At 38.9% G+C, this 271,049-nt stretch overlaps 2 protein-coding genes across 2 annotated transcripts; one reads left to right on the top strand and one right to left on the bottom strand.

Moving 5' to 3' along the window:
• Positions 1-29,792: 29,792 nt before the first annotated feature.
• Positions 29,793-154,815, bottom strand: LOC150106180 (ionotropic receptor 93a-like). Its single transcript, XM_090392947.1, has 14 exons — positions 154,712-154,815; positions 85,392-85,553; positions 84,073-84,330; positions 76,650-76,867; positions 59,766-59,924; positions 59,482-59,616; positions 57,438-57,650; positions 52,785-52,885; positions 49,267-49,354; positions 44,262-44,417; positions 39,557-39,719; positions 39,040-39,260; positions 35,103-35,368; positions 29,793-31,195 (listed from the first exon to the last, which is right to left on the bottom strand). Exons 1-14 carry the CDS (start codon positions 154,794-154,796, stop codon positions 30,493-30,495), a joined length of 2,928 nt encoding a protein of 975 aa, XP_090249073.1. The 5' UTR covers positions 154,797-154,815; the 3' UTR covers positions 29,793-30,492.
• Positions 154,816-188,598: 33,783 nt separating this feature from the next.
• Positions 188,599-235,348, top strand: LOC150106179 (uncharacterized). The gene is made up of 2 exons (XM_090392212.1): positions 188,599-188,919; positions 233,588-235,348. The coding sequence occupies exon 2, from the start codon at positions 233,938-233,940 to the stop codon at positions 234,970-234,972; it is 1,035 nt and encodes a 344-aa protein (XP_090248338.1). The 5' UTR covers positions 188,599-188,919; positions 233,588-233,937; the 3' UTR covers positions 234,973-235,348.
• The last annotated feature ends 35,701 nt before the right edge of the window (positions 235,349-271,049 follow it).

Raw genomic sequence — 271,049 nt, 5'->3', positions numbered from 1 at the left:
AATGCATATAGAAATCTCGGTGTAAGTTGCATGTGAGAATGTCTCACCGTCACAATAAAGATGGTTTGTGTGATTTTAATCAATCACAGTCTAGAAAGAGCATTGAAAACTGTCAAACGTTGTATACACTTTATTACGTAGGAGATGTAAACATAGACTTGCTTAAAATACTAGAGAAATGGACGAAAATACGTCCACACGAAGTGTGATTTGGGATTCAGACAGTAGGCCAGGTCTTCAAACCCACGAGGAAGGTGGGAGACGAAGTTATCGACCACGTCTTCATAAGAACCACAAAAGGCGGAATATTCGAGCAGCGCACATAACAGATCATTTCCCAATAAAATAAGTCTAAATAAATCGCAATATAAAATGAGGTCGAAGTCGATAAAAACAACTACATACCTTTCAGAAAGCGAAAACAGTGGCAAAGCATCAACGTCAATTGTTGAATGTGAGTGAACTCGGTAGGGAACTAATTTCCATGATCACGCCGCCACTGTTAAGAAATAAACCAGGGAGAGAGGACACAATATTTTCGGTAATTAATATCTTTGTTAGCGTAATAAATAAAAAAAAAGGAAATGTTATACAGGAAGACCAAGAACAAAAAAGGAATCTTGGAAATATAGAAACAGAAATTTGTCAATCATTTGACAAGTTTTGAAGCAGGAAGTCGAAATTGCTAAGGAAGTGTTCTTCATATACAGTTTGTATATGAAGAACAGTGAAAACACTTTTTTTGTACGCCGGTACTTTAAGAGTTTTTTTGATCTGGTCTGACCTGACGCAAGATAAAATACACATTGCATGCGAGGCATTCGAAATATAGTGACAACAGATGTTTCTGAGACACGCTTTCGTGTCTTTTTATAACGATCTGAACTACAATCTACTATGAACTAATCTAAACTAAGCAAACCGATCTTTCACTACCGATATCCATATTTCACTCCATTCTGTTTTCGCAGAACAGGAAACCAACTCAAATTAAGGATACAAGCCCGTGTTTACAGGAATAAAGAAGTAACAGAAACTCCGGTCACCTCCTTATGAGACAGGTTAACTCGCCTTCAGTAAAAAAAAAAAAAAGGTCTTATAATAGTTTTACATCCTACATTGGATTTGCACCGGAGTCTTTGCAACCCAAGGGCATGCATTTTACTAACTGTGCTACGGAGGTGCAAAGGGGAAAGAAATTGCGACCCGTGTATTCATCAAGAAAAGTCAGAAGGCACTTTTTCGATTTAGCTAAGGGAACGAACTTGAATTTTGCAAACTGGATTTGACAACCGTACTAGCTTTTGTTTCTCTAAGAGATGTTAAAATGCATTTCAAACACTTCTTAAAAACAGAAGAGAAATAAAGCTACGTTGTGACCAGTTCATTATTATCAGAGACGCGCGACCCGTCCAATTGGATAGACTAGAGCGTGTTCCCCCTCAGAGAGAGAGAGAGAGAGAGAGAAATAATGAGACAGCATCGAATGCCTCCCAGAAAACTAATTGCTCCACAAGAGCGACGCACTTCGTTCTGTTTCACTGTGAACGCGAAAGGAGGTCATCTTCGTGACCTCCTTTCACCACTGATCATTCTAAAACGCATCCCGCTACTCAACAGCGCTGACATTCGCCAATTTTCCGTTGGTGGCAATCCAAAAGAACTCAGTCTGCAGAACCATTAGCACGATGAGCGTAATTCTTATCGTTGTAATAAGCGTTTTTCTTGTAATGTAATTTGATAATCGTAAGTTAATTTAATGTTTGTTTCCCTCCTTTTACTTACCAGTCGCACACGCCTTGAAACTCGGCTGACTAACCCAACTTATTTTTTTGCTCCTGCAGTGACTTTCGTTTTCCTTCGCTAAGCAGGGTGGTGGTGATGACACAGATCGCGTGATCAAAGTCATCTACTACCCAAACATATTGACGAAACGTCCACAGGGATGGGATTCGAGCTCGCAACCCGTCGATTGGAGAGTAGAAAAGTTCCCCGCTGGAGCGAATAAGAAATACGTCGGCGTATTTTTTTAAATTTCAGATATGCAAATGAGATTAGAAACGAAACCATTTCCGTTTAGTATTTGTCGAACTCACTCACTGCTTAAGTTTTGGGAATGAGAATGTCCATGCGCAGCGTGTATGCGCTGTTCGAAATTCTCTCGCATGCGTTTTGAGTTGCTCGAGGAATGAGTTTGATTTGGTTGGTTCTTAGCGCACTGAAGAGCATTTTGCAAGACGGGAAATCTAGTCTAAGAAGCGAGGAATCATTACAAGGATTTTTTTTTTAAACTGAAGGAGTTAAAAAATCCCAATACGAGACGATATAGGGAATTTTTATTATTTAATTACATTATATTTGCAATTTACTTTTTAATAGAAAATTCTGCTGAATGTTGCGTGAAATAATATTCACATATCACTAAATGTGAGATTCGCATTGCACGGATGTGGCGAGTGCTATGAGATGAATCTAAGGAATCGCAATGATCCTTCCAAGATTCATGCTTTGCTGCGTATACTTCAAACTTCTCGAGTCGCTAGTTCAGCTAATCCGTTGTATTTCAGTGAAATGCAAGTAAGAACTGTACGTACACACGAAATCTGCGTCATTTTACCTTACGTGCTGTATAAAACAACTAGGATAGATTATTGAGCTATAATCTATTCTAGGAATATGCATAAGGAATAATTTTTACATTAAGTATGAACAACAAACTATTTTGAAGCGCATTAGTGTTTATCTAATAAAGATATTAGCAATACATCACCATCAATTTATGGCTCCGGGAAATAACTCTAATCCTCTGCTCCCGATTTCTCATTTCTGGGGTTCTCCGTTAAAGATTCTCGGTGCCACAATATGAACTGGCGCCGCAGGATACTTTTTTTTTTTTTTTTGATTGGAGTACTTAAAAAATTAGACTGTCTTGCCAGAGAGTACGGTGCTGAGGCTAATCCAGTGTTTATTTCCATGTAAGAAAATAAGTACTTCGTAAAGGTAGATCTGCATGAGGATTAAATTAGAGTTGTTGAACTGCCGGAGGATTAAAACTAAAGATTTTCTTTAATATTCTGTTGTGTAGATTCTATAATTTGCCAGGATATTTTCGTATGACTACAAATTCCATGCTGAATTCTTGAGTATGCATAATATAGTCTGTAAAAGTTTGAGGTACTCTGCGTTTAATTCTGCTGCTTCGATGCGAGTTTTTCATTTTAGATTACGATCCACGCGTACGCCCAGATACGGGGGGTAAAAGGAAGTGGTGTGGTGTTTAATTGGCAAGACCGCTTCTCTACTCTTCATTTCTAATAAGATAAATTAAGTTTTCTGAATGTTTATTTGAAGGCTTAAAATATCAGATTCCATGTACTTACTGATCCGTTTCGATTCTGATGGTCTTTTACCTACATCAGAAATAAGATAGTTCCCAGATCAGAGCCTTGTAGTTTTGATGAGGTGGTGTTCGACCAAGGTGTTCAGGGTTTACTGCTTGCAGCCGGTTTTCTAAATAAGACCTGAGGGTTGCGCTTCCCTGGTATTCATAATGGGCAGTTTTTTTTAATAATATGACGTGAGATGATCAACAGTCAAATATCTTCTGTACATCCATGAAAACAGCTGCTGTTTTTTAATGCCTTTGCATATCAGTTCAGAAAGTTTAGGCAACTTAATTCGTCGTTCCGTTTTTCGAGGGATCCTTTGATTTGTATCGAAGCTTATTGAATTCAGAAAATGTCTTTTTTTTTTTTTCTTTCGTTGAGATTTCAAGGATTTTTGAGAAAGCTGATAGAACAGGGATTGGTCTGTAGTTTAACCGTGTTGCGTAACTGCTGATGTCGGCTTTTTATAGATGGCTATGTTTATTATGAGCAGGAAATTCAGAAAACTAAATTTATCCTCTTTGAAGTGAAGAGTAGAGAAGCGGGCTTGCCGACTGAACACCAAACCACTTCCCGGTAAGAATTCACCAGTTGAAAAGGATGCGTTTATGATACGAAGGAGAGTTTTTGGGTGGTATTTGTAATGTTTGTATTTCAACCATTCTGTCGTCGTCGATAACTTCATAAATGGTTTTAAAAAGCCTTCACTTTGGAAATGCAAACACTGTTTAGGTTTAATAATCCTCCAAAAGCTTATATCAACGTCTCTCTCAACTGTTGTGCAAATCGTATGGACGGCAACAGTGCGCTAATGATGCCGTTTTTCTATTCTTCACCGTACCACGTGACGAATACAAAGCCTCGTTAATAACATGCCATCTGGTGACTGGCAAGCAATCGATACTCCCGTTCGAGCAAACATGCAGGACGGTAGGAAGGAAGTACGCTGGCCGTTACGAAACGACAACCATTACTTTCTGATCGGAAGTTTATTCAGGCGCTTTGTTTATCAGAAGTGCGTCAATTAAATCGCATCAATTTCGGCGCAGGCTGTCGCATGATATCATTCCGACGCGGTACATCGTTTTCCTCCTTCGATCAGAGCGCTTTTGAGTACAATTGCGGGCGACTTAATGGTGCAAAATTACCCCTTAGCAAGACGACCGCCGCACGACGACACGGGCTGTGGGAAACATTTGGCAATTCGGCATCGCGTAATGACCGGTTTGTGGTTTATCGATCCGCTTCGGCAAATGCAATACGCATCTTTCGTCTCCGCAAATTGATTGCATCGCTCCTCCGAGAAAAGCAGATCAATAACAAATAAACGTCCGCTTCGTTCCCTCCTACAGGATGAAACGCAGTAATAGCTGCTTATCGTCCATTAGCAACGGCTTATCCAAATCTATTTTTTAAGCCGCTCGTCTGCTGTTCGAATATTTTTCTGATTATTTCGCTCGCGTAGAAATCAAGTCCACGAGAAAATCCAGAGGAGATGAACTTAGCCCTCATTATCGGATTTTAAACGGAGATGTCGTCTCTTTTGAGGGAAGAACCCACTTTTGCTTATCGATCAGGAAACGGCAGCGAACGTTGGCCACTCGAAACGACTTCGTCGCGAAATCAATAAGCCGATGTCCTAAATAAGCCACGAAATGGGAAAATGGGCGGCTCAAAAAAAAAAAAAAACAAAAAAAAAACACGAGAGAATGAAGTGGGAATTTAGGAAGAAGCGACTGCGGTGGGTGTTTTACCAGCATAAAAGGAAAGTCTTTCTGAGAGATTCTGAGTTACTGCGAAATTAGCGTCAAGTGGAAGTCGTTTTCATCATGAAACTGCGGGAGGAGGTCTGTTTCTAACGGTTGCCGCGTGGGGCCTCGTGATTATGCAGAAGTCTGTGATTAATCGAGCGTTTAAATGAGAATCGTGTGGAGGTGGAAAGGCTTCATTTGCGCAATGTCGAGATGCAATCAATCGACTGAAGCCATTACATTTCATCGGAGAACTTTACCGAAATAATTTCCAATGGAAACGCTCTGCAATTACATGATTTGCACAAAGCAACGAATCGTGCGTACAGGAAAAAAAAAAAAAAAAAACTGGCAAACCCTCGCAATTTTGATTATTCGTTGGCTTCAATTTCTGTACTTCCGCCAACTTCATTAATGAAGAGACGAACGAAAAAAAAATTCTTCAACTTGGGAACCGAACCTCATTGAAAAAGCTCAAGTAGAAATCTCCTCTCTTATAAACCACGCAGGCACGCACAATGTTTGCCATTCGTAAATTTAAGAGCGATGTACAGCTTACGAAGCATCACGACCAGTGGTAAGAACTATCTGTTGAATAAGTGCGCCGTTTAAGAAACAGGATCCGTGCGATTGTCCTTCATCGGCGCTTTTTATGAAAGGACTGTCGGTAGTACGGTTTCGAAGTCTTCTGTTCCCTTAGGAGTTCAGCCAGGGTATCGTGTTTGGAGCCCTCGTGTAATATCAGCTCAAAACAACAGCGGGTTAGAATTCGAAAGCAAACGTGAATACCAAAGGTAAACGACCTTTCAGGCAGCGAGTTGGAAATTCTTGAGAACACCTAACGAGGAAGGCTTGTGACAGAGAAAAGTCCAATTTCAGTAAGCGATATGATGATTCATTTTGTGCTTTCATTTGTCTTCATTCTGAACTATACGTAGGAGAGAGGATGCATTTAAAACCTTAAGGGGACAGATATTATTCTCCTACTTGGGTGTTTGTTTCCCTTTCATAGAAATGTTGGACTTTATTTCTAAAACTTTTCGAGCTCGCAGGCTCTAAAGTTCAAAGTTCAAATCTCTTCTTGTGTGGATACTTGCTGAATGTCTTAGGGTTGAAGGCAAATTTCACGAACCCGGAAACCGTGCTCCAGCACCATTTTCGGTCTCGAGAGCAGGGTTTCCAGATTGTGCATTCCCCAGTTCGTGGCACTGATGCAAACGAACTTTGGACTGACAGCCTTTCGCTGGCTGCAGTCACATAAAAAGCGACACTTCGACTGAATCATTCTTTCTTTCATAAAACGTAATCCTTTTTTGGCTTCCTGCGACAGATTCAGACGTGCGCTGTTAACGATGATTGATCTCTCCAGGGGGAAGAAAAGATTTCGTACTTCGACAGAACGATGTGTCAGCGTGTAAACGCATAAAAAGTAATTTGAGAAGAGCATCGGCAGACCTCTCAACATAAGATGTTTGTCGCCTGGATTTTGTTTAGGACAAAGAAAGGAGGTGTTGACAACAAATGTCCTCATCCATCCATCCACACACACACACACACACGTTGCTGACCGACTGACTTTTTGTGAGATGTCAACAAATCGCTTGACGATGCGCTCAGTCATCTGCTGCTCGGCTTCGGAAGGCGAAGTTCATGAGTGCGAGTTATCGGCTTTAGAGTTACGTAAACAATTTTCTCAATTATTTTTTCAATAACTCTTTAATAAAGTTCATTGCTTAACAAATAAACCAAAAGTCCTCAACTGACGTTAATATTAAAAAAAAAAAAACTCATGATTATGAACGTCAGGTAATATAGCGAATTGCAGCTCATCAACATGCGAGAGCTGAAGGGGAAGCTCGGTTCATAATGCGTGCAGTTTAAACGAATGTGACTCCATCATTTCGAGGACGGAAGTTGACTTTGACAATGGACAGAAAGTTTTGTATGTTGGTCATAAATGGTTCGCTGCCACTTTCTGACTGCACCACGGTGCCCTTTTATGAGAGAACTGGAATAATATTCGACAGCCAATTCCTTTGCTTGGGATCTTCAGGATGCATCGAGTGCGGTAGCTGTAAAAGGTTGTACGGTTGCTCTGAGCCAGTGAAATAACGGATCTTGTTGTTCTCACCTGTTGTTGGCTCGATTCCATGTAAACAGCTTGGGGGATCTTCTCAGTTCTGCTCGTCGCTGTACTCATATGCCACCAAACCAACTTGCTAATTAGTTTTTTTTTCTCTCTCTCATCAGACTGTTTCGCAGACAGGAGCAGCAATTTACTTTTCGTTTTCTCCATGGCTTTTGACTTATTGACTAATTTTGACTTACTGCGAGACAAAGAACCATCTGAGGTTAAGCACATCTCAAATAATCTGAATTTTGCAAATGATAAAAAAAACCACCTTGCAGACTGGCTTTTAGATTAAAAAATGATTTCTTCATTGTTTCAGCTTGCTCGGAATTCGAAAATGTCCAGATAGCATGAAAATGTATTTTTGGAGCCACATTTATACGCTAGTAATAATATTTTATATCAATTTGCATTTTCGTTTTCGATCCAAATCGATCTTGTACAGACACAGGCGGCACTTCCAGGCAAATGACGCACCCGAAAGCATTTGCTCTATACAGTGGGGATAACTGAAATTCCTTCGCAATGTTGGAGCGGGATTCTTTCTTTTGACGGAGCGGTTCGATGTCGAACCGCTCCATCAATATCGTGAGTTAAAATAGTTGTTTTAGTTACTTCAAACTACTTCACCGATGTCGGGGGGGTGCAATCTGTTTTCTTTTGATCCTATTGTGATATTTGCTGCTTCGTTGGTGCTAATCCTCGTTTCCGTCTTAAATCTTAAAATGCGCAAGCAGTCAATCCTTTGCGATTGAATATAAGCGTGAACTCTCTACACAGTGAAGTGGGGGGACTTTTTCCGACCCTGAGTTTTATATCTGCTTCGCGTTGAGGATGGTCTTCACGCAAATACGAATGCCATTGCTATGACAGAAGTCGCGATTATTTTCCAAGCACGCTTCTTGCTTTTTAAAAGTACTTCAGTTTATGAAGAATTTTCACTCCCACTCCGCCTTAAGAATTCTTAAACGCGATAGTGCCCAACCTCTTTTTATGCCCTTGTTTTGAAAGCACCCTCAGAAATTCTGGCCATTTAAGTTTTGGATGAACAGTCGGTGCGAGAATGAACTTTATTGTGTTGTGGAGGCGAAGAACAACAGTTCACTCGCAACGTTGTGTTAGCTTTCTCCTCATTAAAAGACATTGCTGTCCTGAATGGTCCTCGTCGATCCCTTCCGAATTCCAACGCGGAATGGTCTTTTCTGTAACAAGAAATAACAAACCGGACATGATGCTGACGGTGATTTCTTCCTGTGCGTCAGTAAAATCAAATCCAGTTATTGTCATCCCATTTTTATTCCCAATCTGCTTTTAGTGTTCTGTCAGGATAAACTAATCTGCTTTGATTCCTAATCCGAAAATTTATGCATGCATTTGAACTTCTCGGGGCTTTCTCTTTCGTCGAACCAGAATTCCGATTTTCCAGAGACCTTGTCACTCCGTGTGAAATTAACTACCCTCTCAGTCGAAAAGCTTCCCCTCGTTCATGAAAATTCCTCTCGCACTTGACCAGCTTGAATGAAAATCTTTCCAACCGAAAGCTGCTCTGCTACTACGGAAGAGCACTCTGGTAAAGTAATTAGAAATCTTATCGTGTATTTTATTTTATTTTAGGACTCCTGTTGTGACTTGAAGTACGTTAGTAGCGAGGAGGGGCTGAAGTCTATTTACGTAATTTGAAAACTCTGCTCTAGAGACCAAACACGGAACTTCTGCAAGCCGTTCCATGGAATATGCGCGTGTCTCACATCGAGTTGAGCCTAAGTAGCTCAGTCGATATAGACGAATCCCTTCGGTCGGAAAGACCTGGGTTCGATTCTCGTAAGTGGCGTGAGGAACCGTTATCTGGTCTCTTTCGACTAAAGGTGAGTTAGCCGGTCTTATACGAAGGTAGGAGTTTTTTCAGCCGAAAACTCGGTTTTCTGTTCCCCAGAACAGGCAAACCGGCCCCGTGAAACACAGGCATCTAAAGACATAGGACACACCTGGAGGCACAGGGCCAACCACTTTATCCTCGAAGTGGTCGCGGTTGTGAAGTCCACAGCTAAGAACCCTAATGGTTCGTGAAAGCTTAAGAAGTCTCACATCGAGTGATGGAATTCAACTACTCCCTGAACGCATTCACAAACCACTGCGGAGTTCGAACTCGCGATCTGTTGGTTAGAAAGCGGAGACGCTATCCACTCGCCAACAAAGCCGGTGTGTGAGAAAGTATAAGTCTGTTGGTATCAGTTTCAGTTATCATTCTCATCACGTATACAAGATATTTATATTATACCGTCCACGTTGTACAATTCAGTGTACAGTATTATACAATACAATACAATTCAAGAACTACTCTCATTTTCTGTTGGTACTTACACTTATTTTTGGCTATTTATTTTTTCATAGTTAATAAAACGTTTTCTTATATATACAAGTAGAGTAAAATATATTTCGGATAGTTTTCGTAGTTTAATAAGTTACTGGTTTTAGTGATAAAGTAGGTTAGCTTGTGTATTATGTGCAACCAAGGGCTGTAACCTACTGGTTACTAGAGAATTAAACTAGTTCGAAATAGTCACTGCAAGTCAAGTGACCTTATCTATGAGGGCTCACCTTACACGGTTTGATTCGATGTAGAACTTAATATATTAGTCTCCTAATTGAATAAACTAGTTAGTATATTGGTACCTTAATTGGATATGATAGATGTCTTATAATGATATCTTATACTTGATGTTTAAAGTAACTGTCCAGTAATTAGGACTGAGCAGCTTTGTTTAGTCCCATGAGGTAGTTTCTCAATATTTTTCTGAATGTATATTCTGAGGTCATTGATTTGATTTCATTTGGGAGTTTATTATAGCTGCTTGTGGCTAGGTACTCGAAGGATTTATTAAAAGTGTCTTTGTTTGCCTTGAGCACTCCCAGCATGTTCCGGCCGCAGCGTAATCCATAGTCTACATTATATACCGAAAAACTTTCAGCGTTCCTTTTTACATATAACAGACAACCATAGAGATATAGTTTCTGCAATGACAAAATATTATGCATGAAAAACAGATCGTTGGTTGAATGTGCGAAGTCAGAGTGGTTATGGCTCTAATTATTCTGATTTGTATTCGTATCAATGGAAGCAGATTGTTGTAATAATCTCCACTACAACAGGTGATGCCACATTTCAGTGAGGAATTTACCCAGGAATAGTATAAACATCTTAAGAATGCTGCATTTACAGTTTTGTAACATCATATACTCTGTTAATTATGAACCTAAACTTACTTGTTAAGAAAGTGGTGTGGGAGTTCCACTTCAGATCGCAATCGATATGGGGACCAAATACTTGAATGATTTTTTATTTTTATTTTTTTATTAAGCTACAGTTACAATTTAGGATGCCACTACATTTCCATTCATACCATGCTATGGTTATATTGTGGACTAGCTTATCTGTTAACGTCAAGTATCTCATTTTATCGGTATAATTTTAAGTCCCTTATTGCTAGACGACTTATTTAGTTTCAACATCTCGCGGTTAATCCGATTTTCTCGATTCTCAAGGGTTGTTTCAGTGTATACTAATGCAGTATCGTCAGCAAAGGATATCATTTTGCCAAAAGGTTTGTACTTACATAAAATATTAACATGTATTTTGAATACGATGTGTCCTAGTACCGATCCTTGCGGGACTCCGTATTTTATTATTTTTGTTGCGCTATTAAATGTGCCGCAGCTGGTGTATTCTTTTCTATTATTCCGATAGGATCTGAACCAGTCATTAGTAACTCGTCTAATGCCGCATCTGGCCATTTTCAGTAGTAGTAGGTCATGATGAACACAGCCTTAGAAGTTAGATATATCGAGAAAAACGGCTGCTTCTGTGTGCATTCCTTTATTCAATCCACTACAGACCGTTTTATGAAACTCCAGTAGCTTTCGGTGTTGTGTCCGGTTTAGATCCGGATAGAACACCGAATTTGAATTGTTGCGTAAAAGGATATGGGATTTAAATAGCTATTTAATCCCTTTTTTATTAGGATTTCAATAATCTTTGAGATTTTGGGTAGTATAGATAAATTGGTCTGTAATGTTTTATTTCATTTCTGTTACCTTCTTTAAATAGCTGAATAAGTGAGGCAATCTTTAAGTGTTCTATAAATTTTCTGTGTTTCAAAGGATTTATTAATGCTATTTGTAAAGAATTGTAATTTGTATTTAATGATAATGTTTAGTTTTTGACATTTACATTGTCACATCACACTTTTTCCCCTTTTTTTAATCCGCTTACTACACTCTTCACTTCATCTTCGTTTACTGCATGTAATTAATACGTAAAATTCTTAGTCCACGAAAGGTGACTCACGTATTTGGTCCTTTCTGTAGGGTTGAATTTCAACTATCATAGTTTGTAAAGTTGCCTTCTGGGACTTCGCGTGTTTTATGCTTTGTGTTACCTTTTATCATGTTAACCAACCTCCATTCTTTACTTTTATCATTCATACAAGAAAGAAATTTCGATAGGAGATAATGTTCTTTTGCCTGTGTTATTTTTTCCTTTAGGTGTTTAGCGAAATTTTTGTAGTCGTGTTCAAACATCAAATTGTAGGGATTTTTCCTATGCTTAGGGTAGAGCTTCTCTTTTGCCCTTATCATATTTTTTAGTTCATCTGTTATCCAGTGTGTGTGAACATCCTTTTTTTGTAGCAACTCTTTTGGGATATTGCGATTTGCTGTCTGCATATTTAATCATTTTGATAAATTTCTCATATAGCTGATTTGTGTCGAATATGTCGGTTTGAGGCAGTTGATAATGTTTTAGGTAGTTCTCAAATTTATTATAATCGATGCCAATTTTGAATTTTTTATGACTACCTGCACAGCTCATGTCAACGCTATTAGGTAAGAGTAGATTCAACAGTTCGAATGGTGATCTGTTATTTTGCTAAAGATTGCAGAGGATACCTCATACGCCATTTTGTTTCTTATCATTTTGTGATCAATGCAACTTACTAAGTTGTTCGCTTCTCTCGCATTGCCATCGATGTAAGCAAGAAACCCATGAGTAGATAATATATTTTTATATTCTTAAATTTTACTATTATTCTTATAAAGGTCCAAATTTTTATCCTTCACTAATATGACATTGTCGTGTCTTAAGGTTTTTAGGACATTTATCTCTGATAGAAAGATATCAACTGGTCATCGCATGCAAGGTATATCGCGAATATAAGTATAATCATTACGGTTTCAGCGCTTTGCATTTTTGATTCTAGTCTATTAAATTTATAAATATTCTTTCTAGCGTATAGAATTAATCCACCTGAACGATTATAGTCGCGACAATCATAATACATCTCGTATTTGCGAGAGAATAACGATCAACCTCAAGTTGTTTAATCCATACTTCACTAAGACTAGTACATCCATGTGTGATTCGATTTCTGTGAAAAGTAAGATCAAATTATCAAACTTTGACCTAATCGACCGATTATTGACGTGATATATGTTGAAATCCTTGGATGAGTTTGTACTAGTGTTAAAAATTATTTTTCCGGAGGTTGGATTATGTAGTTTTTTACAGTTCCATCAGATGAGCTATCACGTGGAATCTTAAATCCATTGAGGTCTTCATTGTTCCAGTTCTTCGTAGGTAACATTTAGATTTGCTGCCTTCTTTGACCGAGTTCGTCGAGGTCGTCCGGTGTATTTATCCCTACCACTTTTTTTTTATCGGTATCGGAGGGTTTGTTGTTCAGGTGACGGTTGTATTGCAAATTATGTTGTAAAGAAACGGTGCCTTACACGAATTGTAGCCGACTTAAATAATAGAGGAGGATAAGCTAAGTAAAATATCGGAACGGATCTCCTATCTGTGCGATTGGTCAATTGTTTCTATGGCTACTGCCGTCAACAAGTACAGCTTCGTAAACATTGCCTCTGCATTAAATTGTTGGCCGCACTGTTTGTCAATAGTCGCACTCTTTATTACAACTGGTGATTTAAACCTCACTGTCGTGATCGGGTTTGTTTGAAGTTCTGTTTGTTAATATTTCTGACTGATCACAGTCGCGAAAATTGTATTATTGCAGCTCCGAGGTTTCGTTTCGGAAGAGCGCAACTAAAAACTGGCGACAGTACATTACGCCAATGACGCTTTTGCATTAAAATATTCAAGAATTTGAACACGCACGCACGCATACATTCACGATTGGTTATTGTAAACTCTTAGAATGTAGGAATGCCAGTCCCTCGATCTATTCAAGATTTCACCGCAGTTAATTTTGTTTGATGCGTTTTACGTGAATGTTTGGACGAGCAGCGGACTTTTTTATTTGATGGCGCGTTTTGGTGGGAGCAGCGACACTGCAGATGCAAGTCAAAACGAGCCTCTGGAGCAGAGGGAATGCTGACGTTGTGTGGAAGAGCAGAGCGAGATGAGGACAGACGAATTATCCGTTTGTGATGGGCGATCCACTCTGAAATTCTCCTCCCGGCAAGAAGCCGATTCCGGCTGAGCAATTCGAATAAAATATATTCGATTCGGTTTCTTCGGGTTAGCAAAATGACCATAATCTGGTTTGCTCTTTAACTACACTAACAACAACAAAAAGAAGCTTGTGGCAAAAGGGGGACACCTACGTTTGTGGACATCTTACTGTTTTTGTGCACAACGAAAATGTACTCTTCACAGTCAGATCATACGTTAGCTCGAGCTCTTGTTAAGCTTTAAAAATTCTCAACTGCCATTTAATTTAGGCCATAGTGCGTTCGAGCCAGACAAACGCTGTCCGCATCAGTTACGTATAACAAGTCGATAAAAAAAGAGTTCAGGATCGTAGCTCCTCAACCTCTTACATCTTTGTATGGGCGTGTGCGCGCGTGTTTGCTACGCTTGTTACGGTGGATAGTTCTCGTTCCAAGTTCTGGATAGTATCTTTTGACCGTTCCTTCTTTTAATTTACGGAGTGTTTAATAAGTCTTGTCTTATGCTTTTCACGAACCATTGAGGTTCTTTAGCTGAGGACTTTGCATCCGCGACCGTCTCGAGGATGAGGTGGTTTCCCGCCTATGCCTCCCGTTGTGTCTGCAGATGCGTGCGTGCTCACGGGGCCGGTTTGCCTGTTCTGGGGAACGACAAACCCGCGTTTCTGGGAGATGAAACCCATTACCTCGTATGAGACCGGCTAACTCACCTTTAGTCGAAAGAAACCCGATAAAGGTTCCTCACGTCGCTGACGGGGAATCGAACCCAGGTCTTTCCGACCATATGGCTTCATCTACATGACTGAGCTACGGAAGCTCTAGTTTTTAATAATAACGCGCAAATATCTTATTCGGCTCTAAATAGTTCCTATTGACATGCTAAACACAGACAATCAACGCGGCATAAAATCTTCCGTGTTGTACACCGAAAAGTCAATACTGTGCAGAGCGGAGTGAGACGCCTTTATTTGGATTTCTTTCGCTGTTAATCGAATGTGGCGCTACCCTATGATTTATACTCGTTTAATGCCTTTTATCGGCTATTTTAAAAGGTCAGGGGTTTTGTACAGCAAGGGAGAATCCACAGAGCAATTCACCGAGCATACCAGGCTCGAAGGGAGACGATACAAGGGGTACCTTTCGTTACGACATCTCCGGAGCCCTTTCGTGTTTCCGCATGTCATTGCTGCTTTGTAGAGAAACCACGGAACGAACGACGTTTTACTGATAACGATTGGTTCCTCATTTATTTCCTCTAGCAAAAGATAAACATCAATTTCCAAGGATTATTCGAACCTTCCTGATCAGAGCCGCCGCTGAATGCATTTCTTTCCTGTCGCACTCTGATAAAGCGGTGGCTGTGCGGGGTTCGATGACGTACGTTGCAGACCTTCACCCTTTGCCAAACACTTCGCTTTTCGTGTCGTAAATATCTCGCCTGAAACAAAAATTTCCACGTTGGAAGTAAAAGAAAAAAAAAGATTAAAATTCCTCACTTCCCTCCGAACTGCGAAAGAACAAACTCTCCCTCAAGAACGTGCAACGGAGAAAGATAACCGCAGAAGTTTCTTTCTTGTTCCGCGCGACTGCTTTATTTCACTTGAATCGAAGGAAGGAATGAAAGTGTTTTTCTTCCTTAGATTCGCACGCAACTGGAGTGCGTGCTGTAGTTAAGACCAGTGAACATATTCACGGGTATTCGCAAGTCAACTCCGTATGACTGGCGTCGGAAGAGTTTCTGTGAGAAGAGGACAAAGTCGCCCCCCCATAAATGGGTAAAGTAAATAGAACTACTTTAAGAAAACGTTTGGAGTGGGTTAGGGAAGTTTGGCATCACCTAATTTGGCCAAAGTGTCATTTTGAATGGCATTCGTGTCCTGTGTGCTATGAGGGAGATAGAAGGCAGACACTTTATTAATAAATGGGGGGGTCTCAGGCTTCAGAGTACGTTGCTTAGAAATTGTTTCGTTCTTTATCAGCGTTTTGACTGATTTTTTTTTACCAACAACTGTGAGAGGCTTATTTTTTTTTCTCTTAAAAATCAGGTTAGAAAACCTTTTTAATTTTTTGATGCTCTCCCCACTTGTTCCCCCCCCCCATGTTTCTCTACTGCCGACTTTTTGTCCCTGAGTCTCGTACTTGATCTCTTTCCGTAAAGGAGAGCCGTGAAGCGCCTGCCTATTTTACGTTTCTCTTCTATTCGTTCTTTCTGTTTCACGCTCGTCTCGCACAGAATTGAATGCATTTTGAGATCTTCACTAAAATGAGTTTCGATGTGATCAATTTTAGTGGCCACACCATTCGTAAAATGGCGCATTCAGTGACGATAAAATGAACTTTTCACCAGGGGCGGCTCGTACATAGGCACTGCGGAACTGCAGCACCCCCAATTTTTCTCGATATATAAATATATTTATTAATATTTGCTTATAATATTTAATTTTATCATCAACAATCCTATACAATTCTCTTATTTTGCATAAAAAAGAATAAAAATCCATCTTGTAGCACTTAGGAGGGCGCTAGCAGCACTGTGTTTACCACAGTATCATATTGCTACGCGCGCAAGCATATGCACGTCATAGTGAGATGCGAGCTATTGGTGTAATGCGGCACTGTCCGTGGCGCAGTTCCACCGTTGTTTATATGCAGTTTGCGCAAGTAATAGAGTGTTCGTAGCTTATCGTGTTTACTCCGTTTCTTTAAATATTTGGATATTACAATTAAAGGATTTAATTGTAGTGTCCAAAAATTGTAAATCCAAAAATTGTAAATAAAATTGTAAATTTTATTTTAAAGTAATTTTGAATTATACCAGATTGTATAATTTTATCGATAATAAACAATATTTGTTCATCTTTAATTTTTTTTTTTGATTTTTACCATAATTCTGATATTTATTCCAAACATGTATACACTCCACTTACAGTGTGTATGTATATTTAGAAAGTCGTAGCACCCCGACGATTTCAATCCACGAGCCGCCACTGCTTTACCCTACATCCGACGAACAACGGAATTCGATTCAACTGTTTTGATAATGAACGGACGACGCACTTTGTCGGTGATTATTCCCCTCTTTGTAATGGTGAAGGTCGCGAACAGACTGCGAATGCAATCAACAGTTTCTTATTGATTTCACGGCATGCATACATTTTGGGTTTTTCCCATGATGCTGTCAAACAGACGTCTGTTTGTTTATGCAGATTTAATGACGATTCAAATAACATTCGCACCTTTTCGAGGTGATGCGTAAACATTGTCACCGGGCAAAGGGCGTTCTGCTTTCAACTCGGAATCAACATACTTATTCAGGAGAACAGCGGTGGTCGTTGTAAATCGGCCCTTTTAAGAACGCCACGGGAAATTGCTTTCGTAGGCGCCGGGAAAGGCGACAATTGCGCGAGGCGTGTTTGGAATTAAAACACTTTTTTTGCAAACTCAAACGAGATGATTTAATGTGTGGCACCTGCGAATTTATCTTTCAGAATAAGTTGGAAAAGGAAGCAAATTCCTGTGCTTTTGTAAACCAGAAAGCGCATAACGAAGTTAGCACTTTGCTGTTCCGTTCTAAACTGGAGATTTCAATCTTTTCCGTTATTGCTGCAAATAACGAAAAATGAAAAAATGAGTTCCACTTGTTCTCTAAGTTAAGGAAAAAAATACCTTTCGCACTGTTATTCAGCATTCCAATGCGTTCCAAAGATGCCCGCTATTCTTGTCCCTTCCCTTTCCTGCTATTTGAAAAATTTCTCCTCTCTCCACCCTGGAAGTGCTTCTTAACCGCTTCAATCATGCTTCCCATCTGTCTTCTGTCCCAGCAAGCTGTGCGTATGACATTCTCTTAATCTATTCTCACGGCAATTATTTCACACGCAAAAGGAGAGAAGGAAAGTTACGAGTGGGAATGTCTGTGGAAATCTCTGTGGGAAGGAAAGTTGCGAGTGGAAGCTCACTCGTCACTTTCCTACTCACAGAGATTCCTCTTCGGTATACAAGCATCTATGAAGTAGTCAGTTCTCATTTCACTAGCGAGATATCTAAGCTCATACGCTGTGTGAATTCTGTTGAACGCTGCAATAAAATCCAGAAAAAAGGCAGGATGTGCACTTGCTTCAACGAACTGCTATTTACTTTATTAGAGAAGGCAATCAGATTACTGGAACAAGAGCATCCAGTAACAGATTAATGCGGACTACCAAATAGTTATTCCCTTATACAGGGCGGCCATAAAATAACTTTGCCTCTTTGGAGGCATCTGTAGCTAAAACCAACAAACGGAATGAGACCAAATTTTATATTGAGACGTTTGAAGGCATGGGCAGATGATTTCCGCGAAAAAAAAAAAAAAAAAGATTTTGTACCAAAAGTCGCCGACAGGGGAAATTTTGGGGCTGACGGAGCCAAAAGCAGTCAAATATTTGCAGTAAACCCAGGTAAAAAGGATTATGCAAATTTTGCTGTGCGTTCGTGACAGCGCCACCAATTCCACTTAAAAAGGGATTGGGAACGTTTAGGCAGTTATTTGAATGACTGACGAATTGTGCTCAATATGCGTCCTACCTTGCCTCAGCGTGCTTTACTTGTTAAGTTGTTTTACCTTACATGGTGCAATGCCGTAGCGGCCCTTCGGGAATTTAGAAGGCTTCATAACCTGCGTACAGGTCCTATGTCAGCTGTAGCGCTGAGAGCTATGAGAAGTTTGAAGAAACTCGATCACTAGGAGTTAGACCCGGCAAAGGACGGAAATCAGTTCAAGAAAGGTCAGCACATTAAAACCGTGTATGTGGTCCAGGGGACCCTGATTCTGATGAATAAAACATTATTTCCTGTGAGTTCAATCACTACATTCATTTCTGTGTCTCTCGCAAGTTGTTGTTTTAGTTTAATTATTATTATTATTATTATCATGGTAACGCGCCACATATCCAGCTGGAATAAGTGACGCGGCTGTTGCTCACACCGTCGAAATGTTATTATTCAATTTTTTTCTGCCTTTAATGTAACTATCCGCTTGTTTTCGGCTCCGCCAGCGCCAAAATTTCCCCTATCGGCGACTTTCGGTACTAAATCTTTTTTTCGCGGAAATCATCTGCCCATGCCTTCAAAAATCTCAATATAAAATTTGGTCTCATTCCGTTTATTGGTTTTAGCTACAGATGCCTCCAAAGAGGAAAAGTTATTTTATGGCCACCCTGTATGTTCAATGTCTCTTTTACCACTATTCCTATGCAATGACAAAAGCTTATAACGAATATTCCCGGGACTAGGACCCAGCAATATTAAGAGCGGCTTTTATGGCCTTGACCTACGACGTCTCCTAGCCATAAGGGGACTCAATCTGGTTTTACAGATGCCTTCAATAATCTGTGAAATAGCTTTCTTAGATTAAAATAGATTAGTAATTTTTGTATCGTTGGACTGTCTCCAAGTAATAAGGAGGGGGGGGTGATATGGACTTTGCATAATTTTAACTCGTCATCATAATCAATTTCCTGATTCCCCCCCCTCCCCCCCAAGCGCTGGTGAGGTTACTATGCCAGGCTACATTCTATCCTTTTCCCCCAAAATTTATATCTCTCGCCCTCTTCCCAAAGAATTCACAGCCCACCCATGAAACCCGGGTTTTAAATTCAAATACTTGTCTTATCCGCAATTCTCCCACATTTCCACCTCCCTTCCTTTCAGTGATATTTCAGCAGTAATATAAATGTTTATTGCCATATGCCGGATGCTGCTGAATAAGATGACAGCCAGAAACATCGCACAAAGGCATGTCCAAAATGATTCCTTCCTTATATTCTTCATGTATCAATGTCTTTCATCAGTAATGCCTTAAAAAGTGAGCTAAATAGACATAAAAGGTAATATTTATTTAGAGGAGTAGCATGGAAAAAATTCCAGAAATATCTACACGAAAAGCATACTTTACGATTAATCCCCTACCAGCAATTTTCCCCCCACATTAATTGTGAGCACTCCAATATTGTCATAACTAACATTTCGTGCTTCTAAGGCACTTCTGACCGAATCAATCTAAGTAGACCTTGGTCTTCCTCTGGGTCGTCTGTTTCCTGCCATCTTGACATCAAGCACTAGTTTTGCTAACCTGTCTTCACCCATTCTATTTAAGTGGCCATATCACCTTAGATTAGCTCTGCTGACACATTCATGAATGCTAATAATGTCAAGTTCCTTTTTAATATCTTCATTTTTAATACGATTCTGCCATTGATGCCTTCTGTTCACTCCCTTAATTTTTCTCAGAATCTTCACATCTGTGGTCTCCAGTCTTTGATCAAGTGTTTTATTTCTAACCCAGCTCTCAATCCGTAACTTATAACTTGTTCAAACACTGTCCTGTATACTGTTAGTGTGGTGTTTTGGCCCAATTCTCACTGATTCCATATAAATGTATTACAATGGCTCCCCCACTATACCAGCTTTGCTTATTCTGTTGTCTATTTCCAGATTTAACCTGCCATCTTCACTAAAAACTGTTCCTAAATAACTGAAATAGTTTACTTGTTCTATGGGATCTCCATTCAGAATGCAGCTGAAATATTCTATGCTCCTGCCTATTTTCATAATTTTGGTCTTTCTACTGCTGATTTTTCATGCCATATTTGTCGCAGTTGTTATTCAACTTAATTAGTAAATCCTGGAGAGAGACTTGTTACTACACGTATTTAGGAGTACAGCTTCATCTGCATAAAGCAAAGAGCTAAGTTTGATATTTCTAATTCTAATATCTGGCTTGATGCCACTTTCTTTCATAATGTGATCCACAAAGAGATGAATAAGAGTGGAGATGATGTGCATTCTTGGCTTACCCCTGATTTTGCATCAAACAATCTTCCTCTTTCAATTCTTACTGCTGATTGACAACTTAAATATCGACTATGGATTGTTCTAGATGTAGACGTAGGTTTCTGTGGTTAAGCAGTTCTGTAGGTAGTTGTCCGTATTGAAACCACAAATTAATATAAAGAGTTTATTAAAAATAAATAATTAAAAAAAAAGTTTCTTTCGTCGTAAGACTTCCATCATCAGGGGTAATGGTACATAAAAGTTTACACACAACAAAAGCTTACTGACAATTAATTACACATTTGATGTTTTTAATAACTTCACAACTGCACAGTAATTGAGAAACCAGAATACAAATGATACGTTCGTTACTGTATGCGTGCTGGGACATTGCTAGTTGTTGTCACGTTCTGTGGTTCGCGTGTGCTATATCCTAGGTCCGTGGCAGTTTAATTTTCGATGAAGGTAGACCACACCTGACATAAAATCAAGCCTTGATTTTTATTGCACTGCGTAGGGACCCTAAGCACCTTCTTTAAATTTTCTTGTGAAACAGCTATTAACAATATATGACGTTTGTCTATTGCTAGAGTGCTTGATGGCCAGTAGTGGCTGTGTGGAATGCTAAGTCTGATTATTTGTACTCCCTTCTTTTCTCGACGTCTTTTAGATGTTCAGACACGCGGATCTCTCCCGACCTTCCCGTCTGGCCTACATAACAAATGCCACAAGAGCAATGAATCTCATAGACGCCTGGTTTTTTCATGGGGTGATGTGGCGGTTTTGGTGGATGTAGAAATCTTGATATTTTTTGTAAAGGTAGAAAAGCCACTTTGTCGTGACATTTTTGATGTACGGCAGCGGGATTGCATTCTTGAAATCTTGTTTAAGTAAGGGAGTTGCAGGAGCTGTATTAAGAATTTTTTTTGATCGTCTTGGATTCAAAACCATTAAGTGCCAGGTGGTGTAATTCTTTATTTCTTTCAACCGGTGTGCTACATATATTGTATGCAATGTCTGGCAAAGTTTTAATTATGTCTATTTTTTGCAATGGATGTTGGTGTGAAGCGGCATTTAAAAATCTTCCCGTTGTGGTGGGTTTTCTGTATACGGAGAAGGATGACCTTTTCCCCTCTTCGTTTACTCCAACAAGGATATCAAAGAAAGGTAACTTTTCGCGCTGTTCTAGTTCAATAATGAATATTATGTTGAGATGCAGGTTGTTTAGATAATCTTTAAAAGCAGGCAGCTCATCTACCGTTCCCGACCAAATGACGAAAATATCATCGACATAACGTAGCCAAACTTTTAGTCTTTTCTGATAAGTTTTTAATGTATTTGTTTCGAAATTTTCCATAAACAGGTTGACTAAAGCTGTAGAAAGGGGGAAACCCATGGTAAGTCTTTTTTTTGTTCTCAACATTTGTGTTGAAAAATGTCTTCCATGCAGTGTTGAAAAGTCCTACAGTGTCCGGTAGGAAAAGGTTTCCAAGTAGATCCACTATGTATTGTATGTATTGTTCTATATCATGTTCCATTCATCCCATTTGGTGTTTTGAGAAGTTTTCTCTGGGCACGTTGTCATATGCCTTTTCCAGATCTAAAAAATGTAAGTACAGATCCTTGTCAACTATTTGTCTTAAAGTGAAACTCTATGAAATTAAGCCTTCCTGGTCGAATATCATCTAATCCGGCTGCCTTTCCACGTTTCAAGTTTGTGATAGCCTTTTCTACCTCAAATATTGATATGCTCTCCTCTTTGCATTCCTCTTGAAAATTTCCTGGTAATGTTTTATCACCGCTTGGTTCGTTTAACAGTCCTTCAAAGTCATTACTCCAGACATGTAGGATATCCTTATCTTCAGTTTTCATGTCACCTCTAACATCTTTTGGTTTCTCTTAGTACTCTTTCCTCTATTTCTAAGCTTCTTCAATAGCCTCCAGAAAGTTCTGCCACCCTCCTGATGTTTATTTTCTATATTCTTACCAAAGTCTTCCGATGACTTTTCTTTAGCTAATTTTACACACCATTTAGTTCTTTAATTTTACCTCAATGTCCAAAGTTCGTTATTATTCATTAAAACGGCACTTTTTCATGCCCACAACCATAATGTGAAAAAAATCAACCGTTTCTCACAGGCCTCGGCGAAGATTTTCTTTTCCTACTAGACCTGGCATAGATATGCGTGTGTATTAGAGGAGAAACTCTCTAAACACTTCTCCTCCACCCTTTCAAGATTTTAGGAAATGTGTGTTTCGCTCTCGTCCTTTAACACACGTTTTTCAAATGAACACCTTCACTTATTTTAAAATACATTCTTATTTCTTTATGTTTTGAGAGAGAGAGAGAGAGAGAGGAGGCTAGTAAAGTGCCAGTAGGATGGTGTATTTTTACCCCCCCCTTATTGCGCAACATTCAAGCTGCATGAATGAACTGTTAATTGGAATGTGAAGTGGATGCTTTTCAATAAAATTAGTTTATGAATAAACTTTTCGTCGTTTATTTCGAAACATTTTTGATGCTTTGTGCGTGAGTGTTAAATTTCCTTGTGTCAACAGAGGGTAGATTAAACGTGCATTCTAAATGCAGAAAGAATTATCTTCCGTGTCCCTTAAATGTTCATGCGTGGAAATGCATTATGTCAAAAGTCACGGTTAGCTTCGCCTCAATTCTTCGCCCTCGTCCTTAAACCATTCTTGCTCTGCTCGAGTAAACAAGAAACATTATTTCTGTACTCATTGAAGTTTTCCATTAAAACTTAAATAAAAAGCAAAATTCTTAATTCGTTGCCCAGTTGTAGACACATTCATGCAGAGCGTAACATTCACTTCTTTTCTAAGTTGTAAGCAAATCACCGGCTCCTAATTCAATGCCCGACATAAAAACATTACTTTTTTTTTTCTCATACAGTAAGTGGGACAAATGTGGGAAATGACGCTGTCAGAATCGCAATAAACCAATCCCTTCACCCTGCAGTTTAATTCGTGTAACTGATGGGGTGAATATCAGATGCCACTTTGGGTATAAGAGCGCGGGTTAAGGCAATCCATCGAGAGGCAACCAACCCGCAAGACGTTACTTCTAGAGACGTCTCATCCGAGAAGAGGGTTTTTGTGCATATTGCGTATGCACGTGCAACTGCAAAATTTCTTCTGGCTGGAAGAAAGACAGCGAAGGATGACGAACTGAACATCTGCGTGGGTCGTCTGTTTGAAACTGGTGAGCACTCGAACAGCTTATCGCAACGATTTCAGCGGTATTTGACGGGTCCTAAAGAGAACAGGGGATGTTCTCAATCGAGAACCGATTTCCGAGACCAACACAATAAGAAGGACGCTTTTGAAGTCCACGAATCCTCCAAATCCAAAAATGATCGCAAGGACAAGGTCTGCAGATAACCACGTGAGGTTTGAGTTTAGCCTGCCTCGCTTCCGCATTTCATGCGTGACGGAGTGGTCGTAAGTGGAGAGTTTTTAATAGCGTAACCTCACACGCATACCTGCGTCTACTGCTATCCACTAAGTGCCGTCCATTTGGAAAATATTCAATCTTACTTAGTCTTTCAGATTACGATGCCACTCTACACACAGTCAAAATAAATAAATAAAAATCAACAATAATTATAAAACATTATTGGGACATCTGTTCAAAATGAAAGATATTCGCAGGTTGCTTGCCACACGTCGCTTGCACTGCCGTAGAAAGAAAACACCTACCCCCCCCCTCTTCCAACCACTGGGGTAACCACGGTCCATCTAGTAGCGTGACGTATAAAGTAGCATGAACGGATATACATCCGTATGCTACTTTCAACGGCACGTGGAGAAGGCCTTGAATGAGGTGTTATCGTGGGATGTCGTGTCACCGGTCCATCCCTTCGCGACACTTGCAAATGACTTTAGGAACATTGCATTTGTGTAGGAATAAAGAGTAGGGAGGAAATCGGAACATTCCAATGACGACCAACCGGGAGTTCAAAGAGTCGTTTCAGGTTAGCGAAAGAGAGCAAAGTTTTGTGTGAACAGCATTTGTACACAGACAAATATCAACCAGCGCTCACTTCACTGGCGTAAGGAATCAGGACGTCCTTAGACAACTAAACGTCCGTGCTAGGAAGTAAGCTTCAAGTCGCACCTTTTTCAGACCCAAAGGACGGGTGTCGATGCTTTCCGCTTGAATGCATCACCCTAACCCGGAAATTTGGGGAAGGAAGAAATGGCGTGAGTGGTAGGGACTCTGGTCCTGGTTGTAGTGTTTGAAAGGACGATGGATACTTTCTGATAACACAATGCTGGTCACGTAGATCTGCTCCGAAAATCTCTTTCAATAAGACAGAGCGACAGGTCACAGTGCAAGTGCTGCTGTTGCGACATCTTTCAGGAATGCAATGCGGAGCAACTTGGTTGTTTCGCACACGATCCTGATTCCAAGCCACCAGAGTAGCTTCGAGGCGAATTGCAACTCCCACTTCTGGCAGAACGAGTTTGTCCAAAAGCGGTCCATGGACTGGTCACGTGGAAGGAACGCTGGTGACGCAACCCGGTTCATTTTCATGAACTGCTGCGAAGAACGTTTAGAAGAGTGGAAATTACCTACGCGATGTTGAGACTCGTGCATAACTTCGGTTCACTGAAACGGCGCTGTCCGCACTGGGTGGAGTAATGTAAATAGGTTATCTTGAATAGGAGTGTACGAAGGAGCAATTGTCTATCGTTCTCTTGCTTATATGTTGCCAAAGAGATGAGCCGGAATTGGTCTGGGTTGAACTACGACTAAAAGATCCCGCCCTTCGTTATTGTTATTCTTTAAGTGCTCGTTTGATTCATGATCGTTTGATGAGCTCGCTTTTACAGAAAACTCTGACCTCGCACTCTCGTTTATTCTCTTTCATCGTATGACACCATGGAAAAGAATTAACAAAACGGGGAAACAACGCCACATCAGGAAATAGCGATGCATTTTTTATATTTTTTGATTTCAACTTTTATCGTGACCTCTCCTAAAACAGCCTGAAACGAAAACATTTGAGAGCCGTCACGCTGTTTTATTATTCCCGCTGATTCGTTTTCCATGTTTTAATCGGTTTTGATCCCTTTTAACTTCGAGATTTTTTTAATAATAAAAAGAAGCAGAAATTGGCATCGAAGTTTTCGCTTTTCATTTCTGAATCGAGTTTATTTTAGAAAGATTTATTTTTAATTCCTTGGTTTTAATTCAAATTTCATCGACTGTTAAATGCTCTTTAAATTTTAGTTTTCGTCATATTTCCACAATTAATCTTAATTGTGGAAATATGACGAAAACTAAAATTTAAAGAGCATTTAACAGTGGATGATACAATTTACTTTTCTATATAATATGATAGAATTTACTTCCGAGAAAAGTAAATTCTAATGAATTATTTGTTCCGCCCATTCTCTTCCAGAGTGGGCAGAATTATTTTCTTTTGCAGTGGTGCGGTAAAGGAAGTTACGTTACAAAAAAATTAAAGATTTCTTTTATTCAATATCGATTCCATTGATTTTAACTTTGCGACACTCCCTCAGATGTTTTCAAGAAGTGCAATGCGTTTTAACGCAAACAGAAGAACAAAATTAATTTTAGCATCGTGGTGTCCCTTCTGATGTGTGGAATTAAACAGAAAAACGCAGTTCCGTTGCACTATCACCACTTCAAGTCTCATAAGAGCGCAGACGAAATTCGTGATGTTTCTGGAGTCGAGTACGGTGCTGGTCTTCGTTTGGTAGAAACCTCCTCATTTTATGGATTTACTTCAATTCCCTCCATTAGTTCAAATCGTTTGCACTGATATGACACGCTTATGCTGAACATCGATCAAAGAAACAGAAAAAAAAAATGAAACTCAAAATTGCTGCTCTGGCTAAAAATGTCCGGGATAACTTGCATAGGTTCTTCGATATTACAATCGATCGATATTGAAATTTCTGCCATAATTTGTTCCCGACTGTTCCACTGGCGAATGAGACAACTTGACGATTCTGTGAATGTAATTTATGGGCTGAAGACTTCGATAACCAATAAAAGTAAAGAATAGTGTTCGATCTATCGCGATTGGGATGTCTGCAGGCATTGATCCGTCTTTTGATAGAGTGGTGGTGCCAGCTTGGATGAACGCACGGGATAATCTCAAAATCATTATCATCATTACTGGATGCATCGCTGTCATCCAGTAATGCAGCACCCACCAAAGCGAGTGCTTTGGTGGGTGCTGCCCTCGTTAATCATAAGCTGTTCTTAAATTACGGATTGTTAGTGAAATTTCCAAATAAGTTTTAAATTAATTACTTAAACGTAAAGCATAAAAGCAAGGGCTAAACTATATTTGTTTCTTGAAAAGTGAATTTATTTCATTTCGTATTTTTTTACATTTTATTCAACATTCACATTACATATTGCGTTGCACAAAATTTCTGCAGCATTCCAAGAAGGTGAGTGAATTGTGCATTTTTGTTTCAGCACAAAATGGAAACGATCACTTACAATTTGTCTGCTATTAAAGGTGCTGATGGCACGGGTTCAAACTGAACTCCAGTGCGGTCAAGAAAACTGAGAATATCTCGTGTATATACAGAATTCTCTCTCCTTCCATATATACACTGCATATATTTGAAACCTTGTCTGCATCATTTCTCAGCGGAACACTTCCCATGCGATTGCAGTTTCCACTTACAATAGCAGTGCTGTGGGATACGCGAAAGACGGGGGGGGGGTAACCTTTTACGATGTTCAGTCGTCTATCAACCAACCGAAATATTGAAGGCATTTTATCATACTGTCTTTTGTAAACAATGTATGCTAGTAACTGGTATAAATCCTTTCAAGAAAGTTGCCAGAGTTCTCTCGAAGACATTTTTTGTAGTGTACCTAATAACTGTAGAGATGTGAGAAGTCTCGAGACAGGAAAAAGAAATCTAAAGACTAAAACGATTAAGATAGATTCTACACGATCTGCATTTTGACTTTCTTTTTACTTTCCGCTAAATCGTTTTCTCCTAAAAAAGATATTTTGGTGAAAAGAATGCGTTTTTTAAATTTTTGCTGTTACCATTTAGGCGTGATTTTATTTAATATTCTAATATAGTCATCCATGCGGAGCTCTTTGTTATATAACTTTAGCGACGCGGATAAGATTATTATGCATTACGTGATCATTTATCGGGGAGGATTCGCACAGGTCTGTACCATCGCAACAATTCCCTAAAATACTTTGTAATTTCATTTGAAGAAAGAAAATCATTAAAAACTTTTCCCGCAGAAATTGTTTAGAATGCGCATTCTGAACTTGGTATTTCAGTGCCTCGAATTAAAAATACGACGTTTTCAATGTATTTTTTTTTTAATTACCAAGCCATGGATACACGAAGCATATCACGTGAGCGAGTTAAAAAGCCAGAAGTATCGAAATCGCTTGTGGCTACCCGATTCACGCAGCTGATACGGTGGGCGAACCGGAAATACGATCAAGCCATTCAAAAGAGCGCATTCAACGTTTTTGTTTCAACTTGTCAGACAATTAAACACGAAAATATATTTTAAATTCTCATTCGAAGTAGCGTTCCTATTCTTCATTGGTGGTCACTCAGTCTCGCTCTTATTAGTTCTTGGCAATGCAGAAAACATTCTTCGTGTTTTCATTTTTACCTCCGAAGCTTTTCTGGAAAATAATTTCTTTCTTCTTCATTTATTTTTTTTTTCATGTAAACTTTTTCTTATTGAAAAATCTCATGATTTCTTCTTGAAAAGATATTTTTCAGTTGGACCAGGGCAACTCTTCTATCCTTAACCTTAAAACTTGGGTCTCGATAACGAGTGTCTATTGGCAATGCATATATCATCCGTATCCCCCCCCCCCCATCTCTGTCACAAAAGTTAACTGACAGCACAGGAGTCAGGGAGCTAAAAAAAAAAAATTAAGGAAACAACACGTGGATTAAAAAGCTGCACTGTTCCCGGAAAAGGCTTTGCCAACAGCTGTGCGTGTCATGAATTTTAACGCTGCAACGAAACATGCTGTAGAATAGCGCCCAAGCATATTAGAATGGCTATCGTGCAGTTACCGAAGTGAATTGTGGACGAGTCAATTAATTAAAAATATTGCAAAGGACGGTTAACTGTATTCATTAGTTGTCGAACCTCTTTTCGAATTCATTTCTGTTGCTGCTTAATAGAGTGAGCGACTCAGTGAAACAGAAATGCGTCATTCGTTTGATTCTGTTTTCTTGAGCTTATTGGGTGGTGTCTTTTTAAAATTCTGTTACCGACGGCGGATGAAAATAAATTTAAAATGCATTATCGTTAACGCGTTGCTAAGTGGCGTAGATTAATAACCGATAAAAGCAGCAATAAAATGGTCGTAACATCCTTTCTTGAGTTGTTCATGTACGCGATTTCTTAGTTGATAAATACTTAACCATTCTGAGAATATTTATTCGCTTTATCGCATCCGGACCTTTCTAAATCCGTGAGAATTGATGCAGGCAGAGTACAGGTGTGCAAACATCTCGGTCTGAGAGTAGGCAAGAACTACTTTTGTTTAATAAAATGCTGGACGGAAACGTCTTGTGGCAAACACCAGAGTAAAAGCTCCCTCACTGTGACTCACTTTCAGAAGCAGTTGACCTCCCATGAATCATGTTCATCGAAACGTAAAGTGATTTCGGCGAGCACTCGTAGATCCCCGTATAATAAATAGTAGAGGACAAAAGAATACTCTTGATAATGAGATCAATTCCATTAGGCACGTCTTTTGAGCATATCTCAAGACAGGCAGGCGTCCCGAGAATTCTGACAGGGCGAACGAAGTTGTGGTATCGTGAGAACTCATCACGCCAAAAACGTGTGGTCGGAAAAAGACTCCTCAAGGTTTTGTTTCCTTCCCTGCCAGACAATTCGAGATTTGCTCTCAAATGCAACTGAAAGAATTTGAAGGCCTGATTAGCTGCCGAATTCTAGAGAACACCCACGAGGTTTTAATCGGGAGCTTCTGTTACATTGTCTCTTACTTGTGTGGAGTTTTTTTTTTTAACTCACGATTCCTTTTTTTGTTTGTAGTAGAATACGATTCATCAAAAAAGCTTGTAAATATTCTCTTTTTCCATATTTTGTTGGCCATAAAATGTTTAAATGTGCGGCTCTTCGCAGATGCTAAACTAACTTACTGAAGTTAACATATTCACTTATTTTAGATTCCAAGAAGAGAATAATTTTTATACGTGATTGTTTGACACATTCTGTTACACACTCGATCTTACAAATCTTAATGTTTGAGGAGGGAGTGAGAAAGAAACAAAAAAAAAAGTGCTTCTAATGAATCGTGGATGTGGTTTCGAGAAGTGTTGAATCCAGGTGCTAAAACACGAACGATTCTACTAAATTTACCGCATAAAAATATCTGCCAGGACAGATTTTGATCCAATACTGGTGAAAGAGTCTCTCCGCGGTTTAACACGAACAACTTTTGAACTTGGTTTTACTTCGAACAGTCTTTTAGAAATCACATACATAAGAAAATAGTGGTTAAATTTTCTCCATCTGAACAATACTCGTCGACAGACGAATAAGTCTGATGACTCTCTGACGTCATCACGCAATGTAGGACGCGTTAGGAGGAAAAAAAAATTCTCTTTGAGAACGGGTTTCGTCCCTGCGGACGACAACCTTCACCGATAGGCACAAAGGCATCTTGTGTTGCATGCGGCGAAGATGTTTTTTCTTTCTTTCAGTTCGTTTGTGTGTGTGTCGTGCATACATAAGGAATATGACTCCCTCCTCCCCCTTTTAGTGTGAGAATATCATTCTGAATGACATTTTCAGGACAACTGGTGAGTGTCGCTCTCCTGGATCAGTGATAGATCGAGCCACTTAGCCAAAGGAGGAGGGAGGGAGGGGAGTACAAACAGCGTTTCCATAGCAGCCCGGCTGCCTTTTCTAATATCTGCTGCTGTAAGTGAAGTAGGAGTTTTCGTTTCCGCTTTCTCTTCTGCCGTCATCGCGATCTTTGTTGCGCTCGTTATGGCGCTTGTCGTCCTTCTTCCGCGTGTCTCTCGAGAACCCTCCGTACTGGCTCGTGTAGTTGTCCGTTCTGCTGTACTCGCTCCCGTACTGGTCGCGGTCTTCGTCTTCTCTCCTCCGACGGTACTCATCCTCGTCTTTTCTCCTCCGACGGTACTCATCCTCGTCTTTTCTCCTGCGGGAATGGTCGTCATCTCGTCTGCGCTCGTGATTTCTTGGGCGGTCATCGGTGGATCGACGGTTGGATCTCCGTGGTTTCGAATGGCGACGCGGTTTAGCAGGGTGGTCTAATCTTCCCAGACGTTTGTTCGACGGAAAAATCTTTCCCTGCTTCATAGATCCGTTCTTGTACCCTCCGAACTGTAGATTCCGCGCGAAGAAGCCTCCCGAGGAATGAGACGATCGCCGCCAACGGGAATAAAAGAATTCGACGAGCAGAGCGATGAGAGCTCCTCCGAATCCGAATCCCAGGATGAAGAACGAGCCCATCATTTGCATGATGTCGATCTTGCGCGTGTCTCCTGCTTGAGGCTTCGACGACACCGTGCACTCGTTGTCGGGCGGGAGCACGGCTTTTCTCCATCGTATGAAGAGACCGCTCTCCACCAGTCTGCTGATCCTGGATGGGAAGAAACAAAGAAAACTATGAACGGAGGTTATCGTTTAGAAACTGCTCATTATGACATTTCGGTGCTCGACAATTGAATAATAACAGCAGAGACGAGTTTAATTTTCTTCGACTCATCGACTCGTGAGCTTGACCCACGAGTTTGACTGAAATAAATCTAATACGCACAAATAAATAAATAAATAAATTTCTTTCTCTTCCCAAGTATTGCCGCAATATTTGATTAGCTTTTGTGTCTTACAACACCATCCAACAGAATACTGGTTTCGAATCCTACGTTGGGCGTCGATATTTTGTGAATATCCTTAGATAATTGAGGAATTTCATCGACCGGTGTGAGATCGTGATCTTCGCGTATTGCAGACGTGTAGTGGTCTGAAGAAGTTCCCGTTTAGTTCCCGAAAGTAGTTTCAGGATTCTTTCGGAACCTTGCTAGCTTACCCACGTTGCTAATGTAAGATAAGCGGGAACCTTTCATAGACGGACGGGCATAAAGCGATCATCTTAACCACTCTCACTAGTCCTGAAACGTCATCCCAGAGGAGAGTGCATGAATGCATAAAGGTGTGTGAAGGTGGGGAAGAAATCAAACGCAATTAGTTATGCCAGTCGTCTCTGGGACACGTTTCAGGAGTAGGGATGGTTAAGATGATCATTTTACATTTGTCCGCCTACGAAAGGCTTCAGCGAACAAAAAGAACGATAAAGATATCGCTTCAATCTGACTTCAGTGAATACGCTGGATTGGTGCGAAAAGATTTAGGCGAGTTACTAGATGGATAACGGATGATTGGAAGTGAGAGCCTCATTTCAGACAATGTTAAACGGTTCGGAAGGGTTGCGACCATGATTAAAATAACGGAAATCCGTGCCTGTCATGCCATGAAACCTTAATTACTCTGTCAACATCTTGGCTGTTCATTTTCGAAATGATGAGATCGGAAAAGTAAATTTTTTCGTCATGAAAAACATATCTGATTTACCAACAATAAAAAAGTGAACTGTTTTGAGGAGGGCTTTGCTTGAAATAGGTATGATATTGAAGTGCGCGTATGCTGTTTGCAATTTTTGGTATTTTGTTAGCCTGTGTGATGGGCGGGATTGATAAGCTCAGCTACGAGGGCGATCTGTGAGGTGCTCGGCCTAACAATGAAAAAACGAATTTATAATTTCAAAATTATTTTTATTTTTCAGCATAATCTCCCTTAAGACTAATACATTTATTCCAGCGATGCTCCAGCGCCATTATCCAGTCCCTGTAGTGGTTCTCAGTAAGATCTGCAAAATACCACTCTACAGCTGCAATCACCTCTTGGTTCGAAGAAAAATGCTGAGCAGTGAGGAAGAGTTTTAGTTTTGTGAAGCGATAGAAGTCAGAGAGAGCCAAATTTGTGGAGTAGGGTGGATGTTCCAACAATTAATAGTGCAGATCCCTTAGTTTTCCCATTGCCAAATCACCTTTGTGGGCTGGTATATTGTCCTGATGAAAGGTGATTTATTTCTTCTGCAAACCGGGTCTTTTCTCACAAATTTTTTCGTCTGGTCTGGTTAAAAGATCGGAATAATATTCCCCGGTTAATGTTTTACCCTTTTCAGGATAAATAATACAAAATGCCTTTAGTATTCAGAAACATCGATGCCATGATCTTTCCTGCTGATGGCACCGACTTTATCTTCTTTGGCGCTGAGCAACCGGCTTCTGTCCACAGTTTTGACTGCTGTTTGGATTCTGGTGTGTAATGGTGAATCCAAGCCTCATCCATAGTAATAAATCGACGCACAAAATCAGTTTTATTCTTGTTAAAACGCTCCAAGCACTGTTCAGAGATTTTCATTCGAGTGCATTTTTGATCTGTTGTGAGCAAGCGCGCACCCATCTTGCGCAAAGCTTTTTCATTTGCAATTCTTCATGCAAAATATATCCTACACGTTCTTTTGAAATGTCTATAATCTCAGCAATTTTACGCAATTTGACTCACTGGTCATCCAATACCATATCGTGAACATGATCAAAGATTTCTGATGTTACATTTTTTGACGTCCTTCACGTGGATCACCTTCAAGGCTGGTACGGCCACGTTTAAAATTGGCAGCCGATTTCTTAATTGTCGTAAACGAAGGATAAGAATGCCCATAAACTTTTATGAACTTTAAATGAATTTCTTTTGGCGTGAAACCTTCTTTTACAAAGAATTTTATAACCGCACGATACTCAATTTTATCCATTTCAAGGATTACAGACAATACTCAGCTTCAGACAGCTGTATAAAACAAACTACTTGATAGAATGACTTGAAATTTCACATCGATGCTTTTGACAGATGTACCAACAAAAGAAAAAAAAATCTTGCCGATAGTGTTGCCATCTATAGTCGAGAACGTTTGAGACCACCCTCGTCTTTATGTAGGCAGTAAAAGAGCAGTGAGGAAAAGGAATGCAGTGTCTGTTTTCTTAATCTAGGGATGGAAATGCATTGTCTGAAAGGGTCATTTAAGACGGAGAACTCAATGCATTCGAGACCAAGGTTTGCCCTCCCAGACGATTCTATTGACTCCGTGCAGAACACAAACTGGCCAAATCACGCGCAATTAACAGACATAAAGGACTGGCCTTAGTCTATCCTACACTGAGTCCAGTAGTGCTGCAGATTATCCCTAAGGACTGGACAATGTCTCCATTCCAAGATATCGATACTTTTCCGCCCATCAGTTTTCTTCATATTGTGTTAGAATTCAAAATTTGGGTGTAAAAGCAATATAAGTTCACAAGTCTCGTGCAATTGAAATAAACCTTCCCACGAACTAAAGTAATCGAGTGCTGAATCTTGATATCGCAAAGATATGGTTTCGTTTCTCCAGGGAATAAAACCCATCGCAGAAGCCTTTGTAGCTACTGGTCCAATCAGAAGTTCTCCTCCCGTCCACACTCATAAATATCTGTAAACGATGAACAAAGCACAAATCAATAAGCGTCATGAGTGCGATGAATAATTAGCCCACTGTTATGAACAATTTCAGACAGAATTAAAACAAAACACAAACGAAACTTTCTCTGAGAAGGAATAACGAAAGAGGGTCACAAATGAAAGTAGAAATTTTCTTTTGAATGACAGATCACACAGAATCCTTTGAGTTAAGAGCGATAATCCAGTGGGATGATTGTAAATGCTTTGATTACGCTGTAGAATAACTTAACCTCTGCATGTATTCTTTCAACAACAGTACTGTGAACACTTAACAGCTCCTGCTGTTGCTGAACTGAAAGGAAACTCTGTGGTTTCCTTTCAGTTCATTTTGCAATAAAGAGAATGAAACTTGTCGGTACATGTTCGTGTCGTTTCAGGCAGACCCACTACAGAAATAGTATTGTATGTAAAGAACCAATCTCTCAGCATACTGGAAAATGTTGATGAAATGAATGAATTAGAGAAATAAAATAACGAAAGTGAAAATTGATGATCTATATTATGGATCCAGCCATATTTTATAGCCAGACTTAGAAAGAAACTTCGTTTCGAAAATTTACCGGCGAGCTTATCATCCGAGTTGCCTTGGTTTACAAGCTCTGCCCAGGAGTGCGAAGCCTTTTCTTGAGGCTTAAATGAGGTTTCACAGCCTTTTCGAACAGAATGAAAACAACGGATCTGCTTCGTTCTGTTATAACGGGAATATTTACATCTTGTGGCTCTCTTTCTACCTTTGGCTATATGATATTCTGGATCCACATCATTAGTTTTATTTTTCGGTAACGACAGTGAAATTTGTCAGAAACTTGTTTCATTATTATGCAATGGGATTCTCAAAGGAAAAACAAAAAAAATGTTAAATAACAATAAACTTTTGTGCTAAGGCCGCACGTCATTAGCAAAGGATAGTTTAAAATGGCCGTGTAACTTACTCTTCGTTCAGTTTTTCGAGATAAGGCCAGTTTTTAGGAACCGCCACAGAAACGGGTTTTTTAACGACGTCATCGCTGCCGATGAGGTAACCGCATTTGCCGGTCTCGTTGTAGTACTCGCCTTGGAACTCCAGCAGCTCATACTTGGAACCGATGAGAATGGTTCTACCTCTGCGAACATCTTTCAAGACCTGCTCTTGGTCGGTTTTCTTGAAAATCTTAACCCCTTTCCACACTTCGTTCATTATACTGTTTGGCTCGGCATTCTAAATTTAAAAAAAAATGTAATTACGATTCTCATGCATTCATTCTCAAGTTATGAGACTTTGAAATATGAAATAAATCAGTCTGGTTCGAGGCTATCTTGTGTGCGGTCGTGTTTTTAGGAAGCCGGTAATATTGATTAGCATTTTCTGATATACTTAGTTTTCATAAATTAATTGGTGTATTTTAAGTATATTACTGTAGTTTTAGTGAATGTATTGTATTTAATAGCGTAATTGTAGATATACAGACATTGTGAGTGCGCCGTGAGTTTAGCGTAGATGTAAAATTGATGACTTTTCTCCATTAGAAAATTAATATTTTATATTAGTGCAGATTTTCTTGTATTTAGAATATTTGGAAAAGACCAAGATTAACATAGCGTAAGGTCCTTAGAACTGCACTGCACTACACTTCCGAAACTGTTCGCATGAAAGAGCTTGCTTTGGGCAGAACGGTGGAAGGCACTTATCCACGCGGGATTCAACCGTTCTTGAGGACGGAAGAGAATATTTAGTGTTTTCGTAATTTTTTTTGAGGTATTGCAGTGTTAAATAGAGCTGTAAAATGGCTCCAGAAACGCGCGCGCGCACACACACAAAAAAAAAGGAACGCTTAAAAGAAGAACAACGAAATCGAGAACAATTTGCTCCGATAAAGACAGACAGACAGACATGATGATTTGAATCCAGTTACAGCTGAACCTATGACTACAATAGTAGTAACAATTTTCCACTATTACTCCACCTCACACCCATCTGGTGTGAGGTGGAGTCCACAAACATCAAATTCATAGCTGGATGTTGTTACAGACATGCTGGATCGGATACTAGTGACGAAAAAATGCATCACCAAATAAAGATGATGGGTGCGAAACGAGTAATCACAATGGAGGACTTTAATTATCCCAACGTTGATTGGGTAGCTATGAGGGAAGAATGAAACTGAATTTATTGATCTATTGCTAGGCAATTTCCTCAAGCAGCATGTCACAGAAGGAACTTGGGATCAAAGAGTGTTAGATCTGTTTTAGTGTCGGGGGGGGGGGCTTCCGGTTGGTGACTGATCATGGTGTACTGACTTAGGAAGTGGTATGAATGTTGAATTCGGAAACGCTGAACTACAAAGCAGTAAATTGGGACCAACTGAGGTGTATGCTAAAGGTGAGTTAGCCGGTCTGATACGGAGGTAGGGGCCCCCCTATTTTCCGGGTGAACCCGGAAACTAGGGTTTTTTCGTCCCGCAGAACAGCAAACTGGCCCCGTGAACACACACACGGATTACGGTCATGAATACGTCCCAGCAATATGTCAGTCCTGCACCATGGTATCGGTTATTAGAAGGAAAGGATATCGACAGGGCGCGTAGGAAGTGTTTAAAATACTTAAAAGATATCGAAATGTGTCCCTTGAGTTTGAAGAATAAAAAAGGGTAGGAAAAATGTGTAATATTCTTAAGCATGAGATCCTAAAAAAAGATGTGAAAGGAATAAGATAAGTGACATGATGTCAGTTATGAAAATTATAAGGCGCAGGCTAAAAGAGTTACAACTGTACGGAAAGCAAAGTCTGAGTATGATGAGAAACTCCAGGAGACAACCCAAAAGAATTCATTCGTTATATTACAAGTAAAAGAAAGAATATGAAAGAATAACGACTAAATACAGATGGTATAGTGATAGAAGAAGAACAGATTGTTCAACTAATGATTGCGCGAAAAGCTATCAACCTGATGTATACAACATTGAGCCCACTGCTACCTCGTCACAGGATGAAGAAACTCATGTTTATGAGGAGGAGGCACAAACTGAATAAGAATTCAGTAATGGTAGGATATCAGCACGATGCCAAAAGAGTGTTTGGCTGAAATGACTATAACTATGACCAGATGAATAATTTGAGTCTCGGAACAGGGAAGATTTCACATTAGTGGAAGGAATGTATAGTAATCCCATTGCACAAGGATGGTGCAAAGACGTGTATTCAACTACAGTCCTATCAGTATTTCTAGAGTGGGGCATAAAGATTTTGGAAAAGTTGGTGGGGATCGCATTTAAATGGGTTGACAGTGAATCTATGTTTTGCAATGAACAGCAGAAGAGGTCAACTTAAGCAGCTTGGTCATATTCTATAATAAACTAACCGTTGAATTAAATCAGGGGAATTTATACACCATGATACTTGTGGATTTTGCTAAGACATAAATTGGAGAATATGGGGATGGATTATAAAATGTTAGCGGGGATAAGAGGATGGCTGGATGACAGATAGCAAAAATTGATACATGAGCGATGCGAGTCTGCACGATTTACGGCAACCATAGGTGCGCCACAACGATCACTCCATTGTTATTCAATCTTTATATTAATGCCATTGGGAAACGTTTGACAGGAGACAGCTATTTGCTGAACGATGCAAAGATAGGCAAGGTAATCAGGAATGCGGTTGATATGCAATACTTACAGAATGATTTGAATAGGCTGGAATTGTGGGCAAGGGAACAACGGATTTCAATCCAATGTTAGTGAATGTAAAGTCATTCACTTTGGTGGGAAGGAACCGATCAGGCTAGGGATCTTGAAGTTTTAGTAGACAGGAAGTTGAAGTTCAAGGGCTGTATAGCAAAGATTGCAAATGCAACTTGGAGGATAATTGGAATGTTGAAACGAACCGTGATATGTAAAGATAAGGAAGTCATTTTGCCTGTTTACAAGGCGTAGATAAGACTAGTCTGATTTCTGTTGTGATTCCGATACAGTGGAGAGAGAAAGTGTTAAAAATGATATCAGGATTGTGGAATACTGATTATGAAGACAGATTAAGAATTTGTAGACTGTAGACACTAGGGATGTTCCTTAAAAAGGGATCTGTGGCATGATAATTCCTGATTATGATTGTAATTTTCTTTACTTACTTAATCCTCTTCACTCCACCTGGGAGCATAGGTCTTCCACCACCATTTTCCACCGGACTCTGTTTTTTGCTTCTGCTTTTATTTGGTTCCAGTTTTTATTAATATTTGTTATTTCTTTCAGTATTGTTCTTTTCCATGTTTCTCTTAGCCTTCCTCGTCTTCTTTTACCCTGTGGGTTCCAATCTAGAGCCTGTTTTACTATTATTTTATCTTCTTTCCTCAACACATGCCCCAACCATCTCCATTTCCTTTCACGTATCCGTTGCAACATGGGTTTCTGGTTTGTTCTCTGCCATAGTTCTTCGTTTGATATTTGTTTTAGCCAATCTATTCCCACTATCATTCTTAAACACTTGTTTAGGAAGACCTGGGCACTGTTAACTATCTTTTCGTTTAACATCCACGTTTCTGATCCATACATTAGTATTGCCTTTACATTTGAGTTAAATATTCTCATTTTCGTTTTTATTGACAAATTCTTGTTTTTCCAAATATTTCTGATGATGATTTATGATGAAGGTTAAAAAAAATGCGAGTAATTTTCTTTAACCTTCATCATATTTTAACTTAAATCCTCACAAATGATTACAGGGATAAAATCATCCAGATATAAAGGCTCTTATTGCGTATTCATTACGCACGCACACACACACACACACACACACACAATTTAAGTGTCTTTGTGTGTCCTTAATTATTTAAGTGGTTTGTCATGTGAGAAAACACACACATTACAATGGAAATTGAATTGTGCATATACCTTAAAAAATTCGAGAATAGCTTCTCCCTCAAACACGCCCCACTTCTTATAACCACGGGCAGAAATGAGATCATCAAAAGAATTCATGTTGTTGCGTATTTTCGGAAAAGTCAAGACAGCCACCAGGTTTCCGCTGTACGTCGTCACGGTAACAATGACAAAAATCCACCAAAATCCAACCAGGATCCTCCCAGAGAGGGCAACGGGTAAATAAGATCCTCCTGTAAGAGAGCACATCGATTATTAACATTTACGAAGTTCATCCCGTGGCAAAATAGCATATCACAGAAGGCGTAAGTCTCCCCCTCCCCCTTTTATTTCGGTGGGGATGAGCTCTCTTCAACATTAACATGAGAATGTTGAGGGAGCATGTGACAGAAAACATTACTTTTTTTACAGTGACACAAGTTAAACGATAGAGTTTTGGCCACCGAATCTGCATTAACGTCAAATGCTCCATTTATTTTATGGGAAATGCTCTGTTTATTAAGCAATACGGTGGATGTTGCTGACTTACCTTGCTGGACGATGGCGCCAAAGCAGTACCAAGCGCAGTTGGACAAACGGAACAGCCCCTTGTCGTCACGCATTTCGTAAAAAGTGTAGTATTTGCTGCTTCTATGAATGATGTTCATCACGGGACCCATGACCACCACAGCGACCAGAACACACAGCCAGGTCTGAGTATGAGAGGATAAAGACGATGCGTTAGTGATACATTTCTATCATATTATTAAAATTGTTCACTCAATTAACGAATTTTTGCGATCATAAATTTTACCGGGGTTCTAACTCCGGTCTGATTGGCCGAAACGATTATGCTGGGGATTGACAGGTGGGTTGGTGCGCTCTGAGGTGAACATCAGTAGAGAACTGAACATCGGTCCAGGAAATCGATGCACTTTGCAGTGCTGATGTTACAGCTGCACCAATCTCTCTCTCTCTCTCTGTATGTGTGCGCGCGTGTCAAAAAGACAATGAATATGTTAAGTTTTCCATAGGTTATTTTAGTTTAGAATCTATAACACGCGATTCTTGCTGGGACATGAATATATTTCCGTCATTTTAATATACATGAGATTATTAAATCTTTTTTAAAACTTATAAACTGTAATTTTAATGTGTTTAGTGTATTTGACAGTGCAAGAGGTGGGAATAAACAGAGAGGCTACATTTATCTTCTACAGCACTTGTCTGATATTTCGAGTACGAATCATACAGATCGTGCGATTGACAGCTCCTCCCCTCTTTATTAGCTACTGTGGTTTAAGTTTTGAATTCAGTTTTTTACGTGATCACCGGAAAAAATTCATCAGAAAAAACATTTCTGCCACAGAAATATCCCTTAAATAAACTGGGATAGGAGTCACTTCAGCGAAATCGGAAAAGGAATGTCATAGTGTCCGTATTGTCCGCATTATTTAACGTGACGTTTCGACCATGAAAATCATCGGGCGTGTGGAATTGTAAAAGGCTGACGAATGAACCACATGATACGATATTTCTGCGGTGCACGGCACCTATTTCTCCATTTCACGCCAAGAAGGGCAATTATTTACTTGAAGTTTATGGATGATGCTGTCAATTGCGACATGATACGATGTGTTGAGAATGCTATCCCGCTCAACTCCCGTCAATGCGCTGTTACGAGTTTATTTTTAGTCTTTTCACTTTGTGCAGGCTACACGAAAACCAAAGACCATCTGCAGGGTGTCCGTAATTATGTTCTGATAAGAACAATGGGTTCTTTATCAACGCCAGAAAATGGAACTTGATCGATGGGTGTTTTTTTCACTCTTTAGAAAGCGACTTGTCTTATACGGGAGGTGGGACATTGTCTCGTGGACTAAACGCAGGAAGCTAATAGTTCGAAGTGGGCTCCTCTTTATAAATACTTCCTCAAGGAGAAAATACATCACGTATGATTACTGCAGCATCTGTTTTCATGTGTCCATGAAAGAAGGGGGGGGGGATTATTGTACGTACGCTAAGCTGTAGTTTAAACATTAAAACAGATGTTGAATTCGCGGAAGGAGGGTTTCATAGTAAAATCAGGCAACTCGAGTCGTCCTAGATGTAAAGGTTGGAAATACAACGCAGGTCATTGGGCCCAGTATATTATGTGTGTGTTCTCTGACCGGTATGTACGTTGTTCCGGTCTTTTATCCTCTCTCTCTCTCTTTCTCTCTCTTTTTCTTTCTTTCTGGAGAATAAACGATGAGCCTTGGTGTAAAGTCAGCTACGTAACAGTGTGGTGAAAAAAGTTTTATAAAATTTTTTGAGTCCACACTATGTTTTCAGTGTACGAAAATGAAATTCGACCCATTCAAACCGCCCAACTCTGATTATGTGATTAGAAACTGGGTTTCACTCTCTCTCAAAAAAAGGGTTGCGCTATTTAATAAAAAACAAACCAAGTGCAGTGTAGTTTTAAAAGGTAACATTCACGTGTCAAACTTACCCTTTTTATAACTAGAAATATATTGATTACTCAAAAATGCTTCTATAAAAAACCTGTTTATTAAATTTACACAGGACAGGACCCTTTAATATCGTTGAAAACTTCATCTCAAATTTGCTCAGTCATGCACCATGTCAAGAGTAATACTCGGATATAAATTAGGGGGAGGGGATGCACCAATAAACAATAGAACATAATTTCTAGTTAACTACATATGTGTGTGTTGTGTTCCATCGAGTCGTTTTCGACTCCTGGTGATTCTCTGAGCATTCAGATCTGTCTCTGGCCATATCTTTCAGAAATTCCAAGCGCATTCTAGTTGCTTCTTCAACTCCAACTACCCATCTAATTCTTGGTCTTACTCCTCTCCTGCTTCTATCAACTTTAGCAAGCATCATCATCTTCTCCAGACTGTCATTTGCTCTCATAATATATCCAAAGTATGACAATTTTTGCTTGATGATCATAGCTTCGAGGGAGCAATCTGGCTTGATTCTGTCTATCACTGATTTATTGGTTTGCTTTGCAGTCCATGGTATTCTTAGTAAGCGTCTCCAAACCCATAATTCAAATACATCTTTCTTCTTTCACTCCTTCTCAGGGTCCAACTTTCACATTCATACAGCACCACAGGGAATACCATTGCTTTCACGATTCTGATTTTTGTTGCGAGGATAATATCTTTATCTTCAAGGATCTTGCTTAAATTTGTCATTGCTTTCTTTCCGAGTAATAATCGTCTTCTAACTTCTTCAGTACAATACCCATGTTTATCAATTCGGGATCCTAGGAGCACAAAATTGTTAACTACTTCCATTTTCTCCCCATCTACTTCAAACTTATTAAGTTCACATGTTGCCATAACTTTTGTCTTTTTGAGGTTAAGTTTAAGACTATATTTAGCACTTTCTTCTTTAACTTCCATAACAAGTTCCTCCAAATCTTCTTTGCATTCTGCTAGCAAGGTGGTATCATCTGCATACCTCAAATTATTAATATTTTTTCCACCAATTTTAATTCCAACTGAAGACTCCTCCAGCCCTGCCATTCTTAAAATGTATTCGCTGTACAAGTTAAACAGGTATGGAGATAAAATACATTCTTGTCGCACCCCTTTACCTATTGTGAAATACCCAGTTTCTCCAAGATCTGTTCGAACAGTAGCTTCTTGTTCATAATAAATTATCCTCATAGGATAATGAAATGCTCTGGGACTCCAATTGTTTTTAACACATTCCACAGATTCACATGATCTACAGAGTCAACAGCCCTACTATAGTCAAGGAAACAAAGGTAGACATTCTTGTGATATTCCTGTGCTCTTTCTATTATCCAGCTCACATTAACGATCTGATGTCTTGTTCCTCTGCCTTTTCGAAATCCTGCCTGTTCATCTGGCATTTCTCTCTTCATGAATGGTTCCAGTCTTTTCTGAATGATCTTAAGTAAGACTTTACTTGCATGAGAAATCAGTGCTATAGTTCTGTAATTTTCGCACTCTCTTGCATCGCCTTTCTTCAATAAAGGTATAAAATACATATGTAGTTAACTAGAAATGATGGCTAACTACATATGTACTTTATCATTTTATGTTTACGTGACATTTTGCTTAGTTTTGATTTTGTTAATACTTAAAAAAAGAAAAAAAAAAGCTTGCTTTCCTCTGCAGTGTGCAAGTGACTACTTGGGCTGGGGACTAGGCGTGCGAAGATTTAAAACGTACTGTACACATAAATGCACAAGTTTTCCCTCCTTCTCTACCCGGATACTCGTAATTCCGCTTAGCAACTGAACTTTTTCTTAGAAATATCACTCACTGGATATACTGAACAACTGCGAACTTTGATGCACGGTTTTCACATGACAACGTTCAGGAGTCCCTTCTTACCAGGCGTCTACTGTTTCATTTTTCGGATTTGATTGATAGTATCAATCAAATCCGAAAAATGCTCCTTTTATTTCAAAGCAGTTCAGTTATGCTCACAATTCAATGAAAAATCTGAATGCTTTTACTGCAGACGGACACACTTCACTCCTGGATGCTTTCTGGTTTGGTGATGAACATTCAAGGTCTGTGGTTTAAAAGGAGATCCGACCCACATTCGAAAGAATGAATTTTGATATTCACAAGACAGTATAACAACATCGACCCGAAAATGCTGTTATTACTAGCTATAACAGTCAGAAAACTCTTAGAGAGAGGGAGGGAGGAAGGAGTGAAACCCTATCCATTTTATGATCACTAAAAATCGATCGGACGCAACGCGCGTTATTTAAAGGTTAAGATGTTTTCGCAAAATAGCGCGAGGCCAAGAGTGAAAAACACGGATTGACTCAAACCTTCGTGTCAGCGAACAATTAAACACACTTTCTGTACTTCAAATCCAATTACCGAAACAGCTCATAAACCAAGGAATTATTATGAAAAGTGACAAAAGCAACTACGCAGTAATGATCTGAATAGTTTTCCAATTAGTTCAAAAATATGCTGCGGGGAATTCTTTAGAACGAGCTCATTTCACTTACCGACGTTTGTGATATAAAATTCCTTCAGACGGCACCAATCATTATTGGCGTTACAATCACGGGTGAAGATCCCGATATTGATTATTTTTCAAGTGAACGTGGCAAAAGAAAAGTTATTTGTGGTGCGTTTCGAGTTCACGTTTAACCCGTACCTATCGCTGCTGTAATGCATCATCATTTTCACGGCTTAATCTCACTTATATTTAACAATTATATAAACGAAAATCTTACGTACATCGTAGGTGAATGGAGCCAGAAAGAGGTAGTTGTGTTCTTGTTCTGGTCTCTGCACGAACAGGGCGTAAGGAGTCTCGTCGATGGCATTGGAAAAATTCGCCACTTCTAACCTTTCATTAGTCATGTAGAATGCTTGCGCGGCAATGTCGATTTTCTAAGAGGAAAGAAAAAGGAAGATTAGAGATGCAGTTATTAAGAAGAACATTCGGTCTGTGTTTAGCACAACCAACCAATCACAGGATCAGATAATTCAAACGAAGAAACGCGTAGCTGGCTGCAGTTAATTATGAAAAACATTAAAATGGTATTTTAAAAATTAAGAATTTTTAAAAATATACACCAAACAGAATTAATAATTTTAAAATGTACTAGAGCTTAAATAGCTCACTTGATTTCCATGGAGCCTTTGGCTAGAAAGACCTGGGTTCGGCTCAACTCGCAGTGACACGAAGAACCATTTTTATGAGTTTTCAGTTAAAGGTAAGGTAGCCTGCCTCATAGAGATGGAGGGTTTTTAATCCCGGAAACTCTGCTGTTTCGTCTCTGAAGAAAAAAAAAGCCAAACCGCCCCTGTGAACAAATATGTACAGTATGAGATTTATGTTGAGCCCATGCACGAGAGGTTGGTTGATCAACCTATAGTGCGTTAGTACCGTGTGTGGGTCGTGGGTTGGAAAAGGAGGAACTTCTTCACATTTGATTTAAGTCTGTATATTATATTCCTTGGGAAACACATCGGGGGGGGGGGAAGACTATTCCACAATACAGCAGTAGCAGGGATGGAGTAGGGAAAAGAAACTTGTTCTGTGGGTTTCAGGGCGTACTGTGAAGAGATGTTCAGCAGCAGCTGCACGTGTTCCAACGATCTTAGTACTAAGTGGGGAAATTATTGATGCTGTTTCAGATGAACATTTCCCATGGAATATTTGTAGAATACACACGGTGCGGAGATCGATCGTCTATGCGAAAGTGGGGGGGGTGTGAGTTGGTAAGAGATTGGTCATTAATAAGTCTGATTGCTCTCCTCTTTATTGAGTCGCGCATTTGAGGGAGCTTTTGGGGGCCATCCCATATGTGGGAGCAGTATTCGATAGTTGGGCGGATAAGTGATTTGTATAAGGGTAATTCCAAAAAGAGAAATCTCAAATTGTCTGCAAATTTGGGTGGTGTCAAAAATAATACTAGGAGAAAATGGTTCTTTTTTATGAGAAATAAGACAGTAGAAGGTTTTATTAGCATTGAAATTGATTAGGTTATCTGAACCCCCATTGGAGGATGGCTTGGAGATCAGAATTGAGGGCAGTGATGGTTGATGTTTTGTAGGTTGAGTTAAGTTGCATAGAGTGAGGTTTATCAAATGAAAGGGAGGAGTGAAATAACTACCAAACTGTTTATTGGATTGGAGGTCAACTGAAGTGGGTCATTGATGTATAGAAGAAAGATGGATGGTGGGAGGAAAGCACCTTTTGGAACCCAAGCATTAGTTGAAGGGTGAGAGGACACAGAACCATCCACCACCACACATAGTGTGCGTCCAGACAGAAAACTGGCAATCCAACCAAAGAAGTCCTGAGACCGACCAAACGATGGTAGTTTACTTAGTAAGCCTTTGTGCCAGACCTGGTGAAAAGCTTTGGAAATATCAAATGCAACCGTTTGAGATTCGCCGAAATACTCCATGGCATTTGTCCAGAGTAATAGAGATGGGTGGCATATGTGATCAGATCTCCTGTTCATCTGCAGCTACGGGATCCATACTGGCGGCTGTCGTTTATTGGGTGGGTGCCTTTCAGGAAGTGTAGGAGTATGAGATACTTGCCCTGAGGGAAATACAACAGACGAGTAGCAAACAGACTTCATTTGTTGCTTAAAACCCCTAATTAGGGAACTCGAACTGTCTAAGATGGACGAGAAATGGAATGGAAAATGCAATGTTTTCGGTTCTGGGATTCAGAGTTGAAGAATGGAATGCGAAGTACATTTTGAGACACTCATTGATTGCTGTTTTTAATTTTTTAACTCATTAAAATTAGCTATTAAATTTTCATTCCCAGAGCCGTAACTAGACAGGTGCAAAAAGCGTTTAGGCTCAAGGATTAGGAAAGCAAGAAAAGGGGAATTAAAATATATTTTTTATTTTAAGAATATATTTCAGATCTGCAATATTAATAAATATACAGTTGACCCTTGAACTGCGCGGGTCCAATTAGAAACGTATTGTTTTTAAATAAATATATTGGAAACATTTTTGGAGATTTGGGACAATTTGAAAAACTCGCAGGCGAACCGCTTAGCCTAGAATTATCGCAAAAATGAAGAAAGGGTTAAGTATGTCATGAATTCATAAAATATATGTAGATACTAGTCTACTACCGTAAAATGTGATAGATGTGAGTCTGCAAGGTTTAAGGTAATAAGTGGTGTACCACAAGGATCAGTGCTTGGTCCATTTTTATTCAATCTGTACATTAAGGATATTGGAAAGGATATGACATGCAACATAGAGCTATTTGCTGATGATGCAGAGATAGGTTGAGTAATCAGGAATGCTGTTGATATGTTGTACTTGCAGAATGATTTGGATAGGCTGGAATTGTGGGCGTGGGAAAATGGGTGTCAGTTCAATGTCAGTAAATGTAAAGTCATCCACTTCGGCATGATTAGATATCGAATGTCGTATTATATTGGTTGGATTATGCTTGAAGAAACTGATGAGGCTAGGGATCTTGGCGTGTTAGTATATAAGAAAATGAAGTTCAGGGATCGTGTAGCAAAGATTGCCAATACAACTCAAAAGATAATTGCAATGCTGAAACGAATGTTCACATGTAAAGATAAGGATGGCATTTTGCCTCTTTACAAGGCCTTGAGAAGACCTCACTTGGACCATTGTGCGCTGGTCTAGTCTTCTGATTTCCGTTGTGATCCTGATATATTGGAAACAGTGTAAAGGAGAGTGTTGGAAATGATATTAGGATTATGGAATATTAATTCCATAATCTGATATCATATGAATGATATGATTGAGACTTACAAACTTCTGAAAGGATCATACAGGATTTCGGTTGATGGAATTTTTTATTTTATGGAGTGTGTGTGTGTGGGGAAGGACAAGAAGGCATCCTTGGAAGCTGAGAATGAATACCGCTAAGAAGGGGTGAAGGATAGATGTTTCTTTCAGAGGGTGGTGCGTGATTGGAATGGATTGCCATTGGATGTTGTGAGTGCAAGCAGTGGGAATGAATTCAAGAATAAGTATGATAGCTGGTGTGCGTGTAGTATGTGGCCTCCCTCAATGAGTCTCTGACTCCCTGACGGTTTCTCTTATTAATAATAATAATAATAATAATATACACAGATCTATTATAAAAGTTAAGATTTATCAAAACGTACGCATACAAGCATTTACAGACCGTACATGGCGCCATTCGCAGTTGAGAGAAATGTAAACGGAAGTAAAGATGCAGTATTAAATCATCACTGTATAAAATTAACTTATTTATTAATTAGTTAAATTTGTTTAGTTAATTAGAATAAAATAAAAATTTTATAGCGCTTCATTCATTAGTGCATAGGCTAAGGCTACCGTGAGGCCATCGTATCGATTACACTAGGCTATCATAAAGCAATCACTTTCCTGCTTCTTTCTTATCAATGCGTGAACCCGTAAATAAATATTAATTTTTTCCACATTACTTTTTTATTTTTGATGTCTAGTGTTAGTAATACGTGTAATATCTCCAGTGTTTTATACCATATAAGACAACATTAGACGTAAACATCTTGTAAACAGACGACGTAAACTTACGGTACTTATGATTTTCTTTCAATAGCTTACTTCATTGAAATAGTCTGTTCACCGGAATTAAAATGATGGAATTCCGGTGAACAGACTATTAATAGTCAAATTTTGGGGGAGTCAAAAGTTATTGGCTCATTTTCGAACAACGCGGGGGCTCGGAACCCCCCCGTCAACTCACGCGTTGTTGAAGAGTCAACTGTGTGAAAATATATAAAAGTTATCAATAAACTTTAATGCTACATCTATTTAATTTCTTAATTATTTATTTCCAAAAAAAAAAAAAAAAACCTAAAAAAAGAAAACCTTGCACGAGAAAGAAAGGCCAGTTACGGATCACATCGAAAAATTCACTTCAGCGATTTCTTTAACGTGGCTCCCACCCTTTGTAAACGTATAATGCGTTAGTACCGTGGGTGGGCTAATAGTTTGTTCTTGTGCACATTAAAAATAGAGACAGCCTATGAACATGAATAAGACTGTCGCTGCTCAAATCCCGAAAAAAAAAAAAAACACTCTGGACAGCAGAATGTTCTTTTCTCAGTTTGTTCAGCGCAAAACTGATTTTTTCCTCAATCTAAACACCTTGAACGAGAGACTAGAAAACTTCCAGCACTCATATCAGCGCATGTATAGTAATGAAGGGGGAATACAATTATGATTTCTAAACAGCTGAGGTCATAGTCCTTATGGGAAATACTGCATAGGGAGGATTCTTCCAAAGCAGAGATGAGGTAGAAGAAACAAAAGATTACGACAATAATTTGGATTGATGTGTTTGGAGCTGGACAATGAATGAATGTTGACATTGAAACAATATCAATGCTAAACGTCCTGGTGATTGCAAACTCATCCTGAAAAGCAGGGAAGTGTATGAATTTCTGGACATGATGAGAAGATTGCAATTGGTTGCAGTTATCCTGATCAAGTTGATCACACGAGACAGCACCTATTTCCCCAATTGCTTTTCAAGTGTCGATGACTGCGAATAATTCACAAGCTAAAAGGGGGGGGGGACTTCATACCTCGAATAAGAAACGGCTTCGAACACTTTTAAAGTTGAATATTCAAGATATCTTTACAAATAAGGATTCTTGTGTCAAAGGATCACCATTGGAATATTTTAAACCATTCGTACGGAAAAGTTCATACGATCAATTTAGGATTTAATACGAAGTATGAGTGGATGCAAAATTATACTCACATTGGATTGCAACAAGCCGAGCAAGCCGTTCCAAGTATTTCCTTTCTTCATTCCAAAGTGCTTCTCATCTGGCTGCACCCAATCGTACCTAACGAAGAGGGAAGAAACTTATTTTAAAGCTGACTGTCTTGAGAAATACAACCCATTAATCAAATCATTTATGTTATCGGTAAGGTCCGTTTGGGATAGTCATGATATGCGCAATATGTTATCATTGCTATTTCTTATTCTGACTTACACCAAAAAAAGGAAAAGAAACCTTGGTCTGTGTTAATCCAATTGGTCAACGGAGATGATATCTAAATCACGCTAACCTCTATTTCGCGAAAACTTTCCCAAGGAACTTCATCAGTTTCATTAATAAGTACAACATAACGTTATATCAGAAGACATTTAATAATATCAGCTTCGTTTTCTTCTGTGATAATCTGATTTTTCTTCTGCGAACTTTAGATCTCCAATTAACATAATAATTTGGGCTTGCTTTGGCCGTAATTTTAAACAACCGAACGCTGCCCACCAAAGTCACTGATGAATTGAGTCATGTGAAGAAATTCAATTTTATCGTTTTATTATTTGTCTTTTTTTTTTTTCCGAAATCTCATTTTGGTTGTTTTTCTTAAAGACTTTTAAATCTGTTGAATTCAGCTGTAACAAGTATTTCTTTTCTTCCTTCCAAAGTGCTTCTCATCTGGCTGCACCCAATCATGATCCCTCATTACTAAGGTAATGCGGGATTATGATTTGATGAATAAGCACATTTCACTTAGTGGGATGCACCACTAAGATGAATCGATCGTTGAAAAAAGCTTTGCTGATTTCAAACTGTGTTCTACACCAATCGGTGCCTCCTCAGGTGTTTCCTCATGAAAGCTTTGCAAGTTATTACAGACACCAAATTGTGGATGAGCGGCATTTCATTACCCTGTATTTTTATAAGAAAGTATTTCGTGATAATTTTTAACAATAGTCTGTAGAAACTAGAAGTAATTGTTTTTTTGTCCGCACTTTCCTGTATGATTTGAAGTTACATTTCCAACTGCAGGAAGATCGAAAGATGTTCCTTTTTTTCCTTTGACCAGGCTGTATCATTTTTAGTGTCAGCACAGGGAAGATTCCACAGGAATGGAAAGAATGTATCATAATCCCATTGCACAAGGGAGGAGAAAAATTGATGTATCTTACTATAGACCTATCAGTATCTTTGGACTGGTGGTGAAGATTTTGGAAAGGTTGGTAAGAGATCACATACAAATAAGTTCACAGAGAATATGTAGTTTGCAATGAACAGAATAGGTTTACTAAGGTATGGTCATGTTAGAGTAACTTGCTCACATTTCATTATACTATCACAGTTAAATTAGACGATGGTTACGCGATGATACTTTTGGACTTTTCTAAAGCGTTTGATAGGATTCAGCATGGAAGGCTGCTGCATAAGTTAGGAGATATGGGATTACATGATGGCTGAGTGACGGATATCAAAAAGTAGATTATGGGGGATGTGAGTCGGCAAGATTTAAGATAAGTAGTGGCGTAATCAAGGATCAGTCCTTGGTCCATTATTATTCAGTATTTATTGCCAAGGATTTAACATGTGATACACAGTAATTTGGTGATGATTCAGAGATAGAATAATCAGGACCTATTAATATCTAGCGATATGTAATACTTGCAGAATCATTTGAATAGGCCAGACGTTTGTGCAGGTAAAAATGGCTATCAGTTCAATGTTAGTAAACGTAAAGGTATGCACTTTGGTACAATGAGCTATCCAATGGTGTATTATATTGGCGGGAGTATGAAGAGAAGAAACTGGCCAGGGTAGGGATCTCGGAATTTTAGTGGATAATTGACTTTCAGGGGTCATGTAGCAAAATTGCAAGTACAATTCAGAAGATAATTTCAACGCTGAAACGAATGTCGACACGTAAGAATAATGAGGTCATTTTTCTCCTTTACAACGCTTTAATGCGACCTCATCTAGACTATTATGTGCAGATCTGATCCCCTGATTTCTGAGGTGATGCAATAGAGTGGAGAAGATGAGGTGCAAAGGAGAGTTTAAATATGATATTGGGACTGTACAATGTAAATTATGACGGGGTAAGAATTTCTGGACTACAGATCATAATTCCCCTTATTTCTTCTGACTTGCAGTCAGAAGAAACAAGGGGGATTGTGATAGACCTACAAGCAGGTTTGAAAGAGTCATCGATGGAATATTGGTCTACTGGTGATAGATAGCAATAAATGGAATTTTTCATTTTAATGAGAGCATCCATGGAAGTTGAGAATGAATGTAGTGAAGAAAAGGGTAAGGGCTAGATTTTTCTCTCATAGAGCGGTGGAGCGTGAATAGAATGGCTTGTCTTTGGAGGTGGTGAGTGCAGGTAGTGTGAGAAAAGAAGATATCATATCCAAGAGAAGATATGATACGTAGCGTCCGGCGATGAGTTTCAGACTCCCTGAAGATCACTTGTAATAATAAATACGCTATTGTATTTGGTTCCAGCGTAAGTTCCTCAATTCGCAAGTAGCTTTCCTGATAATCACATATCAGAGAATTGTATAACATGGCACTGTTTATTATATCTAGATGAGCTTTATATTTAAGAAGATTCTTGACTGGGATATAATATTAAGAACGTGAAGCGAACCCTATGACACCACATCGGATTTTTTTACAAAATAAATTAGCATATTCTATCAATAAACGCAGGGATTCTACAAGGAGCTTCACGCTTTATTTTCTACCACTTACAGCAATTATAGTACAGCTAGAGAACATTACTGTTCTTAAAATTTGATAATCAGTATATAACCCTCGGTCGAGATGCTTGCTTCAGGAAAAAAAAATAGGAATTAATTTAATCAAGAAAGGTTCCCTGTTTGGTCCCCAAAATCTTTAAGGTCTATCTGTATTAATAGGAAAAGAAGCTGGTAGATTTAAACAAGTACAGGAACGTAATCCGAGAGTAAGTGACGAGTTAGAATAAATGAACGCCTATAGAAATTAAGCAATGCTATGATAAGTGAATTAGCTGAAATGCAGACTCTTACTGTGTCGTCATGAATATTTGTATCGCGTGTTTACGATATTTTTGTCACTACGACAGCTTTTGCGTGCTGTGCCTTTTTTTTTTTTTTTTGCTGCTCTGACTGGGGTGTAATCTTGTGCCCGGACGAGAGCTGGTGTTCTCTGAATCACCCTATGGGATGTTTATATAAATTTTGAAGAAGTAATCTGAAATGAAAACAACTCTTATCCGACAACTTCCCAAAACCTGTAAGAGGGAGAGACGCAAATTAAACAAATCAGGAATCAGTTAGTGGTGTGAATATCTTAAGTTGAACACCGATCGAAACATCGCAAAGAAATGCAAGCATCTGGCAGGTGTCGTATCAGAACATAACAGATTATTCACTATGCCGTAGGGTTATGTCTATTTGCTTAAATGGAATGCGTACAAACGATGAACTGAGGATCGTATTTATTACAAAAGGAAATTACTTACGTGAAGTTCATCGAAACAGAAATCTCGCGGATGAAATCGATGACCATCCCGCTGACGTCCAACTCCCCGTTCTTCATCATGATCTTCGCTCCAGGGGACGACTGGGGGGAGACAAATAAATAATTAGTTAAACCGCATTAATATCATTTCTTAATATTCCAAAAAGCAGAAGTAACATTTCAGCACTTAATTCGAAGTTTATAACAGCAAACAGATCTCCTCTCCCCCCCCCCCCCAGGCTGAAACGAGAAAAAGAAACATCGCACAACGAAAGGCAGAATACTTCAGTATTAAAGCCAGTAGAATTCTGTCTTTCACTTGAACTTGCTTTTCTTTTTCGCTTTGCTCAACTTTCAGACGGGAATAAGTAAAATGATTTGACTAAAATTTAACAGGAAAGATTTTTGCAAAAATGCAAAGAATGCGATTTAGAAAACAGCTAATGTATATTTATCTTTTATTTTGTTCCGACTATCTTCTGTTTTCCGCTCATTTTTAAGTGCTCACCACGCACTGAATTCTTCTTCTCTTCCGTCTAAGACGGGTTGAGGCTTCTCTTGAGCAGGATCTTCCAGTCTTCTCTATTCCTTGCTGTTAGAAAAAGTTCCTTATATGTTCTGCATCCCGAGACGTTCGTTATTAATTTCAGCCAGGTAATTCTTGGTCTTCCGGGTCTTCTTTTCTCAGTTGGAAAAGTATTGATGGACGTTAGGAAGTCTGTCTGCGTCCAGTGTGGCCAAACCATCTCAGTTGTTGTTTTCTGTTTTTTTCTATCATTGTCTTTTTATACAATAATTCTTGTCTGACTGCGCTGTTTGTTTTCTTTTCTATCCAACTTGTTCTGATTATTTTTCTTAAGCATTTAGTTTCAAATGCCAGCGGTTTTTTCTCCTCTTTTCTTAACTGTCCACGCTTCTGCTCCATAGATGACTGTTGGTATAATTATTGATTCATATAATTTGACTTTGGCTTGCTTAGATATCTTGTTTTTTTCCGGATTTTCTGTAATTTTCCCATGGTGGGCCATCCTATCGCTATTCGGTGTTTGATTGGTTTGAGTTCATCTATCGTGTCTGTTAGTTTTGATCCAAAATATATGAAGTTGTCTACTTGTTCTAATTGTTCTCCATTTAGGGTGGCTGAGATGGTAGTTTTGTTCCTCCCTATTATCATCACTTTTGTCATTTGTATATTTATTGTCATGTCATTGTTTTACAGGTTCGTTTAGCTTATTTATCAACCTTTGTAGTTCATTTGGGATTCTTGCAAGAAGGACGAGATCATCCGCATATTTGATATTATTTATGTTTAAACCATTGACATTGATTCTAGGATCATTGTCTATTGCATTCTTTACAAATTCGTCTAAATGTATGTTGAATAGGCATTGGGATAATGGGCATCCTTGCATTACTCCTTTTTGGATCTCTATGGGTTCTGTTGTGAGTGTGTCCTTTTTAATTATTGCATTTGCATTATTGCAGTAATATTTTATCAGAAACTTGTTATATATTTGTCTATTGCTTTTTCTAGTAGAACTTTAAGAAGGATTTCTCTGTTGATGCTATCGAAAGCTTGTTTAAAGTCCACAAAACAACAATATTGTTCTTTATGGTCTTCCAGCTGAGCTCTGCTAGTTGGTGCAATGTGAAAATCTAGTCTATTGTTGAATAGTTTCCTCGGAAACCAGCTTGTTCTATGCCTATCAGTTCTTCATAGGTGTTTTTTAATATATTTTGTATAATTCTTACGAATATTTTATAGGTGTGGGAGAGTAAATTGATTGGTCTGTAATTTCTGCAGTCTCTTTTGTCTCCTTTCTTGTATATTTGGGTGATCTTTCCAGTTCTCCAGTCATCTGGGATCTCTCCTGTTTGTAGTATTTTATTGAATATTGTTAAATATTCTATTGATGTGCTGTCTCCATATGACCACAGTAGGGATATATCAATGCTTGGTGCTTTGTTTTTCATCTGTTTCATTGCGTATCTAACTTCTTGTAAAATTTTTGGGTGGTCGTTATTTTCTTCTATTGTTGACATTGTAGTTTTGTTTCCTTGGTGGAAGATAGTCTTAAAATGGTTTGACCAGATTTTTCTTATATCTTCAATATTCCCGGTTTCAGTCATCTTATTGTTTATCATTGTTACTGCTTTTGCTGTGAATTCTTTTGTAATTTCTCTTATAGTGTCATGGAAGACTTTTAGGTTGTTTTGTTGGTATGCTTCTTGGCATTTCTTAGCTTTTTCTTCTAACCATTTTTCTTTGGCTTTTTTTGCATAGGTTATCAACTTTATTTCTTAGTGCTCTGTATTTTTCTCTATTCTCTTCTTTGTTTTGTTGGTTTATAAGTATCTTGGCCTCTCTTTTCTCTTCTATTGTAGCTACGATTTCTTGGGTTATCCCTGTTTGTTTATTTTGGGTTTGGAACCTCGAGTGTCTTTTGCAATTGATAACACTGTTTCTTTTCCTTCTTCTCGGTATTTTTCGCTGGTCTGGAAGATGGAGGGTTTTAATTTGAAGCACATCTGTTCTAAAAAAACGCACTGAATTAGAAAACCAATATTATTTCGTGATTAAACCTTTCAAAAAATGTCCTGTCTTTTAACTATCATAATTTCTAGAATACCATGCTTGGACACAGATTAGCAGCCAGTTTTGTTTTGGCTCGTAAAGCGAACGACTGCCTTCGCCACGTGATACTGCATGAGTCATTTACTGTAACGTGCGTGTTGCACATTAAGATATAAGGGACTGACAAGCTGGTACACTAATTATGTTATACAGGCAATTCACGATAAACCAGTCTTCATTAACCGAGCCCCTGCGTTTCCGTAGCCAGAAATTGAAGAAATACACGTGAAAAGTTAATGAGAGCCAAATTGTTTCTCCTACGCATCTCGAATATTCCCCCCCCCCCCTCGCAATACTGTTCACTCGAGTTAAACAGCGTTTTTGTTTCTGTTGCAAGCTGATAACACTGCGGTTTCGCTTGCATTTACGCTACCTTACTTCTTTGTTATTTTGCACATCATTGTACAAATGTCTAGAAAACCTTAAAGTAATTGATATGGCGTTTCATGCGCATGAAATGAAGAATATTGGCTATGTATAGCATGTTAAAATAATAAGAAAAGTGGTGAGAATGTGACGGACATTACATTTTCACGGTAGAGAAGATAATTCATGTTATTCTGAAGAAAGCTAAAGACTATGAAGCGAAGGCTGTCACAGTACTGAGGCAACCTCAAGGAGAAGGATTGACAACGAATGTCGAAGAACTAGAACCAAGGAGAGGGGATCTTTATAGCGTCAAATCCCTATACCCCCCCCCCTCTCTAAGACCCCTCAATCAGAACCCTCTCGTCTCCAGGTATCTGCTATGGTGGAAGATGAGCCGACAGTGAATAATCAACTTAGAAAAGCAGAGCAAAGGCAAAAAGACCGGACTAACCATAAAGCAGCAATTTAAAGATTCTTGTATTTTACAATAACATACTTTTTTTATGGAAATGATCATTTCCCCTGTCATGGTCCCAATAAAGCATTAATACCGTTAACCCTTATGGAAATTTGTCCCTTGCTAAACCGGCCTTCACTATCAATGGTTATTGTCATATCCACATAATGAAGACTCCTTAATAATTATAAAGTGGTTTGAATGCACATTTTATTGCACGTCCAAACCCGTACATCTTTTTATAAACCTCGATAAAATTATAACAAGGGATCCTAAATAGCCTTGAAATCTATCCTGTTGATGAATATTCGTGGCGCAGTTGTCCGTACACCAACAGCCCTTAAATGAACTTTCTTTGGAAGTTGCATGCTTAACAGAGCCGAAACCTATTTTTATCACCCAAGAAGCAAACACAGCATTATTTTACTTTGCTTTAAGGCCTAGTAACAGCATCATGTTGCATTTCGTCAACTGTTCTTCTTTTTTCTCCATATTTAGGCATTTCAAATTTAGTCCACAGTATCGGCGCTTATTTAGGCATCTCAACTGGTGAGACTGCTGGGAGCCATTTTTCTTTATGTGGCTCCCACCCACGAAGGTGTCTATAAATCTATAGTACATTCGTACCGTGGGTGGATTTAAGGATTTTTATTTCTATTTTTATTGAAAAAACCTCCTTCCTCAAGACATTTCATGACATTCGTGCCCACGGTGGGATTCAAACTCGCAGCCTGTTTGTTGGAGAGCAGGTACGCTAACCACTCGACAAACCTGCCGGCACATTTCTTTGCATGTCGCTAATATCAGCAAGTTACTGATGTGGACATCAACTTCAACACACACTTGGCTTTGATCGGTAAACTGCAGTTTGATAGGATTACGTTTCTTGCTCTTCGCTGCAACACGGTTTTACGCATTGATGGCATGGACTGAAAACTGATTTAGGGAAAACGCTGTGAAGTTAATATTTCCCACTTTTTAACGTGACTAATTCTGCTCGTTAAGTTTTCCGTCTTCGTCCTCCATCCATTTTAATATTTTTTATCAATTAACAAAGCTCGTGGTCTCCGCAGACAGATTGTTACGTGCACGTTGAGAGCTACTTGTGCTGCTTCTGAGAAGCAGAGTACATTTAAATAATCGGCATATCATTTATATGTTTTTCTGTTAGTAACATCAGAAAGCCTACTTACATCTACGATGCCTATTCTCAGTTTTTTCCCGCGGAAATCTCCTGACGAGAGGGGAAAGAGGGGCGCGTGCATTCGAGTTCCCCGACTTAATGTCCATTCTCCTATACTTTCCAGTTTTTTCAGATAGTTCGTCTTCGACGAGTGGAGAAGGGCGGTGCTCTTGATGACGTAGTTAATGCATTCACCACAGCTTACCTGCTGGCTGAGGATGTCCTACAAGAGAAAGAAAGAATTGTTCAAAAAGATGAAATATCTTTGATTAAACTTGAGAGAAGTTTATTAACTCCAATGACCAGCAAACAGGAAATCATAAATTATCTCAGAGAGTTCTGTTCTTATTAGAGAGATTAAGTTTGTCTTCTGAGTTGTCCCTCCACCAAAAGGCAGCGTTCATACTAACCTCTACTCGAAGGTTAAAATTCGAGCGTACAATAAGTTAGCGATTCTTCACCTCCAACCAACTGCCTGCAGGTTCGAATCCCGCAATGGCCATGGATGTTTGTGATTATCTTCAGGTGGAAAAAGAATTCGTCGTTGGTGTGAAACTGCCGTCCTGCTTAATCGGAGGCTTGAAGTGGATTGAAAAAAAGTTCCACGTTTCATCTTATATAATTAGACGGAATATGCTTCGTCTGTATTCGGACTATATAAAAATAAAAAAATACCAAAAATATAAAATTAACCCTTTGTGAGAGGCAATCATAGAAAGAAAAAATGAAAGGCGCATCTTTTCTTATTTATATGTGGTCTATCGCCAGTTTTCTGTTTCGTTGGAATAAAAATCGGAGTTTTCCGGAGAGACCAACCGTTACCACCCGTGTATGAAACTTGTTAACTCGCCTTTATAGTAAAAGTTCACCATTTTCCAGACGGGATTAAAACCCGTCTGTTTCCAGCCAAGATACACGTTACGTGGTTCTTCTGAATGCGCGACGGAGGTGTTCACTAAAAGAGAAAATGCAAACGAATCGCTGTGTCAACATTTTAATGTTGGAAGCTAAAGAAACGAAGTTGGCGGTTGGTGTGCCTCATAATGTGGTATATTAGGAGCATTATTTATCCATTTCTGGCATGTTTAAGTTCGAAGTCGTTTTCGTTCCTCACGCAGAAGTTCATCCAAAGCAGCAACGAAAACATTCTCCATTACCTGATACCGACCTGTCGACCTCATTCCACAAATCTCTTCAGCTGGCTTTGGAGTACACCTCATATGGTTGAGCTCGATGGTGCCATGGTGTTAGGTTTTTTTTTTTTTTTTTCCATCGGAGAGAAAATGGTGAAGCATTCACCGGAGCAAAGGCTGCATTTCTGTTTCTTTAGGGACGATCTTCCGAGAACCGCTGGGGAGCGTTAATGTTTATGACCGTGGATTTCAGGTGTGGACCTCTTTCAACTTCCACACAAGCTACTTGAAGGCGAACCTTAAGCCTATTTTAACTCAGGAGAATGTATTTCCATGCAGTACAATGTATTGCATTCTACAGGACTCGCAATGGATGTTTGCATGTTTGGAGCGTCCGTCGTCTTTTTGACTTTTTTTTTTCATTATTAAATGGCAAATTTTAGGATAATGTGGGAGAGGGAGAAAAATTACTTTCTCGAGATCTGCAGCTGCAACTAATATGAGAAAAATTAGAATTATAAATATTAGAATCATAAATAATAAATTATAAAATATAATTATAATTTATATAATTATAATTTATATAATTTATAATTATTAAATTATAAATTAGAATTATAAATATTAAGATTATAAATATTAGAACCATTATGCAACTGTGAGGCTCCACGGAAGGGGAATTTTATTTGCATTCTTCTGTCAGTTGTTCGACTTTAATAACACCAGTGAGCTAACGAGAGAGAGAGAACACCACATTTCGTTTGTCGTGCATCGTGACAGTCCAAAAGGGTATTGCAGAACGATCTTTTGGGACTTCGTAGCAGCTTCTTTGGAAATATTTGATTAAAAAAATATTATTATGCGATATTACACGATGCATGATCGGGCCAGTGATAAGAATACAGCAAAACCCAACTATACCTTCATCGTTGATATTATTCTCTGTTTCGTGACCGCAGGCTCTGCTTGGGTGGCGTACGTCCCATTCTTTGCAAGTTCTCCAATCGTCTGCCCAAGCGTTTTTACTGCCATTTCAAGCTGGCAGCCTCGGGGTTCCTGAAGACGGGAAAATAAAATAAAATAAACGATAAAACATTAATAAAGCTTACGAACTTCTTTAAACGACTATTTATTTTCAATTCGGTTTATATATAACTTGAATTGAATTTCCTTTAACATTTCCAATCTTCAAAATCTTGGCTCACCTGACAGGTAGAAGGCAGCTCGTCAGGCGAATCACGGTAGATGATAGCAACGTTGGCCACCTCGGGTACACTTGCTAAATCGTCGAGGTCGTCGGTGGGATAATCGGTAGACACGAACACCCATTTTCGCAGTGGATCTAACAGTTCGAAATCACTTGCCTAGAAAAGTGAAGCGTGTTAAAAAAAAAAAAAAAGGCAAAGAAAGGATTGAATTACTTAAACACGCGGAATAAATCAAAATAAGAAATACTTCGCTGTCTGGGTCCATTAGCCGGTGAAGGAGTTCTCTTATTTTGCTTATAAATTCGGAATAATCTGTTCAGTAGAATTTCTTATCCAAACTTAATTAATAGATACTTAAAACTGCCCATGACGACCATAACTGCGGGGTCTCAAAGGACCTTCCCCAAAACTAGAGGTGAGAGTGCTTGCTGAAAAAAACTGAATTTCCTTACATTTAAAACGAACTCTTCCACCTGAGTGTAACCGAAATATCATATGAACACACACACACACACACATATATATATATATATATATATCTTCTCTTTTTCAGTCGTGAAGATACTTCAGGCGCAAACTTCGTTAGTACACTTGGATCAAGGATTAAACCAAGAATAGCATTTCTTGGTATCTTAATTTAATTTAAGAATGTTATTATTGTAGTAGATACTTTCAGGGAATCGGACTCATTGAGGGATGCTGGAGAAGGTGTAATTCTTTGATACTTATCATCTCTCTTAGAAATATTCCAATAACTCACTCACGATGTCCACTGCCAGCTTAATTCTTAAACGAAGTAAACCTTGACCTTTCATTCTTCCTGACCATACCCACTTTCCAAGAATTATTCCAGTGCTTCTCCCTGCCATGAGCTGCTGATTTGGTCTTATCAAGGCCTTTTAAAGTGGAGAATAACTTCCCTATCCTCGCAAGTTGGTTATCTTTTCAACATTTTCGTCTATCCGATATGATGTCGTAACATCTTCACAATGTGGCCGCTAAAATTTAGCTCACCGTCAACTATTTCCTCTGTTTTTAGCTTCATCAAAGAATTGCAACAAATTCCCATTAATATTCTAGTCAGTCAACGTGCAAGGATTCTGTGTTTGAAATTTCCTCTATTCGCCCTGTCCAACTTAGCATTGTCCACATATAATTGAATGCTTCTCTCCAGACCATTCCCAGTGTCACTAATATAAAAATTAAACGAGTGCAGTCCAAGCACAGAACCTTGCAGTTGGTTACCCTCATTCTCTTAGATTCAGCAGGACTTTACGCTTAACCCAATTACGTCCTTCGAGACCATCTTTGCAGACTCATCGCTCATCTTTCCACCGCTTAACTATCGTGAGACTCACACTCGCCAACCCACTATTTCGTTCTCGTTTCCTTAACTAGACGAACTCTTCTCCACCCAACAGCAATCTACACAGATCAACATACAAGCGATGGAAGTCATTTCTTCTTTCTCTCATTCTACATATCGTCATAAGATCCATAATTATCGTTCTTCTTAGCTACCCACTGCACTTAGCACATTTACACTTCACACTTTCTATGCTCCCTCTCATTTATACTTCCCGCAAATCATTCGTTCCGTTTTAGCACAGTCAATTCATCTGCACCTCTCTCTCTCTCTCTCTCTCTCCACAGCCTCGGTCATTATACCAACTGGAACGGCTCTCGAAAACATCTTCAACATCTGGTCAGATTTTGCATCCTTGACAATTGAATCTCCAACCAACGCCATTTTCTTTTTTTTCATTTCTCCCCACTCCCCCACCCCGACTATTCTACATTCCAAATTTCTGCTAGGATCAATCACCTGCAACTTCTCAGTTACTGGCACCTTTTGTGGTTGAAGATGCTGATCTTGTAACTTATGCAGGCGCTCAGGATGTATCCTAATAGATTACAGAACCACTACTTCTTTGTTGTGAAGGATGAGGAAAGGGCGAAGCGGGAACTTCCTTCAAATAAAACTTGGATGCTGGGTTCGATTCACGTATTTGACCAATTTGACTGGATGTGGATAACTTGGGTAGAATTAATACTTGATTATCTCCACACGACTCTCATTCTATGAGATGAGGTTAAGTATAGAGTAATTCAACAATATTAAGAGTTGGCAAGTTATTTGCAACTGGAATTAACGTTCTACTTTGATGCAGGCTCTCAGAAGATACAAATCCACTATTTGTTGTCATTGTCTGAACATTATCTAAGTGTCTCCATTTCAGTTACTGGATAATCGACAGTTCTCGATCCTTCTACCATACTATCACTGAACTTCGTACAGATGGAAGCAATTTTTGTGTTAGACTAAGGCAGGGGTGGCCAACCTTTTACGTTCCATGCACTGATGTTTTCACGTACGAGTTCAGATGAACCATGCAACTCTTGCAACCTTAAAAACTCCCTGTAAAAATATGTTAATATAGACATATTTATTAAACTCACTTTCCCAGTTCATTGAATTCGCGCTTACTATCACCTGTTTTTCTTTTGCTCATTTTCAAAACACAACTTTGTAGCGCACGAGTATCAATTGCAAACTGACTGACAAAAACCTGCGACACACCGCTGATGCTAACGCTTGGCGACTCAATATCAAACAAGTGAATGTGCAAAAGATGTGCACAAAAAATCGCTAAAAATAATGACTAAGTTTTAGCTTTTATTTTCTACAAATCGGTTAATATTTTTTGCATAAATAGGCTCACTTTTTTTATTATTATCACTGGGGTACAATGCACAACTTCTAATCATCCAATACGCGCCATCCATGGACTAAGGTATACTTTCAACGAGGGACAGAAACCTGAGTTAGTGGGCAGTTAGGAGCCGATAATCGACCTTCTTTCATTAATGACTAACTTTATCTCCTCATTAATATCCTCAAACACCTCTGGTCTATTTCACTGATTCTTGACTTTTTTCCGTTATGACTTTTCGATTAGAATCGCTAAGAAATCTCAGACATCTTCCTCTTTCACTCTTTCTTAACGCAGGTAATTCTTCCGCTTGTTGTTTTTGTAGTACCGCAGTAAGTGTTAGGGTCTGAAGAATGAAGTTAGGATCACCCCCTCTTGCTGATTAATACCAGAAACATCCCAATATCCACCTGCAATCGCTGTGAGACTCTTCACATTCAGAATTGCAGAAAACTTGTCGTGCAATTTCACTCCGCAGTCACTTGCAGACGTGTGCGTTTTATGTCATTGAGGATCGCAATGCATGTTTACAAGAATTTTCAATAAATAAGCTGTAAAGGAATGTACTGTACGCAGTAAACACCACTGTGTGAGCTTTTAGGCTTCTGTCGAAGCACGCTGAAGATCCATCCACAGGAGATTCACTAGAAAGCAACTGATCAACACCATATTGATATAGTGATTGTCCAATTTCAAATATACTTGCCGAGTTTCCGTCTTTACAAATTAATGTTGTGCGCTAGGTTTATAGCCAGCAACGATAAGTTGTAAAAATACAACAAATAGACTCGCACTAAAAGATTGGCAGTTAATTTGAACAACACGCACTTATGAATTAGGCTTAGCAAGTCGCAGGTTTGAAACTCCAAATGCCTATGAAAAAATCACCACATATTAATAATTTTAATATACTCCGATCAGTCATACATTATTAATATCAATTACCAAATGCGAAACTGAAAATACACGCGATAATTTTATTCCATGATGTTTGCCTCTTTATAAACAAAATGCAAAAAAGTGATTTAGCACACACACGCGGAGCATTTAGTTGTCATAACTTTGTGGTCTGCGTGATATAAAAAAAAAATTAACCTGGAATGTAATCGTAACGTAAATTTTCGCTGAACTCAAAGCGTTACAACTTAATGAACCTCACCAAATCGAGAATAAGCAGTGCGCTCCAGTTAAAATGACCATCGTATAGATGCCTACGTTAACATAATTTTATTACTTACATAATCATACATGCATTTAAAAATTCTTTTTTACTTTCTGTGCATGCAAATCATATCGAAAATGGAGGAACTACTGTAATTCGTAGTTTTGAAGACGGGCAGTGTTGTTGTGTTCATCAGATTATCCGCATTAATATAACAAGTATACTGAAGAAAGTCGACTTCCGATGGCATTCAGAAAAATGGGTCCAAACGAGATTTTTAGTAAATGAAAACTAAATTTCTGCATTTAATTTTGAATCAGGAGTTCGCGGGAGATGTTGGGGCATCTCAAGTTCCAATTGTTTGATTCTTCCAGTTCTGAGACATTTCCTACTGTCCTTGATCCACGCTCGGATTGCCAGCGCGCATCAAACCCATCTGATGCACTTTGGGCTGCGTGAATTGCAATATCTGTAATAATTATGCACGGCTGGCAGTGATGTATAGTTTTTTTATGTTGCTCTGCCCACGAAAGGTTATCTGCAAACCTAGAGTACATTTTGTACCGGGGGTGGGTTAAGGATTTTTTTAATTTTATTTTTTTTATTAATATTCATGGCTATTTTGCCAATTTTCATAAGGGCTTGTATTACGTCATTGGCTTTTATTCTCCAATTAAATCAAAGCATTGGCGATATGTATTTTGAAAACATAAATTAAAAGAAAAGTAATATAAAATAATAATTATTTTGACATATATTTATAGAATTCTCAAGATTAACTTTTATGGAACGGCATCAGAATATCGATAAAAAAATTCATCGCCCGCCTAAGACATCCCTGCCCGCAGCGAGAATCGATCTCGCAGCCTCTCGGTTTTAGATCAAGTACGCTAACCACCAGGATCTGTTTTTTATTATTATTATTATTATTATTAATTGACACCTCCAGGGAGTCCAAAGACTCATCGAGGGAGAGTGTGCCAACAGCATCGAACGATTGGGCCCCTTCCAACTACTAACCGCGCTCAAACTTACTTAACTGAGCCATTCGTGGCAGAGGCTCTATCAATCGACCAACCTAAGTAGCAATTTGAATTTTCATTCTGTAATCGATTTTCTGAACAAAATGCTAAAGATGCTGTTTGCTCTTCAGTTCAGTTCGCTTCTCCGTTGTGGTGTCTCCAGCAATTATAATCCGAAAATAGCGGATCTGAATTATGATATAAAAAGTGTCAGAACGGAGGGACGGAAATCCGATTAGAAAAGAGACTGAGCTCATAGAGCGGGCCTTTGCAAGTGTGCATTCGCAGACAGCAGAATTTTAAAAAAATAATAATTGGAGGGTAATGTTGGTAGTCTTTTGTTAAAACCAAGGCATTCTATCGGCATCACATTGATTTTATTTCAGGGGATGGCTTTGCAGCCTTAGCAAATGACAAATGTTGCGATGCTTTCAAAAAAAATCTTATGGTCGTCCTGATTCCAGGTGACAGGATATATAAAACTCAAAGCGGTGAAAGAATATTTATATATTTTTTGAACAGTTTGAGTTTTATCGGACGCTCCATGGCTAACGACAAACTTAACAACCTTTTCAGTAATATTTTAATCCTTCTGTAACAGAACATGCAAAGAGTTCCTAGAGAAGTTGAACCCGGTTAGATTTAATGAAAGAAATGAATCTACCAGCAGCTGATTATGCGATAATTGGTGGTGGCGGTTTGTGTGTGTGTGTGTGTATGGGGGGGGGGGATCGCTAGTGGAAGGAGAGTGAAAACAGGCAATTTCAGCATTTTCACAGAACGGAAAAAAATTTGAAATATCGAATGAATGCGAGACCTTCAAATGCGCTTTATGGTCGAAATACCAAGTATTGCCTTCTTAATAAGGATTGGCTTATACCGTCGTATTAGTGTACGTGCAAACATTCGAACAAGTTCCACAGAAAATTAACCTCGCCATCTCCAGTCAGGAAGATGTTTCGCGAGTGACTTTGGACTGGAGATGACGACCAGGGAAAGTCATTTACATTTAATCACGTGGTCAAGGCCAGACGAGTTTCTAACTAGGTTAAAAAGGAGACAAATAATCTGGATGAAAGCAATAATGGGCTCGGTTTGCGCAAACTAGAAAAAATTTAACTGGATCGCCCAATATAGGAATCGCTAGAGAAATCGGTACTGATTTTGACTGGAAGAAACACACTTGGGAAAAAATTAATTGGTCTCGGTGTGAAGGAAATTTTAGTTGAGAAAAGGATGGACGAGTCTGAAAGATTTATGTGGCGACCGGCACTTTTTGCTAAGACGTAGGAGGACTGGTAAGACAGTGAGTGTGAGAGCGAATAGAGTTGCGTGGAGAGTTCCAGTCGAAAGTGAAATATTCAGCTGAGGAACTGTGCTAGAGGATTCAGGAGAGTGGGCTGGGATGGATGTAGTCATCCCCGACCATAAAAGACAGCCCCTTATCCAACCAGAAACTCCCCATTTGATTAATCGCGTAAGTGCACTTGGATCTGTTTCGCACGAATCATGTTAAGGCGCCATTAATGGTTGCTCTGATTTAACCTGAACCAAGTAGGCGACAAAGACCCCCTGAGAGAAAGAGCGAAGCGAAGGTTTCCTAAGATGGCTCAGACGTGCACATAACCAAACTTAAGACTTTTGTCATTTTGAGAAGTGAGAGGGAACGCCAACTTGCCCTTTGGATCACATTTTTTCAGACTGGTAAATTTAGTGGAAACTTTTCTGTGATTTATGGTCCTTTCATGACATCCAGGGAAAGGAAAACAGATCACTGATAGCTTTCATAGCCTAAGCTGACGACGTACTTTAAGATAACGAAACTGGAATCAAACAGGGGGAATTGCTAGTGATTAATTTGAGTGCACTGGATAGCGTTCCGTTTTGCTAGCACGAAGTTAACATTAGTGCTTATTAAAATTATTACTTAAACATTCCGTGTGTCCTACTTTATTCCCATAATCAACAGACGAACCTGCCTACGGTTATAAACTGCCACATCTCGAAGTATGGCAAGAGACAAAATGCGCCTTCTCGCTAGTAACGTCCTGCTAATCCACTGAAAGCTGTAGGACAGAGCTTCGCTTTTTCTGTTTGCGAAGGAATGATTTCGGACCGATTAACTGTCTCTGGAAGGGTTCAAATACGAAGCTCGAGACAGGGGAAAAAAGCGTGGTTAGAGAAATGATTTTTTCTCTAACCACACTAACAACGCATAACTGATTTTCCTGGCGAGTTGTACAGGTGACGGGAGTGGAAATATCGCCAGTGAAGTCCGCTCACATGCGTTACGTGCAAGGAATTACTTTCGCTTCGTGTGTGGCATTTGGGATTTCCCTCAAATCTGTTTAGTGGACTATGTTTGATTTGACCTTCAAACATAGCAATTCGTATTCTATAATCAGTCGGTGAAAATCGGTTAGGAATATGCCGTCTACATCCGGAGAATTTCGACTGCAGTATCGAAGGATAATCACCGTCTTTGACGTATTTGCAGTCGTTCGTTTATCGGTAAGTAAGCGAGCGAAGGAGTTTTCAACGAGTTTATACAAAAACAAAAGAGAGATAAATGGAAAATTTTCTCCTCCCATAACATGTTTGCCGAGAGGTATATCAGAGGCCGCTGTTTACCTCCGTACTGCTTGGAAACGCAGGAAGAGTGACCGGTTGCAATTATGGTGGCGTGCGGGATTTGTTTTCGTGTGGTCCATTTTAAATTTCCGATCGATGTGAGATAGTGGCGAGGAATCAATCGCGCTATTTGCATTCTGCATGATTGCTGCTGTAAAACTTTAAGTGAAGCGCAATCGCACGAGAGGGAAACGAAAAGACTCGTTTTGCTGAGCATTTTACCTCCTTCACGTATTTTAAACATCTTAAAACGAGTTTTTTTAAGACTTAAAAGGTGCTTACGAAAAGAAGAATCCACAAACCTTAACTTTGACGATTACTCAAGTACTGGAATGCAATCTCACACAAAAGTACAATCCGAAATTTGCAGCTTGAAATGGGTTTGAACTTGTGAAAGAGATGTGACTGTTAATTACATCTCTTTCACACACTTAAATTTTCTTGTCCTTAGACGGGCTGAGTCTCTTGATCAGGAGTTGGTTTTAGGCAATTTAGTGTAGCCAGCTTTCCGCATCACTCTAAAGCAGTATTTTATGTCTGTAGATATGTGTTCACGGGTCCGGTTTGCCGCTTTGAGGGATGATAAACCCCAGTTTCTTGGAGAATACCCTCCCTACGAGGAAGGCTAACTGACATTTAATTGAAAAGCCCTGATAAAGGTTCCTCGTGGAATAGACGGGATTCGAACCCAAGTCTTTCCAACTTAAAGGGTTTCGTCGAAACAGACTGAGCTACAGCGGCTCTACTTAAATAATACTACGCCATTTACTTTACCGGTAACAGAAACAATCACGTGCTTCCACAAACGGCTACGGTGGTCATCAGTTTAGCTCAATAGGCTCGTAACATCCATGAGACCCTTTTTCCTCAATATTATTCTAAGTGGAATCGAATGTAAAGGTACAGTATTTTAGGAAGGATAGACAAGATAGGAGAGGAAGGGTGGGTGGGTGGGTGCGTGCGTGTGTGTGTGTGTGTGTGTATGTGTGTGTTGTGCTGTGCTACAATATCAGGACTGCAATATTACTAACAGTTTTCCATGTATCGTGAGTTTGAAGCTATCTAGAATATGGTGGAGTCTACCAAGATCAAATGTACAGTAGGGTGTTTTTGTTGTTCACAGACCTAGTGGATCGGTTGCTAGTGACGACGAAATGCATTACGGAAAAGAAAAAAGGTTGGGTACAAAACGAGTTATCATAATGGGCAAATTCAATTGAGCAATAGTGAAATCTTATGAGAAAAAATTAAATCAAATTTATTCAGCTATTGCAAGACTGCTGCTTCAATCGTCACTGAGGGAGGAAGTTCAGTTAGAGATGATTGTCTGCCCCCAGTTGGCGACAGCAACCATAGTGTACTGCACTGACCTGAGTGGCTAAGTATGGATGTTGCATAGTGTACAACAAAGCATGATCGTCTGAGAAGAATAGTAGGTGTGATTCCATGGTATCGGTTGCTAGATGGAAAGGATATTGGCAGTGCGTAGAAATATAACAAAAATACATCAACGGTACGATGTCGGATTACGTCCCTAGAGTTTGAAGACCAAATAGAGAAGGATTGAAATGAATGTGCAATCTTATTAAACAAGGGATTCTTAAGGGGAAAAAGTGATGTGGAAGGAAAAACGTAGGCATCGGTTATGATTAGTATAAGGCAAAAGAGTTACAAGTATTGCACAAAAAGCTAAGTTGAGTATGAAAAAAAATGGCTCTGCAAGCCAAAGAGAACTAATTCTATCGTGAAATATGCAAGTAATTCTATGAAAGTAAAACAAACAAACAAATAAATAAAGAATGAATGTGAAAAAATAACTACACTGAATGAAAATTGTATGCAGATGCAGAAGATTCAACTAATTAGTACCTATTGTGCTAAACACTATCAACCTGTTTCAACCTAGAACTGAATGCCCTGTCTCTGCACTGGATTAAAAAATATTCAGGCGTATGAGGACGTCGAGGTAATAAATAAAGCTGTTACATAAACAGAACAAGATTTCAGGAATAGGGCTCATGGGATATCAGCTCAGATGCTCAAAGAGTGTTCAGCTGAAGTGGCTGTTCCTTTGACGAGGCTAATGATTTGAGCCTCAGTATTTTTTCTACTCAATTAGAAAATCCCTAATCTAGGGACAAAACCAAGAAGTGGGGCAGTGTTATCACACAAGGGGATGAATTTCATCATGCCCACTGCGAAAATTTAGCACGAGATCTGTTTGCTGGAGAATAAGTACGCTAACCACTAGGCCACCCATGCCTGCTTTATGTATATGCATTAAATCATGTTGAGCGTATTTTTTGTGGCCACTTTGACTGTTTTGTGGATGCAGAACTTGAGCATCTCCTTCTCAGATCTTTCTGAAACTACACTCTGACTCCAAGCAAAAGACGTTTCAGTTAGCGAGTCGAGTTCGCGAAGCCTTTAGGTTCCAGAAATTGTGCACCTGACGTAGAACTCACCGGAATACAAACACTTATTGGAACAAAGGATTTTAAGAATGCATCACTTTATTCTTACAAATAAATTCATAATCAAATAACGGATGACAACAAATGCTCTTTTGCGCAAATGTGAATGATCACTATTTTATTTCAGAGAATCCTGGGAGCAGGCAAAATTTGTCTTCACTGACGTATTTTTGTTGTGCTATCAAACACCTTTCACATCTTTTGTTATTTTCAAATATATATACTAGGCTATTTATATATATTTATTTATATATAAATATATATAAATATATATAAATATATATATATATATATATATATATATATATATATATATATATATATATACTGTCTTATGTATCGCTTAACAACGCTCAAACTTCTCCAATGAATATCAGCAAAGTTTTTCTACTCGCTTTCGCAAGGGTATTCCGCGGCCTGTGGAAGACTTCAAGGAGACTTAATTGAAGGACTTCCACATCCCAAGCCGTTTTCATAAAAGCCGAAGAGAAACTGAAATTTTATTTTCGGTTTGTATTGAATTAATTTCAGATTAGTATTTCTCAACAAATTCCAGCTTGGCGGATAATGCCCACAGTTCTCCACCCAATTGGTCATAGATTTGAATCCCACGACGTGTTCGATGTCTGGTGGATGTCAAGTAGGTGGGAGATGAATTTCATCGCCGATGTGAGGCCACCGCCCTCCTTTCTCAAGCCACTTCAGGCCTCCAGGAGGCTTGAAGTAATTTGGAAAGAAGTTTCATCTGTGGTCTGCAGCAGGGTTTCTACAGTACAGCAGAAACCCTGCTCTACAGAGGGTATTAAAAGGTATTGGATAGCAAGGTATTAAAAGCTTTTCGAGATTAAAAAAAAATCATCAGTAATGCAAACATTGCACAGTAATATGTGAATAAAACTAACTTCCCGATGATTAGAAATGATCTCAATATAGCGAGTCCGAAATTTTAGAACATAATCAGTGGTAGAAAATTACTACAACACAACTAAATGAAAGGAATTGATTCTTTGGCAAAAATTTACTTCAGGAGCTGGTCGCTGAACGTGTGATAATAAATTGTTTGTTGAACGGGGAAAAAAAAACGCACACAACTTGTTCGACACTTGCATATTCAATTTAATAAAGATCCCTTTTTTTTAATTATAGGGAACAACGGATAATTTTTCTGTAACAAACGGAAACACACATCTGGTTACAGAAAGCAATACGGCAGCAGTCAACTGAAAGTGCATCTAAGATCAGTCGTATCACATTCGACTTTGTTGCTTTATAGAAGATGGCGCTGTTGTGTGCGTGTGAGTGTGTATGTGCTATGTTGTTTCGCTTTATTATGATATTTAATAAAATATGCCGTTTAATTAAAAATTACTAATTAAAAAAAGAAATACGCTATTTTATTTAAAATATTAATTTATTATGGGTTTTGTCCGGCTGACTAAAGAAAGCTTCAACCCGCACTTTTAAAACCGAATCAGTTTTAGCTCGCTGTGTGTGTTTACCACAAAACTTTCATTTCACATAGAAATTACTCACGGGTTTAGTTCAGTTTTATTACAGAATCAGAATATTTACCATATTCGAATCCGTCTGATGAAAAACATAATTCAAACTCACCTGACTGCAAATAATTCTCTGATTTTCGGAAAACAGTGAAGACCGTATTATCATTACGTTGACTCTCCTGGGGTCAAGGACTCATCGAGGAAGAGCTCTTTATTTACACATTATGCAATTCTTATAAAAGCATTACAAATGTTCGCAGTTTAACACGGAAAGTCTCTCCTGCCTGCAACATCACACTGAATCTTAAACACTTCCACACTCAGCATTCACAACATATTCAGGAATTGCATTGCACTCTCCACTTAACCAAAATATTCTTCACCATCTTATTCGCTACTACCTTGCGCAATTTCCAAGAACGGTCTCTAGATCTTGTTTCTTCCTTTTGTTCCCCCAAGAAAAAATCTCTCTCAACAGTTTAAACGTCTCAATCATATCACTTCTTCGCCTTCAATCTGCCAAATGTGTTGATTATGCGACCTTCTATCTGTCCTCATAGCTAAGATTCCACTTGAGCCAATCCCTCCGCCCCACATCCAGAGTGATATGATTGAGACGTTTAAACTGTTGAGAGAGATTTTTTCTTAGGGGAACAAAAGGAAGAAACCCCTCCAAATTCTGGTGACTAGATTTGAGTCCAGAAGGTGGCGTGATCAGGGAATCCCCGTCATTTTATCTGCTGATTAATATTGCAATCATTCTCCGAGATATCTTTACAACCTTTGCAATGTGTCCCTTGAATTTCAACTTTTGATCACAGCAAGACATCGTGCTTTCTCTACTTTCTCCAGTGGACATCCACATCTAGTGTACGCAGTCTCCTATAAGTTGAAGACTTACACTTGGCAACTAAAGGGCTAACCACCACCTTGCTGATTAGTTTGGTCTTATAAGTTCGGTCGCTATAGCAAGGGTTCCGGTTTCTGTTTCCTCCGCTCTTCCCACATGCAGTGAGAGTGACCTCCCTTCTTCAGTGACATATCAATCTCACTGTAGGGGGCCACGACGCTCTCCAATTCGAGGGTGCGGGTAAAGGGGTTCCAGAGGCTGGCCGTTGGATAGTACACGGAACGAACCGGTCATTTATTTATTGAGCTTCATGCTGAGAGTGCAGTATTACACATACAAATCTTACTAGGCCGAAGCCTTTACAAGAGTCACCCGATTCCGTCACGAGGCATCCTAATGATGATACGCTGATGGCAGCGCCAAGCCACCAGTGTTCCCCTCAGAGCACATAGAAACAGAATTTTAAAATCTCCATATGACAGTCCTAATAAAGAGAGGTCTTTATAACTAGCGGAGCACCAAACTCCGCAAAAAGAAATAGTAGCAATGGTAAAGTGAGGAGTTGCCCCAACCTCTTCTTGTATTAATCTTACAAGGTTTATTAATCTTGCACCTTGTTGGGATGAGTGGGCGCCCAGTACCGACCTGGGCATCAATAACCCACTCCTTTTAAATAACTCCTTTTTCCTTTATTATCAAATCTTGTTTCTTAAGCCTACCTCTGTACGGAAGTGAGGTTCTACATGGTCTCCTAATATTTCTTAAACGGTTATTTAATATGGAGACCACGGCATCATGCCTCTGTACACGGATTCCACGTGTTCTAAAACAACGCTGAGAGATGAGATAGTTTCACTGGCTGCCGCTACAGTTAATGTCATCTCTACTCCAGCGAGCTGTACGAGCCCTCGTGGGCAAGTCATTAATTTTAGTCCTAATAAGGTCTACATACTCATATCCTCGTTGTAATCTGATACCATCCCTAATCCACTGATGTTGGGAGGGGGGAACCTTGTAAGAACCAGTCAATAACGAGTATGGAGGCTTCCCTATTAACCAGCGTCAAATCCTGCAGCCACGTGTTTTGCCGTTTCTTGATTGGACGGAGACCAAATCCTGTGGCTGCAGGGAGAATTGTCCACATAAGGGAAGGAGACCGAATTCCCTCTGTGTGGGCGGTATGTTTGCAAGTCTGCCACCTCTTACTGCATGTCCCAATTCCTCTTTATCTCTTCCTCACAAAATACAATGAACCACGACGAAACAAAATGCGACTTAACTGCGGATCTCAAAAATTCTCCCACAGAAAATAGTTTAAAAAATCATAAAAAACAAAACAAAAACAAAATCCGCCCACGAAAACCATCAAAATCCAACCAAACAACCCAGCAACATTAACTCTTACAAAAGATGTTTTCGAATCCACTTCACCAACATCTGTGGTCTAAACAGCAATATAAACGATGTGTACCACCACCTACAGTCATCTAAACCAGAATTACTGTTCCTATCAGAACCTCAACAGTCACTGTCCACGTCACCTGCCCAAACTACACATTACAAAGCTCTTTCCGCCACAAGGGCTACACTTATTCATTCATCAGTACTGACATGCCAGAGACTGCACATCCTTGAATCTACACTGTTTGATATGTTTTGGCTCAAAATTTCTCTACCAAACCAATCTGTCCTTGTTTCATATGCTCTCTCTATCGCTTTCCAAACTTCGCCAATCACTCTGACCTCTTCGACTATCTCTCTCTGAAGCTCGACTTTCTGCAGTCGAAATACCCCAATAGTGAGGTCATCCTTCTTAGGTACTTCATGTCCAGATCTCACATTGGCTCCCCTTTCCCAGTTAACCGGCCAAGCAGGCAAGGATACTGAGATGTTTGCCATCAGCAATGACCTATCTCAGATAATCAATCTTCTTACCGGAATACCTGACAACCCTCTCCAATTTGCTAACACATTTGACCTCCTCCTAACACGCTCCCCTTGAAGGTATAGTGGTTATTGATTCTCCTCTTGGTAACTCGGACCACAACTTCATACAAGTCTCTTTTGTCAGAGAACAACGTTCATCCACCTGTTCACAGTCTCCAGTCCTTTGGCACTACAAGAATATCAACTGGAAGGACCTCCGTGACTTCTTTTCCTCCTTCCCATGGTTCGACTACCGCTCTAGTTCATCTGATCCAAACAACTACTCAGACTGAATAATAACTGACATCATCCTCACAGTAATGTAGTGAGGATGATTTCAGTTATTCACTTCAAATTCTGAGCCATCATCCAAGCATTGTTTTTCAAAAAAGTGTGCCAATACTGTAAAAGAAAAAAAACCTTTGCTTACCATGAATGGATCAAGACTCTAGCTGCCTACACTGTAGCTCGCAACCGTTGTAAAAAAATCATCACCAAATCCAAGTCAGACTTTGAAAGGGCAAAATTCTGCAAAGTCACACCCTGCCCAAATGGCAGTCACTCCTTCTGGTCCCTTCCAAGGTCATTGGGCATTTATCTCACCTAAAGACAAAGCCAACTTATTGGCATCAATGTTCTCGTCCAATTTTTGCATCGATGAGCTGGGAAACGGTCCCTTCGCTCCACCAAGAACGGCTCCCTTCATGTCTCCCCATGGTCTTCCGACAAAAAGAAATCCGAAGAGTCTTTAACAACTTGAACACAAACAAAGCATTTCCTGATGGTATTCCGCCTATTGTGCTAAAAACTGAGTCTCAGAACTAACACCTATCCTGTTCAACTGGCCCCTAACCCTACAACACGGAAACTGGTCCACATTCAGCCCATCCCAAAGAAAGGTGACAAAAGTCAACCAACGAACTACTGTCTAATTGCTTTCACTTCTGTTCTCTCAAAAATTATGGACAAGGTCATCAACAACCAACCCGTGAACCAACGTAGAGTCATACCAGCTAGTCAGTGACCAGCAGTATGGATTCCGTCACTCGCAGTCTACAGCTGATCCTCTTGCTTTCACCATCCACCTTTAGACTCAGGCCATAGAGAAATTTGGAGAATCTTACGTGGTTGCCCTGAACATTTAAAAGGCATTTGATTGGGTTTAACAAGGGGGGCTCACTTAACAAACTGCCATAGGATGGCAGTTTGTTAAGTGTGCCTTCCTCACTCTGCAACTGGATCGCCAACTGTCCTACTGGTCCCTCACTACGTGTTATGGTGGACGGTTTACTGTCCTCAGATTTCTCCACCAATGCAGGAGTGCCCATGGTTCTGTTCTTTCACCCACTCTCTTCCTCCTGTGCATAAATGGACTACTCTCATAGACTTCCAATCCTATCTATAGCTTTGCTGACGACAGTACGCTCCTTCCTCCTTTTCATTCGACAAACCTTTTAGTTCTCAGGTATTAGAATCCTCAAGATCTACCACGACCAGGAATCTGAACTCAGAGTGGGACAAGGACAATCTCTTAAACTTCAATTCCATCAAAACTCAGTCATGTCTGATCTCTCGTAAGAAAGAGCCCACACCCTCCCTCTTACCTTCATTAAAACTGAGATATCCGAACACGATCAGATGTCCTTACTCGGATGACCTGTACTCTATACAAATCCCAAATCCGTCCAGCCATGGAATGTTGCTCCCATATTTGGGTGGTGCACCAAAATCCTCTCTAAGATTGCTCGATTCTATTCAGGAGAAGGATATCCGGCTAATGAAAAATCCCTCTCTCACAAACTCACTTCAGTCACAGACGTTCAGTTTTGCCTTGTGCCTCTCTACAGATGCTTTACTCATTCTTCTTTCCACATTTCCAGCTTATTGAAATCCTCCTGAAGAGCGACCGCATCAGCGCTACACTCAATAACCTTCCTCGCCTCAATCACAAACAACTGACTATTTCGCCGAATTCTAGTAGCATATCGCTGGTCTAAATGACGAACAGCAGTGGTTCTAGAACAAAGCCCTGCTGAACTCCACTGGTAACTTTACTTTTTTCCTGATATTGCTCCCCCAAACACAATCCTTTGACATCTCTGCGACTGCCAATCCACTTCCTCAACTTAATATTCAAATCTTACTAAATTGCATCTTAAATATTAGATTGTAATGTGGCATCTGAAATGCTTTTGCAAAATAAAAAAATGGCATTTCCCTCATCAACCAGTCTTGTTAGTTTACAGGGGCAAAAGCAATTCAAATTACAGTAAGATAAATTTATCTGGAATTTTTATTTTGTATTGAAGTTCATTTTTGTATCTTTGATATGGAAAAGCGGAAGTCTGAAATTCTGCAACATTAACCACAGGAGTTCAAAAATCCAGAAAGATTAAAAAAAAGGTATTTAAATACCGTTCTTAGCAAACTTTTATTTATTGACATCTTCAGCGCATAAATACACAAATCTCTTTTCGGGAAACTTTTTGAACTGTCGTACAGCAAAAAAATACATTTTCTAAACATTCTGCTAAATTCTTTGAAAATAATTTCTGCAAAAGAATTCTTTTGTTTTGTTGAGATGAAAGTTAAACGCTAACCTTGCTTTTTACTTCCTTGAGAGTTTCTGGCTTTCCAAGAATGAGGAAATAATTGGGGAATTCGGTTTCTGCAAATGGCTTCAGTGTTTCTTTTGTCGTTTTTTCCATTTCCTTGCAACTTCCTCCTAAACACAAGTTGAACGATGTGACGGTTGTCGGTCTGTGCGTATTCCCGGGAGCCATGAATATCGAAACGATAGTTTCCAGGGAGTTTAGGTCTGCAACAGAAACGAAATTAATTCTGCATAAACTATTTTTCTTTGCATTTGTTAAACCTCTTTTTATTGGTGGGAATGGTATTTTTCAATACTTAAAATTCTACAAGGAATACAAAATTGCTCTGCGAAAAAGAAAGAAAAAAAAAGGAGTTTGCATACATGGAAATACAGAGTTTACTGTGCGTGTAACATTACTGCAAAAAGTCTTCTGTCACCTGAAGGTTTGTAAACTCTTCCTTTTCACAAACCTCAATACATCACAGACAGTTGACTGTGATGAGAGATGCTGCTCTCCACTAAATGTTCATAAACAGTGCACCATATTTGGATCCGTTATCTCCATTAGAAGGTTCCTGCAAAATTTGAGATAAAATATTCAGGCACTCCCACTGTCTTAAATGATACTGCCACATCACTTGCAGTGTGTGTGTGTGTGTGTGTGAAGAGAGAGAGAGAGAGAGAGAGATATGATACACTTTAATACCAACACTTAATTGGATCCTTTCGACAAAATCTCCACAGTGTAAGCACAATAGGAATGTCTAGACCAGGGGTGGGCAACTTTTTTAAGTGTGCTTGCCAAAATCGCCAAATCTTGGATGCAAAATTTTCTCATGTACCAACCGAAAATTTGGGGAACATATTATTATTTGTGTCTTTTAAGTATTGGAAGAATCTTTTCAAATAATCAAAAATCACACTAGAGCGGTAATATCAAAGAATATTGTAAGAGTGATTATTAGAAGTCATGTAAGATTGAATGAATGTAAAAACTGATGACGTAACTTTTACTTAAGTCCTTCTACCCTCTTGATAGCGTGGGTATTTTTCATTTGCCTTTAAGTGTAATTCTAGCTGCCATATAAAGAAACACAATTTAAAGACTCAATTTTAACATCAGCAAAAGAGAAAACAACAATAATTCTGATTTTTTTGTATAAAGATCAATCAGACATAAGTTTTTTTTCAAGTTGTTCCAATATATTGCAGTGCACAATCTCATAATCGTTTTAGTTAACTAAATAAACACAATAAAAGAAAATAAAATTAAAGATATTCGTTTATTAATTCTTAATCCCTTACAAGTAATACATAAAAATTACCGATCAAATAAAAAGTTATTTTACCTACAATAATATTATATTAAACAGAACTTAATCTTTACCATTTTAGCAGAAAACATCAAATCAAAACTAGTGAAAGCAAAATACTTGATGTTTTTTTTATTTAGCATCAATGAGACTTCAGCTGCTGCATTCCTGGTGACAGATCATTTATATCGGGTTTATAATTTGTATCCTTTAGGGATATTCATGCGCTGCTAGTTTCATCTGTAAGGCTACTCCTATTACGAGACTTAACAAAGTTCATCGCTGAGAACAATGATTCTCAAGAATATGTAGATGCAAAAATGGATACTAATGCTGTTGCAAGGGTTTTTAAAAATGCACAAGTTTCTGGAATAGTATTCATCGTTTTCTGCACTTCTCTATGTTACTCCTGTCTCTAATCGGTGCTTTTCAATATTTTTCAAGTCAATTCTGAGGTCAACAAATTTCTGCCTCCAAATGAGCTACTTTGAAAATCAATGAACTGCATTTCAAAATCACCCATGTTTATCCACAAAAACACCTGCAAGTTTAATTCATCGAGTGTTATAAATGTCTGAAAACTTGATAAATTTTGCAGTCTCTTCTAATTCTCTTAAATTAACAAATGCTAGAGAGAACTGCTCAACAGTTAACATAATGACGTTTAAAAATAGATTTTGAAGACATTGGCGGTCTGTTTTGTCATCCTTTTGGGAGATCATTGATGTATTTCTTTAGGTTAGGAATATATCTAAATCTCTCACTGTCTACATCCCTCTTAAAACCCTCAGATTCATTTCAAATGCATTTATGTCATCAAACATAACATCAAGAGTCTTATCAGAGCCCTGTTGTTTAAGGTTCAAGTCACTTAAATGTTCTCAAAAATCTGCAAAAAATATCAGCTTACAAACCCACACAATGTTATACATTTCTTTATAAGACATTTGTTTATTAATCCAGGCATGCAACAAATATTTTCCCAACAAGACCTCGACTAAGCCAACGAACATTGTTGTACATTAATAGTCCTTTGTCTACCGAATCCACCTCATTCAGTAGATTCTGAAATTGTCTTTTATTCAAAGCACGAGCAGAAACGTAATTAGCAACCTTGGTTACTGTTTGTATCACTTCTTGAAGTTCCTTTAGGCCAACTTTTGCACATAAAATCTCCTCATCTATGATGCAATGAAAACCTATCAGTGGATGATCAACATGTTTTGCAAACAGATTTACAAATCTTGGTTCTTTACCAATCATGCTGGGCGCACCATCTGTTGTGATGGATACCACTTTTGAAATATCAATTTGCCGAATAAATAATTCTTTCCTAACTGCTCTGCATGTTTTAACCCCACTGATATGCTCAGGTAATGTTACAAGGTTAATAACCTCTTTGAATAATTCGTCAACCCTGCAAAATCGAGCAAAGATTGCTAGCCTAGCTGATGATGTAATGTCTGTACTCTCATCAACACAAGTAGAAAAGAACTTACATGAAGCCAGATTTTTTTATTTATTATTCTGCTGTATTCCTTTCCAACTTAAGTATTCTATCCTTAACTGTTTTTATACTCACAGACAAATCTTTAATGCGGTGAATAATTTTTACTTTTTTTGGAAGATTGTCAAGAAGGAAAGGAGCACATTCTAGCCATGCTTCTTTAATATACTCCCCATCAATTAGTGGTTTTCCATGTTGGGTAATAACTTTTTAAACCCCGAAACTGGCAGCAACTAAGTTGGAACTAGGCCTACCTGAAATAAATTTCATCAACGTATAGGACTGCTTTTTTTTTTTTTTTGTCTTGCTCAGTTCACGAAATTTTTCTTTGTTCTTGCTCACTTTTATTGGTAAGTTCTTATGAACAGTTTCAAAATGTTTCTTTATAGAAGAAGTCCTACAAACAACTGATTCGGAACATAAAATGCTCTTTAAATTCTCTAATATCTTCTTCATTTGAATGTCTATGTTTCTTTGATGGTGGTTGTGATTCTGTGCAATCTGTAAAGGGCAGAAAGCAAATAAAAATATATGATAATGATTATATATATATATATATATTACTTGGGAAATAATATATATATATTACTTGGGAAAGGGAGTAAAACCAGGTTTAAAATTGCTTGGTATCTTTAACATATTTATACCCAAGGTAAAAATACTTTCTACATATATATATATATATATATATATATATGTATGTATATATATGTATGTATATATATATGTATGTATGTAAAAATGTGGACAGAGACTTATGGACACTGACAAAAATTATGATTTAGAATCAGAAAATCTCATCATAATCACTCTCTGCATGCACCTACGAAGTTTAAGCAAACCAAAAATGAGTACTATTATAAGTCTACCTACACATATGCAAATGAAAGAGAAGGGTACGCATGCCATCTAATCACGCGCAGATAACACTTCATAATCCTGAATATTGATAATACATTTCACATAACTTAAACAATAACTTATGTTTATGGCAATGTAAAAAAATGCATTTATATATAATAAATTATACAAATTAATTGACAATAAATACTTCCAGTCCATATTTTAATGACTTACGATTTAATTAAATCCAAATCCACACACTTTTAGAAAACGGATAAATTCTTTACGAAACACGGAAAAAAATATAAAATGATGGTAAAGATGTCGCGTCTGGCTGCCTGGCGAATGATCAACAACTAAACGGGACGAAACTTATACGCCAGTATATCGCGGAGATAGATGCAAATAGAATGCTTGCTTCATTTTCTTATTACTTATTATTACTAAAGCAGTTCATAGTGTTTGTTTTTTTTATTGCATTTTTATTTGGTATCTTTCTACTTAATAAAATTGTATTATATTAAGTTAAAATATACAATTCAGATATTGAATATGTATTTATTTAATCATTTTTTAAGGTGAGTCCTGGGTTTCGTGCTGGAAAAAAGTCGAGTCACGCGTGCCAAGGGTTCCCCACCCCTGGTCTAGGGGGTCAAAAATGTTCGGTGTTATTTTTTCCTGGCCACTGATCACTACAATTACTAGGTTCGATCCAAACTAGGAGAAGCATCTGCATGGCACTGTTACTGACATACTCAATGGACGGAAGACAAGGTTAGGACTGCCACACCTAAACTTGTTTAGCTATAAAATTTGAAAGTGTACATCGCGAATTTTCATCCATTTTCAAGTAGGCTTCAACAGCTACTTTAGCTGCTTGTACGTAGCTGTTCTTTCATCGAAGGATAGCTCTGCACTAACTAAATTCGTGTTCAATGGCGTTCGTTGCTAATGTGCTGGCACAACCTGTCCAGGGCAGTGAACACCATTGGTTGAAAGAATCCACAAAGTCACTATGCACGAACGAAATTAAGAAATTTTCTTAGTGATATACGTAGGCATATTTTAAGAAAGAATGAAAAAAAAAAAAACACGATGAGTTATGAACTGATCTTCGATGAGATGATCTTCATTCATTTAGGAAAGTTTTGAAAATTTTTTTCTTCTTTGCATGAGTTACTTTTTAAAGATTTGCGAAACGGATCTTTCCATGATTGCCTGGAATAAGTTCATTATTGTTTTAATAGTTAGATAACATTTTATATAATAATCGACCCTTAAAATACGGAAACTGAACCAGAACAGCAGCAGATTTTAAATCGTTTCTTGATTTTTGTTTCTCAAATCAAGCTTAAGATAAAGAATTATGAAAATATAAAATTTGGGTGATATCTTGTTCTCAGAAAACCAAAGACCTCGCCGAAGTCTTGTTGTATTTTGTAAAAGATACAGACAGGGGTTGCCCTTCCTTCCATTAGTATTATTATTACTCTGAAGAAGTTGGATTTGTTACTTTCTTATGTTTCTTTCAAAATGACCGAATTTGGCCAACCATTTTATGGAATTAACATCCCGTAAAAATATAAATCTTTCAAAATGCTTGCATTTATTGGTTGCATAAAACTTTTACAATGTCCCCTTAAAGATATGCCCAAGTGGCTTCTTCGAAATTATTTCATTTTAGAGTCTTTTTTAAAGAAAACGCATCTGCTTTTTGGCCGTCTTGTTTTCCTCTTATCTGCAACAACAACACATTCTTGGTGGCATATTTAATGAGTGACTTGAAGAAAGTTCTTGTACCAACCATTCATCATTAAAATATTTTACTTCCGACCCGTCTTCAGTTGGCCGCAAGAAATTTAATACGGCAACTGACTTATCGTATATAAAATGCTGGCAGACATTTACAATCCGGAGCATGGTTAGCTGGCGCTCTCTCTCTCTCATGGACTACACCCAACCCTTATTTTCAGACAGCGACTGTGATGTGATATCGAACTGTTCTTTCTTTCTTCTCATTCTGGACACGTTTGTTTACGAGACATCCACCATTATGAGGTCATCCTTTCCCACGATATCTATTTTTTTCGTAATGCAATTACATTTTCCAGATCAAAGAACGTCCCATTCCCCTGCTTTAATAGCCGACCTTGCCACTCTGTTCTCATCTCGTACTTTGGTCCCTCTATGTTGTCGTGAGTTTCTAGCGTCAGGCGTTACTACAATATGGCGCAAAAAAAACAGTACTGAACTTCGACCTACCCACCCTTCAATATACGCACTATGACATATGCTGTTCGATTGCTATATCTAAATGTAATGACGTAGATTCTACACGTATCTTCTATTAATGTGCATGCAGTTGGTGTTGGAAGAAAAGACGTTTATTGCTGAGCATTATTTTCGTTCATACGGAGCTGGCAGAGCAAGTGGTCCAAGTAAATGGCTACTCTACCATGACCCACCTTCAAACCTTGAAGTAAGGGATAAAATTGCACGATATCTCCAGCTGATATCCCAACCCTTGTTCTCCAAGTGAGAAAGAACCTTCACATGCGCTAGAAACCTGTCTTAAAAGACAAGGTGCCCATTTCGAGCACGTAATCTACCTTCGTTAATGCTTTATTCGACTTACGTCGATAGTTGTAGATGTTCATATCATAATGTGTAATTATTCAGTACTGTTTTTTTTTTCTTCGCCATACTCTTTCTTAACCGCAAAGTGATCCAAAAATAATTATTACGTAGCACCTCCATGGAATCGCAGGAGGCCACTCACCCCGCATATACGCCAATCTACTTTGCAAATGCTTATTATTATTATTATTATTATTTAATTTATTGTGTTTTCCGTTGGATTTGCCTGTTTTAAAGAATGATAAAAAAACTAGATTTTTTTATTATTCTTAATGATGAGGTTTTCTTTTCTCTACTTAAAGGGCGCACGTAGTTCTTCCAACTGTGTTACGGAGGTCCTACACAAATCAATAAAAGGTGCTTAGCCATGCGTCTAAAGAAACGAAATAATTTTGGAGGTGTATGAGAGGATCGCTTTACGATCTTCGTAAAATGCAAGTGTTACTGCCGAATGATTTCACCGATCTGTAGATAGCAATTACAATCTGGTTCCTGTGGTGAGGAAAACAACAACAACAAAAAAAAACCACGCTACTTAGATACATGGATGAACACCACCATCGCAAGAACGCTACAGTTTCATTTCACTGGAAAGATTTTCAGATGAAAGTGAGTTATCCGATCTCATGCTTAGGCGGGAGGCTTCCTCCTCCACTCTTTTTCACTCCTCCCCTCTCAAAAAATCAGGCAAACCAGTAGTGGAAAGCAGAAGCAATTGTACCTCATAATTTTAGCCGCAGTTCCAACCACTTTCAACTATGGCAAAGCACAACCAACTCTGGAATCCGCACACACACACACACACGCACACAAAAACCCTCCTCAGTTAGAACGCAGAATCAAACCTCATATCCACTGCGTTTGTTCTGAAACCCAGCGTCAGGAAAGTTACCACAGGACTTGACAGTTTCTTTTATCCAGAGTTATATTTCAACTCAATAAAATCAAATCACCTTAAATTCATTTTAAGCGTTTGTTCTACCAGTTTTGCAGCTGAATATATGACACAGTAGAGAACAGAGAGAGAGAGATCGCCACACTATTAGTGGGACGATCTCTCTCTCAAAATTGAACCAAACCATAATATTTTGGAGACACCCAGCTGAGAATGATAACCCCTTACTTACCCACAGTGTCGTCATGTAGAAGCACCACGTCCTGCCAGGTGCTCACTTCGCTCTCTCGCAGATCCGCGATTAAGGGAACGACATCAGAAAAGCTGTTGATGTAGGGAAAGCCAATTCCTTGGTCTGGGGAAGGTCGAACGCATCCTCGATCGAGCACTGGCAAGTACACCACAGTAGGATATTTCTCTCGTACTTCATCGTAAGCTTTCTTCGTTCCTGGGCAGTCGAACACCGACAGGATTGCCGTAAGTTTATTACCTGGAAGGAGAAGAAAAACTGTCAATCGTTGGGCGTATTTCAGCATAGATTTAACAGTAAAAAAAGCCGAAAGAGGATAGAGAGAACGCCAAAGGAATGTTCTCTAAAGCTTCTTCTTCTGGTGAACTTGTGGGAGTTAATTACTGGACCGATGAGAAATTTGCATTGTAAGCTACGCTCGCTAATAAACTCGTATTAACAAATAAGTAAATAATACTGCACAGATAATAATGAAAATAATAATAAATAATAATGTAAATAATAATGCATCTCCCTAGTAAACTGATCATTAGTTGCGTGCGTTATTTTGCCCATTTGCTCTTATTTGAATAAAAAATGCTATCCATTCTTTAGGACCTCTCTCTCTTTTTTTTACCGCACATCTGAAACACGAGCTCAAGTATCTGGCAGTTCATTTCAAGTGTAACGATTCTGCGGCGACTTTCTTGGTGATGGCCTCCCTCTGAAAATGAAGGAGGGTCAAGGTCGCCAATCAATTTGATGTGGAAATTTGTGGTTTGGAAAACCCGAAAGGCCGTGCAATTTTAGTCGATTTTATGAAGGCTTCCGAAACGATGACTATCAAGGAAGGGAAACGGTAGTTTTAAAGAATAATTTTAGTTTGATTACATTTCCAATATATTAATGTGTTTGTTTTCAGCTTCTGTTGTTGGCATTTAATAAAATAAGCTACAAAGTAATTTATGGCGGAAATGTGGCTTTAATTGGCTTTTATTACGAATTCTTAATGGCCTCAGTGGACTGCGAGTCGCTTTTCACCTTGAAAGTAGTGTCACGTCTTGTGGGAACAATTGGGGGTCGGTCAGATTGAGTTCTTACTACTTCCGTTTTCTACGCCCCACATTTCTTCTTTCAGAGAAAGCACAACGTTGAACGATTAACATGATTATAAAATACTAATCCCGAGCCTCGCAAGCGGAAAGATTCGCAGAATCGCAACTTCCATGAAAAAGACTGTGTTTAGCGTAACACACACGAAGAAACAAGTGTATATTTTTTTATTAAAGTTTATTTTAAAAAAATAATTAAAAAAAACTGACCTGGATATTCTTCCACAAAATCGTTAACAAACACATAGCTGTCGTCGTCAATCCATTGTACTTTGACCGGAGTGGCGCTGGCCTGAAAGATGCTTTGCAATTCTTTCACTTCTTTCTTTGGATTGTATCCCGCTGTGCTCACTTCTAAATCGACGAGGAGACCTGCACGAGAAAATCAATTATTTAACGTCCTACACAGAATCCGGTATTTTATTATTTCAGTTGATATTTTAAGAAGTAAATGATTTTCACTTCCCTGTGTGTGTGTGTGTGTGTGTGTGTGTGTGTGTGTGTGTGTGTGGTGAGAGAGAGAGAGACCGACCGACCACCAACTTGGTTATCTGTGATATGAAATGGGTTGAAAGTGAGGTTCTATAGTACTAAAGACGAACTAAAGGAAGAATGAAACCCTAACTAGAGGAAACAAATTTACTTTGGCAGCGGGTTGATCGATTGATTGAACCATCTTACCGGAAATATAAGCAACCACTTCTCTCTTTAACACGTTCATTGCCAATCGCGCGATGCGAGTTCTCACCAAACGGCCGATCACGCGCTATCGCGTTGACGTCGCTAACTAAATAAAAAAATAAAAAAAATTTGGCTACCACACGAAATTCCAATTTTCAGCTTGGCAATGAAAGTGTTAAAGAGAAAAATCCTTCGTTGACATTGTCTCATGGTTCGCCCATCATATTTTAAACGCTGGTCAAAACCGACTTCCGTTGAAGTACTTGAGAGCGAGTTTTTTTAGTGGATTCAAGAGTTTGAGTTGGAAGTCAGTTAAACAAAGGTGGCCTTCTTAATTCATTAATTAATCCGATAATTTCCGCTTCCAAGAACGGCACCCTTCACGTGATGTTTTTCCCCTGTTAGCAACAGCCACTGCTGTTTCTATGGTTACAGAGGAGTGCGTGCATCGTTCTCAAGTCCACCCCTTTCCCATCTGGATGAAGCAATCGATTCCGGTTCGAGTTTCGACGTCGTGCCACTCGCTGCACATTCATTGATCATGCTTCGTTATCAAGCCGTAGATAAATCGCCACGGTGTTCATACAAGGTCGCAGTTAGTAGCCGTGAGCAACATTTATTTTATTTACCGACCAAATCGATCGTTTTTCTGCACACAAATGGAACAAACACTGCATAAATATGCATTTCAAAGCAGATCGTTAATGTTTTCCTCCGCCTGCAGGGGAAAAAAAGAAAACGAAATGAAATGTTGATGATCAGAGCCGCTACAAGTTGCGAAATGGGGTCAAAGAAATAAAAAAAAATGAATCCATCGGTTATGTAAAGGAATCGGGAATGCTTCTTACGTGGAAAAAAGCTGTTCGTGATGTATACAAGTGTTATGTAGAAGATGGATGGGTCATAAAGAAGATATTAATAATTTCTGTGAAAGTTCTTGCGACTTCTTGGATTCCAAAGCAGTTTCCGCAGAGTTGCTTAGTTTCTCTGCGAATCTGATCCCAAAAGACTTCGAACCTACCCTTCGTTAAATGGGAGGGGGGGGGTTAAAGAATCCAGGAATGCTTCTCTGGAGAGCAACAGTGTAGTGCTTGAAACTTGCTTCGAAGGCCTCCGAGAGGCGGCCTGGCGATGGTCTTGCCCGGAGCGATGAAATTCATCTGAAAAAAAATCGCAAAAGGCGGATTCGAACACGCAGTCTGTTGGCTTCTATCAAACGGATTAAAGGGAGCGGAATGGAAAAAGGCAAAAAACATTCGAATGCCTCGAATCGAATTACGCAGCGGCAAATGTTGCGCAGTAATCGCTGCAGCGCGATACGAAAGCGATGCGTGCTCATAAATGCCTTCGTAGGGTTCCTGCCAGGCTGGTTCGAATCTCGTCTGAGATTACGCTCTGTACGAGGGAAATCCTACCCTTTCATAGGAGTGGGAGGGATTTCCCTTCCAGATACTTCGGTTCTTTCCTTCTCCTCTCCAAAACAGCCGAAAGAAGAACCCGGACTCGCAGCTTTTCTGCATAATGTCAAACGGCCTCTTGTCGTACGTTCGATGGGACATCGACTCTGTGAACGACGGGCGCAACATATTCGACGCTTTGTAATAGCAGCACAAGACGCCCTAATTATTAGCAGAACGGAGACTTACGGACGGAGGTGAAGGTCGATTCGCCTGTAATGAAATTTGCAGGTGAATCCATATTCACCGTTTTGTTTTTATCTTTTGGATTGTATTTTGAATTGCGAATGTAATCAGTTCACTTATTCTGTTCCAGCTCTGGATGATGCATTTCTTTTTTATTAATGAAACTCGCTTTGAATCTTTATGATCCTCCGTTCAATATTCAGCCTTCTAACAATCTTTTTTATTTATTATTATTTTTTTTTTATTGAGAGTAAAATCTCAGTGCGGTGCATCTAAGATTAGTTCACGTCTCATCGCAGTGATGGATCGAGTAAGCCTCGCGCTGAATTGTGAATCCATTTTGTTCCGTCAATCATCGATGCATCCGTGTGATAGCGAAGATTGCTTCGTAAACTGGGGACCCCACCGCTAAAGGAACGGGGAAGGGGGATCGTTAGCGAAGTGGATTTTGGGAAAGTACGTTTTGAACGAATCGAAACCCGAGTTTAAAATCGGCATTTTCCGAATATGTTGCGTCTCAGTTAGTCAAATCACTCTGCTCGTGTGCTGTTTGATATTGGCGACTCTGAATGGCTAATAACAACTCGTTTCCCTTTTTTTTTATTTTATGCGACTTGTTGTGTTCTCCCTCTTCAAATGTTTTAAGAGGGGGAACCTGAAAGTAAGTTTGTTTTTCATAAGCAGTCTCATCGGTTAGGATTCGGAATGTTTGTCCATCATTTTTAGATTAAAGGCGCGGCAATCATTCACATTCCACGAGTTTCGTGTGAATTAGAACGCGACTGTCGTCATTTATGCAAGAAAATGTCGCTGTTGATCAGTGATTACTAATAAAAGGAGGAAGAATATATTTTCACCATGAGATTTAATTCACTATTCGATGCTCAGTTTTCATTGCTTTACATGAACATTTTAAGTGCACTATCATTTCTGGACACCAAATGCGAGTATATGGAATGTATTTGAATTTTCATCAAAACAGCTCATTGTCATCAGTTTGCTGTTCAGAATAATTATTGCCGAATTATGGATCTATTAGAATATGCGTCCATGTTTTATTGATATCACTGACGGCTCGTCAGAAGTATGTAGTTGGGGGGGGGAGAAAAGGGATCCATCGTGAGCCCACAGAGAGCCTGGCAGAAATCTTTCACGATGTAGAAGAAACAAAAAGAAAACTCCGGAATTATTTTGAGCCAATTATTTTAATTACCGAAATAATGTCTCTGTATAGCACAAGGAGCACAAACAATCTGAGCAGATTTACAAAAAATAAATACGTAAACAATATGCAGAAAAAACATCACTGTAAGAAAGCGAACTTAAAACAGCCTTGGAACACATTAGAGTGGAAGTGAGCTGATCCATTTTAGGCTTGGTTTTTTGCAGACTCTTTCGAACCTGTCTATTGACGTTTCAAGAGTGGTTCTCCGCTGAAGCCTTTTTATTCCCGTACATAGGGAGTATGCGAGGCCATTTAGCCCTATCTAACTTTTAGAGACTGAGTGGGCAGTTCAATCTCCACTGGTAGCCAATCAGAGATAGCTGGTCCAAGGCTATCACTAATTAAGTGGCGCGCAGTGAAGAGAGACGGCTCAACAAGTGCCGCCATCTCGTGGTCCCTATCACTCGTATTTAATGTCTGAAATAATGTGGGTTCTACGGTCAATTTTCTTGAGTTTACGGGACGAAAAACCCGAGTTTCCTGGAGAAAAAACCCGCTTGCCCGTGCCAGAGATCGACTAACTCGGGAATTTACTGTATATAAATCACTTAATGTAGTACTATTAGTGTCCGCGCGGTTAGCCTAGCGGCTATGCGCTTCGCAACCATATGCCTGGGGAAGGAGTGTCCTGGGTTCGATTCCCGTCGCCGACGTGGGGAGCTTAAGGATCTTCCTCAGCCATAGCCACGTTAGCCAGTCTTGGGCGTGGAGCCCCAGTGAAAAAACCCAGTTTATCTGGGGTTTGGCGCTTGTTGGACCGGTTTGCCGCTTGCGGGATGAAAACCCCCAGATAAACTGGGGTTTTTCATCCCGCAAGCGGCAAACCGGTCCCATGAACACACCGATCTACAGCCATAAATACTTAACCCCCATGAGGGGGCTCAACTCGCCCCAATAGGGAAGGGGGAGAAAACGGTGTAGTAAATGAAACACCTTTAAAATCGGCATCATTCGTTATGTTTTTATGTCCGAATATGTCTCGTAGCTGGATCAAATTCTCGTTCGTTAATCCGCAAATTGTAGTTCCCTCACCCCTAGGCGATTCGGTAACGATTATACCCTTTGGTAAGAAAGATCTCGGATCGAATCTCCTTTGTGACTGGAAGAGCCTTCTGAAGAGCTTCTCGAGTGATGGTGAGCTAGCAGGTCTTATATGGGAATGAGAGTGTTTTGCACCCGCAAAACAGCAAACCGACTACAGCATGCGCGCAATTAACACTGGCCGTAGACTTGGTTGCTTGGCCATAATTCCAAAAGCAACTTCGCCTTCGGTCTTTTCCATCAGCATTGGCCATCAAAAAGGCTACTTTTTGATGGCCACTTTTTGATGTTTTTTTTATCATCAGCTTCCTTCAGTGAAACCGTTTCAATAATTATGAATTCTCTACTCAAAACGTGACATCGAAACGAGAGAAGATACTTCAGAAGACTTCACTTCAATATATAAAGCTTTCTAATTTTTTTAATCTTAAATTAAAAGAAAATTTATGTATGACGCCAGCAGTTTTTAAAGTGGGAAGCGATTTGAATTTAAAACAAATGCACGCGTTCTAACACAAATTCTACTGCGTTACCTGCAGTCGTCGATTGACAGCAGGTTTTGAGTTTGATAAAGCAAAATCCTCGCACTCCGTAACAAAGTTCTAGAAAGTGAAATAAATGCAAAACTTCTCGTTCCAGCTGAAAGTGTAATAATTACTGCTTTTATTACAAGGGACAATCGATAAGGACTTGCTCAAGTAAGTAAACACATGGAGACGACCGGCTCCTTTTACCGTAACATCGTTCGCTTACTTCCGGATCGACTCGTAATGAAAGGTCCACACAGCTTCAGGTTTCGAAACAATTCTAAGCATGTAAGATAAAGGATAAGCCAATTTCTAATGAGAACGGCAGCCATCTGGCGAGCTTGTTCCTGTTACTGCTAATGGACGTTTCGCTTGCCTTCTTTGAAGGTTATTTAGCCGGAGATGAAGAGCTGGCTCAAAGAAACACTTTGAGGGAGGTTCTTATACATATCAGTGCAGCTTGGTTATTTGACGGACAAAGCGATTGTTTTCCTCTTGCGTGAACCATTAAACTATGGCCCGCAGAGACATCGCTACGGCAGACACGCCCTTGCGCAAGCCATAATAAAAGTGAACGAGTGCGAATATTGATATAATCAGTGAGGGTGGTTTGTGTCGCATCGAATTAGGAAAGTGGATAAAAACAAATCGGTACCAATTTTTCAGTATTTATCAGTTTCGTAACAACCGCAAACAATTTGTTTTGTGTAAAACATTAACATACGACTTTAAGAACACGAACGGAGAAGAAAAAAAATGTCTACAATCAGCAATACTCGCATCTGGTGTCCAGAAATTAGTGCACTTGAATGTTCATGTAAAGCGATGAAAACAAAACTGAGCATCGAAAAGTGATTTGAATGACGACTTTTTAAAGAATCGTTAAAAATCGCGTCCTCCAACAGCAGCGGTGATCTCCATCGATGCGTCATAAAACGCTGAACCAAAAGTAATTTTGATGTAAATAAGCACACATTAAGCCATTCTTTTTACTTCGTGCATTTCGATTCCTAATATTCAATCTGTGTTTAAAATTGCGTTTATTCTAATTGAAGAGGTGACCCAGGCATTATTTGCAGGATGACCCCCATAGCCCCCCTCCCCACAAATGGATCCTAGCGGTGGAACTCTTTATCTCATGTTCAGCACCAAAATATGATACGAAGTTTAGGAATGGATAAAATAGTGTTGTAAACTCTGCGAGTCCTCAAACACACCTAAATTGCATCGACGTTTTTTGAAATTTTATTGGTTAAATGGACCGCATTTAAACGTCCTAAGAAGGCGTCACTCTTTTGCAATGTGGACGATCTGTTTCTGTGGAGCAGCAGCTCATCTGCGTGGTTGCCAGGTGTGTAAATGACGAGCAAAAGCAGTCCCGTCAGTTCACACGCTGAATGCACGTCCGTTGAATTTACTGCTGTGGAATTAATTTCTAAACGCACGCAGTTGGTTATTCGAAACAAAATCTCAATATTCTTATTCAAGTTCAAATATTCCCTGCCGTTCCCGAATTTCTTAATATCGGCTTCGTACCATGTTAATAGGGTACAAAATGAATAATACGGTATTATTTATTTTGTTTTTATTTTTTTATTTTTTGGGGGGGGGTTTCCAGAGTTGAAGTCCCACTTTTTTAATAGTCAACTTCAGTGATGTTTATAAAACTCATTATCAAATTTTAAGTGCGTAATTCCACGGGTGTGATTGTAATACTTCATGGATTGCATTTGCAGCTTACAGTGTTATATGTCTGTGCGTAGCGATGGTTGCGATGCATATTAATTGATTCCGTAGAGAAATCGGCGGTATCAGTGTCGTGCGATGAGTTCCTCTCCGGGATTGAACGAGTTTACGTCCACATAGGTCAAAGCAGAATTCGGGAATACTTTTTTTTGGCCTTGACTTGTGTATCCGGCTGATGATGGGGGGGGGGGGGGTCTTTCATACTGGGCAAGTGTATTCCCTTCACTCTACGGCCTGGTTTATATTATTTGAAAGTAAACGGTGTTCTTAGATTAAAAAAAACATGCTGGTCCTTTTATCCAGAGTTATACACAAAGGAATACGCAACTCTTTTATAGAATCGTTTCTACTTCAATACGCATACTTTCTCGACTCTTTCTTGCTTTTTTTTGGGGGGGGGGGAATAGATGTATTTCGTGACTTCTTACTGCAAAAGTTCAGAAAGCATAATTCTCTTGCGTCATTTCCCTTTACACTCGTGGGGTCGTAGGAAAAACAATATGCGAATTATATCGCTATACTATAACAATAAAATATTATTATTATTAATTTTTTTTTCTCTGATAACATTTTAATTTATCATCTTACAGAGTATTTTCCTATATACAATAAAGTATACTATTACATTTTCTGTTCAATGCAAATGTAGATTACAGTGTTTTTTTTTAATATAAATGTACATATTTTTTTTTTTCAATAACAATATCATAGCTTATTATTACACAGCCTATTTACATATATAAATATATAAATAAATAAATCAGCTAACGCCTTTTATTCCCTTATAGGGAGTAAGCGAGGCCTTTTAACCCTATCTAGCTTTTGGAGACTGAGTGGGAAGTTCAATCTCCACCGGTAGCCAATCAGAGATAGTTGGCCCATGGTTATCACTAATTATAGCAGCCACCGATGAAGAGGCTGGAAAACAAGTGCTGCCATCTCTTGGTACCTAATCCTAACAAGATATGTTACTGTCTGACATAACGTGGGGTACTACTACGGTCGATTTTCTTAAGTTTAAGGGATGAAAAACTCTAGTTTCCTGGAGGAAAAACCCGCTTGCCCGTGCCAGAGATCGACTAACTCTGGAATAAAAAAAAAATTGTATTTACATATATACATTTTTTTAAATATCATTATTGATATATACTTTACTGACTGTTTTATTACATAATCTGCATTCTTTGATTATGAGGATTACGTGTAGATGAGTGAGGCGAGTTAATCCCACCTACTTCGAAGCTTGGATTAGCTTTTATGAAGAGAGTGGGATTAGTCTTCACCCTTTATGTTGTTGTTACTGTTTATGTATGGGATGTAGGCATTGGATGCTGGTGATTTGTGATGTGTATATCAGTGTTAATGGTAAATTCACTTTGTTGGTATGTTTTTCAGAGTTCGTGTTTTAACGTTCTGTAGCTGTCCACGTCTTTGAAATTTCTTGGTAGGTTGTTGAGTTGCGTGGGTATCTCATGTGATCTCACAAAAGTACCGTAGAAGTTCTTTTGTGAAATCACAAAACACAAAATAATAATAATAATAATATTATTATTAGTAGTAGTAGCAGTTGCCGTATTCGTGACACCTCCAAGAAGGCTGATGACCCATCGCGGGAGGACACCAACTGTACAACTTTCCATTTCCACCACTACACTGAACCTCTACTACCAATCATCTACATCAACGCCATGTACTGCCCACCACAAAAACAACTAGTATTTTTTGTTTGTAAATTCCCCCCCCCCCCCAAGTCTACTATGCTGCCTCACCATGGCGGGGTGGTGGCCCTAGGCGGGATGGGCGAAGCACGTCGGGAGTATCATTACTCCTGGTTGGGCCTCCGAAGGCGTGAAGGCTATCCCACTATGCCCAGCTAAATGCTAGCAGGCGAAGACAGAAGAGGAGATTGCACCATCTGTCTTAATTTACTGCCCATTAGACATTCATGGCGAAGGATTTAACACAGCACACCATGCCGACTCGGACGTCGCCCTGTTCAACAAGGTCCGCGTTGCCATTTGGTGGCAGCTCCAGGGGTGGCAATGCGAAGTTAGCGATTGGCGCTACCACTATCACTGACAAAAATAATGGAAAAACTGGATCCAGATTCAGACTCCACAACCATTTAATGACCGGAACTTGGAATATTAGGACTACTACAATCAGGTCAACTCAAATTACTACAACACGAACTAAAAAGATATAAATGAACTGTTATGGGACTTTGTGAAATTCGATGGCCCAAAACAGGAGAACTAACAACAGATGAAGGACATTTGCTTTTTTACTCTGGATGTGACTGCAGCGGAAAAGAAGGTGTCGGGTTTTTGATACACAAATCATCACGAAATTCTGTCATGGAATTCAACCTTATCAATAGCAGAATTTCTCTAGTCCACCTGAGAGGATAACCACTCAATATCACAATCATACAGGTTATGCCCCAACCACAGATCACGAGGACTCCGAAGTAGAGGAGTTTTATTGTCAACTTAATGCAACAATCACCAGAGTGAATAGAAAAGACCTTTTGATTGTACAGGGCGATTGGAATGCCAAAATTGGAACAGACATCGGCAAGGATTATCTTCCATTTGCCGTAACATATGGCTACGGGTTTTGATTGATCAATTTTGCCTCACAAAATGAACTTACCATTACTAACACTCTATTTCCCCATAAACCTTCCAGAAGATGGACATGGACTTCCCATGATGGTAAATATGGTTATCGAAACTGTGAATATGAAAATGAGGGAAAGATTACCTACAAAATCAACTCGTAAAAGATATAATATAGAAAAATTAAAAGATCCCCAAATAAATACACTATATAAATACAAATTAAAACAAATTTTTGACACAAGCTTCAAGAAACATAATAGTATCGAATCTAAAACCAAATGCTTCTCACAAAAGATAACTGAGACAGCTGAAGAAATCCTTGGATACAAAAGGAAAATAAATAAACTATGGATAACCAAAAAAATATTTTGGACCTATGCGACAAAAGAAGATATTTGAAATCTCATATTAATAGCGGTGATAATAGAGAACAGTATAAAAATATTACTAAGATTATTAAAAAAGAAATCAAACATGCTAGAAACTTATGGATATTGGATGAATGCAAAAATATAGAAGAGAGCTTAAATAAAAATAATTCTAAAAGTGCTTTTCAAATTATCAATAAGCTAACCAAACCTTTTACTGCAATTAATTGGAGCATAGAAGAGGGAACTCCTATCACGGATAACCAGAAAATAATTGATAGATGGAAATGTTACGCAACCAAGCTTTTTCAAAAGGACCCTCAACTGACCGATGATATTTTGGATGGAATTTTGCTAGGAGATTACCCGATATTAAAAGAAGTTATTGCAGCAGTTAGCTCCTCAAAAATTGGAAAATCACCGGGATGTGATGGTGTCACAGTGGAACTGATACGCGAAGAAGGTGACATCATCATAGACACCTTGCTAAATTTATTCCAGGACGTATAGAATACAGAGACTTGGCCTTCTGATTGGCTGACTTCTGTCTTTGTACCTATCCCTAAAAAGGGACACAGCAATAAATGTAGCAACTATAGAACAATAAGCCTTATTAGTCATCCAAGCAAAATCCTGTTAAAAATACGATTGTCAAGAATCGAAAAGAAAATAGAAAACAGACTATCAGATGAACAAGCAGGTTGCCGGAAGTCCAGAAGTACAATCGACCAAAATTTTACAATACACATACTAGGCGAAAAATACATAGAACATAACAAAATAATCTGTCACAACTTCTTAGACCTTAAAAAAGCTTTTGACTCAATATGGCACGAAGCATTATGGAAAATTTTAGAACATTATGGTATTGACAACAAAATCATTAGGATTATTAAATCTATTTATTCCTCATCTGATGATATGAGAATTGAAATTAAAATTACAGCAGTGAACCGTTCAAGGCAGAACGGGGGGGGGGGTAAGACAGGAATGCATCTTGTACCCTCTTCTTTTTAATTGTTTTCTGGAATATGTCACAGATGAAGCTCTTTATGAATATGACACTGGAATAGTAGTTGGCGGACTAAGAATAAATAACTTACGTTTCACTGACGATATCGATCTTCTGGCAGAAAGTGAAGAAGAATTACAAGAGATAACCAGCCGTGTTTTCGGAACATTAAAAAAATATGGATTATACATAAACCTACAAAAAACAAAACAATGATAACCTCAAAATTAGACATTGAATTCTTAAAGATACAAATTGGCAATAAGCAAATTGAGAATATAAAGCAGTTCACTTATCTAGGAAGCACGTTGAGTCAAGATGGTCGTTCAAAAACCGACGTTAAATACCGAATTGCTAAGGCAACCGAGGCCCTGCAGAAGTTAAAACCATTGTGGGGAGATAACAGAATAGCAATCACAACCAGACTGACTAATTGGCACCTTAGTGAATTCTGTCCTCTTGTATGGTTGTGAGGCCTGGATTTTATTGAAGGAAGATGAGAGGATACTCCTGTCTTTCGAAATGAAAACTTAGAAGACTTTTGAGGATTCCCTATACCGCTCACGAAACCAATGAAAAACTCAATAGATGGGAGAAAAGGGGAAATATTCTGACAGTCATCAGAAGAAGACAGATGAAATGGTTCGGACATGTTGAGAGGGCTAATGGCATTCCAAAGCAAACCCTAGAAGGAATCGTTCCGGGATCAAGGGTTAGGGGCCGACCTCGATTAAAATGGACTGATAACATCAAAAAATGGACAAATTCCTCCTTTTCCCAACTGACATCAAGAACAAGAGACCGAGACGATCGGAAGGAGGCTAGCAAAGAGTATCACCTACCAGCCATGAATGACCCAACGGTTCATTTAGGACTATGGGAGAAGAAGAAGAAATTGCGTGTGTTCTGAAGAGCCGATTTGTCTGTATGGGGGATGAAAAACTCTACTACCCTGCTAACATAATAATATTAATATAATATTATAACAGTATAACATGTTAAATTGTAAAATATAATATGTTATGATACCAAATCACTTATCTTAAAATATATTCTTACGTTGCTATATTGCCTCAAGCTTGGCGTTTGGAAATATCAATCATTTCCCCTCCTGGGATGGGAGGAGAATGCTCTACCACGTTAATGACGTCACCATATCCTGGAGAAATGAAGTACTCATGTAAAAGATGAAAGAGCATTTTTTGCGTGAGGAAATGCAAAAGCAACCGTTCGGGTGACTTTCGCTTCCTTTAGACGGAAGCAAAAGACACCAGAACGGTTGTGTTTATATCTGATCCACACACGAAAGGCCACAAGACCTATAGAACATTAGCGCCGCGTAGCAAGAGGAATAGAAGAAAGGAGGAGTCTATTCACACTGCTTGAACAGCTGAGGGTTGGCAGAGCGAGAGAGACAGAAGTAGATAGGATGAAGGAGGAGGCAGTGAATTTGATTGGGGGTGTTTCGAGATGGACTGTAAAAGGGTGTTGATTCGCTGTGGCTCTTGTTTCAATGATTTTGGAGGAGAATGGAGGAATAATCGTGGACAATTCAGCAGAGAACTGTTAACAGCAATGTCTTTTATTCTTCTGACATCTTTCCACTCCGATGTGTAATCAAGCTGCTTCATAGTTCAAATTATCCAATTTACAGAGCCCCCTTTCGTTCTGTGAGCTCATTAATTTTAGTCCTAGTATATACAATCCGCCCATCTGACGATAACTCGTCTGTTTACAATTTTTCATTCCTTGATCGAGTTCTGATTTCTCAATTTTTTCCCCTCCGTGCAAAAAACAATGGTCTGTGCTTCGTGTTTTCCTAATCAGACAAACGATGTTTTGTCAGCATGATGAATATCAAATATTAAACTTTTTACACATTTTATTGGGAATTCAAGAGAATTGTTCCGAAGGAGAAGGTTTAAGTACTTTTATTTATTTATAGTCGATGATTATGTTTAGTTGTTAATATTTGCTTTAATTTCGATCGAAGCTTTCTTCGCTGTTTAATTAAACGCGTGTTTGTCTTTACCGAATTTCCAAGAAAGGCACAGTTTAAAAGTTTTCTTCATTCCCATCCGCAGATATTTAGCAATGGGTTACGCTGTAATATTTATTCCAATGTTTTGCGAAGCGGATTTGGATCTCATAAAGGCCACGTATCTGAAGCCTTTTAAATGCTTTATTTATTACTGCACGTGCATCCTCACAATTATAAGTGAAAGCTCGCAACTGTTTCATAAGTAAGGCGAGAGCAGTTTTGAGGGGAAAGAATTGCTAGAAATCTCTTCATCGTCTCTTAAAACGCAAGAATTTGGCATTTCCTCATTTTACGCGTTAGCACTCACCCGATTCCTTTTCGCTCAAGAATTCGTTCAACTACCAACGGTTTGATGGACCTTCTCGGTTCCACCAAATGCGCTCCCATCGAGTCCATAACTTTCCCGAACCTTGTTTAAAATAGTTTTCATTGATTTATAGTGCAGTACATAACGCGGATTCATTTTGAACAGTAGCCTTGCGTGTAATTTTTTCTTGTGAAGAATAGATAAGACTGGATTTATTTCGACCCATAACGCTACTAACTAATCTGTTTTTTTCTTTTAAAAGTTGGATGTAATCTAAATCTGAATATTAAAAGAATATTATGTTTATATGTTTAATAAATAAACTTTCATACAATTTGTTCATTTCTTCTTTACTTACTTCTACTGAAGTCACTGTCATAGGTCTGTGATAAGAATTATATGCAGACGCCTTCATGTTTTTAAGGAGATATACAAGTATTAAGGAATTATCCCCTTAAAAAATCCACCGATGAAGCACTCACAATGTCCACTGGTGACTTATTCCATTCATTCCCTGCACATCATGAAATGGGTCTCACCTTCTTGACCACATTCTTTTTCAGCTTCCAGCGATGACGCCTTGTTCCACCCCACAGTTGCCAGTTGTATAAAGACAACAAGCTACTTCCTAGCTTTTTCGGTATACTTACATCTGTAGCCTGTTCAGCCCAGTTGGCCACTTTCTCCATAGTTAAAATCACCCGTGAGGATAATTCTGTTAATTAATTTCTGTTAAATTGCCTGTGCAGTTCTTCCGGTTCACCCTGATCTACAGTAGCTCCCAACTACACATTTTATCCCGCAAATTTCTACTTCATACCAAACAGCCTCAAAACGTTTGGATAAACTGCTCACATTGTGTACTACTACTCAGTGGGCTATAATTCATTTGCAATCATTAGCAATTCCTTCTTACTCGGCCTGCCTTCCCTAATACAGTGTACTCGTCACATTCTGTTCTATCGTAAGAAGATCCATTTCTGCCAATCGAGTCTAACTTAGGTCAACAAGTTTTGGTTCATTTGCATTTATTAATGCTAACAATTCCTTTTAATTCCTGATGTTTCTGACATTATTGAACGTGCGTCATAACCGACCACCAGCCTGATAAGAATTCAGACAACTCCTGAAACCTGACCCATTATCACCCATCTTAATAGGCATAACTCAGGTACTCGTTAATCTCCTTCCCATCCTACAATTCCTAACATTCTCAAACATTGGGACCAAACCCTCAATCCAACTACGTCCTCTGAGACCCATCATGTTCTAAATTCTTATTAGTTTTAAAATATTTTTATGTTTTAGTCCTTAAAACTCTGAAAGAGTTTCCAGATTTGCTTTCAACGTTTGCTGTAGTGAATGAGTAGATGCAATCGTTAGTAATGAACAAATTCAGTTTTTTTTTTAAATTATAATTATTATCTATTTGAATCTTTTTATGAATTCCTTCCTTTCGGCTTAAGTGCATTTGATATTTCAATTCCAGTTTTCTATGATCTACCCGTGCATAATTACTAAAATATATATTACCGTAAAAGCATAAATTAGTATTTTGATTAAATATTTAAATTGCGGAATATATAATAAATCTTCTTGCTCCTCATCTTCAATATGGAATAAGTTTTTATTTTTGTTTTCAAAATCAGGTGAAAGTTCTTCAATGGGAACTTTAGTTTTTCTCTATAATCCTAACTCCACAATGCATGCGCTCTGGGTTATAATAAGCTGCTCCGAATATTCCCAAAAATGATTTTCGATCTCCAGATACTGGGGATACCACATATTCCTTTAAGCGTTGTTAACTGTTGGTTTTTTGAAACTGTTTCAAGAATAGTTTCAGTATTCTCCTTGCATTTTAAACAGTTTTCTTTAGATTTTATGATTGTAGATTGGGCTCATTTACAGTTAACATTGAAGCAACAAAAACCACGAGGCGAATATGCTTTTATTTGCGCTTAAAGGCCATTTTGAGTGAACAGATGTCGCTTGAATTCCACACAGTTTTCCATGAATAGATTCAAGCCATTTCAGAGGCTGAAATGCGAAGTAAATATTGGTGGCAATTCTGCTGCCTTGCGGTAATAAACGTTTTCGACCTTCCTCGTGCATTTCTGTCATAATATCTTCGAACTTCCACCTCAAGACACAGCAGTTTGTCTTGCTGAAACACGTTTTATTCGCTCGCAGGTGGGACCCTGTGAGATATCAGAAACATTCGTGTGTATATAATAAAAGCTGGAAGACCGAAGCATCAATTGAATTGCATGTCCACGTATTTGCATTGTGTTTAAATAAGCATAAACATATTTATGTTTATTTATTTTAGCACGAGGCCTCTTTTTATTCTATTAGCAACATAATGCTTTTAGGTTTAAGGCAATGAAAATCCAATTTATTTTCGGAGTTAAAACTGCTTCAGCATGTGAAACCAGCTAACGTACGCACAGCTGTAAAAACCTTACAACTACGCTGGGTTCCTCGTGTCCTCCCCCCACTCGATTCGTATTCAGGTCATTCCAATAGAGAGAAAATCGACGCCGCGGTTGCTGTTCTTCTAAGTTCGCCGAGAGCGAGAAACAGTCGCACGCATATTTGCCTTCTGCGAGATTCAAACACCACGCGGGGTTTGCCTCCAGAATAAAAATGGCCTTCCGTTGACTGATTGATCGTATGTCCGTCGGAAACTGCGTATCGTACATCAAGTGCTTTGACAACTCGACAATCGCAATCACAATGTCCACACGAGACATGTGCGATGATACTTTAAATTAATTAGCTTGTTTATTTCTGCTTTCTGAATAGCTTTGCGAACATTTTTGTTTTATTATTTTCACGGAGCTAACTTTGTAAAGTATTGCATTTCCCGGTTTAAATTTAGGCACGAGAGTAAACCGATTAATGGGGGCAATGAGAGAGGGAATAACGACCACTGGGGTTTTTGTATGGATAGTTTGGTGGGTATAGAAGTGGTACTTCGTTATCATTAAATGTACTAACGAATCTTCCCCTCTTTCACAATGCTTTCAAGTGACGAAGATTTTCTATTCCATCAAGAGAGAATTTTAAAAAAATGGAAACGAAATAAAAGACACGAAGGATCACCCAGCACAAACATGTCGACCACGCACGCAATCTTGTAGATGAGAGCGCTTTCGGTATCTGTTACAAAAATGCGAGCCCTTCAGCGCCGCTCGATTGTCATTATGAGGATCTTTTTACTCGGGAAACGCCATAAACTTTTATGAAGATCTCAAACTCGCCTCCCCTTTGACGCACGACATTTCTTTCTTCGTTCTGTACAGGAGCAGCACACGTGCCTTATGAAAGCCCCATTGTAGACGCACGCCGCTGCATGACATATCAGGGCCGTTCACTCGAGTCCCTTTCGTGAGCACTTTAAATAATTCATCGGAGCGGTCTCGGTCTCTTGTTCTCACTCCACCTTTTCCATCGATCCGCGCCCATCTCTTATTCACAACTCTCGGCGAAGACGCGACTTCTACTCGGAGTCACTTTGCCCCGGAGAAAACGCCTTTTCCAAAGAGTGCCGTTTTCGGAAGTGTGCAATTTACCATTTTGTCTCTCGATGGTGTCGAATGCTTTTCCATATCGCAGCGGCGCATCTTATTTGTTCTCCGCGTGACACGTGCTCTGACCAAAGGAGGAGTGCGGCAGCTGCTGCACATCCCTCACCAAAAGCACGAAGTGTTAAGCGTGTCGCCACCGGCTGAGGGATGTTCACTCCCACTGGAAAGCCTAAAAAGTTTTTTTTTTTTTTTTAAAGGAAAAGAGCTGCAAAATTGCGCTGTACTTTCTTTTCTTGTTCTGGATTTCTATCAGTGAGCGATGGGAAACGTTTCATCTGAATTCGCTCAGCAGCCGAATGAGTTCACCCTAAATAAGCTCCGTTTATCGTTTCCAACAGGAAGATTTTTCTGCTTTTTTCAGTTCGTTTCGATTTCTTCCTCAGTTCATTTCGCTGTTTTTTTAATTATTATTATTGTTGCTCCGCATAATAATATTACACGTCTGCGATGATTTGTACAGAATTAGTGAAAATTTAGGCCGCTGTTTCAACGTAGAAACCTGGTTTATTTCTTAAATCCATTTTGTTTCTGGCCAGTTATTTTTAAAGCAGACCACGGATTGAAAAAGACCACGGATTAAATAATAAACGACCAGTAAATGCAGAATTCACTTTTAGAGATTTTCCATGTAAATTTCGGAAACGATTTATTAAAGTTCTCAATTCGTTCGTTTGTGGTGCTAATCACAGAATGTATGAAGATTTTAGAGAAGGCAATACTCCTAGTCTACGAGCCTTTTTTATTGTTAAATCTGGTTTAAATTAAAAATGGGTTTCGAAATTTCTGAAGTATAATTTAAGCGATATTAGAATTACTGCATATTAAATACACACACTTAATTTCTTAATCACTTAATCTCTCTTTCATTATTACGTTTAGATACGACCTTCTGAATGTCGTTTTGGTAACCATTTTAGTTGCTTTTCCTTTTTTTTTGAGTCGAATGCAAATTTTTCTGAGGACAAAATGATCACGTGGATAGCACTTTGCAACCATTATTGGTGCTCCGACCCAAGATGTGAAAAAAAAAAAAAAAAACATATTCAATAAAGTGGGAATGTCTCAGTTACGAAGAAACCTTTCGGAAAAAGTGCACTTACGCGAACGCCACATTTTGTAACCGATCGATGGCAATGGAAGTAAATTGGTTGCACTGACCAAAGGAGGAGTCGAATCTTGAAAGATATGAAAAGGCAAACACTTCGGAGTGCCGCGAGAAAGATGGAGATGGACGTTTCCCAGAATTAACGTTAGTAGTTTTTCACCACATGTTGAAGCGATTCTAGTAAAAATTCGAGCTACACATCGGGACTTCGACAAATCTCTGAGTGAGATTCGTAGAACTCCCCCGATATTTATATCTCATACAAAGTAGCCGTCCCAGAAAAGAGGGGGAGGGGAATCCACTCGACGCACCGACATGAATCCCCGTTATATTTATTTCTTTTTGAGTTGTAGATATTTTTGTTCATCCCCGTATACAGCAACTGTTGCTGCTGGTCATGTAAATGCTGCTAAACCTTTTATCATGCGATGCATTCTGAAGAACTAAAATGCGCTGTTAGGATTACCATTTTAAACACCAATGCACGCTGGGTTAAGAAACTTATTAGACGCATACCTTTCTACAGGCGATGGTGGCACCTTGTTAGAAATGGTAGCTTTTCTGGTTAGACTATTCATTAAATCCATGAACGAAACAGATTTCATCCTTCCCTTATCGAATATCTTTATTTCGTGCTGTGCCGTAGTCAAGAAAAAAGGGTTTAATTTTTATAAAAGAGGAGATATTTACTTAACACGCTAATATAGTAGTTCAGACAGCTTCGTTTCACAAACATGAGTAAGTCATCAGAACTCGAACCCGCACTGCCTGTTGATTGGAGACCGAACAGTTAAATCTGTTTGCCCATCAGGTCGTTTACATTCCTGTTTAAAATCTATTTTAGGAGACTCAGCATAAAAGTAAGCTAAGTCGGAGCAAGGATTTTTCGCAATGAAGGCAGATATGTATCTTTATTTAAAAGAAATATAGGCGAAAGGTCACATTTTACTAAGCATATAAAAAGAACTCAAATTTCCTGTTCATGCAACCAAATGTCAAAAGCGATGTCACTTCGCTTGTCTTTGTTTTTTATTTAACCTTCAAAAGGCGAAGCGGAATCTACTTTAGGTTAGCACGCATTTCGTGACAGAAGTTGAATCATAAAGAAAAACAGTTAATTCGAAAATGATGCTAATGAAAGAAGAAATAATATTTTTTAGCTTGCGCGTCATTTTAGGGCGCTGTCGAAACAGCATGCGTTAGTCGTTTTTGGCAAACTGTTGATCGCAGGGAAAAATTCCTTAAGTTACAGAAACTTGTAATGGAAACGAAGGAAGGAAACGCTGCAAGCAATGCTTTATGGATAACAATCGAGGGAGAGAAAGAAAGTTCTATTAAAACACCCACTTAAAATGGATACGTTGTGATTGTCTTCTGAGACCGGTTTTCTTTTCTGCATTTTGCTGCTACAAAAGAAGAAATGACGTCGCGATCTCTCAGTCAGCGAGCTCCGTTCATAGGCATATTTCATGCGAAACGAAACAGGCATTCGCAACCAAGTACTGTGATGTTGCCAGTTAAGATCTGGGGGAAAGAACCGAGAATTTTATTTTTAAATTTGGGGTATGACAGAAGTTGCTTTGAAGTATTACAAAGTTGAGTCGTTTTATGGCCAGCGTGCTGTTTAAACGTAACGCATCCGTCTGAATGCAAATCAAGGAAAAGCAGAAACTTGGAAAAAAGTTCTGAAACCGGTCGACAAATAACTTTCCAAATTAGGCAAATAAGGGAACGTTTATAGATTCAATTTGTATGAAAGTCCCTCCCACGAAAGGTTGCAACCTACAACACATTTATTATCGTTAATCAGCTATTTTTGACTTCTGAGTTAAGAAATATATATATATATATATATATATATATATATATATATATATACATAATACATCTACCCTATATATATATTCTTATTCAAGTTAGTCAATATTGGCGTTCACGTGAGCCTGCACGCACACTTGCAATAAACAATGACACGCCTGTTAGAACAACTTGAAAAAATACAACTTTTTTTCATGTATCAATTATGTGTGGCATTTTTTACCTGTAATTTCCAGTTGTTTTAGATACAATGTTTATTACTATTCTTTTCCTTTATGAATACCCGAGGAAGGCTGTTATAAGCCGAAACTAGTTGTATTATTCTCATTAAAATCTTTATAAGTTATCTCGGTTTTTGAAGTCATTAAATCTATATTTAAAAACACACACACACACGTGGGAATACGCCCCCCCCCCGGCACCTATGGCGCCGAACCCCCCGAGTTCTGGACCGGTAGGCCGGTTCTCCTTGAATTCTGATAACATGAATTTTGAAGTCTCGACACTCAGGGTAGCCCCCGAGTTTCAAAACGTGACATAAAAAGGCATATCATTTTATATATATAGGGTAGATGTATTATGTCGTTTTCCTGATGCTGTTTTTATTATGCTGTTTAAACGTAACGCATCCGTCTGAATGCAAATCAAGGAAAAGCAGAAACTTGGAAAAAAGTTCTGAAACCGGTCGGCAAATAACTTTCCAAATTAGGCAAATAAGGGAACGTTTATAGATTCAATTTGTATGAAAGTCCCTCCCACGAAAGGTTGCAACCTACAACACATTTATTATCGTTAATCAGCTATTTTTGACTTCTGAGTTAAGAAATATATATATATATATATATATATATATACATAATACATCTACCCTATATATATATTCTTATTCAAGTTAGTCAATATTGGCGTTCACGTGAGCCTGCACGCACACTTGCAATAAACAATGACACGCCTGTTAGAACAACTTGAAAAAATACAACTTTTTTTCATGTATCAATTATGTGTGGCATTTTTTACCTGTAATTTCCAGTTTTTAGATACAATGTTTATTACTATTCTTTTCCTTTATGAATACCCGAGGAAGGCTGTTATAAGCCGAAACTAGTTGTATTATTCTCATTAAAATCTTTATAAGTTATCTCGGTTTTTGAAGTCATTAAATCTATATTTAAAAACACACACACACACGTGGGAATACGCCCCCCCCGGCACCTATGGCGCCGAACCCCCCGAGTTCTGGACCGGTAGGCCGGTTCTCCTTGAATTCTGATAACATGAATTTTGAAGTCTCGACACTCAGGGTAGCCCCCGAGTTTCAAAACGTGACATAAAAAGGCATATCATTTTATATATATAGGGTAGATGTATTATGTCGTTTTCCCAATCCGCTTTAGGTCTTCAGCAAGGTGATGGTCATGCAACATCACTTATGAAAAGTTTTGAAACCTTTTCGTCACGAACATTGTCTGTCTCCAACAGTTCGTGTACAACATGCGTGCCACAGTGGCATGTGAACTGACAGCCTACTGGCTCAACAGCCAAAATGCAACTCGACTGCCAGAAATATAGCTTTTTTCCCCGCAGAGAACTGTTCGTTAGTAAAATTTTCACGGCGAACTCTACTTCAATCTCTACGTTTCCGGTCTAGCAAGAGGTACATTTTGTCTCTACAGGAGATCTGAAAAATTGTTTCGAAGAGTGACGCGCGAGGCAACACGTTTTCTCCTCGTCTCCCACGAACCATTATCGGGAATAACAGTTTTTCACGTCAAAGCCGAAAGATGACACCGCATCATAATAGCAAAGCAGACGGTTTCATGCGCGCTCGTGCTTCTTCGACATTTCCAACTCATTGTCGATAAAGAGCAAAGCTAATAGAGAACCGGATCGATGCTTGGCTCATCATCGAGAATTAGCCTCACTGATTACTCGCTGTTTCCATACGGGAAGGGAAAGGCGCTCCAAAGAGAGAGGTGACCAGCCGATGTTAGTAAGTGGGGAGGCAGCACAGTAGAAGAAAATACGATTAGATGATGCACTAACACGTGGAAACAAAAATGTCTTTGAAGCTACCTAAAGTCTGCCATCTATTCTCTGTCAACACAACCTAATTAGTCATAGCAGTGCCTCAATTATATTCGTACAGCCTTCGTAAGTTATACTTGACAAGAAATTGTATAGCCGAAGATACTTCGCGTGCAAATTTTTGTTTGTCATGCTACATGGCATGAAATTAGGACTGATACTACATTGTAGTTTCTTTTCAGAGAAATTTCTTTTCTTTTTAATTTACTTTACATCTGAAAGAAATAAATATGCTATAACTGGAAAACCTAATCAGACGGCGCAGACTGATTCAAGAATCCGATGGAAGTTGATTAGATTCTTTAAAACTTCAGCTAAGCATCTTACAAGGGTGGTGCAAAGACCGATGTATCCATTTATTGACCAATCAGCATTTCAGGGGTGGTCGTGAAAATTTTGAAACAATTGGTTAGGGCTCGCATTCAGAAATGAGTTGAGAGTGAATCTCTACTTTGCAATGGACAGCATGGGTTTACGAAGGGATGGCCATGTTTTAGTAACTTTCTCACATTCTATAACAAGGTTACCATTGAACCAGACAAGGGAAATGGATACAATATTGTTGGATTTTGCTAAGACTTTTGACAGAATGCAGCATGATAGACTGTTGCATAAACTGGAGAACATCGGATTGGATTATAAAATATTAGCTTGGATAAGAGGATGGCTGATGGGGAACATGAGTCTGAAAATTTAAATTAACCAGTGGTGTATCACAAGGACCAGTCCTTGGTCCACTGTTATTGAATCTGTACATCAATGGCATTGGGAAGGATTTGAGCTATTTGCTGATGATGATGCAAAGATAGGTAGGGGTAATCAGGACTGCTGGTGATATGCAGTACTTGCAGAATGATTTGAATAGGCTGGAATTGTGAGCATGGGAAAATGGATGTCAGTAAATGTAAAGTCATTCACTTCGGCGTGATTAGATATCCAATGTCGTATTATATTGCTGGGATTAGACTAGAAGAAACTGATGAGGCTAGGGATCTTGGATTGTTAGTACATACGAAGTTGAAGTTCAGAGCAAAGATTGCAAATACAACTCAAAAGATAATTGCAATGCTGAAACGAACTTTGACATGCAAAGATAAGAAAGTTATTTTGCCTCTTTACAACACCTTGATAAGACTTCACTTGGACTGTTGTCCGCTGTGATTCTGATGGAGTGGAAGGAGTGCAAAGGAGAGTGTCACAAATGATATCAGGATTGTGGAATACTGATCATGAAGACAGATTGAGAATTTGTAGACTGCAGACTGTAAACAGGAGAAAGAGGTTTGCGACTTGCAACCTTCTGAAAGGGTCATACAGGATTTCATTTGATGGATTTTTTATTTTATGGAGGCTGATGACAGGACGAGAGAGCATCCTTGGAAGCTGAAAATGAATGCCGGTAAGAATGGGTTGGATCTAGATATTTCTCTCGGAGGGTGGTGCGTGATCGGAATGGATTGCAATTGGGCGTTGTGAGTGCAAGCAGTGTGAAGGAATTCAAGAAAAAATATGATAGCTGGTGCGTATGGTATGTGGCCTCCCTCGATGAGTCACTAAAGGTCTTTCTTAATAATAATATTTTCTTCTAAGTAAGACATTGTTGCTCCAGGTGTCATGGAATGGTTGAGAAATACGAAATAGGCCGTTCAACCTGATTTTTGTTTTTATTCTCTCTCTCTTATTGAGAAATTTCTTCACTTCTCCAGATTGCATAACTTCAGCCAGTTATCCTACATAAGTTTTGCTGCAGAAACAGCAGATTGGTGAACACATTGGATCTTTTTTAGTTTCTGAAGATTTGAATGTATGCCTCCATAATTTCTAAGAAGCTTGTAATTAACCTTTAATGTTTAGTTCTAACAACGAACCAATTTCAGAGTGAAAAACCACTGATGTATAAAAATGATCAAGTGGATGGTCTGAGATGAGAAGACCTGCTTCCTTGCCACATTCGATTGATGAAGAGATCCAAATCCATCCAGAGAAGCTGATTATAAGATTGTGGGTTTAGAATGTAAACGTCAAATGAGCATCAGATCATCTCTGGTTGAGGGTTCGTCTGTTTTCAGTTATTGCTGCACCCTTGGAAGCACAATCAACCCTACAAGGATAACTGGAGGGGAGGGGGAACAGTTCAGAAATCCATTAAACCTTAAAAATCGCCGATACGTTTTGTGAAGCTTTAAAATGATTATTGTAGGAAGCGCACTGTTTACAGTACAAGTTTGTACATTCCACACGCGATCGATAGGAATTGTGGATTATAGGACGCCATCACTGCATGGCCAAAATGTTATGAAATACAAGCAGTTTCTATAGGGACTGTTTTCACATCGGCAATCAGTGCTCGTGACTGTTTTTCGAGCGGTGAGTAATTAACGTACCATTCGACTACAAGACCCGCACGGAGTTGGGTTCCTCTAAGATGATTTCTTTCTGCACTTTAATAATTGCGTGATGCTATCTGAACGACATAAGCGACAAACACACACAAAAGAGTGTGAACCTCTTGTTGCTTCGAAGCCGTCTGTGCGAAAGGGAATAACTACGATGCGAAATGCAACATTTTCTTTCGGAGTTATTGATGTGCTGATGACGTCCTTGCCAGCTTAAATATTTGAACGCAGTGGTCCGCCCTGCGAGGGACAATATATCGATGAATATCTCGTGACAAGTGCAAGGTATAGTCCAAGGTTATCCGCGCTGTCGTTCAATTAGGGAACGAGTATTAGTCAAGCTGACTGACGTGTCTATGAAAAGCGCACCGCGCTGGCGTCACATTTGTGTACGAAATAAATGCGTTCCTTTGGCTAAAACAAATACTGAGCAAGGGCTCATACGAACTATTTTCTACGACAGTTTTGATTTTAGTTGACGTGCAGTTTATTATTATGCATCGAATTCATGACCAAAATTTAAGTTCCAGGACGTCATTTATTAACCAACATTCAGAAACTACTGGAAATCTTCGCAAAAACCCTTAAAGAAACACAAAAAAGAAAAATAAAGAGAAAAAAAAGCCTAACTCGTCGAAGAAGAAATAAATGCAATATGTTTGTTTTTCCTCTTCCAATATTCGAATTCTTGATAGTTTCCTCTAATTCGGGTTAAGTTCTTTAAATACGATGACTTCTTTTCCACTCGTGCATGGCAAATAACTTTAGAGCTTTCGTTTTGAAAACACTTTGCCAAAATGATTTCATATTATTATTTTGGTTGTTTTGCTCCTTGCACGAATTTAGGTAATTTATGTCGTTGCAATCACCTTCTGTAGTTAATAACATATTTCTTAATAGCAGTCCATTCTCAAATAAACAAGGAAGTAGTTTTGTTCCGTGCTTTGGCATGTTTTTCATGAGTGTTTTGGCTAGCACTGGACAGTAATGGCTTTTGGCCTTCTTTCTTAGTTTCTTATTGTAAAATTCACTTCCGTGCATTTTTTTTTTTTGTCAACTGCAAAAATTATTCCCTTTTTTTGCGGATGCGATTTTAGTGCTTTTTTATAAATAAGGGGGGAAAGTTTAATATTTTAAAACAACTCCCAATTCTTTACATTCGATTCGCTTAACTGGTTTAAAATTTGTTCGTTTTTGGACCGATGACAAGAAATATGCGATGCTCATATAAAGCAAGAACGTTCAAGTTCGTCACATCTTAACTGTTACAACTTTAATGGGTAATGTCGAATAAAAAAAAGCAGAGGAGATGATCTTGTAGGAGGAATATAATAGAGCACATCGTTCTTTGTAATATGTTTTTCTTAAAGATTAATCAGAGACAAACGCACGATAGATTGTCCCTGTAGGGACACTTCAACGCTGATTCTCACTTATTTTGCTTACGGGCAGAATCAAACGTAAAAACGAAACTCTTATATTTAGTTAAGCAACTAGTCGCAGGTTAAAAACTTTTCTAACGAATGTAAACATGAAACATGTTTTAATAAGGAAATGCCGTGAGCAGACATATGATCACCATCCCAGTCAAAAGGCAGGAACTATTAAAACACTGGTTCATCGGGTCCACTCCTTTTGTTCTTCAGACGATCTATTAGAGAAAGAATTGCAATATGTTATTTCCTCCTTTTTTATCTAATGGATGTAAGAATTCCTTCATCAAAAGAGCTTTAAGTAGTTTTGATATATGTCTTCCTCTTCAAATACAGAAGAAATACCGCGCATTCCTATCCCTTATGTGCAAGGCATTAGTGAATGCATAGCAAAAGTTTTAAAACCACTCAATATTTTTGTTGCCTTTCCACCTTTCAGAAAAATCTCCACCTTTCTCACTTCTCCAAAAGGACAAGTTTCCACATCTCAGTTATCCAGGTGTCTACCAGATTCCTTGTTCTTGTGGATTATCTTATTTCGGACAAACAGGAAGATCTGCCACCATTCGGCTAGAAGAACACCAGCCAGTCTTATATTTAATACCTTGAACCTGAACAGTCTGGACTAACAGAACATGCCATCATCACTCGACATAGCCACAAAAGTCGGTTCCTCATGGAAGGGCTTTATGAAGAAACAGGTGAAACTCTACTTCACTCTCCTAACTTAAACAGATCCGATGGTTTACGTCTATCCCCTTTAATCTTTCCTAACTTTTTTGTATATATATATATATATATTTCCTTTTTAATATAAACTGACTAAAAACCCGAGAATTATAACAAATTGAGATTTATTTGAAAACGCAACATGTTTCGTCGAGATTGACTTCATCAGGCGTTAAGAACATAGAAAGATATTAAAAGACACTGAAAAAAGACATTCAGACACTCTAAAGCTATACATTTATAAAGTTATAATATTCGCCTGTAAATTACAGTTATTAAAGTTCTATTGTTGTACACTTGTGCGTGTGTGGAACCACGCGATCTCCAGTATCTGATAGTAGAGTTGAAAGAGTTAGGCAAATTATAGCTGAGATTATTGTTCATATGAAGAGGATCCAATATGAAGAATATATCGTCCACATATCTAAGCCAAATTCTTGGTTTTAAACTAAAAAAGGAGATTGCCTTTTGTTCAAAATCCTCGAAAAAAATGTTGGCTAATAGGGGAGAGGGGATTTCCCATAGCTAATCCTTTGACCTGTTTATATAGTTTATCTTCGAATTCAAAATAGCCAGAGTTTACACAGTGAGATAGTAGAGAGAAAATTTTATTTCAAATCTTGTTCTTTAAAATATGGAGAACTTCTTGTGTCGGAATGTTGGTAAAGAGTGCTACCATGTCAAAGCTCACCATGATGTCAGAAGATTTGAGTTTTAAGTCCTTGAGTTTAGAGACAAAATCTGTTGAGTTTTTAATATAAGAAGATTTTCCCGCATAAGCTTTTAACGATAAGGCGAGATATTTAGATAATCTGTAGGTGGGTGAGTCAATGCTGTCTACTATAGGTCTCAGTGGATAGTTTTCTTTATGTACCTTAGGGAAACCATAAAGCTTTGGAATGAGTGGGTATAAAGAACGGATGGAAAGCCGTGTATTTCGTGGAATTTCTGTGGTCTTTTGTAGGAGATTATTGGTTCTATTGTGTATTTCTCTTGTTGGATCCCTCTCAATTTCCGAATAACTATCTGGCTCTAACAATGTTAAGATTTTTTCTCGGTAGTCTGTTTTATCTAGAACTACAGTTGCATCCCCTTATCAGCTTTTAAGATGACGATGTCCTTGTTAATCCGTAGATTTTTAATTGCAAGTCTCTCACCAGGGGATATATTTTCAGAAGGAGGTTTTGCGTTGTTGATTGCAAGAATTGCTTCTATGCGAAGTAAACTCGCGTCTGCGGTAGGAAGTAGCGAAGCTGCTTTCTCCATCTTAGTTAAACGTAGTTCTTTGGGAATGCATTTTGGTGCCAACACAAAATTTAGACCTTTTACGAGAATTTTCTCTTCATCGGGACTTAGCACGTAAGACGATTTGTTAATCACCAAAATTTTAAGTCTGTTATGACAATTATTTAGAGTAGACCTTTTTTGTCTTGACTTCAGTAAGTTGAACTTTCTGATTAGCTTGTGTTTGTTTAAGTTTTGATATCGTAATGCGCGGTGTGTACTTAATTCTTTAATGTAATTCCAAGAATCTAAACAGGCTGCTAATTGGTTTTCTAATGATGTTTTTTCTGTGAAAAGCAAAGATAAATTGCGTTTTGTATCGCAAATCCTCTCCGTTAAAAGATCTAGTTTATGTAAATTCGGTGCGCTCTTTCTGTAGTAATGATTTCTTTAAATTGTAGGAACTTTGGAATAATTGAGGAAAACTTACATCTCTTCAAGAAGATAAGTCTTTTGATATTAATCCCAATGCTCCTGAGTGTCTTCTGATATGCTTTCGTAAGTGCACAATTACCCTCGTCAGAAGGAAAATGATGACTACTACTATTAACTCGGAGTTGGGATATGTTCATATGTTGGGATATAAACTGACTAAAAACAAATCCTGCATAAAATAATATATATGTGTGTGTGTGTGTTAAAGATACCAAGCTAATTTTAGTTAGGAAATTTATTGACCTTTTTAGTTATCTTACATTAGCTACTTAGGTGGCTCCCTTTGGAATTGTCAGTTATTGTTTAATTTCAGCTTAACATGTACTGAAGATGCCTGTGACACACAGGCGAAAATTATACAATTAAATAATATTTTACGTGAGTTATTCCGTTATTATATTTTTGAATTTAAACATGAGACCTCAGTATCAAAGTAAGAAATTATAGCAATGCTTTTAGATCGTGGGCAGGGGCTTGGAGGGGGCGAAAAGCCAGCACCGTTAAATACTTCGAACTTCATAGATATGCGCAACCGCAGAAAGGATGGACGTGGCGTAGCACACAGAGCACGTCAATTCAGCAATTTATGTAAATAGATTAGCAAAACTCGTGAATGGAGAGGCATTCCTCGAAGCAAAAATAATTTTAAAAATGAAGGCCTACCGCATCGAGTAATTTACCAATCTCGCAACAAAAAAAGCAGCAATTATCGCAGAAACAAATCCTTTATCATTGGTCATCAGTGCATCTCTAAAAGTCGCAGTTGGTGCCGTCAGCTGCGGCCACAGCAAACGCAAAACTACACAAGAAATAGCCTGCAAATTATTTCTGAAACAGACCGCCAGTAATATGGCCGTACCCTCAAGAGATAGGAAAGACTCCCAGGATGAGTCTGTCTTATCCTGAATTCGTCGCAGTGTTCCTTTTGAGCTGCGCTGGCCAAAGAATATCACCACCGAAGCGGCAGATTATGTTTCTATTTGACAAAATAATGAAGGAATGAGAAGTTTACAAAGCAAGCAATTATAGAAATGCTTTTAGATCGTGGGCAGGGGCTTGGAGGGACCCAAAAGCCAGCACCATTTAATACTGTGTTCTTTGATCACTCTAAAATTGATCCAGAAATGTCGATCCTACTCAGACTCTCATCTTCGCTCATTTTAAATGATTCAAACGTGCTCATACACAAGCCAAGCACTAATTTTAAAGGTACTGGATAATATTACATTGTGGCTCACAGAAACTATAAAGAAACTTAAATCCTAACGCAGCCAGCCCCTGTTTTTGAATTGCCTACGGTACATGAACCAAACGCTCATCGAAACCCATGCTCCAGAATATTGGTTTCCCTACTTATTTAGCCCAAAGTCCTCTCTCATATTATTGGCGAGTGGCTAATCTAAATTCTGTGCTTCGTCTTGCTTGATAGTCATAATTCTATGACTATCAAGCAAGTTATGAATAACGTATTCCCCCCCCCCCCACACACACACAAAAAAAAACCTATTTAGATTCATTTTCATCGATTTTATTTTTGTTTTATTTACTTTGACTATTCACTCATTTTTCAATAACTCAAAGTAATATAACGCAAGTTATATTACTTGATCCTCCAGGATCCGCTGGACGATCCTGGATAGGTTTGTTGCTGTTCGTGCAGAAGCCGGGAATGGAGATCAATGTGGCCAAAACTGAAACATTTGTGGTCTTAAGACAACCATCCCAGTGCACCCTACATGTGAGTGGAGTCCCACTGAGGCAGGTGGAGAAGTTTAAAAACCTTGGGACCATATTCACGAGTGATGGAAAGTGGGACGTAGTGCTAGATACTCGGATTGGCTCAACAAGTGCAATATTGCGGGAGCTTGGCCGGTCGGTAGTATTGAAGCGGGAGTTAAGCCAGAAGGCAATGCTGGCTGTCTTCAATACAGTCTATGTCCCCATCCTCACCTATGGTCATGAGAGTTGGGTATTGACCGAAAGAATGCGTACACGAATCCAAGCGGCTGAAATGAGGATCTTTCGAGGGTTGCGGACTGACAAGACTCGACAGAGTCAGAAGCTCTGCAATTCGGGAACCCTCATTACTCAACCGCTGCTGATCCGTGTTGAGAGATCACAGTTACGTTGGTATGGGCACCTGGTCAGAATGCCACAAGAAAGGCTCTCCCAGCAGGCCCTCTTTTCCAAGCCAGTGGGCGGGAGGCCACGTGGAAGGTCAAGGACTCGCTGGATAGTTATATCCAAAACCTTGGGTGGACACGTTTTGGAGTCCCACCAGAACACCTGAGCTTGGTGGCGGAGGATCGTGACCATTGGAAGTTCCTCTTGCAGCTGCTGTCCCCACTACCCAATTAGGAAAGGTGGGCCTTGAAGATGAATGAAAATACAAAGCAGCCAAAAGTCTAGCATCCAAATTTCTACCACTGAAAAATAAATTGTTTTCCCCTTCCTTGACACTCTAGTTCCACTACCACCCAAAGGAACCTTTTTCTGTTTATGGGAAACCTAATCACATCGGTAGGTACTTTCTTCACGCCCTCGCTCCTCCCATCAGTACGATGTTATTAAAAATTTAGCAGAAAGACATGCAACTATTTGTTCGAAACATATTTAACAATTACAGAAATGAATCAATCGCATACGTAACAATTTTTAGGCTTTCTCTCTACAAAATCAACAAAACTATACTTTATGCTCCCAAATCTAACCCAATGCCAAAAAGTCCATTGCTATCCCTTTACATCCTTAAGAAAAACATTCACGTGTTCTCAAAAGGATATGATATTCAAACCTCCTTCACGCCTTACCAGGAATGAATTATTCTTATCAGGTTTCCAACTGATGGGCTAAATCATCACGGTGTCTTTATAGGTTCCAGATATGTCAGTTTGCTCCAGCAAACTGACATATCTGGAACAAACTAAAAGAATATTCCCTGTTCATCGTGCTGAATGAGCAGAGAATATCTATTACTGCCGGTTCGGTGTTGAAAGATCCTGCCAATGGACACAGATCTTCGGATCCAGTTGTGGGAGGGGAGGGAATACTCTGTACACACTGAAGGATATAATGCAAATATTAACAAAATCTTTCATAAAATTAAATAATATATCAAAATCATCGACGTATTCATAATGAAACCAAAATAAAGATCTTCAATAGTAATGCTATGCATCAAGGGCGGGTGCGGTTAAAGAAGCGAGCCCAGCAGGTGGAGAGGATGTTGCGAGTGGGAACACTGAATGTTGGAAGCATGACTGGAAGGGAAAGAAAGGTGGCAGACATGAAGAGGAAGTTGGACATTTTATGTGTGCAGGAGACAAGGTGGAAAGGGGGAAAGGCAAAGGAACTGGAAGATGGATATAAATTGTTCTACTCTGGAGCGAATAACGAGGGAAGAAATGGTGTAGGAATTGTGGTGTGTGGCAGAATGAAGGGTGAAGTACTGGACGTGGGTAAAAGGAACGACAGGATCATGCGAATGAAATTGGGTCTTGGAGAAGAGCGGGTGGTCATATTATGTGTATGTGCCCCGCAAGTTGGCTGTACAGCAGAGGAGAAAGATGAGTTCTGGAACGTGTTTAGATGAAGAAATGAGGGAACTGGAAGAAAACGAGATGGTGATTGTCGGAGGAGACTTGAACGGACACATAGGGAGACAGAATAGAGACTGTGAAAGGGTGCGTGGTGGCCACGGAGTGGGAATGATGAACCAGGAAGGAGAGAGGGTTGTGGACTTTGCAGTAGCGTTCGATCTGACAATTGTGAACTCGTTTTTCTACAAGAGGGAAGAACATTTGATAACATTTAGGAATGGTAACAACAGTTCACAAATTGACTACATTTTGACTAGAAGAAAACATCTTAAGGTTGTGACAAATTGTAAAGTAATTCCAACAGATCAAGTGGTACAGCAACACCGACTGCTGTGCGCATACTTTAAAATAAGATGAAAGATAAGAACCTCTGGAAGCCATGGGATGAAGAAAATTAAGTGGTTTCGCTTAAAAGAAGAGTGTGAGGAATCGTTTTAGGGAGAGGGTGTTAGAGAGGATTTCGGATGGACTGGAAAGTGTACAAGATTGGTGGAAACATAATTCAAAAGTAATCCTGAGCTGTGCAATCGAGGTGCTTGGTGAGACATCTGGAAAGATTAGAGAGCAGAAGGGTTGCTGGTGGAATAATAATGTACAAGTGGCAGTGACAGCTAAGAGGAAGGCAAAGCAGAAGTGTGATGCGTCAGGAGTGGAAGAGGACAGAGAGGTGTACAGAGAGAAAGCAAGAAGCCAAGAGAGTTGTGGCAGGCCTTCGCCTGTGCCACAACAGAAACAAAGGAAGGACAGAGAAAAATTTACCAACTAGCGAAATGTAGAAATAAAGTAGCAAAAGACATCTTACATGCGAGGCAGATCAAAGACGCTGAAGGAAGAGTATTATGGAGGGATGTGGACATAAGAAACAGATGGAAAATATATTTTGAGGGACTTTTGAATGAGGAAAATGCAAGGACTCACAGAGGAGATGAGCAGCCTTCTGAGGGGATGGTGCAGAACATCAGTAGGGTGGAAGTGACGAAGGCCATGAAGAGGATGAGGAATGGAAAATCGGTGGGCCCCGACAGGATTCCAGTGGAGGCATGAAAGGCACTGGGAGAAGAGGGAATTGACCTGCTGTGGGACCTGTTCATGAAAGTTTACCAACAGGAAAATATACCCAAGGAATGGAGGGAGAGTACTCTTGTCCCCATCTACAAGGGTAAAGGGGATGCACAAGACTCAAAAAATTACAGAGGAATAAAGTTGATGTCCCACACAATGAAAATTCTAGAAAGAGTTCTTGATGGAAGATTGAAGAAGGAGGTGGAGATTGCAAAGGAACAATTTGGCTTCATGCCTGGTAGATCAACAAAAGATGCTATCTTTGGGTTACGGCAGATGATGGAAAAGTTTCGAGAGAAACAACGGGAGCTGCATCTGGCATTTATTGATCTAGAGAAAGCATACGATAGAGTGATAAAGCAAGAAGTCTGGAGGTGTCTGAGGAGAAGAAGGTTCCGGAGAAATATGTCAGGTTGGTGGAGGAGATGCACAGAAATGTGAAGACAAGTGTTCGGACCTGTCTGGGACAGACAGAAAGTTTTCAAGTAACAGTTGGCTTGCATCACAATGTTAAACAGAAACGTTAAGTCCGTTTCTGTTTAACATTGTGATGGAGGTGGTGACGGAGGAGGTGAGAGAAGATGCGCCTTGGACAATGTTGTGTGCAGATGACATCTTGCTGTGTGCAGATTTAAGAGAAGAAACGCGAACTAAACTGAAAAAATTGAGAAAAGTACTGGAAGAAAGAGGTATGAGACTGAGCAGAAGAAAGACAGAGTATATGTGTTGCGCAGTGGGCGGCGGCCAGGAGACAGATCTGGAGCTGGAAGGAAATGTCATCAGGAAGTTGAGGGACTTTAGATACATATGTTCAACAGTGGAAGGAGTTGAGAAGGAAGTGGGATGCATGATACAAGCGGGTTGGAGGAACTGGAGGGAGATGGCTGGAGTGTTATGCGATAAGAGGGTGCCGATCAATCTGAAAGGCAAAATCTATTTTGCCTTTCAGATTGAACGTATGACGTATGCTATAGAAACTGTGGCCCTGAGGAAAAATAACATCAGCAGGATGGAAGTAGCAGAGATGAGAATGCTTAGGTGGATGTGCAGTGTGACCAGAAAGGATCGTCTGAGAAAAGACTATGTGAGGGGAACAGTGAAAGTTACGAACTTAGGAGCGAAGATACAGGAGGCAAGGTTGAGATGGTTTGGTCATGTGATGAGGAAGGAGGACGAATATGTGGGAAGAAGGGTCATGCAGATGAATGTGCAAGGAAGGAGGAAGCGTAGGCGGCCAAAGAAGAGATGGAGGGAGCTGGTGGAAGAGGACTTGAGGATGAAGAACTTGGATGTGGTGACAGCCCAAGACAGGAAGGTGTGGAGGAGACTCATCATCAACAGTGACCCCACTTAAGTGGGAGAAGCTGCAGAAGAAGAAGAATAGTAATGCTATGTCCGTATTATTATATGGATCATAGACACTGACAAAAAACAAACAAAAAAACAGGAAGTTAAATAGTTAAATAGTTTTCAAACAAAGTGTCTGCTTAAAATATTAATAATATTTTATCGCCAAACGTACAACAAACGATGGCATGATATATATAAGCTGAGTGAGCAAAAAGCACGATGAAATTAAAATAAAAATAAAAACCGCAAATGGAAATGTATTGGACACATAGTGAGAATGGACATTAGAAAGATTCCTAGAGGGACTTTGACATGGATTCCAGGAAGAAAAGGAAGAGAGGCGGGCCTAAAAATTAACTCGGCAAAGAATAACAGAAAAAGGAAAGAAGAATGGCTGGCAGAGCGGGGGAGAAGTTGAAGGCAGAGGTATCTGGAGGAAACAGATCTCGGCCTTGTGCGCCATGAGGATAAGTAAGTGTACAGGCGTAAATATAAATTTAAAAGACTTTTCTATAATCTACAACATTCTTCTGTCCCGAATAAATACAGCTGCCTCACTCAAAAAGATCGTACGCTTGTCATCACGAGACTGTCCGCAGAATAACTATCCCCTCACCATGGCAGAGGACACCAGTTTTTTTATGAGATTCCTAAACACGAAAGGACTACATTAGTACCATGAATGAGGTAGTTTTTTGTTCTAATTTTTATTATAAAATTTATTTACGTAATCCAGAAACTTCATCCTAGACATCAAAACACATTTAGAGGGCGGCTGCAGTCTCGATGTTCGACGTATTCTCTGTGTTCATGCAAAAGGGTTTGTTAGTTGTTCTGTTTGTTCAACGTACGTCAATTTGCAGGAACATTGCAGACGTCAGGATGATTTTGGGGATGAGAGAACTCATTTGGTGGTGATCTCACACGAGCGATGAAATTCACTTCAATTCAAATTCATCCACCAACATTCATGCCGACAATAAGATTCGAACCCACGACCTACCGGTTGGAGGGTAGAGACTCATTCACTCGACCGGCAGTGAGGATCGAAGGGATATTGCATTTTGAATTCGGTCCATGTTTGCCTTTCTGATGCGAGATATGCGTGTGCCTAAAAATGCCTTGTCCTGAACAAACAATAATAACAACAACAACAACAAAAAAAAAAGACAGGCCTGATGTGTATCAGTGTCTTTAAAATGCACAACTAAACAATTTTTTATCTGTCTATGTATAAAGTAAAAGTTTCTTTTGCTGCAGAGGAGCACGTTTCCAGGAGTCGAATGTTTCCATTTCGACTGCTGCCGCTTTTGGCAGCTGAGTGGTCAGCACTCCTGGATTAAAAAAAAAAAAAAAATCTGGGTAATCTGTTCGTCCACTCTTCTAATTACGGCTAGTGATCTGTTGGATTATTCTGAGGAGGGGGGGGGGGGATCTTTCCGCATCCTAACCGAGAGAATGAGCCGCTTACTCCTACCCCCTAGTTCGTTATTGAGGCCGAACAGAACTCCACTTTTCACTTCTTCACAACAGAAACGCGTCTCGTTCGAGTAGAAAGTAAGAGTTCTCCTTAAACTTCGCTGCAGCGAGGTTAGCAGGCTTAAATCTTGCACGGATTTTACTAATTTTTTGGACCTTGTTAATAGAGTGGATTGCACATCCATTCTCCAGCCAACAGATCCTGGGTTCGAATCTCGTACAAGTATGTGAATGTCTTAAGGCGGTTGACGAATGCCATCGCCTGCTGTGAGGCTATCACGACCTCGGATGCCTGAAACCGCTTTATTTAATAAAAGGGCAAGACAGTTCCCTGTCTTGCCCTTTTATTAAATTTCCGGACTGCCTGATCCTCGTTCCATACATAGTACGAAGCATATGATTTCGTAGGGTGGGTTGGATTAACGTAAAGGAAAAAAGAAAGAGAATAAACCAAAACTTTCACATAATCATAAATCACAGAAATTGCATAAAACTCATCAGAGTAAAAAAAGAAATTCAAAATCTTTTTACTTTTAAAGATTTTTTTTTAATAGGTGTTATTTTCTACGAGAAGTGTTTTAGCCACTTTATAATGCAGCACCTGTTAATTTTGTTCAGGTTTTCTAGCTCGTGCATATTCCTCCGCGCTGACAAGAATAATTTGCTAAGAACTATCTGGCCAATCTGACGGTTTAAATCGGATCCTTTTGCTGTCTCGAAATAGTTGAAAGTAAAAACTCCCTTGTGATGGTTTGATGTTAATGAATTTAAAATATTTGTCGAGTCAGCTCAGTCGTCGGTTCATTCAGACCAAAATATTAGTGGAAAATGGCCAACTCATACAAAACACAAGCGACAATAAATACACCCGCAAAAACACATAAAACAGGCCCCAAGGTTTGATCGGTGATTAGAATTGACTACAAGAATTCTGCCGTTCGGATTTTCAGATCGATTCCGTATTCGTTTGCATTTGTGAGAATTCTGGTTTCATAGAATTGTTTTTCTGAGAATGGATCCCTTCCAAAATTTATCGCCACCTGCTATAGTTGCAGCCTCCTCCCAATTCCCGAGTGAGTAATGCCAACTATTTCTTCTACAGATCTCTGAACTTAAAGAATTAACCTTAAAACAGGCCGTCCGGTTTGAATTTTAAATAAATGCCTTCAAAATATCAAGCGATGGACCAGAAGGTTATATTCCAGGTTCGGCAGGCTACGTTCTAAGAGAACGATGAACTGGATAGTGAGAAAGTTACAAAATATAAACAGAATATATTCTACAAGGAATTTTGCGGTTATGGTGATCCACAAGTTGAAGGGCGATCACATCGCACATACATTTTGCGATCAGAACATAATCGCGAATTACTTAAATGTAAATATAGCAAATCTGACGCTTGCGCGCGCATGGTTGGTTTCAGCTGTTCGGCGATGCAATATCGCATGTTCCACACAGGAAGTCGCTTTTATCGGGTATGTTAGTAGAATTTAGTTAGCAGTGTGTATACAGTGATCGAGACTGGGTATTAAATCACTGAGGTATATTTTAATGCTTTTCCTGTAATGCTGCGGATGCCAACAGTGCAATGAATTAAACCCCAAAACGCAAGCTTTCCCCCCCCCCCCCTCACAGAGTAGATCGTTCAAGCAAATGTAACTCGCTGAAAGGTCGTTGGCTTAAACCTTCAGTTTTTACTAGCGCTGCTGAAAATACGGATGTCGTTGAGAACATAACTTGGGATTACTGTTGACGTGAAGATCTTTTCCAGGGCAAGTAACGCTAAGGGACGAGTCCGTTCGGTCTGTTGACTGTGCGTGTGTGCTCTTCAGTTCCTCCGTATCTCAAAAAAAAAAAAAAAAAAAAAAAGGTTGACTAGAAATTCTATTGTGGCGTCCTACAGCGGATTTGAACCCACGTCTTTTCAGTGCGTGTGTGAATAACTTGGCTCTCCAATTATCAAAATGCGATGCGTTTGTGATGTGCGTGTATTCTGTCTTCATTAAAATGATCACAATCCGTTGGTATCCTGGTTACGTGCGTGTTTACTGTGCCATCCTTGATGTTTTCTGTTCTTTTCGACATTTCGGTGGCAGTCACGCGGTGCGTTTGTCTTCGCCTTCATCAATAATTCAGATCACGCCCGTGGAAATGTCGTTGAAATTTATGAGTAAACATGATTTTGTCGTTGAGGCAGTTAACTGACCTGTCCTTTCGAAAGAAGTCAATACCGAGGGCCAATCTTTGCTTAAAAGATAAAAGCTGCATTGTCTATGTAATGCTCCGCTAGTGACAAGAGATTGAAGGATTGGGTTCTCGACCTGGTCTGATATGGCAAGTAGAACAAATGTTGTCAGGTTTCATAAAAAATCTTCCAGATTCTCGATGAGCACGCCAGGGAGATTAAAAAAAATAAACTTGTTTCTTAATTAACTACATCAGAAATAAACACTCACGCTTGTAGTCTTCGATATTTTACTTATCAAATCTTAGTCGTTGTGATCGATCATTTTCTTATCCTGTCCAACGTTCGTCTGTAAGGAAATCCAAAACGATGAGCACAAATACTGTAAATGACGAGTTTTGGGAGAATGCAACATGTTCAATATATATAGTTGTTTCCTTCAGCAGGTAAATTTAGATTGCTCATTTCATTGAATTCTGTAAAGATGACAATTGCCACAGCATAATCCCTCAACATTCCAAACAGCAGATTATGCATGACAATAGGTTTTTTTTTCCCTTTTAATCCCGAGAATGGGCAAGACTTGTGTCTTCCTGTGACTAGCTCCAACCAATGAGATAGGTCGAAACGGGTTTGGGTAGTGGCCCTTCCATTAATAATATTTTTGCATTACGGGGCACTGAAGCAGTTGATGCGAAGTCAACAGCCTCTATATACAAGTAACCTGGTCGTAAAGATGCCTCACGCGCAAACTTTGCTTGCGCATGATAAAGGATTAACAAAAAACAAAAAAAGATTTCTTGCCAAGATTTACTTTGTGGCCCCAGCGGTAAAACATTCTACGGAGAATACAGCATTGTAAACACCGAACATATCTGTTCGGTGTTTACAACGTATAAATATATGATGATAATGCTTATTATTTATTTACATGCGAGCAGGGGAATTCGTGTTAAAAAGTTATAATGCGTCGCATCCAAGACGTCTCGTTTAGGGTAGCCGTGTAAATTGTGATTTTCAGTGGCTTTCCCCAAATCGAGTTGTTTCTTTCAACGAGCATTGAAACCGATCGAGATTCCATTGGTGTTCAGGCTCATAACAAATTCTGGTCGACGTTCATTTCTGCATGGATATTTTGAATGGAAACTGCAGAGAATTTCACGATGCGTGAAATCGTCTCGTGAATTCAAAATCACCATTCTTTTAATCCCATAGCAACGAAGAAACATTCAAGGCGCCTAGAAACGACGATTAGCGAGGCTGCTTCTGTTTACTTAATACAATGCATTAAAATTTTAATCGCATTAAAAGGTTTCAGTGTGCGTGTGCGTGCCTCTTTGAGTTTGTGCGCCACGGAATTTGTGGACATCTGCATCTGGTGCTTCTTGCAACCCTTTAATTTCCTCAAAACTGAGAATTGCTTTTCTTCCACTCGAACTGTTATTAAACGCACAGCTTCATGGCCACGAAATATGTGTCGAAGTCAGTTCAGAGGTTTACGGAAATTAACTTGTAGACGTACGCATTTGTTTGGACCCTAATGGGGTGGCCACGCTTAATTTTTGGAGCAGTGATATCAATGTACTCAATCCGCAACGATTTCCTGCATAAACTAGCAATACTTTAATTTTCTAATTTATTCGTTCCAGTTTATTTTTTCACTATGAACCTAAATTTACGTGCGATGTGTTTTTGACACCACTTTTAAGTGCTCCCTAGGCTTTTTGCAGTGGACACCTTATTGCATTTAGTTCGACAGTGAGTTTTGTGCGGCTAGCGATAGTTATTTTCTTTCTTTTTATTCGACAAATAAGCATGCGTTATTAACACCATTAATGTTTCGAAAATACAAAAAATATTTCTTGTAGTCCCGCTACCGAGAAAGAGAGAGAAATTTAGCCAGATATATCGCGTGGCTGCTACACTTGAGGAGATACGATAAGAAAATGAAATGTTGCTTCTGTTCATTACGCTAAATGTTGTTTGGAAGTTGGGGATGCTTGAGGGGTCAAAGCTGTATAAATGAGAGAAGATCTCTACATAGACTTTAAAGGAATGCGGAGAACTAACCAGGGCTTCTGAATTAACCTCCAATCCTCACCTTCTCGTGGTGTACCCTGTTAATAATCTACTTGGATACGGAGCGAAAGAGGATGGGCTGGCAATTTGGGATTCAGCTGAATAAATTATATTCTTATTGGCTTAAACCGCAATATTAAATGATGGTAAAATATGAGAGAATTCCAGCTGGGTCGTCGCCCAGTTAAACAAGGCCCCCGTTCTTTTCGCTAGGGAACCAGGGCAAACAGCGAAAAGTCAGCTACTGGAACAAATCTTAAACCCCATCCCAACTCAACATCACCAGAGTTCAAGATCGGTACTAGTAACATAAAAAGCGTGAATGGCAAAGAAATGGAGATAGCAGAAGATTTGGATAAGTACCAGATCGACATAATAGGGGTAACAAAAAAGGCAAAAACTGGTGAGATCTTTCTGAGCAATAAATACAAAATGTTTTATTCAGGCAATGACAATCAAGGAAAAGAAGGAGTAGCCATAGTATTCAGCACTAAATACGAGGCTAATCTTCTTGAATGGCAGGCATTCTCAAGTAAAGGAATGTCGGCAAATATCAGAATCGGGAACTGAACAGTGAGACTTATTTGTGCCTATGGTCCCACAGAAGGTTCTACTAAGGTAGAAGTGGGGGAATGTTTTGAGGCTTTAGAAAAAGCAACTGACACAATGAAAATGGAAAAGTTGGTCCTTGTTGGGGATCTAAATAGCAGAGTAGGAAATGATTGTGAGACATACAAAAATATTTTGGAAAAATTTGGAGAAAAGACCAAAGCTAATAATAATGGCAAATACTTGTTGGATTTCTGCTCAGGACATGGACTGGTTATTACTAACACCATGTTCCAACATAAAAATCTGCACAAATTCACATGGAGAGAAGAGGCTAGGAATAAGAAAAGTCTCATTGACTATGTTATTGTTGATAGTGATGTTTTCTCCCTGGTGTAAGACACTAGAGAGTACTCAGGATTTGGATGTGATCACCATTTAGTCTTGAGAAGTACAAAATTGAATTTCAGATTGTAACGAAAAACATGCAAGAAAGTTTTAAAGCGAATAAAAGTTGAGCAGCTCTCAGCTTAAATTTTATTCATCCAGAGAGGCATGTAGTGAGATTGTCTGCAAGGATAGAAAAATCAGACCTCCATGGTGGATACAGGAAATTAAAGAGGAAGTGAAAGAAAAGAAGGAAGCATATCGAAAGTTCCTGGAGAATACGTCAGCTTGTGCTCTTAGAGAATACAGAGACAAATGTAAGAACGCTAAACAATGCGTAAAACTGGCTAAACAAACGTCATGGGAGGACTTTGGCAAGAACACAGAAAATAAATATCAAGAAGGTGGCAAGATATTCTGGAGGTTGTTGAAAAAGCTCAGAAATGGAGGAAAGAGTTCTGTAAAAGGAATTAGAGATGATAAAGGTGACATGAAAACTGGAGAAAAAGATATCCTTGAAGTATGGACTAATTACTTCGAAAAAATGCTACATTAAACAAACAGTGAGAACAGCACAGTGGTAAAATCACATTCAACAGACATGCAATCAAGAATATATATCCATACTTGAAGTAAAAAAGTCATCAAAGGCTTCAAATAAGAAAATGAGCAGGAGTAGATGATATTAGATCAGAAATGCTTGAGTATGGTGGTATAAAAGTCTTACAGTGGCTGCACTGCATAGTTCAAAAGGCCTGGACAGAGAGACAAATTCCTGATGATTGGAGTAGAGCTCTCATAGTACCCATATATAAAAAGGGAAATAAACAATGTGAGAATTACAGAGGTATTTCCCTACTGAGTGTTCTGGAAAGATCTATGCAAGTATACTTGAGAAACGGTTGAGAAGGATTGTGGAAGAAACGTGTGGTGAAGAACAAGCTGGATTCAGGCCAGATAGAGACTGTCAGGGTTAGATTTTCACTTTTCGACAAATAGTTGAGAAATCATGGGAATATAACAAAGATCTGTATTTAAGTTTTGTAGATCTTGAAAAGGCATATTACAAGGTACCAAGAGAGAAGCTATTCAAAACGTTACAGTTATATGGTCCCAATGGGGCATTATATCAGTAAATACTTTGTCTTTATTTGAGTTGTAAGTCAGCAGTTAGAATTGAAAGAAGTACAGGAAGATGGTTTAATGTTAAACCTGGTGTGAAACAAGGATGTACATTATCCCATCTGTTATTCATTATCTATATGGATCACATTATGATGTAAAGTAGTATTAAACCTGATATCAAAATTGGAAATGTTGTTCTTGGCTCTTTACTTTATGCGGATGACGTTATACTTCTAAATAAATTCGGCACAAGTCTGCAAGATTCTCTGACTAAATTGAATAGCTGTTGTAATAGATATGGTATGAAGGTCAGTAATAAAAAGACAAAGACAATGAAAATAGGCAGAATCGTTGAAAATATCAACTGCATTGTGAATGGAGAACCTATAGAACGGGGAAAAGATTTCAGCTACTCAGGGACGATTTTTTGTGAAGATGGTAAATTATATATGGAAATATACAACAGAATCAACAAAGCTGGTGTGGTAGGAAGCCAATTGAATACATTTATATGGAATAAGAGAGAAATTAGTCAAAACACTAAATTAGATGTATACAACACAGTGTTCAAACCAATTTTAACTTATGGATCTTAGAACTGGATTAGAAATAAAACACTTGACCAAAGACTAGAGACCGCAGATATGAGAGTCCTGAGAAAGGTTATGGGCATGAACAGATGGCATCAATGGCAATATTATATTAAAAACGAGGAAAGAACCTGAATTGTTAGCATCCAGGAATGCGTTAGCAGAGCTAATCTCAAGTTTTATGGTCACTTGAACAGAATGGGCGAGGAAAGATTAGCAAAACAAGTGTTCTCTGCCAGGTAGGCAGGAAAACGACCCAGAGGAAGACCAAGATATAGGTGGATTGATAAGGTAAAAAATGCCTTAGACGATAGAAATATGAGATCTGATAAGTTTGAGTCCTGACATTTAACAGACTGATTTGGACGAAAATTGTGGATAGAAAGTTAGTAATGATGCAAATTTTTCATGCAGTGCCATCATATCCTATACCCCCCCCTTGAGGGTATATGTCAGGAATTTGATGATGATGTGTTTTTGACACCACTTTTAAGGCCTCCATCGGAATTTTGCGGAGGACAGATTATTGCATTTATTTCACCAATGAGATTTATGCAACTAGCGACTGTTATTTTCTTTCTTTCTTTTTATTCGACAGTAAGCATGCTTTATTAATACCAGTAACGTTTCGAAAATACAAGGAATTTTTCTTGTGGTCCTGCCACCGAGAAAGAGTTTAGCGTGATATATCGCTTGGTTACTACACTTGATGAGATACGCTAAGAAAACGAAATGTTGCTTCTGTTCGTTACGCTGAAAGTTGTTTGGAAGTTGACGTGATTGTTGCTCGCTGCTATCCTGTGAAAGGTTTGAGCTTTTCAGTTTTTCTGTGCCGCAGCCTTCGAGTGTTCTTTTGAAGCGGTTTTCATTTTGATGACTTTCAGTTTGCTTTTCAAATACATCTTTTATAGGTGAAGTAATGAAAGAAATAATGAAAATATAGCTTACGTTATTCAAAACCGCAAAAACATCTTCGTGCCTACCGATATATATAAATTGTATTTAAAAAATATTTCAATTCCATATACCAGGGGTTCTCAACCTTTTCCAGTGGGGTACCACTATATTTAATTCAAGATATTAGATGTACCAGTAAGGCAGTGGCTCACGTACCACCAGTGGTACGCGTACCATAGGTTGAGAATCCCTGCCATACACCATAGATGGTGAACCTATGGTACGCGTGCCAGAGGTGGTACGTCCGAGAATTTTGCTGGCACGCCAACGATTTACAAGTGATATCCTTTTATACGCTTATAAATTATTCAGCTTTTTTTTTAATTGTTACAATACGTACAAGTTAAATTTTGTTTTACACGAAAGAACAGCTATGAAGACGTGCATATGATTGGTGCGGTATTATCCAATGATCGCGCGACCCAAAGACAACCAACAATTGTTCAGTTGAAATGCTAATTCTCTTCAACCGAATTCTATAACATCTGAAACTGTCATAACAACATTCACTATATATTTCTGAGTTTTAACACATTCACGAAGGGATGTCGTTTGTCGTTACGACGGAACTTCTCATTATCAGTGGATTCAACTCACGCCAAGTTTCAACCCTTGGTTGAATTTTATGGCTTCTTGGCAGGCGAACTCAAACATTAATTATATGGCATGTTTCAATTCGTGGTAGAATTTTATTTGAAGTTAGCTTTAATGATCTGTCATAATGACATCGCGAATTTCAAATGCAATAAAACAAACTTATTTCATGTAATTGAAAAATTGGACAAGAGTTTTTAGTTAGATACTGTGTTTCTGGTGCAGCATAGGTTCTGTGAAAGGGGACATGTGATTATTAGTTAGCGCCGTTTTTATTCCAGCTGTCTGTAATTGCACTATTTGTTGAGAAATATATTACACAGACTGCAAAAGCCTCCGTATCAGGGATACAATAAAACTTCTTGTTTTTCTTGCATCTGCAGTATAATAGCTGTTGGGGAGGACTGTTGTTAACCGCAGGGAGCGAGTTATTATCGCCTCGACGTGAACATGTTTAAACATTTTTCGTGTGCGAGGCATATGCAATACTTTTTAATGTCTGTTTTCGTAAAGTAAAACCAGGGGTGCTAGTTATACGCGAGGACGAGTTATTTTCGAGTAAATATGGTAAGCGTTTCGCCGACAAGTTGACATCCTTCTGCTGCTTCCCTTGCTCAGCTAATTTCGATGCTGTGTTCCAATGCATAAATATTTCTCACTACTGTTTTTTTTTTCTTTTTTTCAAACCAACATGAAGAAAATCAATTTAGTAATACAATAATCAATTTTACACTGAATAACATTATAAATTTATATATAAATAAATATTATAAATAAAATAAAATATTATTTATAAAATATTATAAATAAATATATATTATAAATTTATAAATAAATAAATTAGGTTAGATTAATTTTCTATTAATTTTTTCCCTACTAAAAACTGCCCGGCACGTCAGCAAGTCGATTGGTAAATGTTTGGCACGCGCACATAAAAAGGTTCGCCACCACTGATTTAGATTATGGATTACGCTGTGGTCTAAACATGCTGGTACTACCCAAGGCAAACGAAGAAATTTTTCATAAATCCTTCGAGTACCTAGCGACAGGCAAGCAGCTACAATAAACTCCCAAATGAAATCAAATAATAACCTCAGAATATGCATTCAGAAAAAGATTGAGAGACTACCTCATGGTACTAAACAATGTTGACCATTACTTTAAACATCTAGTATAAGATATCATTATAAGACATCTATCATATCCAATTAAGGTACCAATATACTAACTAGTTTATTCAATTAGGAGACTAGTATATTAAGTTCTACATCGAATCAAACCGTGTAAGGTGAGCCCTCATAGATAAGGTCACATGACTTGCAGTGATTGTTTCGAACTAGTTTAATTCTCTAGTAACCAGTGTGGCTACGGCTCTTGGTTGCACATAAATACACAAGCTAACCTACTTTATCACTAAAACCAGTAATTATTATAAACTACGAAAACTATCCGAAATGTATTTTACTCTATTTGTATATATAAGAAAACTTTTTATTAACTATAACAAATTAATAGCCAAAATAAGTGTCAGTACCAACAGAATATGATAGAAATACTTGAATTTTTATTCTATAATGCTGTACGTTGAATTGTATTGTGAAATATTGTACATAATTATACAAGTTGAATAGCATAATATGTATATCTTGTATACGTGATGTGAATAAACTGTTAAAAAAAAACAAAAAAAAAACAGGGGACCCCACCGCTAAAGGAACTGGGAAGGGGGATCGTTCGCGGAGTGGATTTTGGGAAAGTACGTTTTTAACAAATCGAAACCTGAGTTTAAAATCGGCGTTTTCGAATATGTTGCGTTTCAGTTAGTCAAATCACTCTGCTCGTGTGTTGTTTGATATTGGCTCGAAAGCGACTCGCTTATATTGCAAGACGTGTGTGCGTGCGCGCGCCTCCTTGTAGAGCAATCAACACGAATTCTCCTTCTTTCATGATATGCACAGTCGAAAAAGTGTTGATTGATCATGGTGTCGAATGCGAAAACAAGCAGAATTTCTTGTCGAGAGTATGGTCATAATCAATATCTTGTACAATTACCAAAGCAATCAGTTGACAAGCGCGGTGTGGATTTATTTAAGGCCGAAAATTAGATTTTAAGCTTAAGTCGTAGTTGCGGTAAAAGATGATTATAAGAAATTTTACTGATTGAAACATGGAGAAACTTAGGGAGGGGGGACAGCAACCTAAGACCTAGCAAAATGAATTATTCAATGAAGTGAAACGTTTTCTAATTCGTGTTTCAATCGGTACATTTTATTTTGAAATATTGCAGCTTAATCGTTTCTTCCGCAAACCGACATGTTTGGTGTGCTCTCTGCGAAGTTGGATTTGCGCACACAAATTTTCGTATTGCTTGCGTAAGTTTGCGCAATTTTACGTTAGGGGTTTCTGCTTTCCGGGAAAAATGCTAACGTCATATACACTTCGGAGAACGACTGCTACATCATTCCGATAATCATTACTTTCATTAGTTAATACTCCGTTTTAATCCTGGCGACAAGGGGTCAAGACCTCTCGTCTTTTCCTTAACCAAGGGTAAGCATACTTGAAGTATTCTCACGACTTGTCTGCTTGTTTTATAGAAGCTGCTGGCATGTTTATTCAGAACACCGATCGCTCTACATAAACAGAAGCAACCGAAACACTTTCGTGTTAATTTAAAAAGGAAAAGATCGAGAAGTTGCCATTTACTTACTCGATTGATCTCGTCGCGTATCTTTTACGTTGCGCTGTGGTCTCCCTGTCAGAAAATTTACAGCAGAATTTAGAAGAGTGCTATTGAGACGCTTAGCTTATTTCTGCGTTTAGCAATTTCATGAGAAATTAATTCATCCATTCAGCAAGAAAAACGCTGCAGCAAAAGAAAGTTTCCTTTTTTACATGATAAAGTTTTGGTGAAGAAAGAAGTTTCTTTCGCGGTTAGCTGTGCTCGTGATTTCTACTAAGCTCGAATCTTCCCCTTTTTACTAAAACGACCGACAACAAAATTCTTGTCGTACCTTGAACAGAGCAGCACGTTCACTGCTCAATCGATTTCTTTTTCCTACATACAGTATTAAAGCTCTTTCATTCGTTTCACGTGAAATATCGCCCCCCCCCCCAAGGAGAAAATATAAACTCAGACTTTCATTAGCTGAGATTTGATCGAAACCATCCACTTGTAATGAGAAAGCGACCACACACATGAAAAAGAATTGGAAATGCGTTTGCGTAAGGAACTGCTTGTGTTTGGAAAGTACACAAATGTTTAGCGGGACCGAACCAGTGTCCTTCTGTGTCAACCTATCAAGAAAGACAAACAGCAGTACTCGATTAGAAGATGATCGAAATAAGAACCGCAACAGAAACGAGCTCTTAGCAATCGCCTTTGTTGCCTTTTCATTAAAAGCAACAAAGGCTGTTGCTTCATCCCTTCCAATTTCATGCGTTGTCTTTCTTGGGGAGGGGAAGGAGTTTCCAGCAGAAAGCACTCGGACACCTCGGAATGGGACCGACTCGATCACCTTCGGATGAAGTCCTGAATCTTTCGGCTCGAATTTTTCAATAAGAGGCGCGTGTCGATTTCACTGCGTCACGAAGGCACAGCATTCATTAAAATTAGAGTTCGTCAGCTGTCCTCTTCATGCAGAAATTCTTTGCGTCTTATCCTCCATTTGCATCGCATTCAACCAAATATTTTCCAACTGAAATGTTTCCTAAACCAAAGCTGGCCATTCTCGGAACTTGCTCAGAACAATCACATTTATGAATACTTAAAAAAAGCTTGCGCCTCGCCTGTTCCAATCAGGTGACACACACTACTCAAATATTCGGAAAAGAAGGGACTGGCCACCTCAGAGATTCGTGATTAGTTCCTGGGATGCAGAAATCAGTAGCAAGTTTCGACCATAAGTACTTACGCGGGGACTTCCTTCATTCCGTGGAGAGCCATTCATAGCAGTATTTTGTAATACGAAATTGCAGAACTAAAGAAACATTATTAACTCGAAAAGCAACAAAAGAAGGCTTTAACATGAACGTTCACACCACCTGAAGAGGAAATAAATAACCGAAGCGTGAAGAACACGGAAAACTTTAAGGTAACGAATTAAAGATTTCTTCGATTAGTTTAAATTAAAAACACCCCCACTCTTATTTTTTTAATGACAGCCCTCCCACGAAAAGCAATAACTTTATTAGCACAATCAGTACCATCTGTGGCATAAGCACTGCGTTATTCAGAAACTTTACTGAAGAGAACAAAGAAATATTTTTTGAATATCACTTTAAACTTCCGATAAATAGGCAGTGGCTTCGCACCATGAACATCATCTGCCACTAAGACTGGCAACAATTCATTCGACAGTTGGATTCGGATCCAATTGGCAAAGCGGAGAACCTGGCCATTCACCCTACCTTGATTCTGTTTGACGTCCAGTGTGTTTATTTCCTTGCACCGTCCAAAGGATTATACTCGTGGTCTTCCCAAGCGATGAGCATTGCTGATGTTCAGCAAGCGCGGCCTGAAACACAACTAAGAAATGTGCATGAATTCCCACGCTCCATCATTTCATTAATTCTCTCTTGATGAATAAAATAATTCGACCACAATCACCACGTGGACTCATCAAAACGGCTCCAATGAAAAGGTCGTAAGGGTCACAACTACGAGCATTTTCTGTGCCAACAAGAGATCATCCGAATTTCGGACAAAAAGAAGTAAACTCTATACACTAGTTACCGGGAGCGAGATTAACTTTACAGAATTGACTCGCATCTGGTGATAAAAGAAAAATCATCCACCATCTAAACTCCTACTGAAATATTCATGCTGCAAGGAATTCGTATTCGCTCTAAATTTTGACATTCGATTCGCTGTCTCCTCGTTTGTCAGTTCGGCCGACAACGCCTAGCATGTGTTCAACCTTTCCACCGATTGTATATGTGGTTTCTACACTCAAAAACTCAGTATTCAAGCAATATCGGGGGAGGGGGGGTAGACAGTCCTCATTAATCTCGAAGTCCCAGAAATGAATCATTAAAATTAATAGAAGATTTGTTATTGTTGCTGTCGTGATATCCCCCAATTTTCCTCAACCGTCCCTTAGAACTGGTTGAGCTCTCCAGTGAGGAATTTCAACTATGTATTTTATGACTGTAGATCTATGTGTGTGTGTTCACGGGTCGGTTTATCTCTTCTGAGGAACGAAAAACCCTAGTTTCCGGGGTGAAGAAAACCCCTACTTCCATATGAGACCGGCTAACTCACCTTTAGTCGAAAGAGACAGATAAAGGTTCCTCGCATCATGTACGGGAATCGGACCCAGATCTTTCCGACCAAAGAGCTTCGTCTATACCAACTAAGCTACGGAGGCATTTAATAGAATTCCATGGTGTGCTGATTATTCCACAAGAGCGAAGAGACAACTCTTTCAGCTCAAGAAATGAAACAGCAAGACCGGAGTGTTAAACATGGAATTTGTATAATCAATATTAAGAAAAGTAATTAATGTGAAGGAATACCGGAGTTTTGCTCTTTAATTTAGCATATTCTGAAAAATAATCTTCGCCATGCTGTAGCGACAGTTCTTGCTTTGATATGAATCAAAAATGCTCCGAGTATGTTGATCATCGGCCACGAAAAAAGATCGCAAGAACTCTTCCACTTCGCCTACACTACTCTTCCATCTAAAGAGTAGTGTAGTCTCCCCCCCCCCCCTACTCTTCCATCTGATCCCTTCAGGGAGATATATTGTTGTCATTATTCTGATTTCGTCCTGTTTCTTGAGTAAGTGGAACTCAAGAAACAGCCCTTCCCACTACTTTCTTTTGCTTGCTGCAATCAAAGCCAATGTTAGATGAATTAGATAATTTATTGCCCTTCTTTCTTAATAAAATTTCCCAACTCGGCATTCTGACCTTCCACTCGGGCAAAAAAATCTAAATCACTAAACAATGCAGGTACCAACGGACGATGAATACACCAGCGAGTTCTCAAAGCTGCGTTAAGCAAGGGAGGGCGAAAATAACATTTTGATCCCTGAGAAAAAAAACATTTAAAAATTAAAAAAAAAAAATATGAAGTCCGTTTTTGTTCAGATTTGTACTTCGCTTTCCGTAAAGTTGTGTGCACTCATTCGCTCTGAAATGCTGCCGGTAGGAGTAGAAGCAAATTTTTCCATTTTTAAAATCCCGACCACCGGAAACACCTTTCCTTTTAGGAAGTATTCTTGGAGAACTTTAGTATGCAAAAATATCAACCCTAGTTCTGCAGTCATGTGCTTCACAGTTTGCGAAAACATACACGGGTGGAATATATATCATGGCGGAATCGAGTTCTCATCAAAACACAAAAGGAGAGGGTTGTGAAGCGACATTTCAGTCTTGATATTACGAACCTTCATGTCGTCATATCCCGCAACTCTGGCTTCGAAGATTCCCTTTTGGAGACGTGAAAGAAATCAACTGTTGGATATTTTGCCAAGAAGACATAATCAGTTAAACTGAGGAGGATTGTGTACAAAGGAAGAATAATTGGTTTGAATTGTAAAAAAATTATTACAACGCTGAAATTTTAAGAGGAAATTCGAAACTAAAAGTTGGAGACTTCATTATCTTAAGTGAGCGATGCCAAAATATGCTTCGAAAGCAGGATTCATGGTGAAGTGTACTCTTCATCCAGTGCATTAGCCAGGATGCATTGCGCTTAATTCCCCTCCTTTTACACACACACACTGATTATTTCATCCACTCACTTAGTGTTGCAGGATTGGCAGGAACGTCAATGGAAGCGTTTATGGAAATAAACGCTTCCATTGACGGTACTCCAGCAGAAAAGGCACCTGAAGAGCTAATTTGGGCGATCGAAATTCTTTTCTTCTGCCTTGCTCTGTTTGCATGATATAACTTTGAACCGTTGCTTAAGATTAAAAATTATTTCAACAAATCGCATGATGGTGGTTGAAGATTTATAAGGCAATATGATCACGTTGGTATTATCTTGAAGCATCGCAAATAAACTGAACACACTTCTTTATAAATTTTCCATATCTTCACCTTTCTGCAGGAGAATATTACTTATGTGCTGTATCTTGTTCGCCAAACTCGACTGTCGAATTTGGCAAACGAATGGGTAAGGAAAGTACATACTACACCCGAGAGAGAGAATTTTTCAGACACTTCCGATCTCTTGTTTAATGATGGCAATGTCACCATTAAACAAAAGATTGGAAGTGTCGCTTATCGTTCAAACGATAGTCAAAGCAAAGAAAAATTAAATTACCATAACTTATTTGAAACGGTTTGATGGAGAAAGTTTCGCCATCGTCTTCATATCTGATCAGATAGGAAGCGAATGTGAATTCACAAGAATGTGACACAACATTCTTGTGAATGTTACTTCGCATATTTGTGGGTTCTTTTGCATTACTTTTTCTTAGTGTTAGGTAGTGGAAGAGAAATGAAAGTAATGCCTTTACCTTGAAAATACTTCTTCACAAAGAAAAGAAAATCAAGAGATCAGCATCAAAAACATTTCTGTAATTTTCTGGAAATTACAGAATTGAAGCAATAACCGTAGGCAGCCAATTGGTTCATACTTTCCGTATTCGGTTTTTTGTTTGTGACTCCCCAAAGGTTGTAAGCCTGTATCAATTAATACTAGTTTTTTTAATTAAATTTAATACAGTTTTGTATTTTTAATTAGTTCTTACCAATAATCCGGAACCCTGCTCTAGAGAACAAACATAGCATTTTTTCAAGTCAATCCAGGTCTCCAGTAAGCGGGACGAGATCTCACATAGGGCGATGAAATTCATCTCTCATCGAAGCTTCATGACCGGACCGACCTAACTTACACGAGCAGTGCAGTACCGAATAATAAACATGCGATAACTTTCAGGTATAAGAATGTACCAACAGCACACGACAAAACGGGAGTTTGTCTCCTCGGTTCTTCTCGGGCAACTTTCTAGCTTTATTATTAAGAGAGAGACCTCCAGGGAGTCAGGGACTCATCGTGGGAGGCCACATACTACACGCACTAGCTATCATACTTATGCTTGAATTCATTCCCGCTGCTTGCACTTACAACATCCAATGGCAATCCATTCCAATCACGCACTACCCTCTGAGAGAAAAATCTAACCCCTCACATCCTTCTTGGCAGCCTTCATTCTCAGCTTCCAAGGATGCCCCCTCTCGTCCTTTCCCCACCCTTCATAAATTGGACAATTACCAGAATAATTTCAACTGAATATGAGTTAGCTCGTCTCTTGTTGAAGTAGGCGGATCTTCATCCTTCCAAACAGGCAATTAACCGATGCAATAAGCTAATCCATTCTACACCGACATTCAACTCGCATTTCGGCCCATCTAATGCAGTGCTTTTCAAACTGTGAGGCACGCCCCTGTAGTGAAGGAGCGAGACCCTTTATGAAAGGGTGTAAAGCAATGCTCAACATTATTGTTTATATTTATAAACCTTTTTGTCATTAATATACTGCGTTCAAAATTAATGCTTGTCATTTTTTTATAATAAATATCTCTGTGTACTATGTAAGTCTGGTTTGCAGTATAACTGCGTACTTTCCACAAACTGGAAGAACATCTTAGTTTTACCATAATGAAACACATGCTAAGAAATCTATGGTCGGTATTTTTTATGAGAAGTGCAGGGAGTGCGAGAATTTTTATCTATTTTTCGAAAAATATGGGAGGCGTCTCGTTATAAAGTTTGAAAATCACTGATCTAATTTAACCTTACCGTGTAGGGGCCTTTTTACTAATAACTGCATCGAACAGCTTTGAGTGGGAGGTGGATTTCTTCTTCCAATTAGACATCCTGCTCGCTTACTGGAGGTACGAAGTAACTTGAAAAAGTCTTTGTTCGATTTCTAAAGCAGGAGTTTTGGATTATGTAACTGTTATCCCACCCAGGATATTAATGCTAATGTACTACAATAGGTATACACCTTTCTCCAGTATGTATGGGAGAAAGGTGTATACCTATTGTCGTGTCTTTTTATTCCTCACCGCTGTTTGAAAGTGTCATTTATTTTCCTTTTGTCTTAAATATTTTAGATCGATCAAAGGCAAAAATCCACAATTTTTCTAGGTGCTCCCCTCCCCCCAGCACGCTACTATATATGTATTTGTATTCCTTCGACATTGTGTTCCTTGCGCCTTCATTGTGGTCTTCGCACCACTTCTGTTCCCAATAAAGTTGTCCTACTAAGCTTTATAACCAACGTACCTTACAAGAAAACGCCATCATTTTCTAGTCCATTCTTACACCTCCGAAAACGAAATCTGTAAGATCTCATATTTTGTTTCATCTAAGATTCATAAGTATATCAAGCATCATCTACCATAACCTCTCCCAATCTGTTTAAGTGATTACGCTATCCGAGATTAGCTCAACTCTCCTCGCGTATCTTTCCAAATGCTAAAATGTCAAGTCCCTTCCCAATAATTTTCATTTTTAATATGATTCTGCAGCTGATGACATCAATTCAATCCTGTGATGATCTTCCTCACGACTCTCATATCTGCTAAAGTGTTTTATTCCTCAGATCTCTAAGTTAAAATTTGGTTCAAACACTTTCTCAGCTAATTGAGCGTTTAGACTGATTTCTCATTTAACTCACATAAATTTGTTCAAACTTACTTGTCTTTCCCTTCCGTATTTAGTTTACTATTTTTGATAAAATTGCCCAAAATCTCTCTCTCATCAATGTATATATATATATATATATATATATATATATATATATATATATATATTATATATATATATATATATATATACAGGGTGTCCCAAAATTCACGCAAGAAGTAATTTTGATAGAAAACACAGGTTTTTAATTAAAAATTGTAATTTCTTATTGATTTATAACGTACACAGTATAGGGTTATGCATGGAATAGCAATCGGGTAAATGGCCTCCACGGCTTTGCTGGCACATACGCACTCTTTTGTCGAAATTTTCCATAACCGTTTTGCATAAATGTGGCTGAATTTCGTTGATACAGCGCTCAATTTCCTCCTTGTTGAAACCGTCTTGTTGAAACCACATATCGTCCATATCTTGCAATTTAGGCACAAAAAACTTGATTATCATGTCGCGATAGCGAGTACCATTAACTGTTATTGCCTTACCAGCCGCATTTTCGAAGAAGAATGGACCGAGGATGCCTCCAGCCCAAAATCCGCACCAAACAGTGACACGGTGTGGATGTATTTGTTTCTCAACAATCACTCGTGGATTTTCTGAACCCGAAATGCGACAATTTTGTCGATTAACGAAGCTATCAAGATGAAAATGAGCTTCATCGCCGAAGATGATTTTGTTCGAAAAATAAGCATCCACTTGTTGTTTTTCCATAATCCATTCAACGAACTTTCTTCGCTGTGTGTGTGTGGTCAGTAGGCTTCAGTTCTTGAGTCAATTGAACTTTGTAAGCATAAAGATGCAAATCTTTCGTGAGAATACGCTGTAGAGAGCTTCTCGAAATGCCGAATTCAAGACCACGGTGCCGAATTGATGTTCCTGGACTCTCAGCAACACTCTCACGAACTGCTTCGATGTTTTCTGTTGAACGACTTATTGAAGGACGGCCAGAGTGTATAAGATCAATAATTGATCCAGTTTTCTTGAATTTTTTAATTAATCTTTTCATAGTTGATGAAGTTAAATCACTATTCCGACCATATTTTGTATGAAAATTGCGAACTGTAGCTGCCAAACCTTCATTATTTTTAAAATATTGCTCAACAATGAAAATGCGTTGTTCTTTCGTGTAGCGCTCCATTTTTAATAACCCTGAACTGTCAGCTGTCACGCTGTCTCGTTGGCAACACTTTACCGCACAAATGGCGCTAAATTTAAATCTTGCGTGAATTTTGGGACACCCTTTATATATATATATATATATATATATATATATAGATTTTCGCCATTGCGAATTCAGCTGCACGTTTCTTGCTGCCTATTTTCATAATTTTCATTCTAAATAGAAACGTTGTTAAAGATATTATCAAGTAGAGAAACGTGTGCGAATGATAGTGAGGAGGGGAATTATTCTTTACTGAGATGTGCTCGGCCAGCTACAGGCAGCTCTTCCGTTAATTGATGAGCAAGACTTGATGGCGATGGAATAGGAAACTTTTAGCTGAAAGGGAGTAAAACTGCTTGTTAAGCGGCACCATTTCCGTTTTCGAGAGTAATCGCTTTATCAGGAAAACGGTCACGTGTCTGAGACCATCTCATTATGGCCGAGTAATCGAAGAAATAATTTTATCCTTTTCTGTAATGTTTCTTGGAATATTCATAACACCACAGACCTTTAATATGGATTCCAGATGAGTCCTTCCTCTGGCATACTGGCTCGTGCACGAGCCAGTATGCCGTCCCGAGTCACTACCTCTCGGAAGTCATTACGTATGCACGTTGTGCCTTCGAGGACGGGGCGATTTTTGCTTTCTTACACGATAGAGCAGAGAATTTTGTAGCGGAAGCCATCTGGCTCTGTCGGGATCTACAGTCGGAGCGAGGACGAAGGAGGGGGTTCGATAACAATTTAATGCACTCGTGCTGAACGGACTGTGAAGTTTTTCGTCGCCATCCCTCATAGAAACACATCAGATAAGATATCACATGGCGAAAGAAAGTTAATTCCTGTTTCCAATAAAACACCAAAGTAATCTTGTTGATTGCTGACGGCAAAATTTCCTTTTCAAGCGCCTGTTCGTTTTCTACCCCTCCCCCGAGTCATTTTCTTTTAACATGAAGATTTATAATTTCTGCAAAACGTGAACGAGATGAAACAAATCTTTGCTAAAGGAACTTTGTCGACTCCGTGCCAGAGACAAGTTTAATATCAGAGGACGTTCTTCACATTGCAGGGACCACAAAACGTGTTTGAATTTGGATATAAAATATTCTAGAGCGGGTATTCAGTGAGTCAAGTTTGTGTTTGTGCTTAAAGTGTACATTTATCAAGTGACGAAAAGCGCATTTTGCCTAAAGTGCAGTCCCTGTAACACTTGGAGAGACAAAAAATACAAATGAAGGCTCTCTCTCGCGTGCATATATATATATATATATATATATATATATATGTAGAAAGTATTTTACCTTGGGTATAATAAATGTTAAAGATACCAAGCTATTTTAAACCTGGTTTTACTCCATTTCCCAAGCAAGCAAACAGACAAACAAGTCAAGTTTACGGCTGCAATTCTAGCTGACCCTGCAGGTAGTGCAAGACCAAGGCAACTCATGGTAAAGGTAGAATAAGCTCTGATCACTAATCTTAATATTTACCCATAATGCAAAGCACATCTCCTGGAGGATTTATTATACCCAAGGTAAAATACTTTCTACATTTATATCTCCTCCTGAGATTTTTATTTAATAAGGTCCAAGCACCTTATGGTAACTTGTTCTGGTAAAATACTTATGAGCTCTGTATTACTAAAATCTTGGTATTTCTAGCCTGGCTCCCACTGATGAGGCCTCAATAAAGGTCGAAACCGGTCTGGTAGTGGCCCATTGCCTTTAATACAAAGAATCATACATCTCCTCCAGGAGATGTGCTTTGCATTATGGGTAAATATTAAGATTAGTGATCAGAGCTTATTCTACTTTTACCATGAGTTACCTTGGTCTTGCACTACCTGCAGGGTCAGCTAGACTTGCAACACTTGCACGCGCAAACTTGACTTATTTGTCTGTTTGCTTACTTGGGAAATGGAGTAAAACCAGGTTTAAAATAGCTTCGTATCTTTAACATATATATAAGTGAAAATTGCTACATTTTGAGTAATTCCATGTTGACACAATCTCATTAAAAAGTCACCTAAAAAATTAAAGTGAGCCAGACACCGAGAAAGTAGAAGATTCACTTCAGTTTAGAAACGGTCGCTTACTGAAATTAGTTTTAATTAACAGCTTCGTTCTTCCTGCGCTTCTCGAATTTGAGGAAGTTTGCATTCTTTGCCAAGGATCCCTTCTGAATGTCTACCCGTACATTTCTATCCGTCTGTGGACATCTCAGAATCAGTAGTGGCTGATTTTAAAGAGCCCTATTGAATTATTACTAAGAAAACTTCACTAGAAATTTGTCAAGCTGTGATCGCATCTGCAGTGACCTAGCGATAGCATTCAGCTTAGACCCGGAGTTATTACCGAAGGTGAAATGTATGTCGAAGCGTGGTTGTTCCTCTTCAGTTACTGTTATAGATTAATTTTGCATTTCAGTTTATTATCTGTTATTTCTCTTTATGTTTCCAGTTGCTTAAGCTTTTCTTTTCTTAATACAATAAATAGTTTTCCATCACAAGCGAAACAAACACTCAATATGAAATCAATAATCATCCCACAGGGAGTAACGAATTTGCATGCTGAAATCTGATTTTGGACTGCACTGCAATAAATTGATCCCTCTTTGTGGTAATGCAAAACAGAGGGAGGGAGGGAGAGAGAGAGAGAGAGAGAGAGAGGGGAGGGGAGGGGAAGAAATAGTGGCTAGAAAGTTGGAAAGAAAATAAAAGACGATGTAGTCTGTGATAGCGAAATCTCCTGTCAGAAATTGCTGGGAAATGAAAGAGATTAAAACGGTGTTTTCGTAAAGCGCGTCCCAAGCGCAAATTTGTTGCGGAAATCTTTGAACCATCACTGTGTTAGACGAGACACGACGATGTTGCGCAATATTTCGAAATAGAAATACTATTCAGTAAGCTCCATGCAGAGATCATTTTCAAGATCGAAAAGATTCATTGGAAGCTATTTTTAGAATAGTTCCAGTTAAGCGTCATTGCCTACTGCTGATCTCAACGATCGCCCGGATTCTTTTGGAGATCATCTTGACTTTTGTGTAGACTCGAAACCAAAGACTTGCGTAAACATTGAACGAACAACGAACAGTCGAAGGGGCATTCCGACAGGCTTTCTGTTGCAGTTTTGGTTATATTGCACAGCCATTCGATCAACTGTACTTCGTTTATTCGACTTCATGGTCCTGTTCGTTTTACGCTTATCTGCTGCACCGATCCGCTGTTTCCTTCCACAAGTCTGACGTTGACTTGATGTTTTCTCTTTAACACAAGATTCTCGATATGCCTAAAACGCTTTTGCATCCTACGATTTCTTGGATATTCTTACTAGCCTTTGATGCTACTCGGTGCGTACGATAACGATCATTGCTCAATATTACACACACTTGAACGCAGAAGAGCCTCCATAGCTCAAGTGCGGTGGATGCCCTTTGTTTGCAAAGACCTAGGTTTAAATCCCACCTAAGATGCGAAGAACTTTTATCAGGGTTTTTCGAGTGAATATGAGTTAGCCGATTAGAGAATTAGAATGATTTTCGAGAAAGAGGTCACAAGAACACACACACAGACAATACACTGGCCTCACGATTTGGATTTACGACCTCAGCCTTGGTCGTAAATCCAAACCACCAGAACTATTTGAATGTAGATGTTATCTGCAATTTACCGTCTATTTATGGTGACATGTTACTGGCGAATTATCTTTTGCACCGAGAGGGAGGTGTCTAATATCTTGTTCAATCAGTATACTTGCGAGTACCACAACACGTGCTTGAATTTAGTTAGTATTCCAGACTACGGCGGAAGAGGACGGCCTTCAACCGTCTGTGTGTGTCCCATCTGTATTCGTCTGACAGAGCTGCTTATTTGCTTGTCACTTTGATCACCAGGTTTCATCCATCACGCGAATTCGAAGAACCCACCTGTATTTGTGGCACCATCACAAATCAATTTTATTGACTGTGTTGATGATAGCACGAATGCATCAAACAAGCTGCGGAAAAGAGGAGGACTAAGAAAGGAGTCCCATTCATGGAACCCCTCTAATCATCGTATACTGTTGCTTCATTTCCTCCTAGTTTGCAACTGAAGGAAAAACGGGTTAACGATATAATTACTACAGCTTTGGGTCGATGTCAAAATCTGTTCCGATGCGCTTCCGAAATCTGAAGATGTTGGTGACGTGAGAAATGAAAGCACTTAATAGCCGAGTACAAAAATGGAGTACTCTGCTGTTAGGCGTGCGCTGAACCTCCACCCAATTATACATTTTGCACCATTAGCCGATGCAATGTCACAAGAGCTCGTCTAACAGAATTGCTTGATAGGCAGTACATGCACGCCACTGAGTTCTTGTTGGCAGTTAAGGATGTGGACCTTGGCCAGAGTCGAAACCAGGTCAGTAATATTTCATGCGGCTACCCACTTTTAGTGATGTTCAAAACGCAGTTCTTATGGCGTGCTATAATACAGTGGATTTCTGAACTGGTTCCCTCCCCCCCCCACCCGATAGATTACTGAAAAAAAAACAACCTGTAACGACAGAATAAATTGCTCACAATAATTATGGAATAATTGCAAAATTGAAACATAATTAAGAATATTGCAAGATTCGAATCCCGCACAAGGCACGGATGTTCGTGAAAGTGTGCTGTGGACAAGAGAGTGAAAGAGGAAAGGAAAAAAGATTAGAGGTGCTTGAACTTAGGGTTCAAAACTGATGTTAAAAAATGTGCGACAAAATCACACTCTGGGTTTGAATACCGTCCACCATGCGAAGAATCTTCCTAATGGTTTTATAACTGAAAGGGATTCAGCCGCAAGACAGGCAAACCCAGTCAGAAGAACACACGCAGATAACACCATTAATAAACACACGAGCATCACGACTTTAGTCGCTTCGGACTTAATTGCAAACTTTGTGATTTACACCATCTTTGCTTGTCATGCGCGTGTGGGGGTGCTGCTGTATACTGTGTATTGGGCTGGTTAGGTTAAATTAACTTTGAGAAAATGCGTTCGTTTACTGGTGATTGCTTTGGTGATCTGCGCAATGTTTTACTCCTTACAGAGCGCAGTCATTTTGTGAATCTAAAAAGCGAATACTTAAATCCAAGGGATGATCGATCAAATCCTTTACATGCCTTGCCAATGTAACTTGTCCAGAGAGGCGCGCGCGTAATTTGCAGCAGTTTTTTTTTTTAATAACCCTTCAAATCCGATTAAAATATAGCAGAACGTACTCTTCTATGTACTCGTTGCATTTCCAAGCAAAAAAAAATAATAATAATAAAATAATAAAATAAAATAACCAAGTGAAGTGGAAAAGTGCCTTTTGCTGTTGTGTATGCGAATAAAAGTGCACTTAAAGCTCTCGTGCCAAGTGAGTAACAAAAGCAAACGAAGCCTCACTGCAGAGAAGAGCCTGTTAAGAAGAGATACAATGTAATGTAGGTTGGTGGGAGAAAATCGCGCACAGAAACCAACTTCGTACGAACATCTCTCCGACTGCGAGGGATAACATGGAGAAGAGAATTTTAAGAAAAAGGAATGTGCGATAGAAACAGATGGACCAATTAATGCTAATAAAGATACGATTGCAGAAGAATTCTTGTCATCTACCGAAAGAATGTCTTCAACGTAACCAATAAATATTTTCTACAAGACGAAATAACTTCCTGTCCCTCCCGTAGCACACAAGACTGAAATCCACTCCAGTTATTCCTGTCTTCTGCTTCCCTCGAGCAGCCATCTTTTTTTTTTTTTTTTTCAATCGTCCTTTTCCAAGTTAGATTAAACCTTCTAATTTTTTCTTCTCGCATTCATTTCAAAGGTACCCTTGGAATTTCTTCTCTATCTGCGTGTTTTATTTCGCTGGAAATACTTTTTTGTTTATCTTTTTAGAAAACTGATTATTTGTTAAAAACGTTTTTAATATTTGAGAAACACTTTGTTTGAAAACAGTTTCCTTCAGCTTTCTGTCAGCTTCCATTCGGATGATTTCCATCCATTCTTGATTTTCTTTAAGCAGTGTTTGCTATCGTCAAACTTTGCATTGCCCCCTTGTTATTTCCACCTGCTCTATCAGCATCACCGCCTAAGCAGGTATTCTTCATCCCTCTTCCATTTGTTGGTCAATTTAATTTCTCTCTGGCATCTGATGCTTAATTTTGCCTTTTTTCATATCTTTTGAAGTCCATCTTTTTAAGCTGCCTCATTCAATGCTTTTGATTCCGCTCGTGTGTTCCGATAATATTAAATTCTTATTAATTAAATAATAACTTATTTAATATAATTTCATGTTATTTAATCATTTAGATCTTGCAGCTGTGTTGTGAGATTCCATTTTATTCTTTTCCTTGCATTTTTTCCCCATTAATCTAATCAATGGCCATATTAAAAAGCAACCCAGATATTCGGCAATCCCTTGTCGCACATCCATCCTTATCAGGAACGATTCTGATTTTTTGCTCAATCATATTTCTGGATGATGTGCACTGCTTTATTAAATCCAACAAGCCTTAATATATTTTCGATTTCAGTTTTAATCCTATTTCAAAATTTAAAAGTTACAAAAAAAAAAAACACCCGGATACTGTAAGTACACCGATTCCTCGTCTTCGCGGAACCAGAGGCTACCGTCTTTCCTTCGCATTAGAATTCTCGTTGCATCTCTCTCTCTCTCTCCACTGCCCGTTTCACTCTCCAGCACACTACTAAAGATCGCTTGCAATTTATCAGCACTTTCTTCCTCTCATTTCACTTGCTGTATTATCATCGCCTTCACATTCCATCTTCCCTATTACACCCATAATTACATTTTGGTTCTCACGTAATATTTAAAATCTACTTATAAGACTTTCTTAATGTGCCGGTTATTCCGTTTTCTGTATTTAACATTTCGGTAACGTGCTTTCTCCGTTTTTCACCAATCTCATCCTCTTTGTTAGGCAGCACACATTTTTATCCCTTCTATCTTTTACTTGCTTTCTTCTTCTTTCCGAGCATATTTTCATCTCATGTATGCTGTTTCTGCCATGCTGCCTCATCTTCTCTTGCTCATCTTTTAATTACCCCATCTTTTTTCTCTCTCTCTCTAATTTCGCTTATGAATTTCTTTAATTCTTTGAGACTATTTTCTTGGCTTTCTAGTTTTTTTCCCCTTTACAATATGAAATCGATTCTTTATAATAGCAGAAAATGTTTTTAATTTAATTTAGACATATATTTATCCCATCCTGTCTTTTTTATTTTCTTATTCCTACACGGCTTTACGTCAGCTGTCACAAAATAATAATCAAAACGTGCATCGGCTCCTTGCCTCTGATAAGAATGAGCTTTTAAAAGTGCCCTTTTTTACGCCGTTCCATCTGGCTGTCGTCATCAAGCGTTATTTACGTCATTTTGTGTATTTCTCCCGTTTAAATAAGCTTCCTTCTACACTACAGTTCAAGACTGATCGTTTCGAAATATTTTCGCTGACTGAGCCACCCCAGTGACAGAAAAGGATAGCGGACTTGTAGCTTGAACTAAAGAAAACGTTTTCCATATTTTTACGACCACTCATTGCAACATCCGCAGGCAAGCTCTAGAGCAAAACGCATGTCGCCTGTGAAAATGTAGACTTCGTAAAATGGCGACCTCCAGACTCAAAAATGCTCTTTGCGAATAAACGATCGAGTCTATACACTTTTCTTTTGATCTGTTCTGAATTCACATTTCTTTCACTGGAGAATTTCTTGTATTGCTCTTTCAACTTAAATTGTAAATTCGAAAAATAATGTCTCGTTAGAAATTGTCTGTCCTTCTTGAAAAACATTTTATAGAAGATAAGCGAGTTAATTTGCCTTTTGTTGGGATTCCAAGTAGAGCAGTTTGAGTGAGCTAGCTGAATAGATGACAAGCAGATTGGAAAATGAAATATTTGGGTGCGTTACGTAAGTACCGGCTTGGTTGGCCGAGTGGTTAGCACACTCGCTCTCCGCCATCAGACTGCGGTTCGAATTGGAAGCCTGAAGTCGCTTGAAAAAGTTCCACGTTTGCTGTCAAGACTATGCAAAAAATAAATTATAAATACAAGAAAAAAATATAACATTTAATAAAAAAAAAATAGAAAAACATCCTTAGCCCATCCACTGCACAAAATGTCCTGTAGGTTGCGTATGACCTTTAGGGGATGGGAGTAACATAAACAAAAAAGTTTTCAGCATGATACCAATTTCGTTGCATCAGTGAATTAAGTCACAATTACTACGCAACTAAGAGGTCTCTGGACGGAGAAATACTTTCTTGATATCTGCAAGGATTGTTCACTTTTATGTAGGAGAACTTTGCGGTAGCAAAGTGCTTTCTGCAATATATTGCAGAAATATAAATATTATTTACTGATGTTACCATTCTTGTGATACACTTGCCCATTTTTTTTTATTAAGAACAATAATATGTACATGCAAATCAAGACAACTGGAGATAGATTTTTCTTCGCTTGAAGAAAGTCACTAAAATCTCTTCACTTTTTCTAAAATTCTTTATGAAACAGAATTCAAAAATGATCAAACCCAAGTTGGAAAATTTTCGTTTTGGGAGAGTTTTGCATTTTATGAGAATCCATCCGTGAAAGATTGGCACCAACAGCCCACACTCAATGCCGTGGATATGCTAAGGTTTACATGCCGTGGGACTGCTGTTCTAGAAACCAACCATGGAACTTTTTTTTTTTTCCGGCTTGCGAAATAACTGGTGATGATGCTTAGACCGAGCGGGATTCGAATCCTCAGTAAGAATGGCTTGCTCTCAGCAGACAGACGGCTGCATTTAGAATTTTGCAAAGTCCTCTCCTTTCCACAGAAAGCTTGGCTTCATGGAGGAATATTTCACTGCCGATTTTTCCTGTTAACTTAATGCTTTCAGTATTTTAATAATAATTGCTTTTAGTAATAATAACTTATTATGCCGACAGTATTCATTAGATATTCCAGCACGACTTCTGAATTTTAAAAAAATAACGATACGAGCAAATCCAAGTTAACGGAAGAATTTTTATTATGACGATTTCGTTAACTAATCTAACTTAATGTTTTAACAAATCTTCCGTTCGTAAATCCAGGCCCATCGAACATTTTGATGCCAGTTCAGTCTTGCGTTGATGAAAATGGTTTGGGTTTGTGGATCGTTTGATTATCTAATAAAATATGAAAGCATTTCATATCTCTGGAAGAGTAAAATTTAGAACCCTTAAACAGAATAAACAATTCGTTTCTTTTCTTTCTTTTTTTTTTTAAGGAAACAAAAATGGCCACATTCCACTGGTAAAGGTGCATTAATTGATTGTAACTTCCGAACTGTTAAACGAAGTTATGACACGTGGATCGCAATTCCTAGCACGAGTGCCATTTTAAGTAGCTATGTGGAGATTTGTGTGTGTGTGTGTGTGTGTGAGGGGGGGGAGATAGTCGTAGTAAACAAAAGGTTATTTTAGGTGCGAAGAAATTCTTATGGAAAATAACATACAGAAATTAATGGAAGAAAATATTCGGCCCATAGAAATACCCACTTGAGTTTCTTTGTTTTGGAGAAAGCGACTCATAAGCGAGTTTGAATTACTACAGTTACATGAAGGGACGAAGTGCTTCAGGTGGAACTTCGAAGCTTCTCCCACAGTACTGCTTAGGACAGGGGTGGCCAACCCGCGGGCGGCCCTGGACTGTTAGTAGCGCGGTCCCATAAGATCTTAAGCTGTTAACATTATTATGTGATGCGAAAATGTCTTTCTTTCCGTTTTCATACAGGAATTTCAGAATAGGGTTCAAGATTTCGGAAAAAATTATCAATTTTTTGGTGTATTTGCGACTCCATTTTCAGTCGACATAAATGCATTACCTTCGAATTCTCAAATGGGATGTATAGAGTTGCAATCAAATATTCAACTGAAAGAAAAATTTGATCATGTCTCTTTGCTAGATTTCTAAAAACCCTATCTTCCCAGAGAAAAATATCCTTCGCTTCGCAATCACGCTTTATTCATGTCGTCGCTTTTTGGTAGTACGTACAGTTGCGAACAACTATTTTCAAGAATGAGGCATACGAAGACCAAAGTTACATCAAAAAAATTCCTGACGAGAACCTTGAGAGCTCACTACGAGTTGCAGTCACTTCCATCGAACCAGACATTGATGCGCTGGTTTCAGGGGAACAAGGACAAATAACTCACTAGTTCTGTGTTTATGCTGCCCTTTTTTTTAATGTTATAATAAAAAATTAAAACAAAAGGAAGTTTTGTTACTTATATAAATTAACTATATTTTATATGCGGCCCAAAACAATTCCTATTTACTCAATGTGGCCCAAGCAAGCCAGAAGGTCGGACAACCATGGTTCAGGGCTTTCACTTTGCTCAATCATCTCAACCCCCTCCTCATCTTCTTCAATTTATGGAATTGGCAGCGTCCAGCGTGTAACAGCCTCACTTCTGATGTTCACCTCCAGTCCGAGAACTGGCTGTAAAAGGGGCGGTCTTTGTTTCTTGCGTATGTAGAGGTTCTTACATCCCCTGCCTCCTTTTCTATTCTGCGAGATGTCTCAAATTCTCAATTCCGTGGCTTCGGTTCAATATTTCTTTTCATTTCACGAAGCCGATCTGTTCAAATAAATATCTAAATTTCGAAGTGAATCTTTGTAATCGAATTATGCATTTGAAACTTGACTGGGAAGATCAAATCTTACCTCCCAATTTTGAGGTAAGATTTGATCTCCAAATCTTACTTCAAATAAGAGCCTAAACAGTGTGCTCGTATTATTGAGTTTCTGAAATTTAATTTCTGAATCCTCCTCCCATTCCAGCAGACTTCATATGATGCAGTTCTAAGAGCGTGTTGCCGACTACAGTTTTCATTCACGCTAATTCTTTTTCTTTATTAGCCAATGTCCATACTTTTTTTATCATCTTGAGCCATTTTCATTCTCGGGATCAACGTCTTCTTCTTATTATTATTAAGATAAAGCATTATGTGAAAACATTTTAAGATATGCAATCACATCATATGAATTCTGCGCCGGCTACAGAATTAACAGGTTACAATGGTTGCAAGATAAAGTGGTAAAACTGATATTCTGGGAACAATGGTTGCAACATTATTTGCACACTTATGCAGGCAGTATGGACAGAACAAAATATTTAAGGTGGAACACTTATGCCACTACACAGTCATGTTAAAACATTACCACAGCCCAACCTATAGAGTAACCAGAACAGCATATCAGATAACAAGACGACAGTAAACAAGTTACATAACATCTAAGTACAACAATCACAATGCCAAAGCCACCCAAAACTTCTACGTACCTGACAAGATAAACAAACTGCCATTCGACACTAGGAACATACAGAGAGCTGAAACAGCGCTATATAAATATTATAGCGAGAATGAAAATTAGAGCAATTCCTGTTTCTCTCTTCCCCACCACACACACAACCTATGACAAAACCCCCTCTCAAAAACAATCACTACAAGAACACAAACGAAACAAACATGTCTAAATCCAACACTACTTGCAAAAAAAAAAAGTTATACTGTAACAGCAGTTGAAGTCTTCCAAGCACGTACCAACAAACAGTAAAATCAACACCTGGCTTACGACCAGTATAGAAACATAACTATGAAATCACCGCCATCTGTCATCTTCCTCAGATAAGCTCTGCTAAACTTCGAGGAATTAATCCGAAATGCCTCCCAAAGAAAGAATATATTACATTATACAGAAAAAAAATTATTATTATTATTATTTAAAAATATTATTAACTTGCAAGTATCTATTATTCACAATTGTAATGTATTATAATTATTACTGCATCTATGTATGCTATTTATCTGGGACATAATAAAATGTTTAAACGTGAAAAAAATTATTTACCACGTGACAACTAATGTGAAAAAAAAAGAGACCTCCAGTAAGTCAGACTCATCGAGGGAGGCCACATACTACACGCACCAGCTATCAGACTTATTCTTGAATTCATTCACACCGCTTGCACTCACAACATCCAATGCCAATCCATTACAACCACGCACCACCCTACGAGAGAAAGATCTAGTCCTCACATCCTTCTTGGCGGCCTTCATTCCCAGCTTCCAAGATGCCCCCTCTCGTCCTTTTCCCAATTCCCATAAATTAAAAAATCGTATCAATTGAAATCCTGCATGACCCTTTCAGAAGTTTTTAAGTCTCAATCATATCACCTCTCTCTTTCTCCTGTTTGCTAATGTCTGCAGTCTACAAATTCTCAATCTGTTTTCATAATCAGTACTCCAGAATCCTGATATAATTTTTAATACTCTCATTTGTACTCTCTCCAATATATCAGAATCACAATGAAAACCAGGAGACCAGACCTGCACACAATAGTCCAAGTGAGGTCTTATCAAGGTCTCGTAAAGAGCAAAAAGTGAACGTTCGTTTCACATTGCAATTATCTTTTGAGTTGTATTTGCAATCTTTGCCACATGGCCCCTAAACTTCAACTTCCTATCTATTAACACTCCAAGATCCTTAGCCTCATCAGTTTCTTCTCGGCTAATCCCATGAATATAATATGACATTGGATATATAATCATGCCGAAGTGAACGACTTCACATTGCTAAAACATGACCTTCCCTTATTAAACCCATGTTGCCCATTGCAAAGTAGAGATTCACTGTCAGCCCATTTCTGAATGCCAGTCCTAACACTAATTTTCCCAAAATCTTCACCACTACTCCTGAAATACTAATTGGTCGATAGTTGGATACATCGGTATTTGCAACGCCCTTGTGCAATGGAATTACCTTCCATTCCTGCGGAATCTTTGAGACTCATATTAAGCATCCTGGTCAAAGGAATGGCCAGTTCAACTGAACACTCTTTTAGCACACGTGCTGATATTTCATCAGTCCCTATTGCTGAATTCTTATTAACTTGTGCAACAGCTCCAAAAGCTCAGCCGCACACACCTGCGGGTCTTCATTCAGTGAAGAGATAACGGTGAGCTCAATGTTGCGTTCACCAGGTTGATAGCGTTTAACGAAATGGGCACCCATTAACTGAACTTATGCGTCGTCTGGCTAATTGAACGAGGGATCTTGCAACACAACGTTTTGTTTTCAGCTGCTATTAATTCAATTCGTTTTCACCAAGAGTTTTTTTTTTTTTGCGATTTCCTAAATATTTTCTCCCACCTTTATGCTGCCTTCTGGCGGTGTAATGTTCAACGTTTGAATACGTTCAAAATCGCAATCGTTCCATATTTATTATGCCTTTCGCGAAATCATTACAGTACTATAGTTTTTCATCCCCCTCGGTTTCGAAAAGTGTTGATTTCTGTTAGGATTCGTCAATCGGAGACACAACTTTTATGTTTTATAAACCGATCCAAAGTTTGTCGCAGATAACTGAATTGAATGACTTAATTGAGTTTATGAAGTAAACATACGACGCTACGACGATGTGTAATCAAGCTAAAAGAAATTTTTCTTTTAGCGTGATTTTTTTAACGAGAAACGTACTACTTAGTCTTAACTTTTATAGGGCTGGGCTACTGCAGTCTTCTACTGCTCCATAAAGAGCGACTTTTTCGCCTTTTATTCGCATAAGAAAGTATTGTCATGTCTTAAGGTCTCAGAAGAAAACGGTGGACTTCCCCAGGACATCGCGCAGGATATTTGAAAATAGTTTTTTTTTTCAAACTTTTGCCTTTAAATATGGATATTTCACTTGGAGTTTTTTTTTTACATAAATCGTACGAAATGCTTCCAGATAATCTTCTGCCAGAGATCAGCCATGACTAATTTTTAACTGCGGCTTATATTCGAACAGAACATAACACCAATCGCACCACTGCTTTTCTCCACCTGCCAATTACTTCCTCGCTTTATTATTTTATGCCGAAGATCCTTCTCAGTTGGTCCTTCTCCGAGTAAACGACTTATTTCAGAAACAGCGACGGCGATTTTTACCGCGCCTGCCGAACAATAAATTTAGAATTGAAGTAAGCGAAGTTCCCTCGGTTGATGCGAGTTCCGATTCAAGTCTTCAGTGGGTCAATAAAGAGCACACATCAACAACTGTCTCAAATGGAAGCGACGAAATGTATCCTCCCAGGAGGAAATGTGTAGATAAATAAAAAAATGTGTAGAAAGTCCCTTTCCAGTATGGAAAGGGACTTTGCACGGAAGGGCAGTTTTTGGTAAAAGTAGATGTGCGCTTTTGCATTTAAGTTTTCTTCTGACCGTAGGAATATGGCACCCCCCCTTCTCTATTAATCTCTCTTCTTCCAAATTTCCGACGCTACAACTCTTCTTCCTCCCTCCCACTGTTAACGTGATGTTAACCGTCCTATCGCACCTCCTTAAACGACTTTCTTCCAAATCCTTCGATTGTAAGGGTTAAAGGATGTATTTTTGTGTTTCACGAATTCTCTAAAATAATTTGCCTCTTTATTCCCAAATGTGTTTTATTTAGAAAGCAGCCCACACATCAAATCTTTGTTTCCCCTCCGTTCTCTTTAAACAAACGCAAATAGAAAAATTTATTCGCGTTTGTTTAAAGATGGGCTGCTTTCTAGAATAGAAATACCGATTGCTTAAATGAACTGTTTTCAGCTACACGAGATATCTCTTACCTATTGTTGCATCTGCCGCTTCGGGCGTGGGGAGTGCTACGCTCGCCAAGAGTACGACGGCGAAGAAAGTCGTCCTCCGAGCCATCTTCCACAAATAGAAAGAAATCAGATCTTCAGCGGAAATCAAAGCCGTGCATCCCTACCGGTCGGTGCCATCGGTGCCTCGAAGCTCCTTTCCCCCCTAAAATATAATCCTTAACAATCGGAGTCGTCGGAGAAGCGCACGGCCGGACACGATGGGTGACAGCGTCGACCTCTGGTGCCGACTAATAAGTCACGTTGCGACTGTCACTCCGGAAACGGCGTTATTGAATGAGGGCAGCGAAGGTTTCCGTGCGAAGAGCGACGCAGTGCGCTTGCACGGAAAGAGACAGAATAAAGAAGGGGAGGGGGGGGGACAAGTGAAAATGCAGAAACGATCTCCATGACCATGGTACCACATTTCATTAAGAATCGCGCTGATTTTGTGGGAGAGGTTAAAGTGGCTATTTTAGGCAGGGAATGACACACTCGACACGTAAGCACGGTTTTGGTAAAATATTTCCCCGTTTAAAACGTCGATGGACGCGTGCTCAGTTTACTAGTTTTGTGTGATAGCGGACAGACAGACAAGTTGCCGAAACAGCCTCAAAAGAACGAAGATGCGACATTAAAACGGATGCGAACAATTCTCGCGCTTTGACCGTGGGGCGGGATGGATGAAACCAAACCACCGAGGGGAAAACTGCATCTCAGTAAACGAAATGCGCAATAAAAATGAAAATTTGAGCGGGTGATCCCTCATTCAAAGAGAAGGAAAAAAGTAGGGCAGTGGGTCACTGGAAAGAAACAGAATAAACAATTTTATGCGTCGTGAGTATTGCAAAGCGTTGCATTTACTTCTTCCAAAAGTCACGCGATCTTTTACTCACACTTCGGTTCAAAATTATCCCGTTTTAATTTTTGTTTCTCAGTTTTTCGTTAAAGAGAGAGGGGAGGGGTAGGATAGAACAGAACACCCCAGAAGTGGGTTCATGTTTAGACACTGCTGTGGTTCCGTAGCTGTTTTCTGTTTTGTAGCGAGTTTCGCCTCTTTAAAAAATAAAATGAATAAAATAAAATAAAATGAATAAATTTATGAGATAGACAGAAAAGAGAATCTGCGTGTGTGTGTGTTCTGGACGAATTTTAATGAAGGCTTTCGGCATTCTCAGCTGTAACGCTTCTTTACCTGAATGCACTTTTAAGATGCTGCAGAATATTTCGTACATCCTTTATTTTATTTATTCTTTTTAAGGTAATCCCGTTTCCAAACCAACCTCTAGTAAATTCGGGTTGTGGGGAAAAATGGGTGGCGTGTGTTACCCGCTCGGCTTGTTAATCCGAAATTCGGGGCGCCCACTTTGCCGTTCCACAAAGTAATTTCCGCGATAAAAAAAAAACATTCCGTGCAATATCAGAAGAGTTTTTGAATAGGAACTCCTCCCGTGTTGCACTGAATAGCACAGAGTCACGTTCTTCCTAAGCACCTGCAGTTGTAATCGCTCCCCCCCCCTCAGGTAAGAATAATCGCGGTTATTTTCTTTTGAAGCATTTTTTTTTCTCCCTGCCACTTCCGCGCATTTCAAGATACTTGAAATTCAATCCAAAACAAGGACGTTGAATGCTCAGCGCCTGCCTGGCTTAGTGGACAGCTCTTCAACTCTTCAGCCAACAGATTGCGGGTTCGAATCCCACTGTTGGCATTCATACTCGCGTTTTTAGATCAAAGATGAATTTCCTCATATGATGTGAAACCACCGCACTCCTTAATTCAGGCCTGAAGTGGCTTCAGAAAGTTCCCTATTGGGTCTTGAGAACAAGGTTTACGGATCGTGAACTCAGGGGTGGGGAACCTTTGTGCATTGCAAGGCCGCATAGCGCTTCATAAGGCTTCCTCATAAGGCCTCACATTTCAAATATAATAAATTTCGCTGAAATTATGAAGAGGTGATGTGCGTACAGTATGAATATTGATATCACAATATTGAAATCTCTTAAAAGTCTGAGAAGTGTTTTATTTATTTAGTACCGTCGACAGAGACAGGCTGCCTCACGGCGCGGCTTAATAAGTGCGTTCGTTCAGCCATATTGCGGTAGGCGCCGTCGCTACGCTAACAGAAATTGTTAGCGTAGCAAGTCCCGAAAGGAGTTTTTCCAAGCTTAAACTGATTAAAAATTATTTGCGAACAGCAGTGACCCAAGAAAGACTGGTTGGTTCAGCAACTATATCGATAGAGGCAGTCATATCTTCTAATTTAAATTTAGAAGAGCTTATAAACAGTTTTATTGCGCGATATCCCCGCAGAGCAAGCATTTAATTAATATTATTATGTTATCGTTTTGCATTAATGTTTCTCTTATAATAAGAACAAAATAGTAATTGGAGATTTTCTTATATTTTTGTCTTATAATCCATCAGGGGCGATATTTAATTGTTTGCCTCAGGACGCGATCTAATCTGACTAAATCTAAATAAATAAAATAACAATAATGGAGGTATACTATTATTCATAAAAACGACAACGAATACGTAAATATCGAACAAGATGCTTTCCTTGGTAGACATAAGCGCTGAAAATATTTAGTTCCAAAAGCAAATAAAATACACAAACGTTATGCTTATTTAGCGCCAAAAATATTCAACACGCTACCTTTAACAAGAAACGAAACTAACCCAAACCAATACAAAACTCTAATCAAAGAGTGTTTATTTTCCCACAGAAACGAGGAAGTTCTGTTCAAAATAATTGCATAAATGATTGGTTTTTAGCATATTTGTATTCAAAGATCCAGTCTCATGTGTAAAATTTAAATGCTATTTAACTGCTTTGTTTTATTTTGTTCCGAATTAATTGTTATGCAACTTCTCTGTACATTTTTGCATGTCTCATGAGATTTTATTATGTAATTATATTATAATAATATGCAATATGTATATTATATGAATGTATATAATGAAAATGCCTTACATACTTTGTAACTTTATGCATATCGTAACCTGGATGAGCTGTTTCTGTTAGGTTACACATAGGATTGTTCAACAGTTTGTGCTATTATAGGAAGCTTAAAAATAAATAATAATAATAAAAAAGCCTACAAACTCAACATCTCAACAGTTAATGAAACACTTTATTTCATTACATTCTAGGAATACAAACTTTGCGCTATGTACTCGTATTTACAATAACGTGATGACTTACTTGAGCGCTTGCTTATTGCTGGATAAGAAGCGTTTATTTGGTCACAGCATTGTTGTCTTTACACAGGTGAAGTGGATAATAGATCCAACATTCAAAGACGAATGTTTGTAGAAACTGTGAAAGTTGCGTAAATTGACCAGAGAGCTTACAAGAATACAATCCTCGGCATCGGAGTTGCCTTAGCTTGGATATGAGCGCAGTCCAAGCGTCTATAGACTTTTATTAGTTGATTCGATAAAGGTTTCGATTGACAGCTGTTTCGAACTGGTTGGTTCTCTTCTGTCAGGCCAGTGAAACCCTAAAAAATGCACTAATAAAAGGCGAACATGTGGACACTCGGGCAGCGCTCATGTCTTTTAAATAGTGCAAGCTAATGCAACTCCGATACTGAGCATTTTATTCTCGTAAGCTTTCTGCTGAGCCTCCGTAGCGCAGTCGGTATAGACCAGGGATGGCCAGCCTTTTATAGTTTATGCGTCAATTTTTTCATTTTTTAGTTAAGATGCGCCATACAAACTTATACCACTTTTCAGAGCTTTTAAAATATGGTAATACGGATATATTTAACAGTTATGCATAAAATGATTTATTATATATATATTGTAATATAGACACTTTTAGCAGTTTTAAATAAAAGGATTTCATATAAAGACAAGATAAACATTAATTATTTTGTTGACTTTTGAAATTGCTTTGCTTTTGCTAAGCTTGGAGTTAAATCAGTTACAGAAAGCATCAAACAGTTTTTCAAATTTGAATCAGTCAGTCGCGACCGTAGTTTGTTCTTAATCATTTTCATTTATGAAAATGCTTGTTCCCATCTGTATGTAGTTCCAAAACGACAGCTATAACTGAGCAAATTTTCTCAGTTCTGGAAAATGTTCACAGGGCAACGATCGCCAGAAATTAATTATATCAGAAGCATCTGGGAGTGAAGGAAGTTCATTAAATTTAATTTTCAATAAAGAATTGATTTTCTGAGATCAATAAGTTCCATTTGCATGTTACTAGGCATCGTCAAGATTTTTTGTTCAGTAAGTGAAAAGGGATTTATAAATGCAAGTATGCAGTCTCCTTCTTCGGCAAAGTCGCTAAAACGAATGTTAAAGGACTCTTGTAAAAATCTGAGTTTCTCAGTTCTGTAAAGTTGCCATTATCTTCAACAGATTCACTATGTTCTTTTAAATGTGTAAATTGACTTAAATCTCCATTTTCTAACTGGGAGATGAACAGTTTTAATTTCATTTTGAATGCACTGATGTCATTTACTAAGCTAGGAAATAATTTGTTCTTGCCCTGCAGTTTCAAATTTAGATCATTGAGGTGGCTGGTACCATCAACTAAAATGCTAAATCAAATAGCCATTTCTTATCACACAACAGGGCTTTTTCCTCATGCAGCTCATCCTTCTCTTCCAGAAAATTACGAACACTTTCTTTCAGCTTCCAAAATCTACTGAGAACTTGTCCTTTAGAAAGCCAGCGCACCTCACAATGAAGGATGAGATCATCATATTCCATATCTAGCAGTTCACAATATTCTCTGAATTCTCTTCTGTTTAACCCTCTTGCTCTATTTTTATTCGCACACTTTACAACTGGTATCATAACATGCCTCAAATTTAGTTTTTCTACACAGAGATTCTTCATGTATAATACAGTGATACTTTAGTAGAGAACGACCTAAAACCTTTCAAGTAAAGTTAGTCCCAGAAACTCTACCTATCATTGACGGTGCTCCATCAATGCACACACTGATGAGCTTACTAGAATCTAGTTGTTGATTTTCTAGACATGACTTTACTTTGTCAAATATGTCTGACCCTCTGGTTTTTCCATGAAGTGACTCAAGACCGATAAGTTCTTCAAAGTTGTTAAAATTACCATCAATTCCTCTTCTAAAAATGCTTAATTGGGGTACATCACATATATCAGCGGATTCGTCCGAGGCTAAAGAAAAGAAAGCACAAGCATGAACATGGTCTTTTAATTGCTCATTAATATCATGGGAAAGTTCTTCGATGCGTCTTGTAATTGTTTGCTTGGACAGCGCAATTCGGTTTACTTTTCTTACAACATTCTTATCACCAAGACATTTTGCAAATTTTTCGAGACAGGGCTTAACAACTTCTTCTCCATCAGAGAAAGGCGTGTGTTTTTTAGCCAACACAAAGGCAATTTCATAAGACGCCTCCAGCATTGCCACACTTTCACAACTTCGTTTCACAAATATATTTTGTTTCTTTTTTATTTCTTCCTTTTTCTTAACCACCTATTCTTTCCGCATTCTCAGACCCAGGAACTAACTTCAGTTTTTCTTCTAATTCAGCTTGATGTTTTCTATAGTGTCTGTTAAGATCATGTCTTCTATTATCTGAGAGAGTGCTTAAATAAGAACTAATTTTCCCACAGTTCATTAAATTGGCGTTGGCTATCACCTTCTGCTTTTCTTCTGCTCATTATCTTTTGCAAAGTAATCGGTAACTGACTGTAAAAAAAATTTCAAAAAGTAAAGCTTATTATTAAATAATTTATTTAAATTATTTTATGGTTTTAAACATTATGAACATTCAAAATTCTTAAGATAAGAATCCTCTTTTCATGAAGGCCTAATGCAGTTCTATAAGTTTAAAAATCATATATATTTTTTTTTCATAGAGAGTTTTCGTCTCTCTCTCTCTCTCTCTCGTAATATATTGTGTCCAATGAAATATGAGATCGCTTCCTGCCATAATCAGCTGGCAATCACACACACAACCCAAACATCCTCATGACGAAAGCTTTGCTGATGATCAGTTAAATTTTAGGAATAAACCTACTATACGTAAATAAAAAGGAAAGATATTGTATAAAAAAAAAACATAAAAACACACACATACAAATACACTGAATAATTGCAGGTTTCAGTAATCAGCAAATTAGTTGAGCGGGAAAGGACTTGACATACGCGTTCAAAATAAAAAAAATTATTTTTAAATTTACAGAACTGCATTAAGCCTTCATGAAAACAGAAATATTATCTTAAACTTAAAGAACTGTTAATAAAAACATATAAGTTCGAAAACACGGGATTGTTCAGTCACATCGAATCAGCAGTTCATCGAACGTTATGACACGAGAGTCAGCTGTAAACTGATTGAGTAACTGGTGACGTATGTCAGCATTTGCCGGTGCCTGTTGCTTCAAGATCAAACAAGTATAATAAGTGCGCACTCTAGAATTCAGTGGGAGGTTAATTGTGTTTATATATATATATATATATATTTATTTAAATAATTCAATGTTTATTAGTATTCCTTTCCTTTATAAATACCTGAAGAAGGCTGCTATATGCCGAAACTAGTAGTATTTATCATTAAAATCTTTATATGTTATCTCGGTCTTGGAGTCATTAAATCTATTTTTTGAAATATATATATATATATATATATAAATCGTATACAACATTTTTTAAAATTTTTTTCTGGGGTTCAGTGCGCCACTTCTAATCATGCAATGCGCCACTTTTGGCGCATGCGCCATAGGTTGGCCACCCCTGGTATAGACGAAGTCCTTTGGTGGGAAACACCCGAGTTCGATTCCTGTCAGAGACGTGAGGAACTTTATCTGGTCTCTTTCGACTAAAGGTGAGTTAGCCGGTCTCATAAGGAGGTAAGGGGTTTTTCACCGGGAAACTCGGGTTTATCGTCCCCCAGAACAGGCAAACTGGCCCCGTGAGCACACATGGATTACAGCCATGAATACTGCCCTTAAGGGATGACGAATCAGCCGCATTAAATTCGTCGTGAACCCCTCATTCGGGGACTCTACCCGTCTTAAAGGGATGGATGAGACTAATCATTCAAGCTCTCAGGTCAACTTACGAAACTTTCATAGTTTTTACAAGCATTCGGCTCTGTAATAATGTTGGATCCACTTTGCCGATGTAACTTTACGTTGCCGAAATGAAGCCATGTTTTTTTTATTTATTTATTTTTTGTTGTTGTTGTTGTTGTCCTTAGCTTCAGTTGGTCTTCCGGGTGTGAGTTCGCCATTTGTGATCTCATGTGAGTCTTAATTTGAACTATCTGTGAAAACGTTGATTCACAAAAGTTGGTTGTGCCGAAACGAGACGCCATACGTAGAGAAGGTCGACGCATTTCTGGATCCTCGACAGCATTCTTCCATATTTCAATGGGATCTTTCTTGCTGCCAAATGGAAATGTCAGAATATTGTCTTCTAAGAGCTCAAACGGCTCCATCTGTAAATTTTCAGATGCACCATAGAGACTTCAACCACATCTGGTTGGAAAGCGAGTTTTAGGTGATATCGTGTTTCTCAAAAATTTTAAACTTTTCATCGTATTCTTAGATCAACGAGTCTAAGATAGCGCTGCATTCATTAATACCACAGTTTAGGATTTTATCAGTTCTTCAACTGCCTTTACCAGTCCATGAAAATGTTCGGCTGAAATTACAAGTTTGGAAAGAATAGTTTTAAAAATATCGACTTTTTTCCCATAAATGCTTGAATATTCTGCCACATTTCATAATATTGAACAAACATTATGGACAAACATTTTTTTTTTATATTTTGACTTTTAGTCAATAAAAATGTAACATTTCAGCAGAAATGTTACATTTAAGAAGATTCACAAGGTTTATTTTGTTCGACGTAAATGTTTGTAATTTGTTTTCTTAGTGCTAAACTTTTTCTAGAGCTTTTCCTTGTGACAACCAGCTAACTTTAGAGTGATAAGGAAGATCTACACTTGATGTTTGAAGCACATTGCAAAATGGCGATGATTCGAAGCGTTTGCTCTAATATCGTTAACAAAATGAATAATTTTTGTTAATGCGTCTTTTAAAAGAGTTGACTTAGGGCAGAGATTTCAATGATGTAATCTGCAATGAAATAAAATCAAGTTGTCTGGATTTTTTGTATTTCATTTTGTAGCAATGCAATAAATTCTCCACTCTTATAGAAGGGGAACCACCTGTGCATACACGTAATAAATTATTCAAATTAAGCTTAAAGTTAGCAACTCCTCATAACACCTGAAAATCTACATTTATAACACGAATATACATGAAACAAAAGATTCAAGTGGATGGAATTGATATAGAAAATGTAGAATAATTCATATCTTTGGGAAGTAAATGACGTATGATTTGGACTAAAAAAGAAATAAAGATCAGGATTGCAACGGGAAGAACAAATCTGAAGGCCATGGATAACATCCAGAAAAGTAAAGCGATCAGCTTGCAACCAAAACTAAAACTATTGGAGGCGTCCATCTTTAGCGGTGGACTGTATGGATCTGAAACGTGGGTAATAAATAAGGAATCAAGAAAACGAATTTTGCATTTGAAAGATCTTGCTACACGAAGATTCTAAGAATAGGATGGGTACAGAAAATCACAAATGAAGTGCTCTATCGAAAGATACAACCAAAGGAGAATCTAATGCAGAAGATTATAAAATGGAAGCTGCAATTATTTGGACATATATGTAGAATGAGTGAGGACTGGAAGATAAAGACATTTATGTTTGGTATTATGGATGGTGTGAATAGAAGAGGTAGATCGTACAGAGAATGGATGGACGACATAAAGGACTGGTGTGGAATGGGTGCACAGAAACTGCGACATTGTGCACTGGACAAAGAAAGGTGGAAGAAGATAGTGAAGGAGGTATCTGAACCAACGGGCAGTGAGCCCATGGTTAGTGATGATGAGGAGTACGATTCGAAGTAAATTTTAGAAAAGAGACCAAAAATAATACGCAATAACAAGGATCTTCGTGAAAATCAGAACGTTGTAAATGCAGAGGTAAACAAACTCTGAGATTTACATTTAAAACGGTAAAAAAAAACTTTGATGTGAACTTAGACAATGAGGGTTTCTGATATCTCATAAGATTTTTCTTTCTAAAGTTCTTCACGCCTTCAGTTAGTTAAAAATCGTCGCTGTCAAGTTGTTAACTCATAAATCGGCATTTTGGGTGAATTTTTTTCCGTAACTTTCGAGTGCCTTTAACTTGGTTATAAACGTCGCTGAACAGAGCAAATCTAGTCGAATGGAATGCGATAGAAGCTGTACGTACACTACGAGGTGTTTGCAGCGAGGTGTCCTTTAAAGTAGTACCAATACGTTAGGATCTGTTACGATCTTCAAACACAGACAGCGTGTGCTTCTTTTCCAAATAATCGCCGCTTGTTCCTGTAAGTAGGTCAGACTGGGAAATGGCACGATTTTCGGGAAGGTGAACGCAGTAGCAGCAGCCTCGCCTACAAATGCTAGAATACTTCACGACTTCGTAGAACAGCGGGAAATGGATTGGTTATCAGCTTCGGTGCCTTATATCGAAGATCATTTCTTATGACATCTCTTCAAGTAGTCTTGAGAGGTTACACACTCGTGGCAATTTCTAAACAAGAACCCTAGTACTACGCGGAATGTAATCAAAGACAAGAACTGATTGTTCTTGCAATTCTTGCATTCTATCATGCGGAAGAGATATCTAAGAAAAAAAATGTAGTTTCACCGCCAGGAGGCGCTGCATGATTTGCCGAATGTAGATGCGGCAATTTGTCTGTGTGTGTGGGTGTGTAAGGAGCAAAGTGACACAAGCATAAACAACACATTTTTATTCACTTCCACGATGCATTTCACGGACTCTACTGTTCAAAGTGCTGCCCTTCCCGCTATGCCCCCAAACTACGTCCTTTGTACGGTGTGTTCAACGGCAGAACGTATCTGGTCGCGACTGATGTTGCGCACATCTGGGTTATGCTGTCTTTCAGTGCTGGCAAGTTATCAGGATGATCCCGATAAACCCTGTCTTAGACACAGAGCCAGAAGTCACAGCAGGTCACATCAGATGAGCGAGGCGGCCATGCAGTGGGAAACGCAGGGTTGATCACTGTGATTTCCGTGAAATGTTCCGTCCAAGAATTTCCTGTAAGGATCGACCGTTGTGTGGAAGGTCCCCATCCTGCATGAAAATGATTGAATCCATGCACAGGCTCCGCTGTAGCTGTGGCACAACAAAATTGTTTATCGTATCTCAATCGCTCTCAGGCAGTGACTGAGCAGGTCGCAGGACCCGACGGCGAATGTCCTAAAAAATGGTCCGATGATAAACGAAGCTGTAAACCCACACCAGACGGTAACTTTGGGTAAATGCATAGAAATTTCTTGGATTGTACGCTGATTTTGCGTACCCCATAGCCGGCAACTGTGGGTATTCACAGCTCCGTTCAGGTGAAAGTGAGTGAGCTTCATCTCCCCACAAATTCTTCCACGGCCACGCAGCGTCCAACCCCACTCGAGCAAGGAATGTTAATGGAATGTCATCAGTCGACATTCAAAGTCCTGTGGGCGCAACAACTCCTGTGTGAGGGTTATCTCGAATGGGAAGAAATGCAGACTCTTCCGTAGAATTTTCCAGACAGTTGTGTAAGGCACATCCATGCATGTTGATGCAGCACGCGCACTGCAGGAACCAACGCTGTTATTCATGGCCTGCCCCATAATGGCAGCAGAAACTTCATTCACTTGTTGTGAACTGGTTGGTTTGCGACCTCTGCCAGGTGGTCTGACTCCCAACGATCTCGTTTCTTCAAAACGACTAATTATTCGTCGCAGAGCACGCGGAGATAAGACACCTCGTCGACATTTGCTCAAGCAACAGCATTGCAGTTGTTTAGGTAGTACATCACTGTGGATGTTATTAACCACCATCCCGTCACCCCGCCAAGTTTGCTGATATGTAAATTCCATGCATTTTGGCTTTTACGTCCCTGGTGATGAATTTTGGAACTTTTTTTCCCCTCAGATATCGCTTTCGCACTACTTTTGGATCACTGGATGGCGCCCAACAAAGCTTTAAACATGACGTTTTAACTTTGGTCACTTATTTTTCTATTGCCTTAGACGAGTCCACTGGTATTACTGACTCAGCACAAGTTTTAATCTGCTGAGTATGTTATTGAACCCCGTTTCGTTGAGATGTCTGCAATACCCCTCCTTGTGTGGCGTCTTCAGCAGCGAGGCGCTCCCTCATTAAATTTCTCATAAAAGGAAACGACTTCTTTGAGCAGACTTCCTTTTGAACGAAAACATTCACTTGAACGTAGAGACGGACGACGCTTTTTCCCAAGCGAACATAAACAAAACTTGATCATTAAGTTTCTTTATGTTCTATAAAAATTAAGCAAATTCTTGGAAGTTTTCGACTTCAGCGTTGCGACGCATTGAACATGAACACGTGTCCTTTTTACGTACTCATAAATCAGCTGCCATCAACGCGTGTGTTTATCGTCTTTCCCGCTGCAACTATTTTGACATTTTCTTTTCAGAGTTACTTTAAGCGTACGTTGTGAAAAAATCATTTTCTGATGATGACATTATTCGTAGCACGCGACTCGTGTTTAGAGTAGGATGGGCGAGCAACAAACACACGCGCTTTTCCAGTGTTTTTCGTGTCTCATATTTTCATAAAAAAGCGATATTGCGATCATAATTCGCGACGAATGCCGAATTCAGTCCCACGCATTTTACTCTGCGCATCTCGTAATAAAACTGATCAGTAAAATCTGAAGGACGCAAATTTTATTTCATGAAACGGCAAGCAAAGTCTTCCTGGCAGATCTGCTGGAATTTCAGATCCCGAAAAGCAACACGAACGTGTTATAAATAAGGGGGAGGGGAGGCATTCGTTGGAAAGGCTGCTAACTGGGATTTAGATTTTTTTATAATTTTTTTTTATTGATGCCTGCTGTTTTCATTATGGATGTATGGACTTTGATGACAGTCCAAATGTACATTCAGGTTACACGCATCTTCGTTTCACTGTACAACATTCAATGACATTTTAATAAAACTTCTAATATAGTATAATGCTATTTTCACAATTCTGTACTATTTATGTGACTTTCTATATTCAGTAAGTTTCAAAAGAGGAATACCGTGAGTAGACATCGGTACACAATAAATAACGGAAAAAACTCACGTAGAAAGATTATTTAATAGTATAATTTTCGCCTGTGTGTCACAGGCATCTTCAGTACATTAAACTCAAAATTAAACACTAACTGACAATTCCAAAAAGCGCCACCTAAGTAGCTGGTGTAAGATAACTAAAAAGGTCAATAACTTTCCTAAAAAAAAAAAAAGTTAGGAAAGATTAGCCGATTTGTAAAGTACTATCTCCCATAAAGGGGACAGACGTAAGCCGTCGGATCTGTTTAAGTTAGGAGAATGAAGTAGAGTTTCACATGTTTCTTTATAAAGGCGTTCCATGAGAAACTGACTTTTGTGAAGAACTCTTGTCTTTCTCCAATGAACTCTGTGTCTAGTGAAGATGGCATGTTCAGAAAGTCCAGACTTTTCAGGTTTAAAGTATTCAATATAAGATTGGTGTTCTTCTAGCCGAATAGAGGCAGATCTTCCCGTTTGTCCGAAATAAGATAATCCACAAGAGCACGGAATCTGGTAGACACCTGGATGATTAAGATGTGGAAGCTTGTCCTTAGGAGAAGTGAGAAAGGTGGAGATTTTTCTAAACGGTCGAAAGGCAACAAAAATATTCAGTGGTTTTAAAACTTTTGCTATACGTTCACTGATGCCTTGTACATAAGGGATAGTAATGCGCGTTATTTCCTCTGTGTTTGAAGAGGAAGACATTAAAACTACTCAAAGTTCTTTCAATGAAGCAATTCTCATAACCATTAGATAGAAAGGAAGAAGTTATGTATTGTAGTTCTTTCTGTAAAAGATCGTCTGTAGAACAAAAGGAGTGGGCCCGATGAACCAGTGTTTTAATAGTGCCTGCCTTTTGACTGGGATGGTGATGAGATTCCACATGGATATAATGGCCTGTATGAGTCTTCTTTCTATAAACTGAGAAATGTAGGTTACCATCTGGTTGGCGAAGAATTAGAAGATCTAAAAAGGCTAACTGCTTATTTGATTCCACTTCTAGGGTAAACTTGATCCTAGGATGAAATGCGTTTAACTTAGTGAGAAATTGTTGAAGTTCATTAGAAGAGCCATTCCATACAGCAAAAATGTCATCGACATATCTGAACCAATGCGTAGGTCTGGGAGAAATATTGTCAAAGATACGTTGTTCAAAATGTTCCATAAAGAAATTGGAGATAGCAGGAGAAAGATGATTACCCATTGCTGTTCCTTCAATTTGTTGATACAACTTATTTTTAAAGGAAAAATAACCAGAATTTATTACAAAATCAAATACGTTTACAATGTCCGAAGGAAATTCCTGTTGTAGTAATTCAATACTTTCCGAAAGAGGCACATTTGTAAATAAAGAAACAACATCTAAACTGATCGTGATATCAGAAACGTCCAAATGAAGATCTGAAATTTTATTTTTGAAATCCAAAGTATTTTTTATATAAGTATCAGTTCTTCTAGTTGAAGAGGAGAGTAAATTAGATAAAACTTTTGAGATTTTGTAAGTGGGGCACCCTATACAATCTACGACTGGTCTCAACGGAATGCCTGGTTTATGAACTTTCGGAAGACCATACAATCTATGTGGACGACCGAAGACGGTTTTAAGTTTTTTCTTTTGATCTTCATTCCATGTAGATACATTATCTATAAGAGAATTAAGTCTCTTCAATTGACTCCGGGTAGGATCCGATGTAAGAGGCCTATAAGTTGAATAGTCGCGAAGTAAAAGAGACATTTTTCTCTCATATTCCTTCCTATCTTGAATCACTATAGCCTTCCCCTTATCAGCTTTCGTAATTATTAAATTATTGTTATTCTTCAGTGATTATTCTTCGCGACTATTCAACTTATAGGCCTCTTACATCGGATCAAGAAACAAGAAAACGTTTCATGTTGAAGAGACAGGCTCTTCGCCGCTTTGTTTAACTGAAGTTTTTTTATGTTCGTCAAAACTTTTCTTTGAGATATGAAATGTTTGAAGAGATTTCCGCTTTCTGGAGGCCTGAAGTTGAATTGAAAAAAATTCAACGTTTGGACTCTGGAGGATCGTTTCCGAATTTTCTTTCGCTTGACCCGTCCGCGGTTCAAATGTAGAACACATTTACATCGATCTTTGGGGATAGGATCCACTCATTAAAAAAAAATCTTTTTTAAAAAAATCACCTTAGAAACCACTTCTGTAAATCCCATTTACGTTTGCTATCGTCAAATGGGACTCATGGGTGCGACTCCAAATGGGAAATCATTAATTCAGCGCGAAACCGAGGGGTGTCCCATCCTGTTCCTGCTGTCATCTTTCGGCTGCTAACAGTCTTCCCGATTAGTCGTGACTGAAGCGAGATTTAAAGATGTGCAAATAAGGTGAGTCCTTTGTTTCTTCTGCCGCCAACCGCTCTGGAGTGATTTCGCTCCAAATTTAGGCGATCGCTTTGCCGTTGAGGCAATGAACACTAAAAGGGAGTGTCCGCACCAAATCCGTTATTCTGCTAATCTATATCTCATATATTTGCTTTGGCTCACATTCTGTAATACAACTGATCATAACCGGTCTGAAACATACGAAACTTTTAATAAGGAATTTTCCTCCGGGAACGCGAGTATTTTTTTTCTTTAAAACAGGAAAAAAAAAAACTATATAAAATCCACATACTGTACATGTTTCATGGTCTCAACTGTCTCCTGTAATATAAAACTATCGATCAACCAACCAGCCTTAGAACACACACGATTTACAAATATACTATAAATGTTTCCTAGCAATTTCCTTTGAAAAGTAAGTTCTATAGTATTTAAATGAAGGGGATATTAAATCCCACATTATTTCAAAGCCGAATAAGAAACTCAAAGATCGGAATCAAAGAGTTTCATGCCGAATATAGCAAACCATAAAAGTTTCGGCGGATTGTGGCGTAAGCTAAAACACGTAGTTCAACACTAGGGCAACTCGTAGCAAAGGTGGGTAAAGTTCCGATCGCGATTCTTAGTATTTCCCATAATGTAAAACACATCTCCTAGGAGATGTATGATGTTATACATTATGGTGGCAGGTCACTACCCAGACCAGCTTCGACCTTTATTGAGGTCTCATCAGTGAGTGGGTAGACCAGGTAATACTGACGTTATAGCGAAACGAACTTATATACTTTGCTATACGAGTTCTCAAAAAGGTGCATCCATAAATTACTTAAATAAATTACTTAAATTATTTGGCTTTGAAATAATGTGGGATTTAATATACCCTTAATTTAAATAATGTTGTGTTAAAAGCCTATTGGCTCTTAAATAAAGAGCCAATAGGCTTCTGAAATGAAGCCTATTGGCTCTTTATTTAAATAAGTTCTATATTTTTGTGTCCGATGAGAGACTCCGCTTACTGGATATGCATGGCTATTGGCCGTCCTAGAGCAACTCGGTTCTTATTTAGCACCAAGGGGTTTTTCAAGACGCGCGCCATGATGGTAGCTCTTTTGTCTGTGCTCGTTTAGGATCATGACTGCAATGAGCTTGGAATCTGCAAACTACGAAAAGTAGGCTACGAGGCTACACGCAAAAAAGCTTCAAAGACGAAACAAAAGGTCAGGATTCGTTTTTATAGCGTGGAATGATTTTTCATGGCGGCTGCGAGTGAAATGTTGTTTTCTAGCAGTGGTGACCTACTTTGCGGTAGCTCGCGCGTGTCAAAGTCCGTCTGAGAACCTTTATTGCCCCGATCCTACCAAACGTTGCTTCTCCGTGTGCGAATTCCATTGTGGGTACGGAACAATGGAAGAATTTTTTTTTCCAGTTATAAGTGGCATTCTTGTATTTTGACAGTTGTTGCAAGAAGAGGATCTTTGTGTGTCTACCTTAAGCTGGGAAGAGCCAGATGTTTGTTCTTCCTATCTCACCAAACACGACATAATAACGGGCTGGCAATGTGAAGAATAGAATGACATGTGCTTAGATAATTTCCTCTGCAGACTCCGACCGGAAAGTGTGCATTGCGAAAGAGGAGTTTTCTCTGCCTGTTACTGAAGAACTCGTGCTTCTCTAACTGTAACTTCTGCAGGAGGAGTTAAAAATCCAATATCGAATTTCAATCTGTAGCGGTCGTGTTTTCATTTTTATTTTTTTAAATGTGCACTCCAGAAATGATAAGTAAACACATCCGAGTTTTTCCACCACTTCTAGAACAGGACAACATTTAGTAAGGGTTAACAAACCCATGCTTTCTCTTTCGCCTTCAGATAAAAAATTTTGAAGCTGGTTATGTTGATTTTAATTTTTATATGAAAAATCGACTGTGGGAGAAAGGAAAATACAACAGGTGGCTCCATCTCGTGGTCTAGATCGTGCCTGCTTTAATCGATAGTTGTTATGGTAAATGAAAGGAGGTTAAGCAAAAATTTGCCAGCAATGTGTATAATGTGAACGGACACTCAAAGAGGACAAAGAAAAAACAGTTCTTCGTTGGCCCTTTTTTTAATTTAGATAAAATTGTTTGTTCTGCCTTCTCCGTTACAATAGAGTTATTCGTGGTGAATTTTCCTTTCTCGTATATACAAAAGGATAAAAAAAAAAAAAACATTCACGTGAACAGAGCGGAATTTACAGAAGCTGTTCCTAAATCATGAGCGTGCGCTTCCTCTCTTAATGGCTTCGTAAAAGAGTTGCCAATTAATTCCTAAGAGCAGCAAACTCTGTCTCCAGACTTCACCCAGTAAGCATTTGTTAACCAGTGTTTCCTCTGGCGACTTCTATTTCAGAGAAAAGTTTATTCAGCTGTCAGGAACTGCCCCCACCCCTCTCTACCGAGTCAAAGTGATATTTTTGAAAGTTCTTTCCGCTTAGTTAAACCCGCATGCATCGCCCATTCAATCATTTCAACGCTTTTCTGCTATGAAGAAAACATATGAAGCATTCCGATTGGTTGAAACCAATCGAATGCTTCTGGAGTAATTCGGAAGAAAAGGATTCGAGTGGGGAGAATCATTGAGGATCTTGCTAACAAAACCGATGGATTTTTTTTGGTGGGGGGGGGGATATATTAGTTGCCTGTGTAGGAAATTGTGATTAGTCGTCCACCGGTAGACGAGTAAGTATGGATGGATCCACGTGAATTCTTCCGGTAAAGAATCACGATGGTTGTTTCTGCAGCAATTTTAAAGAAAATACTTCATTCAAAAATATACAAAATAAGAGTTTTGGGAAAAAATGCTTCTGGCTCCCGAATATATGTTTATTTTAAAAAAGACATTCTTGTGACCTACGCTGACAATCTACTCCCCAAGAGAATCCCATTGATGACCGAGTAATCATCTGGAACGTGAACGGGCTTATTCAAGTGCGATTTCTTTTTGGGCAGCTGCGAGGGATCCGAATGAGGCATTTGAAGGCCTGCGCTTCAAATTCAATTTTTACAAGAAAAAGTTGCCCGCATTGCAACAACACGATTAACAATCGTACGTTAAATTCAAAACTATTTGCTGTGTGACGCACTTTGGGCAGTTACGCAAGTCTTGCCGCAGTCCGACCCACCAAATCCTGTCGTGCACATTCTCGATCGATAGGTGCATTCGGTTCAGTTCCGCGATTGGGCTACATTCTTATCAAAGCAACGTGTTCTCTCGTGTTAAGTGTCAGCTGCCATGGTGACTGTACCGGGAATCCACAGCCAATCGCTGAAACAGGACAATCAAAACGACGAAGCCAATTCGTGATCGGAAGATCTTAGAAATACTCGCACGACAATTATAGACACGACGAGTCGATGATGACTTTTCATTCGCTGCTGAACCCTTGCTCGACTTCTTCTCGACTTGCTCGCCCTTCAAGGAGAGCTGTGCGTGTCCTCACCATTTCCATTATTGGGTTGCTTCCCCCCCCCCCTTAATGTATAAAATTCAGTTTTTATTTTTCCAAGCGAAGCAAAAACGAATTTCTGAAATCTTCTGCCATATCTACTTATTCATTCACCTTTTCTTTGAAACCGTTACTTCTTTCTTAAACTTCGAATGCTGCCAACCCGCATTAATTTATTTCAGCGCGGTATTTTAAGCCAAGTAATACGAATGTGCAATTGCGGAAAGAGGATGATTCGTTGCTGCCTATTTCCAAGGCCTTGGACACCCCATTACGAAAGCCCTGGTTTTTCTGTTTGCCTCAGTCGTCGACCAATACTCTGAATCAATGGATTCTGAAGGCAGAGACTCTCAAACCTTTTTTTTTTTTTTTTTCAAATCATTCCCAGAAACTGATTTTCATTTCCCATTTTCACAATCCCTTCAATAATTATAGCTCAACTTATAATTAATGTTTGTTTTTCAGTCATGCGATTTAAAAAAAAAACGAATGTGGTTGGATTGCGATAGCCTTCGGTAGGCAGCTGAGCAACACTCGAAAATTTCACGAGGCTTATTTTCAATTTGAAGACGGTCGTCAACGAATAACATTCCTTGTTAGGGCTTACGCTGTAAGTTACCAAAGATATCAGCGCTCATCTTAATCCTTTATATCTTAACTCTGCTGTTCTTCAGCTTTCCTTCTCATCCCCACTAAAAGATAATCCCTACCGCTATTCGCAACCGAAATGCTGGAAATGCGATGTACAGTTTAACCCCTTTCCAGCGAGGTGTTATCGTGACATTTGAGGCCCCGTTCAGTTGCAACACATCAAAAATGACCACCACCGGATTAAAAGCTGGACGATGAAAAGAAGTCCAGAGCTTTAAACTTCATGAAGTAACTATAAATAAGTAGGTGAGGAAGTGTTGAAAAGTGTGGCGTATTCTTTCTTTGTGCATCAGGGAATTTTCTTAAACAGGGGATTAAGAAGTCTGCAGCGGTTTGAGGTTTCTGCCAGAATACCGAACTCCGTTGCCTTGGAAAAGAGGCCAAATATCATTTCATCCACTCTCTCCCTCCCACCCCAAAAAAATCGCTTGGATTCAACGTGCATGGTGCGGAGTTTGCTGTGATCAGACAGGGTAAGGCCGTGGACTTCTAGCGGAGCGAACAATGACGATACGTACGCACCCTCGCATCGCTCTGGTTGCTGCCATGAGAACGTGATTCGTTACCCAATCCGTTAACTGCTTTGAGGAGATGCGATGATGTGGAAATGCTTTTCCTAATTCGCACTCGAACCCTTTGTCGTTGCCCGAGAATGTGAACATTGAACGTCATGGAAACATTGGGAACAATTCTGCGTTTCATACCCTTTTGGGGGGTTCTTCAGGAATGACCCAGTTGAGTGTGAACATATCGCAAATTAGGTCAGCGGATCTGATCCCCACAAAGCAGCTTTCGACGGGAGAGGGGGAACGAGACCAACGTATTCAATTTTCGCAATAGGAACTGAAGACCATTTTGATTGAGGGTTACGCAAGACTTTCGCTTATATTGATCTTTAGCAGAAAGTGTCTCTCGTGAAGCATCTTTTTTATATTTGACCCCCCCCCCCCCACAAAATACAATGACGATACGTACGCACTCCTCGCAAGACCTGTAGCATCTGAGTGCCATATGGAGAGCAAAAAATCCGTTTGTGAGCCAGAAGCGACACGAACCGGCAACCTCCTGGTGACTGCGCAAGGTTGTGAAGAAAATCTTGCAATCTACAACTGCGACCACAGACGGGCACCGTTACGGTACTGTGGTGTCCGAAAATAAAAGGTTCGTAATCTTAATTTGGGGTGTAGCATGTATAAGTACATTTCTGCTGTGAAATGTTCTCCGTTTACTTGGCTGAGCGCACATTCTTTGGGGAGTACCGCAGTTTGGGAAGAGCGTGTACTCGTGTTTTTCTTAACTGCACTTATTACTGTTAAGAAAAGCGCTTTTCGATTACGCTTTTGCTGTCATCAGGAAGATAAATGATGGAGACCCGCACCAACGTCTGTGAATAGACGGAAACGCACAAACAGAGCTGTCATTGTGTGCGTCACTCTGAACATTAAACTCTACACGCTAGAGCAGCTGTGGCTGTTTGTTTTTGAATAAAATTATCGTGTATCCAATGTAGTTGAGCTGAAAATGAGTTAAAAGTGGATAAAGAAAGAGAAACGGAAATCTTCCGAAAAGGCTGTTTAGCATCAGCCAATGAAAAGCTTTTAATTTATTGCGAGGAGAATGTTTTTAAATAAATTGGTTTCGTTCATGTTTATAAATTCCTTGGAAATTAATAATAATAATATTTGGAAAAGCGAAGTTTAAAATAAACACTGTAATGAAAAAAAAAAAAACGTGAAGTTTTCTACACATTCAGAATCGTGGGGTTTAAGGTTTAGATAACTTCGTTTCCCTGCTTTGTTAATGAAATCAGTTCATGGCAAATATCGTAGTAAATTGCAAAATTTTGAATAAAATCATGTGGGACGTAATTGCAACTGCTTGTCCAAGTTATAAAATGCTTCAGACCGTAATGCACATCGTCATTACACGCGCGCACACACCTCCAAGCAAGCAGTGCGCAGCCAAACGTATACAAAAATGTAGCAAACACAAAAGTAGTTTGCTTTTGAAACAAAACGAAGGAGCTATTAAAACAGCAGCGTTTACATTAAGCGGATGTGGCCACAACAATCTCGAACTCCGTGCAGTCTACTGGAACTGTTACCCAAGTTGATCATTTTATATCATTCTTCTCAACAAATTTCTCTCATTCGTGCAGAAGAATGAAGTGCTCTTTGATGAGATTCTTGTGTTCGTTTGGATTTCATTTCTTATTGCTCAGAACGTTCATTGCTTCGTTATGAAATTTGGTAACTCTGTTTTATGTCTTATCTACTAAAGAAAACATCTTATTAATGCTGAAGTACTCATCGTTGCTTTTTTTTTATAGAAAAATCACCAATAAACGTATAAATGTCCAATTCGTTCGATATGTCTTCTATCTGCCAGTGAAGACTTGAATTACTTGAATTGAGTTCAAACTGGAGGTTTTCTGGTGCAGAACGATAGATCCATCCACCCCCCCTCACCCCCTTGTACCGAGATTAATATCTTCGATTTCGTATTTTTGTCTTGCATTTTATTGTTTATATTTCAGTCAATTTTAGTACGAATATTCTTGTTTTACGTTTCGACGCTCTGTTCCTTCCACAGAAATACTCCGTTTCTGTTTACGACATCGAGGATGTGTGGTTTAATCCTAAACAGGTTTTTCTATTTCCATACAACTCAAATTTGAATTTGTTCTACAATTCCATCACGTAAAACTATTCCAGTGGAAACTTTTCTCCTGCTTATTTCTTTTCTAAACTACATATTTTCTTTCTAAGTTTATTTGATTGAAAACAAACTCCGCATTGACCTTGGTCTGAATTGCTTCGACCGCAGATAATGTGTCATCGCAAAAGGGCTTATTATGTCACTGTAGAGTTTTATATGGCACACGTCACTGATATATGAAATACAACTTTTTTCCCAGTTTGGAGTTAGTATTTAAATAACTTTTTAGTGTTTCCATCACTTCCATCTCCTTAAGACAGTTTCATGGGATATGCTGTCCGAGGCTTTAAGTGGATTGGAAAATTGGGAATGGTAGTCATCTAGGAAGGTATAAAGGAGCTTGTCAGGTTCATCAAATCGTGGATAATGCTGAAATTACTGTCTGAACCCAAATGACCTTTTTGAAAAAAGAAAAAAAAGCCACATCTTTTTCCAAAAGAATTATGTTTTGACCAATTCGTAAGATGTTCGAGGAAAGCCGATAAAGGAAAAGATTGGGCTGTAATTTTGAAATCGCTTTTTTCTTTATATAAACTGATAGTACTGAGCTTTCTTAAAAGAACGTCTCCCTATTAATTTATTAACAAAATTCTGTCGATCGCTTTGCCATTGTGGGAATTCTTTGAGGTATTTACTTTCTTTTAATTCATGGTGTATTTTAATTCTATTGTACGCGAAGCTATATTAAGAATACCGATTGTGTGGATATATATATATATTTAAATCCGTATTGCATTTTATCTCTAATTTTCGTGTAGCGAATTGTCTTCGAATAAATATGATTACTGGTCCACAATTTTTATAATATCTGCACTGCTAATAGTTTTAAAACTGCGAGTATGTTGCACCTCAACTTATTACAACAGATTTCTGCTAAAATTAAGATCTATTTGATAATTAAAATTGTCCACAAGTAATTCTTTAGAAGTCTTGAATATTCTATTTCTTGGCAATATTTTTAGAATACCTACAGTGCGTGTCTGAAAATGAAAACAACAAAATCCTTAATTCTACTAAACCACGACTTGCTGTGCATTTAGAAAAGTGTCATCCCGCGTATTATTTTTCTTATCAGCCATTGCTGCAGTTTTCGGATCCGCTATATTCCGAATGCATCATCTCTTCTCATGAAGAGTTTGCCCTCTTTGATCCAGAGGTATTTCTAGTTCATCTCTTGCTTAAAATTCATGGCAATAAACACTAGATTATCTTGGATTTCGAGTCAGGTGTTTACTTATATCTATTCTGCTCTCTTTAAAATCGTCGCATCACTTATCAGCAGCGCTTAGTCGATATTCACGTGTCCTTCCAGCCATTCGTCTCTGATCTCCCTTCATTTCATTTTGCAATTACAGGCATTGCTTTGTCCTCCTACCCAACAGGTATGAACACGACGCATGGCCTCAATATCAACTTCCTTATAGTTAACCTTACTTTTATGTGATTTTACTATTTTACGGACATTTTCACTTGGCTCATGAAGAACAATTTCCAGGTTCCAATTTATTGCCAGTTGATTCGGGTCATTTCCTGTTTCATGAATTTTTCTTTCTTATTTTTAATTTTTCTTTCAGAGGGCTGTTGGAGAACATAAAATTCTCCATCAGCTCCAAATTTGCGTTTCTAGCTCAGCGTTTTAAGTTTTCAATTCTTTAATTTGTCGTATCAGGCCAGCAATAACAGACAAAGTGATCTATTTTGATTGAAGTACCTTCTGCCCAATATTTTAAGTCATTTACATTTTTTTAAAAAAATTCCCTCGTTATGTTCTTAAAATCTGCAATACAGATGTTGTTCATATTATTGTTATATGGAATGCACTAGTCATCTATTCTGGGAGAAGAAGTTGAATGAGGCGTTGGTCAGCATTGGAATGGCGACCCTTGATGGAAAAAGAAGCAGAAGAGCGAGTAGGGCTTCGTCGCCAAATCTGCATGGAGTTCATTTCCAGTTTTGCCTTTTTTTGAGAGACTAAGAGAGAGAGAGAGAAAGATTGCTAAATCGGCTTTCACGGAGACGGGCACAGTAAATATGAAAGCTACTTTTGCGTTTATCCGCGCATTTACAACAGATGCAGTGTCAATACAGATTTCTTCGCATACTTTGAAGCGAACGCACATTCATTTCACTAAATAATAGTTTGGCATTCATTATCTACTTTGTTCTTGGTACTCACCTTGTATACTGGTCAATCGCGGCGATCTTTGAACAGCCAATCAGTTGGAGCCGCTGTTCTCGCACATGCTTGAAGAGTAAAACCACAGACATGTGCAGAGCATCGTCTATTAGAAAATTTGACAATTCGGGATTAATCTAAAACATTTCAGACACCAAACACCGAACTTTTCAAGTTACTTCAAGCTACCAGCAAGACGATTGGAGGTCTCACAACGGGTAACGACATTCTTCGGACGGAGGGATAACTACTCGGTCAATCAGACTTGCAGCAGAATCAATTGCGAAAGAATTACCTTTGAATAGAATATTGAGAAGAATTAAAACTAATTAAAATGAATTTGTGATTATCACCAATTTGCTGTTCCTCAAAACGTTCCGCGAAATGTTTCACGGGTCGAACGCAGTTTGCAGTTTAATCTTTGTAACGTAGGTTAATGTCAGAAAGTAAACAATGCAGTTTTCTGGTTCCTGATTGGTTATATAAAGAGAGTTCAATTTTAATAGAAAGAAATTAAAACATAAAAATTATACTGAAGATATTTTATAAATTAATATTAAATATAATTACGGAACATCAAAGTTGTGCAGAGAGATCTCGTTTTTGTGCTCGGTTCAATGCAAATTGATAAACTTTCGCCAACGATACTTCGAAATATCTCATCAAACTGTGTGTGTGTGCGTGTGTGTGTGTGTCGAGGGGGGAAATCCAGTTGGAAATTCGACTGAAATTCTAACTAATGGAAAGAAATTTCGCTTTAACTGGATGCCATTTTAGTTTTGAGCATTGACATGCTTTGGAATACGAGAAACGAAGCGAGACAAAAACCACAACTTTTTTTAGAGAAAATGAATACTTTATAGCTCATGCCACAAGAAATTTATTTTGAAAGAAATAAGTGAACTTCCTCCAGTAGTGTTTTGCCGATAATAATTTAAAAGCTGAAATTGCAAAATAACGATGTTCCAGCTGATTTACGATTTTATGAATAAATGTTATCGGCAGATGGCAGCACTCTTCAGATCAAATTTTGTGCTGCAAGACGGAATGATGCGAAAAACAGTTAACAACCTCACTTCGTGTTTTCCTTCTCAGGTGCATTGTACTGCATTTTGAAGATATAAATGCAGATTCTGAATACGCCGTTAATGATATTTCCTTGTAAATTGACGTTAAGATGTGCTTATGTATCAGCTGTAAGGTTGTACCTTGAAAAATGCGAATTCGCCCAAGAAAGCCTTTTAAACAGGATCGTAAACCAAGCACGGTTTCAAGCTCATAAGCGATGATCGAATTCAAACAAACGATTGTATTCAATCATCGCCTTAAAACGTTCAAAAGCATTCGTCCAAATTGAACCTGCTGGTGAGATGGCGGATACCTTCGAAATGTGCGAAACCGGGCTTCGAATCTTTCGCTGGATTTATAGCAACTCTTCAAAGAAGAAGAAGAAGATTCGAAGAAGGTAAAAAGTTAGACCGGTGTTTGAATTTTTTCTGCTGTTGAACTCAGCCTTGGCGGTGAATTTTTTTATAGCAATGTTTCGTGTCTTTTTCACTTTTTAATCCTCATCGGCATTAAAGGGGTGTACATTAAAAAGACCTTCGATGTACAGCGCTGAAGAGCATCGAATGAAAGTGTTGCTTGAATTTGACTGAGCATTCAATGAAACTTGAAATTTTTCAAGGACAGTTTCGTGAATGCTATCAGACCCTGTAGCACTATTATGGTTTTGTCTGATTTCAGATGACGTCTTTTTCTTTGGGGAGGACTAAATTTCTATAAAACAATTCGCCTTTCGCCAATTATTGTAGGTTACGCTTCTGATGGTTTGTTTGCCTGATCTAAATATCGTCGATCCCGTTTTGATTTGGTCAGCCCCATCTTCTGACATCAGCATCATAGAAGCTAATACTTTTTTTGGTAAATTTTAAAAGTTTTTTTTTTTTTTGATTCGACAAGGAAAGTTTCCTTCATGCACATTGACTGTTAAAAATCTGCAAGAATAAAAAAGTCGAACTTGGTATTGTTTTACAGAAAAGAAGATTCAAATATTTACTGTAAAACTGAGGACTCGAAGGATAATATTTAATGGTAATTTGTTATCTTATGTTATTATATTATTTATTATCTTTTCCTCTTGTTTGCCGTCTCTTCACCGGCTGCCATGATAGTCTTGGGCCAGCTATCTCTGAGCAGTGGCTACCGATGGCGATTGAACCACCCCTCAATCTCCAAAAGTTAGAAAGGTCTAAAACACCTTTAATTTCATATAAGGGAATAAAAGGCATTAAGGGGTTTTTATTACTTTAACATGCATCAGATTTTCGGTGGAAATAACACTCCGCCTTTTTTATACATAATTTTGAATCCGAAGAGGTGTTACAAGCAATGTTAGCAATACACTAGCGATGCAATGCAAGTAATAATAGAAGACAGTAAAAGTAATATTAAGGATATAGTGCAGAAATGATAATATAAAGATTGATAGTCGAAAGAAAAGCCACAAGAATAAAGAATGAAAAGAATAAAGAAGTGCGATATAATATGATAACAAGTCTAGTAAAATAAAAGCGAACCATATTCAGGTCATTATGTGAAGTAGTTTCTCGTTCTTTTTCTGAAAGCACATTCGGAGTTTACACGTTTTATTTCATGAAGTAATTTAATGTAGCTGCTTGCTGCCCAACGATTCAAAAGATTAATGAAAGATATTTGTTTGCTTAGGCACGCACTGCCAGCAAGTTCCGTGCGCAGCTCATATCATAATGTACATCATGTACAGAACAATTACGTTTTTTTTAATATATTTTATTTATCTTGCAAATAGCATATAAGTACAGAGATGAGGAGGGTGAATTAGCAAAGTGCTAAGAATAGCAAACAGGGAAACGTGCAAATAAATTAAAGGCTCTAATTATTGTTTCGAATTTTCATCAGGGGCAGCTGATTGTAGTCAATAATTTACCCATGAATTGCCTAAGAATAAATCTTCACCAGCACATTTTAGCTTAGTTAGTTCTATTAATTACAAACGGCTTAGTTAAAAACGAGATGTCTAAAGGTTCCACTTCAGATTACTGTTCGATGTGGAGACCCAAATACTTAGATATTTTATAGCGCTCTACAACCCACAATTTTGGACACCCCTGCAATCGTATTAGTAGCGCACTCAGGATTTAATCTTCGGGTGAGGGGAGCGAGTTCAGTAGACGATTTGAGAATACATCCTACGCATCGCATACGACCTATGACTGAACATCTGCAATGATCGCTAATTCATAAGTAGTATATAAATAGAAGGCACGACACAATATAAATTTAAAAAAAAAAAATTTTAATTAGCAAAATATTTTTTGGAAATTTTTCTAGTTTTTTCCCCCCTTTTTTCTTTTTTTGGGAGGGGGGCATGCCATGCCCCCTTGCCCCCCCCCCTTTGGGTGACCACTGAATCGTATTATGCCATTTTATAGTTAGATTGTGATCTAGTTTGTCTCTTAGGCTAATTTTTATTTAGTTTTATCTAGTAATTTAGTTAATTGGAAGGCCATTATTGCTAAACCACATATTTAATTTTGTCAATATCGAGATCGATCCGATATTCTAAATCCTCAAGATCGCCTCAATATATTAATGCCATGTCACTAGCGAACAATGTCATCTTATCAAACACCTGATACTTACGTAGAGATCGTTAACATATATATTAAAAATATCCGTTAATAGTTATCGGTGAAATGGCAGTTTCAAAACGTTGAATATACAAACACTGCACTTCTTCAAAAACTAATGAAATTATGTTAAAATAATCCTTGCTTAAAATTTGCTGAGAATAAGAAATTTCGTTACGATAGTTGTTTCTATTGAGGTTTAGTCAATGCACCGAGACATCGTCTAATTCGGGGTACCAGAGATCTAGGGAGGGGCAGAACTAAACATTCAACATTGGACTTCAGATTGTGTGTGATGCATTGGGTCTTCCTGGGGATAAACTCCTTTAACTGCGCAATCGTTTTAATTACGTCCAGATCCTTTTTAAGGAAGGACAACCGCATAAAGCGAGCTCTGCGGAGAAGGATTTGAGTGGTGGAGATATCTTTTGTGGAGAACGTTGAGCAGAATTCTGCTGAGCGCATCTGCCAATGAAGGTTGGTTTGCGAGACGCAGAACCGCGTGGAGGCTCGAGGAAATAAGGGAAGGATAATTTTTCTTTTTTCATCATGAACTTAATAGGAGGATGCGCCTTCTTGATTTTGTTCTAGGAACCGAACCAGAATTTTCGGGTTTTATAGGGGGTGGGGGCAGATTTTTTTTTTTAATAATATCATTTCATTTGTGTTTTTCAGATGCTCTTTTGATCTCTCTGTTCGTTTCTTGAAAGTGTAATCCGATTTTATGTGTTCTGTTCATTAAACAAAGTTTTCATGAGTATTTGGTATATCCGCATTACTTTTTGTTTGTTCGTAACGCAGTTCAGGAGAAGCCGCACAGCATGTGACAAGTACTTGAAGAAGAGGCGTAAATCGGATACAGCGCGGGCTAAATGTAAAACGAGGAAGGGAAGTGGTCTGTCTTTGCCCACTTTTGTGAGGCTACACGTGGTCATAGTAGAGAAAAACGCTGCCGCATGTCGGTGTACGAAATCTTTGAAGCTATTTTCTTTCTTGTTCCGACGTGGTGTCAGAGTTAAAGGTGATGAGCACGCCTTTGTACCATCGATCGTGATGTGTGGTGAGAATCTGTGATGACGTCCTTCAATCGCAGAGTGAGATGCTTCCAATAAAAGTTTTCTCTTAGTGCCAGTGATTTTCATGGCGCCTCAGTGACCGTCATTCACTCCGACTTTTTTTGCGGAAGATTAATATCAGTCTTGTCAGACCTCAAGGATTCGTCCTTCGATCGACAAACCTTCATTCGAGTCGGATCGAATGAAGGTTTTCTCTAAAGAAGAGTTGACGAGTCTTGTAGAGGAGTCCCCCCCCCTACAAAAAAGAAGGCAAACCGGCCAAAAAAAGTCACGTGGTCTCAGAGCCTCAGATGCTTCGCTGCTTTCAAGCGCTCCATCTGATGCACACCATTAAAAAAATTATAATTTTTCCCTCCCCCTAAAAATGATGACTAACTTCAAAACAGTTACCTTCTCTGTTTAGCACAACAGCAGAGTGATTCTGGTTAGAATAAAATAATTTCTTGTCATTAGTCTCTGCAAAAGAAATACGTAAAAGCGCTGTGAAATCGTAGTCAGAGCAACTGCACAGCAATTGTCTACGGAGTTTGTCTTTTGGTAATTACATATTTAAAAGGTGGTTAATTAAGTTTCGAATAGTCATAAACAAAGAATTACGTGTTTATTCTTGGAAGGAATCTAAACGCAGGTGAAAATTGAAGTTAAGCTTTCATTCTAGTTAAACGCCATTTTCTAATTATAATTCTTTGTAAAAAGAAAAGGAAACAAAATAATCGTATTATGTAAGTCTTGTTACTCGTCCTTCTTTGTTTCGGAAAAAAAATGAAGAAAGCAAGAAGAAAAAAGGCCGCAAAGGTTCACTTCAAAGGGATTTTTTCGTCTACCGAAACTAATTAGAATGCGGAGAGTTTAATTATGTTGGCGAGTGCACCACGGACCAACTGATCGCTTGCCTTGCCTTTCGCACTCGGTTCTTTTAATAATTAATCGACAATAGTTTGTGAGGACTTGGCCACAATTAGAGCTTTCTTTCTTTCTTTCTTTGTCTAGACGCTCGTTTTCTTTAAAGAATTAAAACTCGTTTCATTGTGGGTGTTGGTTAATAATAAATCTCTTTTCTCTCCTCCCTCCTCTAGATCGGTATTTGTTATAAAGATGGCGCTGCTTATCTTTCTACTACTGCTCTCCTGAGTTCGATCGACTTGTAAAGATAGCTATCAGCTCAGCATTTTAAAGCTAAGTTATTGATTTAATAATATTTCCCCCTTGAACATAGATAACTTAGTGAATTTGTATTCCTAAAGGGAGTAGGCCTACTCCCTTTAGAAATAACTTTTGGATGTCTCTTGAGAGTTTCTCTCCATCTTAAGCAGCCACCGAAATCTCAGCTGATGGCTGCCGATGATTTTCAAGTCATCGCCGCGAGAGTATGGCAGACTCGTACCGCCATCTCGTGATCCTAAATGCTAACTCGTATTGTTATCAAGAATATTATAAGTTTTCCGGTCGGTTTTTCTAATCTGCGGTTAGAAACCGAATTTCCGGAAAAAATATCTTCTTGATCCTGGAACAAAGATCGACTAACTCGGGAAAAAATTGGGGAGGAAAAATCCTGGAAAAAAGTTCCTGTAATCGACGAATAGAATGCAACATCTACTTATCTTTCTTCTGGTGTTTGACATTATGCGCATACTTGGAGGGATTAAAATAAATAACTCTCTGAAAAACTCCTTCTTGAATAGCTAGCCAATCTCTGATACTGTCAAGCGCAGCGGAATAAAAATGAAGAAGTTAAATTGCCTTCAATTAAAATCACGCATGTCGCGTTATGAATTAGCAAATGCTGTTTCGTGACATTTTAAGGATGGGTGTAGATTCCTGCAGTACAATGGAGAGAATCCACGGTTAAGTCCAGTGAAACAGTGTTAAATATGTTGAATATCGATAGAGCATCGGTACGTCTTTAAGACACGAAAGGACTGACTATGGTCAGTATCCACCGGGGAAGATCAAATATGGCGCAAACGTTTCAATGCAGCAAACGACTTTGCTGCAGAGCACAACTTCTGCGAAGAGATTTCGCATCAATAACTTTGACAGTGCTTGTTGAACAACCAAACCAATGCTCATCACTTTTCTCTGAAGCCGTGGAACTAAAAGTATCGAAACATTTCAATGATAGAGAGAGATTAGGCAAAAATAACGGAAATAGGAGCCGTTAACATAAAGAGTTAAAAAGAAAAGCATCAATAAACCAAAGCAACGTTTCTGAGGTGGAATGCTAAAACTCATTTCTCCAGTAAAGATGTTCTGCTGCGATATTTTTCTTATTCTGAAAAAGAAAAAAGCAGAAAGAATACTTTGTAATTCATCCTTGGAACGAGAGTTAAAATATTTCTTGGTTTATTGTAATACTTGGTTGATTGTAAAAATTGATTGTAATACAAAAAGTTCGAGATGTAATGGAAATCTTAGTCCCCCTATCACGTGCATTCGGAACGCGCATTAGCACTTCTGACTACAGTAAACGTTGGCACAGTCCGACAAATCCATTTTGTTTGTTGTTTTGGCACTGTCTCTATTTAACAGTAACTAAATCCATGCGTAGTCTTTTTCTTTACTGTTAATGTCCAAAGTACTTTTTTCCGTGATTTTATTTCGGCTTCGTTTCCTCGTTTGTGTTCTTTTCGTATTCCGCATTGTAACCTCGTTCTCAAATTGCCTTTCAAATTAATTTGGACGCTGTATGGTCACCCGCGTTCCTCATAGGGTTTATGGAGTGAAGTCGCTGCTGAAAGAAGTGGGCAGGGGCTTCCCTTTCAGAGTCAGTAAGAAAGCATCCTTGCTCTCGGTGGGATCGGAACCCACATCCTGTTGGGTGGAAAGCGAGTACGCTATTACAGTCTGACTTTTCTCGTGCAAAACAGCCTCAGCTCACCTGCCCCTACCCTCAGTAATGCACAAATCTCCAGACAAGATCAGATCTCTTCGCTTGGACTAACGTTCACCTCCAGTCTTTCCTGGCATAAACACATCACATCACTAGACTCCTCAGCATCCCAAAAACTTGGCATTGTCTTTCGTTCAAGAGTCTATTTTACACCCACCCCAATCCTTTACTACATATAAATCCCAAATGCGTCCATGTTCAGAATACTGCTCATATGTTTCGGGTGGTGCACCTTAAACTTCCCTTAAAATCCTTCACGCCGTCCAGAGGTGAGTAATTAGGCTCTTCTCGTCCCTCTTTTACAAATTCACTTCAGTCTCACAGATTCTGAAGATGTTTCAGTCTCTTCTACAGCTACTTCCATGGTCACGGCTCCAGTGAATTGGTAACCGTCATTCTTACACTTTCTGATGCGCCTGTTAATAGAAGAGTAGCAGCTTCTCAGCACCCCTTTGCTGTGCAACTGCAAGCACACTGAACCTGCTTCTCCTCTTCCTTTTTTATTCCGTCCGCCTCTGTTCTCTGGAACAGCCTTCCTCATGAGCTATTCCAGAACAACTACAACTCTTTAAAAACATAATAATAAACTTCTATCTCAGTCCTCATCTGCCTCCCTCGCACTCATGTGCTTAGAGGTCCTTAGATTTCTCGTCTATGGGATCAATATAAATAAATGTATAAATACCTCCAAAAGTTACCGAAACATCGAGAAGTGGAGACAAGACAGATCTTGCAGGCCCCTGTGAATGCATTTTTAAATAAATATTTGGTTTCATAATAGGCGCAGAACTTTGCAAAGGATCCTCGTAGATATCTTGGGTTCCACACGCGTCAGGAAATATGCACGCACACATCAGTTGCTTTCTCAAAATTAAGATGTGTTACTTAATGACTGTTACTTCAGAAACAAAAAAAACAAAAACGAAAAGGATTAGTTCGAGAGGTTTCCGTGACATTTGGCACCCTATTCAATGTCCCGACATCAAAGGATAACCCAATTCGCGCGTAAATCCTGCAGTCAAGTCATTCGCGTCAATGAAAATGCGTAAATTGGTCTTCAAGAATTATTTGCGTGATTTAAGAGAAAATCACTCGTCAACTTGAGTTTTAAATTTAAATATTGAGCGCAATTAAAACGGATTCGACACTTTTTCTGGCTTTTCATGCAGTCGGACAGTTTGTAAATCACAAGAAATAAAATATGTAATTATACAGATGCCCTAAGATGTTGAGTTCTTAAGTTTTCTCTTCCACCTTTACACGATCCTCCTCAAGATGCATAATCCTCGTAAACAAATGTGGTTTGTACTGCATTTCTTCCACTCTACCAGATTTTTAATTGTAGAATAATCGTCTCGAGTGGTTTAGTAGGAAAATCAAATAAAAATTAGTCAACATCCTTCAATATACTTCCATTGTTTTCCTCCTTCGTTTATTCCCTTTGGATTTTTTTTTTTTTGAATATTTCTGTCTGTCTATTTAAATTTTCTTTTTAAGTGTATTTCAAGTAATGCGAATTTTTTTTTTTACTTTTTGTGTGCTTTTTGTCGTATACGAACAACAGCTTAGATGGACTTTCATTCCTGAAGATGGATCGAGAGCAAAGGGAATTCAATCTCACACGGATCCAACAACTGCCTTCCTAACGTTTGTTTCTTCTCCCCCCAAAGGGGGGGGAAGTAATTTAGCAGCAATTCTCCCTCCGCTAGCATAAAGCCGTAATATACAAGTGATGTAGCGATCGGTTAGCTCATTGCTGAAGGCAGACCGTAACAAAAACTTAAGACGAAGTCATTTTACTAGAAAAAAAAAAAACTTTCCGTAAGGAAACGATATTTTCTAATTTTAATCTGAGATTATAATTAAGAAGGGCCAAACTGTTTCGAGAACTAACAGGACAAACCTATCAGTATAAACCAAATTTAATGTGGTTGGAGCAGCCCCCTAAATCTAAAGAGGCACTCTTTTCCAACTGCGTTTCTCTAAAACCCCACTCTGATAATTTCGTCAACCACGGCAAACGCGGGAAGATTTGATCGCGAGTTTGCGATTGTGCTGCTCGGAAAGAAAGTTTCTTGCCACTCTCAAAATACTTTTCTAGCAAGCGCTGACCGATGCATTATTTTGGCAGAAATAATGCATCGGTCATGAAAAGCGTGCAGTTCCGGTTTTCACTTGCAATACGCTTATTGCATTGAGGCAAAATGGATTCTGCCTCGGAGATCGTTAAAATGCTGATTCACTTTTGAGGAGATCGCTCTCTTTCTGAACAGACGAAGAGATTCTCTTTGCCAACAAATAATGAAAGAATAAAGACATTCGTGTTTTTTGTTTTTTCTTTGGGATGCGATCACTTCAAAGAGGAGGGCTACATACTTCGTTTTGATTGAGTGTCTGCTTTCTTGCCATTTGCTTTTTCGAGTTGATTGAATCGTTCGTTGCTTTTAAGCCTCCTATAGCCGGAAGATGGCGCCACGATATAACATCGGAAGTCATCCTTCATTGACTGCATCTCGGATAATGGGGCGGAGAGGAGAGATGGCTCAATACCGTGGTATTTTCAATTTACGATCTTCCGCATTCTTAACGCCCACATGTGACTGAAATTAACAGCACATTTCTTGTCGCCGAGTCCTTTCTCCTCTTCTGCGACCTTTTCTGTGATGACAATCCAACTTAATAATTTTCGTGCGCTCTCGCTTTATTAACGCTCCCTCCGTCAAAATCGGACGTGTTTTGAGGCAAGGGGGTTCAGGAGGCCTTCTGCATAACGGAATATTTTTCGGTGGCATTGACGTTTCTCCGAGGACGACAGAATGCGACAGCCATGCAAACGCGTATTGCATGGCGCTTACGCCGGTACAGCGCATGCTCAAACCGCCAGCTGCTTTCCGTCAGCAATAACTAGTGCGCGGTCGGAGAACAAGGTGAAAGCAGACACAAAATGACTTCTGCAGGAATTTTTACTGCCCTAAAGGATCGCAAATGAAGCGAAGTCATGGTAGGTTTTGCTCTTTTCCTGTTTCTCGTCTTAGTTAAGTTGTTTTTTAAATGCACGGCGAATTCCGTTTTACTGTTTACGGCGCCATGGATACAGACAGCGAGGGAGGTAAGGGTTAAGGTATCGTGCAAGAAAGGTGGAAACCATTTTCATTTCCGCAGTGGCAAATGCGTTTGCACCGCTGCTTTAAAAACAGTCTAAATCTGCTTGAAGAACGTTGCCGAACTGCATTGGAGCAGATCGTGCTCTAACGGGGGGGAAAGACGTGTCCGTGGTGTTTTTTCCACACAAACAGCGACGGAATATTTCGCGATTCCTTCCATGGTGAACCGAACGACGTTATGTGTGGCATGCGAATGAGGCGAAATATGCCACCAGCGGATATGAGAACAGTCGGAAGATTAAGCAATGTGGGAAGTTAATTGTGGATAATAAGAATCATCGTTTTATTAACTGAACGAGAAGACGAATGTAGAAAGAGGAAGTGAATTATCCGCTTTTATCCGAATGAAAAAAGAAGAAATTGCGCCGCTCCTAATCGATGCCAATTATTGAAAGGTCAGGTCAGGAAGGCTTTCTGTGTAATTGAGAAGAGAGGAAAAACCCAAACCTTTAGGAAGTGAATGAATGAGTGAAAGATTGAATGAGCCTGCTTTCCTTCCTTCAATTTGAAAGCGTTATTCAGGATTTGTTCTCTTGCATGGCTTTCAGCAATCGTGAAAGAAAGAAGTTTGGAATGCCAAATCGCACTTGCTCATTGATAGTATTTATTTATCCTGCTGATTCGTCATCTTAATGTTTATCTCGTGTTATGATTCTGTTGGGCAGAACCGTTCTTTAGCGAAGTAGGCTTCTAGTTAAGAGAGCGCACCCTCTTCTAACTGGCGGACGAGATTTCCCTTAGGCATGAAAATGAAGCGCTACAATTACTTTTTAGTGCTTTATTTCCGTTTTCAATCGGTTTCGAAAACGAATTGCCAGAATTTCACGACTTTCTTTTGTGTGCCTTGAAAATACGAAAGAGTTCGGTATTAATGGCGTAGAAGTGCTGACAGTGGAAACTTCTTAAAAGGCTTTGAAATGTCGCAGAGAGAGAGAGTGTTTCGAGTTCTGATGCTGTTCGGATTCAATATACAACAGTAAAGTTCTTTTTCTTTTCCCTTTCCAACAAATGCGAAGTAACACTGCAATATTCTCTCTCTTTGCCGATGACGTGTTTATACTGAATAATTTCTTACGATGCAGAAAAGGTCATTTGTTTTTTTGAAGCAGTTACGAACGAGTGAGCAATGAGGGTACCCTGACCACAACAGGAAGAGTGCTGCTTCGCCTTTTTTCCTGCCGTATACATGCTGCACTCGTACATCCTTGTATGTTCCTCGCTCGTTTACGAAGAAAAGGGAAATTATAAAACCGCAGTCAGAGATTAAATAACTTCGACTACTTTCAGTAAATTTCTCATTTGATAATATTCCGAAACGAAATGTTTACAAAAATTTCTTTCTCAAAACTTGTAGAATTTAGTCTTTCCTTCAATTAGTTTCATCAATTTTTGTTGTTGTTTCGATTTAGCATTACAAGACCTTCAATGGATAACTTGGCTTGCGTCCTGATAGCAAAAGAGTTTGCTTTCTTTGTAAACTTTATTTTCCGCGTGTTTTCTAATATCATCTCGTTAAGCTGCCGTTTTTTTCTGTTCCGAACACGTATTGACAGGAACAAATCTTCGAGCCGCGCGTTGATTGAACACGCTTCAGGAAAGCGATCCCTTCGGCACTTGATGCAGTTTGTATTCTGCTCGAATCACGTCCATGCTGACAACACTTCCTTAAAAATCACTCTTACTTAACCCGAACTGAACGGCTCTCTCCTCTCCTCTCTCTCGCTCATACGAAAGGATCTCAATTTATTCCACGCACGTCCTGCTACTGTTCGAGTAAGCCCTGTTAATAACTGAATCTTTTGCAGTGCTCCGTTCTTTCCCACAGGAAAGTACTTTGCCTGCATTTGGAATAACTTGGTAATTCATCTAAATACTGTTCCTGCACTTAAATGCTGTCTTTCCGTATTTGGTTAATAGCGTCGTAGAAGAGCATATTCGGCTGAAAACATCAATTTCCTTTTCTTGTTTCGTTTGAGGCTGCGAACACAGCAGCACAAACAGAAATTTTCAAACAGGTCCACATGGTGCATTTTTTAAACATGAGTTCGTCGCTTCCGCGAAATATTTTCTCGATCACATGAGTGCTGTGGGTGACGTCATCCTGCAGCTCTCCTAAACACGGAACTTTTCAAATGCAGCGCGAATAAATTCTTCTCACAACAGAATCACACGTGATCATTTCGACATGACAGGAATAAATCATGAATTGTATAAAGACGCCAAGAGTAATTTCATAAAGTGCATAACGCTTCTCGAACTTATAGTTAAAAGGAGCGAGGTCGAGTGGCATTAACAATTCTGAATTCTTATCTCCTAGAGTATTTCTTAATTAGATTCGCATAACTGCATCAAAATGCAAGCTAATAAAACAACTGTAATTCTGGTGAGATGGGCGGCGTCTGTAAAGAAGCGACGTACTCCATCCAGAAATACAACAAAGACTAGCTGCACCTAAATTATACGTCCAAATATTTTCGGCGTAGCTTTGCCCACAGCGTTTGCATTCGTCATAAAACTGGCATGAGGATTTTAACTCGTGTGTTCCAGTCCCAGCAAATTACGTTTTAGCAATTTTAATACTTTACATGTTTCCTATGTTTTAACATTCTTGGAATGCCTTTTATTTAAGTACAAATAATAACGACAACAACAACGAAACTGTGTTTGTTCAAAGTGATCGCATTCATTCTTTGTATTGTTTGCAATTTTTAACACCACGTCGCCACTGCACATTACACACTGTTTAATAAACTGCGAACACTCTTTTTATTTCAATAGAAAGTCTTATTGCTGACCGACTGATTGGTGGTTGTGTATGCAAATAAACAGGAGTGTGTCGGTGCAGAACACCTGTATCATAACGTTTTTCGTAGCTAATCATTCATATGAAAAAGTCGAAACAGAGGTACGGACTAAGTAAACACACAGCATTCTTACTTCTCTGTGGTCATTTAAGGTTGGCTAAATTCTAGTCTGTCACATCAGCGTGTAATACTCGTGTCGAAATCTGCAGTCTTGAATTTGAAATGGGAAAAGGCGCATTCACAAGGTTTTGTGTGTTGTTACAACCTGTCCTCGTTTTACAAGCATGTAGAAATGACCAACGGTGAAAAATGCAAAGATTGCTCACAGTCATCGCATCTGAAGGTGAAATAGGCAAATATCTTGGAATGTTTTTCGTACGAAGAAACGAACAGCAAAAATAGGTTTGTATCATCGGTGAATGGCGATTTCTCTCCATGAAAACATTTTCTGCATATTTGTAGTGAGGTGGGAAGAAAACTTTCTCCATGCTAATGCCTGGATTTTAACTAATCCTGCATCCAAGACACGCACGTCTCATCGTTCTCTTTTGGTTCCCCGCTTTTGTGCTCTCTTCGTTCCTTGAAGTTCTCTCTTTTTTTTTGTTTATAATAATCTTGGCGAGAAAGGAATTTTGCTCCTAATCCCTCCCATGACGAGCAACTGTATGGCATTAATTCTCTCTTGTACTAGGCGATTAAGGGAACGTCTCGACTCCTCCTTTAACCCGCTTGATGAGGGTGACGTCTGCTAATGGGAAGGAGATCATAACAAGAGTAACATTATTGCCTTACCGCTCCCAGTGGCATCGGATGATTGGCACGAACTAAACAGCGAGCTTGAAAGACTCCAAGATATTATCCCGAGAATGGGGAACTTGGCTCAGATGCCAAATTAAGTCTGTTCAGAAAATATTTAAGTTTCCCCCGTGTCAGTGAATTTGATCTTTATAATTATTTTAATTAGCTTTCCTTGAAGTATTGCATATTCTTTTTCACATGAAGTGTTCTTAAACGAGAAAGAGCTTGGAAATGCCTTCGGGGCATAAAATTTCTGCTAATGTTTTGGTGCTTCTCGTAACAGCTTCTCACTTCCTGTCACTCTAATCGTATATAACACACAACTAAATAAAACAGCACTTAGAGAAGTTACACCCATAATCAACTGATTATTGATTAAAACAAGAATTATGCTATAGACAATGCGGTTAAAATATTATTATTACACGTGGGCACACATCCATGGAGTCCGTAGACTCATCACAGGAGGTCCATTTCAAAATTATTAATTATCAACACCTTATCGATACCTCTAATTTTTGCCTTAAAATTATTTGCTGACAAAGTACACACAGCCGACTCTGGCAACCTATTCCACTTATTTCCCACTGACCAAGCAAAATATCTAGTCTACACTCCCTTGCTAACCACATTCTTACTCAATTTTCATGCATGACCTAATAGTTTTCTTCACATTATTCATGTAATAAAATATTTTCTCACATCAATTCTATAACCCTCCCCTTAAGAAACTTATGTGTCTGTTATATTCCCCACTTTATTTGCTGATCAATCAGCCTCTGTAACCCAATAAGTCTCCAATCCCTTCTCATATGGACCTGCCACCATTACTCGCCCCTGAATCCCCTCCGCCTCGCTCGCATTACCAAGACACCCGGGCCATGACCAGATCTATGCGCGTAATCCAGATGAGGCCTTATAAAGAGGAATAATAACCTGCCTCTGCATGTCAGAGTGTTCTTCAATAACCAAGTAATTCATGAAATGTTTTAGCCACTTTTCTAATATGTACCTCCCCCCCCAAAAAAAAATCGTTTTGGGGGGAGGGGGTTTTGGGGGGATATTAGAAAGATCACATCATCATCTTTATCACATTATAACCTGTAAGATCACATAATCATCTTTATTACTATTGCTCTACCTAATTTTGTATAATCTTAAACAACTGAATATTTCCCCTCAGATCATTTCTTGTATCATTAATGAACGAATTAAATAGTAGTAGTCCAAGTACAGATCTCTGTGGCACTCCACTAGTCACAGACTTTCAGAACTGTGCACCAGTATAAATTATCTGGTATTTCCTTCAACTACCCTCTTATCCACATCATCAACTTCACGTCCATACTCATTTGATGTAATTTACACACCAGGATTCCATGCGTATCCTGTCAAACGCTTTTGTGAAGTCAACAGTATCACCGTGAGGTCCTTCCCTTTTTCCAACTGAGATGTCACTTTATAAAAAATAAGTTACTGAAGCACGATCTACCCTTCACAAATCCATGCTACCCCCCCCCCATACAATATCTCATTCCTATCCACCCATTCCTGAATTTTCTCTTTAACCAACTTCTCCAACCACCACTCCCGAGATGGTGATTGGTCTGTAATTTGCTACTTCTGTCTTGGAACCTCCTCCTTTATGTAATAAAACTATTTTCACCTCCCGTTCCCTAGAGACTCTACCCAAGAATCTCAAGGGAATGGAAGGAGGCGAGACTCTGGTTTAACAAGCTAGGCTAGTCAAAGGCACTACTAATTCTCTAGCACACTTCTGTAACACACGAATATAATATCCCGTGCAAATCTATAGCTTTATTCAGATTCAGCAATACCCTCGACTTCCTCTATCCTTACTTCCACATTAAACCCCTTTCATATCTATTACTGCAATATCTTCACCTGGCTGATACATTCATGAAAAATGATCACTCAGTAATTTAACTGGTTCGTCTTCTTCAGTCACCATCTGCAAAGTCATTCCACTTTCATTCATTCAATGCCAAATTCAGGTGTCTCGTGATGTTGGCTTCTTTGATCATCGATGAAATAGCAAATGAACATTTATAAACTCAGCCAGATCAGAAGTACGTTTTGCTTGGCGTAAGATACGGAAAATGAGGGGAATTTAAAAAGTTTTTCTATTTGGAATAATATTTAAATTCCAATCTCATAACATGGTAACAAAGAAGCATTGCCATGATTTTCTTTTGAGATGCGCATCCATCCCTCAGTTGCGCATCTAATCAGTTAACAGTGCACGCGCCATGAGTTAGAGATCTGTTTCCATTAAAAACAAATGCTAAAAACTGAACTAAGCTGATATCTGCCAACCTGGTTGGCCGAGGGGATAGCGTCATAATTTAGCTATCGGGTTGTGGGTTTGAGTCCTACTACAGGAGTGGACATATGTGAATATTTTTAGGTAGGATGATCGTCTTAGATAAATTTCATCTTCCCGTATACCGCCTATCTTATTGGAGGATTGAGGTGGCTTGAAAAAGTTTCGTATTTGGTCTTTAAAGCAGAATTTTCGAATGAGATAAAAATAAAATATCACAAAAAGTTACCTTTTCCATGGGATTTCTAACCTTTCATGGTTGGGAATCGCATAAAAAGCGCTCTAAGGTTGAAGTTATGGTTTAACTTCAACCTTAGAGCGCTTTTTAAGGGTTAAGGGCGCTTTTTAACTCTCCAGAAGGGTTAGGCCATAACTGGTTGTCAGTATTCATTATATGTTGCTTCCCGTCGCCGACATGAGGAGCTGAAGGATCTTCCTCAGCCATAGTTAGCCGGTCTTGGGCGTGGACAGCAGGTTTTTTTCCCTCAGTTTATCTGGAGTTTTTCATCCCGCAACCAGGCAAAACGGCCAGGTGAACACACACAGATCTACAGCCATAAATACTTAACGCCCCCATGAGGGACGGTGGGGAGGAACTCCAGATGAATAAATAAATAAATTATATGCTGCCATGATGTGTACCAAGAAGAATAATACACCTCTGTCCAAAAAGAAACCGAACTTTTGATAGAAAATAAGACACAAGCCAATTATCATTATCAAGTCATTTATTTCAATAAATATACTCTCCTCAGTTCCGATGCAGCGTTTCGCACAATCAATTAATTCGTTAAATGAGTTTTTTAAATCGTTTTTTTTTGGATACTGTTGAGGGTCGTGGTTAGTGCCGCTTGAACGTTTTCAATGGTGTCGTATCGCTTTCCTTTCATCGGCAAATGAAGTCGGGGGAAGAGAAAGAAGTCACAGGCTGCTAAATCAGGTGAATACGGCGAGTAATCCAACACACAAACTTGGTTTTTGCTTAAAACTGTCTCACAATGTTCGAACGATGAGATGGTGCTTATCGTGCAAAAGTGACCAGCTGCCTGCATCATGATATTCATGCCGTACGCGACGAGTTCTTGCTATCAATCGCTTAAAAATTTCTAGATAAAACTCACCATTGACCGTTTGGCCAGGCGGACGAATTCTTTGTGGATAGTACCCTTCGAATCGTTGAAACAAATCAGCATTGTCTTTACTTTTGAATTCTCCAAGCGACTTTTTTTCTGATGCCCCTCTTCTGGTGGTCTCCAATCAACACTCTGGCTCCACTCACGCCTTTAAACGTTTCGTCACCAGTAACGATTGTTTAAAGGAAGTTTGAGTCCTCACGCGGTTCGAATGAGGTCCTTACAGTGTTCAATTCGATACATTTTTTGGTCGTCGGTCAACTTGTGGGGAACAAATCGCGAATTCAACTTACGAAGGCCCAAACTTTTGGTTAAAATGTTGTGCACAGTTGATTTTGGAATCTCCAATTCATTTTCAATCAATATCACGGACGATTTCGGGTTTTCTTTGAAATCACGCGCTTTTTGGATGTTAAGGTGTAGAGTCAAGAATCAAAGTGGAATGGGAAATTAATGTTTATAAATACTAAATACTATTTCTTTCTGTAATGTTTTCAGTGCAAATGTGAGGAAATGAGGCATAGAAATCAAAAAATATCACAATTCAGTTCACATCACTGAATTGTGATATGAACTACTCGAAGGACGAATAGTCAAGTCTAATCTCTTCAGTATACTTAGAAGTGTCAGTTGAGTGTTTTCGAGCGTGAAAGTAAACAGTTTGTGTAGAATTATTGATCACAAGAAATACCTCGGCTATCAATAAAAGAAAGAAACCAATTAAGAGGCATGAAAAATCTGAATTGCCTTCATTAGAAGGATAGAGAGAAATAGCAAATTAATTTAATCCAATGAGTTGTGAAGAGACGCACATGCCGGCCACTAAATAAGAAACTTTTATTTAAAACCGCGTTGGACTTCCTTTAGCCCGAATTGCGTCACATTTACGGTTTTTCGCATTGATTCCGCAAGGTGTTCGATTGCAACTACGTCTACAGACATACCGTGTTCGCCCTTTAACTGGCTCGGATTTGACGGAGAGGACTTTGTTCCCGGATCTGTATGGGATTCCAATCCGGACTTTGTGGTGGCAGAGATGACGTTGATGGAAGTCGCTGTCATGCTGAACAATTCTTGCGCGATGGACAGCAGCATTATCGTTCTTAAAACAACCGCCACCTGCTGGATAAAAAGTCAACATTGCAGGATGGACATGATCGGCAAACAATGTTCAGGTGTTCCTTGGAGGACGCCTGACCCTCCAGCAGTATCCATTCGGCACCAACAGAACATGTTCCACACCACTTCCGGAACCTTGTTGTGTTTACGAGGTATGCGGGGTCCATTGCTTCGTGGGACTCCGGCAATCTCTCTGCCTATCGTGGGTACAGAACAAGGTATAGCGTAACTCGTCGGAACACGACTTTTTTTTTTCGGTCTTCAATCACGATGTTCTTCACACCACTGGAGACGAACTTTCCTTTCAGAAATCAGTGGCTTTCGGAAACAGCCTTTATTGAATGTTTCGGTCAATGGCTGCGCCTGTTTGTCTGTACGCCTTCTTAGGCGATCTCATTTCCGACAGACTGGCTTAGGACCACAGGTGACACCTCTTAGACAAGCAATGTGAGATATTTTCCCAGTCATCTCTGCTGTTTTCAAAATCATTGCTCCAGCCAGATGAGTCCCCGCAATAAGCATTTTATCGAACTCCGAAAGACCTTTTGTTTTTTTCCATTGTGATCAACGCTATGGACGATTACTGAAGAGCAACATTCTTAAATAGTTGCCTAGAACACGTGATGATGCAGGTAACAAAGTACTTTGCATGTACGCTGCGTAAGTGACGTTTGTCTGCATAAATGTTTCTAATTCAATGGCCGGATGTGTACTTTGCGAAAGAAAATCGTAGGAAACTGTGATAGCATATCAGAGCGAACATACACATAAATGTCGCACGAAAAGAGTCAAAGGAAGTGTAAATGGGAAAGTGAGACGAGTGGCGCTTGAAGAAGTTGAAATTTGAATTCATTTAGGAAAAGCGGGGGCGCTTTTGTGGATTGAAGATGGGAATGAACAACGTTGAGGCCGAAACCATCTAGATTTGTGAAGTTAATGAATGTGGAATGCATGCGCTGAAGTCACTCTGAAGAAGCGGCGGAAAGACTATGAAGGAAGGCGTCTTAGTGGAGTAGATATAAGGGATTACGGAGGCCCTTTACTAGCATTCTCAAACGGCTTCCAGCTTATCAAAGTGTAATTTTCCTGTGAATCCTACTCACGAAAGGTCACAAACCTTTGAGTAGGATTGAATGCGCCTGAAATGCTGCTCTAAAGACGAGCGTGGAACTTTCAGGCAACTTCAAGTCTCCACCAAGGCAAGTGGTCTTACACCAAATGGTGAAAATCATCTGCCCCTAAATTTGTAAAATAGTTTGTTTCGTTATTAATCAGACAAATTTTATTGCTGCTGTCCTTTCGGTATTTTAAGAGCACGAGAAGAGTAAACGCTGTGTCCAGGCATGCAAACGCACCCAAAGTTGTAACCAGAGGAGAGTTTCAACTTATCAAAAGGGTATCAGAGCTAGATACGCAAAAGAGTGGCACAGCTATGAACGAAGAATTACGGACTAAATGTACATATTTGGAACGTTAGACGGTATTCGAAGAACAAGGTTGCAGACCTCGTAAGAAGCCACTTATTTCTGCAAAGAATAATACGAAGCTTTCTTTTTCAGCAAGCGGACTCGGTATCGCACTTTTTGCCTGATGATGCTCTAGTGTCACTGCGAAATATTCGTTCTCATTAGTGAAACTTTCTGTCGTTGTTTATACGGAATTCTCTCTCGTGAACTGTTTTAAGTGAGAAAACGAATCTCCTCCCTCTTGAATTCGATTTAAATATGATGCTCTCTTCGTGAAGATTTTTACCACGTCTTTTAGCTAATAAGAGATAAAGAAAGTCTTCCCTCTCCTTCCTCTTTACACGCCGCAGTTGATTTCGCTGTTTTTAAAACGTATTTCTTTCATTCCAACAAAGTTATTTGTAATTCAGTGCATTAAAAGTGGTGCTTATTTTTGCACTTGTTTGTTTTCTTAATTTCAGAGCGACGGAGTTCGCACGAATGTGTACGGTGCCACTCAGCGTTCACTACGAGGGTGTGCCGAAAAGTTGTGATAATCACCACGAACGAATCGAGGTGTTTATCAGAACTTTTCAGCCCCCCCCCCGGATATTCCATATTATAATTCGCAACGCCACCACCACGGTTGTAAAAATGTGCTCGTCACGTGCGCCTAATAACATCGAAGTTTTTGGACTGCGTGCTTCGCTGTAATTTGCGGATTACTTTAATGAACGAATTTCTTTCTTGTGTTTGCTTTAGTGAGATAAGATCCACTTGCTCAATCCCCTCATTTGACTTCGGCGATATTACGGGATTCTCCGCAAGTAAATGTACGTTACGGTTTGTTTCCGAATTTGCATTTCTGATGGCTTAACGGTTATTTCATAGAAACAGCAAATGTGCATGTCATGCCTTCGTTTGAACGCATTAATAGGCTGCCTTCTCAGCTCCAACTAAAGAATCAACGCTTGACACGTTTTGTAAATTTGTATTTTATAACACAAAGAAAAGCATTCAACAACTAATAAATGGAAACGAACGACCTTCGAAGAATTTTCTTTTTTTAAGTTTTGAGTTTTCTGTGTGCAAATTTTAACACCTTCCTTTCCACAAATCATTGGTGCGCATGTGCGAGTGCTAACCAGTAGACGTTTTAAATACAATTCAAAATCCCTCGAGGCTTGCGACTACTGGCTTGGAGATGTTGTCACGGTTTCAAACTGTTCGTACTGACCAGGGTTTGCTCGCATTCTCTCTCAGAAACGTGGCCAATAGATTAGTTTAGTGCATTTTTTTCATTTGCATGCAAATGAATTTGTCTAAAAGGCGAGCATGCTCTTATATAATTGTCTTAGAGGTCATGTTGGCTGAATATCAGTCAAGATGACATCTACGAAGACACTGTGGTTCATACTTTCATTAGGGACGCAGTAAAACACTGATTTAAAGCATTCCTTTGCTTTAGAATTTAGCTCGAAGCAGAACAGCCCTTTCTCATCCGGGAATGTTTGCTCAGCAAAACAGCTGGAAAAACATTCGTTTCACAGATGCATCGATGCATTTAACAGATACGTCTATCTCACACAGCCGCAGTTGCTTGATCGTCATTCCAATCAAACCAACAAACTCAGCCGTAGTGACCCTTTGACAGAAAGATTTTGTTACTTCTTGTGAGCGTTGGTCCTTTTTGGTTGTACGTTAAATCGATCCAAGTCTCTGAGAGTTTCCTTTCACAGTGAAAGGGCTTCCCTCGAACGTTCTTTGTGCAATTTTCTGTTTCCATCCAAAATCATTTCCCGCATCAGCAAGTAATGATTTCCTAATTAGGAATTTTTTCGTGATTAAAAAAAATCCTCATTTATGGTTTATTTTTCTCTCTCTCAAATTCGAAATCTATTTCCTTTAATCAGTGCTGTTCCGGTCCAAAACTACACTGCTGTTATAAAATGCTAGCAGTGCGAATATCTGAAGTCAATTTTTGTTTCCTTATGTTCGACCAAATCACGTGCAATATTTTTATCCAACTTCTTCCTTACTCGCCAAAATTTCATGTCAAGGTTTTCAGACAAGACTCACGCTATTTGCATATCAGATCATTCTTATATCACAAAATGCGCTTTGTTCTTTAAGTGGGGGCAGTCTCGCTTCTCTCGCTATTGAGACTCCGTCCCCAACACCCAAAACAATCACCCGTCGGAGAATAAAAAATCACCAGACAGCATTTTTATATTGCTTTCGCATACAACACTTCGTGCGGACAAAATATATTCTCCACATAGACATTTGTTGTTTTTCGGCAACACCACCGACTCGACTCACTCAACCGAAGCACATCGTTAGAGATCTGCGCTGAATAATTTTTCCCGTTTATTGCTGTTGGAGAGAAAGAGAGAAACATCGTCAAACTGTGTGCTCTGTTCTGTCATTTGAAATCAGCAGCCAATACAAATTTGCATATTCTGCTTTTGATATCGCGTATACAATGTACTAGAAAATTCGTGGTCAGCTTTTCCGTTATCCTGATATCGCACTAACATTGTCTGCGGGGGGGGGGGGATATATCCTTTGAGGAGTTTTTATCTTTGATTAAATAACATTGGCTGGAAGATATCTTTCCGCTCTTTCGACTGACAGGCTCCCTCGAGATCTCATTAAACATAATACAGGGCCGCACTGTAATAGCTTCACCCTCCAGAGAAGAACACGCACTGCAATTAATTGGGGGATAGAAAAACCTCCTGTCAACTGTTTTCCTTTTTATGTTGTTGTTAAGCGAGAAGGAAAATATGTTGGCTTCGAATGCATCGCAGTCAGATTTCCAAATTATTTCGCGAGTGTCTCTTCTGTTTAATTAAAGTGGATTTTTTAAAATTTTGCTTATTGCCTTTGGCCTGTTCTCCTTAACAATCGTTTGCACTTCATTCAGTTATAATATCTTGCTAGTTTGTTTTCCAGTATGCTGTTGCTGCTTGTGGAGTTCGCTACTTACTTTTACATTAATCACTTTCCTTTAACTCACTGCATTCTGTGACCTGGAAGTAAATTTAGTACTGCGTGGCTGACGATAAGAAAGGTTTTAGTGTCACGATGTTACTTTCGTTGTAACGCTGATTCCTTGCACTCAGGAAATGCTGATGAACAAAGCACTAATTGCATCTTGTATTTGCATTGCGACAACAGGGAGAGTTAGAAGCCACATTAGCGGTAAGCTAATTGTGAGCGCCGCTGAAGTAAAGCGCGTCAATCAAGTCGATACAATCGGATTAGCAGCCGACCAAATTGGGATCAGCAGTGATCCCGAGTAATTACGGATGATCAGAAATACAAAATCCGAAGATGTTTCGAAAACGTGTTATTGAAAGAAAAAAGTATGGGTGAGGGTTGTATCGGAAGAATGCGAAATATTTTTTTGGGGGGGGGGGGTAGAAACTCAACTGCTGAAAACAGTCCTTGTTGCTGTTAGAGGCATCTCTAACAACAACTAGAATTAATGGAGTTCGCCAAACTAATATTATTGTCCAAACACCCAATTTCGGCGAAATGTGCATAGAAAACGGGGGAGGTCGGCATTTTTCGATTTTAGTAGATCTGTAAATTCGATACGCTTGAAAACAGCGTTTGTCGTCGCGTGTTCAGCGATTTTCCGTATTTTACCCGCACTGAACGTCAGGTGAGAGTAACGCGCTCAAAGAAGAAGGTTCAATGCGTGCTTCAACAGAACATCTGAATGGAATGTCAAATGCTCACGTGGTCCATAAAAAGTCCCCCCTCACAGTTTTCGACTTGGATATCGAAAGTGTTTTCATTCAGCGATCACACAGAGTTCATCTGAAAACGAAATCAGTCGCGGAGCTTCCAAAACGAGTCCGATCTGCAACTTTTACGTTGGGTGGGATCGATGAGGACGAGAGCTGGTTCAGTCTGGTCGGAAGCGAAGTCATCCTTCGAGGTTTATTGATCGTCATTCTTCGGAATTTGGATATCAGCACATCTAAATGAGGTTACGGGAGTGAGTGATATGAACTTCTGCAGGATATTCGTCTTCTCTTTTTTTGCGAAGAAAGAGAACCAGTACTTTTTTCTCGATGTATTGCAGTCAAAATAGTTGTTTTCCCCATATGTGAAGTGTAAGAGAAAATGCAGCTGCTGTTGTTCTCGAGAGAGACTCAGGTAAGCACCCTACAGAAGTATTTTGGTCTTCGGGATTCCCGGGTGCTAACCGATTGGCTTCCCAATCCAGAGACCAGCGGGTTCTCGTCTACACGACTTGAACACCACTGGAATTCTTTTTGTGGAGTATGAGAAAACCGGGTTAAGAGAGTACGAGAGAGAGAGAGAGAGAAGCCTGTCTGCAACAAGAATGGGTCATACCGGAAACGATTCGCAGTAGGCGAAAAGAAGTGAAGCTCCCCTTGCAGGGAATACAAGCGATACTCGCTCTCACTGATACTTTTCACTGCTGATGCGGCCCTTCAGTTTAATGCAGTTTATTTTTAGTTTCTGGAATCGCTACTTCGCCTGCTATTCACGTTGTTTTCGTGTGGTCGTTACAGTCACGGTATTGGAGCAGGAGATTGTAGAACAGCGCCGATTATTAAACCCTCGCGAAACTTTTATTGCGCTTGTGGTCCCAGAAAAGTTTAAAAACGTGAAACCGGAAGTAAAAGGATTAATTTGCAAGCATTAAATGAGCATTAAATTTCAAGAGCTTTTGTAGATTGGCTAACAAACGAAGTTCTGTTGTTTGTTTAGAATTTATTAAAGTTTGAAACCCCGAGGTCTTTTCGATGACCCCTGATGTATATTCATGCATTGGCTGTTATTCCGATACATGAGATGTTGCAGCAGTACAGGGGCGTTGCTTTAGCATCGCGAACACTTGAGAAACGTCTGAACTGCAACGAGTGCCATCGTTGAAATGCCCATTTCTGCTGTTTTCTCCTCGGTTGGTCACGCAAGCGTGCTTGTATGAGCACCATTTCCACTCTTTCAAAATGTTTTGGAATAAAACGCAAACATAACGCATGTTGGAGAGCAATTTCTGTTTATCCGTACAGCGTTAAAAAAAAAGAAAATAATCCAAAATGGCAGCTTCGCATGCATGCACGAAATACATCTTCTGAAGATCTTCAGCTAGCTTGCACTTTATACTTTTGCTGTGTTACGCAGTGATGTGGTTCATCATGTATTTCGGCTTAAAACGAGAAAAATATTCCCCCCCCCCCCTCCCCCAACCCTGTCCACTTCCTGAATAGAGGCTGGAGCGTGGTCAGTATTTTAGTGCCAGACAGAGAATTATCACATTTCGACGTAGAACGCTTTTGTATTCATTTCGAAAAAGCCTATTAGTGCTGGAATCGAAAGGAAACTTAGAAAATGTTCTTTTCTTCTTGCATTAGAAACTAGCGTACGAGAAAGAACTGCTGTTTTATTTATTTGTTCAGTCCCGATTTACAGAAACGGACCCACACGTCCTTGTAACAGGCGCACCATTTTAAAGGGAGAGATAGGGCATGACTGAGCTTGGAAACAAGTGGCTCTTCAGACCAATTTTCACAGAAATAACGAAGTGTGTTTTCAGGTTCGGAACGCAATTAAAATTCTGAAAAAAAATGTTTTGTTTGTGGGGTGCAAACTAAGAAATACATTGTTATCGAACTCCTTCAGTTGAATAGAAAGTATCATATCCACAGTTCATTAAGGAGCGTGCGTGAAATATCTGATCCACTCCTTGGAATTATTTTTTAATCTTTTTAATCTCCTGTTATGTGGCAGACCAACAGGCTCCTTAAACGAGGAACACCTTAAAACGGAGGCTCAATCCAGCATTCTGTAGGGGTTTTTGTATTTACGGCAGGTCGATTAAAAATAGTGTTACTGAAAAACTGACGTCTGATATCCCAACATTCGACTTTCTTTAATCATGAAAAAAATTCACAAGAACACGCGTTAGGTTTTCTCTTCGTTCGTAATTCGTAAATTCCACAGTAGTTCGACAAGATCTTCACTCATACAGCAACCAAGCGGGAACTATTGATCAAACTCACGTTCAGGAAGAATGTCCCCCCCCCCCCCCGCGGGAATAGCTTGCTGTTAGTTTGGAAACGCATTCTTCATCCACTTTAAAGAATCTTGTGAGCGATTAAGAGCTTCCCCGGAAGTGCAGTCGACCGACTGAGGAGAGGAGGCGAGCACGTTCCGCAACAAAGAACGCACTAAAAACATTTCTCCGTATGAAGCATCTTTCTAAAAATCGAGTCCACTGGAAAAGTCCAATCAACGTAAGTTTTTGGAAAAGCGTATGATCACGTCTTGAGAAGAATTTTATTCTCGTTGCAGGGAAAATGGGGATGAAGGTAAAGGGATCGGCGTATAAGAAGGAGAGCAACTGAGAACTGTTCCCTGATTAATTACTTGCAACGGCTCTTACCACCAGATGGCGTCTTACAGGAAATACTTCAAATTTAATCAGCCTAAGGGAAAGTGCGAACACTTCGAAAGCGGGTTAAAAATGCTTGACCTCGAGGAATTAAGTTTTCCAGGGGTTGTCAGGAAAGCTTCGTGATAAGCAGTGAACTTCGTCGTTTTATAGAATTTTCACTCAATCGCATTTTCTTGATTCAAATTTAGCGAAGATCTCGGTGAAGTTCAGCGCACATCTTAAATCCAACATTTCACGAATATTTCGATAAATTCTTTCTATTTAAATCCCATCTATTCTCAGTACCTCGCAAGGAATTCGTTCCTGCCTGGAACATCATACCGTGACCATTCGCAATCACCTCACGTTTCGTCTTAAAACTCTTACAAGAACACCAAAGAAAATATGGTGGCATTAAAATCAATTCTACATTTAAAACTCGATTTCCAAGGAATTTGCGTGTTAAGGAATTTAATAACTGCGTGTTAACTTTCGTATTAATTTATTTAATCTTCCAGCGAACACGCGGGCTTCAATGACGCACCGCGTCCTCATGACCCCGCATTGGAAGAACTTTATATGAAGTCATGAGAGGACATTCAGGGCTGTCTGCGTAATAACATCCTACGTCCATCCATTGCGTGTACTTTCTGGCTTTTTTTTTTCGCTTTGTGGGATGAAAATTCTGCGAGAGCGATTCCTCCTCTTCAGTTGATTCCCACAAAGTTTCCAGAAACGAGATTCGAACCAGGGGTTCTCCGATCCAAGAGTTTACAGGAAAAACACTCGAAAGCTTTCGGAATTTTTGATCACTAAAACCCATTCTAAATGAACGTCCCCGAATGTTTGGTGGAGTCCCGATACTGTATGAGGTCCTTCTTGCTAATGGTTTCGTAACGACGACGAAACATTCTTGTAAAATCATCCCGAAGCAGTGTCGGAATGGAATTTTAAGTCGACTCCTCCTCACATCTAAAGTGAGAATTCTTCTTTTAACCCAATTTTTTTTTTTTTTTACTTAATCGGAAATCTACACGAATATTGATTGATATACAAACTGATAGGCAGGGGCGGCTCGTGCATTGGCACTGCGGAACTGCAGCACCCCCCAATTTTTCTCGATATATAAAAACATTTATTAATTTATTTCTATTTGCGTGTAATATTTAATTTTATCATCAACAATCCTACACAATTCTCTTATTTTGCATAAAAAAGAATAAAAATCCATCTTGTAGCACTTAGGAGGGCGCTAGCAGCACTGTGTTTACCGCAGTGTCATATTGCTATGCACGTCATAGTGAGATGCGAGCTATTAGCGTAATGCGGCACTGTCCGTCGCGCAGTTCCACTGTTGTTAATATGCAGTTTGCGCCAGTAGTAGAGTGTTTGTAGTGCTTATCGTGTTTACTCCGTCTCTTTAAATATTTGGACATTAAAATTAAAGGATTTAATTGTAGTGTCCAAAAATTGTAAATCCATTCCTTTTAATTACAATTAAAGGAATGGATTTTATTTTTAAGTAATTTTAATTACACTAAACTGTATAATTTTATCGACAATAATCAATATTTTTCATGTTTAATTTTTTTTTAATTTTTACCATACTTTTGATATTTTATCCAAACACGGATACACTCCACTTACAGTGTGTATGTATATTTCGAAAGTTGCAGCACCCCCACGATTTCAAGCCACGAGCCGCCACTGCTCATAGGTGAGAAATTTGAGCAACCGATTCTTAGAATTTTAGAAATTTTATACCGTTATTACTGTAAACAAATAGCCCGTCAGATATTACACATTATATTCGACTCTCTTCAACTTATTCCCCTCACACACACACACACACACACACACTTAATCGTAATTACGCAAATGCACTGTGTGTAAGATGATGCAAGCGTGAATGAACAAATCCCCCTCAAATCGAAGTAGAATCGAAATGCGAACTATCGTTTATTGAGAGCAGCCACCGAAACACACAAAATAGTAAAATGCTCTTTGTTCATGAAATTGCACATTGGTCCTCGAGTGGCTTTATAGTGGTAAAAACACCCCCTTAAAATGGAGCAAACCATGAACTCTCAAAACCGAACTCTGTACATCACTAGAATGTATGCTTTTTATCAAACGAAGGAAGTGTTTTCGTGATATGGTTTCCTTCGGAGTGGGTTTTGCTTTTGTCATATGCAACGTTCCTCCTGGCTGTGCCGTTGTGATGAAGAATATCAAGAAAGACACTCGTCGTAAAAAGGTGAAGCACACCATCTTAAGCATAAGCAGTTACTTCATTCCGAAGTAATTAAGAATGATTACTAGCACTGAGCTGTAATTGCCATTACTTTTACTGATGAAACGCGTCGAGGTTTTACCGCAGTAAAAAGCTCCGTCTCCATCTTCTAAAAAAACATTTAGAAGATGGAGATCAAGTAAACATTCATGAGTTCAGTAGATATCATCTATGGAATCCCCCCCCCCAATTAGACCAATTATTCCAGTCTCAGGAGAGCACTTTTTCTGACAAGTGGATCAGTACTTCATGAGAATCAGGAGAAACTGTCTTCTGTTCCATGCTGGACTAATGAATGCCACGTGAGCACGCATCACATGATCTGACAGATTAATGAAATAGTCGGAGACAAATATATCTCTGTATGCAGAGGGGAACATGCGCTGCCTGCAGCAGTACAGAGCTACTTGTAATAACCGCGGTGCATTTTACCATGCCGTAGAACAAAAAGAGAAAACGGTACGATCACCGAGGGTCGAGATTCTTCAGTATGGCATACCTAGTTGGTTACTGCGGTCCACAGTGGTTACTCGCGCACCAAATGGCTCCGAAAAGGACAATGGATGCTTGGGGTGAAGTAATGATGCAATACCGCTTATGAAACAGCTGACGCAGCAGTACGACATGCGGGTGGGCGGAAACTTGTAATTGGCTTAGGTAACAATGCCCGCATTCGAACTCGTATGTTATTCCACATCTAGAATAAGCTCGCCGAAAGTCATCGTAGAAAGTGATGATGTAACACACACACACACCCGTCGGACACCAGTGGAGCGGAAAAAGATGTACTGGTCGACGATTTGCGATTCCTGCCGCAATGCACTGCTGCGAGTAACGCGTCAACTACACGGATCGATAGGCTCCTTGTTTGTATAGTCCAGACGGATGGAGCTGGTATCAGAGTATGTTTTGTCGGTTGGAAGAAAGACCAAAGCATGTCCAGAATATGTCCCTATCGGCTGGTTACACTAATACTGCATTCTCCATGCTCCTCCAATCAGTTCCTTATTGGGTTGGGGAGCATGCAGAGGACATCGAATGGCTAGCGATTCCAGATCTTAAATCACCTGATCCCATCCGAATCGAATGCCTATGGAATGATCTTAAATGCTCTTTGCTCCATCGAGTGTGTGTGTGGGGGGGGGGGGGGGGGAGGTGAGATGTCATCACGATCACAAACTCACTGCGACGTCACTAGACAAACAGTGGAATCGGAGTGACGTGGCAGGTATACGACTGATGTAGGCAGCAGTATACTGAGTACGTACGCGATCTCATCGATCGCGTACCGGAATAGCTCACTAACTCCGCTGACAGATGACAAACAATATCAGCCAGTTTTGTTTAGATATACGTAGTGCGCCATCTGTGGGTCGAACACAGATCGTCGAGACTAATGACATTTATTAATTCTGACACTCAGGTGTTCATTAGTCACAAACGGCTGCTCTAAGAAAACCTAATAAAACCTCCGAAAAATATTCGGCTTGGAAATAATGTTGGATTCAATATCCAACTTAATTTGCATAATAATAATACACTTCATTTCTTTATTAATATACTTTTTAAAAAGTTATTTTTCACGGAAAATACGTTTCAGTATAGGTGATATCTCGGTGTGCTTATCTGCAATACTGGGAAGGGTGCGAGTTTAAGGGAATAAAATCGCAAACAGGCAAGATGATAGGTTCGAAATTTAATTATCCGGTTATTGGAGGCCACCTGACATTAAATATCCAGCATAGTCTCCAGAGCAGGGATGGTCTAACTTCCCCCTTCTCCCACGTGCATTCATTTTTTTTAAATGTCATTACAAAATAAAATACAATAAAATATCAAGAAAGCAACAGAATCTTGGATGCTTGGGCCGAGAGAGGACGAAATAAAAATCCATTCCGAATCCGCGCTTCAACCGGTTCTATCATTTATAATACAAATTGTCAATATGACGGTTAAAACTATGTTGTTCTGTGTTAAGTGTTTTTTTTTTCTTTTTCACTGGTACCAACATTTTTATAGCCCGATTTCTGGAGTTGTTTTACATCTCCAAAACCGTGCTGATATTTGCGCAGTTGAGGTCAGTTGTAGAGGATTGATTCCTCCGTAGCGCAATTGGAAGAACAACGGACGTTGTGCCCTTCGACTGGGAAAGACGTCATAACGGAGGAATCTTTATATGAGATTTTTCAACGAACGAAGGGGAGTTAGCCGATCTCATGCAGAGGTAGCGTGGATTTTTCTCCCGGAAACTCGGGTCCTTCATCACTCATGCAGGCAAATCGGCCACCATGAGAACACACGCAATTTACGGACAAAAAAAATGCAATTGGTGGTGGTGGGTAGTGGATGGCGTTGTGGGTAGTTAGAGAATTAAGTAGTGGAGATGGAAAGTGTAGCTGGAGGATTTGAGAAGAAGGAGAGGTGTGAGTACAGTGGAATTTCTCTTCCGTAATAAGTCCTTGGACGTGTCGCGTAATAATAATAATAATTACGATGTTATCATTTGGCTTTTAATCCAGAGTACGGAATAAGATGGATGATGGCAGTTTACAAGAAACTCGACAGGAACCACTTTACAAGAGGAATTAATGAGTAAAGTGTTTTAAGGAAAACAAGTGCGTTTCTAAATTTCTAAAAGAGTATTGACACAACTAAAAGGGGAAAAAATCTTGTATGAACACAAATGGGCAAGTTCCTAATTGACAAACTAGCTGTGGGACCACCTTGGCTATTTAGCACGTAAGTGTGTATGAAGCCTTCGATTTTTAATGGCGTGTCTTCAAACTGATTGCTAAAATTTTCTTTAATGGCAGAACAGAATTTCTTTACCGAAGCGATGAATTTTAATTTTCATACTGAACAACATCGTTACAGGCTGCTTACCAAGAAAGTGCTAACAAAAATACCGATCTTAGAATCGTTGGTTAAGGAGGTCGCGTTTAACTTTGAAAACGTTTGTGGACTCTCGAATCACGAAGAATGCATCGGGTATGAACACGGATTGTCTTTGGAGGACCCGTTCTTGGTTGCGTGTTTGGTTTTGTGTGGAATTATTGATTAAACGACTGGAAATACAAGTATCGCAATGTTTAAGTTTTTCGTAGACCACGATGTTTTTTTTTGTTTATTTTATTTTATTTCATCTCGAATTCTGGAGACTAATTTTAGGCTCAGTGTCAGTCTCAGTGTTGCAGAGAAAACCACTTCGCAGGCGCAGAAAAACTCGATATTTTGATCTCGAGGATCCTTTGGTAAATCTGATGAATGCAATAAAGAGCGAATGTCCGGAAGTAATTCGCGAGTGAAATTTCTAGGAAAAAAGCAAAACAAAACGGGTAAAAATATATAAACGATGCCTCGGAAAGCTTATTTCATGCTCGCTAGTTTCGGCTGGAAAGCAAACGAGCGAGCTCTTTAAGCGACTTTCTTTCTTTTTTTTTTTTTTTTTTTTTTTTTTTTCGATCTCTTGCGCGACCTATTTACTTTTACTTCGACCGGTTGCCTAGAAACGACAACGTGCGTCTCGTGCACTTTAATACAGCGGACGCATTACTAGAAGTAATATGACGCAGACGTCTGCGGACCGTGTTAATCATCCGAAGTATGCGCCATGGTTGACGGATTAAAGTGACTGTTACGTGAAAGGTTACCGTAGCACGGAAGTTCATCTACGAGACCCGCCGGCCGCATGTCTGCGACCTGAAGTGGGACATCTGGGCGATCTCCAGCCGGCGCTGAACTTGATAACGATTCCGTTCACCTGTCTAAGGCGAGCGAGGAAGTTGTCTCCGAACAAAATGGCCAACACCGACAATTCTGCGACGCAACAGAAAGACTGCGACGTCGATTTCAAAACATTTTGAATGGAATTTTTAACAAATAACAAAATGTGTGAATTCCTTAATGGACACAATTTCCTAACGAAAAATCACTTTTCTCCCTAAAAATCTCGCTGGTTTTGGGAGTAAATAACACGGGAACCACTCGTGAGCCGAGTGGACATCCGTCGGCGATTTGCATTCGTCGTAAGAGCGATTCTATGAAGATTCCTAAGGGGCGATCTGTCCATCCACCAAAGCCCCTTTTGAACTTCAGACAGGCTCGCTCTGTGTAATCATTCGGCACGGTAGAGCAGCAACGCTCGTCACTGCACATGACTGAAATATAAAGCGGAGAAATATTTCCCAGCTGATAACTGCTGGATACGTGAATGAGACGCGTGTAATGCGATCACCATTTTTCTTTCTTTACTTTCCTTTGAATTAAAAATAATGCTATAAAGAAAGCCAACCTTCATTACTTGGAATGGCGCGAAGATTCAATGGGCTCCGAGTGAGTCCAGTTCTCGAGACTTCTCTTCAAATGAATGTCTGCTGTAAACTTGCCGACTTTCTCCTATGAGGAAAGATAAATCCTTCCTTCGCTTTTTTCTAGCTGATTTCCTGGTGCGACAACGAAGCAAGCTGGAAAAATGTGGCTTCATTTGCAGTTAAAATGTTGTGTATTTTACACTGTTATTTTAGCAATGGTTCCGAAATTTATTGCATATCTCGTAGCATCTGTCCATCCACCAAAGCACCTTTTGTTGCGCTTTTAAACTTCAGACAGGCTCTGTCTGTTTAATTATTTGGCACACTGGATCCTCATCACGGATGCCCTCAAGCTGCAGGAAAACAAGTAGGGTTTTCCTGCAACTTGCCTATAAGTTATAGTGATCTCTTATCCTATACGGTTAAAATAAATGTCAACATTATTTAGTCCCTGAGGTAGTCTGTCAATCTTTTTCTGAAAGCATATCAGAGCTTATTGATTTGATTTCATTTGGTAGTTTATTGTAGCTGCTTGTTGTTAGGTGTTCGAAGGATTTATGAAAAATTCTTTCTTTGCCTTGAGTACTACCAGCATGTTCCGGCCATAGTGCAAACTATAGTCTACATTATATACCGAAAAACTTGCAACGTTCTTTCTTATATATAAAAGACAACCATAAAGATATAGTTTCTGTAGTGGCAGAATATTATGAACGGCAAACAGATCGTTGGTTGAATGTGCGAAGTCAGTAGTGGTTATTTATGGCTCTAATTATTCTGTTTTCTATTCGTATCAATGGAAGCAGATTGTTGTAGTAATCTCCACCCCAACAGGTAATATCCGATTGCAGTGAGAAATTTCCCCAATATAACATGTTAAAAAAATGTGTAAATGCAGCATTCTTGAGATGCTTATACTATTGTATAAGCATCTTAAGAATGCTGCATTTACACATCTTTTAACATGATATATTCTGTTCATTATGAACCCTCAGCTTATTTGTTAAAAATGTGATGTGGGAGTTGCATTTTAGATTGCTTTTGATGTGGAAGCCCAAATACTCGACTGATTGTGTTTTTTTTTTATTTTTTATTTTTTATTAAGTTACAGTTTAGGATGTCACTACATTTCCTTTCATGCCATATACAATATGGCATGAAAGGTTATATTGTGGACTAGCTTATCTGTTAACGTGAAGTATCTCATTTTATCGGTATAATTTTAATTCCCTTATTGCTAGACGACTTACTTAGTTTCAACATCTCACGGTTAATCCGATTTTCTCGATTCTCAAGGGTTGTTTCAGTGTATACTAATGCAGTATCGTCAGCAAAGGATATCATTTTGCCAAAAGGTTTGTACTTACATAAATTATTAACATATATTTTGAATACGATGGGTCCTAGTACCGATCCTTGCGGGACTCCGTATTTTATTATTTTTGTTGCGCTATTAAATGTGCCGCAGCTGGTGTATTCTTTTCTATTATTCCGATAGGATCTGAACCAGTCATTAGTAACTCGTCTAATGCCGCATCTCTGGCCATTTTCGTAGGTCATGATGAACACAGCCTTAGAAGTTAGATATATCGAGAAAAACGGCTGCTTCTGTGTGCATTCCTTTATTCAATCCACTACAGACCGTTTTATAAAATCCAGTAGCGCTTTTTCGGTGTTGTGTCCGGTTTAGATCCGGATACAACACCGAATTTGAATTGTTGCGTAAAAGGATATGGGATTTAAATAGCTATTTAATCCCTTTTTTTATTAGGATTTCAATAATCTTTGAGATTTTGGGTAGTATAGATAAATTGGTCTGTAATTTTTTATTTCATTTCTGTTACCTCCTTTAAATTGCTGAATAACTCAGGCAATCTTTAAGAGTTCTATAAATTTTCTGTGTTTCAAAGGATTTATTAATGATATTTGTAAAGAATTGTAATTTGTATTTAATGATAATGTTTAGTTTTTGACATTTACATTGTTACATCCCTTTTTTCCCTTTTTTAAATCCGATTACTACACTCTTTACCTCATCTTCGTTTACTGCCTGTAGATTCATGGAATTCTTAATCCATGGACGGTGCCTCACGTACTTTGTCCTTTATGCAAGGTCGAAATCACAACTGCCATAGTTTGTAAAGTGGTTGTTCAAGTACATCGGTGACGTCATTGCCATCTGGGAATTCGCGAGTTTTCTGCTTTGTGTTACTTTTTATCATGTTAACCAATCCTCGTTCTTTACTTTTATCATTCATACAAGAAAGAAATTTCGATAGCACAGAAACATATATTTTTTTTGTCTGCTTTATTTTTTCCTTTAGGTGTTTAGCGAAATTTTTGTAATCGTGTTCAAACATTCGATTGTAGGGATTTTTCCAATGCTTATGGTAGAGCTTATTTCTCGCCCTTTTTTTTTTTAGTTCATCTGTTATCCAGCGTGTGTGAACATCTTTTTCTATAGTAACTCTTTTGTGATATTGCGATTTGCTGTCTGCATATTTAATCATTTTGATAAATTCCTCATATTTTGTGAAATATATTGTGTCTAATATGTCATTTTGAGGCAGTTGATAATGCTTTGTGTAATTCTGAAGTTTATTATAATCTTTGAATTTTCAGGATATTTACAAACGCGTTGAGAATCTTTCAATAAGCTTAGTTAACACACAAAATACGAGGGAGTATTTCTTCCCTGTATAATACTTGATACGAATACAAGGTCTTACAGCATTCATGACGCAGCTGAATTTGTATCGCATATTCACCGAGCTCAACTCATATTTTGTGAGAAGCAATCTCGTATAATTTTATTGTTTCTCACATGTATTTGCTTTGGCTTGTGTAGAAGTGCTCTGCTTGTTTCCTACTAATTGTGTTGGTAGAACAGTTCGTGTTTTAGTGTTCTGAAACAGTTTAGATTCTCTCTTTCTTTCTTTTATCTTTCGTTATCTGCATCATATGAGTTGTTATAGTGTTAAATTTTGTGTGTGTGTGTGTGTGTGTGTGTGTTGTGTTAAGAGTAGAAGTGGCGCATCATGTAATGAGGTGTGTGTGTGTGTGTGTGTTCAATATGTATTATTAAAGCAGTCTCTCAGTAAGGAGTGTGCTTTTCTCTTGTTTTCGAGTATTCTGTGTACAGCCATAAGTGAATTGCTTAGGCCTCCGATGTACAGTTGAAACATTTCTGCTGTATAATTTTGATTGATATCTATTTGCAATGTTTTCGTAGACTGTCGTACGGTACCTTTTGGTATTGATTTTAAAATTCCGTGATAAAGAATTTTTATGCTTGCTCGCATCGTGTCTATTTAGTAAAATTTTGCAGCAGTGATAAGAAGTTGCTACATCAGCATTTTGCACATTTAGTCGATTTAAAGCAGCACCCTGTGAAAACCCAGGTTGTTGATGCAGTAGTGTGTATATGCGCGCGTGATACGTGAGTCTTGGGTTCTTTATATTTTAACGTGGCAGAAGTGGGTCGTTGTTTCGTTTAGGTACTGTTGTGCTTTGCATTTTCAGAGAGCAGTGCTCATTTTCGTGTGGATTGAATCTGATCAAAAATATCCGGACGCCTGCTCAGCCCAATTCTCACTCTAATACGAAAGGCATTAATATGGAGTTGGTCCACCCATTGCTGCTATTATAACCGTCTTCGATCTTCTGAGAAGGCTTTCCACTAGACTTTGGTACGGTGCTGCTGAGGTAATTCCCTTTCATTCTTCCAAAAGAGAATTTGAAGTCGGTCACTGATGTCGGGCAATACGGCCCAGCTCGACATGTGCTTTCCAGTTCATCCCACTGGCGTTCGATGGGGTTGAGATTGGGGCCCTATGCAGGCCCAGATCACGATGCCTCCTAACCAAACTTCACAGTAGGCACAATATATTTGGGCAGGTAGCATTGTAGTGGCACCCGCAGGACCCAGACTAGTCCGTCAGAATGCCAGATGGCAAAGCGCGATTCATAACCACAAAGAAGGCGCTTTCACTTCTCCGGAATCTAGTGGCAGTGAGCTCAAGCTTTACACACACCACTCCACATGATGCTTAGCGTTGCCCTGCTGATGTTACGCTTATATGAGGCCCGTGTTCTTCAGCTCCGACGAATAGTTGTGGTACTGGTGTTGCTTGCAGTGGCATTTCGGAACTCGAGTATTTCAACCGATACACAGTCCAATCAAAATATTATGACTTCCATCGTAATAGGCCACAGGTTCCACTGTTGCTTGCAGAACTGTTCTCTGCTCACCATGTCATAGAGACTATAAGATCTTTTGGGAAAGGTCTCCTGTAACACATGTTCAGGAAAGATTTCCGTAGACATGCGAGATGGAGTCAAGCTCTGGATCTCTTGATCTGTAATTCCAAGTATATTCGAAATGATTGCTCTCCCATTCCCCAAGTTTCCATCTAATTTACTGTTAGCTATACACATCACATAGCTGGAAATGGGATTCATCCAAAAGTAATATTTTGTTCCCCTGTGTTCAATGATGTTTCTCAGTTGCAGTTGTGGTATATAAGTATGGATATCTTGAAAGAGCGTCTACATTGGGGGATGGTGATTGGGATGTAGAAAACACTGTCACTCATCCCTTGGTTAACTTCATTAGTTAGTCTTTCGGCAGTTGTTCGCTTGCGAGCTTGCACAAAGCTGGATAACCTGTATTCACCATAAGTGCCGACGAGGTGTGGGCGGCCACCAGTGGCCCTGCGACTGCTGCTCTGTCCATCATCCTTCCACTTTTCGGACATCTTAACTGTATCGGCAGTTTTCTGGATACTGCCATCCTTCAACCAGTACCCTACAATCATGCCTTTTTCGAAGCCAACCGTATCACGACCCTTGCCCGTCGATATTAGCAAATTTTGAGTGACAGCGCTCCAGTGGCAAGCGTGATAGTTTTAAAATTGATAAGAGCGCCATCTAGCCGTGTGGAACGGATTATTGCGTAAAACGGAGTTGACTAATAATAATCATATGGAGTCTCCTCTTTCTCCCCTTTTTGGGGGGGATTATATAAGATATATACTTAATCATCAGGAGGAGACCTCCTGATGATTAAGTATATATTTTATGACTATAAATCTTTCTGTGTTCAAGGGACCGGTTTGCCTATTCTGAGGGGCGAAAAACCCGAGTTTCCGGGTGAAAAAACTCCCTACCCCCATATGAGGCCGGCTAACTCACTTTTCGTCGAAAGAGACCAGATGAAGGTTCCTCACGTCATGGATGGGAATCGAACTCGGGTCTTACCGGCCAAAGGGCTTCTTCGATACCGACTGAGCTATGAAGAAGGCGATAATACTGCGTCTTGAATAACGTTACGTGGTATTTATATACCTTGTCTATGAGCTGTGCCTAACTACTAAGTCGAGCCTACAGCGTTCTTTTATTCTAACGTAATATAGTCGTCAGGCCACATTCCGTGATTGTCGAAAGCTTTGCTAGGTGAAGAAATATGAGGAGCGAGAATTTATTTTTTTATCAAGGACTTTGGTTACTGTTTCAGCAATATCTTCTGGTAGATGGTGTTTTTAGGGTTGGTTTATTAATTCTACTTTTTTCAGTAGCGATGACTGTTACGTTAACTGTAGGTGTCAGCTCTATTAAAATGCCGTTTCTTTTGCCTTTTTAAAGTTACTGAAGCTTCTAATTGTTGGGGGATAAAAATATCATCAAACAGAATGTTCACAAGTTTCAAAAATACAAAATTTATTTTCCAAGATGCGTTTTAAAGGTCTATAAATCTAATATTGTCTATCTATTCCTGGCTTCAGCTGGGAGAGATAATGCATCTTAATTTTCAATGTGGAACTGAAAAGAAATGATTCGCTGTCGATTTTAGATTTTGTTTCGTTACTCGAAAAAGGGTGTTTTGTGAGCAATCCGATGTTGTTCGTGAAAGGGGTCATCGCATGTTTCCGAAGCTCTTTTTGGTTCATCTTTGAACGAAGCTCTTTTTGGTTCATCTTTGAACGAAGCTTTTGGGGACGAAGTCATGCAGGGATGTTTTCCTTTTCGAGTGGTTCATTAAAGGTTGAAAATGTTTTCTTTCGCGCTGTATTCTCAGAATTTCAGAAAGTGTAATATTTTTTTGCACCACATTTCGATTGATTTCTTTTTTGTATTTTTCACAACGTTTGTGATTGGATGACTGTTCTAAGTCTCTGACATAGATTATCTTTTAGTGCGATACTATTCAGGATATCATCGTTTGTCCATAAGTCATCATCTGCTCTGTCACTTTTTCGAATGTTTAGCGAACCTTCCCTATTTGCGTATATACGGATGGGAAGCACTCGCATGTAGTCCTTTCTTTGAATCCTCTGCTGTAGTTTGTATTTTATTAAGGTTATCAGCAATATCTACTATGATGGTAGAGTCTGCTATATCTGGTGAGGCTCTGCAGTGTGCGTGGGGGGGGGGAGGTTAATATAGTGCAACAAAGCTATGATTATGTACTGATCAGCGATCAGTACCTAATTGGTTATTATGGATCACAGAGTATATGTATTGATCGAATTCCGTATGTTCATGTTATGTACGCATGACTGTATTATTGAGCTCAAAATATTTCTTATCTGGTTGAGGAGTTTATTTATGGTCTGCTTTTTAGTTGTATTAATATGACATACCAAGAAGGTTATTATTAGTTATTTCCAATTCGAAAAAATAGAAAGTTGCGCCAGTTTGCATCCAAGGATCTGTGGATCATGTTGATGATGTTTTGTGACCATTCTTGCCATGAGCGACGATTCCAAGAGAAGTGTGTCACCGTGCTGGGAAAAGGTTCAAGTTTTGAACGGATTGCGCATTTCTGAACGCAGGCTCCTCTCTCGTGAGATCTTCAGACATATCAGAACTATTAGTGGTTCTCGTTGCTTGCGGAAGCGCCTGCCACTTATATAAACGTTGGTCGAAATGAATTCATCAATATTTGTCAGCATCTTACTAAGCAGCGTTGTCAGTGTAAGACAGGATGTATTCACACTTCTTATACACCAGGGTGAGCTAAGTTCAGGTTTTTTTTGCATGTGTGCTGTCTCTCCGTTTGTTCAAATGTTCACGAGTATTAAGCACAACATCGCATTTTTGACTAAACGTGTTCACCCATATTTTTGATGGCTGGAATTTGAGGTAATTTGAAAGCTTAGTTTTCTGAGGGAAGGAGAGGGGAAGTTAAAGCCCTCTAGACTTGATAGGCTGGTGTAGGCAAAATTCGTCTGAAATTAAAACTAGAAATAATTGTAATATTTTTACTGATTTTCGTTTTGGGTTTTAAAGAAGTGGTTTTTGCACATGCAAAAAATCCATCCGGTCATGTCCTAATTTATGAAAATCAGGGGTGTTCACAGTTTGTGAAGGAAACGATCCCCCCCCCCCCCCTCTCCGCAAAATCTTAGAATCGGAAGAAATTTCAATTGAAGTAATCAGAAAATTACGCTTGCTAAGCCGATTTGCGTCGTGATTTCGATTCTTTTTCTTTGCTGCATCATTCAAGCAATGCAGCAAAGAAAAAGAATCGAAATCACGACATGGTGATTCTTAGAAATGAATGGCAGCAGGCAGCCGAATAAAAGCGTGCTCTGCACCCTCAAAATGCAGATCGGAAATCGCAGTTTTATTTTTCGAGTAGAAAAGATTAAATTTTCTGTTGCAATAAAGTAAAATGTCCTTCGATGCTTCTGTCCGGGAGACTTCGTAAAACAAGGTGTGTTTGCTCTCGAAGTCAGAGCATGAATACTTGAGCCAAATGGCGAAGAAAATTGCAAGTGGCGTATTCAAACGTTTATTTTGTTAGAGAATCTCGAAATGATCAGCGTAGTCACAAAATCCTAAGACACCCGTTCTGTTCATAGAACTTTTCCATAAATTTAGTCGCTGCTGATGTGCTAGTTGACTGCATCTCGCTCCAACGAAAGTCGAGTTTCGAATTCTACTGCTGGCTTGGATGTTTGTAAATGGCTTCAGGTGGGAGGCGAATGGCATCGTCCAATGCGAGCTACGCATCGGATTGTGGACCTTATGCAGCTCGAAAAAAAAATCATGTTTGGTGTATACGACAGGATTTCAGGATTATATAGCTCTCATTTCTGTTTACGGGACCCCTTCAGAATAGGTCTAAAACATTTCCTTGGAGGGATGCCGAAACTGAATAAATAAATAAAATGAGAAGATAAAGGAATTAGACATTCTGGGAACACTGAGTCACATGATGCTCTTTTCAGTGAGCTCTGTTTCGGAATTAAAGAGGAGAAATTACTTAAAAATTAAACAGGTGACCGAATCTTACAAAGTATGCCATAAAAAAGAAAAAAAAGTACGCATTTTCTAATTGTGATCAACATGAAGCATTTTGTAGCAGAATTACCTCGACGAGTTTGCAGGTAACACAACCTAACGGAAGAAGGCTTTTCATCACGACAATAAGATTATCGCATGCACTTCTTATTTTGGAATTAATTTAGATTCCGTGAAATGCTGTCTTTCAGTTTTATAGGTTTCTGGGTAACAACTTCGACAACGGATTATTTTTGATTTAAATAAAAAAAGGGTTATTAAAACTCATTATGTCTAGAAACCGTTCTATCTGGGAAAAAAACAAACAAAAAAAAGCACCAAAAATAAAAATAAAAGTTTGACAAGGTTTTTCATTATATTATCAAGTGAAGAGCTTACAAGTAAATATAATTCTTCAAGCTGTTGCGCCACAAAAAGCGTTTCAAATAAACTTCGTGGCCATGCGATTTATTTGCATTTATTGCGTTGTCTGTGGTGTTAATCAGGCAAAATATTTCAGAAAAGTACAAGAATTATCTTTATTTAAGATCAGGTAAAGAGAAGAAACAATTTACTTTCGTGTAGACGTTCATTTGTTAAACCTCCGTGTGATTCAATCTACGGGTAAATTCTACAACTTGCGAGTTTTTTTTGGTTGTTATTTTGTTTCTAATTGCACCTGTCCGCTGCTGATTCATTTGGGAAGTTTTAAAAGAACGGACAGCAGAAGTAGTGAAATCTCATTTGGACTTGAAAATGGCTTTACAAATGCGGGATTGCCGAAAGAGAGTTATTCATAGGAAATTGCGAATATTTACGACAGACGCTTCAATAGCCAGCACATGCAAGCAAACACTATTTGAATTCAGGAGCCACTGTGAAAAAAGCGGTTGAAAGTACGAGGGGGTGCCCCATTTTTTTTCTCGATGAATAGGAAGCTGAAATTATAAACCAAGAAATAAGTGAATATGCACCTCTTTACACAAAGTCATCAAATTTATTGATGCATTTTGCTTACTTCTGCAGAAAAACGGGCTTAAAATATTCTATCCCAAAAGAAATAACACACAAACACGATATCCGTTTGGTCCAAATATTTCAAAGACTTACAGATTTGAATCTGATTCCTGAAAGTTCTTTTACAGCATCACTTACTCATCACTTCTAGTCTGTGATTAGCAAAATGGCAACCTATAATAGAAGGAAATATTTCTGACAGCAATTTTTTCAATCCACATTTACACCCTAACATTACAGCATGGCCATCGCATACTAGAGAAACTAATTTTTTTAAAAAAAATAATCTTCTGTCATCCCATATTAGTTAAGACATTGGAGTAAGGAATCAAATACACTTTTTGCCGTTATGTTTTTAAGTTCGATCAAGTCCAAAAATAAATTTATCGGTGAATTAATTTCAACAACTTCGATACAGCATGGAATATACACTGTGAGAGTGCTTTTATTGCTTATTGTTGTTGATTCATCAATTATCAATGAAATTATAGTTTTGGATTGAACGATTTATTTAAACACATTTTTTCTCATTCTTTCACTTAGATGATTCACAATATTAATACATGCATTTGTTGAATGAAGAATACGACCCATTTCAATTCTGTTCAGTTCTTGAAGACCAATTTCACTTTCAAAATTATGGAATGATTGGTTTTCCTTTGCTACTTTATATGCAGTTCGTTGCGGTTTTCTTTTTCACGAGATAATGATTAAAAAAAAAAAACATTTTCAAGGGTCTTTTTTTTCGGCTTCAGTAACAATTTTTAACGCAGTTTTGTGTGCAGCAAATTCTCTGTGATCGAACATTTTATTTCAAAGTGAGCTCATCTGTAGCTTCCTATCTTTGCCAGAATATGTAATCTGAGTGTTGGCCCATTCTTTGGAAATTTTCATTCCCATCTTTTGTTTCAATTTCAAGAGTTCTAACTTTTCTGACAGCCAAGTTTCTTTTTACAAATATACGTCCATTCATTTTTCGAGCAAAAATAATTTTTTTGATCTAATGTCCATCAATTCGGCGAGTCATTTTCAATTTGACTTTGCTCCTCAAGATTAGCTTGAGATCATTCGAAAACATCAACTGGCACCATTATTTCCATATTTTTTGACGTCGTGTCTGTTATTATTCTGGGCTTTTTATTAATGGGACCGGTGGTTGAGAAGTAATTGGAAATTTTTTTTCATTTTCAAACTTGGGGTCAGACTTTTACACTAAAAAGTAAAAAAAATGCTAAAACGATATGAAAATAATGACGTTAAATTTACGTCAATTCAATAAAGATATTTTTTAGATGGATAAGTCTTTTACCGAAAATCTTTCGCATGTTGCCAATCGCACGTCCATACAGCCACAAACGTAGACGCTAATTGCGTGCACATGCGTGTTATGTATGCGCGAACCTTACTTCAAAAATTAATTTTGAAAAATTGAAAAAACTTTAAAACGATAGGGGACGGAACGCCGTTCCGGTGCGTTACGCAAGAAAAAAAGCACAAACGAGCAATGCGAAATGAAAACCTTTTAACAACCAGCAATGCGAAAAACACACAATCAATTAGCAATGAACGATCTTCTTCTTTTCCTTGAGTTGTTTTTGTGTTTAGGGAATCGCAGCCGGCGAATGTTCGGCATTAGAAACCTGTGTTAATGGAATGCGTTCTTGTGGCCGTTTAATTGCTATGCGAGACTAAAACTAACCATACAATTGAAATAAGATTCGCAAATTACAATAACAAATCCATCATTTTCTCTTTCCTGCACTTCAGAAAATAAAATGAAATAAACAAATGTCCACTTTTCTTTTTTTTTTCGCGTGCGTGGTATTATTACACTGCACGATTTAACCTTTCCTGCTCTGAAGATGTCCCGAAAGTGCAGTCCCGAATTTCTCATCATCATTAAAAAAAAAATAAAAACTTGCGAATCTTTTAGTTTGTTCGATGGTCGCATTTTTCTCTGTTGTCGTAAGAATTGCTTTTCTGAATGGAAAGAACGACGACGACGCTCTGTCAGCTCAATTCAGTTTCTTTTCCTTTCCTTCGAATCTATGACATCGCATTTTATTTGGCCTCCCAAAATCAAACTGAAATGGATTTTTCCTTTTATTAAGTTTTAACGATTTGATTTATGTGAAACCAAGGAATGGCGTTTCCGGAGTGAGTGAATAAATCCAAATTATGGTTCGTTACGACATCGCAGTGTTCATTTCGGATTGCCGAACACTTACTTCAACCATTCGGGTGTGTTTACGTATTTAATACTCCGATTTCTTAAACGTACATGAAATCTTTGGTTCCGGCAAAAATAGACTGCGAATCACAAAATCAGAAAACAAAAACATTTCAAAATCAAAATTGTTTTTAACGCGGAATAATTAATAATCGTGGCAACAGCATTAATTCAGCGTTTTACTTTCTTTTCTTTTTTTTTTTTTTAGTTTCCTAACTTGCTGTAGTGTGCAAAAGTCTTTACAACTACACTGTTTAAGTTTAAGATCCTTTATTTGCACTAATGTTTCATTTCGATTTTCCAGTGACGAAATCGAATTGTATATGTTTTCTGAAAACTTACTGTGACACAGAGTCGCTCGGTTTTGCCAAATTCAGCGGAAGGTTCAGGGTCGGCCACAGCTGCTAACATCTTCGTCTTTCATTTAATGGAACTCGCACGTGTTATCTTGGATAAGGTCTTCGTTAAGAAAATTTCGCAAGAAACTATCCTTGTTACTCAATCAACGTTGAAGAGTGTATTATTAAGAGTCCGATGAGTCCAAGGTCTCATCGAGGGAGGACATCCACTCCCCAGAACAGCATTTTTTGTCTGTAAATTGTGTTCTCTTGGTATACCCATTTTCGTAAACGCGTGATGAAAAACCAGAGTTTCCGTGAGAAAAATTCCTGCCATCTCCACATGAGATCAGCTAACTCACCTTCAGTCGAAAACACCGTGTAAAGATCCCTCTCGTCACGACGAAAATCGAATTCAGCTCTTCCCGTCGAAGGGTGCATTGTCCTCTCGTCTTCTAATGGCAATTCGGAGGGGTTTCGAAGGATCTATGGGTTACGGCCGCCGATATCGAAATCACTCAGAAATTACGCACAGAGTAATTAGACGATAAGTAGGAGAAAGGATATCGCACTTGAGGGATGTCGAGGTTCATCTTGTGTGAGTAAACTACTCGAATTTGATGCAGTTGCGTAGAAATGGGAAGGAGAAGAGATGTCCTTCAGTGTCACGAGAGAAACAGAAACCATTCAAACATCGACAAGAACGAATACTTGGTTTAATAATACCGCTCCAAACAAGCTGATTTTTACGACGGAATTAATTATTATTATTATTTTATTATTATTATTACCGATTTTATTTGTAAGCTTCCTATAATAGTACAAAATATTGAACAAACCCTGAGAGCAACAGTTCATCCAAGTTATGATATGCATAAAGTTACAAAAATTTATGTAATGCATTTTCATTATACACACATATGTACATTCATATAATGTACATATTACATATTATTATTATAATATAATTACATAATAAAATCTCAGGAGACATGCTAATATGTACAGAGAAAGTTGCATAACAATTAATTCGGAACAAAATAAAACAAAGCAGTTAAATAGCATTTAAATTTTACGTTTTACACACGAGACATATGGTAAAAACCAATAACGTTCTTCTTCTGCAGCTTCTCCCACTTCAGTGATCACTGTTGATAATGAGTCTCCTCCACACCTTCCTGTCTTGGGCTGTCACCACATCCAAGTTCTTCATCTTCAAGTCCTCTTCTACCAGCTCCCTCCATCTCTTCTTTGGCCGCCCACGCTTCCGCCTTCCTTGCACATCCATCTGCATGACCCTTCTTCCCACATATTCGTCCTCCTTCCTCATCACATGACCAAACCATCTCAACCTTGCCTCCTGTACTCCTGTATTTTCGCTCCTAAGTTCGTAACTTTCACTGTTCCCCTGACATAGTCATTTCTCAGACGATCCTTTCTGGTCACACCGCACATCCACCTAAGCATTCTCATCTCTGCTACTTCCATCCTGCTGATGTTATTTTTCCTCAGGGCCACAGTTTCTATAGCATATGTCATAGCTGGCGTCACTACTGTCCTATAAATTTTGCCTTTCAGATTGATCGGCACCCTCTTATCGTATAACACTCCAGCCATCTCCCTCCAGTTCCTACAACCCGCTTGTATCCTGCATCCCACTTCCTTCTCAGCTCCTCCATCTTCTTCCACTGTTGAACCTAGGTATCTAAAGTCTCTCACCTTTCTGATGACATTTCCTTCCAGCTCCAGATCTGTCTCCTGGCTGCCGCCGACTGCGCAACACATATACTTTGTCTTACTTCTGCTCAGTCTCATACCTCTCTCTTCCAGTACTTTTCTCCATCTTTCCAGTTTAGTTCCCGCTTCTTCTCTTGAATCTACACACAACAAGATGTCATCTTCATACAACATTGTCCAAGACGCATCTTCTCTCACCTCCTCCGTCACCACCTCCATCACAATATTAAACAGAAACGGACTTAATGCTGAACCTTGATGCAAGCCAACTGTTACTTGAAAACTTTCTGTCTGTCCCAAACAGGTCCGAACATTTGTCTTCACATTTCTGTACATTTCCCGCACCAACTTTACATATTTCTCCGGCATGTTCTTCTCCCTCAGACACCTCCAGACTTCTTGCCTTGGCACTCTATCGTATGCTTTCTCCAGATCAATAAATACCAAATGTAGCTCCCTTTGTTTCTCTCGATATTTTTCCATCATCTGCCGTAACCAATAATGGTAAAAACCAATAATTTATGCAATTATTTTGAACAGAACTTCCTTATTTCTGTGGGATAATAAATACTCTTTTAATTAGAGTTTTGTATTTGTTTTGGTTAGTTTCATTTCTTATTGTTAAAGGTAGTGTATTACTTCTTTATTTGCTTTTGGAACTAAATATTTTAGGCCCTTATGTCTACTAAGGAAAGCATCTTGTTTGATATTTACGTATTCGTTGTCATGTTTTATGAATACTATTACTCTATAGACGTTTAAATATCTAAGGGGTAGTATGTTTAGTATGGTGTATTTATTACACATTGCAGTATTCTTGTATTTGTTTCTAGTTAAGATTTTAATTACTTTATTCTGAGTCGAGACTAAAGGTTTCAGAGTAGTGCGATAGATTCCTCCCCAACGTAATTAATTTGTCGTCTTTCTTCTGCGCATCATTAAGAGGTTTCTAATAATCCTTAGAAATACAAATCTAGAATAAATTGAATAGATCTTAAAGCAGTAGGGCTTTTCAGGCAAACATGCGTGCGTTAATTTCTTGAGCCTTTTAATAAAGCTGTTGGTAAAAGAGAGAAACTATAATCGTCAGTTTTGTAAAATCTGTTTTGTTTTTTCTTTTTTTTCCCCATTTCTCTTTCTTGAGTATTTTTATTTGAGTACTCTGAAATGTAATTTTTTTTAAAAAAAATTACATTCATATATTTAATTTGGTTTGTCATAGTCAAGTCTTGGGTAATAATACGTTTACTGCTGTTGCGATACAGGTGTGTGTTATCGCGAAGGCGAGGTTATTTCTGGATACAACGCCATCAGCGTGTACGGCAGCCTCGCAGTTTCCGGATGATTTATATTATACGACAGTGACCATAGGAAGCACGGCCACTCTTTATGTTCGGCCAGCTGTGTACAAATAGTTCTGCGCCTGCGTATCATCACCGATGCAACTCCAGCGACGTTTTTCGGAGGTTAAGAGCCGTGTTACACAGAAGGGGTTTCGGCAAAGGAATGGATCCCTTGGCTTTTAGCTCCAACGGAAACTACCTCAATAACGGCAGGCGTATGTGCGTGGGGGTCGTTGAGGTGATAGATGGATCGGAGCAGTAGCTCCGGCTCTTTTACTGACTTCAACAGCATGTTTTGGGTTATCGCTGATACAATGTTACAGCTTACTTGAGGCCGCACATAAAGAAACAATATCATATCTGCTTTCTTCCTTTCTCAAGATCCCTGACACTCACTCTTGTCACCTTATTCTTCATCTGATTATTTTTATTTCTTTTCTTTGTTTACGAAGGTGCTTTGAAAAATTGCCATCAACTGCGAATGGTTAAGGAAATACGTACGTGAGAAAAACAACGAAGAAAAACCTAAAAATGAACGAACAGTAAATAGGAAAATATTTAATAAATAAATGATAAAAGTAAAAGAATATGAAAAGCAAAATAAATAAATAAATAAATTTTACCGTAATGAATTTAGCTCATCCTCGTGTTTCGGCAGTCTGCAGAATGTTAGCAATTTGTTTTCTTCTGTTCAGTCAATTTTTATATTTTGTTCGATCTCTTCTTCTGAATCGTCAAGCTGCCTTGTTGCCAGCTCTCAAGTCCTCTACGAACCGAAGTTAAAATAGCGTGAAATATTCATTTATCTGAGGGGTGAGTATCGAAGTCCCCTTTTAAGCGAGTGCGCTCTAAATCAAGAAGTGGATTCTGCGTTGGAATTTGATTTGAATCGGAATTTGTAGGGCGAGATTATTTAAAATTATAAATAATTTCTGCATTTGAAATTATGTGCCATTAATTCATGTTTTACGAAATAAAGAAGACTTAATTATGAATTGGAGCTTGATTTTGGATTTGCTTGCTTCTTTCTATATGCGGTTAAAGCGTAATTTTGTAAAACCAGATTATAGCTGTTGTTGTTTAATTTAGTTCAAATCAAGAAAATGGGGACAGTTTGAAATTTGTATTTTATGCTTCTCTTTCAAGCCAACTCTCTCAGTTTCACGACAGAGCTTGCGCAAATGCGACTCGGCTTTCGAATGTCAAGAAAATAACATCAACATGGAATTATGAAATCGTGATACGTTTAAAGATTACTGGAACCGTATTCGATATGCCATCCGTTGGATTTTATGGTTATCGCAAAGCTTGAAACAATCGAAAACTCTTTTTTTCTTTCCTCAGTGACAACAAAACTGTTATTCGCACTTGGAATTAAAGAATTATCAACATCGCGCTAATTAATAATTAACAATTATCGCGCTAATTAATAATTCGCATTGAAATATTTGCCCAAGAAACCCAAACTCATACCACTGGTTTCAACGCAGAAAATAAAGATTCGCTCTTAAATTGCATTCCTTACTTGCCTGGAAGGTATTTGATAAGCTTTATTTATCGCTGACTGGCAAAATCGAGAAAGAGTTGTAAAGAAACAATCGGCGCACAACTTATAGGCTTGGGGTCGACCCAGTATAGCAAGTGCACCCCATATGGTCGTTAATTTTTCATTTTCCCAATACGCATGTAAGCATAACTTTTGCTGTCGCGTTTACATTTTTTTTTGTTCTCTTTCGTTTCGTTATTTTATCTTACTCTGTTTATAAATGAAATATCTCGTAAGCACGAACCGATTTGTGGATCGGATGTGGTTATGCGCACCTCATTTCGAATTAGAATGAGAGGAAAGTGTGCAGGCTGGTATGGCAAATGTTTCAATCTACTACATAATTTGTTGTTGCTGTCTAATAAGAAGAAGAATTTAATTATATTCACATCTAATATGATGCAAGAATTGCAACGACGAACTTCTGTTGTCGTCGTTTCGTAGATGGTAACCATTTCACAAGCGTTAAAAACTGATGACCACCTTATTAAAATTGAATAGTAATCTCCTCTAAACTCAAATCCTCTAAAATTATTGTGACGATAAATGGAATGATTCGATTATGAAAATCTAATTCTTATCATGAATAATAAATGGAGAAAAGGGGGAAAGTGACTGTGGTATTGAAAAGAAAGTCCACTAAAATACCACAGTCACTTTCCTCTCCATTTATTGCTCCGTATCCAAACCCAAATCAAGCCTTGGCCTCCTGGATGTGTTGCCTCCAAACTCTCGGTGCAAAACTTTGCTTCTTCAGTTTGGACACTGTGATGCGATGTCGCTATCTTGCTAATGGTATCTTCCATCTTCTCTTGCTTAGATTTTCCGTTTCGGCCTTTACCGAAAATGTTACTATTGATTGTCTTCTTTGGAATGTTCCATACGGAAAACATGTCCTACCCACTGCAACGTTTTGAATTTCATTATAACGGATATTGTAGGTTCTTCGTAGAGTTGATATAACTCGAGATTCTCCATCAGCGACAATCATCCGTTTAAATAATTTTTTGGTTTTCAGTAATCAGAACTTCTATCAATTTAATAAAATATTCTTTTATGTAAAAAAAAATATAAAAAAAACAAAATATATTGAGTTTTTTCTAATCTATAACCCAGAAGTGTGCGTGTGTTTGTGTACACACATACTTCTGGTTTATAGATTAGGAAAAAATCAGTACATTCCTACCGATCAAACCCAGACATAAATAAGTTGCATATACTCGTATATAATCGGTATTTCTTCATTATAATTTTATCAATGAACTGCAGAGAAAAAAAGTGAAATAAACAGTGGATACTCTTCGAAACGTTGTGTTAAATTTCTTGTTCTGTGATGTTTTCCATTTCCTTCTGCATTTCCAGGAGTAACGTCTTCGAATTGCTTTGTTTTTTATTTAATTCAAAACAGTTACACTTGCTAGGCAACTTTGTCATACAGTGAAGCATTCTTTAAAGGGACTATACAATAATCATTTCTCTGCGAACCGTGATTACGATCTTTTCATTGAAAAATGCAATACACGCCTTTTTTTCATAATATCTCGAATCATTCACGCGTTATTGCAAGCTTTTATATTACCAGTGCACAATTACTGTATTGGTAGCTGTTTCTAAAGATGTATTAAGCCAAAATTTAAAATTGTAGCTACTCTAAAATCTTCAACTTGCACTTTTAATACTTGTTTATGACGATTACTCAGACAATCTCTGTAACCAAGTATTGTAAAAGACAATTCGGAAAATCACTTAATTATATACAATTTATTTATTTATAAAGAAATTCAATGTGAGTTCTGGACTCCATTTTCCACAGTAACTACGACATATATTTGTTTGTGTGTATGCTTTAACTTTTGCGGTCAGGTATTTTGGATGAGCACACCGTTTGTTTCACATTATCCGATGGGGGAAAATCCCCGTGTTTACGGTATCTGTACGAGGTGGCCAAAATATTGATTTCCTCTTCTCCTACACCAGTTTGTTAATTGAATGTTGAAGTTTGTCTCAGTTTTTCAAAAATGCGGCGGGGACTGTTTTTATATTAGCTGGAAAATAACAACAGTACGTTTCTTTTATTGATTCTAGTTAAGCTCCTAAATTAATAATCACATTATTATTACTAAGGCTCACTCCTTGGTCAATTGTTATTTAATCTGCATATATATAACATTAGGAAGGATTTGACAGGCGACATGCAGCTATGTGCTGATGTTGCAAAGATGGCAGGGTAACCAGGAATGCAGCTGATATGCAGTACTGGTGGAATGATTTGAATAGGCTAGAATTGTGGGCGAATTATAATTACTATCAGTTCGATGTTAGTAATTGCAAAGTCATACACTTAAGCGTCCATTATCATATTATATTGTTACGATTATAGCAGAAGAAGCTGATCAGGATAGGGATTTGGCGTTATAGTAGACAGGAAGTTGAAGTTCAGGACCATATAGCAAAGATTGCAAATGCAGGGTCACCCACAAGCATGAAACATGCCATAGAAAGGCCGTCTTTGTAAAACAGCTGCCTAACTTTTTCAACATCATCAGATTTTTTTTATTAAAAATCACATCACATAAATGCCTTCCGTTTTCGGCTTCACAAAGATGGGCCTTTTTCTACGGAATGGTCCATGACTTTTGGATCACCCTGAATAACTCTAAGGATAATTGCAGTGCTGAAACGAACCTTGACATGTAAAGATAAGAAAGTCATTTTGTCTCTTTACAAGGGTCTCGATAAAACCTCACTTGGACTATTTCGCGCAGGTTGATTTCCTCGTATTCGCAGTGATTCTGGTACAGTTCACAGAGTGCAAAGAAGAGTTGATATCAGGATGGTGGAACACAGTGAAGACACGATAAGAATTTATATACTGCAGACGTTAAGAATCACGAGCTAGAGGAGTGATATAATTAAGACTTATAAACTTCTAAAAAGGTTATACAGAATACCAATAAATGGAATTTTTCATTTTTGGAGGGTGGGGAAAGGGCATCCTCGGAATTTAAGAATGAGTGCTGCCTTCGAGGAGGAGTGATCGCTAGATTTTTTTTCTCGCATAGAATGATTGCAATGAATTGCCATTGAATGTTTCGAGTGAAAGCAGTTTGAGTGAACTGAAGAAGAGGCGGGGCGTGTGTAGTGTGTGGCGTCTTTTGATGGGTTCCTGACTCCCTGGAGGTCTCTTACTACTGCTACTATTAATTATTATTATTATCGCAGATTTTCAAGAAATCAGGGACTCATCGAGAGAGATCGCATATCATCCACTATAGCTCTCACACCTTTTTTTTTTTTTATTCTAGTCACACATCACACTATGAGAGAAAAATCTATCTTTCACTCCTTTCTTGAGTATTCATTCTCAATTTCCATAGATATCCTATTTTTTTCTCCCCCACTTTACGCAAAATTAAAACTTCCTTCTACTGGTGTCCTATAAGACCCTTTCAGACGTTTAAAGGTCTCTATTATATTGCATCTCTTATTGTTTGCATTCCATAAATTCTTAGTTTGTCATTATAATCTACATTCCACTGTCCCGATATCAACTTTGATACTCGTCTGTGACCCTCTCCACTGTACGAGCATCACTTCGGAAGCCAGGAGACGAGATCTGCACACAATAGTCCAGATAAGGTCATAAGCATCTCATCTTTTTATGTGAATGTTCGTTGCAGTATTGCATGTATGCTCTGAGTTATACTTGAACTCTTTGCTATATTGCACCATCTTCCTGTCTGTTAAAATTCCAAGATTCTTGTCCCGAGCAGTTTCTTCTATAATAATTCCTTCAATATAATACGCCGTTGGATATCTCATTACACGAAAGTGCATGACTTTGCATTTACTAAAATTGAACTGATAGCCATTTTCACATTCCCACAATTCCAATCTGTTCAACGTATTTAGCAAATAATGCATGTAAGCAGCATTCCTGATTACTCAGACTCTCTTGAATCATTAGCAAACAGCTGTATATCATCTGTTAAATACTCCCCAACGATTAAATAACAATAGACCAAGGACTGATTCTTTCCAGTGGTACACCACTGGTAACCTTAAATCTTGAAGACCTACATACCACGTTTTGGTATATCAGTCATTCATCCTCTAATCCATGTAGATATTTTATAATACAATCCATATTCTACAACTTATGCAACAGCCTTCCATGCTGGATCCAGTCAACGTCTTGTCTTAACAAAGTTTAAAAGCATTATGACCTATCCATTCCCCTTGTTTAATTGTGAAGCATCGAAAAAAAGCTATCTATCAATGTTTCAAAATCTTCACTACCACCACTCCCAATATGCCGGTAGGTCTATAGTTAGACACACCAGTCTTTGAATCACCCCTGTGTAATGGGATAAGTTATTTCTACTCCTGTATGGACTTGTCCTGGTGATGAGACTCAAACTATATTAAATTTGAAATTAAATCAAAAATTTATTTAATTTCAATGATAGTCTTTCCATATTAAATCCTGTGCTTTTTTTTTTTAACTTTGATCCATGTCATATGGCTTCATGATTATCTCTGTTGATCCTTCGTGGCTCAGTCGGTATAGACGAAGTCCTTTGGTCGGAAAGACCTGGATTCTATTCATGTCAGTGACGTGAGGAACCTTTATCTGGTCTCTTTCGACTAAAGGTGAGTTAGCCGGTCTTATACGGCGGTAGAGGGTTTTCACTCGGAAATTCTGGTTTTTCGTCCCTCAGAACAGGCAAGCTCGTGAACACACACACACACACACACACACACACACACACACACACACACACACACACGAATCTACAGTCACAAAATACATAATCCCTCATTAGGAGTGCTCAATGGACGGTTGAGGAAAGGGGGAACCCCACACGAAATAAAAAAAATCATATTATCTCTGTTAATCAACAAGAATGTTGTTGAGTTTAATTCCCCTGGAAGATTCTTTTTTTATTGTAAAATATGTTTTGAACACATTTTAGCAACCAAACGGTGAGAAGAAATTCATAAAGGAATCATGCGGTCGTCCAGCAATCATTTTTCTGCGGAAACGTCTGTGTTCTTGAGCAAGTGAGGGAGGAATGAATTTCATAATAGCAGGGCAAACATTTTACATGCATAACGGACACGTACATACACCTCTACAACTGCTACCATCTCGAGCACACGTAAAAGCAATAGCATTATTTCCCTCGCGGTCGTTACCTTGACGACGTACGTATACACTCTTACACTCGAGTGCAAGCAATAAAACGAGCAGAAAGCGGTTTGCGCAATTCCTGAGAGGAAAACACCGCGAACTCGGCTGCGTGAACTAATTCTTCCTATTTTTGTATATTTTCAGATTCCGGAGATGCAGAAGAAGTTCTTTCGTGTCACATCGGAAGGAAGAAACATCCCACAGTTCAACGCGGTCTCCAAGAGCTGCTCGTAGACAAGCAGGCGCCACACTAAATTCGCCCACGAACTCGAGCTCGCTGATGAAATGAAGGGTGACTGCTGCACCTTGGACTCGACCACATGCTCAGTGCGTCGCGTGCTATCAGTTTTATTTGTTGAATGCGCATTCAAAGTATCTGCTGCAATAACTGTGCATTCGAGCTGCAACACCGGTGCTCCTGTAGAATATCCGTAACCTGTAATCTCGTCGGTGAACTTTGATCGCTTGTCCTCGCTCTCTCGTCGCATTTCACGATGAGTAAAGTAAAGGCCGAAATAGAAGCCCTGCCCCTGACTCAAGCGCCCCCTACTGCGTCCACAACTACAGGGATGGCGCGTTCACCGAGCCACGAATCATTTGCTACAGATTTGTCTCTGATGTCCCTGTCGAGTCTGGGCTCGGAGATGGGTCGTTTACGAAGTTCTCTTATTCGTACGTCCAGAAACGAAGAGGAGCTTGGAGAAGATTTCAGCCGAAGGAGTCCCAACATGTTGGAAGCCGGATCCGGAGGATGGGTGCTAGGAGGATCGCGAGGAGGCCGAGGGAGTCGCAGCAGCCTTCTTCAGGTTCCTTCCGAGCATTACGGTCAAGGAAGACGCCCCATAACGGACGAAATTCTCTTCGAGGAGGAAACGGAGATCATCCGAAACTGCGGTGCTCTGTCTTCGGTACTGGGACTCATGAAGAGCTTCAGCACCAGCGACATCGACCAAGGCATCATCATGGAGAGGGAGAACCTCCGACCCAGCGTATCTGAGGTGGCGCTAACGAGTTGGAGACGCTACGAAATGCCCCAGGAGCGGCTGGAGTACACGTCGCGCTCTTGTTCTACGTGGGTGGCCGTAGGGGATATGTCCTCCACCTCTCAACTTCCGTCGCCTCAGACAATTGCAGGACAGTCTGGGCCAGAAATCACCGCCGTCGATTTCGTCCGTTCCGTCAACAAAAAAGTCCGCCAGATGTACATCCGTCGTCGACTCGAGTCCACTTACAGAGCTTTGGAGCGGCTAACTCGAAGCGAGCTAAGCCTCGACAGTCATCCCGCAGAGACGAAAGCTGTTTCCGTTGCCGTTCCCCAAGTTCAGATATCTACCGATCTGGACCGCAACCTCCGAGGAGAACTTCAGATATCGTCGCTTGGCTTCCGAGGGGCCAATAAGACGCTCAGCTTGACTGTGAAAGATATCGAACGCGAGAAGGGAAAGCCTCTGTCCAAGTACGAAAGAAACATGATGATCTTCAACTGGCTTCAGAGTCTTGATGAGAACGCCTTTGATCAGCTTTCTTAGCTTCCCCTCCACCCGCCGGCTATGAAGGCTTGTCGTGTACAGAGTGTGTTAGGATTATTTAAAAGTGTACGTTGGCCTCCTCCTACCCGTGTGAATGTGCATGAGAGAGAGAAAATGCAATTCTACCACTGTTGTATAAGCAAATTCCTACCCCCCTAAAAAAACCGCTTTAAATGCTTCATTTCCCCCCTGAATAACTTTTAATCGTGGATAAGACTATATCGAAAAGTCTTCATCGCTTCTTATGAACAGTTTATAGTGATACCCTCTTTATAGTGATCGAAAAGAAAAAGCTTTAAGTTTGTATACACCATTACATAAACAAAGCAGCTTGTGTAATGCAGACAGAAAAATAAAGCTGTAGAGAAGCTACGGACACGTCTGTGTTGTGTTCATTTTACACACCGCATACTCGGTAATCAGTTAATAGGCGACTCTGGGGAAGACAAAGAAAAGGAGAAAAATGCTCCTCAGAATGTGACAGGAATGTCAACACTCGCTGAACAACGAGAATCACCCAGAGAAAATGACGCAAATATCATCCATTGCAGTTAGCTTTGCATTATGCAGTTCCCCTGTTGCTTGCTCGCGCGGCCATCAGGAATTAATTTGAGTGGCGCCATGTGTATATGACGCCACTTAGACGATGTGTTTGCGATGATTAGCGCTTATTTCTTGCTATATTATTCCCGACCATTTCGCCCTTTCCAAGTGTAGAAGGGGGGGGGGGGGTCTGGACGTGGGATGTTGTTTTTGTCAGAAGCAATCAGTAAAGATGGGAAGTCAAATTTCATTTTTAAAAAATAGCCTCTCGTAATGAGTGAAGGGGAAAATACCTAACAGTTTTTGTGGCATTTTATTCCCTCGTACACTTTAAACAGAGACGAGCAAAACGTGCGTTCATGAGAAAGTGCGGCTCAGCGTTGGTTTTCATGATCTCATTCATTGCGATAAAGTTTAAAGGAAGGAAGCGCGCTTATTTTCCTGATACGCATTCACGATTTCTTTCTTTTTTTTTATCCTTTCGTCGCTCTAAATTTCAAGTTACTGATTTCGTGTGTGTGTGGTTACCGAAAATATTTCCGGAATCACTAATGATAATTGCCTGCCATCGATCGCAGTGAGCGAGGTTCGGGAACACAATGGGAAGTAAAAAGGCTCGTTTAACTTAAATTTCAATTCAAATGACGAATGTTTAATTTATAAAGAACTTTTTCCCCTTTAATATTTTCGCAAATCCCAAAATAACGCGGCAGCTAAAAGATTCCATTATTTGAAGAAACGTTGGTTGCAGACCTTTTCCTCATTTGCAGGTGCGTAGAAGTCATAAGTGCTGCGGCGGAGTGATGACGCCGAGACCTGAACAAGATTGAGAGAGTGGTCGGTCTGCATCGTGATGTGTGCCAAACGAGCTGTGGGTGAGTGATCAGAGATTGTCCAAGATGACACTGGAATTAATTATACCTAGATAAGATGCTGCATTGTCAATTGTTTACTTTTCGTCCTCGCTTACTAGTAACAAAAACCATTTCCAGCAGTTTTGTATCCAAAGGACTCGCCAGGTTATGGCGTCAAACGGAGTTATGAACGATCAGAAATCAAAATGCTGAGCGCAGATTTTTCTCCTCATCACAGAATGTCACGAAATCTAGCTTCAAATCCCATCTGTCTGAAGTGCGATCTTTGAAAACCGTGACAGATCGTGTTACTAACTCCTTTTTGATGATTTTCCCCACTCCTAAGCAAAACGCCCTGCAGCTCAATCATTGAAGGGATTTACAATCTTTAGAAAACAAATTTGCGCCGTGATCAGCTCCGTTTGATTTGGTTTCGATATTACCAACGAATTAATTAAGGCTAAGAGGCGATTTTGCCTGTGAATTAACTTCCTGTTAATTCTTGAGACAGGATGGAGGGTTCGGTTTCAGGGAGAGGGAACCCTACCACTTCGGCTTAACCTTCCCATAAAAAAGAAGGTTCTTGTCTTATATGCGATTCGAACAGAAGCCATTCTCGATTTGTAAGCGACGGCCAATAATGACCTGAATCTCCGACAGTTCTTAGAATGCACTGTGACACCACGTGATTCTTCTGAGCTTTTCAAAGAAGAATTCGCTCCTACAATGCGGAAAAAGCAGGAAATCATCACGGACCTTATGCTTTATGACTTCACGTTCACCAAGTATCTTGGCCGCACGGTAGCGATGTTTGAATTGGCAGTGCAAGGAACAAGGACAATCTCGTTTTCTCCCTGGAAGAGCCTATCACGTGACTGATTTGAGAGACTGTCAATGCACCTAGTCGAACGACAGGCAGAGACAACCTTTCCAATGCTCGATTCATCCCTCCTAGAACTGTAGAAGACGCAACGCTTTAAAGATATTGCAAATCTTTAAAGATGCAAAACACTCCTGCGGACATCGTCCTTACTGTACGAAGAGAGCTCGATGAATTCATCGGACCTTCCACCACATTTGCTGTGACCACTGCTGCGCCGTTGCTTCTTCGAACAATTTTTCTTTCAAAGAGGTATACGACTGGTCCGCACGTCCTTATTTATGCAATTCCCGAGCACCGAAATCGACACCCGGCGTTTAACTGCTTGGCGAAAATGAAAGTCTTCAACTCACTTCACTAATATCTTTCTTCGCTTGGTCAAGGCAAGATATCGGCGTCTCTGTTCGGGGAATATTTCTGGGTTTGGGATAAATTTTATTCATTCCGTAGCTGTGATGCAAATGAAACTGAGGAAGCATTTTGCAGACGCTTTTTCATACAGGGGAGGGTGTGAGTAACGTATCATACAGAATATAATAACGAAAGAGACACTAACTACGTTTATAATGTCAAGTTTGACAGAACTGCGACATTTTGATGCTTCACGGAATGCAGGGTTAATGACACGGGTAGTGCACCTTTGATTTAGGCTGCGTGACCCAGCATTCTTTGTGCGCTAATGTGTGTACACTCTCTTGGGTGTACCCTATTCACACAACCATAGTCTGTGGCTCCCTCTATAAGGAAAGTGCTGAACTTCTATTAGTAATGGACAGATGCATTTTTTCACGAAGGAGTGTACCAGAAAGAAATTCAAAATGAACTGAAAAGCTTCGCAGTCAGTCTTTTTCTCTCTTTGTTTCTTCGCTTCTGAGAACGCGGCTACCGGAATAAAATACCAGAAAAAAAGGGTTTGCTGTGGCACGTTTAGAATATAGGGGAGTACGGAGAGGGAAAGTGTTGAGCTTTCTTCTTTTAAATTAGAGGCGAAGCACGCGCTGTTCGTCTTGTTCGCTGCTTAGTTTCGGTACTGCGCACTGAACATACGTTGATACTGTTGCTGTGCACTTAGCGAAGACAATCTGGATTCCCAGGGAGCAACGTCGATATTTTCAGGGTGTATGCAGCACAACTAAATTGGGGTGTGTTTCAACTAAACGGGAATAAGTGCATACGGAAATGAAATTTTCACTCATAGGCTACCTTAATCTAGACTATCTTCGTAGAGTCTAATAAAGAGAAGCTTTAATTAGTATATATAATTAGTGTGTAGAGTTTGTATCACAAACGAACAGCTGGTCAGAAAATGCCAACTAAAATTTAATTAGGGTGAATCTTGGTTTCATCTTAATTCAATTTTAGAATTATTTTATTTATTTATTATTATATTTTTTAAAATATCAACCATGAAATATTATAATCCATTGGCAGCGTGTGTGAAATAACCCATACGTTCACAAACGCGTTTCCTCCAGGAGACCAGGGCCCGCATGTTCAGGAAACTATTTTATTTTACTGTCTGTTCTGATTAATGCGGAAGAAATGAAAATGTTCGCACATTTTGAAATATTTTTCTTCATCTCACAATTCGTGGCGGAGGCAAGAAGAGTTGATGGATGTATAATTCGCAGACCGTACATTCCCTTTGGAAATGTAATTAACGAAATTAAAGCGATTTAATTTAATGGAGAAGCAAGAAAAGGAATTTATCTGAATAATTACCACGCGCCTTTCTTAGAAAGGTTGTTAAAGTGAATGCAAATCAATCGCGGTTTTATTTTGCTGGTGGATTTTCGAGTTAAAGCAAAAGGAATGCTTCAAAGGTTAGAGATTTTCTTTCACCACACGAAGCTAATTCGAATAATAAAATATAAATCAAGGTTTGAAAGGGAAGAGAGAGAAGAAAGTGGAAGAGAAACTCTTAAATATTAAAGGAAGCGTGCGTGTCCCTGTTTTCGGGGTAAAAGCGCTCTTCTGAATGTGTGCGTGTGTGCACTCGAGTTAAACAGAGTCCGCAGGAACTGAGACGGCGCATCACAAATAAAACGTCGCCTTCAGAATTTCTAAAATAACAATCGCTGGAATGGGAAATGTTTTCCTCTTCACGAATATCAAAACTCGCTGACAAAACTGAAGGAGACTCTCTCTTTCTTTCTTTATTTTCCAGTGAAAGAGAGCCTTCTCAAGCAGCTTAAAAGATTGCTGCGGAAATTCTGCTTATATTGTGTAGCACAGATGAACTTAATCACTTCCTTCGGTCTTTGAATTCCTAAATATCATATTAACTTTTTAAAACTCGTTTCTGAAAAGGACCCTTAAGCATGTCTTAAAACGCATTTCAAGCTAGAGCTGCTCCAAGAAGGAAACTATTCGAGTACGTTGATATGGCGTAGTAAAGATGAGTCGCACTCTTGATTCGAAACATTTCCCAGGATGGCTTTTTGAATCTGTGATATTGCAAGAAGTAGGAAAAAATGATTAAGCTCATAGTCAGGACACCGTCGTTCAATTTTTTCTGGGAGGCAGATGATCAAAAATGATACCATGGTCTAAAGGAATATCGCATAAATACTTTTGTAATTTGTAAAACTCTAGAATTCCAAGGAACACTTGGACTCTCTGCGTATTCTTCGTACTTGAACGCATTTTCACTTTGTAAGATCCAGTATGGGGAGCCACCGTAGCTCGGTCTGTTTCAACGATGGCCTTTGGTTAGAAAGCTCTGGATTCGAACCCAGTCTAGGATGCGAAGGGTCTTTCATCGATTCTTTCAACTGAATGTCAGCTGGCAGGTTCTCATACGGAGGTAGAGTTTTTCTTCTCTGGAAACAGCAAACCTGCCTCCCAGTTTACACTGCTTTCGTAGTAAATCCAACAACTGCCTTCTTTTTTAAGAAGATTTTTAAGATCTAAGGCAGCCATGCGATCTTCACTTTTTACTCACTCTGTTCACTCTTCGACGACCATAGCGAAGAGAAAGGTCATCCGTACAGTTTTCCAGGCTTAATTTCATCGCCAACAAAAGATATTTTACCCTTTTCATGGTTTTACATTCCATATGTCTAATTTGGTTTTCACTTTCCAAGTACCCCCCCCCCCCCCCCAAACTCGCATCGTTTTCGGCTCGTTTTTAATTTCATGTAAAGAACTGATCTCCATATTACTAGATCTGCGTGATTTACATTTTTCAAATTTAAGTTTTAATTGGTAGATAACTCGTTACTGTGCAAATGTCTACTGGTTGGTAATAAAAGGGGGAGAGGTGTAGCTCCCCCAACGACAAGCTTAATTTTTATTCATTTATTAATCTTACAAATTAGGTGAAAATCGTGTTTCGGAATTAGTTTTTACTCATAAAATTTCAAATCACCTAAATCATGAATGAAAATATTAAACCCTACATCCGACCACACACTGCTCCTTTTTTTCTAAATTGTTTTGGTATACCCTAAACGTTGCTTCTCTGTAGACAGTCCGACCTCCCTTTTCTAGTCCCTCCCCCAAACTTCAATTGCGACGGTGCTCAATAGAATAATTGTTTGCCATGACCTGTGCGGCCTTTGCTTCAATTTTGCGGCCTCACTACTTTGCTTGCAAATCGATTCTCAGTATTTTCTTCGTTACTTCCATCTTTACATTTCACATAATTCTCATAAACCCTCTCGTGTGACGATTATCATATTTCGCAATTCTTCTCCTCCTCTCCCTACTTCTTTATGCTCTTTAGAACGATCCTCCAATATTTTCCTTCCTTTAGTTTCACTAACAACCTATTTTACTAATCCAGATAAAAATTTCTAATCTTAATTGAACTGGAATACCAATTTACACTATAACTTTATAATGTAATCATTCCTTCCTCCATTAGAAAAAAAATCGCTGCAACCTTGAACAAATTCAAATAACAAGAGTTAAAAAAAAAAAAAAAAAAACACGGGAAAACACAGCCTCGCACAGCGGCCTCCCTAGGTGGCGCTCTTGTGCGGTATAATAGCAGGCTAAAATAATGCAAAGAACAACTGTAAGGGAAAGTTATTATTCTGGTAATAGAGAAATGTTTCATCGACTGCTTGATGGCGTGAATTTAAGGTAAGAAATTTTGAAGTATACGATATTGTCACTGTGACTGCAGGTTAAAATTGTAGATTGCTCGTTTTTCCTGTTGAGGGTTATGCGGAATAAACTCCTTAATATGCCAGAAAGGAATTCCAAAATAGTTAATAAGAAGCCCAAGGTCCATCTGCTGTACTAAACTAATACTGATAGGTTGACACTATGCTAATATACCACAAGCTTTTCGTGGGCACACCTCACGTTAAAAGTAATACACAAATTGTAATAAACAAAAACAAACAAACAAATAGATTACCAGCCCTGAAAATCTAACGACCATCAGATGCCGATTTAGCGTAAAAAAGACAGCTCACAAAATAGCGTCAAGCAAACCTCGATGTGTTAATATCGATATCCTATGAAAGGAGAGATGTCGTATTAAAAATATTATATTTAAGGAGTCCAAAATACTCCTTGCATTCGATATGTTTATGAGCTATCGGAAACACGTTGAATTTGAGTTATGTTCACAGGTTCCGAGACAAAACGGGCTCGGACTTCGTTGTTAATATTAGGGGAGTATGGCTGGAGTTAAATTGAAGGATATTGTTCCAAAGACACTTATTTTCTAATTCACATTTCCTGTAAATGCGTCTCCTTTTTCTTTCCACTTTAATAATTCTTTTGCCATTCACCGAAAACGTCAAACCTAAAACAGTTATTATGATCACAAATGAGCGGAGGCGTTTGATGACTGCTTGACGCAAATTTTAATCATGCGGATGTGTGCCTAAGAGAAATGTCTTAATCCCTTTTCAGCACTCCGCCAAATCCATCCCCAAGGCTCTCCCCATTCAAGACGAATCGACTGCGCAATTACTTCATTGCCATCTGTTCAACCGACCCCCTTAGCGGCTCCTGGGTATCCACATCCGCTTTCGATTTTCTTGTCAAGTATCCTTTTATTCAAGTATCTTTTGTTGGCAATTAAGATTCACGAAGAAAGCGGGACTGATTGATTCAAAGGAATGGATTGCCAGGGTCAGTTGCGAGTGCTGTGACAGTGAATGAGTTAAAGACGAAGTACGAGAGGTATTGCGAGCAAATGATGCGTAGCATTTGGTTTCTAGATTGTTCGTGGACTTCCGGCGCCGCGAGAAGTCTACGGGCACCATGGAGGTGTCATAATAATATGTAGAATACCCTGAGACCTCAAAGAGGAGGCAGCAGAAAATCTTCAGGTCTTCTGCCTTCTATTTAAATTTGTAGGGAAAATAATCATGAAATGAAAACATGACCATCGCGAATTAAATAGGACCACTGACGTGATTTTGTTCTGTTTCTCGCTAATAAAATCAGTTCAGTGCAACTGTTTTAGATTCGCATTTCTCATGATTATTTTCCATACAAATTTGAATGGGACGCAGAAGATCTGAAGATTTTTTTTTTTTTTGCTGCCTCCTCTTTCTAAGATCTTTCTTTATTTGATGTTCAAAATCTTTTTTATTTATATAAAAAAAGATTTTGTCTTTTTCATCTAAATTTGCTTAGTATAGTGTTTTACTTTCGTTGTTTTTCTTTATTGAGGACCGCTTTGGTCTATTTTAACTGTCCTATCCGTGCCAGCGTTGCTTGACGTCAACTTCTTTGTGTCGATTTTCTGCCTGGTATTCGCCTTGAACTTCTTTATCCTGGAACTTAGCATCTTGCTCAACTTTTTTCTTCCTGGAATACTTAACAGATTCAAGTAATATTTTTCTGGGTTTTAATTTCCCTTCAATTACTATTTCGTAAAAATGCCGTTTTCCTGAAACGGAGTTCTTCATTCCATCGTTTACTTTGTGTTGTTCATTTCAGGTTTCTTTGAGATGTTCAGATTTTTCAGCGAACGAAATCATCTGCTTTTGTGTTATCCTTTTAGTGAGTGTTATAAATGGACTTCTGCGTGCATTAAGACATATGATTAACGAATCTCATTTTGTCTACTTCGAGACCTGAATGAAACTGAAATTCTTCTTTTTTGACATCTTTTGTTAAAAAAAAAAAAAAAAAATGCTCATCAATGATCATGTTTGCATTCAATGGTAATATTTCATTTTTTTTTTTTTTTTTTTTTTTTTTTCTCTACGCAATACTAACTGAAAATTTACCACAAACGTCCAAAGTATTTTGCTAAACAACGAATATATATGCACAACTTGGAGATATTTTTTCGGGATATATGATGAACAAAAACTCGGCGGTGGGCGGTCCTTCTGTCTTCATTTGTCCGACGGCACTACACAGCACGAACTCGACTTCCACGAAACAGTTTCCATGGGGAGAAAATTGAATTCCTTTGTATTTCTCGGGGGGCGGCTTTTGCGACCAAAGGCACCGTTGACGGCAGTCTCAGGATTGCACCGTTTGGTTCTTTGCTGATTAAGCGAAAACCTAAGCGCAATAGGAATCGATAGTCCTGCTGGGGTAATGACCGCCAGTTTGGAGTGCTGAAGAACAACATGAATGAAAACGGCGCAGCAACAGTACAATGTGTAAACGGGGAGTATTTTTATTATTTTACCTTTTTAATCTATCCCCTTTTAATCTTAATCTTATATTCCTTTTATCTCAGTATCTTTCTTTTTCTTTACCTTTACTCTATCTTTAACTATATGCTCTATTTTGCATTATCTGTAGTCAGCTGCGCCTTTTGTAATATTCTATTTCTTCCTATATGTTTTCCCTTAATGCATAAACTCCCTTTCAACCGACTGCCTTCCGCATTTCCCTTCTTATTCCTCAACACCGGAAAACTTATTTGATGAGCTGCGCCACCGATGTTCGTTTCTTAGCAATAAGATATGGTAAGTGCGTCAGTAGTTTCCTTTTTAAACACAAATTAACTCCTATTAATTATAGCTTACAGTCGTGGTCCACCAATTATTCTCTTTCACCTGGGTTCCTGCAAATTAGGCTTTTTTCGGAACAGTGCATCGTACAATTAAAATTCAGGCGACACTCTGTTGACAATTGAAAACCACATTTATTTGCAACTAAACAATTTACACTATAATTCCGTTAAGGAGACATTCTCAGTTTAACTCTTAATAAAAACTATCATGTTAAAATACACTTTCAATTCAAGACTATCATGACACATAAATATTCATTCCTTTCCAATACTAAATGAATATCCTAGGCAATTGTACAATTAACATCCAATTAATATCCTAGCTGGAAATTTCCTCCCCTCGGAAAATAGCTCCCGGCGAAGATTGCCATCAGGTCTAATCTCTGCCTGGCGGATCGGTTCCTGTCATCGTCCCTTCGGACTTCTGGCAAGGCTTCTCCAGAAAGCCGCATCCTCGGCAGCTGACATCCAATGGACCTCCACTAGACAACCGATGGAAAACCGATATCCATTCTTCTGACCAATGCCTTTTTATTCATCCTCTTTCGGATCCCTGCATGACGATATTGGACCCCGAACATTTCGGCGCGATCTCTTGATCTTTCATTAGCACTGACCGTTTCTCTGTTCTTCTACTGCACTCATTTAATCCTATTTTGTTGGGCAGTGGAAGCTCGTCTGAAGTTGTCGGTCCGTTTGACACTGACCTTGAAGATGTTTGCAAGTGGAGTTCGCAAACAACTTTCCTTATAAGGAGCTATCATACAAAAGTTTTCTGGTGGCAAGGTATTGCCTTAGTTTATGACATTCTAGAATTTTCCTTCTTAGAGCAGTAAGCACAATCAATTCCCGTAGGATTATTTACGTTAACATTTAGCTTTAACTATATACAGACATACAAGGTCATTTTTGTAACAATCTTACTTGACCTCTGTAAAAATTGAAAATGCTTCGTCATTTTGAAGCTATATCAAATTGTCACAAATGCACATCTGCGCGATGTATTCTGTGATACTAGCTAATTTATCCTGAATCTGCATCAAAAGAAACTTAACAATAATCAAGAAGTGCAATCACGTAATAAAAAATAGTAGTACTCTCTAAGATGAGTGAGCTTCTCTAATGACCCTGCGCAGAGGACACTTTGGCATGTAACAAAAAAATAACAACAGAAAATAGAGAATCGGTGTCAAAGCTAACTCCTAGCTGCTGGAAGTAAAAGTCTGTCCACAAATAGGCCTATCAGCGTATCTTTGGAAGAATGCAACCGCTTTCGTCGAAGTGCAAATCCATGAGATGATATTATTTTCATTTTAACACTGATAAAAATAAGAATGCGATTTTCTTTTGAAGAAAGGTGATCGAGCTGTAACTAGTTAATATCCCTGCTCTCGAAACAGAAGGCTGGGGTTCCAATCCTACCGTGAGCTTGAATGTCTGTGATTGTCTTTAGGTGGCAGATGAATTTCACTGCACGGTGTGAGACCGCAGCCCTGGCCTAAAGTGGCTTGAAAGTTCTGCATTTGGCATTCAACACAGTTTCTGGATTATCTATAAAATAGAATATAGATAGATAGACAGATATAGAATTTTTTTAAAAGATTTCCCCAGCAGGGAAGGAGATCTTTACTGATGATTTCATTAGCCAATTGGTGGCAAACAGGAATAATTTCTAGACTTAACGCTGCCGAAGCCATCATTCAGCGTGTATTTGCAAAACGCAGGTTGATCCTCTCTTCGGCACGCTGTATTTTATAGAGCAACGAGATTCAATTTTGTGGTCAGTTTTGTAGGAGAGATGTTCCTGCCCTTAATGTTTATAATGATTTAAGGTCGACTTCAATTAATAAATTTAAGTTATGTGCTGCGTCTTATTTCTATTCAAATATAAAGTTACTTTTTTTTTTTTACTTTACAGTTTAACTCGAGCTTTAATGTGTCTCGCTTGTAGTGAGATTCTGAACTGGATTCAACCAGCCAGCTTGAATCTTCACCGCCAAACAAGTGAAACGTTCTCGAACTAGAAAGAAAATCGGAATATCATTCTGGAGAATGGTTCAAATAAGGATCATATCGTAATAGTTAAATGACTCTTGAACTGTTCAGGAATAATTACACTGGGAACCACACAAGCCCAGAAGGCATAAACGGCGATTATGGAAATAAGGGACATTATAAATCCGTCAAAACTGACCAAAGACCTTATAAAAATAAAACTCGGCGTTGAAGTTAACTTGATATAGGTACTACTATTTAGATGATACGAACTCTGACTGTGCTGAGCATTTGATTTTTAAGGTTTCTCTAGCCTAGCAATTGTTTTCAGAACTGGTTCCCATCGAAGATCATTTTTTTTTTTTTTTTTCAAAAGCCGTAATTAGTAACTTTACAATGCAGTTGCAAAGATTCTTTCTCCAAATGTTACAACTAATCATAATTTAGTAAAATGAAATTCAGTTAAAGATGATAAACCACCTGGGAACTAGCAAAAGAAGATTAAGGAGCAATTTTTTCTATTTTATTTATTTATTTATTATTATTATTTTTAATTAAAGAAAATAATGTACAAGAACACTCTCACGAGAAAATAATTCAAAAATACTTTTGTGCAAATTTATAAACTTATGAGTAGGTTTTTTATTTATTTTCAACGCTTTCCTTAATTTTATCACGAGGCGAATATCGATGTGTACTTCTTCCTTCAGGATAGTAAGGTCCCTGGGTTAGGGTTCTAACAGCAGTCGGAAATTGGGGGCTGATAATTTCGTTATCAAAGAGAACTGCTGAGATACAAGAAAATGGAATGATTTCCTTTCATCCATACGGAGCAGCTGTGCTACCATACTAGGAAGTGACTATGAGCAAGGTGGTTTGCCTTTGCCGGGCTATGTCCTGCGTGTTCACGGGGTCCGGTTTTCTTGTTTGAAAATCCCCAGAATAAACTGGGGAACCCTACTGTCCACGCCCGGCTAGCTTGGCTATGGCCGAGGAAGATCCTTCAGCTCCTCACCTCTCCGACGAGAATGGAATCCAGGACACTCCTTTCCCCATGCATAGGGTTGCGAAGCGCGTAACCACTAGGCTAACCGGGCGGACACAAGAAAATGATTGTACAGAAACGAAAAGCGTTAATGATAGATGACATCTTCATGCAATGTTCCTTCTTTTTAACTACGTAAATGAAGAGGTTCTTTTGCAGTTAGTTGATTAATTTCGATATAAATAATCACAAGAATTTACTGAAGATATGCGAAGTTTGGAGGAGATGGTTCAAGCGAGTGGAGAAAGCATTGATGAGCTCAAAATTCAGAAGGGGTTTATATTACTGGAGAAAGGCGAACATGTATACTCGTGCATATCGGACATCTGAATGAAAAATAACAGAGGGCAGGGCGAAGAAGACACTGAAACCTCTTGGAAACAGTGAGCGAATAAATCAATCGCTCATGAAATCGAGGTATGCAGGTCTCTGATTCTTTTCGTTAGATTTTGCCCACTGGCATTAATGGCACTCGCATACTCCGTAAGTACACCAACCAGCATCTCTAAAGAAGCCGATCGCAACGCAAAAGTTTGGCAAGGTTAGTAATCAAACATGTGCTCTTTAGGAAGCGGGAATTTAATATTTTATGTCGCCATTACTGCGCTGGTTGTCTGTGTGTGGGTGTCGATATACTCTCCATAATGCTAGCTGCAAAAAAAAAAAAAAAAAAAATGATTTCCGTATATTTAGATTTCTTCGGTTATTTAATGCATTATCCATTCATCTCGTTCCTAAGTGCTTAAAGTTCTGGATCTATTTTTCCAATGCGAAAGTTTCTGTTAACAGTATGTATAACCAGTAAAACTGAAAACGTATTTCCTGCCAGCTGTGAAATGCGTTCTCAAGATAACTCAAGTGAAAGAGAATACGTGTTGTATACGAGCCAATGTCAGCTATAACGTCCCGAGCCAGCAGTGGCCATTTCGTTTCTATTATTCCTTAACAATTCCGGACACGAGAGATCACAAACCTGGAACGAACACACGCACACAAAATAAAAAAGTGTCTTGTGTGGGTAAGTGTTTAGGAAGAAAGAATAACGTGATATTCTTCGTGAAGAGTTAGGGGGCATATTCAGTGGGGGAAAACTGGAGAAGCGCCTGTTCCAAAGAACAGAGGTGGATGTGGAATGAAAGAGATTGCGAACAGTCTGGAACTAATCTGTGCATGAACGATGAGCAACTGCTGCTCGTGTTCTTAAATGAGTAAGTGGAAAAATGACATTTTAGTGAAACAGCACTTGCCAACAGAAATGCGATAAATGTAAGAAAAGAGTCATTGAGAAAGCAGAAATTGGAAAGGGGGGGGGGTCTTCTAAGTAGATTGGTCTCTTCTGGATATCATCGAATATTCTTAGGGCTTAAGATTTGATTTCGAGTGTAAATCGAACATCTAAAACCTCTGGATTGCGAGTCGATAAAATGGGACCAAGAATGGGTTTCCTCTCGAGGGTCTTACTTTCTTGATGAGATGCAGAACGATGCAAAATTAAGTAAGTTTTCTCCCTTTATTTTCATAAAACCCGATTTGAAGGCCACATCTAATCTAATAATCGGTGGTGCTTTTGGCAAATTTCGGCTTCCATTGTCAGCGGTGCATTTTGGTTGTTAATTCTTAAAAAAATATTTCTTTCGAAAACTCGATCAGAAATCGAGTCGAGTTTTCAAACGGGAAAATCGTTGGGCTTCTTGACAAATGTTAAGCAGAGGATTTAATGCTGTTTATGCGCTTTAAATTATTTGAGTTAATAACGTGCTTCACCAAGCAACTTACTGAAGAAGGGAGATTTCTTATATATAAAATTACAAACCACGAGGCATTATTATTACATGACACCTCCAGGGACTTACTCTACAAGTTCGTCTCCACCAACCCCAACTACCATTATCTACACCAGCGCCGCCTACCCCTAGATTTTCACAGACAATCGCAAACATCCATGCTCCCGGCGGGATTCGAACCCGCAGCCTTTTGGCTGGAGAGCGGATACGCTAACCACTCGGCCAACCAGACATTCTGCGCAAATAGTCGAAACGGTTATTATTAAGGCACTTATTTCAATGCAGCGAAATAAAATAAATAAAAATTATCAGATGGCGAATACAGCCTAGAAGTGAGAAGTAGCTTTGATCATCTCTTCCCCAATCCGAAACTTACTGGAGAATTTAAGGAAAGTTTGTCATTCTTGTTTTGGGAATGCTGTATTACGTCTTTTAATCGTGTGTGCGTGCACGCTTACACTCTTGATTTCGTTAAAGCTTTTTTTTTTTTTACAAGTGAGCATCGCCATTCCGTTAAAAATCGCAAACAACAGCGGCATTCGCCTTCGTGTTTAATTTCCGATAATATTTTTGGATTTCATCAACCGTATTCAAGTAGTGTACAGAAGAAACTCATCCGGGACCAGAAAGCTTCTCCGAACCCCTAGGGAACACCGCTGTGTTATCATTTTAACGACTCGACTGCTTTATTTGCGCAACTGACAGTCGCACGCTCTACTCGGACTCACTTGGGAGACGCAATAAAAAACCCTGTTTGGTATTCCTGAGACCGACTCCTTCCGTGATTCTACAACTGCGGGAGCTTGTTCTCTTGGTAACAGCTTTACTAAGCAAGTAGGCCTTTTGTTAAAGGGCACTTCTTACTTGATTTAAAGGCAAAGAAAAAGTAGAAAAGCGCTCTTTAAACGGCGAACTTGTCATATTGGATAATTTGATGACAAGTCGGCATCCACTCCTGCTAGCTGACGTGGTATATTTTTAGTGAAAGGAAATGAACTGGTGATGAATATAATGCGGCTCTGCATGCATGCATGCAGATGGCACTCAGTTTACAGTAAGACGAATTAAATTCTTTAGGAAAGAATTAACTGTGTTTATGCAAATAAAAGTAGCAAACACCTCTCCACATTTTTTTTTTCTCTCCTTTTTCAGAAACGAACTTAATGACAACCACTCTACGTATTATGCAAATATCCGCAAGTTCAAATGCTTTCTGCAGATCATTCTTCGACAACTTTATTTCCCGCCCCCAAATCACTTGGTCTCTTCTTTTCACCGTCCTTGTTCACCTCTTACTGCTATTCATAACATCAGGAAATTTTGTTCCCAACATATTGGTGGTATGTTCGCTGTGTTCTCTCAGGGCCGTTTATCTTTAAAGGGAACTCGTAAACTTGATACTAGATCAGTGCAACTTTCTGTACCCATTTTAATGATAAATGAATCTTTAGTCGGTCGACATTTCTAAGAGCTTGTCGTCTTAGTGTCGCCATGCAGTGGCTACATGAAGTAGTTATGTGAAGCGAGTTTTGGGATTGTATAGAATATTTTAACTGACTCACAAGCCTCAATATTATTACTAAGGGGAAAAAAAAAGTTAGCTCCATAAAACGACATGCATATCCAACAGTACTCTTTCTCTCCTCACCCCCCTCTCCAGCGAAACAGATGACGCCAGCATGTCAATTTTAAGGTTTTAAAATATGGAAAACTACGAAAATGAATCAAAGAACACTGGGATGGATCAGAGAGGTGAAGCCTAAGTCAAGGGCGAGTTGCAAGAAGAGGGATGTGAAGGATGGAGGGAGCGAGTGGGGTGATTTCCAATCGTTTTCCCGTTGCACATAAATTGATCGAGGCAGAAATATGTCGCGTATTTTGCTCCCTTCTAACTGCTCGGGAACACGAAGAATCGATAACTTTCTTCTATAAATATCTCGCTGAGCACGTTCTGAGGATTGTGACGCATAACCTCCAACGGAACAGGACATCTTATTTTTATCTTGTCAATAGCATCCGCCACCTGCATTCCGGAAGATCATCTGTCTGTACAGTGATCATCTCAGCCTTGCAGGCTCAACGACGTCCAAGTACAAGTCAGCAACTGTTTCGGCCTTTTTTTATGCTCTCAGTTTTTGATGGTTATCAAAATATGGGACACAATAAGGAAAACCATTCTGCGAAATTCCGTTACCATTTTGTCGTTTTTTATGACGTTTGTGGGGTGGCGATAAGTTGCATAATATACAGTGATCCGTACAGAGTGCCGCGCTCTGCAAATACCTCGGTTTCACTCCCGGCAAAGACGGGAGAAAAATTTCCACAAGAAGCCCAGACAACTAAATCTGAGCACAGTAGGTACAAATGGAAAGTGACAAAGCCTTATAAAGAATGTTTGTTTTTGTCGCTATTAGTCTCTTCTGTATTATGCTCTTTGAACCATCACCTCAAATCTCTGACTTCATTAAAATCTAGTAGGGAAGCGTCATCAATATAATACATATTTTAACTTTTAGAATTCAACGTGCATAACTCCACACTTTGCCAAATTGAAAGAATACCCTTTGTCCATAATGCAAGTTTATTCGTGATTCTCTAGCAGTGACTTGAATAACACTTACATTTTGGGAAAGGGATAATAGCTGGTCTCCCAAACTTGGAGATATTCATTTCTTTGTTGATAATGGTATCAAATCATCTCCAATGTTACTAACACATAAGCTAAATAGCAGTGACACGGGACACGCGTGCTGGTCACTTGTCCATTCTATAATTCTACTCCACCATCTTATCCTTTGTTATCCGTCCATCAACTCTCCTCTAATCTGTTTCACCAACTCCTCATTTGCTGTAGTTGTTTCGACAGGAAACCGCATGATATGCTATTAAATGCTTTTTTCGGTATTAAGGCATTGCCCATAATAGAATATTTGGACAATGTCTTTATCGAACTCCACTCTATTAAAGAAGCAGAGCAAACTACTAAGGCAGGAATTCCCCGTAACAAAGTTGCGCTGTCCTCTGCAGAGAATCGCATTCTTATCCACCCATTCTTGAATTGTGCTTTCAACTAACTTTTCTAAAACATTAACCACCACTACTTAGATATTAACACGAGTGTAATTTTATACCTCGACTCTGGATCCACATTAATGTAATGGGACTATCTAATCCTCCTTCCACCGTCTCGAGACCATACTAGTGCTGAGACCTAAACACAGTCTGATCAAAGGCAAAGCCTTGAAAATTCACTCGAAGATCGGAGATTTTACATCCTGAGCACGTCCACTTTATCTACCTCGAATCTCATATCGAACTCTGTCACATCGACCATTGTTTAACTTCCATCCTGATGATACACCTGTAATAATATGGCAAAATAAACCTAAAATCTTTGCTTGCCTGCACTTTTTTTATCGCTTCCTTCAATACCCTTTTCGTATCATTCCATTTTCCCCTCACGTTATCGTCTACAAAACTATCAGTTCATTTACGTTCGCTATTCACACTCTAATAGAATCGCTGACATCTTCAATGTTTGCCAGGAAAACACGATTTCGTCACTTTCACATTATGTGTAATATCATTTAATCTGGCGAGTTTATTCTCCTGTCACACTTTAATACTCTGCTGTGTGTGTGCGCGTACGTAAAAACCTCTCCTCCCTTGCTCATCTTTGTCTTGATCACCTGATATTTCACATTACTTTAGCTCTGTCTACATGGCCTTTTCATACTCATCCATCCTGATCCCCCCTTTAGCATCTCAAAACTTCTATAACGATGATGGACCAGAGGAAGATGATTTTCGGGTATGAAAAATTGAAAGTGGAACAGAAGAAAGCAACCGCACAATCTCCAGAGCCCTTCTTTAGAGAAACAGTTCTGAGCGTCGAGTAAATAAACATCGACTGGTGACTTGAGTAGGTCTTGGCGATTACTACTACGAAATACCTGCAAAGTATGTTTCTACAGCAGATTCTACTTCCAATTCGCTATCGTCGCACGACTGTGGTCGAGTTGCGTAACCTTCGGTCCAGTACTGCTCACTATCTACAGCACCCTTTCTTACCTCTGAAGAGCACATTGCTCCGCTTTTTATAGTCTCTAATCAGCACCTCCCACCAGAGTAGCTAAGAGATTTTCGAGACCTTGTATTTCCTTTTACTCGAACGGCGGCATGAGTATTTCAAGTTCTGTTGAGTCACAAACCGTTGGGTAATGCTAAACACTGAAATGCTCAGAAACGACTTCTGCCAAACCTTTCAATCAAAGCGGATCTTCCAGAAGTGAAGTGATTTCACCACTTTCTTCATAACATGTGATACTCAAAGTGATCACATCTCATTGTGATACTGAAAGACCTGGCATACATGCCAGGTCTTTGAGTATCACGATGAGATGTTTACAATGACTATTAAAACCGAGTTGCAGATGAGTGGGCTATATTGCGACGATGCCGTTTTGTGAGACTTCAGGCTGAGTACTTCCCAAAATAATGTCACGTCCACCAAAACGATTCGTGTCGAAGTTTCACAGCAAACTAGGTAGGAAATGGAATGAAAATAAATAGTTTTTGACTAAAATAAATTATTTTCAAGCCAAAGTTTCGTCAGCTCAAGCTAGCGTTATCAGCGGTACTTTCACAATACACAGTCGGTGAATACAGGGGATGAAACGACCGCGAGAACAAGGGTAGTCACATGTTTGGAGGGCGACAGTGGCGCTCTTCGTAATGATTCTTGTTATTAATGCTGACGGGAAGACAGGGCGGTGCTCCAAATTCTATTCAAGATTACGCCCATCAGTTTTGTTAGTTTCCCGGGTGCTGCAGAAATTTTACGGCTTCTACTGGCAATCCATGATTTGTCGCCGTAAGATGGAAAATTTGTTTCAGAAGTTTTTGTATAGTGTTCTGATTCGTTTTAGAAAAGAGTTGATCTCTTTTACCTTTTTGATGCAGGGTAAACATAAGGTGTGTGTAATCTTGAGGGTGGGGAGAGTGTTAATTGTAAGGAATTTGGTGAGTTTTTCTGTTGTATGTATTTTGTTGGAATGATGTAAGTAAAGCTTGTTCTCTATGTAGGGCTGGTCCTGAGGACGAAATAATTCGCTCTGCTGTGAGGAATCAAGTTTTTTGAAAATTCCAATTGGTGTGATGTGGGCCCGTGTGCGAGTTTACGGTAAACTGAACACATGAGACGCCCATCTGATTCCCTTGTAACTTAAAGTATCAAAGAAAGTAGAGCTCCTTCTTTTCCTCTTTCACAGCGAAACTAGCTTTAGGATGGATATTGTTGAGGAAATAGAAAAGTTAGCCGTGGGCCATGAGGCCAAATGTGAAAGACATCGTCCATATATGCACTTTTCAGCTCGAGGAGGGGCAAATTCAGTGCCAAAGATTGGAACGATTCCATGTGTAAGTTAACAATGGGGTGAAAGTGGGGAGCGCATTGATATATCTTCATTTTGTTTAAAGATTTGGTTGTTCCAGCTAAACAATTCGGATTTAAGACAATGCTTAAAGAGTTTGTAAATGTCGGGGATAGCTGTTGGAAAGGACAACTAGCGTATCGTCTACTGGAATATTTCTAAAAAAGGGACGACACGTCGAAGCCCACTTTATGCAAGGCGATGCCTTGCATAAAGACTTCTCACATTTTTAAAATTTTTGTTTCAGTTCGGATACCAAGAGTCTAGCTAGTTTATAGGTAATAAAATTTATGGCATCCACGATAGAACAGAAAAGGTTCCGGGTTGGTGTACTACTTTTTTGAGATCACATATGTAGTCGTGGTGAACGTGATTAAAATTCTTCAATTTAAACCCAATTTCAGTTGGTCAACTTGGAATGTTATCTAGCAAACTTAGTTTTATTTTTCATTGATAATGTAGGATTATTTGCGATAGGTCAATAAGTTCATGTATCGAATGACAGTTCTTTCAAATTTATTACTGCAGTCGTCTGTGTTGATCATCGTCGTATCTTTACTTTTGTCTGCTTTCACTGCTACGTTTGGGTTGTTTTAAATCTGTCTGCTTTTCTCTCTTAAATTTATTTTTCAATTTTTAGTTTTTATTATTTCACGGGTACTATTTATTCACGGGTATTATTTCATGGAGTCCTAAGACTTATCGCGGGGGATCCAAACTATCAACATAATAATCTCCATCGTTCCTTTCCTTGCAACGAAGCACTCGCAACCGACTCAGGCAACCCATTCCATTCATTGACCACTCTCAAAGTGAAAAACTTTGTCCTCACGTCCTTGCTAACCCCACACTCTTAACCTCCACAGGTGACCTATTGTACTTCCCCCCCCCCCCTTTAGTTAAGTGCTGAAACATTTTCCCTTGCATCAATCCTATAAAATCCCTTGAGTAACTTCAATTTTTCTATCACATCTCCCTTTCATCCCATCAACCAACTTTTGCAATCCACAAACCTCCATTCCATCCTCACAGGGAGCATTCCACAGACCAGTCGCCATCTTGGTCGGTCGCCTCTGGATTCTCAGCAAATGCCTTCTGAACTTAAGCTCTCTATCTATTACTACTACTGTCAACACATTCCTGGCCTCATCATTTTCCTGGAGTGCAGTTCTCTCAATGTGGTACACCGTTTGTAATCTTCGTAACCCCAAAATGCATTACTTTACATTTTTCCACATCAAGCTGACATCCGTTATGTTTTGCCCACAGTGTTATCCTATGGAAATCATTCTACAAGTTCTCTTTATCACCGTGATTAACTAAAATATGGAGAAAAATAATAATATAACAGTAGTGAATAACTACAACGATATGTTAGGTAGATAGATGGGTGGGGAAAGTTCAATAGTTTTTCTTTTTTGCGCGCGATACCGTATTTCCTTACCCAACTTCAAACAAGTTGGGTAAGGAAATACGCAAACAACTGATTATCTCTTCAAATTATTTCTTATATCATTTATGTACAAATTAAACAGCGGTGGTCTAGACAAATACTTAAATACTACAGTTGCCTATTTAAGAAGCAGAACGTATAAATTGCAAACAGCCTTCAAATGTACTGAAAATATAAAATCAAATTTATGCATTTTTGAAAAGACCAATTATCTTCGCGATTGGCTAAATAATAAATTATAAAAATGTACTGAAATGATGGTTTCATTCATATTTTCACACGAGATGGAGCAATAAGTAAGCGAATATAAAATGCGAAGCTTCGCTTGCGTATTTTACATTCGCAAAATACGCAAGAATAATAAATTATTATTCGTGACACCTCCAAGGAAGACTCATCGCGGGAGAACACCTACTGTACAACTGTCTCCACTACTACACACAACCTCTACTACCAATCGCCTAAATCAACGCCATCTACTGTCCACAACCATTACCACCACCACAGTTAGTATTTTTTTTGTCTGTAAATTCGTGTGTTTTGAAGGGCCGATTTGTCTGTATACAGAAGAAAAAACCTCCATATGAGATCAGCTAACTCACCATCGATTGAAAAAGCCCATATAAAGATGCCGTCCGTCATGACGAGAATCGAAGAGAGCAACTGAAAGACGTTCTTGATGAGGCTGTAAAAGTTGTAAATTTTATTAAGTCACAACCACGAAACTCCAGATTGTTTAAAGCGCTGTGGAAGAAATGAGAGCCTTCACAGCACGTTACTTTTGCATACGGAGGTAAGGTGGCTATCTCGTGGTAAAGTACTTACAGGGCTATTTGAACTTAGACGTGAAGTCGAGGTTTTTTTTTGATGACCATCGTTTCCGTCTTGCTCCACCGTTTCAAGACAGTGATTGGCCTCAAAGTCTTGCATATTTATCAGATATTTTTCTAGAAATAAACTCAACTTGGGACTTCAAAACAGCTCAATCACAATATTCAAAGTAACCGACAGAATTGAGTCAACGATAAAAAAATCTTCAGGGGAAGAACAATCTGCGGCAAGCGAAGAGTCAGAAGCAAACACATTAAAAACTTCAATGTAGCCTTGATAATAATAAAAAAAAAATTATGTGCACGTGCAGTAACAAGACGCAGACCACTACGACAGCTTTTCAGTCGCTCCTTTAAACTGAAGGCACTTTCTTCGGTCATCGACAAGCGTGAAGAAAGTGTGCGTCGCTGCCCTTCTCAGTTATTTCCTGCTGGCCCAGTGGACAGCGTATCCGCTCTCCAGACCGCGGGTCGAAATCTACGGTAGACATCGAGGTGTTGTGAATATCTTTACCAGCAGATGAATTTCATCTCCGGCACGAGCCCACCAACGCCCTGCCTGGTGGAAGCTTGCAGTGGCTTAAAAAAAAAAAGCGCCATGTTGGATCTCTATAGCAGGATTTTCAGATTACGCAACTCTTAGCCCATTCGCGATACTTTACCTCTGCGATGATTCTCCGGGGGAATTGAGTACTTGGGTAACACGCATGCATGTTCGCTTTAAAAAAAAAAAAAATAGGCCACACACAATTTATGCAGGAACGCGAATTAAGCATTAAAGTGAAGGGGAAAGGCGGACAACACAAACGACGAATGTGGGAAATGTGCGTACGCATAATTGATTTTCACCTTGAAGCAGGTTTGCAATAAAAATACGATGTAATAATTCGAAACCCAGATAAAATTTACAACTCGTTTTGTTTTCATTGGTAACTTTAAAGGAACACAAATTTAGAATTAATGAAACAATTACAACATTTATTTTGGAAATTCAGAATGTCAAACCGGAATCTTGTTTTAGCAAATTTTATTTATTTTTGGAGATAACTGGCGTCCTCCTCCTACACCTCTCAAGAAGGCAAAAAAAATTCGATATTGAGTTATTTCCCTTCAATATACCCCCCTTTTCTGTTCCTTTTTCCCCCACGGCTGATTGTACAAATGACAATAAAATAATAACCTTAATAAATGTGTACCCAACAAAAGGTGAAGAAAAAACATTTTGGCAGATAATCAAAGAAACTCTGCAACTGAAGAACACAGCAGTAATTGCAGGTGATATGAATTTCGTGGAACAGCCCTCCATTGATCGGGAGAAAGGATCATAAGCTCCATAGAAAGGACACATCAAGACCTTTGCGATTGTGGGCTAACAGATGCCTTCAGATTCTTGCATCCAAGAAAAAAAAGGAGTTCACACACATTGCTCCTGGGAACGCCTCAAGAATCGACAGGATTTCTGTCCCAATACAGAGGCTTCACTGCGAGCAGTGTTGAACATATTCCTGTATAACTTTCAGCGATCACTGCATGGTAATAGCAGAATTTCAATTCCCTAACAAAGGAAATAGAGCAAAATTCATCAACAGAAATTTCCCATTGTATAAATTTAATCAGAACTTAACGAAAGATGAATAATTCAACAAAGAAGTACAAAATATAATATCAGACGTAAAAAAAAAAAAAAAGTCTCAATTAAATCACAGCCTGGGAAACCTTCAAAAGAAATAAAAATCAGCACTGTAACAACACCAGCAAAACCAAGAAAGAGAGGCAGATCTAAAGAAACTCTCCAGCCTGTACTACATGGATCGGACCAAACCAGAAGTTAAACAAGAAATAAATCTAATTAGAGACAAAATTAAAACGCAACAACTTCAGGAAATAGGAGCATGGCTCCGCTCTCGCTTAAGAACCATAGAAAATGATGAGGGCAAAATATCCACAGCTTGGATTTTCGAAAAAAGGATTTACGAAAGAAAGAGAATAGAACGCCTACACTACGATGAGAAAATTATTCAAGAAGATGCGGAACTACTGCATGCGATTCACGAATACTTCGCAACACTGTTCTCGGAAAAACAAAGCGACGAACGGGACAGAAACAAATTCCTCTCCTTCATACCTAAGATAACCCAGCAGGAGGCGGAAGAAATTGACGTCCCGATAACAGCAGCAGAATTCAGACAAACAGTAAGGCATTTACCAGACAAGAAATCCCCAGGAGAAGACGGTCTTGCAAACGAATTTTACAAGCACTACTTCCAAAAATTCGAGCATTTATTTAAGAGAATGACGCAAGAAATATACGAAACACAAAGAAAGCCAGACAGTTTCAGCACAGGGTACGTCACACTTATCCCGAAAACTTCAGATACAGAGAAATTAAAAGACATAAAGCAATGGAGAGGGGAAAACTCTTTTTAAATACTGACCAAAAGATCATCTCACAAATCCTGTCCAATAGAATATAGAAGTACCTACAGAAATTAATATCTCCCGCACAGACTTGTTAAGCAATTAAGGGAAGAAACATAACATAACAGACACAATTACTCGTTTAAAATCGATTTATGAGTACTATACTCTGACCAACAAACCCTGTGTCCCACTAGGCTTGGATATAGAAAAGGCATTTGACACCGTAAGCCACGTACATATATTCAAAGTCGTAGAGGAAATGGGATTTGGCCCAAAATTTAGGAACTGGCTGCAAACTTTCTACGAGAATGCAGAAAGTCAAGTAATCGTGAACAGGAAGCTATCTGCATCTTTTAAAATGAAATGCTCAGTGAGACAAGGAGATCCCTCTCAATGGCCCTCTTCGTCCTTGCGCTAGAACCAGTTATCAGAGAGATCAACTCAAACAAAAAATCAAAGGAATAAACATTCATGGGGAGAGCCAAGCAAAATTATTGACATATATGCTGACGACATCACATTAACACAAGAGACGGAAACATCCATAGAAGAGTCAATAAAAGTAATAGACGCTTCTGCCCTGAAAGTAAACCTAAATAAATCTTATTCATGCTAATAGGGAAATGGGAAAATAACCCTGAGATTCCTCAAGGCATAAGAATTCAGAAATACTTACCGGTTCTGCGAGTTAAAATAGGTGGTCCAGAAACGTAGAAGAGCAGTGGAAAGAACTCCACGCAGCTGTTGCGTGGAAAAGAAATACCACGCGCCCAAGACAACTAGCTGTAAGAGGAAAAGCGCGAATAATCAACATATATTTATCCTCTCGCCTCTGGTACAAAGTGAACAACATCCCGTAACATGGGCAGACAAGATCCACAAGCTGTGCGCCACCTACATCTGGGGCTCTCGGTACGAACCGATGAGGAGAACAACACTCTTTCACGGATTAGAAGCCGGAGGTATAGGTCTACTTAATATCCACTTAAAAACAGTTATCAACAGAGCGAAGACCGTAAAAACAGCAAACAATAAGTCATACTATGGATATGCAATAGCATTCCTACAGAAATGCCTTCCACACAGAATAATCATCACAATGCCAGAGATTCACGGAAGAGTTCCCAGAATGTTTACAGAGATGGCGAAGGGATACGTATTTGTGACAGAGCGCATCAGCACTGAAAACAAGTGAAAAAACAAAAGCAACATACTACAAACTAAGCAAAACAACCTTTCCCATACCACGACATAGAGAATTAAGAAGAGGACAAATCACACCCAGTCCCGTATTAAACAATGTATTCAAGCTCCCGATACATCCAAGGTATAAAACTTTCTTCTTTAAAGTGAACCATGCCTGCCTTCTAACCAAGATGTGGATAGTGGCTAAAGGTATACCTCCTGAAGGCATGCACATGTCCGTTTTGCCAGAACCGGAGACACTATACCACCTAATGATATATTGCAAAGAAGCAGATGTAACTTGGAAAGCCGTTAAAATATGGTTTCCTGAAATCCAACCAATCTACGAAGATAAATTATTCTGGCTAAAAGGAAAATATCTAAACAGGGTGTAAACAATAGTTCTATTCCTAACGATGTACGCAATTTGGGCTCACAGGTGCCACCAAGCGTAGAGAAGACAGTCCCGGAACCATATCGAAATTCCATCACTACATTCAGGAGGAGATCACCAGTCCAGTCTAGAAGAATGACTACAGAAGAATGGCACACTTAACCTCAAACCTTACAGCAGAAACCCTCCAACCACAACAGTACGACACCTTCATCACTCCCTAGTGAAAATGGGGCAAATCTGAAGTAAAATCGGAAAGATACTATCTACCTCCATCAAAGGAAACAGCGCCTGAGTCACTTAGACCAGAGCTCCTACCCCAGGAAAAAGAGTGTTCTCCTACCTCATTGCAAACAGCGAACTCAGTGTTACAAGTTTAACTGGAAAAAAAAATATAAAGATATATATCAGGAAATTACATGCCGCCGAATTTTATGTGACATACGTGAAGGGGTTTCGCGTGTTCGGTGCACGTTTGCTGACAACGTTTGAGAGCCAGAGTGGCCTTAAATTTCAAAATGTGCACCGCATGTGCTTGAGTTCAAAATCTTATCGCATATTTCAACACTACGATTCATCACTAGAAGTTTGGCCAAATAATCGAGGGCTCCGCACTCATGAGATCCACTTGCACGCTATTTTGTTACACTTTAGACAGACATTCCCTTTTTATCGAATAGTGTGAATGACGAACAAAGTGTCAACTACCCATGACATGCAATACGACTAATTTGGTGAAGAGTTAAAAAAAAAAAAAAAAGGGCGTGGTTCATAGGTAGTGACAGACTTCAAGCTAGATGTTATCGTAGACTACCGTGTTGCTTAACACTCCGTCGCAGCATCGAGATTAATTGGAATTGAAAAGATAGACATGCAGTAGCAGAAAACAAATACCCGTGAAACTAAGGAAGAAGACCTCATAAACTTGCACAGAAGACTACTCGGTTTTTTTTAGTGGATGCAGTGGATCTACAGCTGTACACCAGACAATTCGTACTCAAAGCTGCATCTTCGGTTTCCCTGGAAGATTATCACTTCTTCCCTGCCTTCAAACGGTGCATGGAGAGGTGACGAATAAAGAAATCCTATTTAGGTGAGAGATGGTACCTGCCAGGATTGGTTTTTTACCAGAGCATAACGCCTCGTCTGTTCAGTATGATGGTGGCAGTTTGAGGATGTTGGTAATGGCTTACACATCCAATACCAAATTCATTTGAAATGTAATATATTAATTACAAAGTTGAAGAATAGGGTGTGCTGGTGGAACATAGATTACTTCACACTGTTTTGAATAACTAAATTAGCAGTAAGTATGTAATGTGGCAGATCATAAAGTTTATTTTTTTTTGTTATTTTATTTTATTTTTTGGGAACTGATATTTTGTTTTAGATTGTTTTCTCACATTTAGCGGTATAAACCTGTGTAGTTCAGTGGAAGAGCTACACAGGTTCATTGTGTCGTCTGCGCTAGGGTTGCTCGAAGTCAAACTTAAGTTCAAGTCTAGTCGCCGACTGGGGGAACTTTTTCTAAGCCTTTCTTCAACGGTTCCCGAGTTAGTCGATCTCAGGCACGGACAAGAGGGTTTTATCTTCCGGGAAACTCGAGTTTTTATCCCGTGCACTCAAGAAAATCGACCGTAGTACCCACATTATTTCAGACAGTAACATATTTTCTTAAGATTAGGTACCAAGAGATGGCAGCACTTATTTACCAGCCTCTTCATCGATCTCTGCTATAATGAGTGATATACATGGGCCAGTCTGATTAGCTACCGGTGGAGATTGAACCTCCCACTCAGTCTCCAAAAGCTAGATAGGGTATAAAGGCCTCGCCTACTCACTATAAGGGAATGAAAGGCGTTAGCTGATTTTTTTTTCGATATCAAAGAGTTGCGAAGCATGGGTAAACTCGAATAGTTGGAACACTTCCACTCTGCTTTGCAATCTATTTTTACTACCATAAATGGCCATTGCAAAGACCGTCCGCGCGGTTAGCCTAGTGGCTTTGCGCTTCGCAACCTGAGGAAGGAGTGTCCTAGGTTCGATTCCCGTCGACGACGTGAGGAACTTAATGATCCTTATTCAACTCAGCTGTCACTATTACAAAAAGTTAGTGGATTACCACGGCAAGGCTGCCCCTTCACATAGCCAAGCTGCCCCTCATAGAATATGATATTCAGCTGTTCCTGAATTCTCCCTTCTGACCAAATTTCCCAGTGTTTTTTACCACCACTCGTGAGATACTAATTAGTATATAATTTATTACCACAGACTTGGATCCTATTATATGCAAAGGAATTATTTCGCTTTCCTTCTCTCTTCGTACTTTACCAGAGCTGAGATTTAAATTAAACAGCCTAGTCAAAGTTCCCCTGCACATTCTCCTAAAGCGCGAGCCGATATCTCATCCAATCTCACAGTTGTATTTGCATTCCGATTCTGCAGTACCCTATAAGTATCTCCAGTTCTTCCACCCCTGTTCTCACATCACTGTCTGCCATAATATCTTCACTTGGACGATATACCCTTGCAAATGATCACTCAGCAGCTAAACAATTTCGTCTGAATCCATTACCTCTCTACCATCTTCACTCGATAAAGTTGTCCTTCCACAGTCATTCTTCCGCCTTCTTGACACATAACGAAAAAAAAAACTTTGGGAGTTCCTTTCGCCTATTCGGCCAATCTCTTCTCCTTATGCAAGCGAAAAGGCTTGCAGTAAGGCAGCATCTTCTAGATTAATGATGCCTGCTTCAGCTTGTGATAGTTTATGATTGCAAATTCGATGTTTTCATTATCTGTGTGAGGTATATGCTGTGGAGCAATAGCAATTAAACTCTTTATTTTGAATATTAAACATATGCCAACTCTATTTAACATATACCATAACAATGAAATAGCAATAAGGCAAAATGATATCATATCCATATATTATCAACAAATGAAGAGAAGTAAATACATGTGGCTTCCAAATGGAAATGACCCAAGCTCGAAGAATGGATACGATTGGAACACAGAAATGGAAAAAGAAGATATCTAATATTTGGAAGCTTGCAACATGGAACGTTAGAAGTATACACCATAAAATACAAGAATTAGACCAAACCTTGGAAAAACAAAAAATGATAACTACCATTACAGAATCAAACAAAAGGGAACAGATGAAACCGATAATTATATCTATCTTCATAGTGGAGGAAAGGGCAAAGTCAGGCGTAATGATGTTCACACATAAATCTTTGAGGAGAAATATTATGCATTACAACTACTGGAATGATAGTATCATAGAGACAAGATTAAAGATACATAGAGGATATTTAACAATAATAGGCACTTATGTCCCAGGAGAGGGAAAAGAAGAAAAATCGGATAATTTTCATCAAGAACTACAAAAGATTATAGATCCAATAAACCCTTCTGATTATATTATAATAATAGGTGACCTAAATTGGTAATACTCACGCAAACCTAACATATGATTGATAGGTGAACCAACATATAATAAAAATGGGAAGAGATTAAGAACATTCATCCTATACAACAATTATAGAATAACGAATGCCTACTTTAAACATAAAGATATTCACAGATTTACCTGGAAGGCAAGAAATAAAAAAAAAGCATTACAGAGGTATATAATATTTAATATGAAATTAGCACAGGGGAAGAATAATGGTTAAACATCAAATTTATATTAGAAAATGCTGCAAGAGAGAGGTGGGGAACAAAAAGAAAATGGATAAGACGCAGAGGTCTAAGATAATGGGATGAAGAGATCAACAGATAATTGAAATAAAAAGACAGCATATATATAATAGAGAAACATATGAAATTTTCATAGCAAAATTATAACGTCATCGTCATTAAAAAGACATAATACATGTAAACTCCTCAAACAAATAACGATTTAAAAGAAAAACCAAAAATTGATATGATCGAACCAGAAATTTGGCAGGAATATTTCCAGAAGCTATGGCATGATAATCGCTTGACACATGCATCTTCCCCGAAATATAACATCAGTAATATAGATGAGATTACATAAGAATTACAAAATATCCTCGAGCAAAGCAAGTCAGCAGGAGAAGATAATATAAACACAGAACTTATTAAATTTGCAGGTAAAGGATTTAACATCAGATTTCTAAAATTTATAAACCAAATATACAATGCTCTATTGAATACGGTATATACCACAATAATGAAATAATAATAAAGCAAAATGATACCATATCTACTTGGAAACCAATAAATAGGAGTCCGTCAAGGCTGTCTTTTATCACCCATATTATTCAATATATATGTGTATGTATATATATACATACACACACGTGTGTGTGGACAATATCAAAAAATGGAGAGAAGTAAATACATGTGGCTTCAAAATCGATCGACATACAAAAATAGACGCAATACTCTTTGCTGACGATCAGATCATCTTTGGAAAGACTGAAGATGAACTACAGAAATCAATTTATAATTTAAATAATACTATACAACAATATGACCCGGAAATGTCAACGGAGAAAACCGAAGTCATGACTTTTTTAACCCTGTGAGAAATAATAAAATAATTGAGCAAGTTAATAATTTCAAATAAACTGTCTTACATAAATGAAATAGATATTGATTTTAAGATGACAAACTTTATAAAAATCACTGGAGTAATTAACAGAATCTTTAAACCTAACTACGTACAGAAACACACAAGACTCAGTCTATAAAACAATAGCCAAACCTACACTATGATATGGAAGTGAGATCTGAACCTTTTGGAGAAACAGAATTCAGGCAGCAGAAATGAAATTCCTTTAGGAAAACAGAAAAACTAACTCTAGATAAGAGAAAAAAATTAGTGAAATAATTAAAAATCTCAAAATCAATGTCATAAACTCAATGATCAAATATAGGGAAAACTGGCTAGACCACATAGCAAGAATGCAGAGAGAAGAAAGATCTTAACATATAATTTTAGAGGAACCAGGAATAGGGGTAGACTAAGAAGAAGATGGACCGAGTCCGGAACAGGCCACGTGGCCTAGAGCCTGAATTGGAAGCGACGATGATTTTGAATGTTGGTTTCTTTGTTGAAAAGTCTATAAAGTGACAATTGTGGATCCCCTTGTTTGCTGGAGATTTTTCTTCCTTGGAAGGTTGGACTTTCTGATTAAACTTCTTATTTTAGTTAGAACGATTACTTATCAGCCGAAAACTATGAACGCTTAAATATCACGCGTAAAGAGCTTAGAAAGCTTAAAGTGAAGATCATAACATTTTACGTTGACCATACTAAGTAATATTCCTTTATACAGTAATACCTTATTTAAACAAGGCGTAATGCTAAACGACCCCATCTAGAAACAAAAAACGGTCTTCAAGATTTCTTCATGCATTGCTGAGTTTATGGATTTGAGGTCCTTGTTTTTGCAATGGAGAGGGCAACTCCTCAAACATTACATATGCATGTTCAACAGCCCATCTGAACACAAATTTCATTTAAAAAGTCAATATTTTAATGCTTTTATTTCATAATGTCTTATGTTAAAATATCTTATGTTATCGTCATCAAGCGGTGTGTAGGATATTATGACAACACAGCATGAAGAGTTTAGTTTACATCATTACAAACTTCCTATCGATAATTTTCTTCCAAATTAGTTTGTTACCTGTATGGACTCCAATATTGCCGTATCAGCATTTCTGTCTTCTACGGCATCTTTTACTGTATCAATTCACCTAACAATGAACCCACCTTGGTCTTCCTCTACGTACTTTTTCCTGCCATCCAACACCTGTTATCTTTAACCTATCCTCTCTCCCCAATTCTATTTAAGTGAACATACCACCTTAAATTAGCTCTGTTCACACACTCCTAATAACATCAAGTTCTTTCCTAATGTCTTCATTTTTAATGATTCTTCCACTGACACCATCTCTTCAGGCCCCTAATTTTTTCTCAGAACTCATTTCTGCGGTCTCCAATATTTGATCAAGCGTTTAATCCCTAACTCAGTTCTCAGATCTGCATATTCAAATTGGTTTGAACGCTTGTTTTTCAAACTAATTTGACATTAGTCAAAACACTAGTTTAGTGTTTGACTAATTTCTCTATTTATTTACTTGACTTCCTATAATACCAGTTTTGCTAATTTTATTTAATTTACTATCTTCACTTCAGCTACTTAGTAGCTGAAATGTTTTACTTGTTCTGTAGGTTCAGGATAAATCTCCATTCAGGTTGATGTTTTCAATGTTCTTGTAAATTTTCATAGTATTTGACATTTTCTTGATGATTTTGTGCCAAATTTCTTACAGCAGTTATTCAATAAATTGAATTGTTGAGTTCAGGAATTCTGCAGATCCTTTAGCCTTGCACTGGATTTAAGAGTAGAGCATCATCTGCATAAAGTTCACCGTTGAGATTAACATCACCAATTTTGATATCAGTTTACGCTTTCCTTTATAACGTGATCACAGATATGTGAATAACATTGCAGAGAGCGTTCACGCTTAACTTTCTGTATCTCCTTCAATTTTAACTGCTGATTTCACAACTTTTAATATTGACTAGTGCTATGTATAATGTCAATTTTATACCATATAATTGCAGTGTTTTGAGTAGCTTTTACCGTGGTATCTTATCATATGCCGTTTCCAGATCTACAAAACTTAGTGCGGTTCCTTGTTGTATTCTCATGATTTGTGTTTTCCCATAAAGTCAAACTCTGATCTTGACGACTTCTGTTTGTTCGGAACCCACTTGTTTTTCAAGTTCCCCTTTATCAATTCTTCTTGCCGTCTTCTCAAGTATACTTGCAAAAAATCTTACTTGAAATACTTAGTACAGAAATTCCTCGTATTCACTTTTATTCCCTTTTTCATAGAGGGGCACTGAGATCTTACTCCAATCATCTAGAATTCGACCGTCTGACTAGGCCTTCGGGGTTACGTAGTGCAGCCACTGTAAATAACTCCATATAGGTCCGCACTTCTGGTGGAATATTATCCACACCAGCTGCCTTTTGCATATTTTAGGTTTCTGATATCTTTTTCTACATCAAGTATTGATTTACACAATCAGTACTCGAGGTAGAAAAAGTGTTGACTCCTGATTGCATTTCTCTTGATATTTTCTTCCATTCTGCCACTGTTTCATTAAACAGCTCTTGAAACGAATTACTCCAGACATCTAGAAAATCTTCAGTTTTAACGCTGCCTTTATCATATCCGATTCCTTTTTGAAGTGTCCTTTACTCCATTTTTAAATTTTTACAATCGCCCACAGAACATCCTGATATTCATCGTAAATATTCTTACCTGACTTGTCTACTCTTTTACATTTATTTTTACCTTTTTTAAATAAAACAAAACTACTGTGCTCTAGAATACTACAGTTTGAATTTATGGAATCGATAAGATCTGATATGAAAGATTCATAAGTGTATTGCATCTACTCTAATCTGAAGGCCTCAGCTAACTTACTACACTGGCAATGCCTGAACATGCATTTCAAGTGTTAATTATGACTTTTAGTAAAACTAAATTTAAGCAAGTGCAAAATATGTGTTCTTTTGCATTACATAGCGTATAAAATAAGTAGCATACAGCAGAGATTATAATATTTTAGGTCCCGTATTAGAAGAAGAAAGAAACTTGAAGAACATTGCGTACTTTTATCTAGGTAAATACTAATGTTTCAACGTCATTTATGGCTCCAAGAATGGTCTTCATTCTCTCTCTCAAATGTTACTTCCGATTTTTAATTTCTGAGTTCGCCATTAAAAAATGTTTCTCGATTCTTGGTGCCGAGAATGTGAAATTGCTCTGCAGGAATTTTCCCCCCTGAGGTACTTTGAAAAGTAGACTATCCTGCCCGAGGGTACGGTGTTAATCACTGAGGCTAGTCCAATGTTTATTTCTATCTAAGAGGAAAAGCATGCTATGATGGTATGTTCTGTTTGACGTTCAAGAAGATGAAGTTAGTGCTGTTATGCAGTAAGATTAGGACTGAAGATTCAATTTAATATTCTGTTAATTGTAATTTGCCAAGAATATTTCTGTATGTCCCTCCCCCTACTAAAAATTCCATACCGAATTCTTGAGTGCAGCAGTGCGCAATACAAGATGTGTAAAAAAAATTTAGATGATGCCATATGCGTTTAATGTTATGCATTCAATCCCAATATGAAACCGAATGAATACGATCTACCTTTATCCAGCTCAGCAAAGCTGGACACAAGCAAGTCAAGTACTGTAGAGCTATCGTCCAGATAGAAAATGATTTTTTTTATTTTAACCCCTTAACATACAAAGACGCCTGTGACACGTCTTTTATTTATTGCACCAAAATGGATTTTGAATTTTGGTTTCCCATATAAATACAACCGAATGTAGACGCTAGACAATCTTGTGCCTGTTTCCTTTCAGCCAAGAAAGTTGCCAACGGCGTGTATCGGCTATTTTGTTTGCACAAATTCATCATTATTTTTCAAATAATGATGAATTTGATCCAGCAAATCGCCTTCGCCCAAAAAATTGCCAGAAAAATGACCGCTTTCTGATTTTTAATTGGCACGTTAAGGAGTTAACACCCGAAATCCCAGAAAAAAATTTAACACAGAACTCGCAGTTCTTATATAAGAACTGCGAATAAGGAACACAAGATGGCGACAGTTGTCTATAAACTTATCGCACCTCTTCCAGCAAGATATATTTTTTTTCTCTTCATCTCAGGCATGTCAAACAGGCGGCCTTCGCGCCACATGAGGCCCGCCGACAAGTAACATGGTGCCCTCCAAACTTTGTAACCAACATGGTTATTTAACTTTTGACAACAACGAATTAAATTTTTATACATTTAAAAAAATTAATATTCCACTTTATGATTATTTTATATCCCAAACTACTCTGCAATTTCTAAAGGAAATAATGTTCTATTTGTCATTTCAAAAAAACTTGTTACACCACTGCATAAATACCGAATTTTGCCGAGCACTGCATAAATACCGAATTTTACGCAGCTACATCCGCTGACCACAGCAATCGGAGGCTAGCCGTTAGCAGTTTTCAAGTCGTAAGAAAGCGTAGCGTTTTTTTTATAATTAATAAAGAATTTATAAAAATGTCGAAACCTTCAACCAGTATGAGTAAAAAACGTTTTAATTGAAGATCATCGTAGTTATCTAGAAAAATGGGAGTTACAATATTTTTGTATTCAATGAGAAACACAATTATGCCTGTTATGTAGAAACTCTATTGCAGTTTGCAAAGAATATAATCTTAAAAGGCATTACGATACAAATCGTAAAGAAAACTATGACAAATATGTTGCGAAACTTGAAGATAAATTGTCAGAATTGAAGTTGACACTTCAAAATCAACAAAGTGTATTGACCAAATCTATTGAAGGTAATAGAGCTACGGTAAAAACCAGTGATTTGTTTTGCAAGCAAGTCAAAACCATTCGCTGAAGGGGAGTTTATTCGTGAATGTATTATTAAAGCAGTTGAATTGTTGTGTCCTGATCAGTTAAAGAAGCTTAAAAATATAAGCTTATCGAAATACCATTGCTAGCAGAGTTGATGATAAAGCCCGGAACTCAAGGAATCGACTAATATCAATAATTTCAACATTTGAGACCTATTCCCTTGCAATTGACGACGAAAGTACAGATGTACGGGATGTCGCTCAGCTGGCTGTTTTTATTCGTGGATGCGATATGAACTTAAAAGTAAGTGAAGAACTTCTAGAAATTATTCCTATGCACGATACAACCACTGCAGTTGTTATTTTTGACGCCCTTATGGAAGTTTTGAACGAATACAATTCACCGTTATAAAAGGTAGCTTGTCTAGCAACTGATGATGCTCCTGCCATGACTGGTGTTGTTGTTATAGGATTTCTTACAAATTTAAAAGAAAAATTCCAAGCACAATGTAATAACAATTTTCGACATTTTCATTGCATTATTCATCAGCAGGCACTAGGCTCCAAAGTTTTAAATATTGGACATGCCCTAAAAGATGTCAGTAAAATTGTAAATTATATTCGCGCACGTGGGCTTAATCATCGCTAGTTTAGTAACTTTCTAGAAGATATAGAAAGTGAATATAGCGATCTACCTTTTATTATACAAAAATTAGATGACCTTCCAGTCATAAAGTTTTAACGCGATTCTTTGAATTGCTGGACGAAATTACCATTTTTTTTTTTTTTTTTTTTTTTTTTTTTTTTTTTTTTTTTTTTTTTTTAGAATCGAAAAATTCATCATCATGCGTATCAAAGATTTAGGCCTAGTATGGCCTGTTCCGGCCTT

This window comes from Typopeltis vanoorti, chromosome 5, assembly GCF_054136105.1.
Source record: "Typopeltis vanoorti isolate ZY-2024b chromosome 5, IOZ_Tvanoo_1.0, whole genome shotgun sequence".
Taxonomy (NCBI): domain Eukaryota; kingdom Metazoa; phylum Arthropoda; class Arachnida; order Uropygi; family Thelyphonidae; genus Typopeltis; species Typopeltis vanoorti.
Note: the sequence above shows the minus strand (reverse complement) of the source record. Positions and strands in the feature narration are given on the sequence as shown.

What these genes read in the sequence shown, in the direction of transcription:
- LOC150106180 (XM_090392947.1), bottom strand. Translation starts at nt 154,796, where the DNA reads ATGGCTCGGAGGACGACTTTCTTCGCCGTCGTACTCTTGGCGAGCGTA. An exon ending in TGAGAATAGGCATCGTAGAT is followed by an intron (nt 52,886 to 57,437) that starts GTAAGTAGGCTT and finishes GTCTCCCCCCAG; the next exon opens with TCGTCCCCTGGAGCGAAGAT. An exon ending in TGGCTCCATTCACCTACGAT is followed by an intron (nt 39,720 to 44,261) that starts GTACGTAAGATT and finishes TCTCATACTCAG; the next exon opens with ACCTGGCTGTGTGTTCTGGT.
- LOC150106179 (XM_090392212.1), top strand. Translation starts at nt 233,938, where the DNA reads ATGAGTAAAGTAAAGGCCGAAATAGAAGCCCTGCCCCTGACTCAAGCG.